A 232,757-nucleotide genomic window follows, 5' to 3' on the forward strand; every position below is an offset into this window, starting at 1 on the left:
CTTGCCCATCGGGGAGAGTTTAGGAGTAACTTCAAAACCGCTCCTTCCTGCTAGTGATGAGGACGACGCGGAGAGAAGCGGGAATGCAAAGCGAGGGAGCAACGGAGCCCATGGGGAAACCCCAAACCGGGATGGGATGATGGGATGGGAGATTCGCCCACGGGCAGGGATCGGAGGGTCGAGGGAGGAATGGTATCAACCCCTGTGCTGGCCCCCCACCGTGTTTTGGAAGGAGGTGTGTGCGGGCTGCGCAGCCCCGAGGGCTGGACCCCAATTACTTGACTGTCCCCCTGCCGCTCCACCCCTCCACCAGAAGCTTCCCCGGCTCCCCAAAAAGAGTCTATCAAGGAGCTGCCGTGTTTTTTAAAGAGCCGCAAGTGGCAACTTTCTTGACCACGCTCCCCCACGCACGCTCCCCCGCTCTCCTGTTATTCCTGCCTCAAAGCCGCCACCCAGCGACCGGACTGGGAGCACTGGGAGGATGGGAAGGGTCCCAGCAGCCCAGCTGTGGGCTCTGCTCAGCCCGCTGCGATCTTTCAAAAACGGCCAAAAAAATCCCCAAAGAACCAAAGCTCCCAAAGCACCCCCAGCCCTGGCGGAGGGGCGTGTGCGGGGTTCGGCTGCCCTGCAGCGCAGCTCCCCGCTCCCCATCGCCCTGTCCCGGGGGAGCAGCCGGGCTGCCCTCTCCCAAACCGGCGGCGCTGCCTAGCAAAGGAGGAGGAAAACCCAAACGATTGATTTTTGGCTATGTGGGGAGGTAAAATAAAATTTAAAAAGAGCTCCCTTGCCCCCCAAAATCCGACCATTCCTTCTGGAGGGCTGGAGAGGAGCCTGGCGCCGGCGCGGGGAAGCCCCGAAAGGCTCCCTCCGGGAAGCGGAGCCGAGGGGCGCCCGGCGCTGCCCAGCCGGGATCGGCCTGGGACGGGGCAGCGCTGGAAGGGCCGCGCCGGCGGCGAGGCTGGGGGGCTCCTCCCGCCGCTACCGGGGAGGCGACGCAGGAAGAAGCGGGGCGCTCCCGGCCGCTTCCAGCCTGCGACCATTTTGTGCGGGGGATTAAAGCGGGATGCAGAGGAGGGGGAAAAAATACATAAAGAAAAATAAAAAGAAAAATAAATCGGGCAGAACGGATAAGGAAAGGAGGCAAAACTAGTCAGCCACCTCCGTCCGACCAGGGGATGGGCACCCTAGGGATGCAGCGGCCGGCCAGGGGCTGCGCAGGGAGACACCGACAAGGGCTGCGGGACGGGGCTGGAGGGAGGGCGACGGGCACCTCACCTTTCAGGTAATAGGCTTTGCAGCCGTCATCGCGCAGCTTCTGGAGCAGGAGCCCCAGCACGGAGGTGGCGGCACCGCTGTCCTGCCAGTCGGCGGTGGCCTCGTCATAGAGCAGCACGGTGTCGGCCTTGCAGCGCTTAACGAAGCGCTCCTTATCCTCGTGGTTGGGGATGATGGAGCGGATGGGCAAGTTGCCCTTCTTGAGTCGGCGCAGCATGAGCCCGGGGATGGCCAGGTTGATGGCCGTCTCGATGTGCGAGCTCTCGAAGAGCTCGTGGGGGCGGCAGTCGAGCAGCAGCAGCGAGCGGCCGCCGCCCGACTCCAGCTCCTCCTGCAGCCACTCCGCGCTCTTGCACGGCATCGCCGCAGCCATGGGCGCCCGCGGGGAGCTCCCCCAGACCTGCGTTTTCATGGGGCTCGGCAGCGGCGGCCGCCAGCGCCCGGCCCGCCGGCCACCCACGCGGCGTCCGGACGCGGCCCCGCTCCGCTGGGTCGGTCTTGCGCTGCGCCGGACGCGGCTCCGCTCAGCACGGCCGTGGGTGCGCGGTGTCTGCGGCCCGGAGCGCGGCGGCCCCCGTTCTGCGCTACGCGCTGCGCCCCATGCCGGCGGCCTCAATTAAAGCGGCGCTCGGCCGGCGGCTCGGCGAGTCATGCCTCGGGGGGCGGGGCGGCGGCGGGGCCCGGCGCCTCAGCCCCGCCCGCCGCGGCACCGCGCGCACGCCGGCCCCGCCCCCGCGGGGCCCCGCCCCCCGCGCCCCCACAGCCAATGAGGCGCGGCGGAGGCAGCGGGGCAGCCCAATATGGGCAGGGGCGGGGCCGCGGCGGGGGCAGAGCGCGGGAAGGGCCGCGGGAGCCGCGGGGGGCGCCGGGCACGGCACGGCACGGCCCGGCACGGCCCGGCACGGCACGGCACGGCACGGCACGGGTCGGATCGGCCCGGCACGGCACGGCACGGGTCGGATCGGTACGGCACGGCACGGGTCGGATCGGCCCGGCCCGGCACGGCACGGCACGGCACGGCACGGGTCGGATCGGTACGGCACGGCACGGGTCGGATCGGTACGGCACGGCACAGCACGGCACAGCACAGCACGGGTCGGATCGGCACGGCACGGCCTGCCGGGGCTGAACCCGGGCCCTCCGCCCGAGCGCGGGCTATGGCTTATTAAAAAGGTCAGGCAGTGAAGTGACCCAGCCCACGGGCCGGCGGGTGTGCAGGCCCCCGTGGGTTCTGAGTGGGTCGTGCCCAGCCCTGTTTGGTCTTTGACAGGAGCTCACAGTTCCAAAATAAAATCGACTGAGACTCATTAAGCCTCCGCATTGCCTTTCGCTCTCAGACTGAGTTACAACATAGATGTTTTTATCCGTGCATCCTTGTTTATTTTTAGAGTATCTTCCCTATTGGTATCCACTACTATAAATACAAACCTTTTGTGCTGCAACACTAACATTTCAAGGCAGGAATGTAACTGGAGGCACCCTTGGGTTTCCTTCCATCTTTTACATTCCTTCTCATGTGAATCAGTCCTCTGATACCAGAAGTTTTCTGTGCCTTACACAAACTGTTCATGTTACAAAATAGATTTGATCTTTCTCTTTTTAATGAACAGGATGACATTAAAAATGTGGTTCTGTATGAGCCATTTCTACTGCAGTCTATTTTCACCATGCAGGCAGTCAAACATTGGTGGATTGCTCAGAGAGGTTGGGCAACCTCCATCCTCGATAGATTTCAAGATCCAACTCAGTGCATCCCCAGGTAACCTGGCCTGCCCCCAGGGCTCACCCAGCTTCCAGCCAGAGATTTGACAGGAGCTCTGCTCTGGTCTCTTCTCGCCTGGGTTATCCTACAAGCCCTTGCTCTCCAAATTCTTGTAAGCATGAGTGGGAACCATTTATTCTCCCCAGTCTGGGGAGATAAGCTATTCCATTTTTTTTCCTCTAACTTTTCATCTCTTTAGCCTCTTAATATCAACTTTGTCAGCACACCCTGTTTGAAGGGAAGAGGCAGGTCTGTTTCACCAGAAGATTCCCAGGCTCAGTAACCTGACTAGGTCTCCTCAAGTTTTTCTCCCAGCTGGCTGAATTTCAGCCAGAACTGGGCTGTACCTTGTGTAACAGGAAAAATATTGCTCTTAAAACACTCCCACACACGCAAACAAACACGTGCACACACACAGTCTTAGTTGTAATGTTGTTGAGAACTGTGCTGTTCAAATGGCATTGTCTCTAGGCAGAACTTCAAATTGATTTGTGTTTGAAGATGCTTTTCTTGTGGTCAAAATCTGCTTTTCTCAAAGCCAAGATCTACTACTGAAATCATTTCAGAGCCACTGTCTCCTCAGTGGTCTTTTATAGACCCTTAACACATGAAATATACCAAGAGGGCTGTATTCCTGTGCCTTTAGTACAAAGGCAGCACTTGGATGTGCAGGGGTCCCTGCTTTCTTTTAGTCTAATTCCTAAGGCCGGATCCTAATGAAAATGTCGGCTTAAGGAAGCATTTGAGTGCATGCTTAACTTTGAGCACAGCAAACATCTCATTGCAAAACACTCTGTGATTTCAGCGGGACCGTGCTCTGAACCATTCATGGATTTCATTGGCATCAGCAAAATAAATGTCTTGTTCTACATCGCTTTTTTTGTGACTCAAGTGTGCCCAAGAAAGCGGAACAGCAGAAGCTGTCCACTTCCCCTTGCCCAGTTTATTTTTACCACTGGTTGCTGTGGGAAGCTATTGTGATTCAGTGTGGCAGTAGGAAGTTCCTAACACTGCTCTTTGCAGCAGAGGATGTTGAGGCTCTTATGCAAGCCACAGGCACAGTGAAAATAGCTGACCTTTCAGAATGTTTATCGAGGCACCTTCAATTCACAAGGGGAACAGCAGCGGCTTGTGCAAAGAACTAAAATCTGGGTCTAAAGTCCCTGTTGTGCTGAAAACAGCCCAGAAATCTTACAGGGATCCTTTTTGGTGGTGCGAGGGAGGCAGGTGTAGCCGCCAGCGTGTGGTCCTGTGAAACCAGAAGAGAAATGTTTCACCTCCATTCAGCGGTCACATCAGCAACCACATAAGTTTCGGGACAGGCTCCAGACGCGTCACCTGCGGAGACAAGTGCAGATTTCACTCTGAGAAGGGCCAAAGCAAAATAAGGTCACTTAACAGAAAGGTGACATCCTCTGCCTGCCCAGCCAGGACCTGAGGGGCATTGGAAGAGGCTCCCCTCGCTTCGGGCTGCTCCGGGCTCCCAGGGGCAGGGGTCGCGCTGCTGAGTGCCCGTGGCAGCAGGCAGGGCGGGCGGGCAGCGGCAGCGCTCGGGGCCAGCCCGTCGCCGTGCTGCCCTCTGGAGTCAGACGCTCCAAAGTGCGCCTCAGCCGAAGCACCGTCCTGCCGGGCTCCGGGGACTGACACCCGGGGGGGTTCTCCCGTCACAGGGTAAATCCCTGCTCTGCAGAGAGCTGTGGGCATTCCCCGAAATCCCCTCCCATGGAGAGGGCATCTTGACCCCGCAAGGGGTCCTGAACAGCTTGCGGGCTGGGGCCAGGACATGGTGTGCCAGCACCTCCTTCAGCCCAGCGCGGCTGGCAGGGGCTCAGGGATGTTGGTGGGGTTTGTCTCCCCATGCACAAGGCTTTGCTGACAGGCAGAAGATCAACACTTATCCAGAAATGGGCAGCTTCCAGGTCAGGGCCCAAAAGCCTCAAGTGCTTGTGACAAGGACTGCACAAAGTGATAACCACTCTACATGTGGATTCATAAAATCACAGAATATCCTGAGTTGGAAGGGACCCACAAGGATCATTGAGCCCAGCTTCTAGTTCTGCCCAGGACCATCCCAAGAGTCCCACCACGTGCCTGAGAGCATTGTCCAAGCCCTTCTTGAACTCCAGAATGTTTGGTGGCGTGACCACTGCCCTGGGGAGCCCAGGGATTGCCATCATCCCCATACCATAACACCAGACCTGACCCTGGGTTTCTAATACAGGTTGTGTGCATCTTTCTGGCTGTTTTTCTGCTGTGAAAAGGCTCCGTCCTCCAACAATCCTTCTGCTTGATGCCCAGTGCAGTGAGCAGGCAACTTCCTCTAGCCCACAGCCCCATCTTGCTGGCTTGGCTTCAGAGTGCTTTTTTCTTCATCTGTCCCCATGTCCTCCGATGCTGGTGCAGATGCCAGCTCAGGTTCCTCATTTCCATCACCACCTCTCTTTTCCCAGATTCTCTGACGGCAGAGCCCACAGGTTGTTTTGATGTTTTAGAAACAAAGACCATGAGTCATGGCAGAACACAAGGTAAGTGCATCATTAGCAGATGTCTGCCCAAAACCCACTCCAGGCCCTGGCAGCTCCTGCAGAGGCATCGCTCCCAAAGGATGTGACAGATCCTACTTTGAGCCAAGGGGGAAGGCAAGATGTGAGTAAAGGGCAGAAGGGTGTCACACCCCAAGGGGATGCATGGTACTACCTACAGCTTAGGTGAGGCAGGGATTCCTAAGGATTTACAGAGTACAGTAAATTAGACGCTGGTCAGAAGTTAATATATATTTTCATCTTTAAAATGAACCTCTGAAAAGCTTTTTTTTGTAACATGCACTTTCTCCACAACACTTCACCCCCAAAGGATTTTCCTTCCAGCCTCTCCCCCAACAAACCTGGGCTGTAGCAGCTAAACCTTCATAGGACTTATCTTCTCACCGCTCATCAGCTGCTTGCTACATCTAATAAGAGGTATTAGGTACGACTGGTGGCCCAGACACCAATCCATAAAGCTATTAAACTCCTACTAGAAGGAGTCTTCACCTGGCTGAGGTGCTTGTGATCAAATATCCATCAGTACCAAGACAGGAAGCACCTTCCTGGCAGCTTAATGCTGGACTGACAGCTCAAAGCTGTGTTTTGTGAGCAAGATTTCAGCTGGGAATTTGCTCAGGTAACCTGGGTCCCCAGGCCAGCTTCTGGTTTGCTCTGTGACGTTGAGTGAATCCACAGTTTTGTGTACTTCTCGTCTGTAGAACGGGGCTGATACCTCCCATCACCTTTGCAAGCGTTTGGGTGCTAAGGAACCAGGCAGGTGGGCTGGTGTGATATTAACATCCTCTTGCAATGCTGAATTTCTAGGACTGAATAATTTTTTTTCTATCTTTAAAAATAAATGTTAAAAAAGACTTTTTATTTAACTTCAGCTTCCCTTCCTAATTATTTAATGGAGTAGGAGTTATTTTGTCAGGAGAGGGCACTTGTTGATGGTTTACCCCATGTTTCATTAATGCATGGAAGAGGTTAACTCCTGGTAGTTATGGTAGCAGATGCATGGTTTTAACAGGGGGAAAAAAATCCCCAATTTTACTTTCTACTCTTGCACTAATTTGTGACTATTTTTATCAATGTTAGCACTGAGCCAGGGTAAAAATACTCCCTAGAAAGTTTAGAATTTACATTTGTCTTCATATATATTCAGCAGAAATCCAGCTCCCCAGCCTCCGCACTGCCTAATCTGGACTCATTAACTTCACCCACCCCCGAGAAAAATGTCAGATGACTTTGGCCTGGCGAAGCCTTTCACCCACAAACACTCAGCAGGGGGGTCCAAGTCTCCTGTCTGCAGCAAACAGTCCCCGTGGAGCATCAGCTCTGGCACTGCAGGCATCCAACTCAGCCATGGGAACAGATTCACCCTTCCTAACACAGCCCTGCCTTGGGGCAAAGTCTCCGATGTTGGGCTCCATCCCACGGGGATGCTGAGCCTTGGAAGCATCTTCCACATGGCAAGGCAGATGGATGGAGGCTGGGGAAGAAGCACCACAAGGAGAAACCTTTGTGGAGCATCTCGTGAAACACAAAGCAGCCACAAGCATGTGGAACTGGATTGCCAGGTACTGGGATAGTGCCATTTTTCTTCTATTAAAGGGACATAACATTTGGCTCTCCAAGATGCCCTTTTGCTGCACAGCTGGAGACTTTCATGTCAATGTGTCAATGAACTCTGCTTCAAAGACAACAAAATTGTTCTCTGGCAGGTTCCTGCACAAGAAGCAAACCATCCCCTCCTGTGCAAAAGTCAGAAGGCACGTGCAGTGTCTGGGCAGCCTGGGGCTGTTACCATCTCACAGGGGGCACAGCAGCCCAGAGGGGCTGAGGCTGGAGGTCCCTCTGAGGACTGTCCAGTCCAGCTCCTGTCTCACAGCAGCATCTCTTAGGGCAAGTTTTGCACCTACTATTGGGTATCCCAATATCTCCAAGGATGAAGATTCCACACCTTCCCCAGGCAAGCTGGTGCAGTATTTCACCCTCCTCACAGTGAAAAAGAGAACTAACATGTCCTGTGCTTCAATTTGTTCCTGTTGCCCTCACTTTTCCTGGCCACCCAGGAAAAGCCTGGGTCCATGTTTAGGGTTTGAGGAACCCCCTGAATTTTTATGGAAATGGGTGTGTTTTCTATGAAACCCAGAAGAGAACGGGGGCTTATGTTTAAGCAGGAGCCAAGAGCCCAGAGGCTCCACCAGCAAGGGAGGGCAGCTCCAATCTAATTAGACTGAGAAAACATCCTTAAGCAACACCATTTACCTTCTTCCCTGCTTCACTTCCTGGGCTCCAGGCTCCTTCCAGAGGAAGAACTGGAGAATATTTAAGATTATTTATCCTTTTAGCAGTGAGTTTTAAATGAAGAGGTCTGGAAGCTACATGTCACCATCCTTAGAAAATCCTCCCCTGCAGAGGACCAGAGGAGGGGAAAGCTCCAATGCTCCCTTTGGCATGAGATCCTCCAGAGTCTGTCACTACAATGATGGAGTAGGACAGGATATTTATGGGACTTAAGAAGCCAATAACATCTACCCTCAAGCCTGGCTCAGGCATGTGTTGGACACAGCCTGCACAGCCTGGAATTGAATACAGACCTCCATATCCCATTTATTCCTCCTTTTGTATGTCAGAAAACCCCTTCCTCCTTAGAAAAGAGTGAAGCAAGAAAGAAATGGCCCAAGACATGGAGTGCAGGACCTGTTGGTGCTGTCTGAGCTCCAGCCCTTGGCTCTGCTGGGCTCCATTCCCTCCCTGGCTCTGCAGATCCAGCACCTCGCCTGCCCTGCGCACACGTCAGTTCCTCAGCAGCTTCTCCAGACAGCCAGGCTGTTTTCAAGAAGCAATTTCCTGCAGAGGAAGATTTTTTTCCAAGGAGCCTAACTGGTGAACTTCCTTGTGCAGGCTTTTCATGGGAAACCATTGTGAAAGCAAGCTTCACCACCCACCAGGAAGGGCTGTCACTGAGCAGGCTGCACCCCGCTCTGTGTCCCCAACCCAGCTTCCCAGTACATGCCCAGGGGGTGGGTTTTGTGACCCTCACTCATCTTCCCAAGCTGCTGCTGGGATGCTGACTTGTGGCAGGGGAAGGGGACAGATGGTGAAGATCCGGACTGGGTGCAGGCAGTGCCGAGCCTCCCAGGGAAGGTTCTGCATGGCCTGTCCCTCTGGTGGGAGAAGGTGTAGGAGAAGCTGAGAGGAGACGTAAGACTTCACCATACTTTGGGCCTCCAGCCTTTGCATTTTCCCTCTTCACTGTGCTGCTGGGTCGGATTTCAAGCAGAGCCACCAACTACCAGGACAGGCTTCTCCCCACACAGAGCTGGGTGGTCACTACTCCTCAGCCTGGTTCTGGGAGGCACCTGGGTTTCTGGGTGCTCCTCTGAAATGCAAACCCTGCCAGGGCTTCTCCCACTGCTGCAAGAGTGGGGCAGTCCAGCTCAGCTCTGCTGTGGTGGAGCCAGGGCAGTCCCAGTGGCATTGGCAGCGCTGCCTGGGATTTACACCAGAGCACAGAGGCAGCCTCAGCACCGTGGCAGTGCCCCACTGATAGCCCTGGCTACCAGTGAAACCCCAAAATGCACCAGTTAAACCCTCAGCCAACACAGACACTGGGGCAGCAAGTTGCAGTGTGCTGCTGCTTCTCACCATGGGTGGTGTTCAAGTCAATTATTGTTCATATCCTTTTATTCCAATGAGCTGTGCAGGTCTCCCAGCCCGTGCATGTTCCCTACAATGCTGCTTTTCGTTCGTGCAGTTGCTCTGGTTTGAGTGTATTGTGTGGCTATGGATGGACAGGCAGCCCAGGCTCGTGCCCTGCTTTGAGCTCTCACCACCTGTGCTGTGGCAGCACTGCTCTCCCATGGAGAAGTTCTGCTGGACATCTGTGAAGTTGTTCTAGTTCCAGAGGTTTTTTCCTTGCGTCAAATTCTCTGGTTTTGCAACCCCTCACTGCAGTTAAAATAAAACTAAACAACACCCAAGAATCCATTTCCGTGAAGCATTTCAGGAGCAAGGGGCTGGTTCCTCTTTCAGAGCATCAAAAAACAATTTCTATTTTCCTCTCAGTGTTAGTAATGTTCAGCTGAGCCCTGCTCTTTTTTCCCCCAAAAAAGTTTCGTTTCCAGGAAACAGGACTTTATTTTGAACACAAAGCATCTCTTCGGCCAGCCTGACACTCTTGGGTACACTCACAACTTTTGAATACACATATATAACCTACAAGAACATGACCCAGCACAGAGGGAACTAAAATAGGTCTCAGAGAAGAGTCCAGTCACTTCCTAACCCACCACTGGCTTAATTATGTGGCAGGTCCCTTCCTTCTGTCTGTGTCTTGCTTTCCAAGCCTTGAACTGGGGTTTAAGATCCTTCATGCAGGACTCTGCTGGACCTCAGAGCTGGCAAGAAGTATCTGAAACACTCACAAGGTGCCAACCCAGTTTCTGCCAGTGGCAGCAGTACTTGGTCAAAAAGGATGAATCAAAACCTCCTTCCTCCTTCTCCCTTGGCCTGGCAATGTTCTTCTTAATCCAGCCCATAATGTTGCTGATTGTGAGGAGGCACTACTGGCTCATGGTCAGTTTGTTATCCACCAGGACCTCCCAAATCTTTACCTACAAAGTTGTTTTCCAGCCATCTGGTCCCCAGTTTGTACTGGTGAGTGGAGTCATTCCTCCTTGGGGGCAGGAGTTCCTAGTCCCTTTGTTGGACTTCATAAAGCTCCTCTTTGCACACTGAGGTCCTTGTGAATGGCACCCTGGAACACGCAAAGCCAGGGGAGCAGGGAGAGCGCACAGCATTTCATAGCTCAAGTGGTGGATCTTGGAGAACAGGATAGAATTGGAGACACACATTGCTGCCCCTTCTGACCACTGCCCACAACAGAGGGGGGCACCGGCCTGGGGACACCCAGGGCACAAGGAAAGGGGGATCCTGCCAGCAGCTGGTGCCACCTCAGCACACACTGTGCCTGTGTTCCTTCACTCACCATCTGACAAGCGAGGAAGCAGTGCTCAGGGAAAGAGGTGACCAGGCAAATTCAAGCAAAGACATCCCAGGGCTCTGAATAAGAAGCCAGACTCTGCTCTGGAGGGAGCAGGGCAGCAGGAAAGAGGAACGCTCCCGGGAGCCTGCAGGATGATTAAAAGGCTTTTACTTGGACCTTGCATTGGAGACCCCCATGCTGTGGCAGCAGAGGAGTGAGAGCAGAGCTCTGGGTGTGCCCACAGAGCAGCTCCTGCCCACAGGGATGCAGCAGTGGGAGCTTAGCTCCCCAAGGAGGCTGCTCCCAGAGCAGGAGAAAAGAAATCACCCACCTAACCCAGGCTTTTCTCAGGAAAGGCTTGGCTCTGGTGGTGACATTTCCCATGAGAAATGTTATTTCCTTGAAAACCTCGGGTATTCAGGTCAGCTAAAATCTTTTAGCACAGTGGTACCAGACACACTGAGCTGGCTGAGTCAGAAGGTAATTTCCAATACATGTAAGGCAACTTCCGAGGACCAGAGTGCTTCATCACCATGTTTTCCTGGTGACAGCTTCAGATGTTTTGCTTCTAAGAATCAGCCTTTTGTTTACTGTTTTAGCTTATTTCCTCATGGAAAGCCTTTAATTTACTCCCCAGCATTACCTGTAGCTTTTAATCCCAGCAGGTGAAGGAGGTGGAAAAGGAACAGCTCTTCAGCAGCAGGGCCAGTGTGCCAGAAATGGTACTTTTTTTTAAGCTGTTCATAAAGATAACAAGAGATGAAAAGGTTGTGTCAGGAGGGGGATCTTCTCTAGTTGGAAAGCATGAAATACAAGAGCACTGCTGTCTCTTTTGGTGGGGTCCTGGCATTTCTGCTTATCTTATTGCTCCAAGAGTTTGCCCTGTGGAGCAGATGCCCCAGAAAGGCAGCCAAGGTGGACGGGTGGATGGGAGAGAAGCTGCCAAGGGACTCACACCCATCCTAGAGGGGCTGCAATGCCTCAAAGAGAGAAGAAAACCTGGCTGGAAAAAAAGATCTCAGAGCCCAGACTTGTTGGGTGAAAGGTGTTAGAAATGCAAATCATTAATTTAAAGAACTGGGCCAGGAACCAGGGGTGCCAGGCTGAGCTGTTATCTGCTGCATCAGCTGCGAGCCTGGCTCGGGATTTCAAAATAAAATTAGACTTGCAGTATATGTCTTTAAATATTTAAATTACTTTCAGTAATTCATATGGTGACATTTAAACAAAGTACACCAAGCAAATGGCTCCCAGTGCTAAAAGGAAATGTTTGCAGGTAATAATATTTAATTTAAAAGGGAACAGCTGATATCAAGGCAGAATCTTAATGCTGAATTCAACCTACATTTCTCTCAACCAAGCAGGGAAGAATAAATCCCCAGGCAAGCAAATGGTTAAAGATGTAGAGTGGTGTGATTGAAGTGCTGGTCCCAGACACCCCAAAGAGCTGTGAATTATGTGGGTGCCTAAATATTTTCAGGACTGGGGCTGATGTAGATTTGTGGGCTCCCAGAGGTGGGGACAAGCAGTTTCATGCTGCAAAGTGAGGACCATGGGGGGCTTGGTGATGCCAACTCCTCCTGCCACACTCACCTGCCCTCCCACAGCCTTCCTGGGCCCTTTGCTCTGAGTCTGTTCCAGAAACTAAAGGGAAAATCCATCCTGGGTGCAAACAAGCAGAACTCAATGAAGTCAGCTCACACACAGGCAGCTTTGCCGTGGTGCTGCCGGCCAATTTGGAGAGCTTAGCTGGGTCTGTTACATCAGTCACACTGGATTTCATAACATCAGACATTTCAATGAGGGTGACTCATTCTCTCTTGAAGGGTATTGTATGTATGAGCAAAGATGATTAACTTTTGCTGAATGGTATGATTTCTGGGATGGGAACTGCTATTAATTAGGAGCGGATCTCAGATGTTCACAAACCCTGTTTTCATGGCCTACTTTGTATATTTTTCTCCATTCTCCTTTTTTTTTAGCTCAGGATAAATATTGAAGTGTTCTTCTCTGCTATCTGGCACTAAAGCAGCCAGATGTCCAGCAAAGGCATCTGACTTTCATAGTCAGGCACGGCCCAGGGCTCAGTTCCTGTGGCCAAGCTTCAGCTACTTGCCCTAAAAAGCTCAGTTTTCACATTAAAAGCAAACAAAACAAAATAAAAAGGAGCTTCCAGCCTGCACAAGTGCAGCAGATAAAGTACCAAGGGAGGTAAAATAAGCAGAAGCAGCTCAGAATGTATAATCCAAAGAGTTATCCTTTCTCATCCCCCCCCCCCCAAATTTTATTTATTGAAAGAAAGTTGGGGGCTTATGCTAATCTCATGCTTCTGGCTGTTGAGGGTTGAGGTTTGGGAGTTAACACTGCCAAGGATCCTTGGGATAAAAAGTTTGCCAGATTCAGGGAAAAAGATACCCTTTCAGCTGCACTGGCTACAAAGCTGGACAATTTACCAGGAGAAGGGTCAGGGTGTTCAGTGTCTTCAAGAACATCTGCAGCACCCAACACTGTGGTCCTGCAGGAAGTGCCTGGAGAAATTAAGACAGCCAGCATGCAAAAGCCAAAGGAGGCGGGCATGGGATGGGGCTGTCCTTCCCCACCCCAGGCAGTGCTGGGGGATGCCAGGGAGCAGCCAGGCTGAAGCTGAGGACCCAACAGGTCAGTGTTTAACAGCCAGGCTGTTCAGTGGCATCTTGCCACCACCTCATGATTCCCAGCATCTCCCCTGGGATGACAAGGTCCCCTCCCAGATCCAGCCTATCAGCTCCCTCTTGTCCTATCCCACGGCACTGGCAGCGAGCAACACAACATCCCACAGAGCCAGACATCCCACCCTGCTCCAGCTCCATTGCTGTGGGCAGTAAAACAGTCCTGAACAGACAGACTGTGGTCAGTCCCTCTGCCTGGGCAGCAGGGAGCTGCAGGAAGTGTCCTGTTCTTGGTTCCTGGTGAGACACCACTGTGAAAGTCAACTCTGACTTCCTGAGAGGGAAGGGAAGGGTCACAGTTCAGCCTGGTATTCTACCAGCAAGGATGAGGTTCACCTGCTTTGCCCAATACCCCATCCCCATGCCCCCTCCAGCACCTACAGCACTCCTCAAATGTCAGGCAGGGACTGTGGGCAGCAATGAGGCAAACAAAGGTCACTGGATCTGTGCTTTTCCCTTCCATCAGCTGAGGCTGCTCGGAGCTCCTGGGTACAGGCTGGAGAGCTGGTCCTGCTCCACAGCAGGCAGTGATGAGGAGCATGAACAAACTCAAGAGAAGCAATTGTTTGTAGTTAACTGAGACAAGAAGAGATGATTTTTTAAAATTAAAACTCAGGGCTGGGCGTTTGAGCACAAATGGGGGGTGAGCAGTGAAACTGCCCTGTAGGTGGGCAGCCCTAACCGGTGGGTGTTTGGAAGCTTTTGGGGCAGTGACTTGCTCTCCTCTACCCTTCCTGCTTGTCACCAGGCAGGGGGCAGAGGGGTGACTTGCCCTGGCTCAGGCACTGCACCCAGGCTGGTGGCAGCACACCTGGAAGCACCTGCTGCCCAAGCCTGCCTGTAACCACCACAGCTCCCAGGCTTGCTCTCGAGAAGCTGGGAGGTGTGGGAGCATTAGAAGGCTTCTCCTTCCAGAGTCAGCGGTGAGGAATGAGCATTCGAAACAGAGATAGGGCTGGTTTCACTTGTGCTGCACACCAAATCCAACCATGAGGCTCTCTGAGATAAAGTGGCACGTAGGGGTAGGAAAACCCCACAATTTGCCTAAATTTTGCACCCATAAAACGCCACTAGCAGATCAAAGTGTGGATGTATGATTCAGGCACAAGTCTGGGACGTGTGAGCCTCTGCCCAGGCGTGCAACGGAGGCTGAGCCACGCAACACCAAGGGTTTCCTTGGAGACTGACGCAGAAGGGGCTTCTCCTCCAGAAGCACTTTCTCCATGCCTTACCAGGCAAAGGAACACCCTAAATCCCGTCCCCACCCCAAATCCCATCCCCACCAGGAGAGCCAGCAGGGCTCCACTGCACCTCTGGAGGAAGGGGCAGCGCTGAGAGCCTGGAGGGGGGTTTTCCTCACCTCCGAGCAGTTTTCCTGTTGCGCAACTCACTCGTGCTTCTAAAAATGTTTGCTGGAGCAACAGTCTCTAAGGCGATTTCCATAACAATGGGTGCAGAAGAACGATCCACGCTGCTGGAGTGATTTGCTCGCTCACATGCTTGCTGAGGACCAGGCACACCGCAATTCCAGCAGTGAGATGTTCCTGGCAATGAGAGAAAAAGAGAATTTGACCGAATTGCTCTCAGCAGCTGCTGGAAAGCTCCCCAGGGGTCCTGCTGTCCATCGCCTGGCCAAGGGGCACGGGCAGGGCTCTCTGCCCTGCCCCAGGGCATTGCCAGAGTCTGCAGGCACAAAACCACCCACAGCAAAGGTACAAAAGCACAGAAAATGCTTCCACAGCTTTGGCTGGTGTGTGAGCACTGCCCAGCAAACACACACCAGCGCAGGCACCCGCACAGGGGCAGGACCCGGCAGCTGCACTCTGACACCGGCCAAAGCTCCTGCTTCACCCGAGGCCTCAGCCGTGAGTTACACAGAGCCCCCACGTGTTTCTCTTTTAGATCACAATTCTGGAAGCTCAGCTCCAGCCAAAACCAACCAGGTTTTGCTCTCTCCCCACATCTTTTCAGCTGACCCGTTAAAATCAACACTCAGCCACTGCCTCCAGTTTGAATCGCTCACATCCTGCCATTACAGCTTTGTTTAAATCTCTGCAGAGCTCAACCTGTTGTCAGACAGACACTAATTGGTGTGTTTCTAATTATTTGTTTCCATCTTAAAACCTGTTTTTCAGCAGATTGCAGCTTTATTTTAATACATGCTTGGCTAGAGCTTGATATACTGGTTGCCAGTAACCTAGACACAAATGGGATTGCATTGCACAGGGAGAGTAGGGGAAGCAAAGAGACTGAGTTAAACTGAATTAAGAGCCTGTTCATAAAAATGAATTAAGCAAAATTGTGAAACAAGCAGCAGTGTTGCATTGCAGAAGATTGTTTCTGTATTCCTGTTTCTACCTCTTCAAATAAAATGAACCTCTGCATTCACAAAAGGGCATTTGAAACATCTCCTTACACAAATGCTTTGACCATGTTTTTTTATGTGATCTAAAAGCTCTAAAACTTAATCCTTTTTATACTCACATGGTTGGTGTTAAAAATTAGCTCATCAGTGGGTAACCAAACCAGGATCAATCTCCAACTGCTTTCCCAGGATGTGAATGCAGACACTCAGGCACTGTCCTCAGCCCCTTCATTCAAGCAACACCAATAGGCTTTTCCTCTTCCAGGAGCAGCCCGGGCCCTTTGTATCTTGGTCATTTTCACACAAGTCTTCAGAGGGCAGGAGAAGAAGCTGAGGTGCTGCTCTAAGGCAGCTGACACCGCTGGCACACACCAGGCAGCACAACCAGTGCTCTGGGACCGGCCTTGCTCCATTCTCTCTCTGTAGCGCTTACTCCTGTGCTGAGGATTTTGGGGTCTCTGATCTAAAATGCAATTAAGGAGACTGAGGCAATTAAACAAAAAGAAAGCCCTATGTTATGCTGGCAAATACTGACTTTTTAGTCAGTATTTGACTGAAGCTGCTTGCAAACATCCTCACCTTTGGCTTCTCCTTTCCAGCTCCCTGCCTTTCCCTGGGTGTGGGAGAATGCACAGACAAGAAAGCTTCAGTTCCCCAGCCCAGGGGTTGTGAGTTGCCCACCAGGACAGGCAGGAGCCATATGAGGAGTGGCAGTGTGCATCCAGCAGCACGTTGTGTCCCTGGCACAACCTGACCTCTGGTTGTCTCCACAGTCAGCCACAGAGGGAGACTGAAATCCTTGTGCTCTTTCCAGCAGTGAACACAATCCAAGGACATTGATTTCTCTGCAGGCTTTTTGTCAGCAGACAAAGGGGCTCAAAAAGCTGATGCAACCTGTGGGGTGTCAAGATGTACTTCCCAGGAGGAGCTAACTGCTAGAGGGAATTGGGTTTTCTGTTGTCAACACAGTGGCCTGGGACTTTGGAGGAGACACCCAGCTTGAGGGCACAGCCCAGAGCACCTGGTCCATCTTGCCTCTGTTGGGCAGAGGCCCAGCTGAGAGGCTGAGAGTGGGCAGCATCTCCAGATGAACACCAGAGACCTCCTCCCTCCTGCAGGTCTTGGATTCTGTGGGATACATGGCCCAAAGCAGTCATTCCATCAATGCCAAGCAGCATGGAGGTCACATGTGAGAAGGCCTTTGCCAGGCCAAATTTTGGGGGCGGCCTGTTGGTTTGGTCCTTGCGGAGGAGCATCTCATGCAGACACATCTGCCTGCACCTGTAAACTGAGCCAGTGGGGATGGAGAGGGTCCATCACCACCTCTTAGCCCTTCCCTATTTCCACACAAAGACATTTTTGGTGAGCTTCTACTCCTTTTTTTATACTAAAAAGGAAAGAAAAGAGGAAGATACGCACTTGATGTTAAGGAAATCTAACAGAGCGTGCAGCAATCCAACTGCTCAGACACATATGCCTCCTTCCTTCTGCTCTGTACCAGCGAGGCTGTGCCGTATTTAGATCTGGCTCCATCTCTCACAAACTTGACCAACTGTTCTTCCACAGTGTCATCTCTGCTTGTTTGCCCCCAAACTGTTCACTGAAATCTTCAATTCAATGAGGGGAAAATAAAAATGAAATAATAATAGCAATAATAATGATAATAACAATAACCATAACAACAACAATAATAATAATAATAATTTTTAAATTGTTTTCTTTTTAATGACAGGAAAAGCACTAAATGCCAAGAAAGGCAGATCATAACAGTGGTGGGTAAAGAGGTCGAAAGATCCCTTGGTGAGTCATCATCTCCATCAGGGACCTCCAGTGTGAGAAGGCAGACGTGTTTCCTAGAAATTGCCGTGCTGTGGCCGGGCCAGCCCCACGCTGGCTGCCAGGGCAGCGGCCGGCCGAGTCATCGGCCCTGGGCTGCTCCCACAAGTGTGTGCTCCCACAGGAGCGGCCCTGGGCTGCTCCCAACAAGTGTGTGCTCCCACAGGAGTGGCAGGTTAAGTGACCACACATGAAGACAGGCAGAGAGAGAGCTGTGGCCACACTGGGGTTACCTGGGTGTGACTCCTCCAAGGAGCTGCCCCGTGCAGAGCACTGGGCATCTGCAAAGCAAAGGGGTAACAGCCTCCTTGAGGGAAAGGCTGAAAGTACAGTTTTGTTACAAGTAGGACACATGGGAAAGAGCAGAGAGCATTTCCTGACCTTCCTCGTTGCGCCAAACCATGGCAAGTTCACTCCGAGTTCAGTCTTTGGGCCTCAGCATCGGGACAGGAGTCAGGCAGAGGTGGTCTTGCTCCACACTTTCAGCCATGGTTGTGTCACACATGAGGCAGAGGTGAGCCCTTGTCCTCCCACACACAGTGTGGAGCCTTGGAGACTTCTCTTTGAACATCCACACCTCTGTCTGGCTCGCCTTTGATGTCAAGACACTGCTGTCTGCTGGAGGGCCTGCTGACAGCCTGTCCTGCAGCCTTGCAGGATGTGCAGCATAGCACCCCCACACCAGCCATGGGCCTTGTATACAAAACTTGCTCACACTTGAGACAGATCTTAGGGAGTTAAGAGCATTTTCTTGGCTTGCTGTGCTGGTGGAAGAGCGACTTACAGCACAGCAGATGGATAAAATTCTAATTTGGGTTTCACATGATTTATATAAATAGGCTTAGACGAGGTTGCGCAGAGATGGCACAGTCATCTGCCAGCCTTGCTCTGTTTACCTCGAGACCCTCTCCTCTCCCTGTTAATGAGCACCCCAGCGGTGTCTGTGTGCTGGCAGTAACGAGTCACCTCAGCTGTGTCACCTCCTGCCAACGCCACAGCTCCGGGCTGTGCTCCCAGCGGTCACCTCCTGCCACCCCCCCTGGCTGGGCACAGCTTGTCAAACCCAGAGACAAAGTGTCAAGGAGCACACCAGAGTCACAACTCCCATGGCTGGCTCAGGAGAGTGGGGCAGGGTATGGACCACGCTGCTTCCTACCCAGGTGAGTGGGAACGAGAACAGGGCTCTCCCAGCCCCTCCTCACTCACAGGACACCAAGTTCTCTTGGGACCTCTCCCCAAGGGTAGGTGGCTCAGATTCAAGGCACACCAGTGGCCCCACTGCCACCCTCATGAAAATGACACAGTAACTCCCCCTCCTCCCCACTAGTGTGTCACCAAGGAGCCTTCACCATATCCTGACAAAAATCATCAAGCACGTCTTTGTTTGGTTTAGTTAGAAACCTCTTCCTCTTCTCCACTGCTCCTCTATCCCTCAGAGGGTGACAGGAGCTGGTGCTGTTCCTAAGAAGGGGCTTGTGACAAACACATGAAGGTCTGGCTCCTGTGAGGCTCCAGCATGCATCTGCTGAACATCTCCATCACATGACTATTTTCTCCTAGAAATCAAAGGTGAAGTGATCCCAACAGGAAAAAAAGTAGAAAACTAAGCTGCTTGTTCCTTTAAGTGGTCACCAGAAGCTGGATATGAGACAGTTGCATCTTCTCAGTGTCAGATACAGCTCAGGGGTCATTCAGGCCTGGTGCAGAGGACAGGGGCAGGGTTCTGCTTTTAGCCCACATTATCTGGGTCTGAGATGCAGGGGCAATCAAAGCAAAAAGGCCAGGTGTGGGCTGAAACAGGAAGCAGGACACAAGGTTCTCCAAGGCCAAAATCCAGACTGCCAAACAGAATGACACTTCTCCCTGTGGGCCCAAAGGACCCCATGTCACACCATGTTACATGGTCATGTAAAACCTCTGCCTTTGAGTGCCTTTGGCCCTGGCAAAATGATCATCATCACAAAGCAGACACATAGTTTGAGGTAGAAAATGATGAAAATATCATTAAACCAGCCCAGAGTTTGTCTGCCTGCATCCTCATTTTTACAACCTGATTTTCTACAGAAACAAGGTTCTCACAGCCACACCACTCCTGCACCCCTCCTCTCCAACTCTTTCTTTTTGGACACTTTCAGCCACACTGTACAGGGACTCCCAGTTATTATGGGAACATAAGTTTTGTGAAGTTTTGTGGCTGATGAGAAGGTGTGTGTGTTTAGCTTTTACTGGCCAGTGAAAGCTCCTGCACGTCCTTTACTCCACAATATAAACCCATCGGAAACCAGGCTTTGCTGGTTTCCGCCGCTCGTGGAACAAGTTGTATTATTTGTATAATTGTATCCTAGGAGCCCTAGTTTCTGTCCTGCATAGTCCCTGGAATGAGCAGTATTTTCCACGGTCAGCCTGGAAGGAGGGAGCAGACTTTAACCCCCTCAGTGCAAAGAGCAGATTCCCACGTCAGCTTATTTCCATGCAAACCTCCCTCTGAGAGAAAAAGCCCTCCTAGGACCAAGGCACCATGCAGAGAAATCTCAATGTCAGCAAGGGTTGCCTCTAGGAAAGGTGCAGGTGGCTTGGGAACAGCTGGGGACCCTCCTGGGGGGCTGCTTGACCCTTCATAGCTCCTGCAGCCAGTGCCATCCTCAAACCCCACCTTCAGCCTGGCTGCTGCCAAAGCTCTCTGATTCATCCTCTCTTTCCAGTCATGAATCACAAACCAGCTCTTCACCAGCTGGGATAAGGCTCAGGTCAACAAAGGAAGAAAAATAGATTTCTCACGGGGCAAAGCAGATAAGCCCCTATGATTTGACAGAGCTTCCCTGCTTGTGCATCTGTGCTGGAGGAGAAAAGTGATGTTATGCTGGCAGTTGGAAATACCTCTGCCCAAGGAGATGCAAGCAGAGCCAGGTCCCTGCTCTGGGCCATGGTGGAAAGTAACAGGAGCTTCAGCAGGCATCTCCAGCTTGAGATGAGCAAGCCAAGCCACACATGGCTTGGAGCTTCTTGGGATCTGAGTCTGGTACGTGCTGAAGAACCGCAGGTCCAGAAGGGGAAGTCTTCAGGGAGATCACAGCCATCCCAGAGCACAGCCACCCTAGTCCTTGTTGTCCAAGTTCATCACTGAACTCCTCCTTAGCTAGCCTGAGCCACATCAACATTCCCACCCCTACTTGTTCCTGTTGTCTGAGATCTGCCCCTAATTATGGGCAGCAGAGGGAAGAAGGGAAGCACAGAAGGGCTAGAGATTCAGGTCAAAAAATGGTGGGATGTTGGGATTCCAGCAATTCCTAAGAGAGCTGCAAATGTCCTGTGGATGAGGGGTAGGAGAGATGCAAGGTGCAGGACCAGGAGGTCCATGGAGCCCCCCCATCAGCACCTCCAAGGGCTCAGAGCCAAAGCTGGACTTTGCAGTGTGGCCTGTGGCATGTGTGGGCCTGAAAAGCTGGACCATGAAACTTCTGTTGAGCTTGGAGTTTGTGCTGCCCTGGGAAAGAAGAGCAAGTGGCAGGTTCAGGGGACTGCCAGCAGCTGGGCAGAGCGTTCCTGCATTTCCCAGCACCTAAAACAGTGGCAGATGAGAGGCACGTCAGGCAGAAAATATTTGGGGTTTTCTTCTAATAGTTGCTGCCTCTGTGCTGAGGACATGCAAAAAAAAAAAATGGCTGGATCTTCTGTCAAAACCATTTCCCATTACTGCAATGTTTTTAAGCAAAACCCAAAGCATTCCAGAAGAGACTGGGAAAGACACCCATAAACCAGAGAAAATAACTTAGGTTTAAAAGGTTTCAGAACTGGATGATTTAATTGTTTCTGGATTTCCTTTCAGAGTTAATTTTTCCAAAGTTTCTAAAAAGCACCTAGTAGTAATGGCAAAGATATTTTCTTGGAGAAGTGTGATTAGCTTGTAGAGGCAATGTTTGAAAAATACTTAAAAAAACAAAACAAAACAAAACAAACTTTGCTAACTCCCCAGAGCACAAAAATCACATTTGTCTAAGAATATACTTACAACAGCAGGATTTCACAAGCATGTGAACCAGCAGTTGGTATGGACTCAATCTCTGAGGCTTTCCCAGTGTCTTAGCAATGAAGTGACATTATTTCAGTCCCAAGCAGTAGAATTTCTTACATCTTCCAACAAATACCCTGTCATCCAGCTGGAAGCTTTGACGAACAAGACAGCTGATTCCTGCCACAGATCACAAACCTCTGCATCCCCCTGTGAGTCAACGCTAAGCACGGAATTCAGCATGAACACTGCAATCACAAATCCAGCCTCCATCCATGCCAGCAGAAAAGCTTGGATGAAGCATCTACTGAAGCCTCTTCCTTGAGTGAGGGACTTTCCTGAGCTGGGTCACTGCCTGTCCCTTGGGACACAGGGGCATCAAAGCCCGGGTTATTTTGGTCTCATGTGGAGTGAAGTCACCACCACTTCAGTGCCACTGGTCCCCATTGACATCTCCATTCACTCCAGAGCATTCCCAGGGCCAGATGTTTATCACTTTTGTGTCACCCTCCAACTATTTTGCAGGGGTGGTAGGAGTGGCTTTTGGAAGACATTTGAGTACACGCACAAATACAGGCTTGGGCTGCTGTGTGTTTGGACAAATAAATAAGTGCAACTAATCAGTAGAAATGTTTTTATGTTAGCTGTGACCAGGAAGAGAGGATCCCAGCCCTGCCAGATAAAAATCCCCATGGGGATTTCTAAGTGCGCCCAAAACCAGCTGGACTAAGACCTTGCTTGTTCACCCCATGGATTTGTGTGGGCGAGGAATTAAAAAAAATATAGGAAGCTTTTAAAAAATAAAACTAAGTAAATAAAATAACCCCTCTGCCTCTTACCTTCACACAGTCTGAACTTCTGGAAGAACAACATGGCTCTGTGTGTTGGGCAACACAGCCCTGAGCCACCTCTCTCCAGCCCTGAGCTGCAGATGCAGCACTGATGGAGGTGCTCCTGCAGCTCCCAGCACCCAGAACCAGTAGCTTATGTCCAAAACAATCACTCATATACATGTACTCAGTAATACCTGGGTTTTTACTCCATTTATAACACACCTTGGAAGGTCAGCCTATCTGGGAGTGCTTTTCCTGGCCTCATGACACAGCAGCAGCAGGCAAGCAGCAGTTCTAGTACCACACCAGTAGTAATGTTCTACCCCAGATAAAGCTGTCCCAGGCCCACTTGCCTTGATGTCCAAAACAGATGCTGGCAGGATCTGGTGTTCCTGCTGGTTACAGGCAGTGATTAACTGTTTCCATATCAGGACATGGTTTTGAGAAGGCAAATGATGAATCAGCAGCTGCTGCCTGGTGACAGCTCAAATGGAGCAAGGTTGTCAGGACCTTGTCAACCTGTCAAGGTTGTTTAGGAGTCAGGACGTGTACAGGGGAGGCAAAGCACAGCTTGAGCATCCACTGCCACCCTAAGTACTCTGAGATCATTGCAGCACCCAGGAAGACAGAACCCACCCCTGGGCAGGGCAGCCCATCCTGCTGAGGTCAGTAGGGCAGATGTGCTCACAACACCTGGCAGCAGGTCCTAGCCCTGATCCCTCTGAAACCAGCAGCTAAAGCTCCCATTTAGCTTCAATGGAAACAGGATTTGGCCTGGATCTCAACTAAACCCATGACCATCAATGGCTTTGCTTGGGGTTTAATTCCCTGGATTAAAGGGAATTTGCCCCGCAGTCACTCAGGGAGCCCCAGCCCCCTGGGCAGAGCTCAGCACCCACATCCCAGCACTGCCGTGCCGCAGCCAACGAGAGCAAACCAACCCAAGGGCCCTGGGTTTTAAACAAACAAACAGCAAAAAGAGAAAGAAAAAGGAAAAAAAGAAGAGCATTTATTTCCCCTGCAGCTGTGCTCTCCCGGACAGAGGATTTCTGTGGCAGGACAATGATGCTTTATGCAGCGAGGTTAAGTTTCAGTTACTTCAAACTATCAGCTCTTGTGTTCAAATCAGCTTATTACCTCCACAATCAAACAAGGCTTCCCCATGGGCAAGGATTCGGTCATGCTGTTCAACTGGACACAAAGGTCAAGCAGGGCTGGGTTTAAAGTGATCCAATGGGAGCTGCCCAAGGCTGCTTTGGGAAGGGGGATACAGCAGGTGTGTTATTCATCCCGTTGGGAGAGGCAGGTCCCATGTGTAAGAAAGAGCTCTAAGCTCAAAATCAAGCTCTGGAGTTGGGGTTTTGGTTCCCAAATGTCCCCCTCTGATAGCAATTTACTACCACCTAGCATCGGTCTTGGTCCTCTCCAAAATGCTTAAGGTATCTTCAGACCCAATGTGACATCTCCAGTAGAACTTCACTTTATCTTTCTTCAAGCAAACCTCCAAACCACTTCTCTCCTGACAGTTGCCTCTCCCACTACCTGTTTGGGGAGGGCAGCACTTCTTCTAATTACCTATCCAAATTCTCTTCATGACCCAAATGGAAAGAAACAGCCCTAAATCCCATCAGCTGCTGTTAGGCTCAGCTTGAGAAGTTAATATTTGGGCACATCCCACAGTCAGCACCACATCACATGTGATGAAGGCAATGTGCATTTCAGAGCTGCAAAGCTAAAGAGAGCAGATGCTAAAGCCTGAGTGGTGCTTCTGAGCTGAGGCTGCAGGAAGGCAGAGCACAGGGAAGCACATGCTGAATGTCACCTGGGGAGGCCATGGCTGATGGAGCATTTGCATTTGTCCCCATGCAGAGGACTTACAGGGATTTACAGACCAGCCTGGTGCCATGCAAAGGCAGGGGAAAACATCCCTCACACTGCACATGTGTGGAAGGCAACGTGCAGTGGAACAGGAGGGAAACAACTTGCCTGCATCTTCTTTGCTCACACCAGAACTGCTGCTCCTCCAGCCAAAACCTGGATCCCCGTCAGCCCCTGTAGAACTGCAGCTTGGCATAGAGCAGGCAGCAAGCCTGGGAGCCGTGCTTGGAGCTGCTCCAGCTCTGCACAAGTCTTCAAGGGAAAAATGTGGCTTCCATATTCTGATCCACCCCCTTGCCCAGAGGTGAGATACATCACTGAGCTGTAGAATGAAGATGTGGTGTGGGATCAGCTTGCTACCCTGCAGTCTTGACTACCAAAGGAGAAGATGTTGCATTAATAGACCCCAGTGCACAGCCCCAGCTCCCAGGAATTAATGCCCTGGGAAGGGAAGGTGGGGGGGAAGACAGAGTTCCCCGGGGACGCACATAAGCAGGGAGCTGCTTGGAGCTCTCTTCTGGGGTGTGTGCAGCAAAGCACTATGGAAGCTCCCAAACACACAAGCCCTTTCAAACCAAAAGCCTTTTTCTCCCTCCCAGCTTCCTTCCCAATTCCTTGGGATCCCAGTCCAGAGGAAGGAGGAAGCACAAATGCAGAGGAGTTAAGCTGAACCTTTCTGAAATTGCATGAACCATGCCCCAAAGCAGGACCAGCTCTGTGTCCCAGATCCACACACCTCTTCCTCCATGTCCCTCGGGTCCTGTCCTTACAGGAACCACCTGAGCTTGCTGGCTGGCTCCTCATGCCAGGGGACATCCTGGCCTTGCCAGGCAAGCCCCAAACACTCTGGAACATGGAGCAGAAGCTCAGCTGGGATTTCTGCATGAGCCAGCTCTGCCTGTCCCTCAGGGGCACCGGCCAAGAGCCAGAGTCACTGGTCAGGACCTCAGGGGATGGCCTAGACATGACCACCATTTCATATGCAGATTTCATACCTTCCATCTTCAAGTAGCTCCTAAATAGCTTGATTTAATGATCCCACAACGTTTCCACCCAAGCCCCAGGCTATGGGGAAATTTGCACAGGTGTGGCAGTGTCTCATTACACAGCAAGAAGGAACAGCTCCTGGCCCTGTGCACCGGAGCTTCCCAGAGCTTCCAGAGTGCCCTGGATGCTCTCTCTGCATCACCCCCTGTTCCAGATGCTCCACGTGCAGCCAACATGAGCCTGGTCACCTCTGAACTCACTGGGAGGGGGGCTGGCACAGAGTGCTGAGGCTGGGCATGGACTCTACCTCCCCTCACTGCTCTGTCTGGTACTTGCCATCACAGGGTGTGAAAAGGCACAGGGTGAGTGAGCTAAATACCATAATTATTTAATATAATTAACCACAGGATTGAAACGGGCCCATTACCAAGGAGATAGGCTGCTAGAAATCTTCCCTCTTATTTTTTGAGCACCAACCCAAAGGAAAGGCTTTGTCCTATCTTCCCAATGGGGGAGTGGAGAGGAGTGGAGGGGAGTGGAGTCCTGCTTTTTGTTTTGCTTTTGTTTAATTAATATTATTTTCAGAGATTGTTGTTCCTGACTTCAAAGAGAAGCCATGTCTCATCTCAGGCTCTGGCACTGCAAGATGCCAGCATGACCCCACATTTCTGGACAGGTGCTCACACTGGTTTGGACCAAAGCAAGGGAGGCAGCTGCCTTCCACATGGCCATCAACCACTTCCCAGGGCCATGGCCAGCACCTTTCCAATGGGGATAGCAAAATTAATTCATTAATTACTTCCATCCTTTGGTCTTTCAGGTGTGCAGCTTGGAATAACTATCCATTCTGAATTTCTACACCTTCTCAATGCAAAACAGATCATTTTAAAGCATTTTTGGTACTCCAGTGGAGATCTTTTCAATGCACCTCCTTCTCACTCTTGCAAAAGCAAAAAGAGTCCTTCCTGGACAATACACAGTGGATAGGCTCTGGCCACATGCAGCCCTTGCACCAGGACTGGAGTGCTTCTGCAATGCTCTTCTGAGGTGATGGTGGGATGCAGCAGGGATATCTCACAGCATACTGAGGCTTGGGTTTTTTCACCAGCAATCAATTCAGCCCATAAAAGTTGTGCTGCATTAGGAGATCCCCCCCCTTGTGCTTCAGGTGCAGCTGGAGAACATCAGGTTCAGTAAGAGCCATCCTGAGTACATAGCCAAATAACCAATGCCCTCCTGTCACCTCCTCCAGGGCCATCCAAATCCACCACTGTGACCCACAAGCCAAAACAAAGCTTTGAGGCTCTTGGGGCTTTAAGCAGAGCCACCAAAAGTTACATTATCATCCCTGGCTGGCCCCTGGCAGAACGGCATCACCTCAGCGTTTGCAAACACTGCCTGCATTGGGGTATGAGGATGAAGACATCCTTGGCAGGGCTTCTTCTGGGCTCCCTTCCAGCAGCCCTCGCTGCGAGGAGGGGTGACCAATTCCCAGAGTGGCTCTGTGAAGTCATTCTCTCCCAACAGCCTTCTCCTCCCTGACATCATCAGCCAGGCACAGCAGGCACAACAGCGGTCCCCTGCTGCAGGGTTTGCTTCCAGAGGCACCAGAAAGGAAGCCTGGCTGCTCACAGAGTGCAGCTGGGTGCACCCAAACGAGGGAACTGCTATGGAGCAGCAGCCCCCCAGGATTCCTGCTCAGTGAGCTGGGTGACACTACTGGGAAAAGGCTCAGGGAAAGCAGGAAGGAAACAACTCACCCAGCTCGGTCTGTCTTGAACCTGGCTTGGGAGCACCCTCATCCTGTGGATAACCAGGAGTCCATGGGCTCAGCAAAGCCTCTGCCTACCCCAAGGACAAGAGCCTGGAGCAGAGACTCATGAGGTCCAGAGCAGGAATGCATGTGGATGCAGAAACCTTCATTTAAATGAGAGAAACAAGGCGTTAGTGATGAACATCTTCCAGAGGGGCTCCGATAGGAAAGGAGGCACTCGCCCCTCACTGCAGCGAGGGTTTCTCCTCCACTCTCTTCCGTGCTCAGCACAACATCCAGGCAGAGAGGGTAAGGAGCTGTCCTGGGGGTGCTGGGTGCCCAGGCTGCTGACCCTCGGTGTGGGGCATCCCTCAGAGCCAGAGAGAGCAGCTGGGAGTAGCTCCCAAATTAACAGGAGTGGGGGCTGAGCTCCTGTGTTGGAAGTATTTAAAGATTTTCTGGGCTGGCGTCCTCACCTCCTCGTCCACCCCAGCAGCACCCGCCATGGTTTTACCCAAAGACAGTCCCAGTATAGCTCACCCTGCAGTGCTGGGGCTGCATCCTGCCCTTCCAAAAGCTTTTCTCTGCTCAGAATGCCCCTGCCAAAACACCCACAAACACTCACCTTCTGCCCCAGTTTCCAAATCAAATGTTTTAATTTAGGGCTGGATGAATTATTTCAAGTGGAGGGAAAAAATGACAGGCAGAAACTGGAATTTCTCTGCCTTTTCCCAAAAACTAGCATGAGCCATTGCTTTAAAGTTCTTAAGAGATTGACCAGAAAATTAAAAACATTTGGTCTTTTCATGACTTCTTCAATTTTTTCCTCTCATTTTTTTGCTATGACAGAAAGCAAAAGAGAATATTGAAACCACTGAAAATCATTTACAAAAGGGAAGAAAATCTCATTTCTCAATTACAACACAAGTAAGGTTTTTAGTCTTTTTTTAGCATCTTCACTTTCTACCTTCTTACTCCTAGAATTCAGCAGAACAGGGAGATATCTTAAAAAGATTCAGGAGAAAAAAAAAAAAAAAAACCTCAATTCCACAGATTCTGGCTTCTCATGCCCAAGAGAAGTTGCCAAAACTTACTGATACTTGAAGACAATATACTAGCACTGGAACAGTGATGGTGGTGGCAATAGCCAGGAACTGATTTGAAATTAATTGGATTGGATGGTGTTTTTACCATTTTGTGTTCCCTTTCATGACATTGGAGTTCAATAAGAGGCTGCAATGCAACCCCTTTGGGGCTCAAAACTGCCAAGCAGAGGCAGTAACAGTTCTCCAGGCTGGGGACAGCAGCAAAGCCACACACAGCTGCTGTGAAGCTGCATAGCTGGGGTTTGCTCATTTGACTTCCAAACACAGTGCAATTTGAGAATCAGCTTCCTCTGAGTAACTTCCATGACCAAGTCCAAGGTAATCATGGATCTCTTGACCTGCTGGCTGCTCTGCCAGCAAGAGAGGATGCCCTCAGGAACAACTGGATCTGTCCTGTATGCTGGCAGACAGCTGCCCACAGTTTGTTCAGAAGGCCAGGGGGACACCAGCTTGGGAATAAGGTGTCCTTGCATGTCCCAGAGTGACAGAAAGAAAACATATCACATTAAAGTTGTGTGTAGCTCAACGTGCTTTAGAGGTGCTCTTTAAGGGGCCTACAAGCTCTTGGAAATCAAATGCACCTAAATACCAAACGGATTTCAACCTAATTCCAGAGGTAACACCACCTACTCACATGCCAAAGCAGGGAGCAGACAGCTTGCTAATTAACGTGTCTCCTTCATGAATATTGCACTTCCCGAGGAGGAATTTGGTGCTCAAGCAAAAGGCTGCTGAAAGCGAGCCAAGCTGGGCTGAGCAGCGAGGATGCTTTGAAACTGCTGAGATCCCTCTGGCAGGGCTGGTGCTAAAGCCAGCCCCTGGTTTTCACACCCACTGGGTGAGTCAGTGGGTGCTACCCGGGTGCCATCTCCAAAACACACAGTCAGCTCACAGCCACATCTTGGGGGACACAGCAGAGGTGGTAGCAGGGATGGGAAGGGGAAACACAAAACCACAGAATGTTTGTGGTACTGAACCTCTGTGACATTTGACAGTCCCTGGGGCCTGACCATTTTTTAACCCACAACCAAACCCCTCCCTAGAACCTTCTGGGAGCTTCCTGGGGCTGCAATACCTGCCCCGGCACTGCCCTGTTTTCTGTTGTAAGCAGCCAGCAGGGCAGTGTCCAACTGTCCCATCCACGCACAGTTGGCATACAGCCCAGGGAAGGGCCAGCACAGCCCCACACACTATGCTGGGAAGAGCCAGCTTTGCCAGCCCCATTGGAGCCAATCAGGCAGGTTTCCCTTGGCCAGGGATTTCAAAGCTCTCCCATGATGAGGTACTACCTTGGTCTCTGTTTCCCCTGGCAGCCTCCTTTGATGTTACCCCATGAGACTCAGTAAGGAGCCACCACAGAAACCTCACCAAGATACATCTGGCACTCCCAGAATGCAGCAAGGTTCCTTGGTGTCCTTCCCACACCAGCATCCCCACTCCTACTTCAGCACAGCTCAGATGCCTGGTCCTCCAAAACTCATGTGGTGCCTAAATCCTGTTGGTCTTGTGTATGGCTCAATACTGAAGTAGAAATTACGCTTCTAAGCCCACCCAGGAATCTCACTTTCCCAGCTGTAGTTGAACTGGACAAGGAAAGCCAGGTTTGACCACATTAAAAGGGTTCCTGCCTTTTTAACCAAAGTGCTGGAACTGCTGGGGTCAAAGGACTCATCATTTCAGATCCATGCAAACTCAGCCACGGTGCTGGCAATGCTGGAGAGCAACCAACCAACAGCCCCAACAACATCAACCAACACCAGCTACCTCCCAACAGTCCTATCATGGCCTCATTTGGAAGAGACTTCCAGAGGTACCAAATGGACCCCTTTGGACTACACCACCTCTCCAGAGGAGATCTTCACTGGCCAAGCCGAGAGTCCTGCCCAGCTCCTGCTCTTCAGAGATTAAATTCAAGGGCTGTGTGTGAGCTCTCCCCACAGCCTGGCTGTTGGCATTCAGCACACGACAAACAGCTATCCCAGCAGCAGGCTCCAAGCTGAGACTGGATCCCACAGCATTAAAGCCACTTCTGAGAAAATACACAGCCCATGTTATTACCCTGTGGGACAAGCAGGCTTCAGAGACCTGTTCTGTAGCCCTTTCTGGACAACCACCCCTTAAATTTAGCTTCAACTACACATGTGCATAAAATCTGCTTGGCAGAGCAAAAAAAAAAAAAAAAATCCCAGAAAATTCACTCAATCTTCATTAGCATTTCCAGCATTGCACAAACAGCCTCCCTAGCCACTGGAAAGTCTGCCTTTACCCAGCCAAAATGCTCCTTTGCAAGTCATTTGAGCTTACCTCAGAAAACTCCTCTCCTGCCCACACACACTGGGAAGGAGCTGTAATCTGACTTTATTATGGTCATGCACGTGCTGTTGCCATGGAAATGGACACGATGCTACTGGATCCGACTGCAGCACGGCCAGCACAGGCAGGGACCACAGCCAGGATCCTCGAGGCAGTGCTGCTGGAGAATCCCCCTTGGCCAACTTGCTAAAAAAATACCCCAACCAACAGTGATGAAACCCCCTCAGATCAGGAAACTCGGGGCAGCACCAATGGCAAGCACACCAGAGACCACTGGAGACCACTTGATACTAATGGTGTTAGCAATGCAGCTCCTGCTTTGTCATTAGCTCCACTGGAAAGTTATAAAGTCAAGGGAAAAACATCTCCAAATGTTTCTTGTTCTTCCGGTAACTGTGCACAAGGACTCTTCAATCATTTGGCCAGTCAAGTCAGCCCTGTGCAGGTGTGGCATGGGCCACCACAAGAAGACAAAGTCCTTGCAGTGAAAAGCAGGACATATCCCAGCCTGATGCACCCTCCTCAGACTTGAGCCTGCAAGGTGCAACCCCTCAGGACAGGAACAGCATCCTTGGTGATGGGGGTATTTCCACAGAGCCTGGAGGACAAGCCTAAGTTGTGATAATAAGAGAGGCTATAAATTCTCGGAGAAGCCATCCTTCCTTAAGCGTGATGGAAGCCATCTTTGCCAGGGGAAGCAGTGCTTAAACCATGGCTTGCCAAGGGCTGCCTGCCAGGGAAGGATGGGTCTACACATGCCCCCAATTCTTCTTCTAAGCTCCTGGCATCCCTCACAATTGCTGCTGTAAAGAGGAGATGCTTCCAGTCGGACACACAAAAGCTGTACTTATCTCCTCCTTCAGGTCTGAGCTCAAGCCCTGTGCTAGGCAGGGCTGGAGACAAGTCCAAATCCAAGGCTCAGGCTGTGCCAAAAAGGACCACGCTCAATCCTGCAGCAACCTGCCCCAGGGGACAGGACAGCGGACAGCTGTCCTGGAGCTAAACAACAGCAAGGGCTTTGTAAGCATGGAAAGATGAGAGGCAGACAAGTCCTGTGAGTTTAGGAGTTACTAGCATGTCAAGCAGAAAGAGCTCCATGTTTAAGGCCAGATTGCACAGGGGCTTTGAGCAAGCTCATCTAATGAAAGGTGTCATCTAGAAAAGCTCATCTCCGAGGCATGGAAGTGGAACTCAATGATCTTGAAGGTCCATTCCAACCCAAACCATTCTGTGGCCCTATGATGATGCAGATTGCAAAGGAAAGCAGAATAAAAACTTGATTCACTGAAGACAGAGAGATGACAAAGCTTCAGCTGCCACAAGTGGGTCTTGATGAAGCAAAAATGCTCCTCTAAGGCCCTAGGAAGGAAGGAAGGGCATCACAGCACCAAGCTGCCCACTGATGTCCAACGGCTCCATCCCTCGGGGCCGTGTGGGGAGTGTCAGTGCTCCAAACCCCTCAGCCTCAAGCAGCATGGAAATGTCAGGGGTGCACCCAGTGCCTGTCACCGAGGTTCAGCTCCTGGTGTGGGCAGGAAGGCTTCCAGCATCCTTCCATGCTGGAGGCAGCATGATTTCTCGCCCAGGCTGGTGCTGGAGCCGTGGCAAAGGGAGATCCCAGATCAAGCACACGGCTCTGTGCTGCACCCCAAGCTGCCAGCCCGCACTGGGACTGGGCTCCCTGCTCACAGTTACACATCTGCCCCTTCCTCTGGCCCTTTCATCATCCAAGCCACGCAACACCAACCAAACCTGGCAATGGCCTCTCATTTACCTTCCCAAGGGCTGAAAGAACCTGGCCAATATTTATAGCAGCAAATCGAGCCAGCAGTGCACTGGCTGCTTTGAGAAAAATAGCTGAGGCTTTTCTGAGTCCAGGATTATTTATTATTCATCAAATTGGATTCAAGCTTCCCCCTTCAATTTTATGTGTTGTTTTTCCTAAAATATGGATTTTAGTTTATGATGAGGTTTTACTTAAGGATTAAAAAGGAGGACACAGAAAGGCAAAACAGAAGGAAAACAAGATGATAAAAAAGGCATTCTGTAAAAACAACAATTTTCAGCGAACAAAATTTATCCTCACAGAAATCAGCAAAGGCAGGACATTAACAAAAGTGACAGTGCACATTTTTTATGAATTACTTAACATGACTTACTCAATGGATAAAGAACCCAGTTTACACCAACACCTCTACCAGAGCCAAAGTGTCACAACTGACAGAAAGTGTCCCAAAGTGGCTGTGGGACCAAGTACCCTGCCAACCAGCAGGATCCCTCTGGGAGGGCTGGAGCGGGCAGGAGAGGCAGGAAAAGACACTTGGCTGATGCAAGGCTCCTGCTCAGAGCACCTTGCTCTCCTGCCAGCCACCTGGAGCACATCTGCCAAAGCCAGATGACCACAGGGCCGTGAGAAAAGGATGGGATCTGCAACTGAATTACCACATCTATTTTCTCCAGGGACTGCCCAGGAGTGAGTCACGCCAAGAGGAGGCTTTGAGCAGAGTCTGGACCTGGGCAGATAAAAGCAGTGTTATTTGTGTGTGTTTGCTTGAATCAGCCAGAGAGAAAAGTGCACCATGCATCAACCCTGCAAAATAAATATGGCACCATAGAGGCCTACCCAGGAGAGATGTCCTGGGAAATGCTCTCCTTCATTCATCATCTGCCCAGGGAGGAGAAACCACAATGCAAGGAGAAACCACATGGAGATAAGAGATGCCAAGGCACAGGACACCCTGTGCCCACCAAAAAGCTGTGGTGGTGGCTGGGGCAGACAGTGCCCAGCACTACACAGGGCTGGGAGGGAAATGACAGGATCAGATCTTTCTGGCATTGTTCCTCCTGGGTCTTCCCCTTTTCCCTTACAGAAAGGCATCCCCACAGCAGAACAAAACTCCTGACTCAGAGGTGGCAGAAAAAGGGATGATCCCTTCCTCGACACCAAAAGCAAGGCAGAACTGACTACAGTCACATCCCACTTGACATGAGGCTGCAGTGGGCACACGGTCCCTTTCCCCCTGCACCAGGGACCCAGTGCTGTGGGGTCAGGGTAAGAATTACCCACAGATGCACTAGTACGCTCTCCTACAGTGCTGCCGAGCCCTGAATAGGGAGGGGAAACAACCAGGAGAGCTTCTTCCCTGAGCAGAGTCTTTTGGGAGAGCCACCATAAGGGGTCTAAGGCAGTCAGGCAGGCATTTCCCACTTCCCTGGTTAGTCTAGCAATGAATGCTCTCTCCCCTGTGTTACAGGTATTCTCCATTGCTGCAGGATCACGTCAGGACAAGCTCTGCAGTCCTCAGGGCTTGAACAAGTGCAAGTCAGACAGGCAGAGCCTGAGCGTGTCTCTTCCACACCAAGGGGAGGGAGAGACAGCAAGAACCACTTAAATGAGGAAAAACAAGTTCACAAAAGGGGTGCAGCTTCATGGAATCAAATCCACCACAACAATCCAAACCCAAACCCAATACCAGGATGATGGTGGGAAGAAGGCTACAGAGCAGGCCTAGGATGGAAGACCAGGAAGAGGGAGAGAGCAGCACCTGCAGTAAGGGACCATGATTGGAAAGAGAAGAACCAGGCTGAGGAAGACATGAGGAAAGGCAAAAGACACCTCCACAGCAAGAAACAGATGGTCCAAAATGACAGGCAGGTCCTTGCACGTCACGTCAGGCACCCTGGGTAAATATTCACTGCTGACATTTCACACCTACACAAGGCTGCATCATCACATCTCAACACCCAGAAGGGGAGACAACATCCTTGCTGCACTTGTCCTCAGTGCCAGGTCTTCCAGCCCAGATCTCTGGAATTAGACTTCAGGTTTACTCCCTGGAGAGTCTAAGTGGAAGGTCTGTGTGTTAGGAAAGGGAGTCCAGTTCAATTGTTTTGTTGCTCTGAAGAGCTGCTGTGCCTGAGACATTTCTGCTCTGGAGGTATCCAATTTATTTGGTCACTTTTCCCTTGCTCTTCAGTCCAGGGCAAGTATTTGCAAGGATTTTCAAGGGGCTCAAAAGGTCCTGAATTCTCCTTAATTTCCTCTTCAACATAAGGGCTACAGGAGCCCTCCAAGGCTTGTGGCAAAGGGCCACATCACCTGGAAGGGGACGCCACAAACATCAATGAATCATTTTGTCATCCAAGGCCAGAGGGGAAGCATGCAGGTGTCCCTAGCCAAGCAGGTAACATCAGGGTGCCAGGGTGTATGATTTAGAGAGCCTTTTCCTCCTGACACCTTAGAAATTATCTCTGATGTCCAAATGCCTTGATCATTCAAGAGTTTATCTTCCCCCATCTTCCTGAGCTTCAGCACAGGACAAACTGAACAGCTTCTTACTTGACTGAAAAAATGCTGAATAAAACTAGATGAGTAGGATTTAGGAACTGGGCAAAATGGATTCAGATCTTTCCAGAAGCAAGAGGAAGTTGCACCTGGATGCAATTCCAAGGGGGTGCTCTGAGCACAGGGGAGCAGCAAAAATCCCAGCACTGCCCTGAGCAAAGTCAGGCCAAATCTGTAATGGGCTCAGGGTAAAGGAAGTGACATTTTTTTGCAAAATTGCTATTCACCCGAGTCTTTCACCCAACTTCACTCACAGCAAGTCAGCAGATGCTGGCTGGCAGCAAATGCCATTTGCTGATGTTGTGGAATGACTCCCACTGAAGCGCTAAATTGACTCCCAAAATTTCCACCTTTGGTAAAGAAAAGTTTCCCCAATGCTACCCAATGAGAAGTCTATCATATTTCAACAACAGCAGGGAAATCATAACCATTTGTCCTTTGGAAGACTAAGAACAACTAAGCAATAAGAAACAAGCAATTTCAAACAGGAGAATAAATTTTATCTTTGTCATAAAGGAAAATTATCATTTTTTTCCCTCAAAGACCCCAGAGGTCTCTAAACATGAATGAAAACCAGAAAATTGCTGCTTGATTCCTCTTCCACAACATGACTGAGTATATGGAAACATCTATGGGATCTATGCAACAGGGAAAAAAAATCAGAATTACCTCTAAGAGAGCAATGAGGCTCCAAGCCCCTGATAACGGATGTGCCATTACACCTTATACCTGCATTCCAAAATGAGTTTGTGCTAAGGGCAATTAAAACCTCCCACCCCAAAACATTTCTATCACATCTGGAGTCTGCTGGAAAACAAAGGCACTTTTTATGGGAAAATATTCACAGTTGTTTTTCTATCCACACATGTCAAAATTGGAGTGGGAAATTAGGAAAGACAGCTCATCAGAGAATGCAATAGTGTAACTATTTCCACCAAGGTACTTGTCCATCCTTGCCCAGTGACTGTGTACCCTGGCACAGCTCACAACCCACCTGGGTCCTGGGCAGAGGGACAGTTTTGTGTGTAGCATGTACTTCAAACACTTCCTTAACACCTGCAACAGGTATGACACATTTCCAAGAGCTGTCAGCTCTACCTCAGCTCTCAAGCACCTCAAGAAAGGCAGTCAGCATTTCTTCTAGAGCCACCTAGGTTCCTGGTGGAAGGTACATAACCATGGCACCCTCAGCACTGCTTCCAGTGACATCAGCTCCTTCAGCTTGAGAGCCAAGCAGGAGTTTTATTGGCCTGGGTTGTGAGATTTAATAACTGTCAGACCTCTGAAACAGCCCACACAAAATGAGCTTGTGCAGAAACACTGGATGGGCTTTGAGAAGAACGGGCATCTGCCTGGACTGAGGACATTCTTGCTACAGTAAAACCCAGCTCCTTCAACAAGAGTTTACACCAGTTAAGCATTTCCTAACAGTGCAGATGTTATGTTGCAGAAAGCTGGGGTGAAGCTGGAGGGCCACACTCCCTAGCCTTCACTCACCATATCCTGAGTACCATTTTCAGCTCACAACATGAAACTTCAGTCTCTAGGGCAATACAGTGACTCCAAGCATGGTGTCCAGGGGAAGAAATCTGTTGAAGTCAGCCAGCCCAGAGGCTTTCCACAAGCATCATGCACCAAAGACAAGATATCGCAAGCTTCCTTTCACAGCCAAGCATCTGCTGCTCACCCAGCCACACCACAGCAACCACCTGGTAAACTCACTTCTACTCAAACCTGTAAGCTTTTGTTGCAGAAGGCCCAACTGAGGGCATTTAGATAAGAGATGGCATTTAAGATAAGAGAAGGTATGATAATCTCCTGATTATGCCTCCCATGCAGACTAATCTGTCCCCACAATCTGCACAGAGACCACCAGAGCACTGTTCCCACACCGCTGGCTGACCCACGGAGCCCCAGGCAGGACCCAAGGAGCGCTGGGTGATGAAGGGCAGATGAAGTGCACACAGCTTGGCCAACCTCATCTGCCTTTGATCTGCAGCTTATTGTCTTGGCATGGCTTAGGGAGCTAATCCTCCCCTGTGGCTGGGGGAGGACACGACCTCCCCAGCTTCCTTCAACCACACAGCCCCACACAGCATGGGGTGGGGGGAACTGAGCTGCCTGGGGGCAGGTCAAGCTCACAAGCTCTGGAAAAGTGCTGGGCACCTCCCAATTGTGTGGATTTTTTCTGAAATCCTTCTACTCCTCAGCAGCCAGCTTAAGCAGCAGGAGCCTCAGTTCCTGGCTCCTTCCCTTGCCTATTGCAGCAGCCTCTCCTTGTGCCCTGAGCCACCCTGGGCAATGGTGAAAGTGCAGGTATTGCCCCAAATGCATTAGGGAAAGTTGTAACACTGCCTGAGCAACCCACTTTGTGCAATGCAGGTGTAACACAACCAACAAGGGCAGATCCCATCCGGCACAGGCTTATCTCATCAGCACAAGCTCCGTGGGTCAGGTTTGAGAGGTGAGTTCACACTGCACATTATCAGGAGCACACCGTGTATGGCACTTGCTGGACAACAGGAGATGCTTTCTCTTGCACCAAGTCACACAGCACTGATGGCAGAGGACCTTGCTGCCTGCCCCCATCCCAGCATCCTGCTTGTAGTGGCAGATTGCCACCAGCCTTGGCTGGGAGAGCAAGTGAGAGGCTCAGAATGCTCTCAATGGGAGAGCAGTGAGAGGATCAGAAGGAAAACTTAAATTTAGGATTTGCACCTGAAGCCCACTACCAGGGAAACCAGTCTCAAAATGGTGGCAATAGTCTGTTCCACACCTGATGCTTAAGGAAAGGTGTGGTTATGAGGAACTGCAAATCCTATTAGCAAATTCTGAGCATATTCAGGGTGAGCCAAGAAAATGGACTTGAAGCAGGAATGCTCTCCTGGTCACTCAGCACAACATAACAGGGAGAAGTGCCTTTTATCAAGAGACACAGTCTGCAGGGAAGAAAAAAGGAGAGAAGGATCCCTCCCTTCTGAGAGATCTCCAGTGAACCTAACAGGCATGAACCTCTCAGCAGACAAAGAGGAAGAAGTAAGACACAAAATCCATGTGTAGGAACTATCCTGTGAAGAGTCAACAAGGGAGGAGGTTTGGTGTGGAAGACAAGAAAGCCTCTTGAGAAAGAGCTCAAGAGATGAGCTGTAAGATGCACAGGAAATGAAACAATACCCAGAGCTCTGCACCTGGGCTGTCACCCAACCAAACACATTTCAACACAGCCGTGAGCTATTTCCTCAGCCAAGCACAGACACTGGTGAGGGATGCAGGCAACTGTGAGGACATGTCTTTAGGATGCTGTGCTGCAATCACCAAAAAGACTGGCTCAGCCTCAGGAGCCTCTGTTTTGACTGACATTTCCATCTCCTGGACTGTAACAACAGAGGGGAGAACATCACCACAGTGGGGTTTTCTTGTAGCTTTCCACACCAGCAGGTCTTTCATCAGTAACTCTGGTACCACTTAGCTTTGACTTCCACACCACCCCTTTCATAGCAATATTATCCCTGTCCATGGAGAAAAAGGCCTAGGTCTCCAGGGTTGTCACCAGTTCCAGCTCAGGACTGGGAGTTCAGAGCCAAACCAAACTTTTGCTGCAACACCACATCCCTACCCAGCACCCAAACTCTGGGGCACCTTCTAGTAGGCAAAGCCACAAGTGTCCCACGGGACAGCCAAAAGAAACAGAAACACAGGTGCTGATCTTGGCTCAGCCACTGCAGCTGCAAATCTGAGCTCCACACAGGCTGCAAAAGCCAGCTGAGGCAGTGGCAGAACAGCTGGGTGCTCCAGCCATGCCACACTCCCACTGCCAGCAGCACCCACCCAGCTTCAACCAAACCTGCCTCGCCATGTCCCAGCTGGAGGCCACAGCACAACCACCTGCAGGCAAGTGCCACGGTCTGAAACGAGTCACTCCACCTTCCAGCGAGTCAGGATCCCTGCCCATGAAGAGTGGTCAGAGTATGACCTCTCCCATCTCACAGGTGTCCAGCAAAGATCCCGAGGATGCCTGTGCAATGCTGGGATTACAAGACATCCCATCAATGTAACAGCTTCCATCAGACAGGAGAGCAGAGAAACCTTCCAGCAGAGATGTGGTGGGGCTCCAGGAAGGGTTATCAGCTGGAGAAAACGACTGTTTCCAGCACTGTCCCAGACTCCTGGATGTAGTTTGACTCACAACTGGGACCTCAGGTGTGGGGCCTGCAGAAGCCCATGACTGCCAGGGTGGGATGAGAAACACGGTGCAGACAGTTCTCAGTCAGGCCAGGCTTCTTGAGAGGCTACAGGAAAGTAGAGGCAAACAAAAATCAAAAAGCAGAAATACCTGGGGAGGAGGCGGAGCCAGATCCCTGGTGGGCAGGAAAGGAAAGTCTCACCTGTCTGTGCAGGCAGGAGGGTTTCAGAGGATGGAGGCAGGTTACAGGTAGCCACAGGAGAGGTAAGTATGCCACACATCAGGAATAATTTGGTTCACTGCCAAATCCTGCACTCTGGCTGCAGAGGCTGGGGGAAGACTCTCGCAGTGAGCGGCATTTGGTGCAGGGTGGTGGGAAGCTGATGAAGGATAAGAAGGGGTCCCAGGACATAAAATAAATGCTGGGATAAGAATTACAGTCATGCTTTTAAAGAGGCTTTTGCCAAGGCCAGAGCATGCACTTGCCCCTGGGCTTGGTGGCTGCACTGCTTTGCCACTCACTGCAGACAGACAGACAGACACACTGGCTCCAACCATGGGAGTCACAGTTCCTTTGTCACTCACTCTGTCTTGAGCTCTCTGAACACCTGAGATACCACAGCATCCATTTCAAGCCAGTCTCAAAGACAGGGAAAACCTTTCCAGTCTGCTGGAGATTTATCATTTGGCATTCCAGCACCTCTTCACCTCCAGCAATTTCTCCCAAAGCCTGGGCTCCCAGGACAGGGCCAGGGCAGCTTGTTGCAGGATGAGTGGCAGCTGATCCCGCAGCTCTTTGATCCAGACTGTGAACTCCTGGGGTGGATTAAGGAAAGAGGACTTCAGCTGACTTTCATTAGCTTTCTGCTGCTTCTTTCCCAACTTGTAAATTAGCATGTATTTGCATCCAAAAGGCAGGTGAGCCAACCTGCTGGGGCTAGGGCAGAGGCACTTTGCAAAGGGGGCAAAGGGGCTTTTTATTTAAGTGAGTGGAGAAAAAGACTTTCCCTGTCTACCTGGGCCAGGCTGGAAAACCCAGACAACACAGATGCAACCTGGCTTTCCCCTCCCCTCTGCGGAGCCCGTTAGAGGGCTGGTCAAATGACCACGTGAGATTTCAAAGCGTCCTCCCAACTTCAATAGGTGGGAGAGCAGGAAGGAAAACAGCCCCTCAATCACCACACCGGTTTTCATTGCTATTAAATATAATCATCTCTGCTCTCTTTCATCTTCACTTCTCCTGTGAGAGCTGGCAATGAAGGCAGCACACAATGAGGAGAGGCAGAGTGGGGGAATTGCAGCAAGGAACATAACCTCCAAAATGCAGTGCTGACCCACAGGGAGGGAGCACAGGAAACAGGGAAAACAACAGGCCCATTGCTGTCAAAGGGTGGGAAAAGGGACCAGACACAGAAACTGGTTCAGCTTTGTTTCTTGCCCTCACCACAACTGCAATGTCTCCAGAGCATTCTGAGCCTGCTCAACACCACCAACAGCTCCCCTCCAAGGCATCCTAAGAATTTTCAGCATTCTCTGCAGCACAGAGTATGGACTATGCCTCCCATCTCCCACCTGGGCTGCCAAATTTAGAACACCAATCTCATGGCCCACCCTGATTTCTGGCCCTGCTTCACTGTGTGACTCAGGCAAGAATTTCTGCTTCTGCCCCCATCACCTGGGCTGCTGTCAAGGCGTTTTTATGGACAATCCATCCCTTTGTGCTCAGCTGAGCTCCTCTTCTCTCCAGCAAAGGCTGCTGGGTAAGACTGGCCAGCAGGCAGGTTTTCACTTTCTCCTCAGCACACCTTGCTCCAGACACTTTGTGGTAAGAGTTCCTTTTAAAGACCTATTGATTTCATAAATAATAGAGTAAAAGAAAGAAACACATCACACAAATACACAGGTCAAATAATCTCTCCCTTAAGAAACAAACAGGAGCTACAAAGAAAAAATAGCCCAGCAGGCGAGCATTGATCTTTAAGCAGGAGATCAAGTGGCATTAGAGTTATTTGTTAATTAACTTAACAGCACATAGATAGAGCCAAAGTCAAACAGGTCACCTTGGGGATCTTGCTTCACAAACAGGAGTTTTGATGCCTGCCTTTCTCACTCCAGGAACACTCAGCAGTTTCTGCAACACCACAGCTACCTCTGTCTTGGTTCTACTGACTGATGTCCACAGGGGACAAGTGCCAAAAGCCAGAATCTTCATCCCTAACTCCTGTAAAAAGCTCGGGGCCTAGGGAACCCAACATGCAATGAGAAGCTTTTCCAGCCACAGGCCTGCCTCAGAAGACTCTGAGAAATCAACACCTACTGCTCCCAGGATGAAAAGAACAGTGTCTTCTGAAGTAACCACAGCCTAGAAGAACAAAAGGAAAAGGGTATTCCTAAGCTTTCACAGGATGAAAACCATCTCAGTTAACCCTGGTTAGCACAAGGCGCCTGCTTCACCACACGGGCCAGGTGTAACAGGAGGCAGAGCCTTTGTGGCTGTTACTGCATCTACACGTGGCAGAGTGGATTCACACAAGGGGAACAGCAATGCCCCCCTCATCCCCTGCTCATACCATGCTGCCAGGAGGATCTCATGGTGCCCAGCACACTCCAAGGTGCTCATTTCAGCTGAAGCAGGCAGAAGTCCTTTCTCCAGTTGAAAGACCTGCACAAAGCTCAGCTCTGGCTGTGAAAACGTGAGGAGGAAATCATTGCCAGGAGCAGCCACCCCAGAGGGAAGCGAGGCCATGCAGGAGCTCCATGCAGGCAGCTGCTTAGCTTAACCCTTTCAGTCACCAGCTGCAAGAACAGCTACCACCAGTGGCACATGCTCCCCACAGCCACAAGCTCGTGCAGTAAGCAGGATCAGCTGCAGTAGCATTCACCACCAGAGATTTGCAGAAAAATCCTTGTGCCATGCAGAGCACCACTGTATCCTCAGCTTGCCTAGTCTCTGGAAGGCAGCAGTGAGTTATTAGCTGCACAGAAGGTGCCTGCAGGGAGCAGAAACAGTGAGGGAGAACAGGGGTGACAGGTTTTTGGCACTGGGTCACAGCACTGATTCAAGCCTAGCGTTTTTGTGACAACAGAATGGTGTGTTTCCAGCTGTATTGCATTATCAGGGAGGAAGGGCTGGAGTGAGTATAAAGAAATCTAAAGGTGGTCACTGGGGAAAGACTTCCTTGCAGATGGCAAATTCCTGGCCTCAAGCAGTGGTCACCTGGCCTGTCTCAGCTGCAGCTAAGCAGAAAATGACCCGCTGCCAGAACACGTCCAGGTGTTCACAATGCTCACCCCCCACCAGAAACCACCCCACAGTACTCTCTCCTAACTTGCTGGTTTAACCATGTGCCCTCGCCTTTGCTCAGAATTGATACCAGGTAACTTCAAACCCCACCTGAGGCGACAGCCACCACCTGTGCAGTGCAGCACAAAGGCTCTCAGCACACCTTTACCAGCAGCACTGGCTGCTGCTCTACAAGGAGACAGGGAGAAAGGAAGGGATGCCAGAGACCCGTGCCCTGCAAGCTCATCACTCTTTCCACTGACACCCCACATTCAAATCTCTGACAAGCTCTTCTTTCATGGAACCTGTACCCCAACAGAGGAAGTAATTTATAGATATCTCCCCTGACAAGGAGAACAGGTAACAGGGGGACTGAAGAGTGATGTCTGCCTGCAGTGACAGCTCTGTTGCAGAGCTACAGATCCCAGCTTTTCCCGAGATACACGTAAAACTTCCTACAGCACACTAAATCCAGGTCAAATACACAGGAGTATCAATAAGAGAATCTTCTTTCCCAGCTTATTTCCTTTCCAAAACTACAGGTGATCAGGTCCTGCCACTTGAGAAGCACTTGCAAACCAACCGTTTCTAAAAGCAAGAGAAGAAACACAGCCCTGCTCTCACATCAGTGACAAACCTTTGTAAAACGATTCGCTTCCCTCCCCTCCTACTCACTCGTGTTTCAAAAAACATTTCGTTCAAAAGCAGTTCTTTAAAGAGGTTACATAATAAGTGATTTGTACCACAAGGCTGGCTAGTTTTAGCCCAGCTACTTAGATCATAGTTGGATTTTATTTCCTGGTTAGCTGGCAGGACTCATGTCCAGTGACGAGCCCGTGGGCAGAGGATGCTCCTGGCCATTGCATTTCCCAGCCAGGAGAGTCAGTACCACAGTGCTCTGCTGTTTCTGCCTATTCAGTAATGAGCTCTGCTCTTGTATCTGTCCAACTCCAGCTCCCAGACAGGAAGGAAAGTGGGCAGTGCTTGAAGATTCTTACTTTTTCACAGATCATGGTTATGTTTAACATGCTCCATACTCACAGCAGCCAAAAAGCCATTTGCAGCAGCACCGGGCTCCCCAGGGGCCAATCTCAGCACAAAGAACCCTTGCTGAAAGTTTAGTGAGGTCATATGTCTGGCAAATGTAATGGCAACAAATTAAACTACTTTTTTAAGAACTTGGCTTCCACCATGCCTTGGTGATCCAAAACAAAATCCTTTAACTCTTCATAGCCTCCTCCTGCAGAGAGCTCACCACATGAGGTTTTCAAGGCAGGATTTGTCCTCGAGCAGTGCAGAGGCCATGTCAGCCCAAGGACAAGCCACAGGCTGCTCCTCACTTGGCTGCTCCACTGCTCCCCAAGTTAACAGCTTCACAAATGGGACACTGCAGATGTGCCTACATTAAAAAAAAAGATCATGAGTGTAAAAAGTGGGTTTAACTCACTCCAGAAGCTCCTCTCTCCTCAGCACTCAAAACCTGTGGTGCTTAGTGGATAGAGCAAGGAGCCTCAGGACAAGACAGGCAACAGGATTTGGGCTCCTCAAGTTTTTGTTGTTGTTTTTTTTTTTTGTTTTGTTTTGTTTTGTTTTTTTTTTTTTTGAGGTTGTTGGTCAGTCTTTAAGTACAAGGATTAAAATGTCAGTCTTGTAGTTTCCAAGCCTTGCCTGCCTCTGGAGCAACAGCCAGCCTTCAGAAAGTGTTGTCCAGGTACAAGATGAGTGTTGTAAGGGGGAAAATAAAGTTGCTGAGATTTAGGACAAAGAAGGTAAATAATACTGTCAGAATCTTTTCAGATTGCCTTTCCTGCCACCTAAATCATATAGAGGTTGTAAGATTCCCCCTCCTCCTGACTCCCCACTCACATCCACCTGGGGTTACCGCTACAACAATATGGAACAAGAAGGTAAGAAAAGCAGTTTTCCCAAAATGCTGCTTTTGATTGGGATAGTTATTTTTTTACCCAGTAGCTTCTATAGGGCTGTTCCAGATTTGTGCTGGTAACAGAGTTGATAATTCAGGGATGCTTTAGTTGCTGCTGAGCAGTGCCTACACAGAACCAAGGCCTTTTCTGCTTCTCACCCCACCCCAAGAGAGGAGGCTGAGGGACAAGGAGTTGGGAGGGGACAACCAGGACAGCTGAGCCCAAGTGACCCAAAGGATATTCCAGACCGTGTGGCATCATGCTCAACATATTAAGCTGGGGAAGAGGGAGAAAGGGAGGGCATTCACAGTGCTGGCATTTGTCCTCCCAAGTCACATGTGATGGAGCCCAGCTGTCCTGGGGATGGCTGAAGACCTGCCTGCCCATGGGAAGTAGTGAATGAATTCCACATTTTGTTTTACCTGATAAACTGTCTTTATCTCAACCCACAAGTTTTCTCACTTTTAGTTTTCTGATACTCTTCCCCATCCCACTTGGGGTGAAGGAGGGGATGGGTGGGGATTAGCTGCCAACTGGGGTTAAAACATAACACCCTACATCCCACTTGTCCTCAGCACTTGAGCACTTAAACTGTTTTAGAAGCACAATTACATCTTTCAAATGGATTCACTCAGAACATCTGAAAAGGAAAAGCATCTGTATCAAAAGTGCCCAAATGTGGACACCTCTGGAAACACATGAAATTTGTCAATTGTACTGCTGTCCTCTCTAAAATACTATATACAGCTCCCTCTGTGTCTCTAAGACATTAGAAACTACACATTAAAAGGATGCAAAGGCTATTTTTAAAGTAAATCACAGAATACTCTGAGTTGGAAGAACCCATAAGGATTATTGAATCCAACTCTTAAGTAAATAGCCCATACAGGGATCAAATCCACAAGTCTGGCATTATTAGTACCACACTGTGACCAACTGAGCTGAAAAACTGGTGTAGGAATGTTTCAATTTTCCCCTCCACACCCCAACCCCAAAGGCCAGTCCACAACACTGAGGATCAAGTTAAAATTTTAGGCTCTTGCAACTGATTTTTGTCATTGTTTCAGTGGCAGAAGATGTTTTTCTAGCAGCAAATTTGCCACAGCATCTTTGAGTACCCTCCTCCCTACCCATCTGTATCACCACACAAGCTCATTTCAATGAAAATTATGTCAGTCTCTCAGCAAAAAGCCACTGAAAGCTTAGAGCAAGAACACAGAATATCACCACTGAATTGATTCCATTAAGGGAAAGTAATGATTTATCAGACTCAGAGCCTGGAAACAGAAAACAAAGTCTGTGGCAGAGCAGAGAGAAACTCATCATCAACCAAGCATGGAAATAAGAAAGCTCTCAGCCTCCCACAAATGCAGGAGTGAAATATTGTGATCATGCCAGCAAGGGATTCTTAGAGATGTACAAAGGACCAGGAGGGAAGGAACCAGAAGCTTCCTAGTGGCTGGCAGGAAAACACAACCAGCTCCCCTCATGTGGGATGAGGAGCATTAACACCACCAAGGCACTGTCCCAGCCAACACAGCCTGCAACAAAAACAGGTGCAACACCAAAAACCATCCCAAAGCCAAAACCACATGGCCTGGCCTTAAAACCAGCTAAACCCCATGTAAAGTAAGGATGCCAGCCTGTCCTCAGGCAAGCATCCAGAGTGCCACAACACACGTGGAGATGGCGGCCCTGGAAGCTGTGCTAGGCTGCCAGGTGCTGGTGGCACGAGGTACCACCAAGAGCAGGGACTGAGGCAGCCTCCCTGTCTGCAGAGGTCAGACAGACCTCAGTGAGGAAGGTAACCCTGAGGTGCTCAAGTTCCTCCAGGAATGTGGGCCAGAGTTTATTGCAAGAAAGGAGACCACCAGTAAGTGTTAGCAGAAGAGGTGTTGCAGACAGGACGTCCCAGAAGTCCAAATTCTTGTGCAGCTACATACTGAACACCTGCTCAAGCCCAAAAAAAGCCAGGAGGAGCGATGAGGGGAGGAAGGTGCCAGTGATGAGCTACTCAATTGTGAAAACATCTGCAAAATGACCAAAAATTAAAGGAGTCCAGTATGAGAAGAGGGGAGTTCCATGATGGAGAAAACATTCCACTGTTTAGTTCCCTTCCTGTCCTCTTGCCCGGCCTTTAATTTAAGAAGCAAAGATGAAGCAAAATCTCCTTGGAAATCACCCTGCATCTGACACGCTGGGGCCACTGTTCCAGCCTCAATCATTTTTTCTACATTGCACACGCGAGCAGGTTGAATGTGTCAGATTTAATCACCTCTGCACAAATACCATCCAGGGTCTCAGCTGCTGTGTCAGATTTGCTGTGTGAGACTTGGCTGAGATAAACCCTTCCAGGTGCCAGTTGGCTCGACAGGGCTCACCTGCTCGACAGGGTCCTAGACCAGAGGTGAAATACCACTGCCCCAAACATCCTGAGAGCACTTTGCTTCTCACCCTCACGCAGCACACACCTCAGCAACAAGCCTAGTACAGCCCGGGCCAGGCATCTGGCAACTCCAAGTTGTTTACACACTTTCACTTAGTAGGATCAGAGACAGCAGAGATGTGACCTTCCTGGTTAGTACTCAGTCCACATGCTGGCTGCTGTACTTCTGGAAAGCACATGAGATCACAACTGTTACCCACACTTACAAATAAAATATTGTTTTTATTTTAGTAAGTAACAAAGCTATTTACAGATACAGCAACTATACATTCCAATTGAAAAATAGATTGTGCTCAAAATTGTTAAAGCAAGTCACACACGGTCTGTTAGGAACACAAACAACCTCAAACCTCCCAATTCCTTCAGCTCCTGTCTGATCTCAGGAAATCAGTTTGTTTTGTTCTGAATGATTTTCTGCTGAGTCTCAAGACATTCCTTCAGCTTGTCCTCAGTGAGTGTCAGCCTCTGCTCCAGGATGGAAACTGTCTGCAAAACAAAGTAAAAGCTGCTGTTGAGCTACTCACAGAGACACTGCACACTGTACTCTCAATAAAATGTGCCCAATAAAATGCTAAATTCACAGGAATATTCCGAGGTATTTCTAGGCTGGAACTCCAGTGTCAGCATTCCATCAGGGCAGAGCCTCGCATGACTTCAGAGAGGAGCAATAGCAGACAGCGGGCACAAAGCCCTCCTGCAGACAGCACCAAGCACCCATTTCAGCACTGGTGCTTTCAGATTAGGCTCTGCATTTCCTTTCCTGGACAGGTTCATAAGGCACCAGACACGCTTCTGCTAACAAAACACAGATTTTAAACAATTTTGCTCAGTTATGGCTCTGATTGTATCTCCTTGCTTCCAACCATTTCCTCCCTTCCCTGAACACCATGGGTCTGCTGTAATTAAAACACTCAAAACCTGCTGGACAAGGACCATGACAGGCAAGAAAACCTTGATGGAGGGGAAAAAGTCCAAGTGGCAATATCTACCTCAACATAATGCCTACATTTCTTTGTGTAATCCAGTTACCCTGCAAAGGATTGCTCTCCTTCTCCTCAAGCTGAAGTCATCATGTACAGGATGCACAGGAAGAACATTTTAACCATGTGGCAATAAAAGCTTCTGCTGAAAACCTTTTATTGATCACTCCAAGATAATCAAGGGCCCCAGCTATGCACAACCACTTTCAGCTTTCAGAGACACCACAATGGCTGATAATGGGTGGTGATGATTTAATGCTTTAATATCCATAAACCTATCAGCAACGATCAATAGCTTCACATTTTGAGCACTTTTACTGCATAAATAACATCCTCTGCTAAAAACAAAGGATGCTCAGAACCTTGGACTTTAATAAAGTAATTCAAATAAACTTGGACAACCGCTGTTTGTATAGCAGTTATACATAGAAAGCCTTTTAATAGCGCATTTCGTAAGCACATCTCTAAGTGCCTGACAAAAGCAAGCAGGTCTCATTATCCCCATTTTACAGCTGGGGAAACAAAAGCACAAAGAGAGGAAATAGCTTGGCTAAGGCCACTTGAGACTAAGAAAAGTCTGCTGTAAAATGATTTGGGGAATGAGACAATTCGTGGGGGAGAAGAGAAAACAGACATAGTAAAAACAACAGTAGGCATAAGGCAAAGCCATTTTGCAAGACTGCATCAAGGAAGTCAGGAAGGGCTTGAGGTTGTCCAGTGCATCATAATGCACCTTTTCCTCCTCCCTAAACCCAATTCAAAGCTTATTTCTAATATATTTCTTATTTCTGACCTGTGACAAGGCACAAGAGCTCTGCTGCAGCTGTAGAAAGCTTCACCTGAAAGAATAAACCCAGCATTGCCCAAATATTCCATGGGCTACAGCACCAGCTGCATTTAAGTTTTTTCCTCCTTTATTTCCATCCCTTTGAGGCACGGGAACTGAAGTACACAGAGAACCAGAAGAAACATTGTGGAGCCAGCAGGTAACATCCCAGGTGCCCCAGAGCCAGCAGGAGCTCTCCCATCTATTCAAAGGAGAGAGGACTTAATCTTTTCCACGTCCAGCCATGCCATTGCCTAGTGACTGTCTTGGAGACCAGGACAAAGCTACCAAGGGCAGAACACAGCAGGCCAAATGTCTACCAAGGGTTTACAGCAAAGATCTTATCCTTTAAGCAACCAGAGAGAGAATGAAAACCAGTAGGGATCCCGGCTTTTCCATCTAAAAAAAATGAACTAGTAACTCAACACTCCAATAAAAAGAGAGAGAATGAAACATTGCATCAAATTTCCTTTAGAAAGATAATCAGCTGAATTAAAGGCCCAGTCACATTGCCCTGCCAGAAGTAATGCCCAGATCACTCGTGGTTTCTCTGTTCCATGATTTACTGCCACCATGATCCTGTCAATAGGAGTTAAGGGCTGTTACACACAGCACCATGAGACACAAGTAAAGCAGATTTCACAAAGCGTTGAATTTGTGAGAAAGCTGTAAGGAAAATGTTTATTGGAATGGAAACTGCATGTAAGTATAAGCAGAAACTTGCAGTGAGTATTTTTTGGAATCTAAAAGTGGAAAAGTAGCAGTCAGAAATTAAATTCAGGAAGACCAAAGTAGGAATCAATGACTATAGTCCATTTAGACTTGAATGTATGATGAATATAAATACACAGGGCATCTGATATCCTAGGAAGGTAAGGGAAAGCACAAATACTGCCCAGCTGCTATAAGTGCTATATTGCAACTTGCACAGAAAAGCTCCTTTATTAGCAGCTGAAAGTTTTACACTATTTCCATGAAATAGTGTATTTTAGTGCTATTTATAAAGCATGTCATTCTCAGGAGGCAAATGAAACTGCACCCATTCAACTCCTGCATGCTTCTGCTATGGCTTCTCAAAGATAACAAACCAGCAGTTAAGCCAAGGAGGAGAACACTGTCAGCCAGATCCAGTGAGGATTCACCAGAGCCCAGTTTGCACTCTGTGGCAGAATCTGGGCTTCCTGGTGTGTCAGGAATACAGTACATGTCTCCATTACGCACCAGGGAGTAAATGCTGGATAATTTATTGAAGTCCTGGCTCAAATTGGCAGAAGGATAACAGCTTAGGCTTAAACAAGAAGAAAAGACCAAGCTATTTATTTTTAAGGAGTATTTCTGGCATTACAGTAATACATTGAGCATTAATATGGGCACCAGAACAGAATACAGGAATTTTTCATAGAAAACTTTAATCACTTCTACCAACACTTCTAGAAACATTTGTCTTCATTTATCTTCACAGATTCAGCATTGAAAAAAACCACTCTTCTCTTTGGAAACATTAATAAGAAACTATGGAGAAATAAAAAGTTGCCTCCAATTTACTTAAAAATTCTGGGGAATATTCACTTCCATCCTCCTCCAGGACACCTGAACTGAGGCACCATTCTTGCTTACCTGATACAAGCCCCTTATACCATTCCACCATGTTATTTTTACAACCCAAATAACAGTGATTTGGGATGCTGTTCCAAGATGCTCTCATTGGTATCTTTTCCTTAGCCCCTCTTAAACATGTTTGATTAAGCAGCAGAGACAATTTAAAAGCCACTGGCCTTAGGGTTGAAGCTTCTGCAGCAGCCCTGGGGGGGCTTTTGAGGAGGACAGATAAGGGGAACCAGGTGCTAATTGAATGCCAAAAGAAACCAGTTCCACCAGCACTGAAGGAAACCTGAATGGCAGAGTCCAGAGCAAGGGAGCAGAGGTCACCAGCAAGGCTCTGGAGCAGCGGTGGAGTTCCTGCCAGGAGAGATCCAGCCAGCCAGATGGCTGCTATGAGCTAAAGCAGGACTTAGAGCTGGGGGCAAGGTGGGCAAGGGCACAGAAGGGTGGAGTAACTAATGCTCACCCTGCTCAGGGACACTCTGTGCAAGGCCAAAGGTGCTGCACAGGGCCTTTCCAGTATGCAGTCACGGTGCTCTGAGTGAGCCATGGAATAGCACAGGGGTCAGAGAACTGCCTGGCTGATCACCAGTAATCAGGGAACCCCCCCAAAAGTATGGACACAGCAGTTCCTCAGATCAAGTAACAACAGCTTGGCTGAACCTACAAGGGATATGATCCTGCACAGTGACTGCACCACAGATGTGTTCTTGGCTCTGTGCAGGAAAAATAGGACACTTGCACTTCTATTCCTGTTTCTTCATAGCAGAAAATCCCTCTCTCCACTGATCTCAAAGAAAGCAGAAATAGTTTTCTAGCTTTACTTAAAAAGATCCTCAAAAGTTTGCTCCACTGTTTTTTGTAAGCATATGCTAAAACATTTTGCAGAACACTAACATACCAAACAGCTCAAAGAAAAAACATTACTTCTGCCTCTTCAGATTTTTCTTCTCTGACATGTTAATTTATGAAGATAGCATTTTCTTTTCAATTTATAAAAAAAAATCACCCACAATAAGCACAAAATAAATGCAGAAGTTTGTAAGTTTCTGCTCCCACACTTTCTCCACTCCACTGTGTGGGTACAAGGAAGAACTTAGGGATTGATGGTTTCTAAGAGGTCCGTTGAAGACTACAGATTGCCCATAGATTTACAGAATGAGACTTGTCACGTTTGACCTGGAGTTGCAGGTTAAAGAGCTCTGCTCTCTGTAACAAGCATGGCCAGTGCAGGTGTGTTCTCAAAGATGCCCTGCTGTAACTTCATATGATTTCCCTAAAATTAGCAATTTCAGAGCCCACTTTACTCCCAAACATGGCCAAGAAGTACAAGTGAACTGCATCATAAAAATGCTGCCTTAGCATCCAAGGGGCAGCTAGGTAAATTAAGCCTGGGAGCCCTTTCTCTAAACTAATGCAATGAGTGAAACAAACTACCAGAGGAAGGGTTTGCACTGGGGTAGCCCTACATACCTTTTACAGGAGGAGAAAAAAACCTTAACTCCCACCACTAATCACAGTTTACAACTCCAAACTGCAGCTGCAAGATTGAAAGGCTCATGGGAGAACTTCTGCAGCAAGAGCTCAAGCACGAACCTGTCTGGCAAGAACAGCTTCTCCTCCTCCCATACCATGTTGGGTTTTGCCCCAACATGCAGCCAGTGCCCCTCCACCTCAGCAGCTGCACCTGGACCCCCAGAGCAGATCCCTGCTCTTCCCAAGCACACTTGAAGAGAGCTGGGCTGCTCTCCTCATGTGCAAATCGTCATCTAACAGCTTTGAGATGGCACCCAAGCCAGCTACACACCTTCTGCACCTGTGAAGCATTCTCAGCAAGAGCTGGCAGTTCAGACTAAGTGAGGAGGTAAGTCTCATCTCACAGTAGAACAAAGCATGAAGCTTTCACAGAATTAACACTTTATGTAGAGAACAAAAGCCTGCAAGGACCAGCCTTACTCCAGTAGTCAAAGTCTTAACCTCAGAGTAGGTTTTGGTTTATAAAAAATGTGGTTTAAAATAAAATGTGGGGTATTTCTAAAGGAAATGATAGTTCCTCATGTGCTCAGACTGAAATAAGATGTGCTACCCCAAACATTTAAAATCAGGTCTGTAGCTGCTCACCATCTCAATGGCTTTGAAGGCAAACTCTAACGTGAATTCTCACAAAGCCTATTTGCATAGAATATTTCACACCAGGCTGAGTTAGTGAGTGAAGACTCAGCACTATCCCATTCTCTAATTCAACACCATTAATTTTCCTGGGTTTACTTTGTAACTTGCTTCAAATTCCACAGACTTTTATTATTGTTCTGCAACACACTTAGCCCCAGTGCAGCTGGAGAGGAACAACTTGGTCAGTGCTGCTGTACAGCTCTGAGTCAGGAAGTCCCACAGACCCTCAATGCAGGTTTTGCACATCTCTCCAATGGTCACTGTGGGGTCACATGGATTAGGAATACATGACGATGCCTGCAGAAGGACAAATGTCAGCACTAGCCTGGCCTCATCAGGATCTGCTCAAGTTGTGTTGCTAAACAACCTCCTTGTCTGCTCTCTAGTGCAGGACAGGAGAGTTCATAGTCCCACCAGCTCTCTTCATCCACCATTCAGACATCCCCTACTGAGGACACTTGAAAAGTAAAGAATTTTTTCTGTTTAGCAGCCCAAAGCACTACAAGAAGGAAATGGTTAGTTAGGAAACTCAAAGCCAGTACTGCTCAGCTACCCTCCTTTTAGTATTAAAATGAGGGTGGTGAGGCCCTGGCCCAGGCTGTCCAGAGAAGCTGTGGCTGCCCCATCCCTGGAAGTGTTCAAGGCCAGGCTGGATGGGGCTGTGAGCAACCTGACCTGGCAGCAGGGCTGGAACTAGATGAACTTTAAGGTCCCTTCCAAACAAACCATTTTCTCATTCTCAGCTGCCATCTCTCCTTCCACCTCCCAGCACACCTCACTTTCTGCAGAATTACCTGAATTACAGTTTACCAACCCTTTCACTACATTATAGGAGCAACTTTGGTACAATGCACAAATCTCCTCCTGTGGTACTCAGCACAGCAAGAAGTGATCACTGTGCTTTTTTACAGTAGGAAAACCACACAAGCATACACAAAAATTCTAGTACCATCCAGTATTTGCCAGAGCAAGCAGTACGATCAGTACCAGTATCACAGTGACCAGAAAAGGTTATCCTTTGTATTAACTCAATCCTAGCTACAAAAATGAGCCACAGGCTCTGCCAGTTTCATCCACACAGGGTGGAGACACAAGGCACACAATCCCTTTGCAACTGAGTCTTTCCATTTACAGCCCTCTGACTAGAAATGTTGCATCACACGTTGCTGTTGCTTTAGTCTTGACAGTTGATCAGCCAAAGCTAAACTGATGGCACTTACATCAGATCCTGCACTTTTCTAGAAGGGAACGGCTGATGGCTTCAGTGCAGCTTCCTCAGTGCAGAGCTCCCAGACCTCTGGGGCTGGGCCAGCACAGCAAAACGAGTCAGGAGACTCCCAGTTTTACCAAAAACACAGCCAGTCAGGATGAGCTACAACAAAGTGTCCAAACATGCACCATGACAGCAACTGCACAGTACAGAGGTTAGAACCCCAAATGACCAGAGGTCTTCCCAGCCACAAAGACTCCAAAGCCTTCCCACATCCGTCCCCTGCCTCTGAGAGGATGCAAATCACTCACCTAAATGAACTCAGCTGCTGGTATCCAATACCTGAACAGCAGTTTATATTAATCTTCAAAGTCTGTTTGTGAAAACAAATTGTGGGAGGTGTTTAATATTCCTTCCCACTGAAAGAAAATGGAAGGTAAAGGTCCTGTGCACATCCAGCGAGAGAATCAGCACTTCTGAAGAGCCAGCCTTCAGAGACTGTCCTGTTAACACAGCAGTATCCCTCAGAGTGCATTTAATTTAAGCCATCTCAGAAAGGAGAAAAATGTATTTGCATCAAGGTTTTATAACAACCACATTTTGGAAGCAAATTTCAGTGGGAAAAAAAAGTTGCTCTGCTCAATGACACAGAGGACTGGCAATAACCAGGGTACGTAATTTGTTTTGAGTGAGAGATCAAAGCTACTGAATCTCTAAAAGATGGGTCTGATTCACAAGAAATAGCCTCTATGTCTTTTAAATTCAGATTTAAAGAACAAGCTCATCTGACACTCCACAGATTTTCAGATGAGAACTTTTTTATTAGTGTTTCAGATTTCAAACTATTTCTCTTGGAATAAAAATTACTTGCAGTTTTTCTCCTGTATATTGGGTCCAGCAGCGTTCAGGTCTTGAGAGCAACACAGAAACCAAGATATTTGTGCACAGCAAAGGCAGGAGCACTTGGAACATGATCCTCCCACCACTTCCAAATATTTCTTCTTGACTTGTAACTACTGGAAGTCATAAAGCATACATTTTACTAAACCAGTTGCTTAATTTACATTCAGTGCCTCTCAAAAGAGAGACAACATTCATCCCTCACCAACATAGGCTTGAGACCGCATCTGAAAAGAGGAGTAAAAATTTGATTTTATTCGCTTTCATTACTAAGCACTGGACACACAGATATTTTCAGCTTTAATTAAAAAGTAACTCACTTGTGTCCAAGTCTTTTTTTATGCAAAAAAAAAAAAAAAATTAGAAAAATTCTTTTTCCGCCTGCAATCTTTTCTGGAGTGAAATAATCCTTTAATCTCACATGAGCTAGATTGTCCTTTGATTCAGGCTTTGGATTATTTTACAGATTTATCAAGCCTTCTCCATTTCATTGTGTTGTTTTCTCCCAGCTTCAATGCAAGATTAGTTTGGGGAAGTATATAAAGCCATTTCCTGTGGGTGGATTATCGCAGCTATTTATGAATTTTTATGCTAACCTGGTTCTGAACTCTTCATTTGGAGAAGACATCTTCCTTCCCACATAAAACCAGCAGCTTTTGCCTCAGTGCCTGCTGCCCACAGATGAACACAGTGAACACAGCAGCTGGAGGTGTGTGGAGTGAGGACAAGAGAACATTAAACTGTTTGAAGATGATCACTGCAAATGTAGCCAAGACAGTTACTCACAGACAATCTTTTCAGAAGGGCAGCTCAGCTGTAAATGCAGGAAATGCACCTGAACCAAACAAATCTTTGTTATCTGCTACATTTTTGTTTCAGCCAAAATACGCCTTTCTGTGCCAGGTTATCCAAGAGAGAAAATCACCTTGTTTTCCCCTTAAATATTCACCCCAACTCTTCATATAGGCACTGAGATACTGAGATCCAGGCTCAAAAACAAATAAATTGATAAACAGTTTGCATTTTCATCCTTTTCACATCTCTGAAATGCCAGTAGAGGATTTTTAAACACTGAGACACTGACAAGAGAATAAGCTGCAGGAAAGGGAGGGGCAAAGCATCAGCATCATACATTTTTTACTCTCATCTTACTCGTTCCTTTGCTTTCCTACAGAGGGCAACCATGGCATCTAAGTAATCCAAAACTACTGGGAACAACTGGCATATGTCCAGGTCTCAACTTCACTCTTCAAGGCAGCAGAACTATTAAGCATATGCCACTCTTCTGAAAAAGAGCCATGTAAGGCCAAATACAAACCACTTTCAGGAAAAAAATATGAAGACCCTGTCAGGTCACATTAGACCAGTTTCTTACAAGTAAAATTAAAGATATCCTGACAGAGCTTTGGGGAGGGGAAGGAAAAAAAGGTTTAATTGAATCAAAGACTAGTTGAATCATCAACTTTAAAGAATTGAATCATATCAACAACATAAGAATGAAGCTTAGCAAAGCTTCTATTCACTCTTATGGTTACTGCTAGTTGTGATATACAAAAGCCACTGGATTCTTTTGATCTATCTCTCTCTGATAAGAACTGAAATGCCCAGCTGAAGGAGCAAGTCTGTTTCAGTGTATCCTCCTGTGCAGGGCACAACACCTTCACAGCCTCAGTGATTGCTGACTGGCTGGAAGAGACCTCTGAATTGAACAAAAATGATCTCACTCAATCCAAGCACATGACACCTCATTTCATCTGGAAATCTACTGCCAGCAGAGGGAAGGTACTAATAATTGGTGATGCAGCTTCATATGTGCAGCTCAGAACAAAGCTGTGTGCTGGCAAGAGATGACAGCCCCCAGCTGATGTCTTACTATCACCTCTTTCAGCAGAAATTGGCAGTATTTTCTCTCCTTCCCACTTCTACATGATACCAAGTTTAAACCTTGAAACAACAGCTACAGAAAAAATATTAGGAAAATAAATTTGGCTTAGATCTGCATAATTTCCCAAAGTAGTTTATCACAACTTTAACCTTCTCCCACCGGTACTTTACACGATGGCAACACAGCTTTGCATCAACAACAAGAACAATGAACACAGGCACTCAGGATACACATCAGAAATCAATCCAAGCTCCCATGGAGCTAACAGATTAAATTCCTGAGAAGCCCATGGATGGCTACATCAACAGAGGGTTTCTGGAAATGTCACATCCTCTTTCCCTTCAAGTGGATGCCCCTGCTTATGCCCTCAAGAGTTCTCTTGAAACACACAATACTCACGAATTATGATTTTAACAGAGCACTAGGAGCATCTTCAGCCCTTCTCCAAGAAGAGAAAATAGTGACACCTGTTAAGTGTTGTTTATGAAAGCTTTCTGTTGTTTTAAAGAAGCAGTGGTGTCCTCCTTTCACAAAGAAGTCAGCAGGCCCAAAGCTGACACACACACTTTGGTTTGAATCTGCTGCCTGCAGGGAGCAGCACCCATTTGTGCTTTGGCAGAAATGCCTTGCAAGGACAAGCAGCCCCACACCACCAGGCACTGCTTCCAGTTCACTTGGATCTCTGCACACCACGGCTCCTACCAGAGTACATCCAATTGCACCAAAGAGGGGTAACAGTGGCTCTGCTGGAGTTGCATTCCCCTCTCCTACCAGCCCAAGTTGGAAAAGCCAAAGTTCAGACATGCAAGTCAACATCCTCCACATCCACCCTGCTACCTGCCCACATCCCTCCTCTCTGAGGTGCCTTCTGCCTTAGTCCAGGAATGAGGAATTCTTCCAGGCTCATTTGCTAAACTTTGTTTGGTGTCAGCGTGTGTCACTGCTACATATCAAAACCTTGGCACAAAAGCAGCACGTCAGGAACATCTACCTGTACAAATGCATTAAAATGGTGCTAATACAACATACACAGAGTAGAACCAGTGGGAAATTAAGTACATCAAAGATGGTAAAAATGCTACAAAAAAGGTAAAAGGTTGAAGAACACAGTTACTCAAGGCAGCTTTTTGGTTTTTTACTATTTCAGGGCTATTTCCAATTTTATCCTATAACTTACTAATTTATTCCTCCCCCACTGATCTCAATTTCTCTTTCTGCTAGGTTTAAAACAACATTTAGAATTTTCTACACTTACACAATATCTTCGACAGAGATATTTGCATTGCTTATATTTAGGTTAAATCCCACATGTACTGTTTACTGCAATATTTGCCTCCTCTAAACACCTATGAAGTTGAAAAGGAGCTATTACACATCCATCATCAGAAATGTGGATGTGATTAATGTAATGAAAGATAACAATCACATTCCAAGCCTACTAGGGAGATGTAAAAACATTATTAAAATATTTTGTGTATATATTGGGTTGCTTTTTACTCACAAGTATGAGGGCCCAGTGTCACACAAGATTTCCCTCCCCTCCTCCAGTGTTCAGTGTTTTAAAGATCACAGCAAAAGTGCTTTTTTGCATTTCTGCCAAGTGAACTTAAATACCTTTTGGGTTTCATCCTACACTATTTTAGACTGCTTGTAGTTGTGGCATGTTTTTTTAATCCCTAAAACAGCCTTCAATCTCCTGATGGGCCCTCCAACCCATCATCGTACACTCTTTGACAAGTACTTTGACAAGTTAACTCTCTCAAGAGCAGAGAGCTAACTCAGACTACTAATCAGTATGTTCAACACCAAGTGTTTAAGACCTACTTGTTCTTCCTCAGAAACAGTATTTAAACTCACAGGAAAACCCTCCCAACAGATTTCTCCATCCTACCACCATAGTCTCAGCTACAGGAGACCTCCAATGTTTGCCATTCCATACTTTCTCCCTGCTTCTCACATACCTCAAAAAAACACAATGAAATTCACGTCCAGCCAACCAGAAAAAAGTATTTCTCCACAATGAGCAAGGAGCAGTTATTTAGTTAATCAAAAAACGCTTCTATCCCCAAATTCTTATTAAGTACACACATTCTGTGATGATCACCATTCATGGCTGGGTCTGTTCAAACATTGTTTATTGACTCCAAGAAAGAACTGTTCGTGAATGTTTTAGCAAGAGATTAGTTGTTTGTAGCTGTGGGTGAAAAACATGTTCCAGCACTGAGGCACAGAAGGGCCCAGACTTGTTGATGGGAGGAGGATTCTGCAGAGATTGGACTGTGTAGGTGAATGCTGGGTGGGGGAAAGAAGTAGGATCTGAACAGAGTTCACCTATAGGCTGTGGTATAACGGAGCAGGGAAGACAGACACAGATTATTCACCAAAACAGAGTTGTTCTGCCAACCACTCCTTCAGGCATCACCTTAGATAAACCCTGGCTAACAGCACAGTCTATCAGAGCTGGCTCCAGCACTATCTACCAAGCTGCAGCACAAAGAAACTGGGGAAGAGAAGGGCCTAAGGTGGAAGTCAGTGTGAGGGAACTGACAGAGAGAAGCTGAGAAGCAGATGATGAAAGACTTATCAAAATACTACTTAAAAGCAGAGGTTTTGAACTAGCCATATTATTATTCAATGAAACTATTGCAAAACATTCCCAATTCTTCCAGTCACAGGTACCTTTGTCAGTAACAAATTAAAAAGTAAACCATACCTGAGTCAGAACATCCAGCTGCCCCACAATATGCTCCAGGGTATTTGCAAGACTGGTCTCCTCCTCTTGCTGCTCATGGGTCCTAACAGAACCCTGAGTTTTTGTTTTCTTATTATGAATGCCACAATCCATTTCTGACTGCTAGAAAAATAAACAGACATAATCTGCTATTGCAATGCAAATAACTGCACAGGGATTTCTGTTCCATGGAGGGCAAACAGTAAAGGACAGTTTATGCTGGGACAGTCTATGCTATTAAAAACAGGCAAAGGAGGAAAGGAATTGTTCTTGCCACAGCTGGTAAAGGAAAAGCTTCTGCTGACTCATCTGCCTGATCCAGGTGGAAGGCGGTTTTGTTATTTTCTTGGGGGGTTTTGTGTGTGCTTTTCTTTGGTTTTAAACCACCACCAGGAAAGACAAACCTTAAATAAAAATCTTGAAGCAATCCTGCAAGGTTAAAGTTTTCTATGTGCAAAGAAATTTGGTGTGCTCTTGTTGCACACAGGCACAGACTACAGGCAAGTGAAGATTTACTGGAGCAGTTTAGGGAAACACTACATCCCAATGACAGGAATTAAGTAAGCTACCCCAGAGGAGTCCGATTATTTCACTCCAACAGTAAAGTTAAAGCCTCTCTCCATATTTGGTAGTTGAAAGAAGGCAAAGACATTGTACCGTAGTTAAGCTGAGCAGAAGCAAGATGTCCCAATATGCATTGGAACTGTTTTGATTAAGTAATTTTAATTTTGTTTATATCTTGAACTGGTTTTCCTCCTCAACGAGATTAAGAACAAGTTTACTTTGAAGTTTCAAGTTTTAGTTATGCAAGCTTGAATATTTCATTCAGAATAAATTAAGTTTGAAAAACACAAATAGATCTCTACTAAGGAACCTATTCTTCTTTCCTTTTCTTTCAAAATGATATCTTTCTTGTAGAACAAACACTATTTGCATTGTTTAGCTGCATTATTGCCAGTAGAAGCAGTACAAAGAAGTTTAACTAAAGGAGGTAGCCAACTGGTTAAGCAACTGCAGACTTCAGTTTCTCAATTTATACTAATGGACAAAATTTTAATTGAAGGCCAAGATCACAGCTCTCAAAACACTTTTCCACAGCCCAATGCCTGGTGCAGCTCCTTCCCTTACAAATCAACAAAGAAGGAATTCTGACAGATTGAAAAAGTCTCCAGAAGTTCTTCCACATGTACTTTTTCTAAGTAGAAACGAAGATTTGCCTCTGCCTCTTCTCTCCTATGCAAGAGCAAGAAGGCATTTCTCACCAGCACAGCACTGATTTACCTGCTCCTTTCTGTATTTGATGCCAGATGTGTGCAGATGTGCAAATAAACTGCAACAAAACCAGCTCACATCACTTGAACCACCAAACTGTTCAGTACATCATGAAGATCTATACATGCATACAAAAATTTTATATATTTCAAAAACATACATAAAAACTCTTGTGCTGCTGGGAGCCACTGACTGAGGCCACATAAAGCCTCCCAAGGCTGAGATCCAGCTCAACACACAGGCAAAACATGCAGTAAGTAGTACAAGGAGCAGAAATGTGAGTACCTAGGGAAGGTGGAGACTGGATGGGGTGAGCAAGAGAAGAAGAAATAAAGAGGCAGTAGCAGCTTTGACAGGAGAATGCCTTGCTGCTGGCCACCAGCTGCTAGGAGCTGACCGTTCTTCCAGACCCTGCCCACCAAACCATCCTCCTGCAGCTAAGCCTCACGTGGCCAGTTTTGCACAAGGAGCAGGAGAGAAGGGGAAGGTTGAGATGACTGCTGCTCCACAGGGATCACTGTGCTCCACCACAGGCCAGGGGTGCAGCCAGGTATCAGGTGGTACCAGCCACACCGGCCTCTGCTAATTTCCTTCCTCCCACCTGCTTGAGTAATTTGGATTGCCTACAGGCCTCTGGCCAGCACAGCCCACACTCCAGGTCACACAGCATGGGAGCCACACTCCAGTTACTCCTGTGCTGCAGGAAGCCAAAGAGCCACACGTTGCTCACTGATGCATTGATTTAATCAACTAAAATATGTTCTTGCAGAGATGAGATCAATCCAGTCTTAAAAACCTGCTATTTGCTGCCTAAATTTAAAAGTGAAAACAAACAAAAACCACAAACCACTGCTTTTCAATAGGTAACTAGGATAAAAAAACATTTTCTTTCTATTTTAAGGCTGACTAGCTTATGCTGATGATGTAACTTCAGGCCAGTCAATCATGGCACAGCAGAAATTTTAGTGAGCTAACGCTGCATACAACCTGCACTTAAAAACCCCAAATGACGATGAGTTATCCTCTTCAAAACCCATTAGAACAAGCTGACTCACAGAGCAGAAAAATTACTGTACCAACAGATTTTCTCCATCTATCTTTATAGCATATGTCAGACAGCTTTTCATAAAAAGCTTCGGGGTTGAACTCTGAGTCTATATTCTCCTTGTTACAGTTCACAAAGTGTAAGAGTCTGGCAAAGGCAATACTGCAGAGATGTTCCCCACTGATGCTTTAGGGGTCAGGTGGTCCCTCATCATGTCAAGTTGAAGCCAGAGCTGTCAGATGCCATATTCTGCAGCTCACCTCACAAGCTACGTACCACTCCCACGAAAAGCCACCTCCAGAAAGGCCATGGGGGCTCCTGAAGGCAGCAGCCCCAAGAACAGAAGAATATCTGCATTTAAAAACAGAAACATGACAACATGGCATACTGTCCCACTTCAAACACCACAGCTGCTTGAAAGGCTCCTTACTGCCCATCCTTGAGAAATCCCATAGCTACAGCCTTCAGCAATGAGGTTCTGAGTTAGTGCCTGTGTCTAAACCAGGGAAACAGCCAGCCAGCAAATAACCACTGGGTCACAGCAGTGACTTCCAAAAAGGAGGCTTCCAGCTGAACAAGGTCTTTGACCATTCGGTTCTAGGAAGTGTGCACCTAGCTGAGGAAGAACCAAATTGCCTCCAGACTGAAACATTTTCAAATTTTGTAAAAGCAGACTAAATCAGCTGCTGTTGCCAAGAATGAATAAGAAAACCCTTAGAAACATACAGCCTTAAAGAGACTCCAGGAGCCCTTCTAATGACAATTTATATAATCTGAGCCAGCCATGAGGAATTTAAATTCTAACAGATTTAGAAAAAATTGCAAAAATACAAATTTGTGTCAGTCTCAGTACCAACGACCATCACAATTACAGGCAGTGACACCTGTGCTCTCATCTGACTCACCTGTGGGTAAAGTGCCAGCTGAATCCTGGGGACAGGCACCAGAAACAATGGTACTGCTGCAGAGGTTTAATTCATTTCAGTCAGAGTTCAAGTGTACAATTTATTTGGCACAACCAAACAAATGACTCTGCCATTAAATATCTTATTACAACATCTGTGTATTAAAACACTGGGAGTAGAGCAAGGAGCAGCTGAACATTAAAGGAAGAAGAGATGAGCAGTTTCAGAATACAATACCGATCTCAGTGACAAAGGGAAAACAGAAGTGGTTTATTTATAGCAACCACTTAAAGACAGCACAAGGCAACTACTTGGGGGAAGGGGAAAATTAATCAGCATTCATTCCAGAGGTCTCTTACTGAGCCTCTTATGAAAATTGTTCTGGCTAAACAGCATCCTGGCCAGCAATTACAGTGCTGATCAGGGGTTGGGGGGCAGGTATGAACTAAACAACACATGTGCACCTGCAGCAAACTGCATAAGACAACTAAGAAATGCCATTTTGCTTCTTAAATGGTGAACCTCAGAAGACATATTGATACAATAACCACCCACCTCAGTTTTACACCTACTAATAAAATGTAGGATTCTTATAATTCAGTCCAGAGGAAATATTTCTTCTCCCTCTTCCTCATCTCTCTCCACTGGATGGGAAGAATTGAGTGGTGTGAAGGGGGTAGGTTCAGCTCTACCTTTAAGTCCTTTTCAATTAATTAACACAGTGAATTTACTCTTTTGAGGGTTTTGTGTTTTGGTGGGGTTTTTTTAGGACGGTATGATGTTGCCAAGAATTAATTTTCAAGTATCTAGAAAGACAGCACACCCCTTAAACAACACATACATCCAGACCTTCAATGTGTTAAAATTCCCTAGTGCAATCAAATCCATTATCTTAGCTGAAGAAATTCCCCTAAAAACAGAGCAGCAGAAAACCCTCAAAGGTGGTGTATGCAGTTAATCTGAACCCCAGTTCTACTAATCCAAAGAAAAGAGAAATACCTTTAAAAGTCTATTTTGAGGCATCATTTTCACTACAGGTAAAATACTTTAAATGTGTTCCCAAAGAGCAACAGTGACATCCAGTGGAAACACATCAGCTTCAAGGTAAGCTCCAGAGGAAGGTCAGATGGAGTACACCATTCTAGATAGAAGGGCTCATGAAAAGCTGAGAAGTACCTCAGTCCTCCCTGCTGCACACAAAGCATCACTGACAGAGCACAGGCACATTTCTCTGCCTGGAAAGGCATCCCCTCTTCAAGGCAGCACTGAAATTTCTGGAGCAATCACATTGTTCAAGATTTGCATTACTCCCCATCTACTGTCCAGATCAGCATAGGGTAACAACTCAACTTAGGACACAAGTTAAATTAACTTTGTGAAACAATTTATATGATCTATGCTCAATTCTTATGTCAGAATTCAAGTTGCAATAATGCAGGGAATTTGGGAGGGAGAGAGAGAAAAGGCAGGTGAAAAGAACATTACCTACCTTTTATTTTTGCTTCAGACAAACAGTACGTTGGGTTTGATGCAATTATTTATGCAGAACCCTCCTCCCTACTGATGTTACTAAAAAAAACACTAAAATTTGGCACCTCTACTGTAACAGCCATGTTTCACCATAGGCCAATAAATATTAAGCTCCTGATAAACTCAGGAAGAAATAAGAGTTAACAGGGACATCTCAAAGCCATTTACATCCCAAGGCACTCTTGTGCCAAAGCCTAAGTGAAGCACTGGCAGAAGGAGGTGAATGAAGCAGGCTCATGTATTTTAAGTGAAACAGCATCAGAGCATCCAGCCCTGCTGACCAAAATGCCCGGAAGGACAGAAACAGGGGAAGAGCTAGTGGCCAGCTAAGGTATTCAAAAATGTACAAAACAGCCTGTCCATACAGAGAAGGCTGCACTTGGACTGAAATTTGGATTTGTTTGCAGAAACACCAGCATCCTATCTCTCTCTGCAAGTGACCCTGTCTGGCAATCTCCAGTCAAGAGCAGGTCCTCACATGAAGGGAAAAGCTGTTCCCACATTTCAGTGACCTTGCTCTGTGGTTCAGTGTCTATTGGTCCAGTTTACTTACCCTATAGCCTGTAAGTGTCACTTTTAAATCAGGACAGACAGCAGTACCGTCAGCTTCAATGCAACACTGAAGACAAACGGGAGCTTGGCACCTATTGCGTTTCCAAAAGCACAGTGCTCATGTGAAGAGTGAAATGCCAAATAGCAATGCCAGACACTGAAAGCCCAGTGACAGATAAAACTTAATGACTACCAACTGTTAAAAAAAAGAAAGCAAGGCTGTGTTTCTTGAGAAGGAAAAGCTAAGGGTGTACTTCAATATTTTAGATTTATGTTTCCTGCATTTTATCTCCCTTAACCAATTTTCCCCTCCCATCAGTCCTAGAGTTTCTTTAGGAAATAGGAAGAGGTCTTCCAGAATTCAGTATGGAATAATTAAGCTTTGTTGCATAGGTGATGCTCAACTGTTTAACACTGCTCCTGGAGAATAACAACAAAAAAATTTCAACAGAATAGTTTTGTGTGGAAACAAACCACGATAGGAACAAAAACATGAGAATGAAAACCCCTTGTTAGAAATGTCACCAAGAATTGTTTCTGGTCCTGATTTTTGGAGAAAAACTCCCAAGAAAAGGCAGCCAAACATTGAAAAAATGTGTTTATTCTCAGCCTTGGGCTGTCCAGCTACAGGTTCTTTTACACCAAAAGCATCAGCCTCCAAGGCAAGACACACAGTGATCTCCTGAAGTGGGAACAACAGCTTCCAGCTCATTCCCTTCATCAGAATAATTTGCCTTTTTTCACTGAATTAGGTATATACACACTGTGTAACATACAAATCATGTGCATACCTATTTTGTTACTTATATACATGTACAAAAATGCATGCCATGTATGTGCAAATGCAGACACAGACACACTACAACACATGCACTTCTTCTTACTCTTGCTTGAAGTTTGAATTTTAGCAGAGAAGTTTAAGATCTTAGAAACTTTTAAAGCTTAAGCTAACTTCATCCATCTCCGAGCTGGCACAGAACTGCAGCTTGAAAAAAAAAATTTAAATCTTGCCTCAATCTCATTTCTTTGAATTATGACTCAAGCATTAAAACAAGCCACATACAGCAGCAACCTAAGTGGGAGAATTTACATTAATTAGCCTGAGATGCTGAACTTAAAAGGCAATTTTTATTCTGACCAATAATGACTTGTCAGGACTTGCCTTATTGTTCCAGAGTCTAAGAACAAATCTATTCACTGTAAGATGACAGAAATTAAAAGCTGATCCTCTTATTTCTGGAAGAAATCTTGTCAAACCAGAGCACAAGGGAAAACAGTTGTAGCAGCACAGCTGCTCCATCCACTACCAGGCAGAGCTCTTGCAGGTTGCTGCAGTCATTCAAGCCCCTTGAAAGCCAAGCTGAGGGTGCTGCCTTTTCCTTTCTCCCACGTTCTGCACTAAGACACTCCTCCTGTCACTCCATGCCCAAAGACCCTCTCCAGCTCTTCTTGTAGTCCCCATCAGGTACCAGAAGGGGCTCTAAGGTCTCTCTGGAGTCTTCTCCAGGCTAAACAATCCCAACTCTCTCAGCCTGTCTCCACAGCAGAGGTACTCCAGCCCTCTGATATCCTCATGGCCTCCTCTGGACCCACCCCAACAGGTACACATTTTTCTCATGTTGAGGCCTGAAGGCAGCACTGCAGGTGGGGACTCACCTGAGCACAGCAGAGTGGCAGGATTAGCTCCCTCAGCCTGCTGCCCATGGAGCTTTGGATGCAGCCCAAGACATGTCTGGCTTTCTGGGCTGCAAGTCCACATTGCTGGGTCAAGTCAAGTTTCTTGTCAACCAACATCCTCAAGTCTTTCTCTTCAGGGCTGCTCTCAATCTCTTTTTCTCTGTTCCTGTTTAAGATCTGTTCCCTCACAAACCAATTACAAGGTCATATCTCCAAACAGGCTCAGATAAGTGGGTTTCCTTTAATAAAAGGAGAGGCAGCTCTGGGTAACCATCTGCAACCACCCTGCTTGAGAAGGATGTAGGGAAGAGCTCCTGTGATCAATCACAGCAAGGCTCCTGTTCACCCCTACAAAGCTTCTGCTTGGACAGCCAAGTAGGATAGAGAATAGTGGAAACATCTTGAGTACTCATCACACTGTTGCTCTTTTAAGTAAACAATCTACCTACCGATTCCAGGAGGAAGGCGATTGTGCACCAGACTAAAGCTTCCTGGAGTGGGAATCCTCAGAAAAGTAAGGTGATAGCAGATGGGGAAAAATAATCATTTTGCAGACCACATCTTCACCACAGACTGAAAATTGGATCCCTGCTCTTGAACACAGGATCCCTCCCTTACAATGCTTAAAATTACATAAACAGAAGGGAGTGGAGAAGGTGCAAATAAAAACCCACATTCACATCCCACTGCAAAGAGCTGCAGCTCTATGCAATGAAACCGATTCCCAGGAAGGAATTTCACGGGAAGTAAAAAAAAAAAAAAAAGGTACAACAGGATTCATTTGTATTAACAAATGCCAAAATTAGATACAGTTACCAATTTGGATGCCAAAAGGTCAAAAAAAGAGGCACATCTGGCCTATGAATAATTCAGAAGGAATTTGTTTACACAAGGACAAGCTGACAGGACGAACTGCTGCAGTCAGCACAAGACCATGGGCTGAGCACTGGAGGCACCCGAGGTCACCAAACAAACCCAACCAGCAAAGAGAGGTGGAGTCAGCTCTGGACATTCAGTTATGGACTTCAGACAACTTCATGATCAGATCACGTTTTCTGGAATTTGCCTCCAATCTTGCCTCCAATCCTATCCAACAGGACCATTTTGGATAATTTACCATTGAACAAATAAGCACAGTCCAAGGCCTGGAGAAAGCTCTAAACCCAGCAGCATCAAAAGAGCCTAAATGTCTGTCTTAGCTGAAAGACGTATTTGAAGAGTCACAGGCTACTTGTTTCAAAGTCCTTTCTGGTTAAATGCAGAAGCTCTTACCAAGCTTTCCTTTGTGAAGGTCAGCTATGCCTAGAAATTTGGTATCTTCACAACTGAGCGCCACTTAACTCCATAAGAGCTAAAGATATTTAAGACATTTGTGCTCCAGAATCTCACAAGAAGAGAAAGACTTTTTGGCAAGAGAATGTCAGAGGACAGCTCCCACTTCTGGCCATGTCTCCCAAAATGCCCTACTAAGGCATTACCTCTTTCTCAGTCTGTCTGAGGTACCTCAGCATGAGCAAGTTTTAAGGCATTTTTCATTAGAATGTCATATACAGAGGCTGAGGCTAAAATCTCCTCATAAGCCTCCTCCTTTCCAAAGTAACAATTTGCACAGAGTTACAGCCTCCAGAAGGTTTACATTTAAATCTGAGAAAAAAACCTATATCAATGCATATTTCCTATTTTCCATAATATTTCATAAAAAAACGGTCTACCTACCTAGCTTATACTACATTGCTTTTATTCACCATTTTCAGTGTTTAGATAAGCAAGCTTAGATAAACACCCAAGCACTTTCTAACTGTCCATGTGACATCAACCCTTCAGCATTTGCTGTGACACTTGACCATACAAAGCCTTCCTGGAATTAGTAACAACAGCAGCAAATCTGTCCCATAATGAAATAAGTGTTTTTGCACACTCATGTCAGCTCCAACCACACATGCAAAGCTTTCCCTGTAGCTCAAAAAAAAGTCCACCAACCCCCCAAAATAAAACACATTATCTACTCTCTCCTAATAAATCCTATGTTGAATGTTTTCATAACTTATCAGAACAGTGAACATGTCCCCTGATCTGATCCTACACACCTCTTCACCCCGACAGACCTAAATGCTTACAGTTACTGTAAGACAAGCATAAGAGCTTATATTTTTGAAACCACCTGCAAAATCCATTCTTCTCATTCTGACTTTCCTTTAGGTCCTCACCACTCAGTATTGTAGCATAAAGCATGAATTTACCTTTTAGATTCTAGATCAAAGCAAGCACACTCACAGGATCAAGGAACAGGAGTGCAAGACTTCTTTTTTTTTCCCATCGGCTTCCCACTGCACACACCAGGAGTGCTTGCCCTGAACGTTGGGTTTCAAGGTGATTATGCAACACTTTACAGCAACAGCTGTTAGCCTATAATTTAAGAGCAAGCATTTATTGCAGAGCTACTACTTCTGATCTAACATTTCAAGTCTCACATCTATGCTAACATACTTAGAATTCACTTCTGACAGCTTTAGTTGTTTATCACGCTTTCACATCTCTGCTTTCACACCAGCCATGACTGCGATTCTGCCCATGGTGTCCTTCTCTTTCATTTGCATTAGTCCTTGCACAGATTAGTTCTGCTTCCAAAGGAAGCTGCATCTCCCAAGCCTCCTGTATTTACAGAAAACACAAGCAGGTGGACAGAGCAACTTTGAAGTTTATGTCCATTGTTACAAACATGTCCAATAGCCTGATTCATGAGGCTAAGTCCATTCACTGAACTTAAACCAACTGCCTGAGAATCCAGAATCTTCTAAAGGCTCCAGTCTCCCTCTGCCTAGGGAAGGGAAAATTGGTTTGGAGTAAGTTTGTTTTCAAGCTCACCAACCTTGACAATATTTCATGACTCTTATCCCACAGCTTATTTAGGATTGTTTTTTCTTCCTATTCAACTTGATGACAAACTAGTTTTGATGTCTGTATTCAGTTATTTTTTCTTGCATGTTAGTCAGCCTCTCTCCATGAGAAACCTGATACTGCATTGAGAGGTTTTACACAGCCACAGTTTTCATGAATATCTGTGACTTCACAATGCTTAACAAAAAAAAAAAATACACAGCTACACAGCAGTATAAGCCCTCCTTGGAAAAATATTCTCATGGACTTAAGGGTGAAAACAGATTCAAGATGTGTCAAGAAGAGTGTTCATGTATTTTAGGGGTACCAAAACTAAGTAATAACCTAAATGCCTATTTTAAATGTAATTACATCCGGAAATGTCTGCAAAATCTCAGGATTATTCAACAGGCAGAATCCTGGCACACTAACACAGTAGTAGAGAAAGAAGGAGTAGGTTCACTTTTCATTGAAGGAAAAGGTGACCTTGGCATGAAATCAAGATCTGCAGGTGGCAGCTTCAAGTCTGAATTTGACAGAAAATAACTGTCTCACCTACCCAAAAACTACCAAAATAAGCAATTCACTATTAAAAAAGCAAGCATTTGGCTCAAAACAAGAAAGAAATTAAAATACAGTGAAATTTAAGTCTTGCAGTGAGTTGTAGGAGTGGTGGTACTCTTAAAGAGCCCAGCATGGCCCATTTCTAAAAGATACAAGACATGACATTCACTTAAAAGAGGAGACTGACATGAGTGTATAAATTACTATTGAGGCAAGGTCTTCATGCTCAGGTTATACTTAAAATAGAGAATGAGGCCATTTTCAGATATCAGTTTCTTTTTAACAGCAAAGAACATTTCAGATCAGTTCTAAATTTAATCTTAACCTAGGGTATTCAAATGTCTCACAGGACATTATTTATTCTTCCCCTCCTAACTTCAGCAATTTTAACTGCCTTAATCCAAGGATATAGTACTAGCTATATTTTGCACCTCCCATGCAGCATGCCCAAGCCAAAGCTTGCATTTAGATGGCAGTTTAAAAAAACTCCTTTGAAGTAATTTAGGACCCCAAATCCAACTATCTTTCTGCTAAATGACTGAGCTTGGATTCAGTTCTCCCTCTGCAAAGACACAGCACCTGGGCCAAACCAACGTATCATACCTCAGAATACAGAATGCCTTGTTTCCTACAGGCTCAGAGCATCACTAGAGCAAACCCTGTCAGCCACCAGCACATGACACAGATTTGCCTGTCAGTGGCACACAAACAGCTGGTCCCAGCAGCATCTCCTGGATGTTTGGCCAGGTAAGCCCTCTTCCACAGGGGAACACTTGTGTTGGAGGGACACATGTTCAAGGTGGTTAGGCATTGTTCAAGGGATTTGTTCAGCAGCTCCCTTCAATGGACATCTTAAGATGTTTTATAATGAAAAACTACGTTTTAGAAGAGCTCAGGCATTTTCTTCCTTTCTTTAAAAGACTACTGGATAAGAAGCTCTGGCAGTAACAGCAGCACAGGAGAGGGCAAATTTACCATCATTTCCCATTAGCTGATACCTTGTCTACATTTTTTAAGCCATTAAGCATGCTACAAACGAAAACTTATTTTTCTCCCAGAAAAGATGTATTTCAGCCCAGTATTACACTATGCCATATTTTAAATTAAAGCTGATAGAGTTCAAAGCTAGACCAGTTCAATAAGTCAATAAACAAAGAGGTCATTGGACTGATGGTTTCATAGCCTGCATAACTTTAGAGTTAGAACAGGAGGGGAGGAAAAGGAAGAAGTCAGATTTAGCCAAAACCAGCCAAGGATCAATAAACACTTTCACCTCCTTCCTTATGTGACTGCTTCCTCCCACGCTCTCCCACTAACCCTACACTAGCCAACCTCAGGTTTTGTTTGATTTCTTTACACAGCACTCCACATAGTAGGGCATCAGGCTTAGAGCTGCTAACTCAGATCTTGTTCATCCCAAAACACCACGGCTATTCCAGTAACTCCAGCAATGGACTGAAGCCATATTAAATAAAGCCACCATTGTGCCTGAGAGATAACTTTAGTACCCCAGTAAAGATCTAAATTGGTGTAGTCAAAGACACTGCCACAGAGCAATAGACATTGCCTAGAAGTTTGCCCTTCAGCTGGGACAATGCCACTTTTGCACAGACCCCTGGTTCACAGAAAGCCTTTCAGCTTACAGCTCATGCTGAACAAGATTAACCAAAAACCAGCCATGGGAATAACGTACAGCAGAATCCTATAAGTATACCCAAATGTATCAAAAATATCCAAAGATTGACAAGACAAAATAAAGACCTTTAAATGAATCATCACCATGTGCAAAAATTACAGCTTTTACGGGCAGCAGCTTTAAAGGGTCACTTTTGTAACAGCCAGCATCTGAAGCACTGATCTAAGTTCCACTCAGATCAGTGCATCACTCAATTGCTCAGCTGCTGGATTTATCCTCAGGTTCAGTCAGAACTCAGAGGCCTCAACACATGATTCAGGGAACAGATATGAACTAATGTTTCCAGGTATTCAGGAAAGAAGCTCCAGTACAATATGTCATCTATTTGTCATGTGTGACACCTACACACAGCAATTTTTTTTTTTTGTCTTTGCTGACTGTCAGTGAAAAGATATCGTGAATTCTATTTTCAGGACTGACACCAGCCTGAAGGATTCATGTCAGCTAGCAAAGCCAGCTTCAGTTGTTGCTTACATCTGCTTTTTTTGGTGAATTATCATTCATGAACAACACATTCCTAAACAGTGGCTGTTAGTAAAACACATCTATACATGCACTAAATTTATCTTCCTTTTAAGATCATTATATATATTTGCCTTATGAAGTAAGTACAGTTAAACAAAAACAAGCAAGGTTAGTTAAAAAACAGGTGTCTTGCAGCTCAAATAAAAAGCACAGAAAGATAATTCTGCAGTTCAACCACCTGAGTCACACACTCCAAGGCTGCACCAAGTGTACTGAAAAGGAACTCTCCACTGGCTGCTGACCTACCCCAGTGCCATGGGTCCCATCCACACTGCTGCTATATTTCTGGGGTTTCACTACATCACCATAATCAGCATCAAAGTTAGTCTTCCACACCATCACCTGCAGAAGAAAGTTAACGCCATTAAAATTTTCCATCTTTGCTTATAGGTCATTTTTTCCAACCCTTCAGAGAATAATCAGCAAATCCACAAGTTTCCCTAGAAGAGCTTTGCCTTTGATTAAATTAAGGATGTTGTTTGTATATATGCTACTAAATACAGACAGTTTAACTGAGTTCTCAATGGATAATTGACCCCTTTCAGCATTCTTTGGGTCAAGAACATCATTAAACTAGAATGACCAAGAGAACTTCAAAGCAACCCCCACAAATATTTTAAAATACCATGCTCAGCATTATAACATTTATCAGCCACACCCCAACTCAGTCACTCATTTATCATGAGACTCAGAGGAAAAGGAGAGTTAGTACTAAGATCAGCATTAGAGATCTTAAGCTGGTTTGTCAGCTGGATGCCAAACTTAAATCCCACTTACAGGCCTCTGCTTTCCATAACACAGTACTGATTTCAGAAAAGAGGCCTGACACATAAATCACTTCAATATATCATGAGGAAATCCATGGAATGAACTCCTCATTAGTGACTCTACAAGTCTAAAAAAAGTTAAAGAGCAATTTCAGAGGTCTGAAAGACACCCAAGAATCCAGACAGCTCATTTGGTTATCAGAAGGAGCATTTATTCTTCATTTACAAATATGCATCACTGCTTTGCATGAAATACAAGCATTTTTCTTTCACTGTTGGACAGTTAACCAACAAGGCCGTCCCACTGTGCAGCAGGAAAAAAAAAAGTGCTATTCTTAGTGAATAGACAAATCTGTCTCTTCACAAAGGTGCTGTTAAAGATGGGCATAGGGGGTTAAGAGCAATGCAACACAGCTCTTTAAAGCACAGCTCTGATGGTCCTTACTCAGACCACTACTTTGGGTTGAAGTCTGTCTGTGTCTTCAGCAGGGCAACTCACTGTGCTAAAACCAGGACATATTGGCAGCACAGGCTCATGCAATGGGCCTGTTTGCAGTTTGGCCATTGAGTATGGGTTTCTTGGGCTACATGTCTTACATTACTACCAAAAAAATGGGTTTGACCTCCAGAGATGTTGTTAACAGAACAGCAAGTTGCTTCAGCATGGTCCAGACATACCGGATAAAGGGTACACTTTTGCTTTCCCCATTGACAACAGAGAACAAAAAGCAGCAGCTTTTAAGGAAATGTGAATCTGGATTATAACTCAGAAATTAATCAGGTACCTGTTCATCAGAACCTCCAGAAGCAAATAATTCTCCATCTCTTGAAAATGCTACACAGGTAGCTGGACCCTGCAAATGCATTTAAAAGACAGGTTTAAAAATGAAAATGAAGTGTTACAACATTCCATTCATTACAGCTTTACATGTTATTTATGTTTTGACATCAGCAATCTAGAGGTAAAATTTGAAAAGCTCTTACCTGTCAGGTAAAAGGGCCATCATTAAGATGCTAAGCTTGCTGGCACTTACCATTTCCCACACTTTTGACCCCAGTTTAAGACATCCACTTTTCAATATCCACGGCAGAGACGGAAACAAACCCATTTTTACATCACCAGGCTTTTTCTTGTTCCCCTCAAACATTCCCTCTTAACTTTAGAATTAGAAATTTCTAAAACTCCTGTTCATTTATTAAAAGTGTTGAAACTATGAGGTTTTTGTATAGTAGGCTGGTTAACTGCTTTTCTCTTAGTCGGATAGGAGAGATGCCAGAGTTTATGCATCCAGGATCACCTCTGCACAGCACTTGCATTTTGAAGAAGCCTCATACTTAAAACACTCAGTTCTGAGAGACTTTAAATGCTTCTCAGTGCTACAGCACACCTTTCACACCACACACCTATTTCAATGTGATTTCCACCTTCCAGCAAGCACACAGGAGGATGCACATGGCAGGCTGAGGCAGGAGCTCTGAGCTGCTGTTAAACAGAGTTGAGGAATTGCTACGTGTGTTCGAGCCCAGGCACAACAGACAAACTGTTCTGCTCAGAGTAAACAGCTGAGAACCCAGATCATGGAACTTTATGTCAGCTGCTGAACACATTCCGCTTCAGACTGTTCAGCAGCATGGGCAGAGGTCAGAATGAGAACTTCCAGAGGCTGCCTATGGAGCTGACAGGCTGGGGAGGGTTGGGAGGAAACACGAAAAACAAATACCAAAAACCAGAAAAGCCACAACAACCAGCAGAAATCTCCACCACGTGATCATCCACCTCCTGACAGAAGCAGTTACCATATTTCAAGTAAGATGTATCTCAGAAGGCAATTAAGAAGCTTCTCCTTACCCAGTTAGGAGACAATTCTGAGTCCACATCTTTCCAATGGACATTGCATGAAAATCTCATACCCTTTCTTTGCCTGCTTTGTAAAAGTGAATTCAACATAATAAATCCTGAAGATAGACAAATATCCAAAGATTGCATGTGAGATAAGCACCCAGCTCTCACTGCAACCTGTGCCCCACAGTCCTGTGGGCTTCCAAACATGCTGGCACAAGGTTATGGCAGCAAAACCAGAGCCTTGCTGTGCTCAATTCCAACGTGAACAGTTTTGGCTTCCTTAAAACAAATAAAGGTGTTTCCATATTATCATTTAGCATGCAGTCACTTCAAAATGTTTTGAGGCCTTCCCATAGCAACACCTCACTAGAGAGGACTTGCCAGGAATGATCCAGTAGCAGCAATTCCAAACCGCACGCGCAGTCGTCGGTGTGACTAAGCTCACTCACCTGACACAGCAATAACTAGGCTAGATATTTCAGACCAAAGACACTGCCATCAATCAGCTGAGATAAACTGTGCCTCTGCCTTTATTCCCACCCACCTACTCCAGTGTTCAGCTCTCTAATCACGTGTCAGGAATGGAGGCTCTAAAAAAATGCTGAAGTAAAAGACAAGCAGTAAGGAAGTGCAGAAACAACCCCACAGCCAGTAAATGGCAGTGGTGAATATTGCTCCAAGATAACAGAGGTGAGCATACAGAAGCTGCTCTTGGACTATAATAAACCAGTCAGAGTTAGGAGGGCAGAAAAAAATTTAAGACAAAGTGTTCAGGAACAAGTACAAGTGAGGAACACTGGAAAGGAGCGGTATTTCCTAACAATATTTTTATCAGTCTAAATATTTCAGTCTATTTAGACAAAATCTAGTACAACACAAATCACATCAAAACAGGCAATGAACTGACTCCAAAGTCGTGGCATTCTGAAGGGAATAAAAGTTCAACAGAACATATTCTTCCCAAAATAGAAAATTATATCAAAGACTGAATGTGCCTTTATAAATTGAAAGAAAAGGAACAAACAAGTCTATAGACGCAACATCCTCTACAGATTTGTTGACATAAGTTAAGTGAAAAGTATTCCTGCTACATACAGTCCCAGAACTCTTCCAAGATACAACAGGTTTGCTATAGCAACATACAAAAAACATGCTGCCAAACACCCTTGCAATTTAATATTGACAGAGCAAACGAAAATAACAAGCTACACTTGCCAGTTATTAGATACAGCCTAACTTCCATTTGTCCCAGGAAAGCACAGCAGAAATCCAACAGATTTCTGATGAAGACCTGGGTAACAGACATGAGATTGGAGAATGAAGAATTCAAACCTTTTTTTCCCCCTTTTTAACTTATTGCTTGCATTAAAAGTATCAAAAAGTAGCAGTTGCATATTCTTCTACAGAAGTTGTAGAGAGAATTTTAAGCTTATTTCTCACATAACTAGAACTTGTGGGATGCAGCAACCTTCTTCTACTGGATCTTAGGAAGATCTTACTTTCTGTAGCAGGAACAAATGGCCCTCTATTAGTATTTCCTGGAGGTTCAGAATTTCCAGTTTGAACCCCCATGGCCCAAGGTGCTCCACACAAGGTGCTACCACAAATCCCCAAATTCTAGCAGCTTCTTGCCTCAGACTAGACAGCAAACTGCAGGAAGAAGGGGTTGGGCAATGACATACACCAAGTCAGTGGTAAGGAACATTTCTATTTAATGCTCAGCACGTCAATGTCAGGACTGTCAAGCTTTTGTGTATGTCCAGTAGAGTTTGAAATTATAACAGCAACTTTAGCAATACTGGGAGAGCTGCAGGAATTTTGAAGAAGATACAGAAGAAAGCAACAAATCATCCACTGAAATTGTTGAGTGAGAAGAACATGACCACTAATCAACATTCAACTCATCTCCTCTAATAAAAGAGTACCAGACAAGGTAGAGGCAAGTACGAGACAGACTTGAGAAGGACAAATAGCTCAAACACTGGATGGAGCAAAGCACCTATAAAAAAAAAGGGAAGCTACAGAGAAGGAATGATAACAGCATCAAGCCTCATCGTTTGCTGCAGCATTCCCAGTGAACACAACTCAGGCAAGGTCAGATACGCAAGGCATGGCAGCTGAAACACCAGGTGACAGCTCATTTCTTGCTGCTTTCATAGGTGAGAAAGGTGAGGCCCAGCAAGTTACATAATTTATGTGCAAAGATAGAGATTACACCTTCTGCCTATTTTCCCACTTCCTACAAAGGAGGTTAGTAACTGAAAGGCCTTTATTGCTCTAGCATTTCACAGGATGATCAGCTTACATAAAACATTACGTTTGGCCTTCAAAATAGATGGTCAGACTACTCTGAATGACTCGAATGCATTAATCGCCAAGAGAGACGGGATCTGAAGCCAGGACACAGATTACACCACCAAGTGACTGGCAAGATGCTAATAGCATCAGTAACAACTGACACAAGGGTGACATAAGACAACAGGAATAGCATCCCTAAACACAAAGCTTTCAAGGGTAGAGCTAAAAATAGATGTCTCTGAAAGAAATACTTAAGAGAAAGGCCAAGAGTTTAGTTTGGAGAAATATGACTGGAGCCCAGAGTCACACCTGCATACAGGCAGCAAATGAATGTGTATCATCCATAAATAATGCGTGGACAATCACAGAGAAATCCCTCTTGAACACCCTTTTCTTCTCCCAGGGCTGCTGGGCACAGAAGGCACAACACTTCAACAACAACAGGGCCAACAGCAACAGGCAAGTCAAGAGAGGCCAGACTTTCAGGTTTCAGCTAGGAACAGAGCTAACATTTCGGCTTCAGCATAACAGAAGAAACAAGAGCCGGGTTGGAAATGGTCCAGGAATAAACCAGAGAAGTTTAATGATGCACTGTCTGCACTATGAAAGGAGAGGCAGTATGGAAGGAAGCTGGAGAGATAAGTGGGGTCAAGGATGCTAGCAGATTTTTACCTTTTTTTTTTTTTGCTTCACTCCTGCAAGAAACTAATACTTGGTAGAGAAAAGCCAGGTAAGAGAGCAAGGAAAATGCTAAGAGCTGGAATAAGGCATAACTAGAGGATAAAAACAGTTGAACTGAAGGAGAGCTTCCTCTTCCACTGCCACAAAAGGAGATGTAAAAGTGGGAGCCAGTACATTCAGCCAAACTCTCCAGGAACAGACTAACTAGAGCAAAGAGAAACAGGAGACATGAGAGGAGAAAAGGCCTGAGAAGCAAATCCAGCAGCAACCAGCACACTGGGATCCCAGCCCTGGCATCATCAGTTCTAGGCATAAAAGAACTAAGAACAATCAATAGAGCAGTCATTGCCACTGCTGACAGTTCTTTCAGCTGCTTCATGCAAGGGAGAAGACGGCAAGTCACATAGGAAAGGAAGAAGGGAAGGGAACCACGGAGAAAAGCACAGGGTACAGAGGTGGCAATGACAACAGGAATGTTTTCAGGTGGAATACCTCTGACAAGAAGTCCCAAGGATTCTCAGTACACTGGGCTTTGAAAAATTCCTGAGCAAGTCTGTCATGTTTGCATCCTCCTTCACCAGGGAGTAAGAGTTACAGCTAACATAGGGAAAACTTATACTGGCATCTTACAGGTGAATCTTCAGCAGCTTTAACTCCTGAAAGTTTGTCTATAAAAACACAAGGCAAGGACAGAGAACTCTTATTTCCTTTCAAGACTCAGAAATGCTAACCTAAAGTCAATTGCTTGTTGTTTGCAACACACATTTCTGTCTTTTTTGTTTGACTTCTGTGTAGCCCGGACATGTACTCATACTCTTCAAAGAGGACAGGCTGGCACAGATGTTTAATGCCACCTAGGCAGAGCTGGCAGCTGACAGTAAAAGAGCACATTTCTTTCCTGTGCACCTGCTCAGGAGACCTCACTCCTGTTGCCCAGGTAGGTAGAATGTAGCTACTTCATAGTTCAAGTCAAGGTTGCTTGAAGAATTGTAACTTTGCATTTTCTGTCTTCCTATTTATGAACATAACCATGAGATGTTTTCTAAATATTTACTGAGAACTTCCATTCCACTGAGGAAGTCAGTCTGGAAATGCTCTAATAAAACCACTCCAAAGGGCAGACAAGTACCATGTACATACCTGCTCTCCTCTAGGGGTGGCTTAGAGGCCTCAAAACATTCTGTTCTTCAACAATGATTCAGTACTAGAGGTGGATTTACATACCAAGCCAGTGTCTCATCTGTATGGAATTAGATAAGAGCACTTCACAGCTTGAAACACTCCAGAACCAAAATATGCAGCACAATACAGAATGATATTTTGCAGCTGCAAGATGTCAGCTCCAAGCTGCAAACTTCTGTCTCTAATGATCCTTCTGCTACAAGGGGCCAACTACATTTCAATTAAAGACAGCAATGTAAACTTGGCCAACCTCCCCATGTAAACTACAGCTAATCAGCTGCTAACAAATTTCTGGCACTCCAGCAGTTGCGTCAAAGTATGTCTAAAGGACCTTTGGGTTTTTTTCCCTTCAAGGGTCCACTTGCATGCAGCCTTCCCAGAACAACGTAACAGCAGCCAGCTGTCAAAGTAGGAACAAAGTGTCAACCAGAACTTTCAACCTCAAAAAGTCACAACTCAAGAACATCTTCAGAACAGGCTGTCCATCTGGTGACTAACCTACAGCACTCACTTAAAAAGGCAAATCAATTTAATGACCAAAAAGTCCACACCACTTAGTTTTTAGCCACTTGGGGATACTGGCACAAGTCACAGTAATAACAGAGGGGACAAAAAAGTCCCTCGTTATTAAGTACCCTGGATTTATCTATGAGTAGAACTAGCTGGAGAAGCAGCCAGTGCAGGAATCCACCCCTGGCACAGCCTGTAGCCACTGACAGTGGCTTACTGGGAACGAAGCACAGGTTGCCATATGCTTTTAGTGGAAAAGCAAGGTATCTGCTCAATCAGGCAGTAAAAGAACCAACCCACCAGAACCAAGCCCATGCCAGACAGGGAATGCCAGGCAGGACTGCGCCAGGACTGGTCCCACAGATATCTCGGTGCAATACCCTTAAAGGCAACCAGAAAGTTGTACTAGTCACTTCAATACTTGCACTTGTTTCCAAACTGAAGAAGCTGTAAATGCCACAACAGCAGCTACTCTTCAGCTGTGCCAAAGGCAAAGTTTTTCCAATGCTGATTAGATGCCCAGGAGAAAGAGGCAGACACTGTTTTACTGATCTGAAGCAGCAGGGAGGAAGAACAGGGAGCTATAATTCTACTTTTGAATTGATGATCCACAAACTGATCTCTTAAAGCCTCAAGTTAAGTACAACGTTAGCCTAAAGGGACTTTCTATTGCTCATTCTGAAGACCTCTATCACCATAATCAGTTTTGGACTCTCATTCAATGCTAAACTCTTTTTTTTTTGTGTGCTACTGCAGTCAGTGAAGCACAGCCAGCAGCTCAAATGGGAGAAAAATGGAAAGCAGGTTCAGCCTCCTGCTGAACCATAACCAGGCACATCCCTTCCTGAGGGAAGGGGGTAAAGTGTAAATATTCCCCGCTCTTCCAACACTTACCCTTCTCCAGGAAGCTTCTTCTCAGGAACTCATTTGGCAGATTAACACAACAGACAAATATGAAAACAAGATTAAGGCAACAGCAGGTTTGCAGCCCCTATCTGATAGGTTTAGCCATTTAGTCCAGTCTTCCAAGAACAGTTTTATACAGCAAAAGCTGCCATGTTAGGATAACCAGCATTTGTTATCTCCTCCCCATTATTTTAACAGTTGAACCCTTTGGTCAATTTTAATCAAAGTTCTACTTCATGAAGGATTTAAGTATAAGGTTTTCCTACTTTTTTCCAATAATATTACAAAAAAAAAGAGAAAATTTTATTAATATATAGGAAAAGAGAAGTTACAGAAGAAACTTGATCTTTTTAGACATCAAACAAGCAGTCACTAAACAAAGCCACAAGAAGACAGAATTATCAGATTTACAGCTTACACAGATACCATTATTGCCCACAACAATCCCCATCATCTCCAAAAAGCTTCAGGCTGTAGTTTTCCCCTGACAGTTTTTATGCTTTAAAACTCAGCCCCCACTTTAAGAGACACAAGTGGGTTAAGAATTTCTGTTCTCTTTATCCCTTTAGAAAGGGATCCCTTAAGGCAGTCCTGCTTTTTCACACCCCACTCTCCACAGACAATGAAATTAGTCTGTTTATTTTCATTTAAGATTTCGAAAGAGAGCTCCAAGCATTCATAAAATTAACCTTACAAGCAACAAATCCAGCAGCAGAATACTAATAGGCCAATCAGTTAAACTTAACCAACCAGCACCATTTATCACCTTCAATTGTATGATTCAGTCCATTAACAAGATGTTCCCAAATTAAATCCCAAAATAGATATCCTCTATTTTACTACTACTCGAGTCTCCTGCCAGGTGAACAGCATTTATCTTCAAAACACCTATGTCAGGGGGCCAAGTCTTATTTGCAGCTCTCTAGAGAAGGAGGGAGAGTTGCACTAGAGAGTGGCTGACAGGGTCAGTCAGAGTCAAGGGTGCTGCTCTGAGTTCCTTCTGCCTTGGACTTGAATCCTCAATATTGGAGCTCAATTTTAGTCTTGCTTTCTCATTCTCCCCATTCCTGCCTTACCTCCTTCCCTTCAAAACAGTGATGATCTCAAAGATTATTAGCATTATAATCATGATTTTACACAAGAAAGCTTTCAAACAATTTCTGGTCATGAAGAATTAAAGTCTCAAACATGCACTTGCTCAGTTTATCATGAGTCTGTACCTTACTGTAAAAAAGGCTTTGCCTCACCTGGTGACCATGCAGAGTATAGAGAAGTCTTCCTTCTAACAAGTCCAGAATCTTAAGAGTTGAATCACTGGAAGCAGTAACCAGATAGTTTCCAGAGGGATGAAAGGAAAGACTGTTGACCACAGAGCTGTGCACTAAGGATGGGGAAAAAAAAGTATTATAGCCACCAAGACCAGTTTACATAAGCCCAAGGCAAAAGAATAAAATAAAGCACAAGCACACTGCAATTTTCTGTTATAAAATTTAACAGGAAAATTATCATGGGGGAAACATTCCACAAAAGCTCTTCAAAGCACTGGAGAACAATAACAATAACTCAATTCTTGTAAAAATAGGCACTACTTTACTGAAAGGAAAAAGGAAGCTTTGCCAATTATTCTGGGAGACTTAATACTACAAAAGCTTCCAGTATAGCCCCAAAACGTACTGTATGTGCAAGTGAACTACAGGATTCTGTGAGAGTGCTGAACATTGATGTACTTTACTACTGAGGAGCTGCTGGTCTCACTCTCAAGTCATTCTAGATTAAAATCTGTATCTTAGGACACTGAGAAGATTGAAATTACAATGGAAGACACTCAGAGTTGACACTGCACATCATCTTTTGGTTTATTATCTGACTCTAGCCAAGACTGGGGTTAAGAGAAACTAGGAAATAAGAGCAACTTGAAAATGGTCCAGTTGTATACAAGCATTATTTCCTCAGACATCCTATTTGTCTCACCAAAAATTTAAAACACATACAAATAGACAAACTATCAGGAGTGTGAAGTTGCAATAAAGCCATTTTCCCTGCATGAAGATGAAGCCCAAGATTTATTCTGAAAAAAGCTAAAGAAAGTGTTCTAGGAAAAAAGTCAAACTTCACTGAAGTTCTGTGTAACATTAAACATTTAATATGACTTTTTTCACTCCCCGAACTTTTACAAAACAGGCTATTGAACATATTTATTTATGAGAACACGCAGTACCTCACATATGCCCAGCTTCCAGAGCATATGTGACATTACAGAATATTAATATGCCTGAGGAGGGATTTAACCATCCAATTATTCTTAATTATACTATATGCCCTCCAAATGTTCTGCTATCTCAAATCTACTACTTCTGATACATCACACCCAACTACATTTATGTTCTGTTGAGAGTCTACTGTGCATTTTGAATCCACACTGCATGTTAAGAAACCCCTTAAAATACCACTTGAAGTACATTAGAAGCAAATATTTTTTGCATACGTGGATTTGAAGCAGATAGCTGAAATAACCTTGCTCAACTGCAAAACAGAATGCCTCTACTTTTGAAATTCTCAGGAACACTAAATACCTCAGCTAAGTTCTGAAAACAACTCCTCTTGACCCAGACTGTTTCAAAACAGAAGAAAACCTTAACACAGGTAACTTCTAAACTGTTATTCTTGTTGGTGATTACTGCTCTGTCACACAGCTAGATCTTCTTCTATCCCCAACCCTGTACCATGCTAGCTATTAAAGGAGAAAAAGGTCTGTGTGGAGTTTTTTCTCATGACACAGTGATAAATATCTTTTTCCCTTGAAAGTCATATTCTGAGTGATTTGTAGTATTCCTCACCCCCTTAAATGCCTATATTCAGATAAATGTAAATTTGTCAACTAAGGAAAGTCCTGAAAGGAATCACATCAGAAATAGACATGGTTAGTAATGTATCACATCTTCCAAGTTCCAGAAGGTAAATAAAGTATTTCCAGCTTCACAAAAAAAGCTGTCCATAATGGAAAAAAGTCACACAGACTGTGGCTGCATAAGCAGTCGCAGCTTCTGTGCCCAAGTGGCTCGTGTAAACTCAGAGAAAAATTCATTTCTACCGTCAAAGCAGCTCATACCTCCCACAAGACCATTCACAACACCTCTCCAAAAAATGTGCCAACACATCCTGCCACCTCACTTGACTTCATGCTGTGAACAAGAGATCCAGTGCAGCACAAGGTAGCATCTCCCAGTGACTTGTTGCTACAAGTCTCTTAGGGGCCTTATACTGGGGGTTAACATCTAAAATTGAGTCCTCCCAGCCTGCACAAAATTGTCCCAAGCCCCACAGCACTCCTTTTATGCAATGCAACCCTTAGTAATCAACAGGGAGAAGATAAATTAGGATGAATTTGAAACAGCCACAGTCTCTACTGAACAGATAACCACCATCAGCCCCATCCAAACTGATGGATGGAAGTACCAAATATTCTTTTTAAACAGGAATAAAAAACAGGTCAGAGCTGTTTCCATAGACCTGCTACAGAGGTGTCCCACACACAGCTTTAGACAGGGAAAAAATGTCAGGCAATAAACATTGGCCATTTTTGTAGGGGCTGTACAAAATCTGCTGTACAAAAGAGTCACTGCCAAGCAGAGAACCAAATAAAGCATCTGTGTGTTCTCCTGTACAGTAAACGTGACCACAGCATACTTTGCTTGGCTCAAAGAAAAACACACCATACAAAAGGTTTTGCAGCTTGCTCTCTACTTCCAACTTTCATTTACAAATGTCACAGTTGGAACAAGTGCTGGCAACAAAAGCAACACTGCTAAAAGACTAATCAGTGCTGGAAACCAGCCCAAACTTAAGACGCAAGAGCCCGAGGCAGGGCTACTCATCTATTAACTCCTCCATGCAACTCCATGTTTAAAATGGATTCCCTGGAAATCAGGCAGCATCAGCACATTCTGAAGGCACAGATGCCATCTAGTGGGACAGGACTGGCAGCCTCACAGGGGAGCTACAAAACTAAATCAAATTTAGCCAAAAGGAGGTATGTAAAAACCCTCAGAAGGGCAGGACTTATAAACATCTCCAGAACATGTTACAAACACATCAGTTTGTGGCCACAGGTTCATGAAGTGACTGCAAAAAAACACCACTGCAATTTAAGGTTTCTTCAGCTATTATTACTATTTTTAGTTAAAGGTTTAATACACAGTTAGGATTTACACAGTAGCTGTTAAAAATAACACTCACCCCAGGAAAATGCTCACTTCAATAACAAGGGTGTCACACTAAAATGCCATTCAATAAGGGTGGGATACCAAGGAAATATGTCATTCCAAGACAAAAAATAAACCTGGCAGCCAAGCTTAAACCACATTAGATTTGGACAATTTAATAGCAGTAAGTGGAACGCAGGAAGAGACAACTTTTGAGCCAAGTTATACTGTGGCTGGAAACATGCACTGCAGATCTTGCCACCATTGAAAAGCTGATAAAGCAGGTTAAAGGACAACCTGACACTGCCCAAGTATTTAAAAATACTACTGATTTTAGCAACAAGACTTCAGGAAGGTGTTTCCAAGTTTTTATATGGGTCACAAGTTAACAATACTTATTACACAAATTGCACACTCAATACTGACGAATTGGAACAACAGTCATCAAAAAGTTTGATTTCTATTAGATTTTGCTAACTATCAGAGAGCTGTGAGTGACTGGGATCCAGAAGAATGACTGAAGCTGTGAGGCTATCACAGCAGGAATGCACAAAAGCTGATCTTGAGGGCAGAAAGAACACACCAAGCTCCAGCCCTATGTCTCTGATCTGCTTTAAGAGCAGAACAGAAGCAGTTCCTCAGGGAAAGTTAGCAAAATTAAGTTTAATAAGCTATCAACACTGGAAACAGTGCTGGAGAACGTATTCATTTTAAAATATCATATCAGCCTTAAGAACTGTTATTAGCAAAGAAAAGCCACATTTTGGCTGAAGAAACTAATGCACAGAATAGGTCAATCAATGTCACAGAAGCTGGCAGGCATGGGAAAGCGCCTTTCTCCTATCCAGATCTACCAAACAGCAGCACTAATCAGTGGGACAAGAACATGTAATGGGAAGAGATGCCATTTGGCATCATCAAAGCTAATTATGGAAGCTGAAAAACAGACTCTGGAAAAGGAACCATAAACATGGATCACAGTACAGAATTGCAATTGATTGATTTTGATTTTCCTTTTTTGTTAACTTTTCCTTATTTTCTCATAAAAGAACCTAACATTTTGAATTGCTGGAATATAATTCTGACTCCTCCTATAGGCTTATTCAGAGGCAAAGGCCACATCCTTTCTACTGCACACCACCTTCCCAGTAACAGTGAATACGAGCCAAATGTCATCACAGGTAAGACTCAGGCCCACCTGCAACACAGGACAGCTTCAGAATTAGTTCTGGAGCTAAACACAAAGCAAAGCAGGACATCCGGTGAAGAAAGGCTCCTGCTGGCAGGCCTAACCCAGTGCCGTTTCAGAAAAACAATCCTTGGACTTGTTCCTCAGAGCAATTTGCATCGATACATGGAAAAGTTCAACTTCTGTAAGCTCTTGACTTGCCTTGGTAATGTTGAAGCAGTCTGTTCATCCTGACATCCCACAGCTTCACCGTGCTGTCCGTACCGCCCGCGGCAATGCAGTTACCGCTGGGATGGAAATCCACGTGGTTCACAAACCTGCCAATGGCAACCAAACCCAACTGCTTACCTGTGACTCCTGCTGAAGATCAAAACAGCCTTTTCAACAAGGGAAGCTACCTCATGACTCACTGAACGTTAAGGAAAGGAGGAGATAACCTGAAAATTTATTTTGCTGAATTTCTCTTAAGACCTTGCTTCTAACCCCAGCCAGACTGCAGGCTCCTACCCAAGCACACCTTCAGTAGTTCACATTACAGGTGTAGGAGCTGTAGACACAAACCTCCTGAAATCTGATGGATCCAATTGTCACAACAACATTTTCAAGTCTTCATTTAATGTTTGCATAATATATGTCTTCTATTAACATTATTTCCAGAGTGATGTGTACAAGACTGAACAGAGACTTTTCTTCTGTTAATTAAATGTAAGATGGAACTTAGTGATTTGTGCCTGAAATCATATGTTGCCACTTGGAAAGTAGCAAGGCTGAGGTCAAATTTCTTTCTGGATCTGAATCCAATAAATTTTTAGTTTGAGTACATAAGTACAATAAAAGCTTCAGACCCTTCAGGGAAAGATACCTTGTAACTACTCATGAAACAAATTGGATATATTTAATTATCTTTTGAGTATTTTTGTAGCAAGTACTGAAAAAGTTGAGATATTTCAATAGGTTGTGTGGACAAGACACATACTTAAGAGCACTGAAAAAAATAATGTCTGAATTTGTCTTATTATCATTGCATATTACCTAGAAAGAACAAAATATTGCACTAGAAATTCAGTGCAGCAATTAATTAGGGAGATCCCAGTCTCAGTTCTCTGAGGACTTGTTTTATGTTTCTGGGTAAATTATCTTTTGCTGTGGCTCAACATTCCAAATTTAACAGCTAATGCAAAGTGGGGCTTTTGAATAACCTCATTATTTAAAAACTTGAAGATGAATCAAAGCATCCAAGTGCCATTCTGTCAGTAGACTTTTGCACTTTTAACTTACATCAACTCGGAGCAAAATAAAAGAAGAAATAAGGAATTTAAGCATCTCCAAAAATAAACAAGCACAAACAAACTGCAGCTTGGAGCAGTCAAAGAGGCCAGGGCAGTTCTGGACAGGGCCCTCACACTGGCTGCTTTTGTAAGAGGTGCTAATGGTTTTTTAAGCAGTTTTATAATTGCCAGGACAGGGACTTCGAATCTCACAAACCAGGTGTAAATTCCCCAGGTAACCCCACTTCAGACATCACCACCAGGTACTTACCCTCCATGCTCACAGAAGGAGTGGATGCATTCTCTGCTGGTTTTGTCCCACAACTTGACAGTTTTATCATCACTGGACGACACTATCAATCGTCCATCAGGAGAGAATCTAAGGCAAGAGTTACAGCAATTAAGAAAAGCCCTCAAATGAAAGGAGTACAGGGTCGACTGAATTTGGCCAGGTGTCAAAGTATGTTGGTAAACATACACAGCTTTTCAAGAAGTCACAGAGGCATCAGTGAGAATGAAAATCCAACCACTAATTTGAGGGAAAAGAAAGCAAGCCCTGAGTACTCAAACTACCCCTAAATCCGCGAGCATATAAAATAACCCTCAGGAAAGTCCTGAGTCTGATTAGATCTTGTGTCTTACTTGTTTCAATTCAAGTGTATCTCCAGTTGTTTCTCTGCCCTGATTCAGAACAATTCCTGCCTTTGCCACAAGAGTTCAGAGCAGCACAGCCACTCCCAAGAAAACAGCTGCAGCAGAGCTTTCACCATTCTAGTGCCTTAGGAGAATATATTAAGTTCCCATCTCAAAATATCATATACATGACAGATCCAGATCTCTCTTCACAGGAATATACATTACAGAATCAGGACCCGAGTCCCTAACTACAGATCATCAGACATACTGGAAAAACATCCTTTCTGCTCTTCTGTGGGCATCTATAGCGCTACCAGCCACTGCCACCACCACATTCCAGAACTGTAATGAACTTTTTACCTACAGAGGAACCATGGCTTTATCCTAGGTACACATATGCATAAATAACTCCTTGAAATCAAATCTGAAACACTTATCAGGAAATAAAGTTATTAGCATGGTAGCATTTAAAACATTTTGGAGGTAGCATGAGTGATCCTTTTAACAAGGGGCATGGCAAGTCTAAAGAAACTAAGCTGAAATAACAGCAGAAACCTCTCCTTTTTTCCTATTAGCAACTTCAAGACACAAAATTCTCCTTACCAGGTAAAAACAAAACACAGAACAAATCACAAAGCAGGAAAGCCTCTGCTTGACAGACATTACTGGAGAAACACAAAGTGGGTGCAGACTATTACTCAAAGGATGTCTCTGCAGGTCAGCAATATATTTGAGTCTCTAGACACACCTGAATCACCCTGAACAGAAATGTGTTGCACCAGGCCATGACATTGAGCCTCTGCTTTGAGGGATAAATCTCCATCTCTGCTTGTCAGAGGGCCGTACTCACCTGGCACAGCGGACCCAGTTGATGTGCTGACTCAGTGAGAACAGAAACTTCTGCCTGTGAACCGTCCACACTTTGATTGTTTTGTCATCAGAAGCAGTAACTAAGGACTGGCCATCGCTGGAGAAATGAACACTTCTCACGGTTGCTGTGTGAGCCTTGAACACAGTCGATTCTCCTTTGCTACACAAAAGGGAAGAGCTCTTTAAAACTGCACAAAGGGCAGCAAAGGCATTCTGCACCTGAAAACACAGAGCTGCTGTATGCTGAGCAGTGCTAGTAACCACCCCTTCTAAGGGAACTGCATGTGACCACATTAGGATAAAAACGTTGATCAACCCCAATCTTGCTCATGCTTCATGAGCAGTACAGAATACACAGCTAAAACCAGTTGTTCCAGTTCCATATTGGAGGCCAATCCAACAGGAAACAACCCATGTTTCCTGTAAAGGGGAAAAAATGCTACAGCTAATTTGGGCAACCATTTAAACACTTACAGAAAGATAATGTAAAAGAAGACACTGAGGTTCTGTACTCTTGCCAGGTCCTTAGCTGCAAAGCAGGCAAGAAGATAGGTGTTCTCACAGCTCATTGAAACAGAGCCAAGCAGGCAACGACCTCACAACTGCTCCTGTAATGGCCCAAGCTCCAGCTGGCCATTCCAGTGTCACATCACACAAGAAATAACAGGACTAAATTCAGCACACCTGATGCTGTACAGCTGTGAGCAGACTGCCATTAACTCGGCCAGGCAAGACAATTCAAATGTGTTCATTTTTCTCTACACATAATTTCCAAATAAATGCAAGATGCATTTTGCTGGCAAATAAACGCAAGGCATATTTAGAGATCCAAAGCACAACACATTTAGAGATCCAACAGGTTTATGGAACTCAGTCCAAAATCTGTCTCCAGCATGTACTGTACCAGCAGGAGCTCCATATCCACAGACCGAAGAGAAGGTAAAGACACAGTGGTTCTTCTTTCCCTCAAACAGATCCCCGTCCCATAGCCAGAGAACTGCTACAAAGCAGTAAGGAGAAATTCCAAGCCATAGTTAAACACAAGAGAGGCAGAAGGGAATAGGTACTCACACACTAGGGATCCACAAACGGACTGTTTTGTCTCTAGAGCCTGAAGCCACAAGGTGACCAGAAGGTGAGAACTGGACACACAAAACTGCATCTTTGTGGCCCAAGAAGCGATAGGCTCTCATCTGAGGCTTCATATTCCAGATCATCAGGCATGAATCCATTGAGCCACTTACTGAAATAAAAAATGAAAAACAAAACCACATAAAACCAAACCTGCATTCGCTCTCCTCCAGTTACTCTAAAACTACATTTCACACTCAGCTCCCCAGCATAGCTTCCAGCAGTCTCAATACATTGCCCTTGAAGCTTCACCAGTCTATTGCAAGCTGTGTATTTTGTTATTGCCATGCATATCATTTCATCAATAATTCCAACAAAACAAGGCCAGCCATGCATTACTTTGGGCTGACAACTTAATTCCAAGAGTCCAGCCATGCAACAGCTGCAGAGGCAGAAGCCACACAGGTTGCAAATCTTCCACACACTCAAGGAAACCAAGGTTATCTCATCACTTTCTTATTGGCAGAGGCAGGTATCAGCTGCAGCAGGTTAAATGTCACTTCAGATCAAACAGAGAAGACCAGTGAGTTGGTGACTTAAAAGCACCCTGGCTACACATCCCTCCAACACCTCTCCCTTGCAGCAAAACATTTACCAAAGTCAGCTCAGCAGTTCTTCACAACATACTAAAAACACAAGCTGGCAAGGTGAGCGGAGCAGTGTTCAATTTGCTGTTAGCCAGAAGCAACAGCAGGACCTTTTGCTGTTGCAGAGCTCAGTTACCTCCACTGCTCCCCCATCTAACTAAAGCAGAACAGCTCTTTCTTTATCCTCTGGCCATCAAAACACAGACAATTTACCCAATTGTTTCTTAGCACGACTGAAGTCCACACTAGTGACAGCATCTCTGTGGCCTTTGAAGTGCCTCTCCAGGGATGGATCTTCCTAGAAGACAAGAATGTTCAGACACTACAGATTTAAGAACCATCTTTGTAGAATAAAATCATTTTATTTCTACAAGAAGTGAACCATAAATTTTCAAAGAAACAAGTTATCCAAGCTGTTACTAGCTTGGATCTTGAGTGACTGCACAAATCCCTCATGCATTTTTACAACGTGCAGCTGGCAAAGAGGCTCTAAAGCTGACTGTAGAACAGATAAGCCATGTCCATGATCACCTGAGCAGGCAGCCAAGCTCAGCTTTGCTCTGACAGCTGCTCATCTCAGCTCAGGTGTAGCCAAGAAGCCACTATTTGCACAGAACAGGCAAACTCACAAGATTTAACACACCTGTTGAAACAGGCAGGACGAATGAGAATTGCAGCAAAACAGACTGACACATAACCATTCCCACAGCACCTTGCTGCAAAGGCTAACAAAAGCTGGTTGTCGGGCAAAAAAACAAAGACCTGAGAGAACTATTACAAGCGGTTTTAACAGTTGAAAATTGTTCAGGACAGGCTGATCAGCCTTCAATCCTTGCTCTCACACACACATTGCCACTGCCTCCCTGGCAATCCTCACCACAGCCTTTCCCACTCAGGACTTGACCAGAGCCCCCTGCTCAGACCAGCACCCAGCCCCCAGCAGGGCAGCGCTCCCTCCTCAGCAGGGGGATCCGCAGATCCAGAGCCCTTCCAAAAGCCTGGAGGTGACGCTCTCCACAAATACACACCAACCCCGGCTGCCACAGCGCTCCAGACCCAGGGTTACCCCAGCATTAATCTCCTCGAGCCCCTCTGTCCCCAGCCCCACCCGCACGACGCCACCCCACAGCAGCACTGAACCCCCTTAAGCCAGCACTGCCTCCCACCGCCACCCAGGCCGCAGAGCCCCGCACAGCACCAGCCACCCCCGGGCCGGCACCAGCCCTGCCTTCCCCTTCCACTCCTCCTGCGGTCACGTCCCTCCCGGCTCGGACACAACGGCCGCACACGGGCTGCTCCGGCCCGGGCCGCCACCGCTCACCTCGCACAGCGCGGCCATGACGCCCCGCGGCCGCCCTTCGCTTCCCGCGCCGCGCGCGCCCCGTAGCAACGGCCCCGCCCTGCGAGGGGCGGGCCCGGGCCGAGGGCGCCGCGGCGGGAGCGGGGCCGCGGCCCGTCGGCTCCGGGGGGCCGCGGCCCGTCGGCTCCGGGGGGCCGCGGCCCGTCGGCTCCGGGGGGCCGCGGCCCGTCGGCTCCGGGGGGCCGCGGCCCGTCGGCTCCGGGGGGCCGCGGCCCGTCGGCTCCGGGGGGCCGCGGCCCGTCGGCTCCGGGGGGCCGCGGCCCGTCGGCTCCGGGGGGCCGCGGCCCGTCGGCTCCGGGGGGCCGCGGCCCGTCGGCTCCGGGGGGCCGCGGCCCGTCGGCTCCGGGGGGGGCTCCGGGGGGCCGCGGCCCGTCGGCTCCGGGGGGCCCCGTGCGTGCGAGCGGGTTCCTCTGAGCACGGCCGGCCCCGCCAGGGGGCTCAGGACGCTGGGGAAAGCCCCCTCCGGCGCAGTTACAGCAGTTATCCCGGCAGGCTTGGTGCCGCTCCCTGGGCAGCAGTTCAGTGCCACCACCCCGCTCCTTTGTCTCGCTGCTGCTGTGGGGCCGAATGGCTGCAGAGCCTGGTGGGGGCCGCCCCCGGATCGCAGCCAGGGGAGCACCGCAAACCCGTGTTCTCTAGGGCTAAGAAGCCGGGCTGTTCACTTGCAAGAAATGGTTCAACTAGTGGGAGATCAGTAGCTTCTGCTTGGTCTGTGAGTGTTCAAAATAGAAACTCACCCTGGGGTTCTGCAAAGAGCACAGGACAACTGAGAAGGGTTTATTCTTCCAGTGGTTTAATACCAACTCAAGTCTGTTTCTTCCAACTCTATCTCTATTTCTTTCCTCTCTGTCTAGGAACAGCACTATTAATTAGACACTATGGACTGCACACTGACTGCTCTCTAACGGGCGCCTGTGTGAAGCCCAGATCTGCCTCTCCATGAAGCTTGGGTTGACCATCTGAGCTTCTAAAGGGGCCTTTCCTCCTTCGCTTCTGCATCTAGGCCCCTTCCTTTAAGGACACCTCTCCTCTTGCACGTTTCTGACAGCCAGGGATGTGCTCTGTTGAAGCTGGGGTTATAGTAGTAGAGGATCTAAAACAGGCAAAGGAGAAGAGTTAGTTGCCACCATCTCCCAAGTTACTCCAAATTGCAGCAGAGGATCATGTACTCTGAGGGCTATGTAGAACCTAAAGCTCAGGCTAAAGCTTGTGACGGTTGTGTTCAGGCATCACCACCCCTGGGGTTTGCCTCCTGAGAGCAGAGCAGTGTAGGATTTTCAAAAGCAGAACAACTGTTTTTGAAAACTAAATCCCACTGTTTCTCTGCAGCTTCATTGCAGATGTGAGCAGGCGGGTTATATTGTTGGTCCTTTGATGCATCTGCTTGGCATTGGGTAAGTGCCACAGGAAGGTTTCAGATTTGATACAGCAAGACACGGAGCAAGGACATTCAGAGAAATCAGGTTATGCTGAGCCTGTCTGTGCCTTTAGTGGGTTCAAACTCAGTAGATCTCACCAAAATGTATCTTATCTGCATTTCTACTAGTCAGAAAGATTCACTCAAACCTGCCTGAGCAGGTTGAGAAGGGAATGAAAACCAGACCACTCGCTCCCATCCCCATCCCCTCCACCACAGAATCACACACTGTCTTCGGTTGGAAGGGATCTTAAAGATCATCAAGTCCCAACCCCGCTGCCTTTGGCAGGGATGGCACTCACTATCCCAGGCTGCTCAGAGCCCCATCCAGCCTGGCCTTGAATACTTCAAGGGATGGGGCATCCACAACGTCTCTGGGCAACCTGTGCCTGGGCCTCACCACACTCACAGGGAAGGATTTCTTCCTAACATCTAATCTAAACCTGGCCTCTTTCACTATACAATCACTGTTGCTTGTCCTGTCACTCTCTGCCTGCAAAAAAAGTCCCTCTCTGTCATTTTTTTTTAAGCCCCCTTATAAAAAGTGTCTTCTTTTCAACCTGCAAATGGCCCTCTTATTTGCTGTGAAGGTCCCTCCCCACCCCAGATTATCATAAGCATTAGTAGCTGTGCAGAGCAGCTGCTGTACCTGGCTGTGAGCAGAAGCTGCTGCTTCCTCTGACAGGAATTCGGGCAGGGAGGCAGATCTTTGAAAATTCTGCTGCATTTTGGTGAATCCATATGCATTCATCTGTCTCATGAAACTTTTAATTCTCTGTGTGTGGAAGACCTGCTGTCCTTCCCTGCCCAGCGCCTCCACTTCAAAGAGGTCTTTGTTGATGGCCACGCATTTTCCACCCTCACTCCACCAAATTGACTGAAATTTGCCACTTTCCAGCATTTTCCAAAGCTTCTGTGGAAAGCGCAGGGACGAGAACTCTCGCTCCATGGCCATTGCCCTGGACAGCTTGGCTGTGTCCCACCAGCTGTCAATGGGCAAAGACCAACGGGCACCAACAGACAGCAGGTTCCAATGGAATGTTCTGGCATGTCACTGTGGTGCCTGTGCTGTGGGGACTTTGCAGGTGACATCTCAGTGATGGTTGGCAGTTGTGCCCTGGCAGGGGGAGCAGCCTTAAGCTGCTGAAGGGAACTTGTTGCTTCTCTGTCCCAGAGCCACCAGTGGTGGGAGTCCAGAGCCCAGCAGGGTGCACAGAGCTGTCCTGAGGGGCTGTGGGCAGGGAGAGGCCTGGCCCGTGTCCGGCTGCACCAGCAGTGGGTCCCCAGGGAGGAGCTGGGATGGCCGCAGCCTTGGGCATCCCAGGGCCCTGTCTGGGGAGCTTCTGGCTGGGCCCCTCTGACACCTGCAGAAATGTGGCTCCCTGGATCCCTGCAATGCCAAAACAGCAGCGCTAGCATGGAGAATCCTTTTCTTGACATCTCCTACCCCAAAGCAGCAGGGATTCATTGATGTCAACCCATTGTCTTTGCAAACTTCTTGAATAGGATTGCACTTTAGGATTGCACTTTTTTTATCTAGTGGGTTTAAAACTAGCTGGGAAAGGTGGACCAGGGGACACACTTGCTTCATTTCTGGTATGAGACCCAAAAGCAGTAGTTTCCATTTTATCCGTGAATGACCCAGCAATCAGGCTGGGGGAACAAAGCCCAAGCCCTCACTCAAGCTGGTCAAGAGATGGTTTACTTTATTTGAATCACTCCTGCTTTGTTCATAAATGCAGAGCCATGAACACAATTCCATGAATTGGTCTTCTCAGGGAAGCCATCCCTCCTTCTCCCTGATGCACTGCCTTCCTGCAGCAGACAGTCTGCTGGTTCAGGGGTGTTTGTGTGCCTGAAAAGCTCTGCATTCCTCCCTGCCCTTTGAGGTACTGCATCTGAAGAGATACATTCAGATACATTCCTCCCTCAGACATGGCCTTTCTGCCCACATAGCTATGGATTTTGGATCTGGAAGTCTGAAGTGGTTTCTAGCATGGCCTGACCTGTTCCTCATTAAATTCTTTGGCATTAACTTTTCTTTCTCTGTACTGAAATTAAAAAAAAAAAAAAAAAAAAAAAAAAAAAAAAAAAAAAAAAAAAAGGAAGATACACATGATGCTAAATATGCCTGAGGTCTGAAAGAATCCATTTTACAGAAATAAAAACCGGAAACGTGTTGTAATTGCACTCCCACTTATAAAAGCAGGAAATGGGAACATTTGCTTTAATTGAAGGATTCCACCACCCAAAAAAACACCCCAAGCTGCCTTCTAGATAGTACACAAGCAGCATCTATGGTGGCCATGGATGGTTACTTTGCTTGCCTCAGCCCTGGGGTGCCACTGTGTAACACCAACAGCCAGAGGTGACAGCAGATCATTGGCATGACACGCTCACCTGTGGGAGTTCAGAGCAAATGTCAGAACAGAAAGAATTAAAGAAAATTCACGTCAAGAGGGAAAAAGGGGCCCTTGGGAGCAACAAGCACACGTTGGGTCCGGCGGTGGAGTCGATAGTCTCGAACAGCCCAGTGCAGCCATTCAAACTTCCCTGTGCATTGCCTGCCCCGGGTCTGGGCAGGCCATGGGCTGTCCCCCGGCGCCACCGCGGCCGCAGGGACTCCTGCCGTCCTTCAGGCGGCCACCGGGGGGCAGGCGGGGGCCGCAGACAGCCTCGCCTGGCTACGGGGGAAGAGCCAGCCGGAAAACGGGAGGAAACGCAGCGCGGCTTCATTAGAGATCGGTCTAGGCAGCTTCTTTGGGGAGAACACCGTAACTCCGGGTGATAAATGCGCTGAGCTTGCCTCTTTCAAATGCCACTTCCCAGCTGGCCACCTAGGCACTAGCTAGTAATTCTTAGCAAGATCTTCCCTGGGCTTATTTGTGTCACAGTGAATCAGAAAGAGACCAGATGCCCCAGGATCTGCCCCCTCTGTCACATCGGCAGAGCCTTGCACTGGCAGCCCTGCCAAAGCTGTGATTTCTGCATGCTGCAAAAGCTATTGCAGAGCATCAGACACACCCAGAATTCAGGTGAGTTGTTCTTGCATGAAATCACAGTTAACCTTTGACTTCAAGCCCAATTCATAAAACCCTGGATTTCTCTGTAGCGTGCGTGGGTCTAAGTTTAGCAACTAACCTTAATGTTTACCAATTCTATACAGCAAACCCCAGTTCTCACGTGTCCTGTTAATACTTAAACTGCTCAGCATACCAGTCTCTACTTGTACCTTTGCAGTTCTAAGAATATTCCAAAGGACAGCGTGCAAAGCTTCAGAAAGCCACCATGAGACTTTTTACTTTGTCATCTACAAAGGAAGCTCCAAGAGGCATGGAGTTGGTGAATGCAATGTGCACACACTAAAATGGAACCAGCACCTACACCCAGGTCTCCCAGTTGCTAGCAGCACTGTCACAACAAGGTCATCCTGTCCCCATGACCCCCACAATCCCAGCATGGCTCCTTCACGGCTGTTTTGTGTCCCATCCCAATACATCCTAGAGATGGAGGCAGTTGCATTGGGCAACCAACCCTGCAATGCTATGGCATAGGTTGAAATGACAATCTCGGGTGTGACAGCCACCTTGGTATTGGCACTTTGCATCCAGAGAGCACAGCAGGGACTTAGGCAGCCCAAGCACACAGCTACAAGGAGCCAAAGAATGTAGATGAAGAGTCATAGCACAGAGGGTTGTTGTCCAACCTCTTTTGCTGCTGCCGTGGAAGGGGGCAGCTACAGACAGGTTAGACACTGCAGAAGGGAGCAGACCTTCCCAGCAGCTCAGCTGATGACAGTGACATGTCCCATTGTTTCCATGGGAAGAGGCTGCTTTACATCAGCTGAAGCTGTAGCTTGCTGCCACATCAGTTATTTTTTCTCATACTAATGACTTTGTACTCCCCTGCGTGGCAAATCTGTTTATTTATAGCCCACATTTCTTTTTCCCACCTGCCTTTCTGCTTATTACCCTTCCTCACAGAGTTAAGAGAAAGACAGGAGAAAAAAAAAAACAAAACTTTTTACTCAAGTAAGTCCTGACCTAAATGCAAATCTGTTCAAGCAAATTCAGAGAGCTTTGATGCTGCATAAGAAGAGAAAGGGAAGGGGAGCAACCTCTGCTGCTCTCAGAACAGATCGTAACAACCAGGCAATGAAACAAAAGTCAAGGGAGTTTAAAGAGGATGCTCAAAGGTCACCTGGTTGCCCCAAGTGCTTGTTATCAGCGCCTTGAAAAGAGGGAGGAAAGTAACACGAGCTGATCACAGCAACAGCAGGAAACAGCTGACAGGGTTGGGGAAGCTCTCCTCTCAGCACACGGAGGGTCTTTGCTGTTGTAAAGCAAAGAGGCTGCAAAGCCTGGACTCTGCAGTTGTTCAGGACACTGAGAAAATATTTCTGCTTCAGATTTGAAGCATCTGCTAGGTAGAGGGTCAGAAAGCACCCTGTAATTAATTGCAATACCCTGTTTTATTTGCTGCCTAGTCTGTGCAGTGGATTTGTACTACTCACTGCTCATCCGTATGGCTGAGGGGAAGGGTGACAAGGGGATGCATGCAGAAGCACCAGAGGAATGCACTGCTACTCCCTCTGTGGAGCTACACAGCTCTTAAGCCATCCGAGAGAGAGCAAGTAAAGGGAGCTCGTACATGCCTGCAGTTTTCAGAACTAGCCTAAAGGAGGAGAAGGATTCGGGAGTGAGAAAACCTGGCAAGCTGCATCCAGCCAGAATACCATCAACAGCCTCTCAGCATCTACAAAGTTGTCTCTGACCACTTACATTGGTTCTAGTGTCTTAAGCCACTATAAGATCTTAAAATCTGTTACAGGAATGTAGATCAAACCTGGCTTTATAATATCTCCAGCACAGGTGGCTCAGCTGTGCTGATCTTGCTGACCAAGGGCAGGTGGCTGCTTTCAGTCCCTGAACTTTCTCTGCTGGTGTCTGCAGGGGTGAGCAGAGTTCAGGCTTCACTGAACTCACAATTGCATCAACCCAGAGCCCAAAGTGCACAAAAACTGGTGCTAGGAAAATGCTAGCTGAGTTCACAGGAGTGAAGCTGAAACCTTTGGGCCGTGGAATTCCTCACTTATGGGGCACATGTCTAGCACCCACACCCAGCAGGGTTCATTGCCACACAGACCCTGGGGCTGGACTGGCCAGGGCAGGTGACACTTCATGGTCCAGCACCTCCCACCTACAAAGCAGGTTAGTGTTACCAGTGCCATGGAAGCATGCTCCAGAATTCACCTCTCCCCATGCGGTTGCTTTCCAAACAACATTGATCACTAGGCTGGATCACGTTTGGCCTTGACTTTTAAGCCTCTAGTCTTATCAAAAAGTTCTTTGTCCCAGAATTTCACAAAGCTGGGTCCCCACTCCACATATTAGAGGAGGGTATCAGTCAGACCCTGCTGAAGAGTATCAAGTGTCTGTGGAAAGTGTCACATGGGAAAAACTAAAAGGATTTTTAATTTTTTTAGCCACTAAAATATTTTTTTTAGCCATGCTGAGAGCAGAGTGGGCAGGGTGACATCAACCTTCCTAGAGAAACTCCTGCTGATAGGAGAGTTTGGTCAGCACAGGCAAGCACAGAACTGCCCAGTCCTTCCAAAGCTCTACACTCTCAGGAGCCTTGCACCTCCTGAAGACCCAGAGCTGGCTTCTCTCCTTCCCACACACAATTCCTGCACTTTGCAGAGAGGAGTGGCAGGTAAGTGTGACCAGAGCAGACCACAGAACAACCCCAAATATCTGTTACATTTGCTGCCTTTACATGCTGAAGGGAAGGATGCACCTATTTGCAGAATGTCAGAGCAGCCCTTGTTCCAGTGAGCATAAACTCTGTGGCACCCACCTGAGCATCTCCCCTGTAGCACTTTCCCCTCTGAACAGACTATAATTACTGAAGCTAGACATTCCTGCCATGAACTGAGCTGTGAGGGGGTAGTAGTTCTTTGTATTTCCAAGCCAGTTGAAGCAGGCAGAGCTAGATAGTGGTGGGCTCACTGTCCACCACCCAAACCAATTGCTTCCTTGCACAGATCATTTGCCCTTCCAACATCTTATCCTCAGAGGAAGAAGCTCCTGGCCTCTTTTCTGTCCAGTGCCAACAGGAGCTCAGCCTTTGCTGGACCTCTTTGTGCTAGCATAACATGGCCACGTTTGTGCTGGGACATCAGTCTTGCTGAGGCCACTAAAGGACAAGTGGGACATTAAAGACACAGAACTATATCAGAAAATTTTCAAATAGGACAGGACAACCAGAAAGGTTTACTGTTCAAACAGTTTATTATCAACTCTATTAGACTTTATATCCATGCAGTGCTCCAGGAGGCTCTAGAAGCATGGGAGCAGCTGCCAGTGGAGATGGATGGGCTTCAGCTGACACCGGCATGTCCCTCCACACTGACCATCTGGGCTTCTGGAGGGGCCTTTCATCCAACCCTGCTGCACACAGGGCCCTCTGTTTGAGGGCAGCTCTCCTTCTGCATGTTCCCAGCAGCCAGGGATGTGCTCTGTTGAAGCTGGGGTTATAGTAGTAGAGGATCTAAAACAAGGAGAAGAGTTAGTTGCTACTATTCCAAGACTGGAAAAACCCAAGGTATGAGAACTAGGACTCTGAGTTGCAAAAGAGGAGCATGGCTAAGGAAAAGGACTTTGAACTTAAATATGATCTTAAATTCAGGCTAAAGCAGTATGTGACTATTGTGTTCAGCCATCACCACAACTGAGGTTTTGCCCTCCTGGGGGCTAAAGCAGAACAACTGCTTTCAAAAGCTAAATATCATTATTTCTCAGCAGCTTCAGGGCAGATGTGAGCAGGCAGGTAATCCCATGATCCTTGGATACATCTGATTGGCATTGGGCAGGTGCCACAGGAAGGTTCCAGATTTGGTCCAGCAAGACACAGAGCAAAAACATTCAGAGAAATCAGATTACACTGAGTCTTTCTGTCCCTTAAACAGGTTCAAACTCAGTAGCTCTCACTGAAATGTATCTTATCTTCATTTCTACTAGTCAAAAAGACTCACTCAAACCTGCCTGAGCCCAGCCTGAGAAGGGAATGAAAACACCATTCACTGCCATCCCCACCTCTTCTATGGCAAGGCCTTATTTGCTGTGACGGTCCCTCCCCACCCCAGATTATCATAACCATTAGTAGCTGTGCAGAGCAGCTGCTGTACCTGGCTGTGAGCAGAAGCTGCTGTTTCCTCTGATAGGAATTCAGGCAGAGAGGCAGATCTTTGGAAATCCCGCTGCACTTTGGTGAATCCATAGAGGTTCAGCTGGCGAATAACACTCCTGATGTGCTGCGTGTTAAAAACCCGCTGACAAACTCCCCTGCCCAGCACCTCCACTTCAAAGAGATTTTTGTTGATGGCCACACATTTTCCACCCTCACTCCACCAAACAGACTGAAACTGGTCACTTTCCAGCATTTTCCAAAGCTTCTCTGGAAAGCAGAGGGGCAAGGATCGATTGTCTTTGCCTGCTCGTTTGGTCTTGTGTCTGTCACTGCCATTCCGGACGTCCTGCTCATCCTCCATCGCCTGTATGGCAGTGTCACAGGGCACAATTTCCCCCTGTCCTGGAAGGCCAGGAGCAGCCATGTCAGCCCACTGCCCCAGTGCATCTAGAGCAGAAAGGGGTGGTGTTTCTGTGGGAATCAGCTTGCTTTTCTATTCTCACAGGTGGACTGAAGCTTTCCTCATTGGCCATCACCCTGCACAGCCATACCTCGTTCTCCCAGTCAATGGGCAAAGACCAACTGGCTATGGCTAACTATGGGTTCCAGTGGAATGTTCTGGCATGTCACTGTGGTGCCTGTGCTGTGGGGACTTTGCAGGTGACATCTCAGTGATGGTTGGCAGTGGTGCCCTGGCAGGGGGAGCAGCCTTAAGCTGCTGAAGGGAACTTGTTGCTTCTCTGTCCCAGAGCCACCAGTGGTGGGAGTCCAGAGCCCAGCAGGGTGCACAGAGCTGTCCTGAGGGGCTGTGGGCAGGGAGAGGCCTGGCCCGTGTCCGGCTGCACCAGCAGTGGGTCCCCAGGGAGGAGCTGGGATGGCCGTAGCCTTGGGCATCCCAGGGCCCTGTCTGGGGAGCTTCTGGCTGGGCCCCTCTGACACCTGCAGAAATGGCCTTGTGGATGTCAGGGAGAGAGGCCAGCCCAGGGGACCAGCCCAAGGGACAGCACTAGACTGCACAGGGAGAATGTGGGAAAGCCCAGCCCTGATGCCAAAGGTGGAGGCCAGCCAGGGCCTGGCTGCTGGGTGCTGGTGACAGAGATGAGGCATTCCAGACACAGCTGGGAAGTAGGGGAGCAGCTGCTTGTCAAGGTGTACAGGGTCTGCATATGCAGGGACGTGTGTTAGGGATTAGCTGTGTTACCTTGGCAAGTACAAGCTTTCTGTGAGCAGACACTTGTGTGTCCTGTGCAGGAGCTGCTGTGAACATCTCCTTCTCCCTGCCAGCAGCAGTTTCCTGGACAGGCCAAAGATCTTTGCAGCTTCCTGAGGGGCAGCTTTCCTCCAGCTCCTCATCCAGGCACAATGCAGCTGGAGCTCTTTTTTTTTGTGGCTCACTCTTGGCTTCTAGCCTTCCAGCACCTTGGGATGGTCCATCTTAAAGCTGGGCTATAACAGAATCATAGAAGCTAGAAAGTGCAGAGGGGGAGAGTTAGTTGTAACCAGTTCAAGCCTGAAAAACAAAAATACATGAGAACTAAGACTTCAATCTTGGCCAAATTCCAAACCTGGATGTTGAAGAAGACAATTATGGGAGTTTGAAACCTCAAGCTTGGGCTGGCTCAGATGTTACCATATGGTTCTATTAAGCGATAACCAGCCCTGGGTTTTTACCTGAGCAAGTGCACAGAGCTGTCCTGAAGGGCTGTGGGCAAGGAGAGGCCTGGGCCATGTTCAGCTGCACCCAGCAGTGGTTCCCCAAAGAGCAGCAGGGACAGCTGCACTGGGACATCCCAGTGCTCCATTTGGAAACCCTTCCTGCTGCACCCCTCTGACACCTGCAGAAACACCCTGACAGTCTGCACCTTTTGGGATTCACTGGAGAAACACCTTACAAAGCTCCTTGGTAAGAAACTAGTCTTTCAGTTGGCTATGAAAACTTCTGCCAAGCAAGGGGAAAGGGTTTTCCTTATTGAAACACATTGCAGCAAGCCTTTGTGTGGAGTCAACACTCTTCATGCCAGCAGGATCGATACAACAACCTGTCTTGCTACCCAGTTCTGAGCTGCTGCTTGTCTCTCTCTTGCAGCCCAGTGTGAGGCAGTTTGGCTGCAGCATTCTGTGATCTCTGTGAGAGGGAAGGCTGTTTCTGAGGTGACAGAGACCCAGCAGACGCCTGAGAGCCCAGAACAACCCCTGAGCTCACCTTGTTAGCACTGCCAGCTTGCTGTTCTCTGACAATCTGTTCTAAACACTGGCTAAGTTTAGAAACGGTGCTAAAAGCAGGCTTGTCATGGTCATGCCAATGAATGAAGAGCTTGTCAGCAGAGGGAGAGTCACCAGCAGCACGAGGGAGAAGTATAAACATGACTATATTTCCTCTATAGAATGGTTTATATCTAGCTGTGAATCCTTCGAACTGCTGCAACAGAGCTTTAATACTGTATTAAGGGCTGGAAAATTGGAGGATCAGAAGATAGTTCACTGTCTAGCTCCAGTCTTTTGCAAATGGATGTGAATCCTCCAATCAAAACAGATTCAACAAGCCAGTTCCTAACAGGTTCTGACCCTTATAAAGTGTCCATATTCAGCTTTTGACTTCAGCTTTATCTCCAGAAAATCCTCAGCAATTTAGACCTACTCCAAGGGCAAAGCTCACCAAGCATTCACAGAACACAAGGAACAGCAACATGCAGTTGTTGGCAGCAGGGCAAACCCTCTGGGGTGAAGAGCCAGCCTCCAGCGATCACGGCACCCCCTCTCCCAACTCAGCCTTCAGGAAGTGACTTTGTGTTTTTTCCTGTGAAAGCAGAAAGGAGAAGAAAGGTGCTGGTTCTCACAGGAAGATGGACAAGTCAAAAAAAGGGGAGGTGCTACAGCTGCAGTGAGTTTGGGGTGTGCTGCTTTGAGTTATCCTGAGGTATAGGAAAAGTCTGTAGGTGTAGGAGTCTCCTGCAACACCTCATGCCTTCTCAGAGGAATTTATTTACCACTGCAAGTCACCCAGCTCTGCATTTCTTGGTCAGGCTTACTCCCGCTTGGAGACCAGGCACATTCCTCTGCCCCTGCCTTTCAGCTCAATGCCAGGCTTGCAATGCGTCTGATAGATAAACCAAGCCCTGGCAAAACCAAGCACATTCTTGTCTAGCACCATACCTTGACCCATACATGAGCTCTTTTTTCATCATTCCCTGGAGATGTGGGAAACAGCTGGAACCAGAATCCATGAGAGGAAGCAATGGAATTTCAGGCATTTCAAAAACAGAAAGATCAGAAAGGTTAGGCTTGACCCAAGTGAGGCAGACAAAGCCTATAACACCTGCCAGGAGGATGAGCAATGCAAACAGTGGATGCCTGTATCTGAAGGAGAGATTTTCCCAGTCACAGCAGAGGAATATGTTTTAAGTAGCTGGCTTTTGGTCTCTGTTTTGTTTACGCTTCCAAAGACAAAACCAAAAGTGACGCCATACCCTACTTTATTAAGTGCAGAAGGAAGCATCTGGGAACAGCAGCAAAACATTACAAAGTCCAGACCAGCCTAAACAGAGACACCCACAAACCCTCCTGAGCCTGCTGAGTATGTAGATATTTATCTAGTACAGCCTGCTACCACAGCTGAACAGAAAACACCTGCTGGGCTTCAGGATGCTCCAAGCAGCCAAGAGGAGAACAGGGGGAATATCACACTCAGCTGCTTCTCAGGGGTTGCTTGGTCCCTTGAATAACCACCACTGCACAGAAGGACCAGACCTCAGCTGCTGGGAGCAGACCCCACAGGCTCTGCCACAGCTGTGTTCATGCTGGCTCCAGTTCAAGGGCTGTACAGCTACTTCCCAGTTGTCAAGGTCCTGGCAACTTCTAGCCTGTGCCAAGTAGAAGCTGAGGAGCAGAATGAGGAAGTGATCCACTGAAACTTGTTCTGTGTGAGGGACTTCCCCAGAGAACAGCACGAGAAAGGTATTGCTTGCCCAGGAAAGTGCCACACTTAACCTGGAGAATGGCCAAGCTCTTGTTCAAGCTGGCTGATTTGATCACAGAAGCCAGTACCTCTGCCAAATGCAGGCACTGGCTGAACACTATTATAATTAGAGATGAGGTGCTAGACCTGTTGTTTCCAACTCCTGTTATTTTTATTATTTTCAGTAATTTGTGTTAACCTGAAGAGAGATGGTGTCCAGTTTCAGGGAGTAGGAGAACTTCATGTTAAGAACATCCAGTTTTGTTTTCCTACTTAAGCAGAGTGATCCAAACCTATAGGTGCAAACCTAGGTACACCAAAAAGGTCCTAACTATAAGGCAAAGGGGAAGCACTTCCCTTGCTAAATCAATTTATTGAACAATTAGGGTTAGCAGCCTTTACTTTTGTCAAATTACCCCAAAGGCAATTATTCTAATCAGCAAACATTTATTAGAAATTGCAGAGGTACAGTAAAGGACCAGCAGAGGAAGGGATTGGCTATTTCATCTGCAGCTGTCCTGACCTTCAAGGAAAAATCTCTCTAGCACAACATGGTTGCCATAAATACTTACACCATGACAAAAGATGTCAGAAATGCAGGATGTTGACATTACAGGATACTCAGCCAAAGCAAAACCGTATGGCTTTCAAACTGTGAGTTTAAAGACCAGCAAGTTTCATGACAGTGTGATATGCTATCCTAGATTTCAGAGGGCAGGAAAGTGTAGCTGATATTGAACACAAATATACTATTTTCTTTTAAGGAAGTTTGTTTCCAAATGACACAGAACTGTTTAACTCATTGCCAAGTTTCAGCTCTAAACTAAGCACGTTTATCTTGAAGGTCTCTTCCAACTTAGTGATTCTGTGATGTTCATAAAAGTCCATCAAGGCAGAGTTCACCACAACTTTTATTCTTTTAATTATTAACACTTTATTTTTTATTTTTTTTAATTCCTGGTCCATATCCTCTGGCTCAGGGGATTGCCAGGAGCACAGTGCACACCAGCATCTTCGTTTAGAGTCTGCTGCTAGCTGGATGGACATTGGCTCTGACTCACTTGACTCATACAGTCAGCCAAGACTGAAGTATTCAAGCCTCAGTGTTGTTTGTGCAAAACAAAGCCTCATTTGGCAGTGTGGGATTTCACAGGCTCATTTCTCAAAGTGTCTTCTCTGAGTGTTCAGTTCCTCCTTCTGTCTCTTGTGAGCCTGAAAAGACAGACCACCATCCCCAAGGAGGGCAGACACAGGGCTGCTCTGCTTTTTGTTTGTAAAGTATTACAACACTGTGCAAGCAAATGATCTAACTTCGCATGAAAAGACATCTTAGATAAATCCCTTGCATGGAATTAATCACATTTGTGTCGCAATCATGGGTGTCATGGATAAAAATGACCCAAAGAAGAGGAGGATGATGATTTTCCATCAGGCTTATTTACTCTAATTATAAACAGAGATTCCCAGCTCTCTTAAGCTAGGCCAAACAACTAGCACCTACCTGTGGCCCGTTATCTTAGCTGAGGATATGCTAGAGCAGATTTTGTCACATATCTGGAGGGAGCTGCCTTGATCTTACAAAGTCAACAGCAAAAGCATAATTTTACTGTTAGTGCTGAAAATATGTTTCTTGCACAGTTACAGAAACATTTCCTTGCTGCTATAAAGAGGTACCCTCATATCACCTCCAGATGTCATAATTGTAAGGTAAAGGTTCCTGCTGCCAACCCCACCATAAGCTCCTATACCTTGTTCAGTGTGGTACAAAACTGTGCCCCTGGGCTGAGCTGTGGTCCCTGCTGTGCTGGTGAAACCAGCCTTCACAAAGGGGTTCTGGGCTTAGACTGTGGAGAGGAAGCTTTAGCATTAAAAAATAAAATCATGAGTAATCACATTAAATAAAGTTGAACATATCTTTTGTGCAACCCCTGTCCTTCCCAAGTGAAATGCACCTGTATGGATGTGGTGCTCTTACAACTTTTGATCTAATGCTTTTATGCAGTAGGGGAGGTGGAAAGATGACACAAAGCCCCCACACAGTAAAACACCTTTGCAGCAGGAAAATCAAACCCTCTACATTGTAAAAGCAAGCAGAGAATCAGGTCATTGGGCTCAAGCAATTGATCAGGTAGAAAACCTGGGATATCTGAGTTGTTTTCTTCGGAATGGTTGACTTACTTACACAGATTGTGCAATTGCTTTGCCTCTGCTCTGCAAACACAGCCTGATGTCCAAACAGCAGTGTCTGTAACAGCCTGACTTTGTATTGATATCATTTCAGTGTGCTTTGTAAATAAACAAATAGTGACTCACAAGTGACGGGCCTGGAGAAACCCAGGGCAGGGCTTGTAGCACAGGCTAAGTCATCACCTTCTCATCTGTCCAGGCACACAGTACAGAACAGGCCTGGCTGCAGCAGGGTAAGTGCACAGCAGCAGCAACCCTGGCTGCCGAGGCCAAACCCTCGCCCAACAGCTCAGTGACATTTGGCCTAACTGGCAACAGCAGCCCTGGCCTGGCAGGATATCCCCCAAAGGTGAACATTCACACTATATCCTCACCCAAAAGCACCTCTTTGCCCAGCACTGCATGTGCCATCCACCCTCCAGATTGCTACACTGAATTAGCACTGGACAAGTGAAAAAAAAGTACAAAAGAGATAAATAGAAATTAATGTTAAACCTTTTCCTGCCTTACACTACTGGCAAATAGCTGCAAGCAATCCAGAAATTTTTTTCCACTCATTTAATTTCTTCTTGGTGAATGATTTTGTTTCCTCTGCCATGCAAGGAGCTCCATCAACAGCAGACCTAAGGAAATCAGGTCCCTCATGGATTTAGTATTTGGATAATTAGTTTCTGGTTTGGTTTTTTTTTTTCTTCATGGCTGCCATGGTTCAAGTCTGCTACAGCCTGTTTCTTGGTCAGTGGATGGCAAGGTTTCTATCAGCTGGCTTTGTGGTTTCAGAGATCTGTTAGGAACCTTTAAAAGCTTTACTGTTCTTTGAGCTTTTCACTGAACTGAAGCATGGCCACCACGTTCAAAGCCGCTGGCAGGCAGTCAGCACAACCACAGGACAACACAACAAGCCCTCGTGGAGTTCAGCTTGAAACAAATGGAAAAGGAAGCCAAGAGTAAATAATATCCTAGCCTAGCAAAAATCCTTTAAAACACAAGAGAATTGCAAAACAAGAACTGAAAAGGCACCGAGTCAGAAGACTTTTGTTTGTAGGCTCGTCTCCTCAATTCTTAGAGATGTAGCCTGAACCTCCAAACCAAAGCACTTGGAGAGTCATGATCTAGTGACTGAACATCCAGAGCATAGGGAAGCTTTTCAGTCCAAGTCTCTTTCTCCTATCACCAACAGCAGTCAGCCACAACTGGCATAAACCCTCCTGTCACAAGAGGAGAGTCAGTCCTTTATCCTTGCAGCCCATCTCCGTGCAGGACTGCCTGGTACTGCTGGAGAAGCTGGGTATGAATGGATGGCTGATTCATGCTGGGACACTGGGCTATTTTCTTGTCCCCCACAGCACAATCTCACTCAGCACAAGAGATCTGTGAAACCAGTTCCCTGCACCGTCCCACTCCACTGGGCTGAGCAACCAGAGATGTCAGAGGCTTACCTGGAGGCTGTGATCCTTGAGGCTTTGTCTGATTGTAATTAAGTCACCTCCTAGGAAGGATTTCCTGCCCACTTAATCCAGCAGTGTCTGGGCAAGTGCAGGGACAGAGACAGAGGCTGCAAGGGCTACTTTGCAGGCTGCAGAAAGAGCAGAGGAATGCTAAGACCATTGCACTGAGGTTCCAGCAGCCTCATATCTTGCCTCCTTACCTCCCTCAACCTGCATCCAGAGGTGCCCAGTCATCTCCAAGTCCTCCCTCTCTTGCCCAGCAGGGCTCAGCTGTGCTCCTCACTCATTCCTGCCCTAGGCAGGCCAGGTCTGTGCTGGGGTCACTGCACCACTCCAGAGGTGGAAGCCAAGATTGGCAATTTGGGAGTGTGCAGGAAAGGAAAACCCCAGGTTGCAGAGAACTCACTGCAACACAAACAGCCAAGATGGTTTATTTCTTCAGGCACCCTTTACTTTGAAATTAATTCAAATTAGAAGTTGTGTCATCCACAGGATATCTGAAGCTTCCAAGACAATAACTGGTAGGACAGCTACCTGCTAGCAGCCCAAGTAATTATCCAAGACTCAGGCTGGTGTTTGCTCCAAAGACCCTCCATGTTCCAGTACAGCTCACCCACTGCCCACAGGTTTTACAACATCTGAGGCTACAGTAACTGTTAAACTGCTGTTCATGGTTTGGGCAAAAAACTACATTGAACAACACCAAGAATTATCTTGATATTAGCAAAGCAAAGTTGAGCAAATGGGAGATGTGCTCTCGCAACAGAAAGCTATGCAGAGCCCCAGGCCAGGCAGAGTGCTGTCAAGGCCTCCATGTCAAGTCCAAGGGCCAGCTCACCTCATCTCTTATCCAGACCAACACCAGACACTTCCCAAAGAGGTGCAAGAACCACAGACTGCCTGCATATCTGGCCTCCAGCACTTCAGGACTGATTTATGTCTGGACAGCAACACCCAAGTTTCCCTCACAAAAGCATCACTTTTGATTCCAACACCAGGTTGCCTTGTTTTCCATTTAAGAACCTGAGCTGGACACTCCATCTTGCTAAATTTATGGTCTCACCAACTTCTGAAGACAATGAGACACACACAAGTAAGCTCAGTTAACCAGTGGCTAAAGGGATTTTCTCACAGCCCAATCATGCTTTAGTTAAGCTCCACAATTTCATGGCAACAAGCCCCAGATAGGCTGGAGATGTTGGGAACAGGAGGTTCTTCCCAGTTACCACACAATACATATTTTTCCTGGGTGGCTATTTGTTGCTACCAATCGTGCTGAGAACAGCACTGTTCCCTGTGGCACAGTAAATTCAATTTATAATAAAACCAAAAGGAGAAAAAATAGGGCAGCTTTGACAAGCTCTGCTTGACTCACCCCTGCTGCTGTGTTTAGTATTGTTGTAGAATTGCTCCATGCAGGGAGCAATTTAGAAAAAGCTTGATGAGGAAAAGCTTGTGATGAGGAAAGCTCATCTGCTTTCCTTTAGAGCAGCTGCCTGCCCAGGACAGATGCACTTGTCACGTATGTGGAGATGGCTCATGCATACTAAAGAAGCAACTCATTCAAAAACCACACATTTGTGAGACAGCTTCTAATCAAATCCTTCCTCCAAGCACAGATAATAAGCCATCCTCAACACTCTCACCACAAGTACATGACAGCTCCAGCACTCTGCTGTCTCCAACACATAGCAGCCTCATTGTGCAAGGACCCACCAAGCCAGTGTGACAATCCCAGCCTCAGGGCACCCATCCCCTGCTAACTGAGAGAATCTTGTGCTAGGAATGTACCCTGATCCTACTTCTTGACTGAGACTTCCAAGCTGTGTGCAGTACACTGGCAGATCACTGGCAGTGCCTCCAGCTAAGGCACAAGCCTGCTGCCTTAATGCTCTGCTCCATGTGAGTGCACAAAGCATGGGAGATGTCCTGTGACTGAGGGTGAAAAAACATCATTCTCTTCAAAATTTCAGTGCTGTGTTGCTTCCTGCATTGACTTCTCCAGTTTACCGTGGTGCGATGGGGCAAGGACTGCCTACCCTTGGGTGAGACAGGAGAGCTGGGATCTGCAGAGAGCTCTTCAAATATTAAATAGAAACCACCAAGCTCAAGACACTGAAGAGGAAGGACAGTCCAGTCACAGACAGGTATGCTTTATCAAGCCAGCACAGCAGATTGAGCAAGGAGCAAAGGCTGCAGGAGGCTGTATCTGAAACAGAGTGAGCAGCTCTGCAAGAACCTGTGATCTGGGAAAAAGTCAGTGCAGCTTCAAGCACAAGAGGTGGTGCCAGAAGCCTCCTGCAGCTGGAGAGGCTTCAAACACTCATCTTTAGGCACACTTAGCTTTAGGTGAATGGGGAGGGGACCCAGCAAACAGCAAGGCAGATGCAGGCAGAGCCATCTGCTCACTGCACAACCCACCTCCCCACACACCTTTTCATCGCCAAAAATGCAGCATACTGAAATCTCATTTTACAATTACAAGATTGTGTTGCCTCACCTTGATTATCAGTGAAGCCTTTGAGTGATTTTAGCTTCTCCTGTCAAACCCAGCTGTCTCAAAAACATGGTGTTTCTACATGTTTGAAGGGAAAGAGAAATTCCATAGTGAGCAGGGAGAGAGGGGAGCTACATTTCTACTCCTGCCAAGAAAAAGCTGCAGCTCTCCCCTGCCTGCTGGCTGGCCAGCAAGAACACACACACTTTCCCAAGTGAGAATTAGCCAGGGCACAGGGTGTCTCCCACCGAGCTGATATTTAGGAGGTGATTTGGGAGAGAAGTGAGCATAGTGAGGGATACTAAGATTTACTGCATCAGAAACAAGTACAAGTGAAGTTGGACTTCTCCAAACCTCTTGTGCACAGAACAGCTTGTCCCTTGCTTAGGTTACAGTAAGGAGTTTATGCTAAGTTTATGCTATTTCTCTTTCCTCAGAGGGTATCACAAGGTGTCAGCTCTGCTACAAGCATAGTGGAGCAGCCCCAGGGTAATGGCAGCAGCACAACACTGAGATGAATTTTGGTTGAGGTCCCAGTTTTACTTTTGGCATCCAAAGGCATTTGCTTGTTCTGTGTCCCCTTTTCACCCTGGCAGGACAGTTGTGTCCCAGCAGGGACTACTCCTCCAGCAACATGGCACCAGTCTCTGCTGTGCAGACACATGACCAAGCAGACCAGCAGAAACTGCCTCCTCTTTACCAAAACCAAGCCCAAGGAAGTCAATAAAGGACAAACAACCCCCAAGCACTCAAGTTAAGTTCCTATTGCCTAACTTAATGCACTGTTCCCCCATCACATGGCACACTGTGCTTGCTTTCAGGGTATCACACATCCCTACAGCCTCAGAGCTTTCCCTCTCCAACTGCTGTGCCCTGGGTGGGTGGAAGAACAGGCCATGCTGCCTGCCACTTCCCCCAGGAAAATTTACCTTGCTTTTCTGGAAAGAACTGCTGTGTGGAGGATTCATGCTGGATTCATGCTCCTACTTTTGAAATTGTTTTTCTTTTCCAGTTGATGCTGACCTACATAATAAACAGGTCACTGGAACACGAGAGATGTTTTTCGAGGCAGAGGAGAAAAGCCAGGCAGCTCCCCCTCCAAGCTGGCTTCTGAGGACAAAGTGCTGCTTCCCCGGGGTCCCACTCCGCAGCCTCCTTCATGCTCCTCTGTCCAAAACCAGCAGGAGCTGCTGGGATCCCACTGGGACAGACTCTGAGCAGAACATCAGGCTGGTTAAAGCTCCATGGGGGACTGAGAGGAGCCTCAGGAACACAAACCTCCCTCGTGTGTACAGTACACAGGCCACGTGCAGTCTCTGTGCACGAGGCTGGGAGCTCATGCAATGGCCTGGCTGCGTGGGACTCAGTCCCGTGGGCAAGGCAAGGCAAGCTCCCACCAAACCAGCAGCAAGAGGAGGGAGAGAACAAGATGATCCCTGTGGTGCAAACCCCTCCCCAGCAGAAGGAGGGATTGGGTTGTAGCAGGTCTGCAGAGCACAGGAACACAGGGCTGAGACATTACCAGCTGGAACAGTGCTCTGCCTGAAAAACTGCCAGGTGAAAAGCAGGGTTAGAAGAGCTTGAACTCAGTTTACTTCTCAAGCTGTAGTCATCCTTGCTGCTTCCCTATAATGGGAACATCCCTAAGGACTTTCCACAATAAAGCACAAGCTAGAAATGAGAAAGATTTGAGCCAAGAGAAGAGAGGCCCTGGAATAACCTTTCAGTATCCATATGGTTTAAGGTATGGCAGCATGGAACTGGACTGTCTCAGGATGTTGTCTCCAGCACCATCCTTCCTCATCTTGCAGCCAGTCTCTTCCCTGCTCCCAAACAGGAGACAACCCTGTGAAGGGTCTATGTCAGTATATCCAATCCTCACACCGACTGTGGCACTGCAAGCAGGAAGCAGAGTTATCTACCCACGGGTAAAGTAGGGATGAATTAGAGAAATTAATGTAATATGATCCTGCCTGGGGCTCAGAGTCAGTCCCAGAAGGATACACAGAGTGAGTAACCAGAGAAGGCAAGGGTAAGAAGCTCTCTCAAACAGCCTGATGGCTCAGAGATCTCCAGTGACAATAGTGCAAGTCTGGTAACTAGGTCACAGTTATGATCCTTAATTAATCCTGAAGATTCCCCATCTGCCATCAGGAACATGACAGACAAGGTGGCTCATTAAGCAAAAAAGCAGGCTAGGGGTTATGCCAAACAGTAGATGCTTTGCCCAGCCTGCTCCCTGCCAAGCTTTTAGCCAGCAGACACACCAGGCTCTCACATCTCCCCTGAGGAAGCAACAGCAACCCAGAGCCTGTTCACAGCCCCCTGCCCAAACCACACTGACATAATCCATGACACAGGAGAGTGAGGAGATTGAAAACAGACCAGGGCAGGCCAACATGAGGCTCCAGCAGAGGAGCTGTACAGCTGAACCCTGTATCCTGGGCTGTGCTTCACCTGCAACCCTGCTCTTCTCCTCTACACGTCCCTGTGCTGGGTGGGGTGTGCTATCCCAAGTCACTTCTTCTCACAACTCCTCTGGGAGAAGCTAGGAGATACCAGCTTGCTCAGCTTGCACAGAGGCAGTCACAGCCATGGGTGCTGCAAAGGGACATCAAGGCCAGTGGAGAAAAGGGCCCAACACTGCAGCTGGCTGCAGGAGAGGTCACATGCTGGCAAAGCCAGGCTGTGCACTCGGCAGAAGGAGCTGGTTCTGACCATGACAGTGGAAAGCCCATCTGCCAACTGGGAGCAGAGACTGAGGTCAAGGGCATGGATGGCTGGCACTGGGGAGAGCAGTCTAGGTAAATGTCATCTTCTGCCCTGGCCTCTACAGCTGGTTCTACTTTGCCTCTACACGTGATCCATATGAATATCTTGATGATCTGCTTAAATCCACTGGTGACAGGGAGGTAAGACGAGATAATGTTGATTGAGTTGTCAAGCCCTGCTTCTGCTACCTGAGCAATTAAAAAGCAGACACTGTCAGCAAAACCAGCAACACGTAACAGAGCTTCTGAGGACTCAGCACAGAGCAGAAGCATTAAAAACAGTTGTTTCAGAGGAGAGATGGATGACTAATAAGCCTTACACTGACAACTGTTGGAAGAGGGGGGCAGCTTAGTACTAAAGCCATGTCTCTGGGGACTCTTATTAAGGTGTCACTTGTGCTCACCACCACCCCCAAAGGCATTGCATTCTCCAACATGCACAACTGACAGCACACCAGGGAACAGACACAATTAAACCAGGACAAGTAGAAAGGAGAAAAGCTGCCAAGTAAACATAAAACAGTATTTTTACCCAAGGAAACTTTGAAAAGCAGAGCAATCAAATTCACATTATATGCACCATCACTGTAGACATGCACTGCTCTCCCTCATCCAAGTGCAGCTGGGTGAGGGACTGCACTACAGTGAGATCATTCCATGAAAACTGGGTCACTGGCTATCAAACCCAAGAGACTGTGCCAGGACTTTGGGAAGGATGCACTGAAATCACTTCTTCTAATTAAAATATGAGCTTAGGAAGCATCTCAAGCTTATTTGCTCTTGTAATTAGAGCTCTAAATTTCAATTACTTGCTCAAAATCTCAGTGTTCTTCATGGTAAATAAACCTGACAGGATTTTTACTGTGGAGGAGGCAGGCATTTTTGGGAACGAAGCTGAAATAAACACAGGAAAGATTAGCATCTTTCCAAGACAGAAGTACAGAGAGCACAGGTCTCACAGAGCAATCCATGGTCTCAAAGGCTCACAAGTGAACTCACAGCTTACCCCCATGACACCCCCCAAAAGAACAGCTGAGCTGTTTGCTGTGCCAAGCACCAGCCTCCTCTCTACCTCTTCCAATCAAAGTGCAAAGCCAGGTGCTGCACAAGCCCTGAAGATCCTTCTGGATTTCAGCACTAGAGAGCACAAAGATCCAGAAGGTTTGCACATCTTCACTCACTAGAACTGTTGGCTTCTGGTTTGTGGTTGAAATGGTAGCTGTCCCCTTCTCAGGCACCCCACCCTGCACTACAATGGCTCATTCTTGCTGCAGGTTGGAGAGGATGAACATCTGCTCCATATCAGAGGCTGGCCAATACACATGCATGGCAACTCTCCCCGAAATTACTTCTTGCAAGATATTGTTCCCTCAAAAAATTCAGCTTGACAAAAAAAAAAAAAACAACTTCACACCCACCTGGACACAGAGATTGCTCAGCAATCCCCCATCAGAGACAGAAGAATTAACCTTAAAATAGTGAATGGGCTGTGGAAAAGATTGCAAACCAACCCAACCACCCCTCTACTTCTAGACACTGAAATAATACATCATTATGTGCTGTATTTGCAGACTTCGAAATGCCAAAGAACTACAAGGAAATTATAAAACTGCCTTCAGGCTTTTGGGAAAACAGTACAGCCACTGCCAGCAAAAGCCTTGTGCAGTGGAGCTAATTTGAATGTTTTCTGGTGCTACTGATGGCTGGAGAACCATCAGTTATCCTTTGCCCCGAGTTCCCTCTCCACACAGAGCCACCACACCTCACTCTCACAGGGCTCAGTACTTCCTCCCTATGTGACCAACCATCCTTATCAGTGCCTAGAGAGGGTGTCTCACAACAGGTCACCTGGAGTAACACAGAATTCTTTTTATTTTGTATTAATTAATGCATTATTAAATTTCACAGTGAAAACACAATGCATCTTTTTGAGAATATGAATTCGGAATTGCCTTTTCAAGTAAAACTTTGAAGCAGAGACTTTTCAAGACTAGAGTTCTTTAAAAAAATAAAAAGATAAGGAAGTACAAAACTAAATCATCAGACCTACACCCCAGTTTTCCTAAAAGCTTGTGGGATGTCTGCAGGAATTTCTGGGTTGCAAGTCTGAAGAGACTAGATTATCTAATGTATATAAAAGCTCCATGAGATTATCAGAGCTCTCTATAAAACCACAGCACACAGGTCAATCACTTGATCCATCACTATTGCTAAGCCAGCAATAACCCTCCACTCTCCCTTGGTTGGCTCTTACAGTCAGTGTGATATGAGAAACCAGGCACAGAAGTAAAGAGAATACTTAACCTCGGGTTTGTATTTTTGCCATTTCAATCTTAATGTCTCAGCTGATCCCTCTCAACCTTTTTGTTATGCAATGTTTGCACTTCCATCTCTTTCCATGACACTCTCTAGAATCAGTTTTCATCTTCTTTGCCCAGGGCTGGGACAAGATGCATTTCCAAGAAAGAGCACATGCCTCACCCCCGATTAAGCAGCGTGATTCCTGAAAAGAAGACCTTAAAAGCTCAGAGTTCTTCACCATATCTCTTGGAGGCACAAGAGCAACACATTTTCCCACCATTACCACCACCCCAAGCCAATACAACACAACTAGGTTTGCTCAGCACACCAAGCCAGAGACAGCTCACTCCTTTGAGCCCTCTAGTCCAATAGATCTCAGCTGGAATGATGTTCAAAGCAGCTGCAGAATCATCAGGTCTAATAAACCAATGCAGACAAGGCTGCCAGCTGGGTCACAGTACCCCCAGAAACCTCCCAGTCCAACTGTCCTGGCATCCTCACTGCTCCTGGTACTGCCTGTACTGGTTGGCAGGCAGAGCAGCCGGGGAGCCTTGGAAGTGGAGTCCAGAGCTTTGCATGACTGAGGCTGTTTGTAAGACAGGGCACACAGAGCACTTGGCAGCTTTTGGGAGACTTCAGTATGAAAGCAAACAAGGAATGGAAGCCTTGTATACTCCAATAATCTCAATACGTCACAGAGTTTCTCTGATCTGCAGCGTTCAAGTTCAGATTTGGAGATACAATGTGTTAATTTCTCCCTTAATATTTCAGCACAAGGCCCCTTTCTTCCCTGTAGCTGACACTCTTCTCATTTTAATACCTTATCACCACCCTCTATCTGTAATCTTCAGTGCATAAGGAGGAATAGCATTCTTGCATCTCACGGGTGAAGCAACAAGAGCTATTGCAAAACAGCACAGCAAACACCATGGGCAGAATGCACACTGGGAGGTGGAAGCATTTGGAGCTGGACCCTGAGAAGGCTCTAAGCTCATCCTTCCACCTTTCTGGTATATACACAGACTGTGGTGTCACACAGACTCTTCCACTCACAGGACAGTTTGGCTCTGTGAGGTTTTGTACCCCCTGTTACCACACATTTTCATGCTTTTTTCATGTCTGGAAAACCTCTACTTAAATGTGACACATTCTGATGCTCTACTGCTTGGACACTTCACCTCAACCCTTTGGACTATTTCTTGCAAGTAGCTAATTCTGAATGTATAACTATAGCATCCAATATTAACTATGACAACTAATTCTAAAATTTTAGAATTTGATATAATTCTATAAATTCTCCCTGGCCATTGACAGAAACAATGAAAGATCACAACTGCTTTACACTTTACTCTGTTACTGCTTGCTTTCTCCAAGACAGTTCTTAAAACTGTCTCACAACCAGCAATATCTAATGCTATGAAATGACTGGATAAGGTGAAAAGCCTCCCAGCTAAGAGAGTTCTGTTGCCTCACTGGGTACTCATTCATGGGATAACACCTACACAGAAACACCCAGCTTGGCTCTAGTCAGGAGTAGGATTTTCTCCCACCTTCTCACGTCATCAGCAGGTATTTCATTCTGAAATGCTACTCCTTACTTCACTGAATTTCACTGATCTTTGCAGAAGAAATTATATTACCAGATGTGTAAAAGAATAACAAGCCTTTGCTGAGACAAACAACAACAACAAGCTTTACTAGTAGGTGTACTGTGACTATTAGGACTTCACTGGATGCCTTTATCCCTATTCCCAGGCTTAAAAGGCAATCTTACTTGTATTTCTACACCTGGGAACAGAAAGGCAGCATGTAAAGGCTGCAGGAAGTAGTACTGATTAAAAACTGCCCAGTCCGGGAAACCTCATTTTGACCAAAAAAAAGGGACATCAATTTATACTAAGTATTTCACTTCCTGTATCAATCTGAGTCTGTGGTGACTGGAAAGAAGTGAGGGCAGTTTATTTATGCTAGTGCCTTCTCAGGTGTCCATGGCATGCCCATGGGACAGGTAGACAAGTCAGAGAGATGATTTTTGGTCATGATTTAACAGTAGGCACCAAATCCCCACAAAGCCCCTACTCAGTCCCCCCTCCTCTGTCAGATGGGGGAGATAACCGGTTGAGATAAAGTCACTAAAAAAGAGGACAAAAGTAACAGAGAGAAAACAAGTGATACAAAAGAAAACAATTGCTTACCACCAACCGACTGAAGTCCTGCTAGTCCCTGAGCTATGACAGCCCCAGCCAACCTCCACCCTCCCAGTTTAACTGCTGATTTTGATGTCATATGGTGTGGAATATCCCTCTGCTCAGTTGGGGTTGTCACCTCCCAACTTCTTGTGTGCCCCTAGCCTACTTGCTGGCAGGGCAGTGTGAGAAACACAAAAGCCCTTGATGCTGCACAAGCACTGTTCAGCAATGACTGAAAGTCCCTCTGTTATCATCACTGTTTTCATCAGAAATCCAAAGCACAGACTACACAAGCTGCTATGAAGAAAACGAACTCTATCCCAGCCAAAACCAGCACATTTTTAGAGGACAAGAGGGAGAGAACAAGGTCTGCTGCTTGCTTTCTAGCAATCTTCTTGACGGAAAACTCCTAACATTGACATTGCTTTAAGGGAGAGAGCCCATAGGCTCCAGCACAGCATTTTTCACTGCCATAGGTTGATTTCTTGTTTTCAAGGACTTGGACAATCCCCTTTCTGCTTTGACTTCAACCTGCCTGCCAAAGCCCACAATAGTATAGGTATGAGCAACATTAGGGGCTCTCACTAGAGATACCTGGTATAGCAAAGATGCTTTACTACATAAGTATGACTTGAGTATCTTTCTGGGCCTAAAGCATTTAAATTAGAAGAAGAGACACTCACTTCTCTCCTCTGACAGCTGTCCTTCCTATATAGAGAGGAGCAGACTATCTATTTAAATACTTTCTGGAAACCCCAGTTCCAGATTTCTATAAAGAGCTCTGACTAAAGATCCAAGTCCTTTCCCCTCCCTCTCACACCTTCAATATAGGAAGCACTTGAATTCACATTTTCTAAGGTATTTCTGGTCTCTGTTGAGTAGACTTCAAGCTCCTAAACTGGATGTAGAAGGCGCTGTCTCTGACTGAGTACCTAATGAGGAGAAGGGAATGCTGAGATATGCAAGAAAAGTGACAGGCTGAATAACTTCAATAACCATAACTAAAAGTATACTGGTTGGGGTCTACTGGTTCTTTCTTTCTAAGCGAAGGAGGAAAACTGTGTGAGAGGAGGAAATGAGGGTGTGGAGGCAAGTCATGGCAAGTGCAGCAAAGCACACAGTAGCTGGAAGGATTAGTGCATCATTTCCTGCTATGCGCTGCACAAAGCAAGACAAACTCAACAATGCAAGATTAAAAAAAAAAAAACAAAAACAAAAACATTATTATGTGATTGTCCACATCTGAAGCAACTGGAGAGATGTCAGGGAGATATTCTGGACTTAGGATAAGCCACTGCTGGATGTGTTAATGAGCTGGGCGGTGGCCTGCAGCAGCAGTGTGGGGTGGTGCCCTTCAGTGGGACAGTGAGGTACCTTGTATGAAGCTGGCAACAGCTTCCACTGCCCGGACTGAGCCTGACTCACGCCCCTGTGATGGGACTTTGCCAGGAAACCAAACTCCTCTGGAACAATCGGCAGCTCCTGGGGCCTGGCAGACAGGAAAAGTGTCCTGACCCAACAGCCTTGTGAGGGCCCACCAGCAGTCCATGAATTTTAGGAGATCCATTACAGTAGGGAACAAAACAACTCAACTTGTTTGTATGAGACGGGTACGGATCTTGCCCGGCCCATGTCAGTGATTCAGGGGTGCTGCTCAGCCACTCTGCAACGTGAGCCTCAGCATCCAGCAGCTCCTCCAGCTTGCTCAAAATCTCTGCTGCTTAGAGGGTCCTAGAAAGGAATGAGATTTCCTGTTCTGCCATGTAAAGAAGACACTGGCTCCAAATCAGGACACGTGTTAAAGAAATTCACCATCAGAACTGTCACTATGCAGCTGCTATGACAAGCCTCCAATTTTGCCTTAAAAGGTAAATAAACTAAATCCTCTCTAAGAACTGCTGGTCTCAGGACCGGAGGTGGAAGTTCTCAGATGAAGCCTGGAATCTGAGTCTGGATTAAATCCAGATGTCAGGATCACACCCACTCCCTCGGAAAATTCAGATCTCAATGTAACAAGGGTTTGTGCATGGGGAGGGGGAATTGTTTTTCTGGCTTGCCCTCTCTGACACTGACAGGATGGGAAAAAATTAGGAATATGCACATCCCTGACTTCAGAAGTGGGCAAAAGGGATTAGATGTTGCTAATTATGGTGCAGTTACAGCCTTTCATTTGAACAGGCTGAATGCAGGAGGGCTCTGACCCTTGCTTTTCTGCTAAGTATCTAAATGCTCTCTTCAAAGCATAAAATTCATGAAAATTCTATGAAAGGAGTTACCTGCAGACAAATGCAAGGGCAGATGAATGCTACAAACCTGTGAACCAAGTTCTGCTTCCAGGAATACTGGGGAAAACCTGCTTGAGAGAAGAGGGATGGGAGGGAAGTATTCAAGGTAACTTACACCAGACCCTACATGGTAAACCAGCAACATGGAAAGAGATCATTTTCACCAGCAACTCTTCAGAGACATCTGCAGACATTAACTTGTTCTTTTGGCAGGGGATTTTTCCCCATTTCAATTTCTCTGTGGGAAACACTTTCTGTGGCTTCTCACCCACCAAACTGTTGGAATTTAACCTTGTTTTCCCTTAGCTTTTATTTAGCTAAGAAATGGACAAATCATCAGAACAGAATGGGCTTTAGAAAACTAAAAGCAGCAGAGGCTCTCAGGATAGCTGAGTCTTCCCTTCTCTTCCTCTGCCACTGCAACACATGGACCTTTCAGGCAGATTGAGCTTCTTCAATCTATCTGGTCTCAGGGACCAGCTCTAAAAGCTGCTCCAAAACACAGCAAGGAACTACTAACCTTCTGACCTACATTTTGTCAGGGCCGGCTGAATAAATTTGTTCTCACATCAGTGCTACCCCCTCTGCTTAAGCCCTTTTCCTCCTTTATTACATGTTACTCTGCCCTTTCTGTAGTGCCAAGCAGCCATTCCTTCTCCCCTGCCTGCTGTACCTGCTGCCTCTCCCCAATCCAAGCCTGCTTTTTCTCTCTCAGGATGAGCTCCCTGTTCTCTCCTGGGCTGCCACTGGCCCTGTTGCACATTGTGCTCCTCCTGCAGTGTAGCAAACAGCATATGCTTCTCCTGAGCCCCGTAGGATGGCGGTAATACACTGCCACAATTAACATCCTTAAACACCGTTTAATTAATCCACTGAAGCCCTAAGAAATTTTAATTAACGGCAGCTTTATTAGTATTTACTTCACCTTCAACACATAAGCTCTGGCAGTATTTCCAAAGGGAGGAAGGACACTGGCAGAGCAGTTGACAAGACGCCCTTTTCCCGACTTTTCCCTGCTCTGTTGCTCCCAGAGCTCCAGGCAGCTCCATGCACTGACAAGGACAGTTCTTTCAGCACCCTCCAAGATGAGGGTCAAGTTACCGTCATTCCGCTGCTCTGCGCAATTCCTGTCATGTACAAGGTTAAATAAATTCACCAAAATCAAGCTTTAAAAGAAGTGCTGTTGCAGTGTTTGATGAACAGCACAGATTGGAGGGGAGTCTGACAGGAAAGCTGAGAGTTCTACTCCATTTGGAGATCTCCATATCGTAGCCAAGGTCACCGTGTCTCAGCTGCCAGCCTTGAATGATGTTTGTGTAAAAAGCAGATGCTCTTCAGGCTTCACATGCACTGCTGAATACAAACCCACCAGTCTCTGAATTCCAGCAACCATACTCCATCCCTCAGCTCTACAACGTGGCAAGATGCTGCTGTTCAGATTACCAGGAGGATAAAGGAGGATTATCAGATTTCTGGGGATCTAACCTGCTGTGGCAGGTGTCCAGGCAGACAAGCTCTGCAGCCTCTTGCAGCAGATTTGTGCTCATTTGCACAACACCTTTCTCTGGTGCCTCTTACAACAAAACACACGTTCCCTCTGAGCTAAGTATCATGGACAATTGTTAAGTGAAAAATAGGAGGAGAAAGAAAAATACTCTCAACATACTATAAATCAAGTTTATGGGACTTGATTTCTGCAGCTAAAACTGCAATTGACCCCAGGAGCACAGGAGTGATCCCTTAGGCCCAGACACATTAACTGTGCTCTAAGGACACCTGTCAGGTATCCGCAAGTTAGAATGCCATGATGTCCCCTCAATCTTTAGAATAACTAGTGTGATACAAAACTTCAGGGTAGAGAGTCAAATGTTGATGTTCCAGGAAATGAGGACAGCAGTAATCTGAAACACAGATCAGGTGTCTTTAAACTTATTATTTTGCTAAATACTTGAGGTATGTAACACTAGCCAAAACACAGTTGGGGGGGGGGGGGGGATAAAACAAAAATAAATTCTTAATGAGCAACTGAAGTAATAATTCAAAACACTATCCTGGTACTACCAAATGATCAGGGCTCCTGCTATCATAACTGCTACAGAGGCTGAGGTCAAATACCACTGCCCTACTTTAATAATTTATTTACAGAACAAATTAAAACTAGCACATATCTGGTTTAATGATGCCAATTATGCATTATACTGACAAATACTGAGTTAAGATCTGAACATTGAGGCTTCTTATATAACACTGTCTTAAATTTCTAATGAGCAAGAAGCAAACTGTGCTTAAAACACACCTACTAAAGCCCTACTAAAACCCAAATCTCACACCCTACCTTGTAAAATCCCAGCTAACTTTTTCAGGGCTTTGTAAGTAGTACATGAGGGTAGAAATCTGTCCCATTTCCTGCCTTGGAGCTTAGTAACACAGTGGAGCTGGCATCAAATCTGACATTTGACTATAAGGTTTTCCTCTTGACCAATTTACTCAGATCTCAAAGTTTACAAACTGCATGCAGCATCCTCAAAGCGAGTCAGTGGTGAATAAAAGAGGGTCAGGCAAATACCTTGCTGGTTGTCCCCCAGATTAAAGACTAATCTGCAATACCTAAATGCTAACCATCATTTATAGAAGTGTTTTTTGTAGCCAAATTTGTGTTCAGCAGCCACAGTCCTACACAGGCTTTGTATTTCTCTAGTCATGTTACATGAGCACCTTCTAATAACTACCCAGTGTGACTTCACGCAAGGCAAGACCCAAGAGTGACCTTTAAGAAAGCTCTCCTCCAAACTCCACACCTGTTACAAAACCCACTCCTGCCCCAAAGTGCCCAAGACAGCTCTTAGCTCTCTACTCAAATCCTGTCTTCCGTGAAATTGTTTCACAAGATGAGGGAAAAAAATGCGCTGTCGTTTTTCCTTCTCCATTCTTTCCACACTTGAGCAGTCAGTGCTTGCAGGAAGTAGCACTACTGCGGTTTGAGTGGCCACACACACAAGGAGAACTCTTAGCATCACACTCCCCACCAAATACTCTTGTAAGCAAACAAGCTTTAATGTCCATTGCAAACCAGAGAATGAGGGCTTCTATTTTACTTGTTGCTGTTGTTTTTTCCTTCAAAACCCGGCAAAAATGCCAAGGTGAAAATCTGAACATCACCTACAGAGATGCCGTTAGATTAATACCAGCTGTAGGAAAAGTGAGAGGAGCTCAGGATCCCACCACCACCACCTGAGCCCCTGGGCATGGGCTCTGCAGGCAGTGAGAGGGGCATTTAGGAACAAGACAGCGCGCTGGGTTTCCCCCAGCTGACTCAGAGCTCGCCTTTTCCCACGAACGGGCGCGCTGGGCTGCCCGCGAGTCTCGTGTCCTGGGGGCAAGGGAGCCCAAACCTCCCGGGAAACGAGCACCGCACCGCCTGCGGCTCTGGGGAAACCCAGAGCAGCGCTTCCCGTGCGGACCATGCCCACACAGCCCCCGCGCAGGGCCGGCTGCCCCGCGCCCTCGCACACCCCCGGCAGTACCCAAGCCGCCTCCGTGCCCTCACAGCGCGGCGGCAGCGGCTCAGCCTCCCGCACATCCTCACAGCGCCCCTGTTCCCCCATGGCGTCCACACCCACTCCAGCCCTCATGACCGCCGGGGGTCGAGACGCCTCCAGCCCCTCACGACCCCCGGGGGTCTCTCCCTGTCCTCGGGACGCTTCCACTATTCCGAGACCATCGGAGGTCCCTCAGAACACCCCAGAGCCGCCGGGCACCGCCCCGGGCCCCTCCCCGCGCCTGCGCAGCCCCACCGCGCCTGCGCCGCGCCCCGGGGCTATAAAGGCGGCAGTGCGGGAGCGCGGCGCGGTGTCGCCTCCCCGTCAGCTGTGCTGCTCTGCCGTCACCTCCGGTGTCCCGGCCGACAGCGAGGATGGAGGCGGTGGTGCGGCGCTGCCCGTTCCTGGCCCGTGTGTCCCAGGCGTTCCTGCAGAAGGCTGGGCCGTCGCTGCTGCTGTACGCCCAGCACTGCCCGCGCATGATGGAGGCGGCCCCGCCGGCCGCCCGCGCCCTCTCCACGTCCGCCGCCCGCGGGCAGCAGGCGGAGGAGACCCCCGCGGGCCGCCGCGGTGAGTACGGCCGGGGGAGCGAGCCGAGTCACACGCGGGCCCCCGGAGGGGGAAAAAATAACACAGACATTGCATGTCTCGGGGCGAAACTTCTGGAATAGGCAGCGCTGAGGCAGGGGTTGCTTAATCCTTGAAATGTCCGCGGTAAGGAAATTTGTGACCGTGACATGAATCAGGGACCGGCCTGCTGGGGCGTCCTGCGGCGAGCCCGGGTGGGGATCCGGGATCCTGGGTCTCGGAGCGGTGTTTCTCACGGTACGGTGGCCCTTCACGGCACCCCGGAGCATTCCTTGGGGAATTCTTCCCCAGGCACTTAGGGGAGGGAGCTGAGGCTTACAGCAGAGGAAGCTGCATGGCTGAAAAAAATCTCTGAAGTTCTCGAAAGAAGGTCACAGAATCACAGTTAGGTTAGGAAAGACTTCTAAGGTCGAGTCCAGCCTATGACTGAACACTACGATGTCAACGAAACGTAGCACTTACTGCCATATCCAGTCTTTCCTTAAATATTCCCAATGGGAGTGAGAGGTATTTCTGCCCCTCAAAGGGTTCAGTGCTAGATCTAGCATCTTAAATCAGATGTCCCTTGGGTGTTACTGGGATTTTGCACTTGTGTAAATAAAATGTGACTGCTCAGTTAAATAGTTCTGAATGGGTCCTGGCAAATTAATTGCAAAAGTAATGGATCAAAAAACTGAAGTCAATGTATTAAAATTATGAAGCTGAATTGTTTTCCCTTCTCTGTCCCCATCTTAGAGGCCAAAAATGTCAATGAAGTGGCCCAGCAGAATGCAGATGGAGCCCAGCTTCCTGCTGGCCACCCACCTGCCAGCGCTAGCCAGACTACGGCTACCAAGTGCCCGTTCCTGGCAGCTCAGATGAACCACAAGAAGAGCAATGTTTTCTGCAAAGCCAGCCTGGAACTGCAGGAGGATGTGCAGGAAGTGCAGGCTGACAGGAAAGGTATGTTCTCTGTGCACTGAAGCAGTGATTCCTCCCGAGAGCCTCTGGTGCCTGACTTGCATCTGGAGCGTGCCAGGTCTGACAGGCACCGCTGAAATGATGCAGCTGGGATTATGGGAGTCTGCAGGGAAGAGCTGCTGGAGAACATAGGTGTTAATGACATGCCTGTGACGTTGTGCAGGGCTTCCCTGGGTGGTTTTGATGTGGGGATACTGTGAGCTGTATTTTGATGTGCTGGCTGGCTCTAGATGCTTGAGTCAAGCTGTTACACTTGCACCCAAGCAGATGCTTAGATCTGTAGAGAGCTTTGCCAGGGTGCTGGTTTAGATAAAGGTTTCATATCCAAAGATGGAGCAAAGTGTTGAGACACCAGACAAGTACCAGCACAAATCCAAGCCTGAAAACAGGCAAATGGTTTTGGGGTGGTTTTTTGGTGTTTACGGCATTAAGGGAGGTTGGCTGGCTTGCAGTGGTAGTGTGGATGGGCTGTCCTTCAAAGGAAGGCACTTTTCAGCAGTGTCAGTAAAGCCTTGCTGCCTGTCTCAGAAGGCTTGTTTTACTTTTGTTTGCCTTCTGTGGCATGGTTTAAAAAAAAATCTGTGCTAACAGAACAAAAAGGAAGCAGCTGACTAGAACTCTGCCTCCAGTTAGGTGTGTACCAATCCTTTCAGATGAGTGCTGTAGCTGTATAGTGTGGTTCTCTGAGTCATGATGAACCAAATACTTTATAAGGAATTGCCTATTGTACTGTGATTGATTAGCAAGGCTAATCCTTCTGTCTTGTCAGAGGCAAATTTGTAAGCAAAGAAAATATTTCATCCTAGCAGGATCAACATGGGGTTTTGGGCATGTCCTTCCTAAAGATTGAAATGTTGGTTTTACTTAAAATGTTTGCTTTGCTGAATTCAACTTACTTCACTGTGTTTCAAACCAAACAAACTCACTGGAATTTATTATAATATCTGTAGGTACAGAATTTGCCAAAATACCAAGTATTTCCACAGTAAGAAAGATTGAGACTGAGGGAGCAGAGCAGAGTGGCTTGCTCAAGAAGTTTAAGGATATTATGCTGAAACAAAAACCGGAAAGTGTCTCTCATCTGCTTCAGGATAACTTGCCAAAATGTAAGAATGTCTAGCAAACCCCCCCGAGGCCTGGTCTGTTGTGATTATTTCCTGTGTGCTGAAGTCTCTGTCTCCTTTCAGCTGTATCCACCTTTCAGTATGATCAGTTCTTTGAGAAGAAGATAGATGAGAAGAAGAAGGATCACACCTACCGAGTGTTCAAGACCGTGAACCGGAAGGCACAGATATTCCCCATGGCAGACGACTACACCAATTCCCTGATCACCAAGAAGGAGGTGTCTGTCTGGTGCAGCAATGATTACCTGGGCATGAGCCGCCACCCTCGTGTCTGTGGAGCAGTTATGTGAGTGGTGCTGTGTTCTTAAGAGGCGTTTTCAAGCTGCATTTTGTGGGAAAGCTTCTGAAAAGCTGTTTTCTATACTGTGGGACATAAGTTGCTTCTGATGTGATTCTTGGTGTGCAGTTAAGATTACACTTGTTTCTTGGGCGGTCACTTAGTGTTTAGATCCAGGGCTGCACTGTGTGTATTGGTCACTGATGGTGCTCCTTGGATCTTCCTTAAAAGCCCCAAATGTTACCAGATAAACTGGATGGGTATGTTGCAGCTGTGCTTGGTCACTCATATCTGACCTTACTGGACTCCTGAGTGTGCAGGTTGCTCAGAGACCCAACAGCTGCTTTTTTGCTGCCAGTTCTTCTTTAGAACAGTCCTGATTATGTACCAGAATGTTTTCAGCAATGATCCTTTACTCTTTGGTGTGTCCCACAGCAATGCTAATGCCTCTCTTGGGCCCTCTTTAGGGAAACACTGAAACAGCATGGTGCTGGAGCAGGAGGCACCAGAAACATATCAGGAACAAGTAAATTTCACGTCGACTTGGAAAAAGAACTAGCTGATCTTCATGGAAAAGATGCAGCACTGTTGTTCTCCTCTTGCTTTGTAGCCAATGACTCCACTCTCTTCACTCTAGCTAAAATGTTGCCAGGTAAGATCTCAAACTGCACCTCTGTTGCCACAAAAACACAACCTTGCCCCAAGCTGTTGGGAGTATATTTTGCAAATGTCTGTTCAAAGTGAGGTTTCACCCTAATCCATGGGCAGAGTATGGTTTGCTGGTTTTAATACCATATTCAAGTTATGTTCAGTACAAATTACAATATCAACCTACTGAGACTGAGATCTATGAGCTGGGAACTGCTTGAGGAATTACACAAGCTGAGTCTTCTGTTCTTGTGTTTAAGCTCTACCTGAAAATGAGACAGCAGGAAGTTAGTGTCCTCCCATTGGAAGGGGTGAACTTCTCTCTCACTTCAGAAGTTAGGAGAGCTAGATAACTATTTTCTCAAGTTCTCATTTATGTTAGTTTGAATATGTAAAATAAACCTCAAATATTATTCCTGCTTCCATGGTCTGTAACTTGTTCTTTTGATCAGGACATTACTTTCAAGAGCAAGCTACCCTTGTTTCCTGAGCTCTTGCCATACATAATGCAATGCTAGGAATCTGTTAATGCTTTCTATACTTAAAATGTAACTAGGCTTTTAACCTGTTTTCCTCAGGTTGTGAGATCTACTCTGACTCTGGAAACCATGCCTCCATGATCCAGGGGATCTGTAACAGCAGGGTGCCAAAACATATATTTCGCCATAATGATGTCAACCATCTTCGGGAGCTATTAAAAAAGTCTGATCCATCCACCCCTAAAATTGTTGCATTTGAAACTGTTCATTCAATGGATGGTAAGTTGACATCAAAGCCTCCTCTCTGCTTCCTCAAAACATCTGTGTTTTAGGTCTCAAAGTATACAGTGCTATAGGGGTTATCAAGGGGTACTTCTGGGGTTTATCCAGTCATACAGAACATCCTAAACTGTCAGTCACTGCTTTGGTTCCTAGGTGCTGTTTGTCCTCTGGAAGAGCTGTGTGATGTGGCCCACGAGCACGGGGCCATCACCTTTGTGGATGAAGTGCATGCTGTGGGGCTGTATGGAGCCCGAGGAGGTGGGATAGGAGACCGGGATGGAGTCATGCACAAGATGGACATCATCTCTGGAACGCTTGGTATGCACAGCCTGGCACTCCTGCAGGAGCTGAGGCAGCAAAGCTGCTGAGCAGCCAAATTAAGTGGGTTAGCTCAAAACCAGTCTAGTCAAATGAACTTGTTATGGGCTGTTGCTGCCTAGGATTTTTCAGAAAGCCCAAGGGATTTAAGTGTGCCCCACAGTTTGAAAAGCTTCTGTTAAGCTACTTAAACTGCCTTAGAAATAGTTATGGTAGCTTTGTATGGGGTTTTCTTTTAAGCAAGCTAGCAAAAAGTCCTCCAGTGCCATGTTATACAACTCAAGAAGAAATTCAGGTGAGAATGCTAGTAGAGCAGTTCTCTATATTTAGTGGTACTTAGTTCCTTTATGTGAAATGGAGTGCTCCTAATCTAGAAACCTGAGATGGGGAGTTATGTAAAGAGATTTGGCAAGTACTGAAGCAACTGCTATTATCTGAGTAGAATGCAGGCTCAGGAGTAGGTTTACTGCTGCAAATTGGAAGGCTGTTTAAACAGTTTTCAAAACATAAATAAAATTTACTAGGAAAAGTTCATGACCTTTGGAATTTAAAGTCCTGGGTTACTGCCTAATAGGAACAGAAGTGTTCACCAGACATCCGAGTTCTGTCTATGGCTGTGTTCTGCACTCCAAACATTTGGAAAGGAGGGCTGGTATCAACTGCACAATCACAGTAACAGCCTTCTGTGCTCCTTAGGATCACAGGCTATTTGTAGCATCTCTGAAACAGATTATTTAAATCTGCTGAGAGACTTAGTGTTGATCACTTGGGGTCACTGTTCAAGTCCCTGCTTGATGATTGGGCTTGGAAGGTCTCCCCAAAATCAAAACTTGTGTATTTGATAGAGGCATGAACTGTCCTTGCTGTGCAGCAGCTAGATCTGTGTTACCAAGATTGGCTTAAAAACAAAGCTGTACCATGTGCTGAGTAAATAAATACAAGATTACTGAAGGGGGGCTGGAACATGCCATGACTACATTACCTGTGTGGTCAGAATAACCCATTCCTCCAAATGAAAAGCTCCAGTACTTCACGTCATTCCAATAGGTGGAGAGAACAAGTCCAGTTACTTATCTTTTTATTTTTTACCTTCAGGCAAAGCATTTGGCTGTGTGGGAGGCTACATCTCCAGCACCAGTTCTCTGATCGACACGGTCCGCTCGTACGCTGCCGGGTTCATTTTCACCACGTCGCTGCCCCCCATGCTGCTGGCAGGGGCCCTGGAGTCCGTGCGGACACTCAAGAGCGCCGAGGGGCAGGCGCTGAGGCGCCAGCACCAGCGCAACGTCAAGCTCATGAGGCAGATGCTGATGGACGCGGGGCTGCCCATGGTGCACTGCCCCAGCCACATCATTCCCATAAGGGTGAGGACGTGGGGCACTGTTAGCACAGGGCTGTGGTGCCCATTGTACTGTCCATGAGCACCTTGTACCATCGGGTATGAGTTACTGCCTTCACAAAGTTCAAACTCGCCGTTGCTCAGCGGTGATGTGCCAGAAGTCTGGCTTAAGTCTGGTGTAAATAGAAAATAGAGGGAGAAAGACTGTGCATTTCATACACTAACAGTATACAGAAAATAAGGAAACTGCTAACAAGCTAGTAAAAAGATATGGGTTGTAAACAGCTGCCTGCCTAGGCTGCAGTGGTGCTCTTATGCCCAGAGTGCTCTGCAACACAGACTTTTAGCCTTTCTTTCTGACCTACATGTTACTTTCACAGCCCTATTGGATTCTTACAACTTGCTAAGTTGGGCTGACAGTTTTACCAACTCTAATTCTTTTGGTTGATTTTGTAACTTAAAATTTTGAACTTCAGGTTGCAGATGCTGCTAAAAATACAGAGATCTGTGACAAGCTGATGAGCCAGCACAGCATCTATGTCCAAGCCATCAACTACCCAACGGTTCCCCGTGGAGAGGAGCTGCTCCGAATTGCCCCTACACCTCACCACACCCCTCAGATGATGAGTTATTTTATTGGTGAGTCAACTCCTGCGTCAGTGCACTGAAGATCCTGCCTGTCTGTGCAGCCTTTGCACTAAAGTGGGAAGCACTTAAGTTTATATATCATTAGCTGAACAGTGTCTTTCCAGTGCTGCAGCACATCCTGTGTGCTTCCCTGCTTGGAGTGTGAGATGTGAAGGCCAGTGCAGACCTATACCCAGCCCGGGTTCTGCTCACCCATTATCCAAACCAGTCTTCACATGTTACAGGGATTCCAAACTCAGCTGTCCTCAGCTGAGATGCTAACTTGTCTTAAACGTGGATCTGTTCAGAGAAGTGGATTCTTCTTGATCCTGGCAGGAGAGGCAATATGAGCATAGCTGAGACTTAGTTGCTGCCCAGTTGTTTCAAGAGGTAGATTGTGTCAGAGTGCAATCCTATTATCCCTGCTCACTTGTTAGGAGAATAAGTATGCTGACACTTCTGCTGCTTCTCTAAAGCAATCCAGTCTTAAGCTTTGATCTTGATAAACTTTTCTTAACAGAAAAACTGCTGGCTACATGGAAGGATGTTGGTCTGGAGCTGAAACCACACTCCTCAGCTGAATGCAACTTCTGTAGACGACCCCTGCATTTTGAAGCAATGAGTGAACCAGAACGAGCCTACTTCAGTGGCATGAGCAAACTAGTCTCTGTCAGTGCATGAGAGTAACAGTGTTACTTGTTGTCCAGCTTAGCATTGAGTCAGTAGCATTTTTTAATTGCTCAAGTATTTTAATTGTAGTTGAAGCACTACACTCTGAAAATAAATTTCAAGAGCCATGATGCCCTGTTGTGTTTGTGTTCTTCTGTGTCCCTTCCATAACTGGAACTGATGTGTCAGGGGGTGGGGTGGCATTTGATGGAATAAAACATTGCTCTACAGCTTACTGCCCCTCAGCTGAACTACTGCCTGTCCAATGACTATGCCCAAAGAACTTTAGTGCTTCCTGCATGGGGTTTATTTATTCTGAAAAGAGAAAATAGCTTCCCTGGGGCATCTTCCTCAAAGCCTTGGACAACATGCAGGTATAGTTCTACATGCTCACTAATACTTAAGCGCCTTGAGAAGTGTTTTAAATAAGCAGCTGCACTCATTTTTGGGAGGCAGACAGTTAGAATGGGTTTTGCTAGATGCTGTCTCCCTCTGCTACCCTCTTCTTCCTTTGTAGTTTGTGCACAAGCATTCCCCTTCTGGCATTCACTACACTGAGGGAAAAGGTGCTAATGGCATTAATTGAAGTGGTATTTTCTGACTACCAGACAGAAAACCAAGGTGCTGGTGGGGCAGGGGCTGGAAAATGATGGCGTTCTCACCATTGCAGGTGGGCTCTGGCTGCCTGTGTCTCTGCAGGTCTCCATGAGCTGCTGTAGAAACTGTCAGCAAACAATATAATAGTTCAGGTCTCAGAGAAGTCATTGTGGGAGAAAATCAGTACTGCCTTTGCAAGCCTTCTGAAACCTTAGCAATTGGGTGTAGCAGGCCTATCTTAATTAAGGCTTTGGTAAATAGCAAAGGCCTGCTTTGAACAGGGGGAAGTAAATTCTCTGGGTGAGCACATGTACTCAGAGGTCAGTACTGACATGTAGTCAAGCAGGTGCAGGCATGTCCAGGAACTGCTGCAGTGGTTTTCACTGGCTCTAACAGCCACTTTCTCCCAGGAACTCTTGTTTTGTGGCTGTAAGGAGCCAGCCTGGCACTACCCCCTGCTGTCACACTCACATGTGTGCTGTGAGGCTCCCTCCCACTAGGGATCCGTTATAGTATCACAAATAGCCATGTGGGGTGGAGAATCCCAAATTAAAGCAAAATCGTCAGCTGGAAGTCACCAGTTGTTTTAAGCATGTACTGAAGCACCTTGCTATCTCAGAAGAGTTTTTATAAAGGATCTGACTTTCCAAGCAGCCAAGCTACTTTGAAAAAGCCCTCTGCCAGCCAACCAAGGGGCTGCTGCTGCTGCCTCTGCCACGTGCACGTGTTCTGTAGAAGGGAGGACGTGACCTGCCTGGCCTTGCCATGAACCATTTGTGGCTCAAGACTCAATGCATATGCATCTGTTATAGAGCTCTTCCCATTATCTTTTAGGTTATATTACTGCATTAACTGGAGACATAAAATAACAAACCACAGCTCCTCCATCAACCTCTCCCAAGGACTTTGTCCCCAGCACCACGATGTGCCAGCAATGTCATTGCAAACTCTGGCCACAATCAGGGAACAGCTGTAAGCAATCAGTGTGTGTGGGAGATAACACAACATGTTGACTCACATATGGCCATATTCTGACAGTACCAGGTCACTTGCATATCTAGGTTTTTTTTGCTAAAAGCTTTCAGAATTGGCCCAGTCTATTTTGCAAACCAGTTTATAAGCCCAGTTTTTCTTCATAGTTTTTATAATAGCAATTCAACACTTTGTACTACCAAGGAGAAGAAATAAGACATAGAAAGGCACCAGCTATCAGAAATCTCCAAAGTTCTTCCAAATTAATCACAGGAGAGAACCAAACCCCAGAATTCAAAGCTGGCAAACTTTGAAATGACAGGAACACGAATAACCTCAGCACGTGGCAGCCAGTACCTCCACACCTCTTAACATCAGCTGTGACAAATTACCTTTAGCACTGGCTTGGCAAGCAAGAGTGTGAAAGCAGAACCAGGGGACAGCAAGAGGCCAGCAGATGTCCATCACTTAACTGCAAAACAAAGACAAATCCAACGGCACATTGAAAACATAAATTCTCCCAAATGAAAAGGACAAAGAAAAAAAAATAGACACATATTGTTTCCCAGCAAATAAAAATTGAATGGGGGGTTGTATAAGTAGGGATAAGTTATGCAAACTTTAGTTTGGTTCCCAGAAAAAATAATAGAGGAAGTAATCAGTAAAATATGTTTAAGGTCAGACAATGGCAGTGGCAGAGTGAGGAAGCAGGAATGCAGCCATAAAGCCATGGCTAACATTTGTCTGGGCCAAAATAATTCATCTAGTTAAATGCTGCATTGCCCTAAACTCACACCCCCTTCCATTTCCCAACCTATATACACAAAGGATAAACCCCAGGTGCTACAGGAGCAGCAAAACCATTCCAAGTGCAAGCAGGAGCACGTGTTCCCCATTGCTGGGAGGAGGCTGCAGGGGGTTCTGTTCCTACCATGGCCAGGAACAGAACTGGCCATGGTAGGCATTATTAACCTCCCCCAAATCCACAGCTCTGGTATCCCTGATGCTTTGCACACATTTATTTTGGGACATACCCCTTGCACTGCACCCTGGCCTGCTGCCAGCAGCTGGGATGGGGGATGTGAGTGTGGACTCACCACAAACCACTGTTGTTGGGGCACACACTGGCACAAGGCAAGAAAAGCCTAATGCAAGGTAGCCCCTGGCCCAGAGCTGCTAGCCCACCACCAGCATGGCTGGACTCCTGGTTATTTAGGACATTCTGTGCCCCAGCCACCCTCCAGCTTGATCCCAAGCCCTCATCATCCCCAGGTTAGGTTAGGCACTCTCCTCCCCACCCAGACCCCCAACCCTGCACGGTCCCAGGGGGCTCATCCCCAATATCCTTACCCCACAGGTAAACAGGCATTCACCCCCTGCTGCTCCTACCTGCTTCCTGCCGTTCTCCAAGGACTGTAGGGAGAGCAAGGGCTCATCTCCCGTTCCCACAAGCACCTGAGGTTTCATAGCCCAGGTGCCAACTGACTCTTAATTCACACATTCAGCTTACAACCAGGTGTAACTCTTTTGCAGCCCCTCTGCTTCAGATCTCAGGGGAGCATAACCCAAAGGAGTTAAATCCTTCGAGATTTTGACCTTTCTCATGTGGGAATCCCACAAAGAAAAGCATCACAGTGCTGTCATTTACTCTGCAGCTTGTTTGCTGTGGAGTCCACGAACCTTTGGCTGTGAGTCTTAAAAGCCCTGAGCACTCGGGCTGGGTGTGGGTGTTCAGCCACAGCCCCCTGCAGCTGCCCCTTCTATTTGAAACAGGCTGTCCCCTGGCCAGCCAGGCAAATGCCACATGCCCCAAGGTGGCACAAGCCACCGCTGACCAAGTGTGGGTTTCCCAAGCATTGCCTCAAACCCCAGGTCTTTTGCAAGGCAGCAGCAGCAGAGACTTTTAGCTCAAACCTTAAAGAGAAGCTGGGACAGGAAAGGAAGGCATGAGATGGAAAGAGATGGAGGACATGAGATAGGAGGTGAGGTGATAACAGATTAGGAAGTGATGGAAGAGGAGACTGGGCTGAAGGATAGGATAGGATAGGACAGAGGATGGGATGGGATGGGATGGGATGGGATGGGATGGGACAGCAGACATGACAATGAGATAGGAGGGGAAGGGTGCCCAGCCTTTGGGCTGCTCCTGGCCATCTCTCCCATGACCATGACCATGGGCCTTTGGCACAGGGGGGCTGTCACCTGGAATGGCTGCACTGGCAGGGGGTGGGGGCAGTGAATGGGACAGATGGGAAAAAGGGAACAGCACTCACTCCCCCTCAATATTTGGGCAAGTTAAAAATTACTGAGCACAGAAGGAGAGTAAGATCCCAAGGAGAAGGGTGACTCAGCTTGTCAAATGACTCTGGTGGCATCAGCCAGGCTTATTAGCATTTATATACAGAGGGAGCTTTCCTGCAATGAGGCTGCTTCCTGCATAGCAGCATCTTCCCTCCTTCTCCTCTATGACAAAAAGAAAATTCAGGGTTGGATTTTTTTTTTCTGCATTAAGCATTTTTTAAAAAACATTTTACAGCTGGCTTTGCAAATCTTCCATCTCATCCTGGGCATGGAGGGTAAAGCCAAGACATGGCAATGCCCTGACCTGGGTGAGGAGCAGGAGGATTTGGAGCTTAGGATGCAGGCAGACCCCACTGCATTACCAATTCTTCCCTTGGCTCTGCATCCTCCTGCTTTCCCTCCCCACGGCTAGGCAGGAGTTCACTCCAGGCAAGAGAAAAGCCCCAGGAGCATCTTCACAACCTTGCAAAATCACCAGCCATTAAAATAAGGAAAGCTGGGCTGAGCAGGGATGCTGCCTCCTGTAGCCAGCTCGTGCTCTGGGCATTGCTGGAGTGGCTCAGTGTAAAAATCTCTGCCAGGCAGTGTGGTTGTGCCAGACCTCTGGACTGAAGTGTGGATGTCCTTCAAGGTGGTGAGGGCTGCACTCAGCCAGGGCAGGCAGCTTGTGAGAATTACTGGCTCCCAGCTCATGATGTCCAAGCAACTTGCTTTGCAGCTCCAGAGCCCACAGCTGCTAAATGCCCAAACGTAGGGAACCCAGGTGATCTCCAAAGAGCATCAGACTGTTTTAAAAATACTTTATTCTTTAGAAAATACAGCGTTCAGTACAGTGTGCTCTGCTCCTCCCAGCTTCAACCCCCTGACTGCGCCGAGGCAACATCTGGATGCTCACTGCCACAGCTGGAAAGCAGAGGGCAGGTTTCACTGACCCCTTTTCCATCCTCTCAGGGAGGCAGGTGGCTCTCGAGCCCCCGCTGGTACCCAGCAGCAAGGTGCTCTCCCCTCAAGCCCCAGTGCAGCCCAAAGCACAGTGCCAAGCTCGGACTGTGGAGCTGATGATGGCCCTTGGTGGTTGGGGACATCCCCAGGGGCACACAGGGTCTGTCATGCTCCCCCACACAAGGATTTGGAGTAGCCCATGTGATTATTGAGACACGGGGCTGCCCCTGCCCAGAGACCCAGCTGAGGACCTGGGGGTAAGGTAATGGTGGGGGCTGGGGAATGGAGATGGGGGACCAGGGCTCAGGAACCCCTCAGCTCCCTTCCTAAACGGGGATAGGGCTGAGTCAGGGCTGTAACAGCTCCTTCTGAGGGGGAAAACCTTACTGGGGCAGTTCAAAAAGGGGATGCAAACATCACCCAAAGGCAGAGTCACCTTTCTCCAGGTCCAGGCTGAGCTCAGGACTCAGTGGGGAACTTCCACCTCCTGCTGCCTGGCTCTCTGCAGGGAGAAGCTCCCATCCCACAGGAAGCAAAGCCCACCCCACAGGGGTCCTGCCCGCACCCTGAGGGGGTGCAGGATCACTCCAGCCTGGGGCAGAGGGGCTGTGCACACCAAGAGTGGGACAGGGGAACAAAGTCTGGAGGCTGGGGGTCAGGGAAAGAAGCATTTTCTCTTTTCAAACAGGAATCCCCAACCCCCTTCCCTTTGCATAGAGCAGCTTTCAGGTGAGTGTGTCCTTAGTCACCCAGGGGACACCGAAAGCAGTGGCTGTGACCCTGAGGGGGACAGGAGCAAGGCTGGGGACATGGCTCTGCTGCTCCCGTCCTCCCCCCACAGACCCAGGGCTTGCACAAGGACAGGAAGAAAAGAACCAGCGACAACCCTGAACCCTCCCCACCGCTCTGCCCCCGGGTGCAACAAGTCATCCAGATGTTTAAAAAAGGAATGAAACAGGAAAAAAAAAGGTTAAAAAACAAAAAAAAAAGGCTGAGATGGAGGGAAAGATCCCCAGGTCAGCGGAGAGGAAGGCGGGACGCGCCGCAGGGATGGTGTCCGTTCACCGCCGGCCCCGCGGGATCTAACTGTCCTCGCCGTTCTCGCCTGGCCCCTTGATCAGCCGCTTCTGTCCCCGCTTGCCCACGGGGCCCTTGGGCTTGGCGAAGGCCTGCTTGAAGGCGTGCTGCTTGGGGTGCACCTCCTCATACAGGAACTCCGCCGTCAGCTCCGCTCCGTCGTCGATCTCGATCTGCGCCCGGCAACGGGAGACGGGGGCTCAGCAGCTCCCTTGGGATTTGACACCCACCTTTGGGGTACCCAACTGCCCCCCGAGCCCACCAGAGGGGCTGGACCAAGGCTGCAGCACAGCCCCTGGCAGTGTCCAGCTCCATCACCTCTGGGGGGGCTCACTCTCACCTTCTTGGCTATCTCCAAGCAAAACTCCTGCTCCACAGTGTCCAGCAACCGGCTCTTGCAGCTGGAGTAGAGCATGCGCTCCTTGATGCTGCACTTGTACCCGGGCATGGAGTAGATAAAGACTGCAAAAACAGAGCAGGGCTTGTGGCACTGCCCGGGCCCACGGCCAGGGAGCACCGGCTGCATCCCACCCTGCTCATGGCTTTTCCAGCCCAGAGTCCCAGATAACATCCTGCAACAGAGGGTGAGCCATCCCATCCATCACCCCTCCCAAATCTCCCCTGGTACTCCTGCAACACCAGAGGGAACCAAACCACCCACCACCAAGAGTTCTGGGGCAGCACCCAGAGACCTGCCCTGCACATGGCACCAAAGGGTTTGCCAGCACCCACCACAGGAGGGAACTGACTCAAGGCTCCCTGATGCACCATCCCTATTCCCCATCCCTGCTTGCTCCCCATGTAACCAATGGTCCAGGGAAAACAGGGATTGGCACAGGCTCAAACTGGCCTTTCCCAGTGCTGAGGCTCTCACCAACAGACTCCAGGTAATCTCCCTCGTGTGAGTGCTTGTACAGGAAGAAATGGTAGCGAGCAGAGTCCTGGGGGATCCTCTTGGGCAGGTCAGTGATCTCTGTGGGGCTCGTGTGCACCAGGTCGATGGTCTCCCGCTCCAGATCCAGCTTCTGATGGACAGAGGGGACAGGGAGCAGATGGGAGTGAGAGACAGCAGCAGGATGTGGGGAGTGGGGCACAGAGAAGCCATGTGAGGGACCTACCAGCTGGATGTAGTTGATTTTTTTCTGCTTGAGAGCCTGGATGGCTTGCTGGGCATCCAGCTGCAGGGGGAAGGCCAGGCCCTGCAGCGTCTGGTGCTTGCTCTCCACGCTGATCTCCGTCTTCACCTGGGGATGGAGACCACCTCGAGCGTCAGGGCACAGTGGCAAAGGGTGGGGAAGGGAGGAACAGGAAAACCAGCTGTCTCTGCAGCTAAAGGCTTCTCATCCAAGGAGGTGTCTGACACCTGTCACACAGGGATCACAGCACTAAACCACTGGAGTCAGCCAGGCTCAGGATGGTGGTGCTTGTCACCATCCCACCTCTCCAGGACATCACCCGGCCCCAGCCATGCACCCCCACACCTCCTGCTTCACTCTCAGCAAAGACCAGCTCAAAACCAATGTTTCCCAGTGAATCCCTGGCAGGGATGCTGTGACCAGCACTGGCACATCTCCTCTCCGATCATCTCTGACTGCAACCTGTGGGTGACAGGGGAAGGCCTGAAATCACAGCACTCAGCTGGGCATCCCCCCTCCCCAGTGGGTTTAACTGCAGCAGACAGACATCCCCTCCAAAGACGGAGCTGGGGATTGGAGATCCACAGCTCAGAAAGATCCCAGCCGCTGTTTCCCCCACAACCCCTACAAGGTAGAGGCTGCCAGCCATATCCTGAGCAAACCCCCTAGTCCAGGAGAACAAACCCCACTTCAAAGAGGGGAGAGAAAGAGATGGCAGAGACATCAAATCGCTCCAGGTGCCTCCATCCAGCCACAGCAGGGGTCCCTGATGGGGCCAGGGGGAGAAGGGCACACGCGGCGGGCACACCATACCTCCTCGGGGTCGGGGTACTCTACCAGCGATGGGCAGCAGCAACAGCCCCCCACCATCTGCCACAGAATACAGGGAGACGGTGTCACCCCGGTGGCAGAGGAGCCCCTCCCACCTCAAGACCCCCTCCCAAGGAAACCCTCCAGCAACACATCCCAAATACTCTGCAGTGAGCGTGGGTCTCTTTCCTTTGGGATCGATTTTGGGGATTTTGGATAGAGTCCAACCTTTATGGTTTTTTTTCTTTCTTCATTTCCCTCCCCCTGATAGAGAAAAGGAAGAGAAGTCAAGGCATGCCAAGAGAAACACAAGAGTTTGAGCTGACATCTCAAAACCACTCGGCAGCACCAAAGTGGGTATCGTTTAGGCTGCCCTTTGTTACAGCAGCCCCACGCAGCACCCACACCCTGGGGAGATGATGGAGCCAGATGCCCGGAGCAGAGCATGCAGGAAAACACTGCCAGGAGAAGGAAAAACCGGGCATCAAGCAGGCAGAGCAGCCTACCATCTCAGTGCTCGAGTCTTGGGAGCAGGAATCCTGCGAGCGTGGGGAGAGGAGACACACTGTCAATGGCACCCGGCGCACGGAGGTCGTGTGAGAGCAGAAGGGGAGGGGGACACACGGATGTGCCAGGAGGAGGGAGCTGCACCACCTCTGCTGGAGCACAGGGAAGGCTGATCCAGCAATGTGAGCAGGGAGAGCAGCAAAAAACGACACAGGAGATGCCAGTGCTGGGGAGGAGCGGGAGAGAGAGCCTGGGCAGCTCCGAGCCTGGGTATGCAGGGTCTCCACCAACATCCCTGTGCAGAGCCCATCCCTGCCTCATCTCCTCCTAGCTCCCCAGTCAGGGTGACCCCAACGCAGGGTCTGGAGGAGTTCCAGCACTTGCAGCAATAGCTTTTGGGCTATCCTCCATTAAGGAGCATATATGGAATGTTTATGAGGAAAAAAAATGCTCAGGCCTCTATCCATGCCAAGCATCCTGGAGGATGAGCAGGGTGTTGATGTGCAGCTCTCAGGAAAGGGAAATAATTGCTCAGGTGGACGCCAAGTCCAGCTGACCTCCAGCTGTGCTGTCCTGCCATCCCCCAGGGTGCCATGGCACCAGCAAGGGCCTGAGGGCAAGCACCCAGGGATTCAGGACACACACAAGTTCACCTGGTCCCACCCTGTGGAGAGGTGCAGCACAAGGACATTACCACTGCCAACACCTCCAGCATCCCAGCTTTCTGTTCCATAAATGCAAGAAGACCAGGGGAGTTACAGTGGGACTGTAGAGACCTTAGCTCTGACACAAAGCACACCGAAGTCCAAAAACACCAGGAGATGGAAATTTGTCCCAGCAACATCAACTCCCCCATATACCTCGGCATTTTCTACTCCTTCCCTTTTCAGAAACATTAAAAACTGTCTGCCTGAGCACTCACCAGGGCACAGCCTGGGAGTAGTGCATGGGACAGCTGAGCGTGTGCTGCATCCCAGCCTCCCAACCTTGCCAGCAGCAGGCTTGCCTGGGAAGTTATTTTATCTCCTTTTCTTTAGGTTAGATTTTCTCCTCCTCTTTCCTCCCTCCTGGCGTGCTGCTGACCCTGCCTGAGGAGCATTTCTCTGTCTAATGGCAAATTCCTCATGGGAGGGTTCTGGTGAAGCACCACCAACACTGCGGGGCAGCTGTGAAGGACACCCCCTTACCCACTGCAATGGCACCTCCACCTTTGTTTCTTCTCAATTCTCCTGCCTCCTCCCCCAGCTCCAAGGCTGCCTTCCTCTGCCCCACGGGCCTGCCAATGGGATATGCCCAGCTCCCCCTCCACCCATATTTCTGAACCTGCAACACTTCTACAAAGACTCCTCAGGCGTGGGTGTTGAGCTCAATGCCAAATTCAAAGCTGTTTCTTAGCCCACGGTCTGCTGACAACTATCAGCTCAGTAAAGCTGGCATTTTCCAGCTATTAAAAACACATATATATATATAGCAGGTGGCAAATTTCCATGAGCTCCCACCCAGCTATCAAAAAGAGGTTAACCACAACATCACCTCTGTCCATCCAGTCCTCAAAACCCAGCCTTACAGCTGCTTTGCCAAAGGCTGGGCAGCTCCCTGGGGGATGTGCAAACCTGAGTCCCTCCTTGCTCGGTGTCAAAGGCCACTCTGCTGGCCTGCAGCCCTCACCTGCCCCTTTGGGCTATCCTGCCCTTCTCTTCCCATCCCCTCTCCACACTCTTCTGGTGGCTGGGGAGGACCCCAGGCAGTTTCTGCCTGACCACAAACACAGCCATGTGTGGGGTGAAGGCTGCAAGTCTGGCCAGTGTCTTGGAAGGTTGTGAGTCAACAGAGTGGGAGGGGAGGCCAGTGGGGCCCAGCAGCAGCTCCAGGCGAGGGGCACAGCAAAGCACTTGAGGGCTGGTGGCTTTTAAATAAACCCTTGTGCCTCTTCTGAAATCCTAATGGATTGGTTGAACACAAGGGGATGCACAGGGTCCTGTACCCTGCATGGGCCTGGGCAGACCCACAGAAGTGCTGAGGTCAGGGCTTGCCCCATGGCCAATTCCCAGGCCAGTGCTGGCCCTCACCACTCATTCCCACGCACGGATCTGCTCCTCCAAACTCAACAGTCACGTGCAAGCACACTCCAGGTCCCAGAGCCTGTGCACAAGGAACCCTGCAAGCTGCAGGTAATGAAGAAAGCTGCAAGCATCACTGTACCAAGCTGTAACACCAACACAGAGACCCCTTAGCACACCCAGCACTTGGCTGCTTCCCACCTATAAATCCACAGGCAAAAATATATTCATCTTCATCTCTTTCTTAATGTCAGTGACTCCTCCCTGTGGCCCAGGCTGACACAGGGGACCATGCACCCTTAAAATAACCCCCACCAAAGCAGACACTAGCAGCACCTCTATCCAGGAGCTGCATCTCACAAAGGCAAGGCTGGGAGGGAAGGAGAATGAGGCAGATCAACGAGCATCACAAGCAGCACTTACCTGGGCCATACAGCCCTGTAAGACACTGCCCAGCAGCCCCCCCAAAACTACTTAATCCTGCAGCACAGGCCAGGCAAGGTGATGGCAGATCACAGAATCAGCTGAGTCAAAAGGGACCCTCAAGAATCATCAAGTCCAGGTGTCCCAAGGTGCCAAAGAAACCACACAGTCACCATCAGCACCTCTCTCTTCTCCAAACATGGGCATCTCCTTGGATGCTCCAGAACAAATTCTGCCCAGGCCCTCCAGGATGGGAGCTGGGATAATGCCCCTAAGACCCACCTGGTGGAGACCACCCCTTGGAGGCATCTCCCAAATGTCCCTCAACTTTGCCACCTGCAGACCTGCTCTGGCAGGTGGAAATCACCCCCAGACCTGCTTGGACAGGAAGAAACTTCCTGCCTCATCTATACTGTTAATTAATGCCATGAGGCTGATTGGCTTCACATCTCCCACACATCCTGATCCATCCATGAGAGGCACAGCCCCAGCACAGGCAGAAGAGAGGGATTCTCCTCTAGAGAGGAAAGCTTTCCATGCATCTAAGGGAAATTCCCCCATCCCAAAACAAAGTACTGCTTCCAAGTGGTCTCCCCACACAGTGAGCACACCCCCTCTTCTGCCTCAGTGTGCCACAGCAGCACAGAGGCTGCGAAAGGCCAGCAGGGAACAATGGGCACACAGCCTTGTGTGCCCCCAGCCCTACCCTGTGCCACTTCCACATCCTTTCCAGCACATAAGCCCCCAACTACAGGCTAAGATCTGTATTTCTTGGGACAGCATCCCTCGTATTTATAGACATAAAGGAAGTGTATGGGAGAGGAGGCTGCTGCAGTCCAAAGATAAGCCTGAATATCTTCAAACTCAGCTCTGGGTTTTCCTCCAGGTTAGAGACCTGCTTTCAGCCCCAGACCATCTTTTGACTGCCAGCAAAATACAGTCCTGAGCTCATGTCCAACCAAGGGGAAAAAAAGAGTAGTGTAAATTCCTCTTTATGCTACCAATTTGACTGTGAGGGTGTTCATCCACCTTGAGAAGGACAGAAATGGTTTAAACAGCAGAGAGTGAAGTAAAAATGAGCCATCCCTTTCAGCTGAATGCTCACTCCCTGCATCCTTTGTGCCCAGAGGGCCTCAGGCTCCTCTCCCAGGGCTGTCAGACACCCAGCCCTGCTGGACAGCCAGCCCTGCTGCACACCCTGCTGGACAGCCAGCTCTGCTGGACAGCCAGCCCTGCTGGACAGCCAGCCCTGCTGGACAGCCTGCTGGACACCCTGCAGGACAGCCAGCCCTGCTGAACACCCTGCTGGACACCCTGCAGGACAGCCAGCCCTGCTGAACACCCTGCTGGACACCCTGCAGGACAGCCAGCCCTGCTGGACACCCAGCCCTGCTGGACAGCCTGCTGGACACCCTGCAGGACAGCCAGCTCTGCTGGACACCCTGCTGGACACCCTGCAGGACAGCCAGCCCTGCTGAACACCCTGCTGGACACCCTGCAGGACAGCCAGCCCTGCTGGACACCCAGCCCTGCTGGACACCCTGCTGGACACCCTGCAGGACACCCAGCCCTGCTGGACAGCCTGCTGGACAGCCAGCTCTGCTGGACAGCCAGCCCTGCTGCACACCCTGCTGGACAGCCAGCCCTGCTGGACAGCCAGCTCTGCCGAACACCCTGCTGGACACCCTGCTGGACAGCCAGCCCTGCTGGACACCCAGCCCTGCTGGACAGCCAGCCCTGCTGGACACCCTGCTGGACATCCTGCTGGACAGCCAGCCCTGCTGGACAGCCAGCCCTGCTGGACACCCTGCTGGACATCCTGCTGGACAGCCAGCCCTGCTGGACACCCTGCTGGACACCCTGCTGGACAGCCAGCTCTGCTGGACACCCTGCTGGACACCCTGCTGGACATCCTGCTGGACAGCCAGCCCTGCTGGACAGCCAGCCCTGCTGGACACCCACCTCGTTGATGCGGATCTGCTGCAGCTCCTGCTCGGCTGCGGTCAGCGGGGCGGGGGCAGAGCAGGAGGACACGTGCTTCTGGTAACCACTCAGGGACACGTCCTCCTGCAGACAGAGGCACAGGGCAAGTGTCACGGGTGGTCATCGCTGCAGGGTTGGGTGTGCCCCCAGCCTTGAGCTGAGTCTGAGCAACCCAGAGAGCCTCGGGCTCCCTCCTGACCAGGAGGACCAACCTGAAGGCTCTCAGATTCCTCCATGCAAATCCCACACTCATTTGTGTGTTCTGACCACCCTGCCCCTCCCCAGTCACCCATGGCTGTGGCAGTGGGCTCCTCTGGCTGTTTCATGAGCATGGAAGTGAGAGGGAAAGGCAGAGCCCATGGCCCGGGAGCAGCAGAGGGACCTTGGAGAAGACCAGGAATGCTCCCTGGCTTCCACCAGTACCAGAGGCCCCAGCAGGACTGATGTCCAGGAGGCCCTGGCTGTGCAGCTCCCTCTCCCATGAAAGGAGGAGAAACCTCCACGCAAGGCAGCGGACAACCCCGGCGTGGAGGCAGCTCCCGCTGCTGGAGTGACACTGCCACCACCTGGCACTTCTTCTGCCATTCAGTGTAAAGCTCCACATCTTGCAGGCTCCCTCCCACCTCCTCCACGCTCTCCATCACAGACCACAGCCATGCAGGCAGGAGAAAGCCATGCAGGGAGCAGTGTGGAGGACCAACACCCTGCTGTCTCCTCAGCAAACACCAGCATCCCACATCCACCACCCATACACCGAGCTCCAGGCAGGCTCTGAAGCTCAGGGTCAGACCCAAAGGCTGCTCAGGACCCACCACGGTACCTTCACTGTGCCAAACATCTCGTCCTTTATGTGCCCCCCGCCAAACTCCTTCTTCACAGTGGCTCTGGTGGCAGCGTACAGCATCTTCAGCCGGACCTGCCAGGACAGGGGTGGCAGTGCTGTCACACAGGGGCACCAGAGGGGGGCCCAGAGGTCACAGCCACCACCCCCCACAGGCTCCACACACCTCAGCCTCTCCTGGGAGCACCCGCCAATTTTCTAGCTCAGTCTGATTTTTAATGGCAGCATCCCTAGGTAGGGATCAGCTGGGAAAACCTACCAGCACTATTTCTGGGGCTGCAGCCTTGCCAAGAGCTGCCCACAATCCAACAGTTTATTCCATGCTTTGCTTTCCAGTCCCTGAGCTCCAGAGCACCATTTCCCACCAGCACTTGAGTTAGAGGAGGCACAAATACCACAGACTCACTTAAAAGTGACTTTTGCCTTTGGCACTTCTGTTGCATCATTCTGCAAAATGCAGGGAAGAGCTTTGGCAAGTGCTCCTGGGCCCACTGTGCTTCTGCAGTAAGAGCCTCTGTGGTTTGTTGAAAGATATACATATTTAAAATATATATAATTATATATACACGTGTATATGTACATGTACACATGCACAAATACGCACATGCATATAAAATTACATATATATCACTTGTATACATATCTTTATATATGTGACCAGTGCACATATTAATGTGGCAGTAAATCTATCTAGCTTATAGATTACAATAAATATATAACAAATAAATACATAGGAATATATAAACACACATATACATATATATACACAGACAAATATGTATATAGAAGACAAGCACATGTGTTAACACATCAGTAAACTTCAGCTGATGTGCTCAACAGGATGGCATTTTCCAAGCTGTACCACTGATATCCTCCAAACCCGCTTCCCATCCAACCAGCCCTTTTGTGTCACTCTCCAGCAGCTGACTTTGGAGAAGGGCTGGCAGCCACTCTGCATCAGCCTCAAGCAGAGCAGGGCCAGGCTGGCCAGGGAGGCAAATCAATGTCAGTGCCAGCTCTTCCCAGCAATGGCCAGAGCCGTGGTGGGATGTGTCCATCCTGGCCTCAAGGTCCACACCACTCCCCCCTCTACATCCCAGCTCCTCCACCTCCTCACCTAGCACTGAAATGGGACAGGGACACAGTCCCAGTGTATCTCTTTGTGCCTTAAAAAATGCCCCATCCCCACAGCAGTCTCCATTTCTCAACCACGAGCAGAGTGTGAACGCTCCTCCTCAGCACCAGGGCAAAGTCCCCTTGGCCAGCACTTCCTCCCCCCTGCACCTCCCCCTGCACGTCCCTGTCCCCAGGCTGGGTGCCAGGGCCTGCAGCTCACCGGGGAGCTGTCGGGGGACCAGGAGATGAAGAGCCACTCGTAGCCCTGGGCGTTCTGGCTGTCCAGGCGGTACAGGACGTAGCAGGGCTGCTGCTCGTCCAGCAAGGGCAGCACCAAGGTGTCATAGTCAGCGTCCCAGCGCCGGGACAGCTCTTTGTGGGCTCCCAGCACGAGCTGCTCTGCAAGGAGAAGACAGGAAAGGTGGTGTTAGACCAAAGCAAGCTTCATCTTGCAGGACCAGGTGGCGGCTCACTTCATTGCAGTTCATTGCAGCTCCAGCACCATCAGTGATGCTGTACTGCAGAAGAACAAATTATGACCTCGAGTCACATGCAGGAGTGTACATTCCCACCAGGAGAGACCATGGGGCTGTGGCTGCTGTGGAGGGCTGGTTTTCTGCCAGCCTCCTCTCAACCATCTCTTCCCCTCCTGTGTTTCTCACCAGCAAAGTCTCCTCTCTGGTGACCACCTGTGGCTTCCTTCCATTCTGCTCCCTCCAGCTCTGCACTCCCCACCCATCCCTCCTCACCCACAGGGGAACACAAGACCTCCCCCATCCCACCTGGACAAGCCTTAGGGTCACTAGAACACCTCACCAGGGACACAGAGAATCACCAACATTTTGGATGCTGATAAAAGTAATGGTCTCAGCAAAATCCAGGATGATGAGCCAAAGCTGCTCTCACTGGATTCCCTGTAACCTCACAGGGGTCAAAATCAGAGCTGATACCCAAAGCCCATGTCTGTGGGCAGCAGGGATGTCCCACAGTCCCCAGCCTGGAGGGGGACCATGCTGCCAGGAGAGGCTCAGCCTCTGGAAGCAACACACCTCAAGGTATTATTTTCAGCTGCTACACAAGTGGCAGCGGGACTGGGAGCCCTGTGAGCTGGGCACTGCTCAGCTGGGATTTAAACACTGGTGCAGGCATCCTACAGACACGAATCCACACCCTGGCAAGGATCAAGTCAAGCTTTGGGATGGCTGGGTGGAAAAGTGGTGGTGCTGGGGATAGCGGTGTAGGTTGCTGGAAAACAGCCTGTATTTTTACTCCATTTGTAGATGCAGAAAGGTCTGGGGGGAGCTTACAGGACTCAGAACAAGATGTAGGAAATTCTGGGGGTGCCAAAGCAAAATGTTTTGGGGCCTTGGGCAATTAGCACTTGAGGGCATGCTTGGCCAGGCACGTGCCCTGCCAGGACCTCTGCCCACAGCCCTGCTGCCCACTGGGAGCCAGGGAGCCCCTTGGCTGGGGCACAACCCTCTCCCTCCCAACCCATTCAGCTCCAAATCTCACGACAGGAAAGCTTTTAAGGAAAATAGTTGAGGAATGAAGGGTTTGGGAGGAATTACTCACCCCTTCTTCCCACCCAGGCAGGACACCCCCTATGACAGCAGCGCAGCCCTCCCCTGCCCTGGCACCTGCCACCACTACTCAATCCAGTTATTTGTGCATGGGTGGCACAAGTTTCTGGTTCAGTAACAAGGACAGCAGAGAACAACACTTTACCTTTTGCAGAACTACCTGTTTGGAGAAAGGGAAGCATAAACACCTCAATGTACTCCTAAAATAAACACAAAGCTCTGCGAATGGATTTGTGCATTACAAAGAAGAAACTGCAGGAATTTCGAGGGGCCAAACCCACTGGCAGCTCGAGGGTATCTCTGTCTGCAAAACAAACCAACACCTCAGGCACAAAGCAATCAGTGCTGAGTCACCCCAGGCTATTCCCGGGCTGTGACTCAGCCGGACCCCAGCCGGGCTGCTGTGAGCTGGCAGCCTCCAACTTTCCCCTGAGCTCTTTGCAGTTCTGCTCAATCCATTCAGGGACAAATTTTCTGCCTTGGGAAGTGTCAGAAAGGGGAAACTCAGAGCAGATGCCCTTCAGCAGAGTTATACAGCACTGGCTGTATCAGGCTCTGGTTGTCCCAGGAGCTGCTGCTGGGAAAGCAGAGCTGGGAGCGTTTCTGGCCCTCGAGGTGCCCCCAGCTCTCCCTGCCTTGCCCTGAAATGCCTCTACAAGGCAGACCTGTCTGCAGCTCTGGTGGGCACCAATGTGCCAAACTCAGTGCACACCATCACCTGTGAGTAAAGAAATGCATCCAACAGGGAAGTCCACATAGCCAATCTTGTCTGAAATCCTGCTGACAGTGAGGAGCAGAGCATCATCTAAAAACATGCTGAAGCACAAGCTGCTCCCAAGCCAGGAAACTGCTGCTGAGTCTTGGTGCACATCCTGCTCCCCTACTCCCTCCTCCGTCCAATCTCAGCTCTTCCCAGTAGCTCTCCAAAGGCAAAACGACCTCTCAAATTGCTCCCAAAGGCTCACTCAGCCACAGTGGTGGTCTTGGAGATGCCCAGACACAGAGCATCTGCCATAAGGCTTCTTGCACCATCTTCCTGTCCTTCTACTCACTGTTGTCTGCTCCAAAATGCCCCAAGACAAATTCTCCACAGGGCAAAAGGTGCTGCAAGCCATCCAACAGAGAGGGAGGCTCCTCTCCCAGTCCTCTGTCCAGGCAGGGCAGCTGGCATGTCCTCCCCAGGCAGTTCTGGACACCTCCCTTCCAGGGTGATCTGTCTGGCTGTGACATCTGCCTGGCCATTCTTAATGCCCAAGGGTCCTTCTCTGCTGAGTACCAGCAGGCTGATGTCCCTGTGTGACAGCAGAGTGGTGGCCCTGCTGCTGACAATGGACAGATTAAAAAATCCCTTTCAGCCACAGCAGAGATGGTGGGAAATGTTTTCCATTGGTGATAAAAAGTCTTCCTCGCTGGCATCAGCAGCCACAACCCAAAACCAGTGGCACAAGCCCTAAGCATCCCAAGTCCAGGCTTAAGGACGGGCATGACTTATCCTAACACAAACCTGATTCCCACTTTTGAAAAGCAAAAGAAGCTGAGAAGGCAAAATTGCTGTCAAAGACACTTCCAAGAAACAATGTGGATGTTTCATCCCCCAACAATGGGGACCTTGCCAAGGACAAAGCCAACACTGCTGAGCCCTGCTGCAGTTCCATTGATGTGCCCCACGCATGTCCAGTCACGCTGCTCTTCTGAACAGGACGTTGTGGCCTCTCCAGAGGTCAGGTGGGCTCCTTATGACCACAGGCTCCTTACAACAACATCCACCTCGGTGTTTGCACTGGTGGCCCACCCAGGGGAGGTGGTGACAGCAGCTTGGCAGGACAGTAATGTCCCTGCTGCTGCCGTGAGAAACAAGTCATTCATATGCAATTGTATGAGGCTGAGGTGATGGAAAACCTACACCAGGGCAGCTCCCTGCCTGCTGGGACATTCAATCAGTGCTCAGCTCTGCTCACTTGCTTGACAGATGCAGAGGCCACCCAAAGGACCCACTCCATGGGACAAACAGGGGCAAGGTTGGTGCCAGCCTGTATCCTGGGCTAGGGGCAGCCCATGGGATGGGATGGCTCTCAGAGTGTGGCATTCCTCACAGGATGCCACTGCAGCCCTGTGCTGGACCTGGAGCCACAGAGCACGCCCCTGCCCTGAGCATCTCCTTGCCAGCTGTGGGATGACACATCCCAGGAAGAAGATGCCTGTGCATCACCCCCAGCAAAGAGGGGGTGATGAGCCCAAAGGGTCCCTGCAGCAGCCTGTCACAGAGATCCCATAATAAAATATGACACAGCAGCAGCAAAAGCCCCCACAGAGCACCGATCCCCGGCTGGTATTGCTCTGCTGGCAAAGTCACTGCTCCCCACTGGAGCTGGCCTGGGGCTCCAGGAGCTCCTCACCAGCACACCCAAAGTTTGGGCTTGTATTTCAGGTCTGGGTTGCCACATGCCCAGAAGGCCCAGGAGCATTTTCCTTGAGGTTTACAAAAACACAAGCTGGCACCGCAGTGGTGAAGAAGAAAGGAGGAGAGGAAACAGAGAACAGACAGAGCGTAAATCAAAGCACTTATAAATGGGACTTACCGTCCTCAATGATGACCTTGATGAGCCGAACTGAACCATTTCGGGCTTTGGCAAAAAAGTCCCTTAATTCTGTGGTGGCTGAAAGAACCAAAAACATCGTGATCAGATTTAGCAATCAAAGCAGGTGCTGGGTCGCTCAGTGACTGACCAGAAAGGGGACCAACTTGGCAGGACAGAAATTTAAAACTTAAAAGTATTTTAATTAAATCTCTGGTGCCAAAAAAAATTATAATAAAAAACAACAATAACACAAATCCCAAAAAGCTGGGAGAGAAGTGCCACGTCTCCCTGAGGCGTCAGAGTTAAATAGCAGCTGGGAGCACATGTGATCCAGAGAACCTGATACTTGGCCTGGGTGAACATAATCACCCAAATTTAGACGATGGCTTGGCCAGTGCAGGCAGGGAGAGCTCAAGTGACAAGTTGATTCGCTTTACAGAGCAGCAGGGTTGGCATAGCCGGGGTGGCTGGAGGATGTCCTGACAGGCTGTGATGTCCTGGGCTTGTGACACACGGCAGGATGCTGCTCCCGAGCGGCTGGGAGCCAGCACAACTCCAAACTGGACATGCTGGTTTGAAGCTGAGCCCGTGGGGAAGGGAAAGGCAACAGCCCCAGGGTTTTGCTCTGAAGTTGGCAGGGCTGGATTGCAGAAGGCTTTTGGGAAGCGTTTCGGGGAGCATTCCTCCTCACCCCTCTCCCTGAGCACCAGGCAACAGCAACCAATCTTCAGCATCCTACCAGGAGGCAGCTGGAGGCACTGGATAGTGCACTGGATAGAGGCTTCATCTGCCCACCCTGGAAGCATCAGTGGCACAGAGCTCCCCGTGCCACCCAGGACACACTCCATGTGAAGGCAAAGCCCAGGAGATGTGGCTCCGAGGGGCCAACCCTCCAACAAGGATCATCTCCTGGCCTGGCTCCCCCTAAAGCCACCCAAGCCCTTTCCCAGATGCAGCCATGCAGCAAAGGGAGCCCTGTGATTTCAAAAGCTGCTGTTCTTGTTAGAAGTACTCAAGAAACTGGTGTTGCAAAGATTAGAGACCTGGGCAGATGCCCCTTAGCCCACACCAGGATCTGTGCTTGGAATCTCCATCAGCAGCCCCTCCATTCCCGGTGCTTTGCTGTGCCAGCAGCAGGAAGGAACCTGGAGCCGAGAGCATCCACAGCTAAGGCACGTGGCAAAGGAAGCCATCCCTTCAAGGGCCATATCCAGTCCCTGCAGCCCCTCCAGCCCTGGGTACCACCCTTGGCACAGCCCCAGGAGGAGCCTCGATGGTACCCGGCACCGCACCAGGGACCCGAGCGGCCACCGACTGTCACTGAGTGGGGCCCTCGGTCCCTGCAGGCAGACCCTGGGCTGGGGCACTGCCAAAGCTCCCCCAGCCCTGAGGGAGGGGGAATCCCTGGGGAGCTCCCAGGAAACTCCTGCCTGTTCCCCACAAGTGACACCTCTGCGATGCATCTGCTCCACCAGCCCAAAGCCTGCCCTGGTCAGGGGGCTGCGTGGCTTCTCCTCCCACGGAAAGAAGAGGCACACACGAGGAAGAGCTGCAGGCTGGCTCCCTGCAGGCAGCAGCTCCCATACAAACCCAGAGATGCCATCCTGACAGGACCCTGCAGGAATGAGCACACAGACACTCCAGCAAAGGCATGTCACTCCTTAATGGCATTTCAGGGGACAAACAGAAGGTTTGCTGGTGTAATCCCACCACAAGCATGCTCCCTCCAACGGCAACAGGGCATGTAGCTCTCCCAGTTCCCAGAGCAGACATTCACCCTCTCCCAGTGCCAGCTGGGAGCTCAGCCCACTCCTGCTGTGCCCAACCAAGGATATTCTGATATTTTTAGCCCCTTTCCTTGTTGAGAGTGGCTGTTTCCTTCTGGCAGCATCTGTGGTTATTGCACACATACAAGGCGGAAGAGGAAAAGAAAAAGACATTTATACACCCAAGAAACCTCATGCAGGAGACAAAACTCTTAATAAGCTTCAGGTTTCAACAATTCCTATTACACTTCAAAACTATGAGAGAATAACATCACTCTTGGACGTTTCTACAGCATCAACTTCAGGAAAGAAATAACAATGTTCTGCAGCACTAACCAGTTTGCAAATCACTCCAGTCTGACCTAATCCTTCCCAGAACCCAAAGGCAGGTGGGGGGTGTGGAAAATCAGGAGTCTGGGCAAATGCAACCCTGTAGCCCTCTTGGAAATGCTAGGAGTGCCCTGAAGATCAACAGCCAGGACGATTGGCAGTTGAGGGGCTGACAAGTGACAGCCAAGCACTGGGGTCTGTGTAGGTACCGAGGGGTTGAAGGGGGTGAGAAAAAGCCTGGATGCTGCCAGAGAAGCCGAGCACACCACAGGAAATGCCTCTTCCAAGGAGGGAGACTATTTCCAGAGGAGACAGCAGCAAAGCTTTCAAAAAAAAACCTCAGAGGGGGCTTGCAAGATTTAATTTTGCTGATTTTTTAAAAGCAATTTTCTTTCAGATAAAAACCAGAGTGTCTCCAACGTCCCCTTCTGCCTCTCACAATGCAGAGCCAAGAGCCAATGAGGAGGGAGAGGAATAAACCAGGGAAGGTTTGAGCACGAGCTCAGCACTGCTTCATTACGGCATGATTACGACTTAATTGGCACAGCAGACTTGACGAGATGGCTTGCGTGCCTGAAATATTAATAGAGAAGTCCACAGTCAGCTCTGGAGGAAGAGCTGGAGGAAACCTCACCCTGGAGATGGTGCCTCATGGCATCCCCTGCCAGTAAGTCTCCAGGATACAACTCAAGAGCTGAAAAACCCATGTGTGAGGAAGCCATAAAAACCAAGGGAGAGGAGGGAGCAACAGGGCAGAGGACTGAAAGGGACCCACACATCTAACTCACCCTCTAGACAAGGGTTCCTGGAAAATCCTGGAACAAATAATCCAGAAACAAATCCAAGCTGGGCTACAGCCCGTGTGGATCTGCTGAGGCCAAGATACATGAGATCCCTCATGCTTCCTCCAGCAGAGCCAGAGACCTGTGGGCTTCAGGGGTCTCAGCTCAGCTTCTATGTGTCTCCAAGTGTCAGATGCCAGCTTGGGAACATGGGGGTGGTGAACCTCCATGGCAGGGACACAAAACCACATGGGTAACTCACTCAGGGAGGATCAGAGGTGGGATCGAGCAAGGTGTCCTGGGCACCTGTGGTGGGTGCAGCTTTATCCACATTTCCATGAACACTTCTGGCAGCTGCAATAGTGCTTCCTGCAGCTGTAAGGTGGGAAGCTAGAGGAGATGCAAGTGTGCACTCGAGAAAAATTCAGCGTTCTCTCAGGAGACTGGAGAAACGGGCTGGGAAAAAAAGAAATAGATGAAACTCAATAGGAAGCCAAGTACCATAACTGGAGAAAGGACCAGACAGGGCAGGGTCCAGCAGCTCCAGAGGAGAAAGGTGGGTCACAAGCTGAGTCCAGGTTAGTCACTTCACACTGCTTCAGGCAAAGTCATTTGTGAAGGCACGAACAAGAGCGTGACCATGTTATCTGGTGCTGACAAGGCTGCAGGCACAGCACAAACAGCACACCCAGGCTCAGCATCGTGCAAGGAGCAAGGCACAGCACACACAGCAGCTGTGCCAGAGAGCACAGCGTGCTGGAGCTGCAGCTGGTCAGCCCAGGGAAGAGAAGAAAAATCGCAAACAGCTTGTACTGGTTTTCCAACCAGGAACATCAAGACCCACCTTGGAGTTTGGGAACTCTCATGCTGAGAGTTCCCAAACCCTGGGAAGGACACCATGTCTCTATCCCTGCCCTGGAAAATGGATGTTGCTGCTCGGGATGTTGCTGCTTTGAGGCAGCGTGAGCCCAGTGGCATCTGAGGAACCTTCTGGCCTTTCTGCAAGGCAGCCCTGCTGTCAACCCTCATGGCAGACCTGGTGAGCACACACACCCCAGCCCAAAATCGCCTTCAGCCACTGAGTACTGCAGCACCTCCTTCTCCCACCTGTTTGTAGGCTGCAGATGAGCTGTCCCCTGTTCACAAACAGCCTGCATTTACAAGCCTGATAACAGCATGTCCCAGGTCCCCTTGTCCTACACAGCCTCCCAGCCCAGTGGCACCTGCCACCCATTTGGGATGGAGGGCTGAGCAGAGCCAGCTGATGACACCGGAGCACCCAGGCTGGGCAGCTCACAGCGCGGCAGGGAGGTGATGGCTGGCTAGCAGTGGCCTTCAGGTGGCCCTGACCCCACAGGCAAACTGCCAGAGGAGAACTGGAGCTGGTGGGAGGAGGGCAGGACAGTGCCTGCCCTCTGGCAGCACTGACCAAAAGGTGCAGAGCAAAGCCTGAATTCCCCCAGCTCAGGGAGCAGCAGGGCAGCCAGATCCTTGCACCTCCTGACAGACACGCTGGTGGCAGCCAGAGGATGCCCTGTGCTGGGATGTGTCCTGGATCAGTCCCCAGGAGATTTCCGTGCCGGGCTTGAAGCATCGCTCTTGTTTAAGCTGCTGAACCATGGTGCTTGCAGGTACCACCCTGCCAAACACTCTTCCCAGACTGAGCCTTTTTCTGCTGTTTGCAGCCCCGGTGAGATTCTCTGAGCAGAGCCGGGCTGCAAGGAGCCCAGAGGGGGAGAGAGGCAGTGATGACAGCCGTAGCCACAGCAACGGCCACTCTGTCCCTGGGGATGCCCGGGTGCCAGCGGAGCCACCCGCGCAATCCCCGGGAAGCGCCGCCGCGGGATGGGGATGGAGGCGACAGCCGCAGCGTCTCCTCCACACATCCCCTCCTCCGGCCTCTCGCCCACTTGTTGGGGCAGCAACACGTTTTTGCTTGTTCGACCCTTCCCCATGGCCCCCACGCAGCGCCCAGATCAATAATACATGCTCCCTGAAACAGATGCCTCTCTCAATACACCAAGTCACCTTGCCCTCCCGACGGGAAACCCGAGCCTCCGGCCATCAATCTTTCATTCCCTGGACATAATCTTCAACTCGATGCGACTGCAAGCGGCTGCTTCCCTTTCACTGTCCGGGGCACAGAGTGCCTGGGATGCAGCAGGGAAACTCAGCCAAAAATCCAGCCACAAACCCAGGCAAAACTTGTCCAAGTTCCAGGGATGCTTGGCCAGACAGAAGTCAAGATGGTGATGAATAAAACATGGTTATACCTGCATTACCCACACTTTCCTTGCCCAGACAGCCCTGCCCAGCTCCTGGTCTGGGCATCCAGGAAAGGATACAACTGCAACAGGCACAAAATAGCTTTTGCTGCTGCTAAAATTCCTTCTTTTCAGTCTATCCCAGTGTAACTCCTTTACGCAATGCCTGCTCAACTCACTTGCTGCAGAGAGGTTTTCTGCCGATGGACACGGTTGGCCAGTTTAAGCAGTAAGAGGATTTTATTTCTCACCATGGAATAAATAAATATGTCCTTGCAGGGAATCTTTTCTGAGGAAAAAAGCTACAGATGTCAGAAGAAAATAGAAAGAAGGGAGTGGGGCAGGGGGAAAAGGAAGCAAGAGAGGAGACAAGCAAAGCTTTTCTCCCAATTTTCTGTGGGGCTAGATTGTATTCCTGCAGGATTTCACATGGACAGCTCCTGGTCCTTAGTGCAAATCCTGCTCAGAGACTTTGAGCCACCTGCCTGACACCAGATGTTTGCTTCTCAACAGCTGATTTTCCATGTGTGCCCAGGACCTGTCTTGGCTGCATTTTGCCACCTTGGATTGGAGTTACTCCTCCCTTCCATTGCTCCAGGGTAGGCAGCACTCACCCTGCAGGCACCATCAGCTGGATCCTGGGGCAGAGTGGTGGTGCAGCACACATGGTCCTTCCTTGCCTGCAGAAGCTGCTGGTTGCTGTTCCTTCTCTCCACCCAGTAAAGCCACCAGCAGAGCACTGGTTTGTGCACTGGAGGGGGCAGGCACCCAGGGACACACCCTGGCCACACTCTCACTGCATTTAGTCTCTCACTGCATGCTTTCCAAAGGATTTCCTCTATCCCACCACTGCTTCACGTCAAGGGATTTGACATCGCATTTATCTGGTCTTCCACCGGCGCTGCCGCTCTGGCCATCCTGACGTGCCCTCCACTTGGAAATGGGCCATACCCCCAGGGGCATCAACCTGGGCCCATGGTGGTCCCAGAAAAGAGATTGGGTCTGGCTCCTCAAAAATATCCTTGCAGCAGCCCAGTGCCCAGTGTTCCCCATGGATGAAAGAGACCATGAACCAATCATCCCTTCTCTTCTCCTCCTCCTGATGGCACCTTGTGACTTATCTCTGGTTAGGAGGTGCCTCCAGCATTCCAAAGGTGCCCCCCAAATTTGTGCTTCCAGGTGCCTCAGGAGCCAGTGCTGCCTCCCAGCACAGCCAGAGGAGAGGGGCTAATGATGTGCTGGATGGGCAGAGAAGGTCCTTCTTTCTTCTCACTAAAGAGACAGGAAGCTGCCTGCTTTCCACTAAGACTTTTGCAGACCCAGCAGCTCCTGGGTCCCACCGTACTGCTTTTTTTTACCCATCTGACAGCATTCCTGCCCATGTGCACCATGATTATGCTTCTCCTGAAGCAAACATCCACTCCTACCAGATGCATTCCCAAAGCAAAATCCTGGGGTAAAGTGGCAGCTGAGCTGTGGATGGGAGCAAAGGTCCTCCCCTATCCCCAGATCTTACCACCTCCCCCAGAAAGAGCAGGCACCAAACTATTTTTGGGTTGAAGAAACAAAATGCATTTGATTTCTTTACTTTCTAGATGAAAAAATACCCTCTAAGAGACTTTTTTTCTCTCTACCCAGTGGTCTTGAAAGAGATCCCAGAAGCAACTGAAAGCAGATGACCTCCCACCAGCATCAAAGCCCCAGTTCAGCATCGCCTTTCCGAAGTTCTAAGCTCAGGCAGCAAATGCTGTTCCAATCTAATGCCATTCAGAGCAAAACAGGGACTGCAAAAAACACTCAATGAATCCTCCCAGCTGTAGCTAAAAGGCAGGTTTTCAGCCCCAGGAAGCCCATAGCACCCTTTGAGAGCTTCCAACCGCCTCCCCAGCCTGGCAGTCTCCATGGCAGCCTGGTTTTCTTGCCAGCACCTTTAAGAGAGCTGCCTGAGATACCTAAAAAATAATAATTAGCCTCTTGCCCCTGCATGAAAAGCTCAGGCCTGATTGCACCCCCTGACACCCCAGCTCTCACTGTCAGAGCTTCCCCTCCACCTGTTTCTCCCCAAAAGCTGGGATGATGTGGGAGTTTCTCCCACAGGGGCTGCTCCAGGGGTTCCCCACCACCACGTCAACCTGCCTTACACAGATCTAGCATTGTGTCAAGCAAAATCCCTTGCCAGCTTGTCTGCAACCTCCCCTGAGCCAGCTGCGGAATCTGATCATAATTCCCCTGGGAGCAGATGTCTTCCTGAAAATACAGGAGAAATGGGAGTGAAGAAACAGAAAATGCTGGGTGCACACAAAGAAAACAAGGCCCCAGAAACCAGGAAGAAGTGAATAATCCCTCCTCCTAGCAAACAAGAGACCTCAGTGCTTCAGCAGAGGGGATGAAAGTAGCAGTGAGATTGCTGTTCCTCATTCGATATGGAATCTGCTCTTTGCTGAGCAAACAGAATAATTCAATCACCCTGATGGGGTGGGGCAGACTGAAATATCCCAAATCCACCTCGGGGGGGGGTTCCCTTAAAGCCTGGAGCACCCCAGTTGTGCATCACAGGTGTTGGAGGGGCAGATTTGCATTCAGAGAGGAAACAGCAGCTTCCCGGAAGAGAGACGGTGCAACAGGGCACGGAGAGAGAACCCAGAGATGTCCAAGATGCTGCGACAGCGAGACCACCCAACGCAAGCTGTTTTCCATAGCCACAGGGAGGATTTTACACCACCCCCAGCCCAGGAATCTGCTGCCAGGACAGTCATCAGGTCCATCCCCACCCTGCACCGCTGCAGCTCCTTGGGGGAAGTCGAGTCCCTTCCCCTTTCCCACTGACAGGGCACGTCACGTCCTACGGGCAACGGTGCCGCACGGTGACTCCCAGCACTGGGCACAGCTTGCCAAGCAGTGGGCAACCAAGGTCAGCGAAGGTCAGTGCTCTCAGAGAGAGCCAAGCTGGCTCATCTCCCTCCCTGGCAGCTGCAGGGTGCCAGGAAGGACAGCACCAGCAGCACAGGAGCAGCCAGGCATGGCCAGAGAGCAACAGGCAGCAGCCTCCGGGGGCACACAGTGCAGCAGGCCCTGCCTGCCCAAACCCCAGGGACAGCTCTGCAGAGCAGGGCCAGCACACCCAGAGCTCAGGTGGGTGCAGGGGTCCATCCTGCTCACTTTTAACTTTTTAAATTATTGTTCTATTTTTACAAAACAAGGAAGATTTAATTAGAGCATAAGCTTCAGGAACTCAGCTAAAGCCAGAAGCAATGAACCTGAACCATAAGCACCAGCTCTCCTGAGCAAAAGCAGGAGAAACATCTAAGCATCATTGCTGGCCACTTCTCAGCTACAGCCCCTCCAGAAGCAACTGGAGGGGAGGGATGTTCTCGACCATGCTGAAGGAACAAGGATGCTCTTGCCATGAAGGACCAGCAGACACAAATTCCCACCCCGGCACAAAGGTGCCGACCAGAGGGAGCTGTGAGGCCAACGTCCCAGCTCCCTCCCGGGACACGCTGCGGGCTGGATTCACACCCGACCGCACAGAGCAGGGCTCCAGGGGCAGCTGCTCTCACATCCCTGCTCGCATATTGATTCGGTTACATAAATTATGCAGCACCTCTACTCCTGATTAATGTTGCTAATTGAGCTGGCAAGGCGAGGGGCAGGAGGGAAATACCGTGAGGACACACAGTCAGTCATGCACCAAGCACACTGAGAAATGCAGAAGCCGCCGTGTCGGGGTGCTGGCTGGGTCCTGTGGGGAGCGGGCGGAGAAATCGGGAAGCAGGAATTCACTCGGGCTCTCCGCAGCTCCCCTGGGCTGGGGAGCAGCTGGGGCCGAGCATCCCCGTAGGCAAGGGAGCGGTGGCCGGGGCTGCGGCCAGGCAGACGAGCGTGACACATCTGTCCGAGCACGTCGCGGCGGGTGCTGAGCATCAGCCCAGACAAAGGATGCGGGAGAGCCCCGCACCGGCGGCACCCCGGCCCGAACCCCCTCCCGCACCTCCTCTCGGCACCCAAACGTTCCGAGCCTCAGTGTCCCCCTCCCCCGCTAATCGCAGGAAACCTGCCGGCTCTTTCGGGAAGCTTCATCTTATCGCCCCCATCGCCGCCGCTGTCGCGACACCGCCCGCAGCTCGCCGCGGCGGGGCCGGGGATGCGCGGGGCGCGGCCCCGGGGGTGCCGGTGGCGGGGGGCGCAGCGGGGCAGCCCGGCCCGGGGCGGGGGCCGAGCGGCGGGGGCAGCCCCCGGCATGGGGCGCGGGGGGACACGAGCGCTCGGCGGGCGCCGCTCACCGTGGATGCCGGTCTGGTGAGTCATGGCTCCGCTCGGCTCCGCTCCGCTCGGCTCCGCTCCGCTCGGCTCCGCTCCGCCGCGTCCCGGGCAGGAAACGGCTGGGCAGGCAGCACCGCCCGTTCCGGAGCGCGGGGCCGCTCCGCGCCGCTCCGCGCCGCCCCGGGGCGGGACCGCGGCCGGGCCGGGAGGAGCCGCACCTGCCCCGCCATGTCGGGCGAGTGGCTGCGGCGCTGGCGGCGGGGCGGCCCCGCAGAGCGCCCCGGCGGAGCCCCGGCAGCGGGGCCGGGCCCGCCGCCCCCCGCCCTGCGCTACCGCCGGCCCAAGTTCCTGCCCGGCGGCGGCGAGGAGGCCCCGCGGGGCGGGCGGGCCGTGCGGGGCGCCGCGCCCGAGCGGCCGCTGCCCTGGGGCGCGGGATACGCCGAGTGAGTGGGGCCGGCAGCGGGGCCGCTCCGGGAGGGGCTCCGGGCGGGGTGAGGGGCGCTGCCGGGTGCTGATACCGGGGAATAGTGCAGGTTTAGGGGGTGTGGAGGGTGCGGAGGAGCTTACGGGACTCCTGGCGGGGTGCCGGGGGCGGTCGCACCCCACCAGCCCTTGCTGCGCCCCTCGGCTGCAGCCGCCCCTGCCCGGAGTGGCCGCCCGCAGGCACAGATCGCCCTCCTGCACCATCTGCGGGCGAGGAGAGAGTGGCTTTCTGCCCCAGAGGAGGTTTGGCGTGGCGGTGAATGCTCCAGCCCGTCTCCGTCCCTGCCGGGGCCGGCGGGGACACCCCTGGCCACCCCCTGCCAGCCGCAGTGCCGGCTCCAGCGCTGTGACAAGTGGCCGGAGCAGCCCCGAGAGCAGCACCGCTCTTAGCAAAGTGTCTTTAAAGCAAAGGAAGGGGATGACCACGATTTTAGAAATCATTTGGTTTGTTTTTTTAAATGGCAGAGGGGATTAATCGGGCAGAACTCCAGCCAGGTGCTGTCCCCACATCCTGGCCAGACCGCGTCTTGACCCCATGGTGTTGGGATGGCACAGCGTGAAATGCAAGGAGAGCATGCTCCCATCCAGGGACAAACATTACCAAGGCTGGAAGGAAAAGCAAGGGTAGTGGTTCTGCAATACACTGTGTCAACAAGGAAATGGCATGGTGTGGGCTGCTGACGAAGGCTGCCTGAGGCCAGGGTGCAGGTCTCTGTGTCCCCAGCTGGGCTTTTCCCTCCCGCACATAAATGACTTACTATTTCATTCATCAGCAAAGAGATCCTTGAAAAGGGAGCAGGGAGCATGGGGCTGGAAAGGAGGGGCAAGCTGCAGCTGGTTGCAGGGGCTGCAGAGCAGCCAGCACAGCTGGCTGGGAGCAGGAGAGGTGCAATGTGTCCCCACACCTTACCTGGAGTGTTTGCAGGGTTATCAATGCTGAGAAGTCGGAGTTCAATGAGGACCAGGCAGCCTGCTGTCAGATCTCTGTCCGGAGGAGAGAGCCAGGCCTGGAGGAGGATGAGGAATGGCTGATCCTGTGCTCCACACAGGTATTGCCCCCAGGCAGGCTGTGCTCACCCTGCTGCCAGCCTTTTGCTGCCACCCAAGGGCGCAGGTTCAGGAAACACAGGATTGCTCCATCAGTACTACATGCCCACGTGCTGAAAGCCTTCTTTGGATGTATTTAGGGGACCCATGTACCCTGTGGCCAGCAAATACGTAGCTCTGTAAATGCCATTTCTACTTCCATGGCCCATGACTTGCAGCATTTGAGGTCATCCAAGCCCTCACCTTTCCTGTCCTCCCTGTGCTTTCAAGGGCCAGTGTGTCTTGCCATCACTTGGGCAGCAGCTTGAGCTGGGCATACAGGATGCTCTCACCAGGCTGTGCTGAACTTCTTGTGAAATGGCCCCATCTCCCCTAGTAGAGCACATGAGGGTGTGTGGTGCAAATCCAGATGCTCAGAGCTCAGGTGATGGGTCTGGCAGAGCAGCACATGAGCATCGCTTGAGGTCGAGGAGATTTACCAGTGGCAGGGAAGGGTAGCTGGGGTGGAAAAATCAGGCAAAACATACAGTGGCATCCTGGCTAAGAGCCTGCCATCTGTACAACCTCTTCAGCCCCTGTCTTGTCCCTCTTCCTCACGGCAGTTTCTGACTGGTCACTACTGGGCGCTGTTTGATGGCCACGGTGGCCCAGACGCTGCCATCATTGCCTCCAACTATTTGCACTACTGCATCAAGCAGAAGCTGGAGGAGATTGTGGGAGGCATCACCGAGGCCCAGCCCCCCATGCACCTCAGCGGACGCTGCGTTTGTGACAGTGACCCCCAGTTTGTGGAGGAGAAGCACATCCATGCAGCAGACTTGGTGGTGGGAGCCCTGGAGAATGCCTTCCAGGAGTGTGTGAGTACCCCATGCAGGGCACCAGTCCTGCTGGCCCAGGCAGCCACAGTCTGTCCCTCCCTGAGCCCTGGAAGGGCAGGGTCTGCAGTTCTGCTGCTCGCTGAGTGGGCTGGAACATTGGGCCAAACCTTTAAATGTGCTGAGATCACGCTGGGCCAGACCCCAAGGCCTGTGTCAGAGCTGTTTGTTGGCAGTGCTGACCCAGAGCAAAGCTGCAGTAGCTCTGTCCAATTCTGTAGCGCAGGCAGGTGGCTGTTGTCACACCCATACAGCATGTACAAGTCTGAGCTCTCCCCATCACCCTCCTAAAGCATCCATAGTCCAGGAGCAGCAGCTGTGTAGGCTGTACAGAAGCAACGTTGCCTGTTACTTTGCTGGTTTCCTGTGGCCCATCCACAGTCAGTTTTGGTTCTGGATTTCTGCTGGGAGGGATGAGACAGTGTGTAGAAAGCACACCCGAGATCACTCCAGTCTCCGAACTTGTTGAAACCAACAGGATGAAGTCATTGGCCAGGAGATGGAAGCTACGAACCAGACAGGAGGTTGCACTGCTCTGGCTGCCCTTTATTTCCAGGGAAAGCTCTATGTGGCCAATGCTGGGGACAGCAGGTGAGTCATAATAAAAGGGGGAACTTGCTGAGGATGAGAGCTGGGATTTAAGCAAGGTTTCCAGCATCTTACTGTCTTGGTTCAGCTGGGACAGAGTTCTAGAGAACACTGTTGAAAACCCACTGATGTTTAAGTTGTGCAAGCACTGCTCAGCAGCTGCTCAGAGTCAGGGACTTTTCAGCTTCTTACCCCACCAGCAAGGAGGTGTGGGGGGACAAGAAGCTGGGAGGGGACACAGCTAGGACAGTTGACCCCAAGTGACCCAAGGGATGTTCCAGACCATATGGCACCATGCTCAGTTTGTGAACTGAGGGGAAAGGTAGCCTAGGGCCACTGCTGGGGAAGTGGCTGGGCATCAGTCAGCAGATGGTGAGCAACTGCACAGTGCATCAGTTGTTTTCTATATTCTTACTCTTTTCTCATTATGATTTTCCCTCCGTTCCTGTCCTAATGAACTTTCTTTCTCTCAACCTACAGATTTTATTTTCCTTTTTCCCAGTTACCTGACCCATTCCACTGGGTGTGGGGGGTGAGTGAGTGGCTGTGTGGTAGTTAGCTGCCAGGTTAAATCACAGCTCTGATTTAATCCTACAGACAGTAAATGTGCAGCCCAGCCATCCCCCTCCTACCTGGCACAGGACCTATTGGAAGAAAGGTGCTCTCATGGCTTCTGGAACAGTTTGGGGATTACAAGGGACTAAAGCTGCCCAGAGACGGCCTTGGGGTGGTAATCCAGCAGCACAATCAGCCTGGCAGGTGTTTCAAAGTAAAGGGTGATTTCCCTCACTTGGCTGTGTCCCCCCCATTCCTCTAACAGTGAGCTCGACCACTGTCAAACCAGGCAAGCACAGTTCTCTGCTGCAACAGTGCAATTGAAATGGACTTATTTGAAATACAGTGGCATTTTTCAACAGTTTTGGGTGCACAGCTATTCTTTGGCACAGCTGAGCTTTGCCTCTTCCCCCTTGTAGGGCAATTCTTGTCCTGAAGGACAACATTGTGCCCATGAGCAGCGAGTTCACCCCCGAGTCAGAGAGGCAGCGAATCCAGCACTTGGTGAGTGAGTCCTTCCACAGATCAGACAATCCAGCTGCAAGCATCCCACTTGGCCAGAGAGGGCTTGTGGCAAGAGGACCTCTGGCTTTCCTTGAAGGCCACCGTGTGGCCATAATGTCAGCTAGAACTAGCCAGGGAAGGCTGGGGTAGAAATTCAGCCAAGTCTTTAGTATGGGAGATGTTCATGTCCTCACTGGAACATGCTTTGCCAATTCTGGTCTCCATTCTGCTGCTGGGAGTACCAGTCCTGAGGCAGAAGCAGAACCTGTCCATGCTCACCCCTCCATTCCCTCCTCCAGGCTTTCCTTTTCCCCAAGCTTCTGGATGGTGAATTCACCCGCTTTGAGTTTCCACGGAGGTTGAAGGGAGATGACGTGGGCCACAAAGTCCTGTACCGGGATTACTTCATGGAGGGCTGGTGAGTCCCTTCTGCCTGAGGGCAAGGCTGCAGCACAGGGCAGCTTCACCTGCTCACCCATGGGAAGCGAAGGGAGAAGGGGCACATCCTGCTAGTGAGAGCAGCAGCATGGTGGTAGAGAAGGATGCTGTGAACAGCTCCCTCCAAAGGACCAGGGCCCTGGCAGGGTAGTTAGAAAACAGTCAGTTTGGTCCTTCTGGCATCCATGGGCATGGGGCTGGTGCAAGCAGTCCCAAGCTGGTGGAGGTACAAGCTGGGGAGGAAGGGGAGAGTGAGGATCCCCTTGCCCCATCCTCAGTGAGTTGCCTGTGCATGGGAACACCACAAGGGTCATTCAGAGTCAAAATGCTCTCGCTGGGTTGTAGTATCAAGTCAGACAAATCCCACATCAACAGTGAATTCTCTGTTCCAGGGGGTACAAGATGGTGGAGAAAGCTGACCTCAAGTATCCTCTTGTCCATGGTCACGGGAAGCAGGTAGCTTAATGCTTTACACACTGGGAAGGCACAGGCAAGTCTTCTCAGTGTCCCTGTCACTCATGTCACACTCTGGGGCACTAGAGCAGACCTGGAGCTCTGGTGTTTGCCAGCACAGCACAGTCCCACAGCCTGGATACAGCAGCTTCCTTTGCTGCCTGGCTGGTGTAACCCAAAGCCCCCTGTAGCACCCTCCTCCAGAGTACAGCAGAGCAGACAGCAGCCCTGAGGGCTTGCACACGAGAACTCTATTCAGATGAGAACTTCATCTGCTCCCACTTGGGACTGTCTCCTTTAACTCTAGTGCCTTTCCCACAAACTGTCCTCCTCGAGGAAAGGCTGAGAAATGAGCCTGGAGAGGGAAGGAAGAGGTAGGGAGAAGCAGTGACTGCACCCATCCAGCATCTGCCTGCTGAGGGTGAGCAGAAAGTCCCATCACCTCCTCCGGCACTACGACCTACATGCCACCTCTTTTACAGAGTCAGTGCAGAATCTCCTTTGCCAGGACAAACAGACACCCCCAAACCAACCCAATTGTCTTTCTTGCCACCTCAAACCAAGAGCAGATGCCACCACGGGCTTCGTGAGGTTTGTAGCATTATGCAGAGCACATGTACTAACTCCAGAGCACACCAGGGGCCACAGAGAGCCATTCACAGTCAGGCTGTTTCCACACTCCCATCAGGCCATCATTGCTTCTCATCACTCCTCCATCTCCAACGTCTCCAGAGGCTGTTCTGGGTGATGCTTGGAGAAAGGTCCTAAAGATCATAGGCCCATAGATTAGTCGGGACAAGCCACACATCAGCCACTGCCCAGCCTGACGTTTCAATCCTGTTTTGCTTTGTTTGGGGCTAGGCTCGCCTGCTGGGGACTCTGGCTGTCTCTCGAGGTCTGGGGGATCATCAACTCAAGGTCATCGACACCAACATTGAAGTCAAACCCTTCCTCTCCTGCATTCCTAAGGTCAGTCACAGCACATGGGACTTGTAGGGTGGAATTAAACAAGCTGCTCCTCGGAAGGATGCATCTTTTAAAGACTTGGCAGGTCTTAGCATTTCTCCAAGCACCCTGGTCCCAGTGTGTCATCTCTCAGGGGAAGTCTCATCTCCCTGACCGTTCTGTTATATTGCAGGAATTGTCAGAGATTTACTCCTCTGCTTTCCAGGTGAATGTATTTGACTTTGCTCTGCATGACATTAAGGAAGATGATGTCCTCATCATGGCAACTGACGGCCTTTGGGATGTTCTGTGCAACGAAGAGGTGGCCCATGTGGTCAGGAGCTTCCTTGCAGAAAACAGGACAGATCCTCAGAGGTAATACCAGCTTTGACTTTGTTTTCCCTTCCAAAGAACCTGGTCAGACCTAAAGCTGAGATCCCACTGCTTCCAGGTCAGCTCTGGCATGACCACTCTTTTCTGTGACTTTGGAAACTGCCTGCTAATCAGTTCCCATCCTAAAGTAACAGTTACAAAGCTGATGTCTTAAAAAACCTTGTTGACAACATAAAGCCACATCCCAACTTTGTACATAAGTGGAATAGTTGCTATATTAGACCTTGCTTTTTTCTACCCACAGGTTTTCAGAACTGGCCAAGTGCTTGGTATGCAGGGCAAGGGGAAAGAAGAGAGGCCACCAGTGGATGCTGGATGACAGCCACGAGGCATCCTACGATGACATCTCCATATTTGTCATCCCACTACACAACAGGGAAGAGGACTGACTGTCAGGATGACACACAGCATTTCTGTGTTCCTTTCCTGTGGTGCCATTCAGCACCAGCCTGAGACTGAGGGACTTCTGCTGCACACATGTACACTCTCTTCCAGCAAAACCATTTGCAGTGGAACCTGAAATGCACAGCCAGCACTTGGCACAGGATGAACAAGATTAGTTCCTTAACAACATGCAAAAGAAGCACAGTGGGCAACAAATTACTCCCCTTTCTTATTGTTGGACCAAGGAGAACCTGCAAAGGGGGCCATGCAAACCAAAGGGCACTTTTCCTAAGATCTTTGCGGTACAGTGACACTCAAATCCATATTTCTACTGATCCCTCTCCCTTTTTAATACTGAACAATAAGGATCAATTGAGATCCAGACAGTCTGAAGAGCTGGCTTTTAATCAGACTTGAACTAAAAACTGAACTGGATGCATAAGCTAAAGCATCTCTCGTATCCGTTTGCTGTAACGTGAGATGTGCTGAAAACCTGGGAGCTGCTGCCAAGACAGCATTGGGCACAGCCGTGCCTGTGGCATGGGAATGCTGGAGCAGTAGCCCAGAGCTCTTTAGACAGTTGCCATTTGTAGGCAGCACCACCTCAAACCCAGAGGATGTAGCCAAGTGAAGCTTCACCCTGGTGTACAGAAGCCTCCAGTGCAGATAGGTGCCTTACTCTCATTTAAGAACACTGATGTGTGTTAGTAAGGTGTACAGATTTCTAACAAATCTTAATCCACACTTGCTGATACTTTCTCTATTCAGGTCATTTCTGATAGCAAAGCAGGTTTTGTAGCAGCAGCACTGATGAGAACCAAGGTGTTTCAGTGCATCAGCTGATTCAGTGGAAGAGCTCCGAGTAAAATAAAACCGGTTTGTTGCAATTTGGCTGCAGTGCTGAATTTCAAGCACTTATTCCAGCAGAAACACAGTGCAGCAGACACGCCAGAGTTGTCTTAAACTCTGAAGATCTGCTTCACAACCTGTTTATTAGCCAGGCAAATTCAGGTCTGGACAAACTTCCCATCTCCCCAAGTCCCCACTTTGGTTTTCATTATTCATTTCACAGGTTCCGGGATTCCCTAGAGAGGCAGCCAAACCCCAGTGTGTGTTTAAGTTCCCATAAGGATGAAAGTCCAAATAAAAGTACTTTGTTTTTTTTCCCTTGCATCTTAACTGTGGTGTTATTCCTGCTGGTGGTTTTACATAGATCTGGGCTGGAGGAAAAGAGCCTCAGAAAATCACTGGGGAGTTTTTGCTTTTAATTTGTCTTTGCTTGTCACCAGAAGCATCCCCTTACCAGAACTGCTGCAAGGGCTTGGTGTTGAAAGATTATCTCCAGCAGTGGGAGGAAATTCTGCCCCCCCCCCCCCCCAGGAAAGGGGCAGGCTTCTCACCTATCTGCTCATGGTGTAAGCAAGGGATAGAATAAAAAACATTTCTCTCCAGCTTCACTTTCCCTCCATCCTCTTAAGTTTGAGCTGAAAACAATGCATATGAGGATTCACCCATGGTAATGATACTGGCTGCTGTCCTCCCTTCAGTAGCTGTAATACATTTATATGCATTAACTGTAATGACCCAAGATTCCTGTTACTCAAATCCAGGAAGTTATTTTTTCACCTTGCTGAGAAAGAGCTCAGCTCTTCCATCTAGACCACAAGCTGCTGTGAACACCTCTTTACCTAGGGCACCATAGCTCCCTAAGTAGCTGTCACAAGGCTTCCCTATCCTGATACATTCATAGGCAAAAAAAAAACCCTCTTAAAATTGGCAATTTATGGAGGGGTAACTTCAAAGAAACTTCAAAGAATCACAATTTCCACTACAGAATTTCTGACTCTCCAAAACAAAGGGAGATTTAAAAAATGGATGAGTTTAACCTTCCCCCTCTTAAGAAAGTTGCATCACACTGGACAAACGCAGAATTTACAGCACTCAAGTGGTCTCTCTACAAAATATTTATTGGTCACAGCCACAACATTGAATTCTCCACATAGGTAGTATTTTGTGACAAAGCATAATTTGACTTTATGTATTTACACTCACTGGCAGATACCACCGAGGAGTCCAACTCCCTATAGCAGCTCACGACCAGAGACCAGTTTCTGAAAGGCTCACCAGGTTCCTGCCCCTGACCCAAAACCAAGGTGAAGTCTCTTAAAGTGCTAAAATAGCCAAGAGGCATTGGAAAAAGATACCCTGCTGCTTCCAAATTTGTCACTCCTGCACCCTCCAAAGCACAAAGGGCCTGGGACGCAAATCCAGGACCTGGAAGCTTCAATAAAGTAATAAAAATCTTTCAAGACTGACTTGGAGAATTACACCTGAAATCTCCTACAGCCCAGGCAGATGTGCTCAGCCAATACACTGCTTACTTAGACATGGGCTCTTGAGTCTCATTTCCCCCTTGTTTTGAAGAAAGGTCTTTACTTCATCCCAAAGAACACGGGGAGGATTTACATGTCGGATTTGGAGGGGGAATGCTGTTTGCTGCTTGGCCACTCTGTCAGACCTGGGAAGGCTGTTTTTCATCAGATCTGTTTCTCATTAGCTGGCAGCCCTAAAGAGCACAGGAATTGCAGCCCTGGGACTCCTAGAGAAGCACATAGATGCTAAAAGCTAAAAGCTTTATTCACCTTTCCTGTCCAACTGTCTGAAACACACAATCCTCACATTCTCTGACAACACTTGGCACATTCCCCTCTTTTAAAGCAAGATAGAAAGCACTCCATGCTAGATCAACAGAGATGTCTCTGCCTCCGTGGGTGACAGTGGGCCCTGGGAAGGCACTCAGCTGCCACCCTGAACGGAGAACTAGTGCTGCTTGCATGAGCCTGAACATCCCTCTTCACTCTAGAAAGCCAATGATGTGCTTGTGTTTATCCTCCTGAACCACTCCTCTGGTTTCCTTTTCCTTCAACATTCCATGCCACAACACACCACGTTTCACAACACTGCAAGCAGAAGAGAGCTGAACAACAACCTCTAAACAAGCGCTCAAAACCACATTAACAGAGAGCTTTTATAGAATAAAAGACTTCCAAATGTTTCCCTGTCACAATTAACAAGGAATACGGCCAAATGCTATCTGTTCACTTCCTCAGGCAAAAGACCTGAAAAACCTCCAAGATAATTTACTACTGGACGCTGAAGTTTGACTGTTAAAACACACTACAAACCCCAAATATCTGTATTTTACAAAGCACTGCAAATACCAACGAAGGTAAAATAGCACCAAACAGCCTAAAATGCAACACTGCTGAGTTAAAGTGACTGAGGCCCGAGAAAACCACCTCCCTTTGCATGGGGCAGTTTTATTTATAGGCAACGGTGGGACAGCACAGAAGAGGGGTGGCATGAACCTCTCATCTGCATCTCCTGCAGCAGGTCTGTGTGGCAGAGGGAAAGCATCCATCACCCTGCTGGAGGATGGTAAACTCACATGGCAGACCTGTGGTTAGAAATGCCCGGTGTGGCAGCAGCAGCAGAGCTACAACCACAGCACAGATCGAGCACCACGGTGTGAGCCTGCCCCGTGTGGGCAGTGCTCCTGCACTGCCACAGGCAAGTGCTGCAAGCTGAACCGAACCAGCAGCGCAGAAATGCTCAGTGCCCATACACAGCACCTTTCGTGGACAAGGACTGGGAGGAGACAAAAAAAAGGCAAGAAAAAGCAAAACAGAAACAGCTGTCCTACAAGGCATTTACTCTTCCAGGGAGCAATGATGTGAACTGTATACAGCTGAGATGAACTTTGCTGTAACAGGGGAACATCAGGAAACTGACCTTAGGAAAAGGCTCCAGCATAGTTTGCCAGTATGGAGTGGCCCTGGAGAGCAGAGAGAACACGCCTGTTACTGTCTTGTCACCTTGCCAGCTTTTCATATTTATGAGCAGGGAAGCACATGTGACTGGGCAGGGGAAAGAACAGACTTCCCAAGCACAAACCCAAGTGTGTTTGGAAAGGCAAGAATACAGTGAACACTACATTTTTGCTAGGCCTGTCCCAGCTTGCTGGTGGATGCATTCCATTGAAGCAGCATTTCAGGAAAAAGAAAGCGGAACTGGACTTGAAGACCAGCCTGCCAGCTTTTCAGTGCTACAAGCCCCTGAGGGAGGAGACCATGTCTCTCCCCATCTCTTTGCAGGGGCATTCCTTGGAGCAGGGCCACAGCAAAGCAGAGTCAGCACAGTCATACCTAAGATTTTTTAAATTCCTTTCTGAAGACACCATCTGACAAAAGATGCATTGCTCTTTGGGAGCTATCACCAAAAACCTGCAGACCAGTGCCAAACTGTGTGACTACCCGTGTCGGTTTTACCAATGAAAGGATAAAAGTCTAAGCCTGCTGTGGGATGAATTTCGTGGAGCTTATTTACAAACCAGGGGACAGAAAACTGCATCGGTGAAAGTAAACAGCCTAGACACCTCACATTACTGGCCCACATCATATTCTTTTATATCTAAAAGTAAAAAAATACGGCCCATTCCCACTGCCCACCCACCCCATGATATTTACAAGTAAGATCAGCCAAAATGGTACATAAAGAAGATACACAGGCAGACTGTGCTTTCAGTCTCAGTGTGGTTTCTCCATCTTCTGCTGACAGACTCCTTTATTGCTCGGGACACTGGCCGGACCTCAGCAGTGCTGTCTGTGCCTCCAAGATGTTGACACAGCAAACAGCAGGGAGGCTTTGGCAACCTCTGACAGTGGATGAAACCTGTGCAGTTGCACACTAAATTGCAAAAAAAAAAGGATGACAAGATGTATGAGGTACATTCACAGCTACCCACACTTCTGGTGCATGTTCCACTGCAAGAGAATCCAGCATCTGCCGTTTAAAACTGTCAGTGTTCACATTTGGCACAGAAGTATTTGCATCTGTGGACTGCAGTAAAACCAGAGATTGCAGACGTTAAAAACATGCACTTATGGAAAGGAACTGCACGCTCCACATTGGAACATCAATAGCCTTGTGCATTTACAGCAGGAAAACACATAATTACAGCTTTAAAAAATGCCACAAACATCTTGTAGATAAAACAGACTTCACGGCTCTAAGAAACAACACTGTGTCAGTTCCATCTTGGGCTAAAGCCTGCTGGGCGTGGACTGGAAGGTAAGAACTTGCAGCATAGTGCTTCTTGAGCGTGCCAGGAGGCCAAGAGGAGCAGTCCTCACAACGGAATGCTGTAGATAAAGGTAAGACATGGAAAATACGCAGGAACAGGAACACAGTCTAGGAGATGTAGGCAATTCCAAAACTATGCTTGCAATGACGTGCTGCTGTTAGCAGTATGGAGCCATCTGACAGCAGCCACAGTGCAGGAATTAGTCGTCGATAGTTGGCAACCAGAAGGCCTACAGAGGAGGAAAGAAAACATCTTTTCATGGCAGAACACAAATCTCTCCTACAGCACCCTGTAGGAGCTGCCACCTTCTGCAAGCACACATGGGAGGCACTGATCCTTCCAGATTCATCTCTGGAAGGGTCAGCGCCTCATGGAGCTCAGAGGAACTTAAAGCCCATTTCCTTACCATATTGGAGCATGCACTAGCAAAAGTCATGAATTTTGGATTGAACTGCAGACAGGTTATAGGACCTGTGTGTTTTCCATCTAGGACAGCCACCTTCATCCCACTTTCTCCATTCCAAACATGGATCTTCCCATCCTCCGAACCTGAAGATGAGAGTGGAAAGCAAGATATGAAAGATGCACGGGAGAGGTCAGCAGAGGAAAGGAAGAACCTTTTTTTTCTGTCAGAACTTTAGGAACAGGCAGGTCTCAACTTCATAACACAACCTTTAGAGTTCTCCAAGTGTCACAAGGACACATACAAAACATCATAGAGTTGAAACACCAATATCCATATGGCAGTTTTGTATCTTTGCACTGCAGAGACTTAACTACACAACAGGGCAACACTGAGGCAAAGATGTTAACTACTATCACCCAGTAGGAAAGGAGACCTGACACCTCCAGCTGTGGAGGAGAGACCCTGGCCAACCTGCACCAATGTGCAGAGGCCAAGTGCTAGGGAAAGAGTCATTGTTCACACAAGTTCTCAGTTCAGACACAGGTAAATGTCTCACTCAGTAGGCATAGAATCAAGCCAAAGCTTTTACCATGGAAGGTAACCAGATTTCAATGCACTAAGCCAAATATCAGAAACTCCCCTGGAGATATTGACTCTCCACATTACTATAATGGAACAAGTTTTTCACTTTAAAATTACATTTTTCAAACTCTGAGGCTGAGAACTTAGCCTTTCGGGAAAAAAATTAAGAAGCACAAGTTGCAACTTAACCATATGTAAAAACTGAACAGGAATAAGTGGTTTGGAACTTCTACTACTGCTTTAATTTGGAAGAGCACAACAGGAAGGTAAATATGTGCAATAAAGTGCTCTCCAGAGACAAACTAAACAAAAACCCCAGCCCTCTTCTCTGCAATCAGGAAGTTCTCAGCCAGAACAAAAGAAAAGAAGTTTTGCCAAGACCATCACTCATACAGGAAAAATGAGGATCTGGATATCAAATTACCACAAGGTTAAACATATTTGATATATCAGCCACAGAAATAAGAAGAAAATATAGAGTTCTAGGAAGGGGCAGCTTCACACAGACTCATCTGACTTGAGCCCAAAGGTCCTGTTGGGCAGCAGGTGACTGAAGTGCTCACTGTAGGGTGCCCAAGGTGCAGCATCAGGCTGTACAGGAGTTTCAAGCTGATTTTTGCCACCTGCTTCCCTCAGGAGTCCATCTTGCAGAAGGCAGGGGGAATCATACACTGGGAGCCATCAGACTGATGCCTACAGCTTCTATCAAGGGTTAAGAGCTTGTTCCACAGACATGGGGATTTTGAAGAGCCACACGAACAAACTGCAGCTGTCCCACAGTGTCACCAGTGAGAACAGCCCTGGGGGTGTACAAATGCACCAAGCTGCGAGACCAGTCACTCAAGCAGAAACATGTGCTTTGGTCATCAGGAAACAGGGGACGGCCACAACACAGCCACAAAACGCTGTGAGGCAGCACATGAGAGCGTCCTAGCCACAGGGAGAGGACCACTAACAAATTGTGTGACCGGTTTTCCCACATTACAAGAGTTTCCTTGTTTCTTATCTATTTTGGAACAGCATTTATATATAGGAAAACAAGAAAATACTTCTTGCAGGCTTTTTTACATTTCAGTCTACAGAACACTGAGCAATCTAACAAAACAGAACACTGTCAGTGCAAAGAAAGCTTACAGCTGCATTGTATTATTTAAATACATTCTGTTTCCCAACAGACACAGCTTTAGCCCTACATAACACGGCTAATTTCAGAGCACTGAAATTCTTGCCAAGAATTATCTTACCTATCATGATGAACTGAGAGTCTGGTGTGAATGATGCCTCCAGCGTGACAGCCTTACTATTGTTATAACCCTATGGCACAAAACAGGAGAATATGTAGTAGAGAGTGTGTCCACAGCAATCTCACAACCCAAGGGCACCTGCTCCCCAAACTGACACCAGGTTTTCCAGCAAGTACCACAGGCAGCAGGCTCACCCCAAACGTGTGCAAGACAGCTCCTTTGAAGGCATCGATCAGCCGAATGAAGCCACCGTTCGTGGAGATGAGGATGAGTTTCCCATCATTGCTGAACTTCAGGCCTGTCCACTCACACGTTCGGTCATATTGCATCTTAAACGTAGCAAATGGCCCCTGCAGAGAGAAAATGGGAAATGTGAGGAAGACTGTTTGTTCATATTGCTGGTAACAAGAATCTGCTTTTAACCTTAGCACAGGAAAACAGTTCAGATTTTTTAAAAGAAAATCCTTGGCCCTAAGATACCAAAAGACAGTGTCAAGGTAAACATATATCTACACGTATAAGTTTCAACATATGAATCTAGTTTCCAAAACAAAAAAAAAGAGTGCAATAGGCTGTTTCAATCCAACAGTTTCATACTCTACCACAATCAACAGCAGAAATTAAATTAAGGTAGGAGTAAGTTTTCGAACAAGGCTGCTAAATGAAATTAGAGAAAGAGTTTGAGCCAGTGTAATAATCATCTGAGTTTTGAAAACCATGGACCTAACTATGCTCAGTGCTTATTCAGTTCAGCTGCCCACACCAGTAGAGTTTCCTTTGAAATTTCCATCTTTTCTGACAGTCCTGGCTCAATCTTTGCCAGCGATCTTCCAGAATAAGCAGCAAGGAAAGAAAGGCCAAAACCGCACAACAAAGAGCCTAAACTGCAGTTTGGAGCAGGCTCAAGAGTTAGCACTTGAACATTGGTTAAGAGTGTTCCTCAGGATTTGTATCTCTGTCCCTGAGATTTGTGCTTACTGAGAACTCTCTGGATGCCAAGGAGGCAGCCAGACACTAAGCTTGAGTACACAAATCCAGCCTCTGAGCACTGAGTTTAGATTACCTCTTGCAAGATAAAAGCTGTAAGAAGGGAAGTCGGGGTACCTCACCTTGTCAAAAGAACGGAGATCATAAAGCTTCACCATTTCAGAATTGACTCCAGCAGCAAAAATCAACCCTTCTGGGTCAAAAGAACACACTGGCTTCCCTTGGAGATGCATTAAACCCTAGAAATAGAAATAGCCAGAATTATTTTCCAAGACTGATGCTCACATTTCTACCACCCCTCTTTGAGTCCACTGTCAGCAGGACAGCACACTAAGGGTGGAACAAATTAATTTCAATTGTAAATACTGAGGTTTTACAAAGGTTCAGAACTCAGCTTTCTCAACTTCAGGTCATCATATATGTCTTCCAATTTGCTTCAGTGACAAAGTTTACACCAAAACAAATCAAAAACTCATTCTAGGTGTCATGTACTCCAGAAGTCCCCAGAGAAGGGAGGTTCATATGGCTGTGTTAATAACCATACCAGGCAGCACCACAAAACACTGCTGCTGGGATCAACAGCAATGCTCTACCACTTATGGCTGCACAAGAGGGAAAAAAAAGTACTTTGAAAGCAAGGGATTATCACTGCTGAGCTTTACATGCCTGTTTAATGAAAGCTCATACCTGTTGGAAGCCATTAGAAGCCTTACATATTAAAATTGATAGGTTACTACCAGTGCTTATTTTTAATGTTACCTTTTCCTTAAGTCACATAGTAGAAAACACTTGAGAAAGTTTGTTAAAAGCCAACAAAATATGTGATCTTCTGTATCCTGACTAGCAGTCTGTGCATGTTAGTCAAACATTTTCATGAACTGCATGCACATAAACAAGAAAACATCTTTGATTAAATCTGTAACACAAGTAACAAGTTTCTACATTTTTATTTCTTTCTGCATTCCTCTTCAGGTAAATCTAGAGATTTTACTACTTCTCTTCTTTCCCTCGTAGGTCAGTTTTCCCTGTGGTCTCTGAAGGTGAGGCAGAGAGCTCAGCCAATGCTCAGGGCCCTGGTGAGTGGGCCAGCTCTGGTTTCCCGGGAATATCTCCAGGCAGTATGGCTGCCATCTCACGGGCCAACTGAAAACTACAAGTAACACTTCCTCAACCTGTTTCCCAAACTTGGCTGGATGCAGCTTCCAGTTATAAGCCCAAGTTTTACCATTCTTACAAGTTCAGGCATTAGCAGAAGTCACAGAATTGCTACTGCACTTACAACCCTGTCTCATCTGCAGCAACTTGGAGATGGAGATTCGTCCCAAGGGAAACCTACACGCTTGAGTTAAAGGCATAGTCTCCCAAAAAAGCAGAATTAAGAAAAAAAATAAGAAAATGCTTGGATTGAAGAATGATAAAAACATTTTGTAAGAAATGTAACCTTTTTCTCTCTCTTTCATTTACAGTTCCATCATCTGGTACAAGCAAAGAGCCCTCTCTCATAAGCAAAATGGTCCCAGAGCGATGGGGAACTCTGAGAGCACAACACTGTGTACCCAGATACCAGGACAAAATAAACAACTCAGCACCACTAGAGGTGGAAATTTTACTTCCAGTCTTTCATTCCTGCAACTGCTGCCAGTTCTTGTATTTTTTTCATCACTTACAAGCCTGCTTCCACTAATAAAAGTAAATTATTCCAGCAAAATAAGTAAACAAAAAGAGTTTTGCTGTGTTGCTATTGAGTCAAACCTGCTCACAAACAGTTCTGATCAACAACAGAGGTGATGCAAGGAGGTGGCAGACCATATGGCTGCTGTGCTACTTTACATCACCAGTTTCTTCATCTAATTTAATTGCATCAAGGCACTAATTTTAGACACACACTCAAACACTCGGGTAAGATGAATTCTCAACACAGGAGGGATGCCAGCTCTGAGAGAACACCCTCTGCATAAGGTAGCAGCCTGATGAACAAGCTGATGACACCCAGCCCTTCTCTTGTTTCATCAGCTGTGGGTGTTATTTCTTGCCCTCCCCAGTGTCTCTCCAGCAGAGATACAGGTGAGAGTAAGTGCTGTTACACAATGTGACACACACACACGCTGCACAGAGATTCCTGACCCAGGCTCCTTCAGGAACGTGTCAACATTAAATCAGCAGCACACACTTCTGGCAGTATTTTTAGTTTGTTACAAACACACATCCATTTTTTTATTCTTCCAACTGAAAATTCAACACATTGTGCACATGAATTTTATAACCTACCTGGCAATTTGGAGAGCGGAGATCCCAAAGACGAATAGTTTTATCCAGAGATCCAGAAATAAAAGTATCATCCACTGGAGACATTGAAAGAGCAACCACTCTGCAATACAGAAACCCACATGCATCAGAGAAAAACCAAAGAAGTGAATGCAACAACACCCACCCCAACAGTTGTGTAAAAAACCCATAACTGAACTAAGCAACAAGCAGCATGAACCAAGTGCAATGGAACTCAAGCCCATTACCACTCTTATTTCAATTTCTTCTGTCCTATCCCCAAGCCACATCTCACCGTTTTGTGTGCCCCGGGAAATACCGAATGTATTTGTTGTCATGCAGGGAGAGGTATCGGATTGTGTCTGAAACATAAACAAACCATAAGCTTTATTAAACCACAGGCCCAAGGTTATCTGAAAGAGATCACACAGTAACTTGCTCCCAAGAGCAACAGTAATCTCACCACAGTGCTTAAGTCTGGTCATTTAATTTCAAGTAAGACTTCGAAAGAGAATCAAGTTAGAAACAGATATAAACCAACTCAGTTCTTAAGCAGAACTGAAAATTAGGCAACCGGAAAAGATACTTCCCACAGTCTGAAGTCATGTTAAATTTTAAAAACATCTGTCATGTGATTTATACAAGGTAATTTCAAAGGTGCTAAAATTTAAGTAGCAGCAGGTTTTATTCCATTGCTCTCACAAAATGGAGAGTATCAAATTTACAGAGTTAATGCTACCACTTTGTATTGCTTTGCAGCATGACTATTGCTCTCTTTCCTACATACACATTCAGCAAACAAATCTCCAACTAAGCAGTACACACAGGAAATGTACAAATTCTGGCACTCAGCTAAAGATAAAACCATAACTTCAAAGCCAGGACAAGATCATTAAAAACTAGCAAATCTCTCTTCTTTTTGTTTAATCTGACAATCAACAACTTCACACTTTCTCTGCACTAAGCTCTAAGAAGAGGACAGAGTAGTCTAAAGCTTAGTGCACTTCAAGCAACCTTAAACGTAAATTGAATAGATGAGAGCAGCAGCACAACATTTCTCAAGTGCCAGTTTTATCCTGAGTATAGGTGAACATACCAAGAGCAGCCCACTACTCTGGAAGATGCTCTTGAAACTTCCTCCCCAAAATTAAAAGAAATCCTTCTAAGAGGAAACAATTAATGAAAGACAGAAGCCACTTTTTAATCTTTATGTGAAGACTCTGTACTGCTGGAACAACCAGTCCTGCTGAGGGTCAAGGACATTTTACTTTTGACTCAGAAGAACATGTGCCAAGAGGATGCAACATGAACTGGGCGTTTTGACAGTCAGAGGGGCTACTGTGTTCAGAATGTTTTGCAAGGCTCATTCAGCAAAAGTTTCTATCTGTGAAAAAATTATCAAGTTCTCATTGTTGCCTGAGGTTGCTCATCAAGCTGAGATCAGAGGTCTAAACCACCCTCCAGTATTTGAGAAGCAAACTGAAGCTGACTGAACGAGCTGGAAATGTGGTACTGGTGACAGTTCTGAAAAGCTCTAAGTAACCTGCAGCGATTATCCAAAATATAAATCCCTAACACCAGTGTCACATCCCACATTGGATAGAACAAACATGCTTCGAACTTGCTATTAGGATTCATCTCTAGTTTCCTGCATGAAGTGTCATTACCTGATCTCCGAAGTATCCATGCAGAATTCCATCCTCCTTTGCTAAAGAGGAAGCACTGGGCAATTGTGCTCCTTTGTGATCCTCACTGCTGGCAGTGCTCTGTCCCAGGCAAGGCAGTGGCCTGTACAGTTATCTCCTGTACCGGGTGGTATCATAGACCCTCAAACTGTACAAACTACTACCTCAGCCTGGAATCAGGCAACAGGAATTAAGTCCAGAGGCCTTGAGGAAATCTTCACAAGTAGATTGGGAGCAACAAAACATTCAACAGAAAAAGCTTGCAAACAAGCACCAGCATTCCTACAGAATGTTCCTGAGGTAATTTTCCCTCCCAATACCTGCAAAACAGGTTAATACAATGCTCCTTGCCCATGACCACATGCATTAGGGACTACAGAGTACCTGGACTCCTACAGAACACACTGTTGGTTTTATTAAGGTTACAATTTGTAACAGCAACAAACATTCTCACATTGTCTCTTTTTCTCTTCTAATTAAGTGTTCACCATAATGCTACCCTGCAGCAGGAAGACTTAAGTCTTAAGGCTTACCAGTGCTTATAAACAACAACTCAGTATTCAAAATGGCATTAAAATGCTTCATTTAAGCATTAACTGAAGTTTAATTATTATTATTATTAACTTTAATTAAGTTAATTATTACTTATTGTAAATTAAATAACAGCCAAATAAAAAATGTGACATATAGTAATAATATAATTAAGAAAACAAGTAGGTTCTGAAACAGACTAAAAAGGCACATGCTTCCTGTGACACTTTTAAACTTTTTACACCATTAAATCCAATTCTGGGGGAGACTTCCTTGTTCCTCTAGTTTCAGGCCCAGCTTGCTCTAGTTTAAACCAACTTCCTAACTCTTTACTTCCACCTTCTCTAAATTCACAGCCTTTGCAATTCCTTTAGCAGCCCAGCACACATCACAAGGCACTAGCATCTCTACTGTTAAGTTTCATCTCTGCAAAGGAAAAACCCAACCAAAACCTCTACTAGAGAAATTATGAGTCTGCAAGTACAATATTAAAATCCATTTGTGAAGTGCTGTGCTAACGGACAAGGTCATTGCAAAATTCTCAGACATTAACTACAACAAACAAAACTAAGACTGAGCTCTGTGACCTCCTCCAGGCTTGGCTGGTGATCTGTTGAGTTACCTGAAGCTGCTGCCCACCCTTCCTCTGCAGCTGAGCTGTGCAGCAGACAGAGCTGTGGCATTCGGCCCAGCTGCTCCTTCCACCTCACGTAAGAAATGAAGGTGCAGAGGCCAATGACAGCACTGACACCGACACCAACTCAAGAGCACAATGAGGAACCCAAGTTTCATCTCCCTAACAATGTTTAACCCTCAGTTATTGCAGCAGTGAATGAACATGTAAGGAAGCTCAAGGGACTAGCGCCAAGCTGTGCATTAGTGTTGGACATTAATTTCCTCCTCTGCCTCTGACAGAGTTCTCATCACTGAAGAGTTGTTACAACGTTTTCCCAAATCTTTAGCACTAATTATCCAGACATGTAGTGTAAGGAGATTAATATACTCCACTCCAGAAGATGACTTACCATCTATTTTGTTGGAGCTGTACACAACAGTGTTGGCAGCATGTGTGTATCTGATGAGGTCCACTCCATACTTCTTACTGTACAGGGTCCTCTTTGGTCTGTCAGGAGGAAGCAGAAATAAAATTGCAATCTTGGCCACAAAAATCTCAAAACAAAACTCACATCAACAAGACCTGTTCCCACTGAGGCACTGCACGATTGCTTCAAGAAGTCAGATGTTTTTATACAAAGAAAGAAAAGCTTTTGCATTTTATTTTCAAACAAGGATCTTGTAGTATCTCCAAAACTATCCCTAGGCTTGAGGAGGTCTCTGTAACACCTGCTAAATGCATGCGTCTCCTCCAAAAATTCCTTCTCCTATGACATCTACTGCAAAAAGAAAAGGAGGAGCTACCATAATGAGCACAGCAAGCAGCACTGCCTTACTGCGCCCTTGCCCATTCAAATCTCCCACTCATCTGCTGCTTATTTTAGATTAAGTATAATTTGTCTTTGTTCTCTGTTACTTTAAAACCTAGAACAGGGTGTCTCGTTCATGGGGTATTAACCCAAACACATCTATATACCAGTCATCTATAACAGACATAGTAACATAGGGACTTTTCCAAACCACTGCAGAATTATACTTGTGTCCGATCTTAGGGAAAGAAACTCAAATTTAACATTTTGCAACAGAATAAAAAATCCTAGTGAGAGCAAACACAACCTACAGAACTGGGTTTCTGGGAGTCTGGTAAGCAGGTAATGCACTGCAGTACTAGAAATTCAAACTGCAGAGTAAGCTTGGAAGCAGTTGGCTAACAAGGGTATCTCACAGCAGTGATGCCTGTTTGAGCAGTGCAAGGTCTCCACCAACCTCCTTCCCCTTTCATCCCCAGCTGAGGAAGCACAAAGGTTTCAGAGCTGGGCAGTGGACCAGCAAGGATACAGATCAACATCAGAAATGCCATCTCTTCCGAGAGCTATTTTTATTCCAGAGACTCATAACTCTGGTTATTACACAGGCCCACAAAATATTTTACCCACACAACGAAAGACAAACAGCATGGGAACGGAAACAAACAGCAGGAGCAGTCAAAATCAATACTTCTGCCAAGAGAAAAGTTTGTCAGACTACACCTCAGACAAGGTATTCCTATTATGCTGGACTTTTTCCTTTCTTCATTAGCTCAATCTGACACACCCATACAAGAGCACAAGTTGGAGACTTTTCATATCAGAACAAAACCAGACATTCATTCTTGAGTATTAATCCTCAAACAGCAGAAGCCATAGGGCTTTGACTTCAAACAAACTTGCTGGAGTCAAGTTCCCATGATGAGAAAGCCAATGCAGCAAGTGCAGTGAAAAGCCACACACCACCTGTACCACAGACCAAATCTCAACTGATTCTTCCCCAGTAACTCCAGCAGTTTTTAAATCGTTCTTCAGATCCAAACATGCTACACATTGAAAAAGCACACCTAATTTACATTTTGACACACTGTAACATTATGCATGATAGACTTCCCCACACTGCTTTCTGAAGTTACCTCACCCATGCTGCTGACCAATCTGGTGGGAATAAAACCTAACAACAAACCAAGAAAAAAACCTAATCTCAAAATATATTATATATATTAGATTCTCCCACGCCTAGTTTGGCTTTTCCTTTTCTATTAAAAATTTAAACCTCAGACGATCTATTTAGAATAAATTAACATAGAGACAATAAAGATCAACAGACAAAAGCACATTTACCAAAAAGAAGGAAAAAGAGTTCTGTGTTCTATGAAAGGTGAAGTTTTCATGTAAACTGATAAAAACAGAAGTGTGTCACTGCACACAAGACCTGCTGCCAGTCAACTATTTTAAACACAAACAAGAAGACTAAGTACTTTTTAACAACAAATCACAATCACTAAAACAATTCTAAGGTCAAGGTCAATCTATGCAGCCCACCTACAAAAAAAGCTATACTGACAAAGAAAAATACAAGATCTCAGGCAAATTTGCTATGAAGATGAAACAAAACACAGGAAAGGTTTGCAATATCATTCATGCCTTGGTTTGAATCACTGCTGCTGTGGGTAAAACATCACCACAACCAGGAACATGGGTGTGCCCAGCAAACGCCACAGTAAAGCAGGAGTCCAGATCTGTCACTTTATTTGTTTCAATAACACAATATTGATATACACTAAATCACAAGCTAAACCCTCACTAGAGCACCATTCCATCATAGCAGGGTCACCAATGCAGCCAGGCTGTTCCCAGCCTCAGGGATTGCTGTACATCCCAACACACAACTGTCCTGCAAGTTCTCACAATCCTTCCTCAAGTCCAAACAGACTCCAGTGATGACTCTTAGTCATGCTTCTGAGCCAGCCTACTGTGGAGGGATTTGGTGATGCAGGATGGGCTAAAAATTTAGTAACAGTTTAGTTGCTTGCACACTTTGAAATAGAAATGGAATCTCAGGACCAAAATTATTGGATGCTTATGTCAGTTGCATAAGCCCAGAACAATACATGATAAGGAGATAATCTTGTCCTGTCAGCCCCTGGCTACCCAGCACTATTTCAACTGTCCCGACACTGTCAGAAGCTGAAGTTCACCAAAATGGGGCTGGGCACACTTTCATAGAGCTGTGCAACTCATTTAGGTGCAGCAAAACAAAGCAAAATAGGTGAGGATACTCCTAAAGTACAACCAAACATTTTAATTTTAATTCCATCAGCAGAATTGCTCATTAACAGAGGACACACACCAGATTTTCCCACTTTTACACAGGGAAAGGCATTAATTTTCAGGCCATTTGATGAAGTAGGGTAACCTACACTGAACCCCAGTAAGCAAGACATTTAATTTCCTCCTGGCCATTATATCTAAGCAGGTGAGAGTTCCAGGCTCTTGAAATTATGATTTATAGGAAAAAATAAACCAACTACAAGCCTGAAACTGCCAAAACAATGATCATTCAGAGACTAAAATACTATCTTCACACGAATTTTGAGTGACAAATAGTTCAAAGTAAAACTTTCCAGGTTAGAGAACAACTGCATCCTTAGCTACCCCTAAAAATGACAGTAGATAGTGCATGAGAAGCTTTCAAATAATTTTAAAATTTTATAACCGCCAGAGAACTGCATCCTGACACAGAAGTTACCTTGAAACTGCTCTCATTGCCCTGCAGCACTGCAGTAGAGGACCACTGATCTACATTTAACTTAATTAAGGCAAACCCTCTGACTATAAAGCACATCAGGACTAGATAGAGATAGGAATTAAAGGGCCAAATGCCTTCCAACCCATCAAACTATTCCTTACAAGTTTGAAAGGGGAAGAGCAATCAATACCATCTGCATTAACATCACTCAGCCCTGCTACTACTGTATATAATTAAGATCTGGGATACAATCCATGGCACACTCCATATGTATAGAGTTACCTGCTCTTACATAAATAAAAATTAAATGTTTGCACATCAGAGTTCATTCTAGCAGATGGGGAACACCAACAATTTTAATGTGTAAAGCAATCAAGCTAAACAGAAGTCTAAAATAATATATGATAGGTGGGCCACAAAATTACCAGAACATGTAGGAGGCAATCTTTCCTCCCAGCAAGTATGATGTCTTGGCCTGGCTGGAAAAGCAAGAGGGTTAGGAATACCCAGTTTACTAGAAAAGATATACATCACCGACATATCTCTGTCTTGACACTCCCAAGCCATTTCTTTTTCATTCCCTCATTACCCTGACTTTCCCCTCCCTGTCCTATAATACACGCGCTTGTTTTCCTTTCAAGTTCCGTGTGGATGTGATGTTTCCCAGTGCTAACTTTACAAAAAACCCAAGAACAAGCAACATCTCTACAACAATAAGCACATGTAAAACATAAAATCTGAAAGAATTTAAAGCAGACAAACGCACACTTGTATAGAGTGTGAGAAAGTACAGAGAAATATTTTAATGGCATAATGACACCATTTGGCTCAAATTGTTTCAACACTCACAGACTACAAACGCCCTTGGTGTAGGTTTCCATCTTCTGAACAGGAGCACCAGACCTCAAGTGCTCTGCAAATTTCTGAGAGTTTATCCGAAAATCAAGATGAACACCATGTGATCAATGGTAGAAGATAAAACCGGACAGTCAAAGGAGAAACAGAAACACACCCTCAATTCATTACCCTTGGGTAACAGGAATCAATCAACACCCTGATCAAATACATCTAAACAGACAATGTTTAAAGACACAGGCAAATCACACCTATTTTAACTGTGTTTTACAGATAAGGACACAACCAGAGAAAATTACTTAAAACACAGAGGACCACGTTTGCCTGCAGCGATCCAAGACACCACTAAGGAACTGGGTTTTATGGAAAACACCATCAGGTTTTTATAGTTGTAGTGATACACGCCACATCATCTGCACCTTTTGGCTTAAAGCATTTAGCAGAGAAGTTACACTCAAATGAGGCATTAAAAGGGCACGGCTGCACATTGCTCGCAACAACCGCTTCTCTTAATTAGGGAGATTTGAGCCCAGAGAAGCCCGAGAAGTCAGTTCCATACTTGCAGCAATCTCGAGACTTGGAAATGCGACCAGACTGAACCCTTTAGGCTTAGCAACTGTTCAGCTCTCACAGAAGTGAACTTTCGCTTACACTTAGGAAATTATCACCACTGTCTCCAGCCTACCAAGATAACAAGTACACCCGCAGAGCAGGCAAACGCACGCTGCTGCCATCCCTGCCGCTGGGATTCTACGCAGAAGCCTACGCTAAAAAACAGCAGGAGAGAAGCTCAAGCTAAAGCTCACCGGCCAGATCTGCCGGCACAGCTTATCCCCAGAGGCCACCGTGGGCAGTCGCCACGGCCGCTCACCCCCCCGTGCCCCAGACGCCGAAGGCCGCAGCCCCCAGCCCCGCCACTCACTTGCCCTCCTGGCAGTCATAGAGAACGATGGAGTCATCGTCGCTGCTGGAAATGACGGTCTCGCCGTTGGGGCTGAAGTCGAAGCAGTTGATCTTGTCCGAGTTCTCGCGGAAGACCTTAGCCACGCGGAAGCTCCGCAGCACGTTGTCCGTCAGCTTCATCCCGCCCGCCGGGCCGCACCGAGCGAGGGCGGCGGCGCTGAGGGCAGCCGGGCGGGGCTGCGGGCGGTGGCGGGAACGGCCGGTCCGGGCGGGGCGGGGCGGCCAGGGGCGGCCAGGGGCAGTGCGGGGCCGTGGGGGGCGGCGGAGGGCGGCGGGCTCGGCGCGGTCAGGCCGCGGAGAGGCGGCTCCCCCTCATTGTGTCCGCCATCTTGCGGCTCCGGCGGGGCCGCGCGGGACTCCCTGGGAACGGGGGGGGGGAGGGGGCCGTGCGCACGGGCTGCTGGGACGGGGAGGGCGGGGCGCCCGGCGGCCATATTGAGTGTGGCAGGAAGAGCAGCAAGGCCTGCGCGCTCCGGCCCGCCGCGATTGTCAGCATCTAGCACCGTCCCCGCCGCTCCCGAGGCCTGAGGTGGAAAGGGGCGGCGCAGGGCAGGGCAGGGCCGGGTGGCTGTGGCGGGGCTGGCCTTCATTACCAGTTCTTTACCCACCCGCCCGTCCGCGCCTATTGAGGCGTAGGGGGCCGGGCTGAGGGCATGACGTCATCCCTTCGAGCGGGCAATGGCTTCGCGCCGGCGGGAGAGCGTCACTTCCGGTGCCGGGCTGGGCGGGCGGGCTCGCCCTGCTGCAGGCCGTGAGGGGCCGCGGGAAGCGCGGCACGGCCTCACCCTGTGCGGGATCGTCCCCTTATTATGTCGGTTTAAGGCGTTTTTCGGAGTTTCCAATGGAAATGAGAGAGAAATGCGCTGGTCGGCAGCCGGATGAACATGAACCCAGGCATGCCTCTTGCACTGGCCAAGAGGGCCAGTGGCACCTGGCCTGTATCAGGAATAGTGTGGCCATCAGGTCCAGGGCAGTGATGGTCTCCCTGTCCTGGGCACTGGTGAGGGCCCACTTTGAGTGCTGCGTCCAGTTCCGGGCCCCTCAGTTCAGGAAGGACATTTGAAACATTGGAGCAGGTCCAAAGAGGAGCAGCAGAGCTGGGGAAGGGTCTGGAGCACAGGTCATGCGAGGAGCGGCTGAGAGAGCTGTGGGTGTTTACCCTGGAGAAAAGGAGGCTCAGGGGTGACCTTACCGCGCTCTACAACTCCCCGAAAGGCGGCTGTAGCCGTGTGGGGCTTGGCCAGCTAACTGCTGACAGGACAAGAGGACACAGCCTCAGTCTGTGCCAGGAGAGGTTTAGGTTGGACATCAGGAAGAATTTCTTCACAGCAAGGGTGCTTAGACGTTGGAATGGGCTGCACGGGGAGATGTGGGGTCACTGTCTCTGGAGGTGTTCAAGGCAAGGCTGGCTGTGGCACTCGGTGCCATATGGGGTCTGGGTGACACGGTGGTGCTGGGTCATAGGTTGGACTTGATGTCTCAGGGTTCTTTTCCAACACAGTTGATTTTGTGCTGTGCTGGCATCTTGGCAGAGCCTGGCAGGAATATCCCCAGGGCAGCCCAGCGTGACCAGGGAGCATCAGTCAGCTCCCCCTCCTTTGAAATACACTGAGATCACTTTCTCACCCTTCCCCTCCTACTTTCAGTCCAGCTATTGCACATTTTTATTTCCCAGTAATCTTTATTCCTCTAAAAACTTGTTGGCAATACTACAGCAACACCACAGCTGTAGCACTATGCTCCTACACCACGTTGGCTCTCAGGTAAAGGTGAGCAGCACACACTTAAGCCTTTGAGAAACACGCCGTGGCTTTTGAGGATGCTGCTCCAGTACACACACCTTGGAACTGCTTTTGTCTGTCATGAATCCTGACGACAGGCTCAGTGCGCACGTTTTTGTGTATTTCTTACCTTAAAAAGCTGCTCTTGGAGTGTAACAGTAGCTGTGAGAATCTCACCCCACGACATTTTCTGCTATTTTAAGTTTAGAAACCAGCAGATCTTGTCACTTCGGTCCCCCAGAAACGCACAATCAAAAGAAAAAAAAAACAACACTGTAGTTGCCTTCCTGAACGTTAATTGCATTTCCTTTCGAGGTGTCCAGAATAGAGTTTGATTTTGGTTTTGGATCCTGTTGCCCTCCTGTGGTCAAACCTCAGCAAGTCCAAGGACTGTTAAAGCTCTGCACGTCCTTCAAACAGGCTGAATTATTTTGTGTGCATGTCTGATTTAGTTAAATATTTCTTTTCTCAGAGTCCTTGCCCTTGCTGTTTGCTTGCTGGAGCTCCCTGTTACATGTTTAGAGATCTCACCCCACTCGTCCTTTCAGGCTGTGGCGGGATTGGCTCCTCAGGATGATTTACCTTTTTTACTTTGAAACAAAGTCAAGACTTTCACACGGGAGTCCAGGGATACCAAAACACGCCCTCATTCCTCCTGAGGGTCTCAGGGTCAGCTGCCCCTTTGTTAGGCCAGTTCAAAACCCACAAATGATTTTCGTGTGATAAAAGGTTTAGAAAAGCTGGGAATGTCGTGCCTCCTGCACACTCTAAATTGCAGGATCAAAGCCTGGATTATCTCCTGCGGGCCCTGGAGGTGACTCACCAATAACATCATAAGACAATTTACTTCAAAACACCTACAATACTTAGCTAAGTTTTAGAGTTGTATAACACCGTGGGTTGTTGATTTGATATTTTGTCACTTCCTTTTTATTCTTCTGCCTTTCTTCCTAATCGTTGGAACTTAGTTTGTCAGTTTATACCAAGCTGGAATTTAGCTGGCAGGATAATTGGATCTCCTAGAAAAATGTCATATTAAGTAGGAATTATGGATAATGCCCCTGCACAATTAGTTAATGGAAAAAACGTTTAATTGCTGCTTGAGTAATATTGATCAAATGCAGTTATTCTACCTATGCATTTCGGTATTAGATACCACTGGAACCTGTACAATACACGGACTCGTGCTTGCTCAGCAGCAAAAATTCACAGTTCTCCCTACTGAGTGCCCTGAGGTTTCTGTGGGCTCTGACCTTGAGTTTATCACAGTTCCTCTGGAAGGTGTCTCCATCAGCAGTTCCCCCAAATTAAGCGCTCTGTGCTACGCTCCGGGTCACTAATGAAGCTGTGGGGCAACACAAACACCAGCAGAGTCCCTGTTGATCACCAGATGTCAGCTGGACCCCGAGCCACTGCCTTCTGCCCTCTGAGCCCAGTGGTCAGGCTGGTTTCCAGCGGGGCTGGCTGTGATTGCCCAGCCCACCCTCCAGCGTGCTCACAGCAATGATGTCAAAAACCTCAGCAAAGTCCAGGCAGTTCACATCTGCTGCTTTCCACATTCCCCACAGCCTCTTGTCTCAGCCCAGAGGGCAGCTGTAATTGTCATCCTGTGACTGATTAAGATTCCTGGCTCTTTCTCCTCTTATGTTATTTCCAGCTGAGGAGCTCATAATTTTCTGCTATTAATCCCAAAGACCATGACCTTGTATTTCGCAGCACTGAATTTCAACCCTTTTCTACTATTCCAGTCCTCAAGGCTCACAGCTTTTCATCTTCTCTAGAATACTGTGATCCTTCCTTGGATTTTAAATTACTCTCATCTTTGATGGCAAGTTGACTCAGAATAGGGAGCTTGAGAAATTACAGCATGAAAGGAAGTAGACTTGGCATGGGCTTGGCTTCAGGGTAGTAGTGTTCTGTGTCGAGCTACAGAAGAATTTTTAGTGAAATTTTTTTCTTCCTTGCAATCCCCAGAGCACGGGAAAATCATTTCCAAAAGGTATATAGGGAGTGAAGGGAGTGTGACCTAGAAAAACTAGTAAGATGCATATGTCAAATCCAGTTAATTTTTTTTTGCTAATGATACTGATCTATATATATAAAATGCTGAATAGAACACTTATCTTCCCTGTGTTTGGCCTTAAGCCACATTCTCCATCAAAGGCAAAGAGACCCTGTTGACACTTTCCTGGTGAGTAAATCAGTCATGAGAGTAACATATTTCTTTTTCAAGCAACTTATAGAAAGCCATGTACTGGAAACTAGGACTCCTGGGTTTCCCAGAGCTCAGCATATTCTTAAAACAAAGGTATCCAGGCTCCATCCTACTTTCTCCCTTGCCTGCCTGGCAAACCCTCTGGTCTCATCATGTTGCTGCTGACCACCCTCATACTTTTCCCCACTTTTAGATGCAGGAGCATTGCAGTGAGGGGGGCAAAGGGCCCCTCACCCTGTCCCTGCACACCCACTCAGGCACTGGACTCTTCATAGCTGCCCATCCTTGCTGCAGACATTTTCTCTTTTGCCAAATGTGAATGAGGCAGTGCAGTAATTTTATGCAAATCCATGTGCAGATTAAAAAATTAATCAAATTCTGAAATTTTCATTTAAAGAGATTAGTCTTGAAAAATCCCCCATCTAATCCTCCCAGAATAGTCACTTGGAACAAGCCTTCAGTGCGTTGTTTCCCTCCTGGGTTTAGTGCATCTCCTGGAAAATTTTCTTGTAATGCTTTTGGGATCATGTGGAGCAGCAAACTTGGGTTTGAGCAGGGCTCACCAGATGAATTAAAGTTGATATATCAAATGATAGAAGAGATGTGTCAGTAAGTGGGAACGGGGGAGTTTAAGGCAGTAAAATCTCCACTTTGTTGTACTTCATAGGTAAATTCCCCTGGTGATGCAGTAGAAATGGAAGCAGGGAGCCTTGGTGAGTCTGTCAGTAATTTACATGCCGAGAGGCCAGAAAAAAGTCACGCAGCAAGAAAAACGAGGAGCAAGAGACACTGCTAAAACTTGCTGTGTCTGGGAGTTTACTACTGTAATCTGTCTCTTAGAGCTCGAGCTCAAAATTATCCTCCAGCAACTGGGATTTGATCCAGTGCTATCTCAAATATTTTCCTAGCCCCTCAGGGATTTTGAAGTTGACCCTGTACAAGGTGGGCCAGCCACCAGTCCTGGAGAAAATCCAGAGGCATCCTGGCAGCACTGAAGCTAAAGTAACTTAGGTCCCTGAAGTTCTCAGTTAAGTCATGCATTCTAGCACAGCATCCTCTGATCTCACAGCCCCTGAAATGCTCAGGATGTATGTGTGGTTGGATTGGTCTGCAATAAGCTCAATTGCCCCAACTTCAAAAAAACCACAAGCCCAAGATGCAAATCCTTGAACAAACCTCCAACCACAGCACCTGGAACAGCTCGGCTCTGCCCAGTGATGGCAGACTGGCCCCTAGAAAGGAGTATTTTTCTAGCTTTCAAGTACCTGCCATGGAGTGAGGTGCTGGCTCATTTTTCTCACTGCATGGGCATGGCCAGCTCATTTGTTCACTGTTTTCTTCCCCAATGTGCCTCCAAGTTTATGGCTCAGACTCTGCCCTGCTATGTCCATGCTTTTGGTCTCTTGCCACCATCCAATTTACTTGGCAGCTTTACCACATTTCTGCCTCTACTGCTGGATTGTTTCTGTCTCCCTCTGACTTTGGCTCCTTGCCTGCAGAATTGCTTTAATTAAAAAGTTAATGAAAGGTAATGCAAACGAGCATTTTGCCTGTATTTTATCGCAGTCCAGCTCCTTCCCCTCCCTCTTTCCCAGAGAAGGTGAAAATGAGAAGCTGGGGTTTTGCTGCTTTTTGGTGTGAGAGCGAACAGTGGAATTTTCTACAGGCTTAGGAGGAGCCCTCTGAAGAAAGGGCTTATAATGGTGTGTGTAGATTATTATAAGTGCGTAGATTATTCATGAATGAAAACTGAGGAAGTTTTCATTTAAAGGGGATTAATCTAAACCCCTTACAATCCTCCAGCTCTCTTTGGAACAGGCAATTCTTAGCATCATTTTCATCCTAAGCTTAGTACAAACTTACAGGAAACTTTTCAAAAGACTGTCTATATCCCAACTCCAAATTATCCCAACCAGGGATAAAGGGAAGGTGTGAAACCTGAACCTCACTCATGCCTATAGCTTCTCACCTTATAGCCATGTAGAAGAAGGCTCATTCATCCTTAACTGATTTTCCTGAGAAACTGGGAAACTAAGATTAGTGCATGAAGTAATATGAGTCACATCATCAGCCCCTTCTCCCAGCCCAGATTCCTCACAGCCAGCAGTGGGAAGAGGAAAACGCAGGGATGTGAGGGTGTAATTTCCCCTCGTGCAATATGTAGCAGTTAACAGGCAATTACACCACTTCTAAACCCACCTTCTGGGGAGGGAGCCTGAGAGCTGCCATTTGGGTTATTTTTCTTTCCACAACTGCCTGTGTTTTGGGGTGATATTCAGTTATCTTGATCTTGTTTTTAAAGCCTTAGTAAAATGAGTAGGAGTTTTATTTTTTGTTAATGTCTACAGTGGATTTCATAGCACTGATTTATAGCATTTCCCTGATGACATTTAGTACCCACTGCCTGAGACTGTATAAATAAATTACATAAAAAGGGATTTGTGATATCATTAGCAGCACCCCCATTCCAAGGGGAGTCTCCAGTGAGCCTGTGTGTCTAATCAGAGCTGACAAGGAGCAGAGTCACACACTGAGACATCCAAAGCAAATGGATCTGTGCCAAATTCAGCTCTCTGTTGCACTGGTATAAAGTTGGTTAACCTCTGACTGCAAGGGGGTTTTACACTGTATTTACTCTGCCTTTACACCTGTGCTCTGAGATCAGTGTCAGGCAGTGGACCCCAAAATCCTGAGATGCAATAGAAAGGTGCTTGCTGACTTCCACAGACTCTGGATCAGGCCTCGATGGTTAAAATATAATCTGAGTTCAGAGTGCAGAAAACAGATTACATGCCTGCTATTGTACTGAAATGCTTTCCAGAGTAAGCATTAGCCGTATGTACACAAGTGCCAGATGAATTAAGCTGGCATTTAGTTTTTCCACCTCCAGTAGGAGAGGATTGCCTTTAAAGAACTCGTGCCTGCTGTGTCACGTCTGGAGCTGGAGCTGACCGGGGCTGCCAGGAGGGCACGTGTGACAGGAGCCACGGTTGCAGGTCTGGTTGTGCTCAATTTCCCCGGGCTTCAGGGTCAGCAGCACACAGAAACATCAAGGCAGAGACAAAGACTGTTAAAAACTTCGGGGCTTTATTTTCTTAAACTCCTCTGGCTCCCTTAAAGCTTTTCTTCTCCAGCCGTTCCTGCAAACCCTGTATTGCAACTCAGACGAGGTGACCTGGGGTGTGATGCACCTCTGCTTTGTAGCACCTTCCTCTGATTGCACTGTGCCCAGGGCCAGGTGAATCAGAGACCTGCTGGGAGCAGAGATGCTTATCTCAATTCCTGAGAGGTGCACAGCTGACTTCACTGCGGTCAGTACAGTTACTCTGGCCCTCACTGAAGTGGGGTCAGCGGTTTCAACTGCTGGCAGCATCAGCTGCCATGAAGTTTAAGAGTCTAGTGACAAAGTGGTCAGAGCACCCTGTCTTTTGTTCTCCTGTCTCCTCGTGGTTGAAAAGCCAGTCCATCTGACCGGGTCCTAAAGGGAGTACACATAAATAGTTAATCTGCCTTGGCTTTAAAATCTTTTCTCCTAAGCAATGAATGTTTACTGTTAGCCTTGTTCTTAAGGGTCTTTTCCCACTTCAGGGATTGACAAACTTTTGATTCTCTGTATAGCCTTACCTACAAGTCCCTTGTCCCGAGATTTCAGTGTGTGCCCAAATTTCAATGCCCGAGAAGGCATGTAGAGGTTTTTTTGTGTAGATCTTTTGGGTCCCTGCAGCAAAATAAGGCAGATTTAGACCCAGATGAGCTGTTGAAAAGCTTGTCCAGCTTAATGATTAACACCTTGTAATGCTAGGGAGTGTCAGAACAAAGAGACTTCTGGACTCCTGAGCTCTCCCAAAAGAAGCCCTTGCACAAAACACATCCACTTACTTGAGAGAGGATTAACTCTCTCTCGGGGAATTTCAATGGGTCTGTGATCAAGTGTGTCGCTCTGGCTGCTTCAGCCTCCTGGCACCCTGCCTTAAATGCCATGAGCAGGAGAGATGCAGATCACAAGGATCTTTGATCCTCAGAAACCAGCAGTGAACTTGCTGCCAGTTAACAGAAAGGAGAAATGCTGGGAGGGAATAGATGTGTGTGTGCTGGCAGTGGCCACCTTTCCTCTGTCAAGACAAGTATCTGCCCTTGAGCAGCTGAGATCTTTCAGTCCATGCACAGATCTGTGGCAGATAATGCTAATGCTCAGTGGAGAGCAGCTCAAATGGGCTTTCACAGAGAGCTGGCAACTTTGCCTGGATATGAAGTCTTATTTGGGGTCTAAATGTGATTTTAATGGGTAATGAGGAGTAAAAGAGAAAGGTAAATTAAGCCTTGTGTTAATTTGCTGTTTGGTGAGGAAACCTCATTACTGGTCTCTCTGTGGCCACCAGCAGCAAGGGATGAGGCAGCCAGCAAGGCTGTTGTTTTTCCTCAGTCCGTGTCTGATGCTGCAGGGATACATGGGGCAATGCACAGCCAGAGGATGAGATCAGCATTTGGCCAGCATGGGGAAGGGAGTTAATGTAGTGAAAAACTGTTCCACCCAGATGCCCTGCTCTCTCCAGGACAGAGAGCAGCTCCCACAGTTTGGAAAGGTGTCAAACGCTAAGCAAATAAAAATGATGGCTTGCCAGTGGCAAATCTACAGTGATGGAGAAGCTGGCTGCCAGAGCTCACCTTCCCTGCAGGAGGTGATGAGATTGCAGGGGAATCACAAGCTGACAGTTTGAATGTGACACTGTCCTTCCCTTCCTCCTGCCTGGGGAAAAGTTAGAAAATGCTGCTGGTATGGCACCTTAATCTAGGGGAAACAGGAGCTAGAGTTCCACGGTTCATGTTTTGACCTCCGTTCTTTCTGTGACAGCCCTGTCTCTTCTACTAGCAAAAATGTTCATTTTCCCTTGCAGGTTGGAGGCTGCTGGCTGTTTCAGCCTTTGAGGCCTTGCCAGTGCTGGCAGAGAGTGCAGAAGCCCACCCCACAACGGAGAGTGGCTCAGCCCTGGCAGCCTGTGCACCATGTCCCTCCACGAGCACGCACTGTCCCTGTTCCGTGGCGCTCTGGGCACTGTCCGCCCAGCTCCCATGCTGAAAAGGGCTCTGAAGCTTCAGGGAGATGGGTGCCCTCAGCTGCTGGTGAGGGGCCAGGCCTTTCCAGTGAAGAGGGACCTGTACCTGGTGGGTTTCGGAAAAGCCGTGCTGGGGATGGCCGCAGCAGCAGAAGAGATCCTGGGAGACCACCTCACTCGGGGGATTATCAATGTGCCACTGGGGATCCAGGAGAGCCTGCAGCGAGCAGGAATGCAGTAAGGACTGTTCTGGACAAGTTTGGATAGCAGAAAGGAGGGGTGTAGGCTGCCAGATTTTCCCTCTGTGGGATGTTGCTGGGAACACCTTAAGTCCTTTTGAGCTGCCCTTGCTCTGTTGCCCACCCCATCCACCCCAGCACTCTCATCTTCAACCATCACCACATCCCAGTGACACCAGTGATGCAGCCCACCTGTCATGCTGGATGTGCTGCCTCTCTGGCTGTGGGGAAGAGACACTCAGCAAAGGCTGTGTGCCTGTCCTGGTCACTCACTGTATGCCACTGGTACACCTGGCACCTGCAGGTGACAGCCTGGCTGCCTGTGTGGGTGCACAGATCCATGGTGTAATTGCCTCTCTTACCTCACCAGGGAGATGCTGCTAAAGCCACACAGCAAAATCCAGGTCATCGAAGGCGCCAAGAACAACCTCCCAGATGCAGAGGCTCTGAAGGGAGCAGTTGCCATCCAGGAGCTGGCTGAGGGTCTGACTGCAGATGATGTGCTCCTTGTGCTCATCTCAGGTAGTGTGGGGATCCCAGGGAATGGGATCTGCTGAGGGCCCCCAGCTGCCTGCCCACCCCTGACCATGCAGCAAGGGAGTGCTGTGCTGTGCCAGCCCCTTCAGCATGGACACTTGCACCTCTGATTTTTCTTCTCCTTTCTACCATCCTTTCTCCAGGAATTTAGCAAGGGAGAGCACAGGGCTTCCTGCTGCTGCAGTGAACACACTGCCTCCCAGCACTGGAAAGAGGCTGAGCTGCACAGGCTGGGTCCTGCAGTTGTGCCACCACAGTGAAGTGGAACCTCTGGGCACAACCTGGCAGCTGTTCTCACCTTTTAGCAAGGAGACACTTTCTTCCTGCCTCCTTACATTTGGGGATGCAGACTTGGAGAAGCAAGCACACAGTAGACTTGCATGCTCTGCATTTGTGCAGGAGTGTGAGTCTGAAAGCTGAGATCTGAGACTGACCTTTCCCAGGGTTTGGCTCCTTCCCAGCTAGTGGAAATGAAGCCTCCAGGTACCACACAGTAAGCTGCGTGCCTTGCAGGGGCAGCCCTGCACACCCCCAGGGCCTGGCTGGTGGCTCCCAGGCTGTCCCCAGATCTAGGGCTATGTAAGATTTACAGAGGGATGCAGTGACATTACCTCATCCTGAGCTCAGTGGATGTCACAGGGCAAAGCATGCAGGGGCTTGGAGCAGCTCTGCAGAAAGGCCTTGGTCTCCTCTGCTCAGTATTCATTCCTCTGTGGATGCTGAAGCCTGCTCCAGTATGGAGAGAGCAGTGCCATTAGGCAAACACTGGAAGGTAGCTGTGCTTTCTGGGGATTCCCCTGGGCTTCCTCCTGTCTTTTGGCTACAGGGATCTCCAAGAGACTCCTCAGCCCTTCAGGGAGCCTGTACAGGATCTCCCCGTGGCTGTGACTCCCTATGTATGTGCACTCCCACACAGCAGCCGGTCCCCAACTGCTCCTGCCTCTCAGCTAGATCCCTGGCTATTGACTGAAACACAGGCATTTGCATTTGTTTTTCTTGCTCATCATGTTTTATTGATGCTGATTTGTCTCGAACCTCTGAGCAGGCTTTGCATTTTGACAGTAGTATTCAGCTGTACTTCTGTGCACGTTCACTCTGTGCACAGACCTTGCTCTTTTCTCCTCTCTATTTTCCATCCATTCCACTTTTCCATTGGAACCTTGCCTTCTTTTCCACAATTCCAATGCCTGCTTGTATCAGACAGAATTCCCATCAGTGAATCTATCACCCTGGACTCAGAGTGTGCTTTGTCCTTTGCATTTGTCCCCCCTTTTCTTTCCTCCATGGTGTAAATGAGTGCAGTTCAGCAGTTTCCAATCTTGCTGCATCCCTAGCCAGTGTTTTTACACACTGTCCTGAATAAATGGAGCCACCAAAGCAGGCAATGTCCCCATGTGCACAGCACTGGCTGCTGTGTGAGCCATGGAGGCCGTGCTCCCTGCTCAGCCACCCAGGTAACCCTTGAGTATCAGTGTGAGGAGCCAGCTGTAGCCCCGTGCAGAGGTGAGGGTAATTGCCGTCTCTCTTCTGTCATCCCCACCGCACTGCAGGCTTGTGGTGCCCCCATCCAGCCAGGATCACATTATCTGGGTGAAGTGTAGCTGACTGCAGAGAGTGCAGGACAGAAGTGATTAAAACCCATTGTTGAAGATAACTGAATTCTTCAGAGATGTTAGCTTAGGTCCCCAATCACCTCTGCCTTCCTTCCAGACACTGGTGACGGAAGAGAAAAAGCTAAAGCCTTGATCTCCTTTGTCCTCCTTTTCCTGCTATCCTGATGTGCTTGCCATCTCTTCTGCATCCTAGGTGGTGGATCAGCCCTACTGCCTGCTCCCATCCCTCCCATCCTCCTCGAGGAGAAGGAGAAACTCACAAAGATGTTGGCTTCCCAAGGAGCTGCCATACAGGAGCTGAACATTGTCCGGAAGACTCTGTCCATGCTGAAGGGTGGAGGGCTGGCCCAGCTGGCACATCCTGCACGGGTAACTAAGGGAAAGCCCCTGTTTGCCCAGAGATCACCCTTCTGTCCTCAAAACAGAGGTTTAATCAACTTGCCAGGTTTTTGTCCATACTGAGTGAACAACTTTGCACACTGTTTTGGGGCTCTCCGGCTGAGATTTGGACTGAAACTCTCAGGGAGGCAGAGCTGGGAAAGTGGGAATTCAGACTTGGGAAACATCAGCCATCCCATCATGCCACACTGCAGACCCCACCCAGCTCACACCCAGCAGGCACTTCCAAGTGTTGGTGCTTCAGCACACTGCTTTCAAGGCTGGCTTTGACCCTTGACTCTCCTGTGGGCTGTTCTCAGCGTGTGCCATTGCTGAACCCACACTAGGTTGGGCCTGACAAGTGCAGTGTCACAGGTTGCATCTTTCAACATGACAGTCCAGCTTCAAAGAGGACTGTAAATCTGTGGGTTTGAGAAGGGCAAGGTGACACTCACAGGTCCATAAAATAAGAATGGGCAAAGACCTACCCTGTTTCCATCTGCTTTGATGTAGGGATGGCACACAGAGCAGTGCTTATGCCAGGGCTCTTTTCTGGTCACCTGTCTTTGCCTCCTGCAATAATCTGTGGGCATTTCTTTCCATAGGTGGTGAGTCTCATCCTGTCTGATGTGATAGGTGACCCCCTGGACATCATAGCAAGTGGGCCCACTGCTGCCAGCTCCCACAGTGTCCAAGACTGCCTTCACATACTCACCAAATACAACCTGCTGCACAACCTGCCCAAGTCAGTGGAAACGGTCCTCTCCAGCTCTCCCACCAAGCCCACTGCTCCGGAAAACTACTCCCACGTTTCCAACATCATCCTTGGGTCCAACACTCTGGCTTTGGAAGAGGCCAGACGCCAGGCTGAGGGCCTGGGCTATGCAGCTCTGGTCCTGAGTGCAGCAGTCCATGGGGAAGTCGGCCGTGTTGCCACACTGTACTGCCAGCTGATCCAGCTGGTCTGCCTGGGCTTCACCAGTCTCGGAGCAGGGCCCCTGGGTGACAAGCTGAGAGGGAATCTCCTGCAGCTGGCAGCAGAGCTACAGATCCCAGGTTTGCACCTGGATGATTTTCTACAGGCCCTGCGAGGATTAGGGCCTGACAGACCAGTCTGCATCCTGGCTGGTGGAGAAACCACAGTCCAGCTCCAAGGAACCGGCAAGGGAGGGAGAAACCAGGAGCTGGCCCTGCGTGTGGGGCTGGGGCTGCACAAGGCTCAGGCCACAGGAGCCAGCAGCCCCCAAGGGAGGTGTGAGATCCTCTTCCTCAGTGGGGGAACAGATGGGCAGGATGGGCCAACAGAAGCAGCAGGAGCCTTCTGCAGCCCAGGACTGGTGGCTGAGGCACTTCAGGAGGGTCTGGATGTGGAGGCCTTTCTTAGGAACAATGACTCCTACACGTTCTTCAGCCAGTTCCAAGGTGGGCATCACCTCCTGGTGACAGGCTTGACAGGCACCAATGTCATGGACATCCAGGCCATTTTAATTAGAGCCATGGAGAGATCATGAGAGCTTCCTCTGCAGATACCCAAATACACTTAATTAGGAGCAGGAGTAAATGAAAGCACCAATGTTGTGGACAAATGCAAACTGCTTAAATTAGGGCTCACTGTTGAGGCTGCTAGTGTCTTTGACAGAAAGAATCCACTAATTAGACACATGAGTGTACATCCACAGCAAAAACAAGCACTTGTAATTGGGAGGATCAGAGGAAGGTAAGAGGTCATATTACAGACAAGGAAACTGGATTTAAAACTTGTGACTGCTTCAAACATACTTAATTTAAGAGACGAGGGGAAGTTGAGGCCATGGCAGGGCTACCATGGAGAGCCAACGCTGCACTGTTGCACTTCCAGTGCCCCCAGAGCACAAGAGCAGCTCAGCAGTGGGGTTTTAGGGGTCCACTGGGGCAAATTACAGTGACTGAAGGATGTAAAAGCAGTAACAGCAAGACCTGCTCACCTGAAGCATGGAGCTGCTGGGGGGATGTGCTGGGAAGGGGACACCCAGCACCCACTCCACATGCCAGCACAGTGCCCTACAGTTCTTCCCACACCAGGGTACTGAGATGACAGAGACCCCAAGCCCAGTGGGATGCACACCCAGGAGTGTGGCTAAGAAGCACATTGGCAGAGAGAAGTTCTTGATACTGGCTGGGTGACACAAGCAGTGCACAGTGATAAAGAGGATGACATACCTTCACTGTACAGTGTAAGGATGGGGATGACTGGAGTGCAGTGACAAGCCAGCTGTGTGGAGTCCTCCTCCAGCGCCCTTCCCTCCACAGTAACATCTTCCCTGCTGGTCCCTGTTGGGAGAGCCTCCGTGCCAGCAGCAAGTATGCCATGCTTTCATGGTGTTGTTTTCCAACTGTCTAGAAAACTCGTGCATCCAGCCTGAGCCACTGACCTTTCCTCTGCACTGAGGCAGAAGTCGCTGTCATTCTGATTAACTCTGCTAATTCCACAGAACAAAAGACAAGGAAACCTTCATGCTCAGCTCTCCTGACCCATGCTGCTGAGCTGATCAAAGGGCAAATCTGCCAGAGCTGTGCTCTGACAGGGAGCTGCTCCCCCCACACGCACGAGGACACAGTGATTATCACGTTTTTGTCACCTACTGCAGTGCGATATGTGGGAGAGCAGAGATGAGCTTGGTTTCCCAGGACATGGAGCTCTCAGTGGGGCTAGATTTCAGGAGGGCTTTGCCTGCAGCAACAGGCACACTGACGCTTTGGCTGGATATTCAAAGGGCTTTAGTTCAGCAGCCAGTATGACCCAGCACGTCCAACTCCTTTTGAATATCCTACTGTTTGTTACAGAGCCTAAGTGGGAGCTGAGCTCCTTTGAAAATCCAGCTCTAATGTAATAGGACACGCTTGACTCAGACTCTTTCCAGACAGACCGACCTACTCCATGTGGCTGATCTCATCTCGTGACATAAATACACCGTTGTGCCAACACCCTGTGGTGTCTCACTGAACAGTCAGTCGTTCTGCGCCCCACTTCAAGGTGGATCAGAGGGTGGGGTTTTGAGGAGGATGCAAAGCCTCCTATTTTGGTTTTGAAGCCAATATCTAACAAGTAGGGATATCAGCAGGAGCATCATGGGGCCTGGTGTCAATGCCAGGCTGGCAGCTGGACTGTCTGGGCTACAGCCCAGGCTCAGAATAAGGCACAACTCTGGGAATTTCAAAACCCCAGTCTTGCCCGGTGGTTTAAACTCATCCACGCATCTCATTTGTCCTCAGAGTCTGAAGGTCTTTTGTAACATGCCTGAACTTGCTCACAGTGGCAAACAGCTCTGAGATCTGCTGGGGAAAATCTGCCAAGCATTATAGAGCTCGCTGTGCCTCTGTACTGTCAGGGGGTGGTTGTGCAGGAGAAGCTGCTTTGTGCCGTGTGTTTTTCTCCAGAGGTCGCTGGCAGGTCGCCTGCTCCGTGCCCAGCAGGGCAGCTCCATGGGGCACTAACACGGGCAGCGATACAGCCACAAGTATGGGCTGCAGCCAGGACAACTGGGTACAGCTGGCTCCACGGTGTGCTGAGTGCTCCTGGGCCATTCCGCTCCAGCGGAATGCAGAGTGACTCCGGTTTCGGGCTGGGCTGCCTGGCAAAAGGGTCACTTCAGCAGCGGTCCTGTGTGCCAGCCTGGGCACACTGCCACAGGGCCACCACAACCCCCTGCCCACAGCTCTGCCACATTGCTGAGCACCACCCTGGACTTCGAGCTGCTGCTTGTGCTGCCGTCCAGTCAGTTCCAAAGGACATTGGGCTAGTGCTGGCTGGCTTCTCCTGGGAAATGCCTACTCCAGTTAGCCTGAGCAGTGTCCTTGCCTCCTGAATGGTGGCTTTTCATAACTATTAAAAAGTGTGTGTTGGGGAGGAGAGAAGTCTAATAAAAGGTTTGTTGAAAGGATGGAGCTGTTTGAAGTGCATTTCTCATCTACCTTTGCTTGGCTGCCATATATGGATATTTGTTCTTGTCCTTTCTTTCCTAATGAGGAGATAACAGGCCAGGGGAGGTTCAGCAAGAATACCCAGGCTACAGAAATACTTCTCTGATGCTTCTACCTGGATAACTCAAAGCTCCATTTCCAAGGGATTGCTTTGGTGGACCTTGTGCAACTTCTACCTAGGGACAAAAGCAGCAGTGGAGCGTGCTCAGCCCTCACAGACAAAGCATCATCTTATTCCTCTGGACAATGCTCAGCAGGGAATTGTCTGCTATCGCTCCAGCCCAAGGCTAGCTCCCTCTGACCTGCAGTCCCTTCATAAAGGTCAAAAGGCCCCATGCATGAGCCAACATACCTTTGGGCCACACTGGCAAGGTGTAGCAGGATTTGTGAGATAACACAAATCTTAAGACATGAGAACATCACTTACCTGCCTGGTAATGATTTGCCTCTGGGCTTGGCAGTGCTTGGCAGGAGCAATGGCTTTCCCATTGTGAACTCAAGTGAGTCACCACAGCTGAGCAGGGCTCTGCAGCTTGTCTGTGCTGTCCTGGATGGGATATTAGCCTCATGGCAATAAAGCTGTGCAAATGAAGACACCAGAGTGTGGATGCAGTCACTCGGAGCAGCCCCAGTGTGTGGGCTGTACTGGGAGCAGCTCCGTGCCCCCCTGGTTCTGGGGTGTCTGTGCCTAAGGAGAAGTCACAGAGAGAGTGTGGACAGGTAAGAGACACCAGGGCTTGACACTCACAGTCCCTTCCCTTTTTATCAGAAAAGCAAAACTTTCTATACCAGCCAGCCTTCAGGAAGGAGTCAGGTGGGTGAAGATGGCCAGCAGCTCCCCAGCCATATCCCTACACATGGGCAGGGGACACTGGACAGTGGGTGGGAAAAACGTGCTCAGATGCTGCATGGGGAGCAGGTGAAGGAAGTCTGGGTATGTTCAGGGTTGATTTGCTCTCCTAACTCGGCAGCTCGTAGCCAAACAGCGCTAACGGCCGGGAGAAGTAACAGCGTTATTAACAGCACGAGCTTCTGGCAGTAAATTAAAAATCTTGGCTGCCGCCCTTGGCTCTGCTCTTGCCTCTTAGAAGACATTAATATCACAGCTCCCCAGCATTCCCATTATCACTTCATTAAGGATCCAATAATGATAAATGTGGATGGTTTTATTTTGCACAGAGCCTGATTAATGGCCAATAATTCACTAGGTGTTAATGGGGCCCTTCCTTTATGGAGGCATTGGAAGGGGCTGCCTTTCATCTCCTCCACAAGCCACAATTTTCACCATTTTCGCTAATGTGACAGATATAACACAAACCTTGAAAGAGTGGCTGAGGCCTCTTGAGAAACCTTGAAGAGCATCATGCCTGGGGCAGCCCTTGCTGTCGTGGCCATTCCTCAGCATCTTTTTCCTCCTCTTCCTCTTCCTCCTCCCCTGTGCTGCTGGCAGTGCTTGCACATAGATGCTGCATATCCCAGGACAGTCGGGGACAAAACCAAAGCAGCAGATTCCCCAGGGATGAGCCCACCAGTGCAGTCACTGGGGCTCTCCACAGCAGAACCAGGCCCACCCTTGCAAGGGGGTGCAATGCAAGAAGTGGGCTTGTGCTGGCCTCACCCCAAAGCAGTTTGGCACCCCTCACCTGCATCCCAAGAGGGCTGGGGAGCCTGGGGTGCAGGACAGAGTCCAGGCTGAGGCCAGCAATCCTCCTCCAGCACCCTGGGGGACAGCTCTGGTGGCTCCTCCGAGGCCGGCTCCCGTGGCACAGGGGCTGCTCTCTGCCGTAGGACCCCGGCGTACTGCACGGCTTCAATCCCTATATGAAGTGGGATGTATAATCACATAGGAATAAAAAGCCATACAAGACGGCAGGCTGTGAGATGCTCCATGCTGGAGGACGACGGGACAGTCCCTCTGCCTGGGCTGCCACAGCCCCCGCTGGGATGGAGCCGGACCCCAGGGAGCCCCCAGGATTCCCACCAGCCCCTGTGTGGGGTCTGTGGGGACACACAGGAGCCCTGCACCAAACAGAGAAAAGAAGCGATGTGTCAGCCAGGAGAAAGCTTGGGAGGCCCCAGAGCCACTGCAGAGGGAGCCCCAGGAGGTGTCAGCACTTGCTCCCAGATAACAAGGGCCTCCCATCCCAACTCCCTGCTAGGAGCTGCTACAAGACTTGCTCTGTGCTACACCCAAACCTCCTCCCCTCTCCCCAGTGCCCATCTGGGAGCATCATCTCCCGCCTGGGATCCCTCTGCTTGTGCCACCATTCTCCCCAAGGCTTTACCAGCCCCACTAAGGCAGTGGGTACCACAACCCTCCAGCACCATCACAAACACCTGGTGAAGGGAGAAAAAGGAGCCAGCCTCCTCCCTGTGGAGGTCAGAGCATCCTTCTCCATCTGACCAGGGAGAGGAGAGCCCAGCAGCTGGAGCGAGCAGCTGCAGGGAGCTGTCAGCACCCAGCTGTCAGATCCCAAATCCCCTGGCAGCCCATTAGGAGCAGCTCCTGGCTGCCTGCAGGAGCTCTTGACAGGGGGCCAGGCACTAGCGTGAAGAAGTGAGGATCCTCCTCTAAGGAGGTGGATGTGGGTGGAAGGAAAGCAGGGAGATGTTCCTCCAGTGAACACTCCAGAGCAGCACTGACACAACCCCATGTTCCCCTGGGAGCCCACCCAAGCAGTGCTGGGGATGAAGCCAAAGGGTGGTCAGCAGAAAGGGCTGTTTGTGCCACCTCCTCTCCTGCTGCCTTTCTGCTCACATCCCAGCAGCAATTCTGGCATCCACGGGAGGGGAGAGCTGGAGCAGTGCCTGGGGCAGGAGAGAATGGGTGGTGGGTGCAGGCTCATGCAGTGCAGCCAGACTGAGGAGGAAAGGGTCTTCTAGCTAAAAAAATTCTAACCAAAACAAAAAAACAAAACAAAATCAACCAAACAAAAAACACACCAACCCCTCCCCCCCACAAAAAAAAAAAAAAAAAAAAAAAAAAAAAAAAAAAAAAAAAAAAAAAAAGCAACCCCCCCCCAACAAAGTACCAATACACTCGCTGGCTGCCACACAGCACCAAAAAAAAAAACTTTTTGCTGGCCCAAGACAGCACAGCCAACCAGGAGTCTCCAGCTGAGCACTATAGTGTTGTCTGAAGCAGCTCCAGAGGGGCTGGGCCACCCCAGAGCCATCACCCCAGGCTTCCCTTAAGCCAGCAGGAAGAATTTCAAGCCTCAGGCTGCCTTTCCATGCCACAGGGTAACACTGGGAACATAAACACTCTTCAAAACACTCCCAGAAGCCTTCCTCCACCCCCAGTGCCCAGGTTTCTCCAGGGGCTGGAGCTGTGCAGAAGGGTGGACTCTGCACATCACCCCTCGTGGCATGTCCCTGCCCATGCTGAATGGTGGATGGGCAGCAGTCCTGAGGCAAGGCTCTCCACACATCCCCTCCTGGGGCAGTGCAGGCAGAGGGCGGCCAGACCCAAGGAAGGGGAATCCATGCACACAGAAGTTTTTTCAGTGCAAGACCTGGGGGGTTTGGCTTTCCACATCAGTATTTCCAAGGCTCTCACCCATCTGCTCCAAGAGCTGTGAAGTGGGTGAGCATAAAACTACATCTCTGCCACTTTTTGGGATAATGGAGAGATCATTCCCACTGCAGAGGGGCACAGCCCTGGCTTTTCCTCGGCCAGGCTGTGCCACAGAATTTGCCAGATGAGGCACCGTGACTCTTTCAAAAGCACAAATCCCACAGTTTGAGGGGCTTGGCCCAACTGAAATCCCCAGCAAAACCCACACAGGAAGCGAATGGTGCCGGGCATTAGGGTGGCAGGGAGGAGACACTCTCAGGGGATCACAGACACTGCAGCGGTCCGTGATCGCTCCTTAATGCTCCCAACCAAGTCAGCAGTTACGGGATCATCAGCTGATGAATTGTAGGAAAAGATGTGTTTGTGAATCACTGCACCCCGGCTGGGTAAGAGCACTGCCAGCGCTGTATTTGGGAGCAATTACTCTGCCGGAGCATGTGAATCATTAGGTATAATTACCCTAATAAATAAAAGGAAGATAACTCCAGTCTCTAGCCTAATCTAGAACAAGCGATTTTCGAGGAGAGCTGTATGAAATAAAAGCAGGAGCACAAGACAGAGGAGAGCTTCAAAACCTGGATGTGCTGTTAATCCTTCCCACAGCAACCAAGGCCAGCCGGCAGCAGTGGATTCTCTCCCACAGGTCCTCAGTGGAGTTTGGTGGCAGAGAATTTGCCATAGAGGGCTCAGGTTTGGATGCAGCAGGGATCTCCCCTCCCAAGGCAGCATCCCACTGGAGCACAACTTCCCGTGGCAAAAGTTTCCCTGCTACAAAAATGCAAACAGGTTAAAAAAAAAAAAAAACAAAAACAAACATTTATTTTGGAGATGATGGGGGGGGCAACAGTTACTCGAGTCTAATGAAACCATTTTGCTTTTCCCCTGGGAAACACTGGAATGAAAGAAAAAAAACCAAAAAAACAAAACTCTAAGCCTACCCCACACAAAGTTGGCATTTTGAAACGAAGCAGCAATTTTCTTCTCCACTTAAAATGTCATCGTAGACTTTTGCTGTAAAAAAAAAAAAAAAAGCAGCTTTCCCTGAGTGACATTTTGAGGGGAAATGTTGACTTAAAACCAGAAGGAAACCCCCAGTCCATGCAATGAAATGTTTCGAGCTGAAGTGAGACTCCTTGCAAGGAAATGGATATTTTTTGCAGGAAAAATAAAAAGAAAACACCACTAGTTACACATATTTAGTGGTTTGAATTTCCCACAGGAAAAACCCATTCTCAAGGAGGCAAGACTTTGGGAAAGGATGGAAGAACATCACTACCCTGTTCTGGAAGAAACAGCAAACAGCATCCCTAATTCTGGGCAAGTTTCCTCAAAAGCTTTGCAAAGCAAAGCACAGAAATCAGCAGCAGAGTCTGTGTTTGACCCTGTAGGTGCCAGGCAGGTGGTGCTGGCTCTGTCCTGTGCCTGCAAATTGCCAGTGCAGGAGCTGCTCCTGCCCAGCCCAGCAGTGGGGAAGATGCCAAGGCCAGGGGGTGCTGGCACGGCACTGGGGAGCCCTGGTGAACAATAGCAGGGTTTATCCCACAGCCTTTGAGGGGAGAAATTGGATTTAGTCTGTGACTCATGGGAATCCTGCTTGTTCCCTAGGGAGAAAGAGGATTGTGGCTCACTCCTTCTGTGCTTGCAAGAGGGGCTGGGCTCTGCCTAGAGATGCTCCAGGAGATGGGGCTGGGCCTGCAGTGCCTCTGCCTGGGCTCTCCTGTTAGGTGGGGCTTGACCAGGAACAATCTGTGCTTGGGCTCTCCCTGGGGCCACAGTTATTGCTGCCTGGGTTTTGTTTTTTTTAATAAACCTGTAATATGAGAAGCCTGCCCAGGAGAGCAGAGGGATTATTGGTAAATATCACTTCCCATTTGCCAGGCTTCGAGGGGCTTTAGCCACATGGATTAACCAGGAACAGAGAGAGGGACACAAACCACTGAGACGGGACAGACCAGAACTGACTCCTTTGAACACAGGGCTGCAGCAAAATCCTGCAGACAAGTATCCTCCAGCCTCCAAAGGAGAGGGCTGGGTGGGAAGGGCTGTGGAATCCTAATTAGCTTTTTGATATTAATGAATTGGCACTGAAGCAAACAAGGCAGTAACAGTGCCTGGCACAGCTCCTGCTGCCACATCCCAGTCCCAGCACTGGGCAGCCTGCACAAGGGGGTTGGTGGCACAGTCAGGGACGTGGGGACCCAAAGAAACAGCAGCAGAGGGGGGGTCATGTCACTGTGGGACAGGAACTGCTATGGGATGGTGGCACAGAGAGGATGCAAAGCATGCAGGATGTGAGGGTACGCAGCAGGACATGCCGTGGTTTCAGCCACCATCACCACAGCTGACACCAGGACATGCCACCACTTGCACAGGGCCACCTCCCCTGCCAGGGGCTTTCTGCAAGGCCAAGGCTGAGTCACTTCATCCCCAGCAGCCCAAGGACAGGGCACTCCATCACCAGCTATGCCAACAGGTGCCTGCTGTTTTAGAAACACAAGGTGTGCAAATAAGTCTTTATGCTGGACATCTGTGTCTAATCCCCTTTTTAGGAGCTCCAAAAGCTTTTGGGGCACCCAGCAGGCAAGCCAAGAGGAGCCATGGGGTGCAGAGCCAAGGGCCCATGGCAAGGGTGCTGGGGACATTCTGTTATATTAATGAGAATTATTAATTTTTAAGTGCTGCTGGGCAGGGAGGGGAAGGAGCCTCCCTCTTGTTCAGGAACAGTCAGTGACCAACAACTTGTTGTCTCCAAGGCTGACAGCTGCTCAAGGAGGCAAAGGGGCTCCCTACACATCACCTCCATCACTCTGGGTGCAAACCTAAGAGCCACCCACCAGCAGCTGCTGAATGCATAACCCAGCCACAGTCCCACCACAAGCCACCCCTGAGCTCAGTGTGATGCCAAAACAAAGCAACACAAGCACTTCTGTGTAGCATCACTTCAGATACAGCTTTTGAGTCCAGCTCACCTCTCTCCTGCCTTTACCAGAATGCCTAGCAATATGCCCAGCCTGGGAGGTCACAAATTCTACCCCAATACTTGACTAACTTAACTCTACTTATCAGCACAGCCCCATAAACAACACCATACCCTCCCCTTTACTGCTTTTAAGCTCTTATAAACCCTCCTGGAAAGGCAGGAATCACTGTGTGCTGTGCTGAGCCACCAGAAGTTGATTAAGCCCTAATTAATTGCATTAAGGTCAGCCAATGTACTCTGTTGAGGAAGAAAGCCAATAATTAAACTCCACGTGTGGTGTGCTTCTGCCATTAGCTCCCCAGGCTGCAGCGGCAGCGTCAGGCTCGGCGGGGTCACAGCCAGCGCCGCTCGCCAGCACATGGCGGTGGCAATCGGGGAAATAATTAAGTGCTGGGCATAAAACCATCAGCACTTCAGCGGCCGGGTGACACGACCCACCCAGCAGTGCTGTCGGCAGCGGGGCTGCTCGGGAGGGCACGAGGTGGAGGGGACAGCAGGGGGACACCGGCTGCATGGGGAGCATCCTCTGCAGGGCACCGAGAGGAGGATGTGGCCGTGTCCGGCCGGGTGAGCCATGTGCCCGGCAGTGCTGGGGCTGGCGCGGGCCCCCGCCCGGGCAGGGAAGCCCTCTGGGTCCCGACAATAGGGTTTTGTGTAGTGCCGACAAGAGCACCTGCCCCGGCGCTGGGAGCCGGCCAGGGGCACCATATGGAGGGGACCCGGCCCTCGCTGTGGCGGTGCCGTCTCGGCATGGGGCCAGGCTGGATGGCATACAGCCCCTGAGCCGGATGAGACCCTGGGAGTCCATCGCCGCTCCAGCCTGCAAATGTAAGCAGCAGGCACAGAGATGGTGGGGACGAGGTGGGTGTGAGCGTCACTTTGTTCCTGGCCACACCAGCCCCAGGTGCTACGTGGCCTGAGACACTGCAGGGCAGCTCCAGTGGAGCCCAGCCTTGAGGCAAAACCTTGCCTCGCCTTGGGGCTTTGCAGCAGAGCAGGGAGTGACCGGACAGCACGAGGGATGAGAACTGGGGTCCCGCGGCATCTGGGGAGAGGAAGGAGTGCAGGGCATTGGGGGCTGTGCCCCGTCAATCCCTCCCTGGCAGCAAGCTCATTTAAGGCTTTTCTTTGCTCTCAGCTGAAAAAATAAAGGCCAAGGTAATCTGCCTGCCTGTCCCTCTTTGTCTCGGGGATAATAGCAGCCAGCGCAGTGTGGAGCCCCCCAGGGCTTTGCAGATTAGAGCTTTCAGAGATGTCTACAGTGAGTGCCTGGACAAAAACGAGAGGTGGTGGATCAGAGCGGGACGAAGGGGACCTCCCAAGGTCACCCACTCCCTGCCTGCCTAACTGCATCTCCCCTCTCCTTCCCCTGTCACTGGCCAGGTGGGTGATGGGATGGTGGCAGAGTGCTCCTCTGGGCCTCCCAGTTCCAAAGGCTGACCTCACTGAGGGCAGAGTAATGACTATGTCACAGCAGCTTTTTGTTTTATAACTTACACTTTGACGATTCTGATAATTACACATCTGAACTGGGGAGGAAATAGAGACAAAACCATGTAACCTGCTAAAGAAACCACAACAGTGTGAGCTCCTGCTCCCATACTCACAATGACTTCTCTGCAAGCCACCTACAGACCCAAAATGACTGTCTGGAGACATGGGAATCGCTGTACAGGGCTGAGCTGCAGCTGGCTTTTCAATAACTCAAAGGGTCAAGACACCGGAGAAAAAATCCCAAACCAGTTCCCCTATTTCTCGTAGAGTTTTGTCTGGCAGGAGGCATCCCAGCCCCGGCAACGAATATCCACTCAGGAATGTCTCATGTCTAAAAGCACACACACAAAAAAGAGGGAGGTGGGAGGAAACCCTACGCCTGGACTTCTTGCCCTGTGGCCGAGTTCAAATGGCTTCGAGAGGGCAGGCAGGGGCAAGCAGGGGCTAGCAGCAGTTGTGCAGGGCTCAGCCACGCAGAGGCAGGCGGAGGGTCGAGCAGAGGAAGGCGCTATCCCTTGTTCATCCCCCTCCCCACTCTCTGTTCCTGCTGTGGATGTCCACGCGAGCCCCAGGATGCGGCCAGGCTCCAGCTCGTCCCCTGCTCACCCTCCCTCCTTCCCGTCACCGCACACGTCATTCCTCCAAACACGGCCCATGGAGCTGGCGCAGCCGTGCCGACACCGGGGAGCCGGAGGGGCCCGGCCAGCACTCCCCATGGGGCTCGGTGCCCTCACATTCTGCTCCCGCTCCGCCCAGGTTTATTTAGGTGATCAAAATCACCGGGTGCCTAAAGCCACAAGAGCATCCTGTAAAAGCAGCTTCCTGGGGACAAGGAAGCGGGCGTTTTGTGTGCGTACCCTCGAAACATCCCGCATGCCTTCTGTGTGCTGCCCACCGAGCATCACCTCTTCCCTGCCTTTTAGAGCCAGCCTAGAGATGAAGAAGGAACCAGACAGAGCAGAGGGGAGACAGAGACACCAGACAATAAATCCATGGCTAAACCCGTGGTCGTCAAGAGCCCAACTCTGGGTTCAACAGAGCCCGTCGCTGCTGTGCCCCCTCGGGGTGCCCACACCTTCCCCTGGGCGTAGCACCCACGCCGGCTGCCACCCGGGGTGATCCACGACATCCCACTGAAATCATAGCTCCGGCCTCCGTAGCAGATGGAGATAAGGACAAAACTACTCCCTCGCCTATAAACAAGGGGCCAGATTCTGCCGCCAGCATCCGGCAGGCGATACCCGAGCCAGCGAGGCCAAAGCCAGCCACAAAGCGGCTCCACGCAGGGATCGCAGCCGGGATCCGGCAGCCTGCCCGCGGAACGGGGAGCGGGAAGCACAGAGCAGTCGTGGCTTCTCCGTTTACCTGGGGCTGGTGTGAATCCCAGCAGCGCAGGAGGAGCCACGCAGAGCAAAGGCGGCTCGAGGAAATGGGATCCCCGCCTGGGGACGGTATCAAAGACACATGCAAAAGGGAAAATAAAAGACCAACCTCCCCCCTCCCCGTCCCTCATCTCCGTCCCTGCTCCAAACAAAGGCAAACCTGGGCATAGCAGCACACACCTGAAACACAAGCCCCTGAGACCCCAAGCCCCCTGAGACCCCAGGCCGGCTGAGGGGACCCCCAGCCCCACGGGACTGCCGGGGACCAGCACCACACACAAACCTGGGTGACAGAGACACGGGGCCCGTGATCAAAATCATGCCGGGAGAAAAACCCACCCTGAGGAAAGCAGCTCCGTGGAGGTACCTGTGTCAGACCGCCAGTGCCCCCCAGCCGTGGGCCATCCCAACACCGCCCTGCCTGGGAGGTGGCAGGTATTTATTGGGGCGAGCGGCTGTCCCCCCGCGCTGGGGACCGCGGCTCTAGGGCGGCAGGGGCTGCCATTGGCTCCCGCGCCACCCGGGCAGCATCGCTCTCCAGGGGCTCGCTCTGCCAGGCCAACTTTACAAGGGAAGCAATTTTTTTTCCCCTGCTGAAACAAAGACGAGGGCTCGAGCGAGAGAGAGCACGGATGAGAAAACAGGAGGGGGGGGGGAGAGTGGGCTGGAAAAAAAAAGTCCACACAAACCCACGGATCTTGAAACAAGAGGGAAGGATAAAAAAGAAACCAGAGGCTGCAGAGGTAGACGTGGAGATGGGAGGATGAAAAATTGCAGAGGGAAGAGGCGGCAGCCGGGAAAGGAGCAGGGAGCTCAGCCGTGTCACATGTATCACATCCCCGGAGAGCCACCGGCCACCCCGACAGCCCGCCGAGGCCACCCGGGACGATGCAGTGAACCTACAGGGAGTCAGTCTCTCGCGGGCCGGGGCTCTGCGGGGAGAGCAGACAAGGGCTCGGTCCCTCCGGACATGACTCCTGCCTCCCAGGGTGCTCCCTGCTCGAGCGGGCTCTCGCCCAGGCGCCCCCGGCCCCACCAAGGTGGCCGAGCAGTGACCGCTGGGGAAATGGGGGTCCACAGCGAGCGGCCGAGGGGTCCCCCCGAGGTGTCCCTCCCCCGGATCCACCTGCCGCCAGGCAGCCGGCGCCCGACCCACGCCCACGCCAGCCCCTGGCATCCCCCGGCCTCGCTCTCCGTGGGCACCCGAGAAGCCCCATCACCCCGAACGTTCCCCAGGACCACCGATCCTCCATCCCGGAGCCTTTCCACCCCGGCCGGCCAGGCAGCCGCCTCCCTCCCGGCAGGATCCGACCCCGGCTCCGGCCCAGCGCCCCCGGCCAGCGGCAGCGGCGGGAATACCCCCGCGCCGGGCTCCGCCGCTCCCATCCCCGGGCCGGTACCGGCCGGGCAGGACGCGGCGCCGCTCCCCGCCGGTCCAGCCGAACCGAGGCTGGCGCACCTGCCCCGCCGCCCGCTCCTGCCCCGCACCGAGCTCCCCTTGGACCGGCAGCGCTGCCCGTGCCGCTGCCGGTGTCGGTCCTACCTGCGCGGCGCCGCCGTCCCCGTCTGCAGCCGCCGCCGACTCGCGCTGCCGCGGGGGCGGGCAGCGGGAAGGGGGGGCGAGCGCCCCCTCCCCGCCCCCGGCCCTGCCCGGCACCGGCCCCCAGTCCGGCCGGGGCTCCCCGCCCCCTCCGCAGCCTCCCCTGCCTTACTCCCCCCACCGCCCGACATCCCCTCGGGACCCCCCACTCCCGAGGCCGCTCTGAGCACAGGAGGGGCCCAGCCCGGGATGGGGACACAGCCCGCGATGGAGGTCACGGCCCAGATGTGGGCCTGGGAGGGAGAGGCACCGCGAGCCCGGGACAGGGATGCCCACCCTGGGAATCAGACCAAAACATCTCAGGCAGGATGGAGCACCATCACCATCCTCTTTCCCGTTCGCTTCCCACTGAGCAGTGGCAGGTCCCAGGAAGGGGCTGTGACTGTCCCCACACACGCGGCAATGGGGTGCTGCAGGTGCATGCTGCACTGGCGATGCAGCTCTGGGCCCCAAGGTTTATTCAGGTCCTGCAAACCACACACATATGAACACCCCTCTGTGTCCTCCAGCTGGCTACTGCCACCTCTGCCAAATGCTCCCAGGCAAAGTGGCTGTCACCCACCACCACCATCCTGGGTGACACCAGCTGAAAGGGAACATTAGGGTTGGTGTTGCACCCCATCCACATAGACACATTCCCCTTTGATGCCCCGCAGCTGATTTGGCTCCCTCTTCATCTCTGAGGTCTGGCACCAAGGTGGCAGAAAAATCCAAGGGGAAAGCGCAGATGTCACCCAGGCTTAGTCCCATTCATCCCCTGCTCACTCCCAGCCCCACAGTGCCACTGGCTGGAGCATGGTACAGATGCCAGGCTCTGAACCGTGGTGGCAGAGGTGGCCTTGGGGCTTGCCCTGGAAAAGGGGATGGGAGTGTGTGGGATTTGTGTCACACCAGTACCAACTCCCCAGGACAGCTTCAGGCTCTACCTTAGCACCCTGGATTCACCCAAGCTCCCCTGCCCCTCATGCCCCCTGTCCCAACCCATGCTATTCCTCTAGCATTAATAAAGCCATTAATTAGTAGATTGGAGATATGGCTCAGAAATGCCACTTTGGAGCAAGCTGGAAGTGCTGCAATTGGGATCACAGCGATAAGCAGGTTCAAGGAGGCAGAAGATAAGTTAATGCAAGGGCCAGTGTTTAAAACAGGCGATTCCTCCCCAGGCCACTTCTGGAGCCCCGTGCACACCGAGCACAGGCCCGCAAAGAAAAGCAGTGCGAGAGATGAGCTGGGTCTCTCGGGAGAGCAGCCGGAGCGGGGAGAGCGGAGCCGCGGCTGCCGCGCCGCACAGAGCCGCCTTTCATTACAAAGGGCCGGGAAGCGGCTCGGAGCTGCCAGCAGCACTGACACGATGCAAGAGGGGATTTTTCAGGCTGATGCAGCAACAAAGGCAGTTAAATCTAGCCAGGTAAGAGGCTTTCGAGGTTAGCTGGCTGTTCCCACAGCACAGGCTTTCTTTTATTTTTTTTCCTTCTTTTTTTTCTCTCCTCTCTTTCCTCCTCCTTTTCTAGGGGGAATTATTTTTGGTAATCCATGTGTTGCTGCTCGTTGGGCGCTGGAGCAGAAGTAAGCAGGTAAGCGGTACTTTTATCCCCAGCCCAGCTTCCCACCACAGCCAGGACTCCAGTGAGGGGCTCTGAGCTCAAAGAAAAGCGGCAAGGCTGGGCCAAGGCAGCTGGAGCGGCACTAAGCTCACAGCAGCTGGGAATTCCTTCTCTTTTTTCGATTGAAATGATGGCAGTGGGAAGCTACCTGGAGAGGAGCAGCTTCCACAACAAGTGCCTGCTGCTCTGCTGGAGCTGTGTGTGCTAAAGCATCACTGGGTGGTTTGGGGTGCTGGCACCCACCTGCAGTCCCTCGCTGCCCGGCCCTCCTGGCAGGGCAGAGGGGTGCTGGGCATGGGAAAGCCACCCATGACACCCACGTCCATCATGCTGCAAGGAGCCCAGCACCCTTGTGTAGGAAGAGGGGGATGCTGAGGCCCTAGGGCAGGAGGATGCTCTCATCACTGGCTCTGCAGGGAATCCGGGTGGTTCAGGTATCTCAGTGGGACATTGTGGAGACAGACCAGGATGAAGCCCAGACCCTGGAGCCTGTTGAAGGCCAGGAGGGTGTTTCTGAAGGGATTTGTGTTTCTGGAGATCTGCATACCAGCCCCAGTGCTCCCAAGGGAAGCACCCTGGGCTGCCTCAGGCAGCCACCTTCCCAGCAGTCCTGCCAAGTGGAGGATGCTCCAGTGGCCCGTGACTCATCACCTCCTCTCAGTGTTTCACATCAGCAGGTGGGACGTGACACGACCCCGGAGGCTTCAATGAGCCATGCAGGCGAGGGCAGCACTGGCTCAGCGAGCTGTGCTGCCATGCAGGAACCCACGGCCCCTTGCTATCCCAGGCTCGCAGCCATGACAGGGTGGCCACAACTCATCTCCTTGATGGAGCTCATCATCTCATCCTTCTTCTGGTGGCAGCTCCTCAGACATCAGCCTGCTGAGCCCAGAAAGATCCTGTGTTGATGCAGCTGGGGCAATGATGTTGCTCCATTCCCTCATGATGCCTTTGCATCACCCTGGGCCATGTGCCATGATGGTGCCATGCAGTGCTGGCTGCTTCCTGTAGCTTGCGCCCACACTGTGCTCTGGTTAATGGTGCAGCCACCACCACTGAGGTGCCCAGCACCCTGCCCAGAGACCTGAACCCTGCCTTGGTGTGGGGTGAAGGCAGTTGAAAATCCCTCTTCCTCCCCATCATTCTCCTCTTCTCCCTGCCCAGCCAGCATCCACAGCTGGAACAAGATTAAACCAATTGCACCATTATTTGTTTCATATTTAATAAGGGTTTGAGGAGCAGATCTCCCAGCAAGCCCCTGCTATCAATCAAACCCGCACAGAGTCCCCCTTCGTGCCCGCCTTTCCAAGAAGAAAGAAAACAAAATTGGTCTAATTTATTATTCATTTGTTCATTAAGTCTGTATTAACCAGATATATTATAAAGGAAAACAGGATTGTGCCTTTTGATCAGCAAACCCTCCGCTCATGAATATCCATGAGGCTCCCCCCTACCCCAGCACCTCTCCTGTGTGTGGAGCAAGCCGATGGAGGGTGCCAGTGGTGGGTGCTGGCACCGGGCTGGGTCCTGGCACACCACAGGGCTGGGAAGCTGCTCTCGGCTCTCTCTGCTTGCAGAGCATTGGGGATCAGCTGTGCCATCCCAAGGCACTCCAGAACTCCGGCCACTTGTGAATGCCCATAGCTGTGAGGGAGAGGCCAAGCCCTGCTGGCTGCAGGAGGCTGTGGGGACATGCTGGGGGGCACTGGGGTGATGGGCTCCCCTCCCTTCCTGCCTGGGGCTGAGCAGGAAGCCGAGCAGGTGGTGTTTCCGCGGCGTGAAAAAGCAGCATATGTCCCCGGATCCCTGGCGCGTGGCGGCGGCGCCGATGCCCGCGACTCCCCCGATGCTGCGGGGAGGCACAGAGGGACCCAGAGGTGCCAGTGGTGCCCTGCAGGACCAGCGCAGGACTGCAGCAGCATGAATCCCTGCTCCCTGGGGCATCTTCCATGAACCTCTTGGTCCATCCTAGGGAGGAAGGGCCAGGGCAGGATCGGAACCCCAGGATATGTTGCAGGGACTGGCTGGCACACGGTCACGAACCTCATGATGACATTCACCCAGAGCCAGCAGCATCTCGGGCAGCAGCAGAGTGTGGAGAGCCATGTCCCAGCCCAGCAGGATGGAGGATCCCAGCCCTACCCAGGAGCTGTTGCACCCTGCAGCAGCAGTGGGCGTACACAGAGAAATGCCACATCTGCATGGATGTCCATGCACCCATGCAGTCCAGCCAGACCTGGAAATAGGTTGGTTTAAAAAATGCATCACTTTGAAGTTATGTAAATGAAAGGCAGCAGCAAACAGAGCATGCTGGCAAAAGGGTTTCCAATTTTTTTTTTCCTCCTCGCCAGCTTCCTCCAGTTAAAATTGGGTTGCAATTCATTAATAAAGGAACAGTTGTACTGAATAAGCTCCCATGCTTAAATCAGGACAGAGAAGCGTAATTAACCCAGCTCCAGTCTGATGTGATGGAAGAGGAAAATGCTCTTCTGTTTTGGTCCCTTCCCTTAAAAGCCCGCTGCGTTCTCCCGGCCTCTTGGGAACGGAGCTGAGCTTCTTATTTAAAAATGAAGCTCGCAGCCTGACAGAGCGGGTTCATGTATATATATATAAAAGCTGTCATGATGATATTTTATTCATACCCCTCTTCCCCTTCCCTCTGCTTGGAAAATCCAGGAGCAGCCAGCAGGCAGTGTGGAGAGAGAGAAAGCAAGAATCCCCTTTTAAAAGTAAATTACAGATGCAAGTCACATTAGTTGAAGCCCCACGAGGCGGCAGATTCCTGAGTACCAGGGCTGGCCCCGGCGGCTTGGCCAGCCCAGACCTGGCACAGCAGCTTCCCACCCCGAACGCCACCCGTGAGAGAGCAGGAGGCGACAGGCGGGGGGTGGCACCGGCTGTACTCCACTGATTTGTACAAGCTGAAGATTTGTCCTCGCTCCTCTAAAAGGAGCGACCACCTAAATTACAGCCTAATTAAGGGCCACAAAGGGCTCCCACTGACAGATCCTATAGGTGGGATTCAGCCCATTATCCTGGGCTCAAGGTGAGGGGATGCCTTCTCCGCCATTATTACTGGGGCTGAATTTCCACCTTTCCCTGCAGCAGTTTGTCTGGATGAGCCAGACGCTGTCCGGCCACCATCGAACTGGCACGTGGCTCTGCATGTTGATGGAGCATCCCTGCGGCTCGGCTCTGCCTGGCCATGCTGCCCCGCTTCCTCCGCCGCCGCTTCCTCACCTGCTGTAAAAATAGCTGGCTGCTTGCGTGGGAAGGCAAACTGGATTTTGGGTGGTCTTTGGGTGGGGAAGAACTGCCCACAAGGGTGCTGGATTTGTTGTGCTGGGCAGGGAGTCTGGTGAAGCAGAGCAGGACAGAGCGGTCTATTGAAACTGAGAGTGCTGCAGGACTGGCTTGATGTGAGAGGCAGATGCTGAATTCCACACGGGACCAGCCACAGACCCATCAACACCTCCTCTGCCCCTGCTGAAGCTTCACTGTGTCACCTGTCACTGTCCCTGTGTCACCTGGGGTGAGGTGAATGCCCAGAGGGACGCAGCCAGTCAGCACCAGCGCTGTGGGAACACCCCCAGAGAAGCAGCCCTGAGAAGGGGACAGGCAAAAGGACCTCTGCAATGGGGAGGTGCAGCAGCACCCCCATGCCATAGGGCTGCCCACTTATCCCTGGGTATGGAGCTGGAGCAGGGGTGGCATTGCTCCATGGCACCACTCCCCCCACTCCATCAGGAACCTCCCTGGGGACCTTCTCCATATTTCTTCTGCTTCACTCCCAATGCCTGCCCATGTCCACCCCTTGTAGCTCTACCCCAGGGGATTTTGAGGCTTTAATAGTTTTATTAAAAACTAACAGGTTGGTTCCCAGAGCACAGGGATGCTGGACCCTGCCATGAACCCACCATACACCCTCATGAGTGGCTGGGTACTGGCATGGAGGGAACAGGGGCATTGCCAGGGTTCATCTGGCCCTGTCACACACCAGCATGCCTGGGCAAACTGAATCCCTGGGGATGAAGGATATGTGGGTGATGCCAGCCAGCCCTTTTGTAGCAGAGATGTTTCTGGTGAGGAGAAAAAAAAGAAAAATCAGTGTTTGTTTCTTTCTGAGAAGATTGCTCTCTGCACACTCCTTGTATTTAGTTATTATTAAAGGGTTGTTTTGCTGTCAGTGAAAGCCTGCAATTACGGGCTCTCTCTTCTTTTCCTGGCTGTCACTATTCCCCATGAAAGCATTGCCCACAATTTTAGCATTTCTGCATTTCACTGTAAAGAAAAAGAAACTGGGATTTGGGCTGACACTTTCCATGTGCACACGGCTGGTTTCAAACTCCTCTGATTGTCCCCCCACCAAAAAAAACCATCATTTTGGGGGTCAGACCAGAGCAGAATGTAGCTGTGCACTAGCAGAGGCTCTTTGGTCTTTACCCCCTTGCTTGTTCAACCCATATCCAGGCAACAAGCTCACAGGAATCCTACCAATGCCAATGCTGTGGTCAGGAAGCCAACACCATCTCACACCCTTCTCCCATAAGTCTGCTGTGCAGAAAAAAATAATACTATTTTCACTGGAGATCCTTATAAATTTCCCTTGGTCAAATAATTCATGGCTGATGGCTGGAAACACACTTGGTGTCCTGTATCTGTCTGTGCCAGCTCCGCATTGTGCCTGCCACACCATAAATCCCTTCCTTGACCCCATGAAACACGGGATATCCCCAGCCAGAACCAGCATCTATGTGGAGCCAGCGATGCAGCAGATGGGGCAGACTTGGCTCTGCTGGACCCCAAATCCTCAACATTCCTAGAGGAATTCCCCCAAAGTTCATGGGGACGCTTCTCCTCTCTCCGAACCCTCCTCCCTGGCTGTATCACCACTAATCTAATGCGGCTAATTTTAAACGAAGCTGCCCTCCCTTGACATGCATCTCCCCGTGGCATTGAAATTAAATGTAGGCTGTAATTTGGCATTTGAGAAGCGAAAGGGATGGTGGCCCTAAGGGAAAAGATAACAGCTTGGCTGTTTGTGTTAAATAGCTGTCTGCGAGCTTCAAACTGCAGCCGGAGATTCAGCTCACCGCGGGCAGGCTGCCAGCCCCGGCCTGCTTTTGGCTACAGCTCCTTCACAGCAGGAAGCTCAGAGGGGGGATCTCAGCCCCGACCCCCCCACTGCATCTCACAGGGCATCTGCTTACTCCCCACCCTCTGTGGCTTCTGCTAAAACTGTCTCGCAGGCTCCTTGCTCCAGCTCCAGGGGCCACGGCCACCAGGAAAGCAGCAGGGATGGATGCACAGCCACGGGGAAGGAGAAGTGCAGTCCTCTGGGGCATTCTGAACCTGGCATGGGGCAACACAGCCTGGCAGGGGCATCCCAATTCCATGCTGCACCTTGTGAGGTGGTGGCAGCCCATCAGGGACATCCCTGCCGAGTGCTGCACCAGTGTGGATTTGCAGCTGGTGGTGCTGGGATTTGGCCTCAGCATGGCACAGAGGTCTCTAGACTGGCTCCAGACCCCAGCTCTCCTTGCAAGTGAAAGCTCTCTGCCACCTGAGGACTTTGCTTTAAATAAAAGTTTGCTTTGCTCAAATCCAATGTTTCTCTTGGCCTGAAACAAAAATTAATTTTAATTTCAACCTCGCTCTTTTTTTTATATTTTAATGGATGCTGTTAATAAAAGGGAGACTTTGAGATAGCAATTTCCAGAAGCAGAACATGCCTGTTTTGGGGGCAGTTTGTTTTAAACTGGAAAAATTTGCCAAGGCAGTGGGAATTTGCCTGGGCTCCTGGGCTCCCCCCTGTCACCTGTGCAGGGGACACTGGGGCAGGCAGGGGATGGAAGAAGCAGATGTCCTCGTGGCCAGGGCCAGCTGCAACCCAGGGATGGGGCTCCCTGATGGGATGTTACCTGGTGCACCCCACAGCCCTTCTCCTTCCCAGCCCACCCACCTCCATCCCTCTGCCCTCCTCCTTGCCCGCACCCAGTTACCATTTCCCAGGAGCTGCCGTCTCTCCCAGCCCTTTGTACCGCTTGTCTCCATCCTCCCCTTTGTTTAGCATTTTAATTATTTTAATTACCTTGTTTGCCAGCTTATCGCGGCGCTCAAACCCATCTGTGTGCGAGCGAGCAGACACAGACTTTTATCTGCAGCCCGCCGTCAGTCCCATTAGCATTTTTTACTCCGGCTTTGGTGGAGGAAAGGAGAAATTTGCATTTCTGCCTGGGCCGGTGGGGCTGGCACGGTCATCCCTTGCCTCGCAGGGTCACTTCATTCTTCCCAGAAGAATGGGACTAATTTATCTCTCCCCCCTCCTTGTATCCATTTCAAATGAGAGATTAATATAATGACAAACATAAAGCCCAAGTGGGGGCGATGCCTGAGCCCTGCCGTGGGGTTTTCCCTCTCCAGGGAGGCAGGCAGTGGTGTTCAGGTGAGGTGGATGCTGTCTCCAGGGAGCACCCTTGGGTCGCCAGGAGCAAGGTGTCTTTGGGGAAAAGCTTCTTTCTGTTGAATTTGGATGCTAAAATGCTGCTTGGTGGCAGATACAGGGGTCAAAGGCAGGGATGCTGGACCCAGCTGCAAGTGGGAGGGGATGGGGACGTGGCTGGGGGCTCCAGGCTGTGGTTAAAACAGCAGTGCTGCTGCAGTGGCAGGTGCCTTCCCCGTGGGCTGCATGGCTGGAGCCCCCCACTCTCCTTTAGGAACAAATGAGAGATCTCACTGCTGGAAACCCTCTCCCAGCATCCTTTCAGCAGTACTTAAATGCCCCCCCCCCGCCATCCGTCAAAAAGGCCCAACCAGCAATAAACCTGTATCAGCTCACCTTCAAACGCACTTCGGTGCCCTATTTTCTCTGCACAACAACAAATTAACAGCTCCAGTTTGGGGAATGACTGCCAGTCCCCCCAGCAGGACTCCCCTGAGTGACCCAAGACCCCTTTTTACTGCAGCAAAGCATTGCTATAATCCAGCTGTGAGCTGCACCTGGAGCCCTGCCAGGGGGGAGGGGGTGTAGTGGGGGCAAGGCTGGGTGAGCAGTGGTCCCCTACAGAAAGATGGGTGGCCAGGGGTGTTCATGGATACCCAGCTGTGCCATGGTGTGAGCAACATCCCATGGTGTGGAAAACATCCCATGGAGTTGGGCTGGGCAGCCAGGAGCTCCTCCTCACACATGACATCTGTAGGGACAAGACACCTCATGGAGAAAGAGCAACCTGAGGAGACAAGATGTTCCATGGAAGCAGAAACCCTTTTGGAGAGAGGACATGTATCCAGGTCAGGATAACCCTTGGGGACAGGATGTTCCTTAGGCACAGGACCTCAATTTAGGACAGGGTGTTCTTTGGGAATAGGACCCCATCCATGACAGGACATCCCTTGGGAACAGGATCCTCTGTTCCAGGATAAGAATGCCTCTCCGAGACAAGAGTCCCATCCAGAGCAGGATATCCCTTTGGGACAGAAATCCCCTTAAGCACAGACAGGATGCCCTCAGAGGCCAGGCCCTTTGCTGCCAGGACCCTCAGATCCTCCTCAACATCTGCTTCTAAACCCTCCTTTAAACACTCAGACACTTCAGTGTATGAATAAAGGGCCTCACACTTCTGATTAGAGTCACCAGGAAAAATGGAGTGAATTAACAAAATTCCAGAGCAGAAGAAATCTCCTAAAAGCCTGCACACCTTTCCTGCACCCAGCAAAGTCCTTTAAGGCAATAAAGGCCAATTCACTGTTTCCAAATCTGTTAAACAAAGGAGTCAGAGACAAACGGATCCATCAGCCCAGAGAGTCTTGAGGGAGACATACAGGGACAGTGTCCCCAGCAGCCAGGGACTCACCATGTCCCTCCACCACAGCCTGCCCTGGGAAAGCAACAGGCCAGGGTTTTGCTGAGGTCCGGGCTGCAAAACTTCACAAGGAAGAAATACAAAAGAGAAACTTTACTAAAACAGCTTTAGGAAATCATCTCACCAAAGGGATGGCATGAAGAACAAAGGAAGGCAGAGGGACCAAACCCAAGGGAAGGGAATATCAGGACATGGCAGGTTCATTGAATCTGCTAAGGTGATGAGGAGGAGGGGAAGGAGGAAGGACTGCCCGACTGCCTCAGCACAGCCCAGTGCCACTTGCTGGCAAGGCCAGACTTGGCTGTGTGGTGATGGTGGTGGTATTGAAGGGCAGGTGAGAGAAGAGCACCAGCCCCACAGTGTCCAGCCATGCCATGCTGTGGGAGACAGCCACTTTCTTCAGAAGCATGTCATCAGCTCCATGCTCCACTGCTGCTGGAAAGCATGGCAGAATCAATCTATAATTTACAGGGATATCCATCTGGGGAGCGGCTTGACAAGCCTGGGAGAGCAGCACTGCCCTCCTGGCTCCTGCTCTTCTTTTAATTTAAAAATTATTTACATTGAGGCTTGGTATGAATAGGGGCCAGTGGCAGGCACCATCTCCTCCCTACCCTGTCATTGCCTCCTTGGCTTGCCACAGCAGGTCCTTTCAGCCTCCCCAGGATACAGTTTGGAGTTGTTGACTCCCACACCTTTAACTCAGATGCTTGGGACAGACTTTCTTAGGAAGCCTCCAGAGATGCTGCACCTGCCAGGGCCGGGCTGGATGATGCTGGTTGCTGTGGAAACAGCAGGGCCGGATCCAGGGACCGCAGCATTTTTACTGCACCTGGGACCAGCTCTTCTCACCTAGTTTGCAGCTAGAGAGTACAGGATGCAGGACAGCTGTTCTGGTGGCACTGGGCTGTTCCCAGCCCCAGTCTGTTCCCATCCCATTTTTCCCAGGAATCAATGGGCTTACCCCCTGTCACCCTGTTTATGTTGTGCACAGGGTGTTGCATTGCATGGGGCTCCCTGGGGTGGAACAATGCTTTGGACCTGGGCCACCACCTCTCCTCCAGCCACCTGGGGGCCAGATCCAGCCATCCCCCCAGGAAGTGCATGGCACAGCCTGGCAGTTTCAGGCCACCACATCCCAGGAAACCCTTTTACACCAGCACCACGACTTCACTCAACCAGTGCACCACCACAGGCTCTCCTAAATGTCACCCAGACCTGCGGGAGCTGGGACACAGTGGGACAAGCCACACAGTGTAGCCAAACCCTGCCATCGGCCAGGCAGGGGACACTGTGTGGCAGGCTGCCAGCCACCCCAGGCTCATCCCTGCTCCACTCACAGGCAGCTCAGCTCGTTGTAGGAATGCAGGGACGATGGAGTATCCTGCTGGAGTAGAGGAAGCCAGGTAAACCTCTCCATCCATCAGGGCCCCCACTTTCTGCTAAGCACATTAGGGGATAATTAAGTAAAAATAGGCCTTCCGACCAGTGTAGCTCATTAAGGGCTAATTAAGTTAATTAGTGCCAGGTGTGGATTGCAGCGCTTGCGCGTGTGGCTGTTGTTTGCTGTAATTGCATTTTCTCAGCAGCTTCCTCCGCCAGGCTGGAGAGCTGCCAACAAGGAAGGGATTCAGTGCCCGCTGTTGGTGCAACACGGGGCAGCTGATGGGCACCCAGCGATGGCACCGCACCAGGGACAGTTAACCCTTCTGTCCCCATGCCCCCCGAGCGGTCCTCCCACGCCAAAGCCAGGGCCTGACCTTGGGGCAGCACCTGCTGCCCCTGCCTGTCCCTCTTGGTGTGCTGCTGCTGCCTGTATGCAGGGGATGGACAAGAGCTTGTGCCATAGCAGTCCCCAGAAGCAGCCAGGAAGGCAGGGGACAGTCTCCCAGGGAACCAGCACCGAGACCAAGACCTCTGAAGGTGTGTGAAGTTGATACGCAGGGATGGAGCAGCAAAGACAGCCACGTATGCTGGTCATTTTGTTGCTGAAAGATGAAAGAGGGATGGTGGAGAAAATGGTGGAGAGGAAGAGAAAAAGGCAAGAAGGAAGCATGAGAGGGTGAGGAGAAAGATGCTGGGCTCTGATCTCTGCTTCCCGCACCTGGGAACAATTAAAGCTACTCTGCCTGTGCCCCGCAGAGACACTGAAGGGATGAAGATGTGACAAAGACCAGGCTATTTTTTGCTTAGGTTACTGTCACTAATAAATGGAAACTCTCCCTTGACACGTGTTCCTGTTCCTTCCAGCGTCTGGGCATTTTGCATCCTCCTCCAAGCACAGCCTTGCTGGTAGCAGCCTCACTTGGAGCTGACCCACACTCCCTCCAGGGAGGTGAGACTCGTAAACAATTCTGTGAAATACAGCTGAAAGGCATTGAGGGGATGGAGAGGCTGTGCAGGCACCCCATCCCTCTCCCCACGCCATGAATCAACCTCCAGTGAGGCAGGAGCAAGGCTGAGAGTTCCATCCATAACCTGGGATGGAGGCTGGGGAGCACAGCCAGCATTCTGGGGCCTGCCTTTCCTGCGGCCTCTATCCAATGGAAAGTTCCTGCTGCCTGCACCACTGTGGCAAGCCAGATGGGGAAAAGGGAGCTGAAGGGGAGGCAGAAAGAGAGCTGGGTCCTTGCATTCCCACTGTGATCTCTCAGCACTGAGATAATTGTCTGCTGGTGACAGCTGAGGTCAGGCATGACAGATACCTTGGGAAGAGCTCCTGCCTCCAAGACCTCCCTGCAGCAGCCCAGTTCAATACTGGAGTTGAGAGGTAATTTTCCCAGTCTACCCTAGCACAGGCTGTCTCTGGTTGGATCCAGATTCAGGCGATGATCCTTCCATCATCCCTGCCTTCAAAGGGCACAGGGCCCCATCAAACAGCTCCCCACGTGGGCTGTGATCCCTGGGAAGGGATAGGGAGTAGTCAGGTACCCAGCCTGAAGGCTTGGAGCTCCCATGGGGTGTGATGAGAGCACCCAGGCAGGAACAGTGCCCACCTGGGGGTCAGTGGGGTGCAGATGGATCTGCCTCTGCCCCTCTATCCTCCCATGACCAAAGGAGGCTTTTTCACCTTCCTCTCCCTGCTCCTTGCCACCCCGTCCTGATGCGCTTAGGGATGCCTGGAGCACCAGGCAACCCCACTTCATCTGCCATGGGAAAGGGGCTGGGGCTGAGGGGTCCTGCAGCCCCCTCAGATGGCTGGGAGGCTGGTGGACACATCCTGGGGCTGGTAACTCATTCCTCATTCCCTCTGCAGTGGGACTTGGCTCACCTGTCCCCCTGCTGCAGTGCTGAGAGTGGGGCAGGGCAGGAGAGCTGAATGTTGGGCATGGAGAGGCCAGGATTAGACATGGAGCCTGATGCCACCAATTTGGTACCTGCAGTAGAGAGCATGTGCCCAGGCAGGGAAGGAGGCAGGGAAGCAGGCAGGCAGCGCTCCGCGGCGGCTCTGCAGCACCCTCGGCTCCTGTCTCCCCGGTGCCGGGGAGGCTGACAGGATCATTACAGCTGCTATCTGGGCTCACGGGCTCATCCCTCTCCCTTTCCCCTTTTGCATAATGGATAGGCTGTGAGTAATGGGAAATGGCAGCCCAGCCGCGCTTGCTGGCAGCCCCTTAATGAAGAATATGGAAATCTCATCAGTCCAATCAGGCCAGCAAATGAAACTGCTTTCCCCTGCCGATGTGAGCAGAAGGCTAACGACCCGCGCTCCCCGGCTCCATCCCGCTCCCAGGAAGCCCCCCCCCCCCCTTCCCTTTTCCATGTTGACAAGTGAGCTGTGAACTTCATTTTTTCTGGCAAGCAGAGACCCAGCTCATCTTCCCTGCTCCTCTTCCCCAGGCTTGGGCCAGTAGGTATACCTGTCCTGAGTCTTCCTCTTGCTCCTCAAGGGCATCACTCCTCACTCATGCTGGAGTCACCAGCTGGGTAGCAGCATCTGCAGGTGTCACCCATCCCCAGCTCCTGGTCCTCCCTTGCATCCTCCTGCTGTGCCTGAGCCTCCCAGCACCAGCTTTGCCACAGTTACAGGCTCAAGTCAGTATCCCATGGTGGGATTGTGGGACACATGTGGTCCCCCAGCTGCAGTCACCTGATACCACTGTGTCCCTATAAGCACTGAGGTCTGTTGGGCTCGTGTCCATAGAATCCCAACACAACTGAGCTTTGTGGACTTGTGTCTTTTCCTGGAGTTACACGTGCAAAGAGCTACAGTGTGAAGAAACCAGTTTCCTCTCTTGTCTCCCTTGTCCATGACCCACAGGCTTGAGCCTGGTATAGAGCACAGGTCCATCTCCACTCACCTCCTGCAGTGTGCACCATCTCTGAGTGAGACCTTCAGTCATGACACCTGCACAGTGACACCCCTAGTTGTGCCAGAATTGGAGCATCTTCCAAGAAACTCTCACCCCCAGTCACACAGGGGCCACCCTGCTAGGAGCTGGCACCAGCACCCTCCACTCCAAAACCATCCCACTTTGGTGTCATCTGCAGACTTGATGATGTACCTTTTGTCTCCCCCTCCCCATAAGCACTGTCGTGGTCCTGAGCAGCCTAGAAGTGCCTCCACTTCAGGTCCCACAGGTTTTGCTGTTGCTCTGGGCTTCTGAGCTGTTATCTCCATGGAGCTATGAAAAGCTGTCAAGTTGGCTACCATGGTGGCCTAGATCTTTCACTTGTGTGCCTGAGAAAGCCTGACTTTGTCCATAGTGGGACACAAGATGTGGTCAGTGCTGGGATCTCAGTCCACACTGGGATCTGTACAAGGATGGTCACCTTGGATAAGGACCTGAGGGATGCAGGTTCAGCTCTGCCTCAGACTCACTGCACAGGCTGTTTGCCCCAAATCTGCACCAAGACTTCATAGCTGGACTTGCCAAATCCAAAATGTGGCAAAAGCTAGATGTTTGCACAGCAGCTCACACCAGCAAGTCCTGACCTCCCGGGCAGCATCCTCTGGCCTTTGCAACCCTTCATGCAGGGGAGAGCAGCAGCATCCTCCTTTGCATCTGTCTGCTCCGTGGGCAAAGGCTGGAGGCTGGCAGGGAAATGGCCACTCGCTGGTTTGGGGGAATGTTTAATTACTGGCTTTCACAGCGAGTGTGTAGCTCCTAAACTGACAGTGTGCCTCGGCTGTGAATTTGCCCAGAAACACCGAGGTGGGTATAGGCTTTAATAAAATCCCCAGCTATGTGTGCACCCAGGGCATTCAGCCATGCATAAATACCTTCTGTAGCATATGCTTGTGCTACAGCAGAGGATGCTAACTCAGGGCTGGAGGAAACCATTCGTTTCCACGAGTTATAAGATCATATCTGGAAACAACTCCAGCAAGCCAAGATCAGCGCAGCAGCGGAGCTGGCGCTGGTCCCCGGCGCGGGCTGTTTGCACACACCAGTAATGATGTGAACGAGCGGCTGTTCAAGGGGCTGATCAACATCAAACCATTGAAATTAAAGGCTGAGGAGAAGCAGAGCCATAAACATTTATTGCAACACTCTGCATATCATCAGCTGCTGATTTGGAGGCAGTGGGAATGTGCAGCTGAAATAATAGGATTTATCGGAGTCTGAGAGGAACTGTCCCTGATGGATGGTTACAGAAGGGAAAAAATGTGCCATCTCCAGCACAAGGCCATTCCTAACATACAGCAAGGGGGTGGGGGGGCTGTTGCCTTTATTAACACTAATCTCTCTCCATTTTAGAGCCCACACCAGCCATCAGACCCAACTGCAGCTGAATGAGGATCCAGCTTGAAGACAATGCGCTGGAATATCCCAGAGGACTGGAAATCAGAGTTGTGGTCTCTCAACGCTGAGTGTGTAATTTGCTGGAAAGTTGAAACCCTTTCTGCTTTGTCTTGATGTGTTTTCCATTTGTTTGATCTCCTTTACATTTTTGTCTCTGTTCTTCAGACAGAAAAAGCAAATCTAGGAATTTCTTCAGCTTCTTTCTCTTTGCTCCCCAATTTTTTTCTGTTGCTTTGCTAACACAACTCAAGTTCATTAATAATGACACCAACAGTTTGCCTTTTAAAGCAAGCTCCATCTCCTGTCACTCACCAATGCAACAGAACCCCACCTTTGGAGGCGAAACACAGCTGCTGTGCTCCCCCCAAACAGCAGGGTAAGGCAGTAGCCGATGGCACTCAGAGCTCAGCTGCTGTAATCAAATCGTCTCCTGTCACCTTGAGCACCCTGTAATGCTCCTACAGCTAACAGGCTGGGAGGAGGAGAGGGCTGAGAAAAGCAGTGTCAGAAAAATGTAGGAAGAGAATAATTTGATAGATTTTTTTAGTTTGATGGGTTTGTTTTTTTTTTTTTTTACATTGATCTGAAAATTGAAGTTATGGATTGTTTTTTAAAAGGGAACTTCAGAAAAAAATCTCTCTCTCTTCCTCCCCCTCTCTCTCTTCTAGAAGTGATCCCAGGGAAGTATTTCCAGGCAAAAATCTCTGACTTACAGATCATTCAAGGTGTTTATGCACATCAAAGTACCTAATATTTGAAACAGGAGAAAAACCCAACTTGACTTCATCAGATTTACAAACAAGTTAGCTTTGGCTGCATTGAACATCTGCTGCAGGCCCCACGGAGAGGAACTGTCTTCTACCTCTCCTGGGAACTTTTGGGCAAGGCTGGATGCAGAAAGTTCACTGGTGTGACAAACTGGCCCTAATTTGCCCTCTAAAAAGAGGGGGCAGCACTACAGCTAACCTTTTGTCAACACTCTGTGTCACTGACAGGACAAACCCATCTGGATCAAGGCAAAAGGAAATGCAATGCTGTCACTGTCTCATCTGAGACATCCCTGAGAGCCCCAAATTTAGAGCACCATTCATACTTCACTGGTCTCTATACTACCCCCTCAGCACCAGCATCTCTGATAAAACAAGCCTCCCCAGGAGCCTGTATCTCATTTTTCTTGCTCAAATGGGTTGCAGAAGGGACTTGCTTTTGTTTCCACCAACACAAAGCCGAAAAAAACCCTCAAAGCTACATCCGTATGGAATGTGGGTGGTTGGAGAAAAATGGGTTTCCTGCTGCTTTGTATGTCCTAAAGCCTATTAACTGGTACTCTGTCTCTACCGTTTCTTGTTTTGCCTGACAGGTTAAGCCCGCGTTGGCTTGATGAGACATTAGTGGCAGAACTTTTCCTGTGCCAGCCTGACACAATTCCCACTCCCACAATCCCGATGTCCCCCATTAGCTGCTCTTGAAGGCACCATTTGAAGATGTTGCACCACATCTTCTCACTGAGACCCTGAAGGGAGCCTGTAACCCTCTGAAGATTGCTGTGAACTATGTAGAAACAGAACTGGTTTCCTCAGGGTTGGTGCAGTGACTGACGAAGGCAGTGTTGGGGAGCAGGGACACCTAAGCAGAGATCTTCTCCCTGTTCAGCTGCTTTGGGCATTTGGCTTCTTGTTGCCCAAGTTCTATCCTCAGTCATGAGAGGTCTATCCTCAATCATGAGAACTGCAGTCCTCATTCCTTCTTGTGGTCCACAAGCAGATTTCTTCTGCTGCACCTCCTAACAGAGATCTGTTTGTAAGTGCACCTGAGCCTGTTTCCCCTGCCTGCCCTGACCTCTTCTCTGTCCCACGACAAGGAAACATAAAAAACATGAATGCTGCAAATGCAAGAAAAGGGACCTTTTCAGCGTGGCTTCACATCTCTGGGTTGCTCAGGAGCCATTTTCAGCACTTCAAGTTGAAGTGCTTTTGAAAAGGAAAATCAATGCTGAGGCAACATGCCCAAAAATGAGGGGTCAGTAGGTTGGCGTGGGGGAGGTGCAGGTGATGGAGGAGCAACGGGAGAGTGCCTCCAGTGTGTGATCCCTCATTGTGGCTGAATCACTAACCCTAAACACATAAATCAAACCCAGCTTGGGGATCACGCCTGCAGGCACCTTCTGTTTGATCCAGGAAGGCTCACTTCAGCAGCAGTTTTTTGGAAAGACTGTGCCAAGGCTGCACAATGGGAAGGGCTGCTGTGTGTTTCTGTTAGCATTGACACATTTGCCCCATTATTCATGACTGGTCTGCATTTTGCTTCCTCTTGGTTCCCAGCCTACTTTTTTCACTGGGTTTTCATGCCTTTGAGGCAAGCAGCACTGAAATGGTGCCAGTCCTTTGTCAAGAGCCAACTGGGCATACCCTGGGCTTTAGTTTTTGCTGGCGACAGTCCCAGGAGAAGGTGTCTTGTGGTCCTCCATCATATGTGTCGCCTCTCCTCTCTGCTGTCCATCTCACTAATCCATTTTTAAATCTGTTAGCTGTTTGGTTTTTTTTTTAAGTAGACATGATGGAAGAGTAGGGGTCTCAAAGACAAGTGTTAGGAAAACTGGTGTCCAGACCTTTTTCCTCCATCTTCTTGCAGTGCCAGCTGAAATGAAAGGCTATGATGTATGAGCTCACTTTTAATCAGGTAATCCAGCTGGGAGAGAGCAATACCATAACAATCCATTCAGGATTAAAGAAAAGCTTCTTGCAGTCCCTCTCACCATCCATAAGACATTCATTGTCTCTGCTGCAGGCTCTACGAGCTGTCTACTAGCTGCAGGCTCTTCTCTGCTGGGCAGAGTCTCCCAGGATGGCCAAGCCCTGGGACACTGCCCATAGCAGGAGCCACTCATTTCTCAAGGGGTCCTTGTCCACTCATTTCTCAAGGGGTCCTTGTCCACTCAAACAACATCAAGTTGGGCTTTATCTTCTGTTTATGCCCCCAGCAGAACTGAACAAAACCCAGTGACCATCCTTCCCAGCATCCCATCTCTGCCCATGCCTTTGGCTTTGCTCAGGTGCCCTGAAAGCAGGGCAGTGTGGGGCAGGGTGAGTGGGAAACACAATTGCGTTGTCAGGAACGGGTCCTCAGAGTCTTCTGCCCAAATTGTGGGTTTATTTGACTGCTCCTAAGACACTATGAAGTCTGAGGGCCAGGAAGAGAGTGGTGCTATGGGCTTGTCCTCTGAAATGAGCTACCTGAACCCAGGCACATGTCTGGTCAAGTCAGGCTAGAGTTTCTCCGGGGTGGTTTGGCCACTGCTGGAGCTGCCAGTTGTGCAGGAGGACAAAGGGAAAGATTTGCTTGCCTTTCCTCCATAAAGGCACCACTTGGTCAGTGTCTGCATTGCTTCTTCCCTGAAATGCAGTGCCAGGAAGGTGCTGCTGCTCTCCCAGTCACTGGCACGAGGAAAGCAAACTGGCTGTCCTTGGCATTTGATATAAGGCTTTCCACAAACACCAGCTAATGGGAATTCCTCAGTGGTGTCCCTGGGAGCTTCAATATTGGATGTCAAGGCAGACTTTTGTCTCCTCAGCAGGCATTTGGACCTGATGTGCTTAACCCTTTCCAGCCCGAACCAGAGGGCGAGGGACTGGGCATGGCAGGGCCTCAGAGTGGGCTGGGGTCCTGCTCCAGCTCCCTGCTGTGCTTGGCTGCTCCATGCCCTGGCCTCAGCTGCACAGCACTCCTGCTCCTGCAAACTCAGTGCACGTCCAGCTTTGTTTTATTGTCAAGGTGCCTCGGAGGACAGGGATCCAGGAGGATTACTGAATGCCTTGCAACTTGGAGCTGGCAAGCACACAGGGCACGCTGAAGGGTTTTGTTTGTGCCTGGTGAGAGCAGCTGTGGGCAGGAGTGGGTGAGCAGGGAAGTTACCAAAAGAGAAATAAGGAAACAAAAGACGAGTTGGGGCAGGGGGGGTATGTTTGCATGGGGGAGGGCAGGAATTTCTTTTCTTTGTCGGAAAGTCTAAAGTGCCTTTCTTTAGTGCCTCGGTCGCTGCATGGGGCCTTGGTCAATAACATTCCTCCCTCACCCTGCGGAAGGAGACGGGCCAAGCAAGACACGGCTGAATGAAATTCCTCTCACCTCACCCCGTAAACATCCCAAGAGTCTGGCCCCATTATGGCTGGGTACAAAAGTCTGGGTCCGAGGCCGAACAAAAGGATGGGGAAGAAAGTGCAGGTTGCCAGGGCAACGCTGTCCAGGCTGCCTGGTTTTATCAGCAAGGGGCCTGGGTTTTCTGCCTGAGTTACGGGAATATGAGGCAATTTATTTCCACCACAAGACAGAGGCTTTAGAGGGCAGCGTGGTGGGGTCTGGCTTCGCTTTTGGTGCTCGCAGCAGGGCAGGTGAGGTGGGAGCAGCCGGGGCAGTCTCCAGGGAAGCCGGGTACCCTGACAGCCAGCAGTGTTCCGGGAGGCACGGGGAGCACAGCGGTGCCAGGGAGTGTCCTGCAAAGGTTATCACAGAGTGGTGACCCTCCAGAGGGTCTGTTCAGTCTGCCCCTTACAGGGTGTAGCCTCTGTCCCAGCCTCCTCTACAACACAGGGAGTCTGCCCATCCCTCTGGTCAGAGTCCATTCATCTCCCTTGTCGGAGAATGGACTTCTCCCTGCTTGGGGATGCCAGTACCCCGGCAGGCTGGGTTAAACTGGGGAAAACTGGTTTTTTAGTAGCTTGACAGAGAAGGTTTTACAGTTTAATTCAGACAGGCTTTGTTATTTGCCTTCCAGATGAAGACATGGAAAAAATGCCTTATTTCTAGGCCTAGTGTTGTCTGCACTAGAAAGGATCTGGTCCACACCCAGAGAGCATCAAAGTTGCCTCTGACAGGTCTGGATTGCAGTGGGAACATCTGGAACCCAGTGCCTGAGGGTCAGAAGAAGCAGGACTGCGAGGTCCTCCGGCACAGCATTTAGCAAAGCTAATGTAAAACCTTAAAGCTCCCTGAGCCTATGAGGACTGGATCTGGGATGTGTTGGCCTCATGTTGAAAAGGATGAGTTCAGCTCCGGGAAATTCAGTTCCAACTGGATTCATGTCCTCCCCTACCAGTTTTGAAACAGAACACCCAAGAAACAGAATACTCTAGAGACTGAGAAGCAGTATGGACAACATAGCAAACTGACTGACCTAAATCTTGACAAAGGGTGTTATGACACTAGGGAAAATATCATTCAGGCATCCACTCAGTACAGTGGCTATATTGGGTAGCAAAGGTGTTCATGATGTGGCTCTCAGTCAGTCTGGAGAGGATGATAGTGCTGGGTGGAGGGTCAACATGCAAGATAATGACAGTACAAAGCCTGAATGGAATAACAAAATAAGATACAAAAGTCAGACACATTGATGTGTTACAGCCAGGACAAGCAGGTATTTGCTTGGTTTCCAAACAAACCAAAAGGTCAAAATGCAGGTGTGATGGCAAGGTTTCCAGAGGCAGAACCTCTTGCAGAAGAGAAAGAACCACACTGAATGTTGTTAATGTAGCAGCCATTCCTGGTTTGTTTGATGTTTTTACGGTGGGGCTTGGGGAGTGTGTAGGATGGGTCAGTAGCATGCAAAGCCCTGGAACAAAACTTGCAGGCCAGCTCAGTTAAACGGCTGGAGCAGAACCAGCTCGGCAGGCCGTGGAAAGCATTCGGCAGAGGCAGCCTGCTCATCTCAATTCATCGAGACAAATTTCTAGACAAATGCGCCAAGCTGTGCTCAATGGAGTGACAGGGAAATTACTAATTAAACTGAAGATGATGGGATTAGTGGGAAGAAATAGAAGTCGGGCACAGAAGCTGTACCTCTGGACAGAGGCAGTAGCAGGCTGGACAGAGTTCACCACTGGAGTTTCTCTGGAATCGATCCTGGGATTGATCTTGTTTATTCTCTCCATGAATGATGTTGTCATAAGAAGTGGAAGCGCTTAGGTTAAGCCAGCTGATGACGCAGAAGGGGGAGGCATTGTGAATGCAGAGGAGACAGGAGATCAAACAGAAAGCAGCAGACAACCTTGAGCACGGAGACGCAGGAACGAGTTGAAATTCAAGAGCACGAAATGCAAGACTAATCACAGGGTTGGGGTTTTTTGTGCTAGACAGGGAGTGTGTCAGTTGGACATGACTGAGGAGGAGGTGAACTTCGTTGTAGCAGTCATGGGTGATTATGAACCACCAATGAGCTAAAGGCACAAAAAGGCGAACGAGACCCAAGGGGTTTGGGATATTGCCAGTAGAAGCAGGAAATTATTAATAGCATTTGCGAAGTACTGACAAGACCTCATCTAGCATTGGGTAGGAGTCCTGGACAGGTAGGCTGAATTGCTGCCAGAAGCAGGGCAGAAAAATTCTCTGAATATGATCAAGACACTGGAGATCCTGTACGCAAATAAAACAAAAGATGGAAGGAGTTATCTTTTCCATCGGTTTGCTAGTGATATCCAAGCACACCAGAAAACCTCAGTAATTAGAAAGCAAGGATCCTGACAATGCCAGACACCCCATGTCCCTGTGTGTCCCGCCCACCTGAAACCATCTCTTGCCCTTCACAGGATCTCTTTTGCAGAAAGACCCTTTGCACACTGCTCCTTCCCCCTCCTCGCCTTCGTGCCTGGAAACTGATCCCCACTTCAACTCTAAATAGGCAAAAAGAAAAGGAAAGCCAGCAGACTGGGGCTTTTGTACAGCAAGGCAGATTAGGGGCCTCCCAGGGACTTGCAGCCTGTAAGAGGGAAGGGCTGAGAAATGGAGGGAGGTAGGGGGGTAGCTCTGCTCTCCTCCACAGACGGGGAAACTCAGACCTGCCTTTGGTCTGCTCTTTGCAAAGTCTTTTTTGTCCATCTTCCTTCCTTTCCCCCCCCCTGCTTGACATTGTGGATCAG

The 232,757-nt window shown here is 49.0% G+C and overlaps 7 protein-coding genes and 3 long non-coding RNA genes across 19 annotated transcripts in view; 3 read left to right on the plus strand and 7 right to left on the minus strand.

Annotated features, from left to right (window-relative positions):
• DUSP7 (dual specificity phosphatase 7) overlaps positions 1-1,916 on the minus strand; it is an 8,240-nt gene extending 6,324 nt beyond the window's left edge. The window contains exon 1 of the mRNA XM_068201702.1: positions 1,276-1,916. Within this exon, the coding sequence (XP_068057803.1) occupies positions 1,276-1,687 (412 nt within the window). The 5' untranslated portion in view covers positions 1,688-1,916. The remainder of the gene's footprint in view (positions 1-1,275) is intronic.
• A 716-nt stretch (positions 1,917-2,632) lies between these two features.
• LOC137480585 (uncharacterized) lies at positions 2,633-17,285 on the minus strand. Of its 2 annotated transcripts, XR_011002996.1 has the most exons (4): positions 17,048-17,285; positions 15,748-16,084; positions 14,655-14,766; positions 2,633-4,375 (listed from the first exon to the last, which is right to left on the minus strand). It is a non-coding gene; the product is annotated as an uncharacterized lncRNA (long non-coding RNA). The 2 variants fall into 2 exon arrangements; XR_011002995.1 differs by lacking the exons at positions 15,748-16,084; positions 17,048-17,285 and having other exon boundaries at positions 14,655-15,085.
• Positions 17,286-46,708: 29,423 nt separating this feature from the next.
• POC1A (POC1 centriolar protein A) lies at positions 46,709-100,148 on the minus strand. Of its 6 annotated transcripts, none has more exons than XM_068201710.1 (11): positions 99,511-100,148; positions 89,758-89,842; positions 88,898-89,069; positions 87,807-87,986; positions 86,592-86,699; positions 85,254-85,369; positions 80,909-81,042; positions 73,027-73,095; positions 71,721-71,816; positions 58,814-58,951; positions 46,709-47,011 (listed from the first exon to the last, which is right to left on the minus strand). In XM_068201710.1, the coding sequence occupies exons 1-11, from the start codon at positions 99,934-99,936 to the stop codon at positions 46,913-46,915; spliced, it is 1,623 nt and encodes a 540-aa protein (XP_068057811.1). In that variant the 5' UTR covers positions 99,937-100,148; the 3' UTR covers positions 46,709-46,912. The 6 variants fall into 6 exon arrangements, with proteins under 6 accessions (XP_068057811.1, XP_068057806.1, XP_068057805.1 ...); XM_068201705.1 differs by lacking the exon at positions 99,511-100,148 and adding an exon at positions 90,866-90,967; XM_068201704.1 differs by lacking the exon at positions 99,511-100,148 and adding an exon at positions 90,866-90,967 and having other exon boundaries at positions 58,814-58,954.
• A 22,840-nt stretch (positions 100,149-122,988) lies between these two features.
• On the plus strand, positions 122,989-130,128 carry ALAS1 (5'-aminolevulinate synthase 1). The gene is made up of 10 exons (XM_068201711.1): positions 122,989-123,254; positions 124,008-124,214; positions 125,183-125,338; positions 125,420-125,642; positions 126,101-126,285; positions 126,860-127,039; positions 127,196-127,360; positions 128,456-128,724; positions 129,176-129,338; positions 129,847-130,128. Exons 1-10 carry the CDS (start codon positions 123,059-123,061, stop codon positions 130,005-130,007), a joined length of 1,905 nt encoding a protein of 634 aa, XP_068057812.1. The 5' UTR covers positions 122,989-123,058; the 3' UTR covers positions 130,008-130,128.
• A 4,522-nt stretch (positions 130,129-134,650) lies between these two features.
• TWF2 (twinfilin actin binding protein 2) lies at positions 134,651-158,494 on the minus strand. The gene is made up of 9 exons (XM_068201734.1): positions 158,348-158,494; positions 148,923-149,000; positions 144,981-145,159; positions 143,624-143,719; positions 142,783-142,887; positions 137,003-137,128; positions 136,759-136,909; positions 136,225-136,346; positions 134,651-136,057 (listed from the first exon to the last, which is right to left on the minus strand). The coding sequence occupies exons 1-9, from the start codon at positions 158,370-158,372 to the stop codon at positions 135,890-135,892; spliced, it is 1,050 nt and encodes a 349-aa protein (XP_068057835.1). The 5' UTR covers positions 158,373-158,494; the 3' UTR covers positions 134,651-135,889.
• Positions 158,495-158,555: 61 nt separating this feature from the next.
• Positions 158,556-166,155, plus strand: PPM1M (protein phosphatase, Mg2+/Mn2+ dependent 1M). The gene is made up of 10 exons (XM_068201731.1): positions 158,556-158,770; positions 159,736-159,859; positions 160,460-160,714; positions 161,211-161,323; positions 162,295-162,379; positions 162,679-162,797; positions 163,210-163,273; positions 164,132-164,239; positions 164,442-164,590; positions 164,853-166,155. The coding sequence occupies exons 1-10, from the start codon at positions 158,556-158,558 to the stop codon at positions 164,995-164,997; spliced, it is 1,377 nt and encodes a 458-aa protein (XP_068057832.1). The 3' UTR covers positions 164,998-166,155.
• A 2,532-nt stretch (positions 166,156-168,687) lies between these two features.
• Positions 168,688-184,046, minus strand: WDR82 (WD repeat domain 82). Its single transcript, XM_068201733.1, has 9 exons — positions 183,786-184,046; positions 178,861-178,958; positions 175,915-175,981; positions 175,623-175,722; positions 173,477-173,593; positions 172,562-172,717; positions 172,368-172,437; positions 170,542-170,684; positions 168,688-170,364 (listed from the first exon to the last, which is right to left on the minus strand). Exons 1-9 carry the CDS (start codon positions 183,944-183,946, stop codon positions 170,335-170,337), a joined length of 942 nt encoding a protein of 313 aa, XP_068057834.1. The 5' UTR covers positions 183,947-184,046; the 3' UTR covers positions 168,688-170,334.
• A 201-nt stretch (positions 184,047-184,247) lies between these two features.
• GLYCTK (glycerate kinase) lies at positions 184,248-197,331 on the plus strand. 3 transcript variants are annotated; one of them, XM_068201728.1, is made up of 5 exons: positions 184,248-184,355; positions 192,718-193,113; positions 193,486-193,637; positions 195,459-195,634; positions 196,249-197,331. In XM_068201728.1, the coding sequence occupies exons 2-5, from the start codon at positions 192,827-192,829 to the stop codon at positions 197,152-197,154; spliced, it is 1,521 nt and encodes a 506-aa protein (XP_068057829.1). In that variant the 5' UTR covers positions 184,248-184,355; positions 192,718-192,826; the 3' UTR covers positions 197,155-197,331. The 3 variants fall into 3 exon arrangements, with proteins under 3 accessions (XP_068057829.1, XP_068057831.1, XP_068057830.1); XM_068201730.1 differs by lacking the exon at positions 184,248-184,355 and adding an exon at positions 187,104-190,818; XM_068201729.1 differs by lacking the exon at positions 184,248-184,355 and having other exon boundaries at positions 191,524-193,113.
• On the minus strand, positions 194,639-201,685 carry LOC137480606 (uncharacterized). The gene is made up of 3 exons (XR_011003000.1): positions 200,922-201,685; positions 196,359-200,182; positions 194,639-195,626 (listed from the first exon to the last, which is right to left on the minus strand). It is a non-coding gene; the product is annotated as an uncharacterized lncRNA (long non-coding RNA).
• Positions 201,686-202,260: 575 nt separating this feature from the next.
• Positions 202,261-206,260, minus strand: LOC137480588 (uncharacterized). Of its 2 annotated transcripts, XR_011002997.1 has the most exons (4): positions 206,150-206,260; positions 203,756-203,948; positions 203,119-203,178; positions 202,261-202,486 (listed from the first exon to the last, which is right to left on the minus strand). It is a non-coding gene; the product is annotated as an uncharacterized lncRNA (long non-coding RNA). The 2 variants fall into 2 exon arrangements; XR_011002998.1 differs by lacking the exon at positions 203,119-203,178.
• Between the last annotated feature and the right edge of the window lie 26,497 nt (positions 206,261-232,757).

The sequence above is a fragment of the Anomalospiza imberbis genome, chromosome 11 (assembly GCF_031753505.1).
Source record: "Anomalospiza imberbis isolate Cuckoo-Finch-1a 21T00152 chromosome 11, ASM3175350v1, whole genome shotgun sequence".
NCBI lineage: Eukaryota > Metazoa > Chordata > Aves > Passeriformes > Viduidae > Anomalospiza > Anomalospiza imberbis.

Coding starts and splice junctions, on each gene's coding strand:
- ALAS1 (XM_068201711.1), top strand. CDS start 123,059: ATGGAGGCGGTGGTGCGGCGCTGCCCGTTCCTGGCCCGTGTGTCCCAG. Junction 126,286..126,859: donor TCTAGCTAAAATGTTGCCAG/GTAAGATCTCAA, acceptor TGTTTTCCTCAG/GTTGTGAGATCTACTCTGAC. Junction 127,361..128,455: donor CATCATCTCTGGAACGCTTG/GTATGCACAGCC, acceptor TTTTACCTTCAG/GCAAAGCATTTGGCTGTGTG.
- GLYCTK (XM_068201728.1), top strand. CDS start 192,827: ATGTCCCTCCACGAGCACGCACTGTCCCTGTTCCGTGGCGCTCTGGGC. Junction 193,114..193,485: donor CTGCAGCGAGCAGGAATGCA/GTAAGGACTGTT, acceptor TTACCTCACCAG/GGAGATGCTGCTAAAGCCAC. Junction 193,638..195,458: donor GCTCCTTGTGCTCATCTCAG/GTAGTGTGGGGA, acceptor TCTGCATCCTAG/GTGGTGGATCAGCCCTACTG.
- PPM1M (XM_068201731.1), top strand. CDS start 158,556: ATGTCGGGCGAGTGGCTGCGGCGCTGGCGGCGGGGCGGCCCCGCAGAG. Junction 160,715..161,210: donor AGAATGCCTTCCAGGAGTGT/GTGAGTACCCCA, acceptor TGAAACCAACAG/GATGAAGTCATTGGCCAGGA. Junction 163,274..164,131: donor TCCATGGTCACGGGAAGCAG/GTAGCTTAATGC, acceptor GTTTGGGGCTAG/GCTCGCCTGCTGGGGACTCT.
- TWF2 (XM_068201734.1), bottom strand. CDS start 158,372: ATGACTCACCAGACCGGCATCCACG. Junction 143,720..144,980: donor GGTCCCCCGACAGCTCCCCG/GTGAGCTGCAGG, acceptor CTGTCCTGGCAG/GTCCGGCTGAAGATGCTGTA. Junction 136,058..136,224: donor GCTTGGAGATAGCCAAGAAG/GTGAGAGTGAGC, acceptor TGCCGGGCGCAG/ATCGAGATCGACGACGGAGC.
- WDR82 (XM_068201733.1), bottom strand. CDS start 183,946: ATGAAGCTGACGGACAACGTGCTGCGGAGCTTCCGCGTGGCTAAGGTC. Junction 173,594..175,622: donor TCCGCTCTCCAAATTGCCAG/GTAGGTTATAAA, acceptor TTCTATTTCTAG/GGTTTAATGCATCTCCAAGG. Junction 172,718..173,476: donor ATCTCCGTTCTTTTGACAAG/GTGAGGTACCCC, acceptor TTCTCTCTGCAG/GGGCCATTTGCTACGTTTAA.
- POC1A (XM_068201710.1), bottom strand. CDS start 99,936: ATGGCTGCTCCTGGCCTTCCAGGACAGGGGGAAATTGTGCCCTGTGAC. Junction 89,070..89,757: donor TCGTGCTAAGAAACAATTGG/GTAAATTGTCTG, acceptor TTTTTATTTCAG/TAAGTGGCTCAATGGATTCA. Junction 47,012..58,813: donor AGCTGGATGTTCTGACTCAG/GTATGGTTTACT, acceptor TTTGTTTTGCAG/ACAGTTTCCATCCTGGAGCA.